General features: G+C 33.8%; 9 protein-coding genes and 4 non-coding genes across 16 annotated transcripts; 11 read left to right on the plus strand and 2 right to left on the minus strand.

Annotated features, from left to right (window-relative positions):
* The first annotated feature begins 34,679 nt into the window (after positions 1–34,679).
* Positions 34,680–35,945, plus strand: LOC138141416 (uncharacterized protein F54H12.2-like). The gene has a single exon (XM_069062120.1). It carries the CDS (start codon positions 34,680–34,682, stop codon positions 35,943–35,945), a length of 1,266 nt encoding a protein of 421 aa, XP_068918221.1.
* Positions 35,946–90,248: 54,303 nt separating this feature from the next.
* Positions 90,249–95,719, plus strand: Oseg1 (intraflagellar transport protein Oseg1). The gene is made up of 15 exons (XM_069047585.1): positions 90,249–90,485; positions 90,545–91,331; positions 91,388–91,585; positions 91,691–91,972; positions 92,025–92,454; positions 92,505–92,632; positions 92,685–92,846; positions 92,926–93,083; positions 93,133–93,407; positions 93,458–93,602; positions 93,681–93,875; positions 93,938–94,212; positions 94,264–94,463; positions 95,286–95,456; positions 95,512–95,719. The coding sequence occupies exons 1-15, from the start codon at positions 90,427–90,429 to the stop codon at positions 95,626–95,628; spliced, it is 3,582 nt and encodes a 1,193-aa protein (XP_068903686.1). The 5' UTR covers positions 90,249–90,426; the 3' UTR covers positions 95,629–95,719.
* A 4,463-nt stretch (positions 95,720–100,182) lies between these two features.
* RpL28 (ribosomal protein L28) lies at positions 100,183–101,229 on the plus strand. Its single transcript, XM_069054350.1, has 5 exons — positions 100,183–100,245; positions 100,496–100,588; positions 100,762–100,890; positions 100,945–101,058; positions 101,111–101,229. The coding sequence occupies exons 2-5, from the start codon at positions 100,502–100,504 to the stop codon at positions 101,192–101,194; spliced, it is 414 nt and encodes a 137-aa protein (XP_068910451.1). The 5' UTR covers positions 100,183–100,245; positions 100,496–100,501; the 3' UTR covers positions 101,195–101,229.
* Positions 101,230–102,194: 965 nt separating this feature from the next.
* Positions 102,195–103,420, plus strand: Samtor (S-adenosylmethionine sensor upstream of TORC1). The gene is made up of 2 exons (XM_069059224.1): positions 102,195–102,748; positions 102,806–103,420. The coding sequence occupies exons 1-2, from the start codon at positions 102,304–102,306 to the stop codon at positions 103,399–103,401; spliced, it is 1,041 nt and encodes a 346-aa protein (XP_068915325.1). The 5' UTR covers positions 102,195–102,303; the 3' UTR covers positions 103,402–103,420.
* A 101-nt stretch (positions 103,421–103,521) lies between these two features.
* Positions 103,522–126,030, plus strand: pins (G-protein-signaling modulator pins). 3 transcript variants are annotated; one of them, XM_069059119.1, is made up of 9 exons: positions 103,522–103,721; positions 103,859–104,091; positions 104,144–104,204; positions 104,331–104,422; positions 104,780–105,019; positions 112,716–112,980; positions 113,143–113,349; positions 117,976–118,541; positions 124,318–126,030. In XM_069059119.1, exons 1-9 carry the CDS (start codon positions 103,677–103,679, stop codon positions 124,400–124,402), a joined length of 1,794 nt encoding a protein of 597 aa, XP_068915220.1. In that variant the 5' UTR covers positions 103,522–103,676; the 3' UTR covers positions 124,403–126,030. The 3 variants fall into 3 exon arrangements, with proteins under 3 accessions (XP_068915220.1, XP_068915065.1, XP_068915144.1); XM_069058964.1 differs by having other exon boundaries at positions 104,144–104,422; XM_069059043.1 differs by having other exon boundaries at positions 103,523–103,721; positions 104,144–104,422; positions 113,143–113,310.
* Positions 126,031–127,081: 1,051 nt separating this feature from the next.
* Positions 127,082–128,563, minus strand: Surf1 (surfeit locus protein 1). Its single transcript, XM_069044278.1, has 5 exons — positions 128,324–128,563; positions 128,149–128,270; positions 127,902–128,099; positions 127,677–127,850; positions 127,082–127,324 (listed from the first exon to the last, which is right to left on the minus strand). Exons 1-5 carry the CDS (start codon positions 128,492–128,494, stop codon positions 127,114–127,116), a joined length of 876 nt encoding a protein of 291 aa, XP_068900379.1. The 5' UTR covers positions 128,495–128,563; the 3' UTR covers positions 127,082–127,113.
* A 105-nt stretch (positions 128,564–128,668) lies between these two features.
* LOC138128068 (breast cancer type 2 susceptibility protein homolog) lies at positions 128,669–134,751 on the plus strand. Its single transcript, XM_069044272.1, has 11 exons — positions 128,669–131,715; positions 131,769–131,912; positions 131,963–132,214; positions 132,267–132,375; positions 132,426–132,596; positions 132,729–132,936; positions 132,986–133,212; positions 133,269–133,546; positions 133,594–133,815; positions 133,867–134,083; positions 134,365–134,751. Exons 1-11 carry the CDS (start codon positions 128,981–128,983, stop codon positions 134,563–134,565), a joined length of 4,764 nt encoding a protein of 1,587 aa, XP_068900373.1. The 5' UTR covers positions 128,669–128,980; the 3' UTR covers positions 134,566–134,751.
* A 324-nt stretch (positions 134,752–135,075) lies between these two features.
* Positions 135,076–135,148, plus strand: TRNAR-ACG (transfer RNA arginine (anticodon ACG)). The gene has a single exon. It is a non-coding gene; the product is annotated as a tRNA-Arg (tRNA).
* Positions 135,149–141,582: 6,434 nt separating this feature from the next.
* On the minus strand, positions 141,583–223,342 carry Ets65A (DNA-binding protein D-ETS-3). 2 transcript variants are annotated; one of them, XM_069047362.1, is made up of 10 exons: positions 223,069–223,342; positions 222,542–222,755; positions 222,341–222,485; positions 199,292–199,384; positions 186,652–186,702; positions 172,530–172,601; positions 159,315–159,362; positions 151,268–151,457; positions 148,473–148,684; positions 141,583–142,592 (listed from the first exon to the last, which is right to left on the minus strand). In XM_069047362.1, exons 1-10 carry the CDS (start codon positions 223,071–223,073, stop codon positions 142,426–142,428), a joined length of 1,197 nt encoding a protein of 398 aa, XP_068903463.1. In that variant the 5' UTR covers positions 223,074–223,342; the 3' UTR covers positions 141,583–142,425. The 2 variants fall into 2 exon arrangements, with proteins under 2 accessions (XP_068903463.1, XP_068903472.1); XM_069047371.1 differs by having other exon boundaries at positions 141,583–142,574; positions 223,069–223,309.
* Positions 179,464–179,537, plus strand: TRNAI-AAU (transfer RNA isoleucine (anticodon AAU)). The gene has a single exon. It is a non-coding gene; the product is annotated as a tRNA-Ile (tRNA).
* On the plus strand, positions 179,776–179,849 carry TRNAI-AAU (transfer RNA isoleucine (anticodon AAU)). The gene has a single exon. It is a non-coding gene; the product is annotated as a tRNA-Ile (tRNA).
* On the plus strand, positions 180,918–180,991 carry TRNAI-AAU (transfer RNA isoleucine (anticodon AAU)). Its single transcript has one exon. It is a non-coding gene; the product is annotated as a tRNA-Ile (tRNA).
* On the plus strand, positions 203,006–205,718 carry LOC138130727 (uncharacterized). The gene is made up of 4 exons (XM_069047353.1): positions 203,006–204,252; positions 204,305–204,512; positions 204,567–204,925; positions 204,986–205,718. Exons 1-4 carry the CDS (start codon positions 204,034–204,036, stop codon positions 205,472–205,474), a joined length of 1,275 nt encoding a protein of 424 aa, XP_068903454.1. The 5' UTR covers positions 203,006–204,033; the 3' UTR covers positions 205,475–205,718.
* Positions 223,343–229,852: the final 6,510 nt, after the last annotated feature.

A 229,852-nucleotide genomic window follows, 5' to 3' on the forward strand; every position in this document is an offset into this window, starting at 1 on the left:
GTTGCTTTAGTTGATTAATATCACGAATTCGTGTTCTATCCGTCCGTCACTGGCGAGACGATTACATATTGTAGCTAATAAAAATGGGGGGCGTATTGAACCATCTGTAAACTCATATTTGAGACAATTTTTTTTAAACAATAAATATCTTCAAAACCAGAAATTTTGGATACCTTCATGTTATGACGCACAACTTTTGAGTTTGGACTATCTTTGCACAGTACAAAAGGGCTTCATTTTTCTATAAAAATTGGACTTTTCACTGGTATTTAATCATTTAAAAAACTTAATAACTCAAGAAGATATGAGCGTACAAAATGTGTATCGTTTTTTTCGGCCCACAGTGTATATTTTTTATAACAATAATTTTAAATCATCCTTTTGTCACGACATCATTATAAAATTTGGTTAGGTTTTCCTTAAAGAACCCTTGGAGGTGTTTCTTGATGGCCTTCAAAAATTGAAATTCTTTAAAAAGTGGTAAGGTGATGGCATAAGGCAAGTGGTTAAATACGAGTATGGTTAAATATGGTCATGCAACATCTGCGCGTTTTTTCAATTCTGATATTTTTCGTTGACTACTTCATTAATGCTCCTTCTATAGCAAAATGTACATCATACAGTGTCTTTTGATTGCGAAAGAAGTTAATTCGATAAACCTGTTCTAAAGATATTTGTTGTCAAATTAGAATGAACAATGGACAAAAGATTCACACAACATTTTAATAGAAAAAATACCGGAAATATTTTGGATTAAAGATTTATGCAATTAAGCATACAGTGAAATTCGCAAAATTTAGTGTGTCAGGTGTAAAGATTAATTAGTAAAGTCTACTAAAGTCTAAAGTTTATTTTTTAACATTGAACGGCCATCTTGCTATTTTTGATTTTGACATCTGTCAATCATGCATATGGGCGATTCGTGTTACACCACAGTGGCACCGGTTAAATCACCGACAAGAGGAAGCGAATTTTTATCCGAGATAAACAAAAATGATTGGTTCAAAAGACAAATTCTCATTGGACCATTGTCTGTGTTGCTATAGTGATGGAAATAATCGTTATTATTGTTCGCTATCGCAAGCAAGCAAGTTTGTACAAGAAGTACCGTGAGATCATATACATTTATAATTAAAGGAGCACATGATTTTAAAATTATATTGACAACACCGCTGACACCTTGATTTGAATTGTCAAAATGACGCTTTAAAATTCCATACAAAATATGAAACGGCGAGTTAACAGTTGTTTCCAGGCCAGGTGTTTGACACAACTCGCAGTTTCATATTCTCTATTGTATTTTGAAACGCCACTTTGACAAACCAAATCAAGATGTCAATGGTGTTGCTAATCTAATCTAATTTTAAAGTCATAGCCAACTTTAATTATAAATTTAAATGATCTCATGGTATAAGATGTTTTTGACACATCTAAAGAAATCACAGTTCCGAGTCTAAAATTGAAATAAACTGCTCGACGATTAAAATGAATTGTTGCATATAAAGACTAGAAATTTTATAAAGAAAAATTGTCTCAATTACTGTCTTAATTTTTTGTTTTGTTTAAACGATGTAAAATAGTGCTGATATGGCATGGCAGCTATCTCGGATTGAAATTTGACAAAATTGATTGATCACGTAGCTATTTTTGAAGGAGTTATCTAGCAAAGAATTTTTTGAAAATACGTTGACAACACTAGCCGATCAATGTCCTTCCTGCGTTACCATAAAAAAACTGGATTACAGTGTTTAAGAAGTATAAAAAATTTAAGACGGAATTGAAGATCGGATGTACAACGAATAAAGAGACTTTGGACAACTCATATAAACGGGGTTTTTAAATGATTAACAATGAATTGGGTATGAGACAATTATTATCAGTAAAATGGATACTCAAATGTCTGAAGGTTGATCAAGAGCAAAAGAGGGTAACAACATCCAGATCGATTTGCAACCAATTTAAAGATAGTTGTACGGCATATATTTAATGGAAGAAGTTCGCGCCCATTTTCTAGGATAAAGATGGGGTAATTTTCACTAATTACATGCAGCACGGAAAATCGGATAACGGAAGATTATTACTGTTTTTTGTTAACAAAACTTCTAACCAAAATTGTGGAAACACATCGTGGAAAATTTTCTAATAATATGTTGTTTTTTCAAGATAACGCACCTGCTTCTTGCTCGACAAAAAATCAATAAAATCGGTTTTAAAATTGCCAGTCATCTACATAGTATATTATTCGCCTGACCTGATCCCTTCGAATTATTACCTATTTTAAAAACTCAAGAATATCTTAGGAGATTATGATGATCGATGCTCTAGACTTCTAGAGATAGCTAATTTGCAGACCAAGAAAACATTTTTTTTTTCTAAGGAATTAGAGGTTCTTTAGAAACGTTGTAGTAAGTGCATAGAGTTGTTGGGTGTTTGCGTTGAATAAATAATATTATTTCCCAAGTATGTTTATGTAGTTTTATAGTTTTATTTTACGTTAGAAACTTATCAATATCCCCTCGTAAATAGTAGATCGTCCACGTTTTCGACGTACACATTCTGGGAATACTCTTTATTAAATTATCAAGGAAATCAGGAAATCCATTCCTATTCTTCAAGGAATGCAACTTCCAACCCATTTAAAGTGCTTGGGTAATTCAAACGACTTAATTATTATTAATGTTAAAATTGATCCCACATGTACTCTGTCGGATTGCAGTTAAGCAAGCCGGATATTCTCTCAGACGAGCATTAATAAAAATTAAAACATTACCGAAATCTTGAGAAAATGGGATCCCACTGGCAAAAATAATTTTAAGTATATCTCTGTCTATACTTATTATTTCCCTCAGGAAGCAGATAAGTTCCGTGCGACCATCAACAAAGACCTCAGCCGCCAAGCTACATCTGAATTGATATTACAGTCATGTTGATTCTCTCTTTCTTCTTCACGCCAAAAGTTGGCCACCAGAATGTGGTAAATTTCTTGTGTTCTTGCGCCCAAACTCTGCTTTCGATTTAACAGTGCTCAAATACTTTCAAATTTCACATTAAATTATTAACAACAAAATCTAATCTTTTCGTTGAATCAGACGAGTGATTTAGTTAATTGTTTATGTAGACCCCTATTTTTTAATGTTTAACAATCTAATAATAATCGCGCCTAATTTTCGATAAAGGAAGCTGTGAGAGTTTCAATGAATCAGCAATACAGGATCAGCGAACACGAAATTCTTTTTTATTATGACAACTCAAAAGTACAATTGTTTGTTATTATATGCCTACTATGTAATACAACACATGGCAACACCAAAGGGTAAAATTGCCAAACTCTAACACCCCCCCTCAAGTTACAGCTGAGGTGTTGTCGGATTGAAGTCCCAATCCAAGAATACATCTGTCATGATTTTCTTTGGGTAAGGCTTTCGTTAGTACATCTGCTATCATTTTCTCGGTCGGTAGGTACAGGATCTTGATGGGATGTTTCTTCACTGCGTCCCGAATAAAATGGTATCTAACATCAATATGTTTCGATCTTGCATGATAGACGGAATTTTCGGTTAATTTTCCAGCACCTTGATTATCGTTAAAAACCACAACATTGGCTAGTGATTGAAATCCCAATTCCTTGAGGTAACCAATTAGAAAAACTGCTTCCTTGGATGCATCACTGAGTGCCATATATTCGGCTTCGGTAGACGATAATGCGACGGTTCTTTGCTTTCTGGATTCCCAGGAGAAAGCAGCGCCGGAGAGTATGAAAGTTGATCCCGTGTAAGATCTTCTGTCAATCTCGCAGTTCGCCCAGTCTGCGTCTACGTAGCAGGTTAAATTATCCTGATTCTTCCTGTAGATGAGTTTCTTGTCGATGGTTCCTTTCAGATATCTAAGAACTCTCTTAGCCGCTGTGCAATGTTTCTTGCGGTAACAATTGCTGAATTGACTTAGGACGCTCACAGCATGTGATACATCTGGACGAGTCCCCACTGCAACATACATAAGCGCTCCTATTAGCTCTCTAAAAGGAAAATTTGTGTCTTCGTTGTCATCTTCAGAATGAAGTTCAGAAAGTTTAGATCCAACTGCAAGCGGTGTCAAAACGGGCTTACAATCTTCCATACGATATCTCTTCAAGATTTCCCGGATATATCCTGCTTGAGACAGGCATATTTCATTTTCATTTTGCTCTATTTGAATGCCTAAACAGTACTTTGCTAAACCAAAATCTTTGATACGAAAAGCTTTGGAAAGAACTTCTTTCATTTGCCTTTCTCTTTCCTGATTTCCGGAGATAATTAATATATCGTCCACATAGATCAAAACAAATGTTCTCGTATTTTTGTCAACGTACACACACGGATCTGCATTTGTTGGAACAAGTCCTGCTCTTTTCATCGTTTTATCTATTTCGTAGTTCCATTGTCGACCCGCCTGTCGCAACCCGTACAGAGCCTTACGAAGTCTGCAGATTTTATTTTCACCTTGAAGATCTCTCAACATAACTCTAGCTTTTTTCACAAGTGTATGATCATCTTCTTCTTCATTGATGATTCGTTGGAGCATTTCTTGGAGCAATGCGGGTTTTTCCATAAAAACTTCCGTGTCTATTTTGCCGTTTAAATATGCGCTTGTTACATCTAGCTGCGATATTTTCAAATTGTATCTAGCTGCTAGGGCCACCAACAATCTCAATGAGCTTAAACGAGCAACTGGCGCAAACGTGTCATGGAAGTCAATCCCGGGTCTCTGAGTAAATCCCTTTGCCACTACTCTCGCCTTACGTCGGTCTAAGGTTCCATCAGCTGCATACTTGTTGCGGAGAACTGTCCTGCAACCCACTACTTTGGCGTGAACTGGCTTGTCGACGACATCCCATGTGTCGTTGATGACTAGACTCTTAATCTCAGATAGGATGGCATCTTTCCATTCGTCCTTATCTGCACCGTGGATAGCTTCTGAAAAAGGAATTTCAGATGCTGCCATGACAAAATCTATCTCTTCGTATCGCGGATCTTCATTCGAAGTTGGTTCAATGTTCGATCTGTCGACTACAACAGGAAGATTTTGATTGTAGATCGTGTGATACTGTTTCTTCGGTCTTCCAACTTTTCCAGTTAAAATCTTGCGAGGTCTTCCCGGACCCCTCTTGGTTTTGATTGCGTCATCCATTTTCTCGATCTCTTCGTCTGGAGTGAATATCTCACCTGTGATTTCGTCTTCTTCGAAATCTTGCATCAATGGAATTTCTTGCATATTGACAGTTGGAGCATTCGTCTCTTCTAGACCGTTTCCCCCCCCACAAATGTCAATATCAACTCTTCCGCTAGGATCCGTATTGCCCAATACATCGGAGAGCTTAAACCTTCCATTTAAAGTTTCACTTGAGATTATATCTTCGTACTCATTGCTTTCGAATTCTTCGAAGAATTTGACATCTCTCGAAATTCGAATTTTTTGCTCTGACGGTATCCACACTCGATACCCTTTTGGATAATCTGAATAACCAACAAATATTCCTTCAACAGTTTTCGAGTCAAACTTCCCTCGATTAGTTGATTTATCCAAAACATAAGCTTTGCAACCAAATATTTGTAGATGACTAACATCTGGAGACTTCCCAGTCCAACGTTTATAGGGAATATCTCCGTCAATACTTTTGGAGATGCATCTGTTTCGAACGTGATTTGCTGTCATTATGGCTTCTCCCCAAAATGATGCAGGAAGACCAGATTCTAATAACATACATCTGGCAGCCTCTACCAGCGTTCTATTCTTCCGTTCTGCCAAACCGTTCTGTTGAGGACTGTAGACCGTAGTCAAACGACCTTGAATACCAAAGTCTCGGAAAAACTTGTCCATTTCCTTGTTGCAATATTCTTTTCCATTATCTGATTGAACTGCTTTGATTTTTCTTTCCAATTGTGTTTCCACAAAGTTCTTGTACTCTCTGAATTTTGATGCTACTTCGGATTTCTTCCGAATCAGATACGTTTGAGTCCAGCGACTGTAATCGTCTGTAAAAGTAACAAAATAACGAGCACCACCCTTAGACTCAATTCTCATAGGCCCGCATACATCTGTATGTACGATGTCCAGCAGATTTGAGGATCGATTAGGCCGTCTTGGAAACGGGGCGGTAGCAAACTTGCCAGAGATGCAAATTTTGCATGGGTTATTGGTACTCACAGCGCCTTTTAATTTCGCACCAGTAACGAGATTTTCCTTCATCATTACTTCCAAATCTTTGAAGTTTAAATGACCAAAACGTCGATGCCAATTGTTAAAAATGTCACATGTCATAGTGACAGATGTAGCACATGCTTTCTGGTGATTTTCTCGAAGATAGAATAGGTCTCCATCTCGATCTGCTATCATCTTGACACGTCCACGACGATCTTGGATGAATGCTCGATTCTTCGTAAAAAGAACTTCACGATTCTTGTCCACGATCTTCGCAATTGACAACAAATTTGTTCTGAAATCAGGAGCATACAGAGTATTTTTCAATTCAATCTTCTTTGCTTGATTTCCGACGGAGGTTAGTATGTTCACGCTTCCTTTCGCAATTGCCTGAGTTGTTGCGTTACTTGCCAATTTCAGCTGGCATTGAGCTTTTTCTGAATTGATGAACAACTCCTTGTCGTTGCAAATGTGTGATGTACATCCGCTGTCCAAACACCATTTATCGTTAGTTTTCCCCGAAAAATAAGCTTCATGAACAAGTCCAGGCTTTTGGTTTTCTTCTCTCTTCTTTTTGAAGCAATCAGCAGCCTTGTGACCACGTTTACCGCAATAATTACACTTGTAGGTAATTTTGGGCTTCGAAGATTTTTCGTCTTGTTTCTTGTAGTTGTCTTTTGATGAGTTCGAATCCCTTGAGAAATGTTTAGAGAACATGACACCGCCGGTTGAACTTCCGTCAAGTTTCTGATTCCGTGCGTCATTCTCCTCGACAATCTTCACCTTTAGATTTTCCACATGAGGTAAGCTATCTCTGGACTCGATAGCGCATCGAAAATTCTCAAAACTACTAGGTAAACTGTATAGCAACATGATGGACAACAGATCACCATTTATCTCGATGTTCATTCCTTGTAATTTATCGACTGTGTCCATAAATTTTGCTACGTGTTCACGAACGTCGTCATCTTCGCGCATCTTGTGTTGTATCAATTGCTTTAATAACGTTGCCTTGCGTGCCGGTCCTTTGGATTCATATATGGATTCTAGTTTCATCCATATCTCCCGCGAAGTCTCACAACTGCGAATCTGCCTAAGTTCCGATGCGTTCATGGCGAGGATTAAGTCTGATTTCGCTTTGCGATCGGCGGCGATCCATTTCTTTTGCTCCTCTTCCGTGACAGCACGAGCTTCACCTTCACCGGTAATTTGGGGTTTAGGCTTTTCGCCGGATACATATGACCAAGTATCATTCTTGATTAGGAGGGCTTCTACCTGGATCTTCCACGTATCATAATTGCTTTTATTTAACATTTCAAATCTTGTTGAATTTGTGAAACTCATTTCCACTAAATTGCGTTAGATTTTGCACGACAGCAGTCTTTAAATTTCAATTAATCGTGAACCTGTTTGTACTGGGCCCATAACCTGTGAGAGTTTCAATGAATCAGCAATACAGGATCAGCGAACACGAAATTCTTTTTTATTATGACAACTCAAAAGTACAATTGTTTGTTATTATATGCCTACTATGTAATACAACACATGGCAACACCAAAGGGTAAAATTGCCAAACTCTAACAGAAGCATGTCTTAAAATTACATTTTTTAACTTGAGGTTATTTTACTATTACTAATTGAACCTTCGCCGTCTAAAATATCTGTATTTTAAATTTCATAAAAATCCGTTGGCAAATAACCGAGATATTAGGCTCGAAAGTCTTAACTGAGACACCCTGTATATATTTTTAAAGTAGAATTCGGAGTTCATCAACAAATTATCTATTATCTATAAAGAACCACATTTCGAATTTGGAGCAGTTTACGTATACCTACTGTCTAAAATTGTTAGAAATGTTTTTGTTACTTAAAAGGGATAATTTGTGGTTCATTAATTGTAGGGGTTAATAAAAAATGGAACGCTGGTATGGAAGATGCCCCACATCTAAAAAGCAATTAATGATCCGAATAATGAACTTGTCAATTGCATCGCGCAGTTTTATCATTTCTGCACAAATGCCTTCTGAGTCATACGCATTTGATTGATTTCAAATGAAATCGTAAAATGGAGTTATTCACAAACTCGACCACTTAACAGCGAGCTTCGTAATTATTACTCTCATTAATTTAATTTTTCACTGCAAGAAGCATTTAAGCAAAAATGAAGGAAGTGCATTTTTATTGCCACATTTCGTGCAAGTTGCAAACAATCAGTAAGTAATTAGTAAGTATGATATATGTGCTTTTACTGTTTCTTGGCGTTATTGTTACGGGCGTGTTTTGTTATTTTGAAATGTGTTAGTTTATGCAGGAAACTCCTAGATTACAGTTATACTCGTACATTCATGAAAATTAATGCATACGCAACTTTATCATAGGGGGACTGTTATTTAACTTTTGTAATTAACTGAAGTTAAAAATTGTATTTCATTTCAGTAGTTTATTTCATTTATTGTTATAAACTTTCAGGGCATTTAAAATGTACGCCTCCGCTCGGCAAATTTGTAATTTAATGTTTTTCGGGGATAATTATAATGTAAATTTGACAATGAAAATGTAGAGAAAAGTAAACAAGTTGCTTTTAACCGTAACTGTGTTTCTAATAAATAAAATGAAATGAAATAATTAACTGTTTTATTCATATAGGAAACAGATGCAAAGTACGGGGTGATCAAGAATGACTGAATCTGTTAGTAACAATGAAATTCTGCAAATTTGAAATTTACCATCAAAGGTTCATTTTTGTAATAACATAAACGCAACCGACGTAACCAAAAAATTTTTTAATCTTGTACCATTTAGGAAACCAAAAACACCAATATTTTTCAATTGTTTCATTGCCCAACAGACTCAGTCATTGTTGATCACGCTGTACCTACTACCAGTATAACTAACTAAAAAAAAGTATTATAATCTCTGCAAGCATATCATTTGTGTGTAAAGTAAAAGGGAAAAAGTCTATGACTATCAAAACATTAAAAGAACAACATATCTAAGCAATTTTTAATCGTTACTTGATTGTCAGTAAATTTGAAACATTAAAGGCTTGTAATAATAAGTAAAAAACAGTTTCTATGAAGGAAGTAACAATATACAGGCTGATTCACGTAGCCCGTTCATTAGAAACTTTCTGATTTCCCCAAATCATATTAATATGAAAATTGGTAGTTGACTATAATCGACTACTCCAAGTTCAAATGAAATATTTTCAAAATGGTGGCACTTCCGAAAATACCGGAAATCGACGCCATTTTAATTTTTTTAAATAGAAAGGCCTCATTTTGACTTCACATTTCGATTCTACGTTAAATTTTGAGTTTAGAGCGTCTTTTTGTCAACACTTATCTGTCATCGTTTTTGACCTATGTCATCTTTTCTGCAAAAAAGCGAGGTTGCAGGGCTTCATTAACAAATTTATAACTCTTGAACCATCTGAAATAAATAATAGATTTTTTCTAGTTAAATTCCTAAAGACCTGGCCGATCTTTTCCGCCATTAGTGAAATTTTTTTAATGTTTCATACGCCTACTGAAATTTTTCAAAATTGCTAATCAAAAAATGTCAAAAACTTCATTTTTTTAAATGGCAACCACCATTTGTGACACTAGATATAAATGTAAAATTTAATTCTAAGCCTACTTTTATTAACATTGTGTATGCCTATTCCCAGCCGTTTTGGCGTAATTTCGATTTTTTGAGTAAAATATTGTTTTTTTTTTTTATCAAACAATTGTTTTATTTGAATTTTTATTCAAAAATCACATGCAATAAACAGTAAATAACAACGAAATAATAAAAAATAAGCAAATTAACAAAAAAATATTTTCAATATTTTTATAATATAATTGTTTTGTTGTTATCTAATATTTATTGCAATGCTATTTTTGAATAAAAATTCAAATAAAACAATTGATTATAAAAAATAATATTTTATTCAAAAAATTGAAATTACGCCTAAACGGCTGCAAATAAGCATACATAATGTTAATAAAAGTGGCCTTAAAATTTAATTTTACATTTACATCTAGTATCAGAAATGGTAGTTGCCATTTAAAAAAATGAAGTTTTCGATATTTTTTGATTATCAATTTTAAAAAATTGCAGTAGGCGTATGAAACATTGAAAAAATGTCGTTGATAGCGCAAAAAAGCGGCCAAATCTTTGGCAAGTCAGTAAAGTAAAAATAAATTATGTATTTATTTCTGATGGTTCAGGAATTATAAATTTTTTAATGAAGCCCTGCAACCTCACTTTTTTGCAAAAAGATGACATAGGTCAAAAACGATGACAGATGAGTATTGACAAAAAGACGTACTAAACTCAAAAGTTAACGTAGAATCGAAATGTGAAGTCAAAATGGGGCCTTTCTATTTAAAAAAACAAAGATGGCACGATTTCCGGTATTTCCGGAAGTGCCGCCATTTTGAAAATATTTCATTTGAACTTGGAGTAGTCTGTTATAGTCAACTACCAATTTTCATATTAATATGATTTTGGGAAATCAAAAAGTTTCTAATGAACGGGCTACGTGAATCAGCCTGTATAAGTACAAGGTGATTCACGAATAGTGAAAATTTTATTCAAATTGAAAAGCAGCGAAAAGAGAGTAATTTGTGTTGCAGGAATAAAGAAGCTAAATCAGACATTATTCGTGAATCACCCTGTATATTAAGTATAGAGAACGGTAAGGACAGTGTACCGATCGAAGACAATTGTTTTGTCTGAGACCGGCACATTGTCCTTAACATCCGTGATACTTATGACGTTTTTTGCGCCCTTGAATCTTTATTACAAAGCATTTATATCTAGAATAGGCAATGCGATATGTGTTACCCTTCACATCATGTTGCTTTAATGTCTATTTTTGTATTGCGTTTCTATATCAATCTGTAAACAATTACCGCCATTGCAGTTTTTTGTGAAAATATTATCAACGGCAGTCGTGTTGAAAATGAAGCAGTAAAATGAATGATTCCGAAAACGAAGTAGATGTTGTAGAAGAAGCTTGGAATGTGAGGTGCGTTCGGCTCCGATTTTTGAGAAATCCAGAGAACGCTAGGACTAGGAGTCACTCGTTTCCTGGAAGTTCAGTTAGTTTGTTAGCTAATAAAGGACCTTTTTCGACTGAAAAGACACGGAAGCTGGAAGTCTTCAAGTACGCTGAAGACTACATTGAAGTGAAGATGGTGTCGAAAACAAGATTCAATTTGCAAGAAAAATTCTTCATGGCGTCACAAATAAAGAATCTTTGAAACTAATGACCTCAATGTGTAATCATTAATCAAGAAGACAAGGAAAATTCTGGCTATGAAAATTTTGATAATGCTAATGTCGCGGCAAGTCCGCTAATGTTATTTCACATTGCAGCGGCAAAGAAGGCCGACTTCAAGAGCTGTATTTGATTCCAGAAAGTGCCAACATCTTGTCTTCAACTTCTGTCTACATAAAAATAATTATAATAATTGGTTAATTTTGAATAAATTTACTTACCGTTCTAGAACACCAAAATTACTTACCGTCGAGTTGCCCATTGGCAACGAGTAAACACAACTTACCGTCTTGGTACAATCGCGCAAAAATAAAATTAATGAGTTCATGTCCGATTTTTTTTTATCATCCGCTTGAAGATAAAATAGTATTATATCATTCAGAGTAGGAGGTCTTTTTGGCTTCGCACAGTTGCCTCAATCTCTGGGCTTAGCACAAAAAGACTCACTTCTACTCTTAATGATATAATCTACTATGTATTAATTTAATACACAGACTAGATGCTCATTCCAACAACATTTAAGCGAGATTCTTGTAAAGAGATTCTTGCTAAGAGTACTTGAAGGTGGTAAAAAAAAAGTGTATACATATTCCCTTGTTTGAAAATTGTACAATTCACATTTAAAACCTAGCTGCTTAGTACGACGTATTTTTGCACATTCAGGCACCTCGAGCACGTACAAATGTTCCAGCTGGCCATTAAATTTGCTTTATTTTAACATCCACGGCGAACATTCGTATTTGTTCGTGTTCTAATCAGCACCCGGTTTAGCTTTATTGACCTTTTTCATTTATTTATTCTGTACCCGTCGGAGGTATCCCCTTTTTGTTAAATGCTATAGATTTCATGGCATTTCACATATAATTTCCTGAAAGCGTATAAAATGTTTTTCTATCGATATGATTTATTTGTGACTCGACGCTATCCTGAGTCGCGGAAATACGCGAATATTTACATATAGATGTTATTGCTTTTGTGCCTCCAGAAAATGACAGAGAGAATAAAAATAGAAACAGTGCGAGTCTTGGGGTGTTATCGAGCGTATTATGGACGATTTATTTTAAATGCCGTGTTATCTATTGCTTGAGGACTTAACCAAGCAATGAACAAACATACAACTTATGAATTTCAAATTATCTCTAACTTACGGACCAAATACGATCCGGAGATGGTTATCTAAATGCAGTGCTCTTGGTGCATTATTAACACCTAATTTCTTCACCTCATGTTTTTTATTGATGCGATAGTAATTTTATAAACCAACCAAACGAATATCTTTTCAGGGTTACGTACACTTAAATTTAATAGGAAGACTTTTCTGTATGCAAATTTACATTTTATCTTAAAGAGTCGTTTTTTCAGCCTTCTGATTGGGGACTGGGGATATAAAGGATAACATAATGCATTAAACCTAATCGGGAACTGTCATCTTGTGAGGGTCACCAGTTTGGAGGAAATAAACATTTAGTTTCTTCACATTTTAACCAAGTTTATGTAAACATTTCGACTCTTCTCTTTAACTTCCTTTAATTTTACTTTCGGAAATTCAACATTGAGCCCAATTACAGTAAATATATTTAGGGTGTTTTCGAACTTACTGTGTGAGTTATCAAATTTCTCAGTCTACCGAATTTCTGTACAACTGCCGCGGAATTAAAGTAAGCGTTACAATATTTCCACCCGAATGAAATTGCACAATATGGCAGAGAGGGAAATAACGAAGCGGCAGTGACGTATGCTGATAGGTACAATGATGAACAGAAAAGAAGGGACTCTCAATTTGTGCCAGCGTAAACAAGGCTTTCGCTCGGCGGTGGTTTAGAAGCGTGTAATGAAACGTTCATTGCCAAAAAGGCTTGTTTATCGAAGCTGTAAAATGAAGCAATAAATCTATGTTATGTTTATTATGTTTGTGTTTACTAATTTTGAATTAACGTCGAATGTTGCTTAGTGCGGGCAAGAAATGAAAATAAGTTTCCAATAATTGTAGATTATGAGAGAAAATTAGGAACACAATAAAATAATTTGGATAATATGCCGAAAATGTCAGTTGTTTATATGCATAGATACACGTCGGTTTAATATAACAGTTGTGATTAAAAGCAGACCTTTACATTCCAATTATAATTTCAGCTATACCTACTAATAGAAGTTAAAAAGTAATGCATGCATGAACGCGACAATCTAATTAATGGTTGTGGTTATGCGTGCGTAAATTTGTCGTGTGATTTGTCCTCTCTCCTTACAAATCGAATATTCAATCCCTGTGATAAATGTTTTCACGTTTTTAATGCCAGACAGAAAATTTGTAAATATTTTATGAAGTTAACATTAAATGAAACACAAATATACAGGGTGTTTCTAAAATAAGTGCATTAATTTTAACTGGTAATAGAACTCATCAAAAGGAACAACTTTTTTCTCTGCCGTTTTGGCGAAAAACGTTGCGTAATGGCTTAAAAAAATAGGAAAGATTTTCCTAAAACCGTTCATATCTCCAAAACCAAGCTACCTAAAAACGTGAAACAACCAGATTCTTACGAAGTGGATTTTTTGCTATACGGGTAGATTTATTTGAATTTCGATTTCTGCGTTAAAACACGTTTTCTGGATGAAAATGGATGTTTTTTTCATATTAGCGCTGATCTCAATTAGCCATTGCAGTATTTAGTGGCGTAGGGCTATTTTAGTGAAATTTTTGGAATTAAACATCGTTTTTCGGCAAAATGGTAGATAGAAAAGTTGTTTCTTTTGACGAGTTCTATTACCAGTTAAAATTAATGTACCTATTTCAGAAACACCCTGTATAATATAAGTACATATATACAGTGTGTCCCCGGATAGGTGAAACGACTCTTGTAAAAGATAAAAAATTCTCGATTTAAATTTTCATTTTATGGGGTTCAGCCCTGCTTGGTTAAAGACTAATTTCTAACATAATTTTAGTTTTGAAAAATCAAGTATGCCTTGGAAATTTGGAAAAAACCTATTTTCCTGTGGAGTAAAGGGCCTTTTATGTGACAAATACGACAAAAAGTTATTAAGAAAAGTTGTTTATAATCAACATCTAGGCGCGTATACCAAATTTCAAAATCATCGGTCAACTATGATTTTTCATTTTTTTAATGTTTATTTCACAAATTAAAGAATTTAAAAAATAGTATATTATGTTATGAGGACCAAAAATGAAGTTTTATGTGCTGCGGCTGGTAGATTGGCTGCCGAACTCAGTGAGGCAGACAAACCAGCCGAAGCACATAAAACTATTTTTGCTCCGAATAACATACAGGTGTTTCTGAAATACGTTTGTTAATTTTAACCAGTGGAAGAAGGCGCCAAATCAATGAACTTTTCTCTATAACATTTTTACGAGAAAGCAATACAAATTGATTTAAAATTTGGAATAAATTAACCATCAAAGTGTATACCCGCCTAAGGGTAAGGGCGAAAATTTTCTGTTGTGATAGAAACAGAGCTTTGTTAAAAAGTTCCATTGTTATAGACAAAAATAAAAATATGTAATCAAAATTTAGATTCTCATGGTTACAAAAAATAGTTAATTACACAAAACGACTCGTTTGGTAAAAATTGTGGGGCAAAAAATCTTGGAATACTTTTACGAATTTTACAAAATGTTATAGAGAAAAGTTTCATTAATTGGCGAGTCCTTTCACTGGTTAAAATTAACACACGTATTTCAGAAACACCCTGTATACTATTTTTTCTTCAAACCTTCATAACAAATTATTTAAGACATGTTAAGAAACCAGGTAGGAATTTCAAATGATTTAGCTAGTTTACTTTACAGCCGCTCATCAGCGGAGATAATAACTTTACGGACGCCCTCAGTAGAGATAATAACTTCACGGACGCTCCTCACCGGAGATAATAACTTCACGGACGCTGGTCTGCTCGTTAGATGCCATGACAATGAAGTGACACTTTAGCTTTATCTATGCAGTAGTGCAATGTCATATTTTACGGACGTTTGAAGAAAACATTTTTTTTTAATTTATATTTTAACAGTTCTCTTATTATTAGTAAAAAAAATTCACACTTAGATTATTACTACAAGTTACTGACTTAAGACTAATAAGTTATAATTAAATAAAAGTAAATTAATACCTTAGATTAAATGGAAAAAAAAGTGAAAAATCATAGTCGGCCGATGATTTTGAAATTTTGTCTAGGGGTCTAGATGTTGATTCTAAACAACATTTCATAATAACTTTTTGTCGTATTTACCACATTAAAGGCACTTTACTCTACAGAAAATAGGTTTTTTGAAAATTTTCAAGGCATACTTGACTTTTCAAAACTAAAATTATGTTAAAAATTAGTCCTTAACTAAGCAGGGCTAAAATTTAAATCGAATTTTTTTAATCTTTTACAAGAGTCGTTTCACCTATCCGGGGACACACTGTATTTTAATAAATTTAACTTGATAACATGAATTGTACAAGAGTAAACTATTTTTACCACAAGTAGCTAGGGTACACGTCCTTAAAACATTTTTCGTGAAGGAGTTTGGTATTTTAATTTGTTTATTATTTAATATACAAGTATACATGTGTCCCAGAACTCGCAGAGAAAAAAGGAGAAATCTCCAAAAAAGGACTTAAGTAAATAATCCCAAAGAAAAAGTGTTCTAACTTGAACGGTATTCAAGAAAAGAACATTTTAATTCGACCAATCAAAGCATTTTAAGCTATCCAGGTGTATTTCTCCTAGGTTGGTCGCACCTCAAAACTGGCCGCCCAATTTAAAAATTTTCAGCGGTTCCCAAACACACTGATTCCTTTGATTTTGTTGTAAAACCATTAACTTTTGTATAAGGCAAATTGAGTTATTTTACTTTATTTCAACAGGTACTACGTCAGGTTAAAATATCTGCATAACTTTCAAACGTTGCTTCGGAAACAGAAATCGGCAAATATTGTCAAACATTTTAATTTTTTCAAAAAGTTTACAAAGATGACTACGAGCGTTCAAAAAATGTGTGGTCTGCTGCTTGCTTTTGTTTCCATTAGTGTATGGGATATGCCTTATCAACTGTCAAATTATAGATGACAAACTCATGAATTCAGCAAAGTAACAGTTATTTGTTTTGTAAAAATAGTTGAAACTAAGCACCTAGAATTGTCCTACTTTTCTTTGTGCAACACACTTTGAAACTTAATTTTCTAATGGTGGAATCTTCTTTTTGTAATGCAAAACAAATTGACGGAGCACGAAAGTACAGAAATGTTTGAAAAACATCAAGAAGTTCCAGAAGACGCGGTTGTCTACAAATTAGTTCAAGTAACTGATAAGTGTGTGGGCAGTAAGTACAAGGAGAAAAACTGAGTGTACATTTTTTGAAAGTAATAACTTTATTTTTATTCAGAATTAACTGTATGCCATTAAGTTTTATTTTAGGGTAATATCAATACAATTCGTCCTCAGGAACAAATTTTACGACCCTTTTTGAATGAATTACACAATGATGAACTAGAGGAGGATTATCTCCAGCAAGATGGTACAACATCTCATTTCACCAATCGACCTCTAGCAATGCTACAAGAATGTTTTGATAATCGTCTGGAGTCGTAATACAGCGATTCATTGTCCTCCACGGTCCTGTGATTTAACACACTGCAACTTTTTTTTGTGGTCATACCTCAAAAACTACATATTTTTAGTTCCAGGTAATAATGTAGATGAACTTAAACATCGCGTGAAACATTAGATTATAGAAACAAACAATAGTCCACAAAAGGAAAAACTTATTGCTCTGTGCTAAACGCAGAACAGCAACATGTTTTGTAATTGGTGGCGGATATATTAAGTGCCTTTTATAATAAATAATTTGTTATTTTATTTCATAATATGTATGTATTTATGTTTTGCAAAAAAGACAAAATTTAATGATAATAATCAATGTGAGGTTATGTACTTGAAGCAAATATCAAAGCATACCAAGTGAAAAAATGAAATGCTTTTGTGAAAGAGCCTGCCTGACCACAAAACATTTTTGTGAGCGCACGATATAATATTCAACCTTCAACTCTGGGAAATTTCAAGTTATTAAAGTCAAGCTCAACATAAGTAACTGCATATTTTATGTTGTTAGAAGATGGAAATTCAGTCATGTTATAAAAAATCATAAATTTTTGAAAACACTGAAGACTTGTTTTGCTGAAGCAAAATTGATATGAAGATTGTTGGTAGGTAACATTGGTAAAATATTGCGAAAAATAGTCAGCACGGCAATCTGCCTAACCGCTTGTCTTATTGTGGGACATGCAAAATCTTAATAACTATTTGTGATAGATACTAGTGTGAAAATTGCATGTTTAAAGCATGCGTATGAAAACGAGCAGGACTCGCTACACTCGTTCTGCAATTCATACGATTGTCTTAAATGCACTTTTCACACGAGTATCATACAATATATTTTCTCTGCGAACCTTCAAATATTAAAAAATACTTGAATATTGACGTTTCCCTGAAGAATTAATCGTACAAAATGTCAAAGTACCTCAGATTCTGAATTCTTAATATAACCATCTAACAAATTACTTACTGCAACTAAGGGAATCAAAGTTTATTTTTATTGTTTGTTTTCAAATAAAACTCTCAATTACTCATATGTTTCCGAGATTTAATATCCCCAGATCTCATAACTTTAATCGATACATTTTTTATTTGGCACAAAAGCTTTGTTACTTAGCAACAACACGAGAAGTAATTGCATGGTAAAATCCCGAGTCCGTAGGAGGGGGATTTTACCTAATGCCATTTAGTTCCAGTTGCTTAAAGTAACAAAGCTTGCGTGTGTTCAAATAAAAATTAATCTAGCGAAAATTAGAAGGTCGCGGGATATTTGACTCGATTATTTCCCGAACCAAATGAACGTAAAACACACGGAAACTAATTAATGCAGTGTGTTGATTGGTGATTTTCAATAGTCTTTCAATTCGTGATTGGTTAAAAATTCAAAATAAAGTAGGATTTCTTTGATAGAGTGATACATGAAATACTATATTTCGCAGTTTATTTTGCTCACGACCAAAAATTAGGAGTTTAAGTCAGATAAAAGAATTGGAAACTTGACGTATCACATCGTTATGTTGCTCTTAAATGCAGAAGAAAACATTCAGAGTAATGAATTGACACTGACAAAAATGAAATTAAAAAGTCTGTTATTTAATGAATCAGTAAATCAAAGTCATGTAGGCATTCTAGAGTAATAATACGGTGAAGTCTATTAAGAATTTTGGAAATGTATATCCTATGTCTTTAATTTTTTGGTATAAATGAGTTACGAACTATAACTAAAAGAAGTGAGTCAAAATAGTCAAACATTAAGTATTAACTGCAAAATTTAGTCTTAATTCAGAAATAACGAGGCCAATGTAGATTTCCCTTACGTTATGTTAAAAGTGGAATCTTCGGCACAGTAAAACTATCTAAAACATTTTATTTCTATTTTTACTAAAGAACTAGGGCCGACAGGCTATTTTTAACGTCAAGTTATTTGGGGAACAAAATTTGATCAAAAAAAGAAAGAAATCAAGGTAATGTCTAGTCAGTTCAACAATTCTGATATCAAATTAACCGTAATCATTATTCACTGGTGTTTTAAAAATTTTAAGCTAAGATGCTGTAAAATAGAAAGACCTTCTGCTACCACAGAAATTCGTTTTGCGGAACTGCCACTAAGAATAATAGTTAGGTATTTAACGAAATGTTTTTGTGAAAGAGCCTGCCTAACCACAAAACATTTTTGTGAACGGTCGATATAATATTCAACCTTTTTATGAGAGATGTTTTCCACACCATGGGAAATTTCAAGTTATTAAAGTTAAGCTCATCAGAGTAACTTCATATTTTGTTAGAGGATGGAAATTCAGAAATTCGTGGGCCTTTAAAACTGGCCCACTTATGCCAAAAAAATCCCAATTTACACACGAATGAGTTGAACACAACGTTTTTTTGTTCGACGAGCCCCTTAAAGGCACCAAATCGCTTAAAATCTTTAAAATTAGCTTGACATTTCGTTTTGACAAGTTGTGACATTTATCAAAATCCGTTCACACAGGAGAAAAATTCTTACAGTGTCGAAGAAAAAAATTATACACAGAGACAACGAAACAAGACTTTACGATTTTTAATATACAGGGTGATTCATATAGTACCATACAAACTTTAACCGGTGGTAGATTGCAACCCCTAGACACTCTTACAAAAATGTCTAGGTTCTTAGGTTAAAATTGTTGAAGATAAAGCATGTTGAAGAGTGTACTACCACCTTTTAAGAACTGCAGATAAATGAAAATAGTTTACGTTGAAACAAACTGTCAGGCATTGTCAAAATGAAAATAAATTTATAATACCAATATTTTCTCTATAGCAACAATTGTTTGCTTCTATTATGACATTCATGACATTGGTTATACATTGGACGTAAATTGTTATAATTGAGCGAAGAATGGTATTTACTATTTACTAATACATATGTACTGAAAAAACCGCTATGGTAATTTTTGATGTATGACTCAAAATGTTATTGTCAAGAGCATTTTGAGGCCGGAATCTGCCACTGGTTAAAATATTTATGAAACTATAATTATGAATCACCTGTATTTTTTATTTCATACAATATTAACTAAACCCACCGGAGAAATTTTGATTAGACAGAATTTGGAATGTGAAACTTTGGCTGTGAAGGAACAAAAAATGGGAATACTTGTGTACAGACAAACGAAAATTTTGACATTGTAATTCGTAACTATAGTGTTACGGTTATAAATTTTTATCTGCTCCGCCCACATAAATTATTGACCAATGATAATCAAAGCCAGATTCAGTCTGTATAATTTTTCATCACATTTGTCAGATAATAAACTTAAAAGATTAGAATTTTGCTGTCAAGTCCACAATTATTGTTTTACAGCCCTTTCACAATGGCGTTAACGTTACGTCGATGTTAAAACGTTAATGTTAACGTTAGATCTAATTACATGTATTTCAGTACTTTTTATAAATTATTTCCGTTGGCTAATGTTAGAATGTAACGTTAAGAATCCAGAACATTTCTAGAACTAACGTTAACGCTAACAATATCATGCAACATTAATTTTCATCATAACGTCATTGTGAACGGTCCACAATGAAATACATGTAATTTTGAATTTCTAGATCTAACGTTAACATTAACGTTTTAACATCGACGTAGCGTGAACGCCATTGTGTATGGGCCTTTAGGTTTTAAAAAATAAAATGTCATTAAGACCATTCGAATGTCAGCATATTTTTTTTCTGTGTACCTAAATCAGATCGTTTTAACAACCTATTTGATTGGTAACTAAGAAAATGTAATGGGTGGGGCAGATAAAATTTTACGTTGTCCTTAGTATAATTTGAATTTCTAAATGCAGAAACAAAGTACTTAAAGTAATCATCGTATAGAAACATCACATACAATGATCAACTTGATCAAATGCTGATGTCACGTCGGTATAGATAATGTCAACTGATTATCAAACGATCAAAAGATTATCTAAATTTCTTGGGACAGGTGAATTTGTATTTCTAAATTGTTATCTTTGGCCTAGATTACACTTTCCTTTTCCAGCCAGTGGCGGCGCAAGGAGGGGCAACTCAAAAAATTTAAATGGCAACAGGAATCAATTGCGATATTTTTTTAAAGGGTTAATCTGGAAATATTTTTTAATTTTTTAATGTTATTTTCGTATCCCACCTCCACCCGGCGGCACGGCAATTTTGCCGGAGTACATACACTATTACGGATAATACTATCAAGTAATAGTGCAGTGCTTATCAACATAATTACTGGCATCTCGCCTCCACATTTTGACTTTTTTGTGTTTTATGTTCCGTGTCAATGTTAAGGAATTTCCTCACGATATGACATGAGTATAATAAGAGATATACCTTTTTGAATTTCAACCACCAATGTGTTCTCTAAGTCCAAAATTTTTAAATTTTTAAAAAGAGGTTGCGGTACTATTCCTGTTGCTGAAATTATAAATGGTAAAATCGAAATTTTTTCTAAACACCAAAGATTTCTCATAGCAACGGAGAGCTCTAAATATTTATTAATTTTTGTATTATATGTCTGTGTTATATTGTGTGAATTTGGAACAGCTATATCTAAAAGATATGCTTGCTTTTGTTGTTTATTTAAAATAATAATGTCTGGTCTGTTATGCTGAATATGAATGTCAGTTAAAACTGTACGATCAAAATATAATTTGTAATTGTCATTTTCCAAACAACTTTCTGGTTTATAAATGTAATGTGGTTGTGTATCCTTTAATAAATTGAATTTAACTGCTAAATTCATGTGTATAATTTTTGCGAATATATCATGACGTTTTTTATATTCGCTTTGAGCCAAAACGGTGCAAGAAGAAATGATGTGTTCAATGGTTTCCCCTTCAGTTCCGCAAATCAATTATTATTATTATTATTATTATTATTATTATTATACACTGCCCGACAGACGAATCCAATTACAGGGCAGGAAACTTTACGGCGTTCAGCAATCACCTGAAAATATCATTGTCTTGCGACTCATTACTCATTTTATTACTCTTTAAATCGATTGATTGAACTGTAGTATAAATAAAAATATCTCACGGTATTCGAACACGTTGAGAACATTTTGAATGACCTACGGTTGTTGTTATGAAAATAGTTACATAATTCTACTTGTAATATTAATCAAAGTAATTTCAATTTTATATTAGTGATGGTTTCCTAAGCACAACACATTATCACATAATGAGAAGCAATAAGCAATATACTCGTATCACAAAACTCACTTTTATTTTTGTTAATATTGCAGTTTGTACCGCAAATTTGATTTTGTAAAATTCATTTTACTTTATTAATTTATGTGTCAGACGAGATCAGCTTCAGCTCATTCTTATGATGTGAACCAACATTTAATTGGAATTGGTTAATATTTAAATATTTAAAAGTTGCTGTCGGGGACAAAACATTTAGTATTAATTGAAAATCTTGAACGTTTGTTTGCGATATTATATTTAGAAGCATGAATTACCAACAGAAACAATTTTCATATTTCAGCTGAAAATTATATGTCTCCTTTCTCACCTATCTCACGCATTTACAAAATTGATAAAAATCAAACGACACGCTAGTTTCGTTCCGGTTGTCGTGTAGTATCTATTTTTAACTCGGAAACAATTTAAATAATATTGATTATTACTTATATATTAAATGTCTGGCTTACGTTACATCGGGAAATTACAATTACTTCTAGATTACAGGTGAACCATCACGCACAACCACGATTATTACCGACTTCCGTACTTGTGAATTTTTTGAAAGTAAATTAAAACATGTCTAAATTTTTAATTCACTCAATTTTAATAAACATCATAAAAAAATGTTTACAATCACCACGTTTAATAAAAGTCGTGTCCCATGACAGCGATAAAGCATTTTCTAAAACATGATTATGTGAGAAGCTTAATGATAATTAAAACGTTCACACCAACACGGAATGACATCATGTAGGACTAGCCGGTTCAAATAAAAATGAACCACTCGAATTCGATGGGTTGGCAAGTCAGTTTTTTCCAATGGATATAATTTTTATAGAATAAATGGATGTTTTTATTGCGACAGACTTATAATTATTTACCTATCAGCAGGATGTAGAAGGGGTTGTTATTGTTACGTTGAAAATGCACAATAGGTACGTTGCGTGACAGAATTTCAGACATCGAATTTTTGTTGCTTGATTATTACCTTTGTACCTACGGCAAAGCATCATCCAAATGCACGGTTGGATAATTAGACGTCATTATAGTTTCCTATAAACCCAATAAAATCATTTTATTTTTCATTCTTCATTTACAATAAAGTTGTTGCTTCTTGCGTACTCCTTTGCGGTAGCTTTCTCTGCCTCCAGGTGGCTTACGTCTTATTTTATTTCAGGGTTGAACTGTTTCGTTCGACCGCCACCTGGATCATTATCATTAAAATAAAAATAAAACAGTAACTCTTGAATCTTTTTTTTTCTAATATTGACGTAATATTCATTATTTAGGATTAAAGTGTAGCAACAAATACAGCATCAAGATAAAAACATATTACAAACATTCTACATTTAATGTGAACCGTTGCCTAAATAATTTTTATTTCTTCGCAGAATTGGTCTAAACTGCTGTAATTCTTGTATTAAACCATAAATTTACTCCCATCTGTTTTCTGTTGGGTCTAAATCAGGAGACCGTGAAGGCCAACACGAAAGATCTATTACTTTTTCCTGGAATCGGTTTTATTCAAATTGCAAGAATATCTCACTGATGCCAAATCTATATGGATTTTAGGTGGAATTTATGTGGAGAAGTAAGTTATGTAATGGATGTAGATCCTAACTCCTGAACAGGGGGTTATGGTGAGACTGCCCTGGAAGATGGTTGTGGAGGGTAGCTTCGATTGGAAATGTGTTGCATTGTTATACTTGCCTTACATGGAGAGAAAGAAATGTGTTGTATTTGAATAAATGTCCTTCTAACAAGAAGGGATTGAAATGATTGAATATGTGCCCTCGTGACTCGTGAGTTGTCTTCAATCATTGCAAAGGAATACAACAAACTCTATTCTTTTAAATAAGTACAAAGTGTCTATAAAAGAACGTATATCGAGTCCTGTGGAATTCGAATGTATTTGATTTTTTCCGTTCTATAGTATATTATGATACCAAATAGAAAAACAGAGGTTATGTAAGTGCATTAATGACAGGTTTATAATAGACTGTTGTAAGATGAAAAGTAATTAGAATAGAGAAAAACTGAAGAAAACTACAAGCAAAACAACTAAGACGTCGAACTCACAACTGACGCTAAGATTTAATAATTTGACATTTGACTGTTGACAACTGATTTGACGGTTCAAGCTAGTTCGACACAATAAAACTATAGAGCTGCACAATTCCACAGGACTCATGATATACGTTCCTTTATAGACACTTTGTAGTTCATGAATACAATACAATGAAAATATGACCCCATCTTGCTGCCAGTGTACAGTACTTCCTCTGTCATTGCGCAAATAAGTGCACAGTTAATCGGTCATAGTCATCTTTTTTTTTTAACTTTTGACATATTGGGCGATTAATAATCTCAACTATTAAAGCCACTCACTCGCTACACTCGTTCGTGCTTTAAACAGTTTCGATTATTAATCGCCTTCATTAACAAACTAGTTTATTAAATAACTATTTTTTCACTACTAGTCATAGAAGGCGTCATTATTGACTCTCGAACTGAACCCAGAAGTAGAATTTCTCTCCTACTAGTTAATAATTTTTCATTATTAATCACTGGTTAATAATGAACAGCCGTCACCTAGCAACGAAAGATTTTCTTTGATTTCATTGGTTAACGTAGACAGACGATTTTCAATTTTCATAGCAATCGTTGAAAAATGAGAACTCGGATCGTCGCATCGGACAAAATAATTTAATTAATAATTATTATTAGAAAATGTTTTAACGTATCTAGTAGTGAAAAAAATAATATATACACCACGGTAGAGAAGACAATTTTAAGCCGCGCTTCTTTATTCCCCTCGAAGCTTTGCTTCTCGGCTTAAAAAAATGTCTTCTCTACCTTGGTGTATAATTACTATTTTCACTGTTTTTACAATGAAAAGTAGTATATTATGATAGAAGTTTACAAGGAAACCTTTAAAACACGCGCGACGAGTTTAAGAGCACGACGTGTAGCCGAGTGCTTTTAACGTCGTAAGTGCTTTAAAGGTCCTTATAAACGTGTATCATACGCTATTTTTTATTATACCTGCACTACAATCTAAAAATTATAACAAAAAAAGTAAATTGAAATACCTTTTCCGAAATAATCTGTGTCATTAATCGTTGATATAGAAATGGTCAATTGTTGTTTCGTTGCTATCATAAATTGTATATCAATGTATTTTTATCATTGTTCAAAATGTAGGTGAATTTGTTGTTACCTAAGCAACCCTTAAAGCTTTAGTGCTTTAAAGGCCTTTTTTCGCACGCATTTTAGTGTCAAAAACAGGGATTATGATTCAGGTATAATAAAAATAATTATTATTAAAGCATGCAAGGAAACTTTTTGACAACTATTTTTGATCTATCAAAAAATGACATACTTTACGACTTGATAACGTTGCATAAATGTTGACGGTTGTAGAAAAAAATATAAGAAACGTCTCTTTTCGTTTTTTTTAATTTTGAAAATAGGGAATAACCTGAAAGTGGTAAATTCGGCAAACATGAAGGTTAATTATTTCAAACCCTTTTTCTCTAATTTTTTTAATGGAACCATGGATTTTCTTCATGAAGTTTAATTAGTAATAGAGTATCAGTACAGCATACTTCCATTACAGTTTTAGCTTGTTTTACCAGAATTGTTCCGCCTTTGTTAAAAAAAAGACTTCATAATATGAAACTGCTGTGGACGGGGTGACCGGAGTGTTTCCATTCGTCCACCTATTCCTTTTATTCTGAATGGCAATAGCGGATCGTCTATTGTTGCAATAGTATCTAAAAATTAGAAAAATCCACTTAAGAGATTCTTCGTATCCTAATCATGTTCATACGAAATGTGTCTGCTACACGCTTTATCCAATTCATCGACCCAAACTGCATTGATATTTTAGTGCACATAGACGTAGGTCTTCCAAAACGGTGTTCGCCTCTGACCTCCATTCTTCCCCTCTGGAAGTTCACAGGTCAATTTTTTATAGTGCCATAGGAAGGATATTGATCCTTCAAAATATTCAACATATCTTCGTAAAGCTTGCCAGACATTTTTTTTCAAAAATAGCTAGGTACTTTTTAATCTACAATCAATTTTATCGACTATAAATAATTATTACACCCGAGCTTTGTTTTTCTCCGATAATTTTCTGTTTTCAATGAAAGCTTGTTGTCTGGAAATTTGACGAGAAAAACTATCACGACGAAATTTTGACAGTTGACAGTTTTCCAAGACAAATTTCAGTAAGGTACTTGAATTATAAAAAATTATTTGGAGATAAATTTCCAGTGTGATTCGACGAGAGAATTTTGTGGCTCTGGATTAAAATTCACAAAGTATTAGTTTTATTTTACGATATTTCATCACCCGTTGAAACAAATGGTGTTGCTATACTTTTTTCCCTAGCACTATGTTTTGCAGTAATATTTTTTGTGTGCAACCGTACACGAAATGATCACTTCGCGTGCGTACAACAGGCCGCGAAATTGAATTTCGCAGCCGTTGCCTTGACGACGGCCGTAAAAGTAAAAATCATTTTAATTTAAAGTTTGATTTTGTGTCAGGAACGGCCACTATTAGTACAGAATTTTCATCCGGTTTGAAATTTCCGCCAATTTCAAATGAGACAGCCGCATGAGGTTGAGAAGTCGATAAGAAAGATCCCCATTATCGATCTATCATCTATATGAAACATATACATGTGAATTAGGTTAATTTTGGTTAATTTTTCACAGATCAAAAAAAGAAATATCTCGTAACATTTCCTGAATATCATCAACAGACATTTTGGTTTATTTGTCTCGTCGCACGGCATCTGATATTTCCACGATTAAAATAATCTAAAAAGGAGCAGATGATACAACCTAGAATAACAGAACTTAACATTTACCTTCCACAATAAATAAATTCCAATAAATAGGTAAGCCAGTACAACATTATCCGACACGGTTTTCACCTTCTTCTTGTTACATCATTCTCAAAGTCACTGTAGCATTTTTCATATTGCCGTTTCAAATGCGACACTGCACAATTTATAATATTTTTTTTAACTCTGGATGAGTACACGGAACTGAAACATCGTAATTTTCTTCGGACATTTTTCCAATTTTTCTCAAAGTAAATTGTTTTATTTATGTCGTTTCCATAGCGACATGGCGACATGTAGGCCGACTTTATTTTTATTGACAGTGAAGGAAATTTTACTTGTTCATTTTATAATTACAAATTTTCGGGTTGCACACAAAATGTTGTGTACACCTTGGCTACGAAATCCTTTGACGACCTCGAGATTGTCTTGTCTCGACCGCAAAGCGGCCTTGACGACAATTTTTCTCTCGGTTCGTCAAAGTACGATTTCGCATCCTTGATATACAAATAACTATTCCCGAAATTGCGCTTCATGAATAAAAAGGTTTCACTTTAGTTTGTTTTTATTATCTCCTTGTTTTGTTTCTTTATTAAATGTATTTAGATTAAAATCGTTCGATAGGCGGGTAAGCAAATCTTTAGATTAATTTTTAAAACCCTTCAGAATTTGTTTAAATTTTTTTTAGAAAAGTTGATAGTAGTAGACGAGTCCTATTACTAGCTAAAATAAATACACTTTTTTCTGTTACACCCTGTATATTAATGGGCCGAGATATACCTACTTATCATAATGGGATAAAATTATAGAAATTAAAATATTTGCCTGTCATGTTTCCTTTTATAATTAAACATGGCTCAAACTTCCACACTTGGTGTAAGTGCGTGTCCAACACTCTCGTTTACACTGCAACTGCATTTGTTTTTGCTCATGAGAAGCGTTCCCTAACTAGACGTCGGTATCCCGGTATATTGTAGGTGAAACCATTGATTTTTTTTTTTCTATTGAACACTTTTTCCTTTTAATTTCTTCACGTTACCTTAGTATTGGAAAATGAAAGAAATTTATAGGATGCATAAAATTATATGAAAGGAAACCTTGGTAACTGATAAATAATGAAAAAAGACTGCAGAGCTCATACAAAATTCAGAAATGGTCTGATTGCGAGTACAGCATAATGCTCTTCATTAATGCATCGCCGACATTAATTTTGAGTATACAATCGGAAGTTTTCCGAGTGGTGATAAACCTTGCCTCACCCCGTACATATTGATTACAAGTTTACTTTGGCCGGGAACCATTCCTTTAATGGTAAAATATGGGCAGATGTTTGTAGGTTTTCTGATTAAGGGCAAACCGCGCACTCCCGCTTTTAGAAATACTAATACACTTACAAACTGTAATCAGGGAACTGGGGCAAATTCAATACCAAACCTAGTGTTCCCGTTGACGAAATGCGATCAAAGTTAATTAACCAGGAGGCAATGAGTTTTACAACGAAGTAGGGAAACTCAATTAAATGATCAATAAACTATAGCGAGCTGTATTTGTCAGAGTCAATTACCTGCGCGAAATTTTGGAAAACGCAATGATTTTTATTGCGAAGAAAGTTAAATAATTAAATTACACCTGTAGTCGAAGGGTGTCTATGCCTCGTTGTGCGCAGAGGAATTAAGCGTAATTGCGTAAAAATGAAGTAAGTACATACTTTTCATTTTAACGCCCTTTATTCTACTTGTTGGGAAACGTTATTTATCGTAATTAAACACTTACACGCAGTTGTTGAGATATTTTAATGTGGTTTTGTGAGTTGAAAGAGTCGTTAATTTTCATGTTGCTGAGAAACTCTCGAGGTATGTTCCAGCCTGTTGAAAACTTTACTTACAAACTTTCTAATGAGTTATTTGCAATTATCATGTGCACCATTCGTTGGATCTCAATGAAACAAAAAATATTCAATTACGAATTGTCAAGTCAATAAGTTAATTGGTGAAACAATTTAAAAATTAACGTCTCCCGGACGAGTATTCCACTTCTCCACTTTAACTTTAGAACGTGGAAATTCTTTAAAAGCTACACTTTAAATTTATGGCACATAAAGATCAAGTTCTGATGTAAGAGCATGTACAAAATAAAACAAAAAGTAGTAGTATATGTGACACATTAGTGATTTCGCCGGCGGCGCTGACCCGACATGACGTCACCCGGTCTAACCTGAGTGGGGGCACTTCTGCGCAGACCTGCCATGACGGCGAGGACACCTTTTTCGCCAGCGGCACTAACCCGGCATGACGTCACCTGATCCAACCTGAGTGGGGACACTTCTGCGCTGACCTGTCATGACGGCGGTGACACCTTTTTCGCCAGCGGCACTATCCCGACATGACGTCACGTGATCAAACCCGGCGGGGGTTTTTCATGGCTAACCCGACCACCCCCTAGTTCTTCTGCGCTGACCTGCCATAACGGCTGGAGACACCTTTTTTCGCCAGCGGCACTAACCTGATATGACGTCACGTGATCAAACCCGGCGGGGGTTTTTCATGCTTAACCCGCTTTCACCCCAACCCCCGATTACTGACTAATTAATTCGCGAAATCAAAATAATCGGCCATGATTAATTGAAATTAAATAACTGAAGTCAGATAATTAATTATTCAATCAAATAAAATTAATTCACGAAATCAAAATTAATTTGCGATTTTGCCAGCGGCACTGACCCTGCATGATGTCATCTGCTCTAACCTGGAGGGATCTTCCCATGCCTGACCCGACCAACCCCATTCCGCTTTCACCCCAAAATTATTCGAAATTAAATTCGCGAAATCAAAATAATCGGCCATCGGAGGTGTCGAAAAAATTCCTTTAAAGACAATCGCCGCGGGCGGCCCTTTCATTGCATTTCAACCTTCATGGGATTCCTACTGCTAATTGTGCTATTAAATAAAGATGAAGGAATTTTTCGTCGATATGCTGGTGCAGAGGGGGCTTAAACAAAAAGAATTACCGCACTACGACCAACTCGTTACAAGTGTGGCGCTACATTTATTGGAGAGTGACGACGGGTGGGACACTGACAAGAAAATAGAAAACGGGATATTTAGCGTGATCCGTGAAACTTACAAAAACGAACCAACATTTTGGGAGATGTGCCTGAAAACGCCCACCATTCTAAAAGTTCACATAAAAAGGCGGTGTAACTATTTCGCCGAATATAACATTTATAATTAACCAAATAATATGTATTGCGGTGTAAATAATGACGATAACAATTTGTACTGTGATGTAAATAAATAATAATAATAAATAACGATGATGTATATATTTCCCTACATTACGGTTTAATGATTAGTCAGTTTAAAATGGATTTGCGATTCAGACATCCCTTCACGGCTATCATTGCGGGGCCCACAGCTTGTGGGAAAACGGTTTTCACCAAAACATTTATTGATAACCTCAGTGCAATGTGTGATACAGTTTTTGCAAAAATAATTTGGTATTATGACGAGATGCAGCCTATTTATGACGGTGAAAATGTGGAGTACATTCACGGTTTGCCCGACATGAACTCGTTCACCGGTGTACACCCCATCTTGATTATTTTGGACGATCTCATGGGCGAGACAGGGAAATCGGTGACTGACATATTCACGAAAGGGTCACATCACCGTAACTTAAGTGTTTTTTATATCAGTCAAAACCTGTTTCATCAGGGGAAGGGACAGAGAGATATATCACTGAACGCCAATTATCTAATATATTTTAAAAACCCTCGAGATAAAATGCAAATTAACCACCTGGCCCGACAGATTTCCCCGGAAAATTCCAAGTTCGTGCAAGAAGCGTATGCTAATGCTACAGGTAGACCACACGGCTACTTATTATTTGATTTGAAACAGGACACGCCCGATGAATATAGACTACGTACAAATATTTTACCGAACGAGAGACCGTCTTACGCTTACATACCGAAAAAGGGGTATAAATACAAATTCAACTGATGATTTTCATCATTAAGCGACAATGTCTCGCTCGCTCCAGAATAACGCCGACACCCTAAAATTTCTGTGCAAAACGAAACACCAATATAGAAAGGCTTTATTGAAATCAGCCGATAAAGATCTTGTTCATTGTATATGTGAGTGTGCCCACAACACTTTGCTTGGTAAAGTCCCGCTAACAAAAACCCAAAAATCGAAATTATCTAAACATAAGTCAACACTTCGCAAATTAGCAAAACGTGGCACGTCGCTAGCCAAAAGAAAGAAAGTTATATTTCAAAAAGGTGGCGCTTTTCTTCCGTTACTTTTGGCACCGGTAATATCAGGAGTATTAAGTAGTTTGTTTAACAAGTAAAAATGGAACATGCCAAGAAGATGCTATTGGTGGAACCGGCCGTGTACGAGAAAACTCATCAGCTAAGGTCGACTCTACCAAACACGATTTCCCAGCTGGATGAGGAAATGAACGATGTGTTATCTAATAAAAATATCGGGGATCACGAAAAATGGGCAAGGTACAGTCAAGTGCTTCAACGTTATCTGCATATGGTTAAAGTCGCTCGTAAGCCGTTTGAAATAACCGTAACCGATACACAGCCGGTGTCCGATAACGACGTCGGTCAAAAACTCGATACGCCGCTGAGCGATGGTGAAATTTTGAGTTGCGTACCTAAAACTTTTCAGTCGAAAGCCGAGGTGTTTTTAAAAAAATTGAAGAATACACCTAGCATTACGTGGGACAATAGAGGTGTCGTTTCCATTGAAAACATCGTTATACCCGACTCAAATGTTACGGACTTAATTAACGACATCTTGCGCCACAGAAAATCGATGCCCGATCCGAAAGGCTGGCAAATATTTGCTGAGGCTTTGAAATCTATCAATATGCCCTTTGAGGTGATAGGGAATTGGAAACGACGAGCGTTTATATCTAATCAGCGGACTGGCGAAAAAGATTTCAGTAGCTCACCAGAAACACCAAATTCGCGAGAAAGTGGTGATAAAAATTCGTCATATAAAATGAAAAAACGCAGGGGAAAAAGTGGTAAAAGCACCGACGCCGGTAATCAAGCAACACCTCAAACTTCATTCGATAGATCGATAAAATGGTCAAAGTTAAATTTCTGAAATCGGATCGTCTGAATGAACTTTATTATGACCCGACAAATACCGCATCTTTCTCCAGTAAACGAAAACTATACGAAAAAGTGAAGAAAAATACGACTCTGACCGATGTGGACGAATGGCTTCAGTCGCAAAACACCTATACGCTACACAAACAAGCCACTCGCAAGTTTAAACGCAACAGGTACCATGTTACAAATATCGATGATCTTTTTCAAGTCGATTTAATTGATTTACGAAGTTTAAAAAAACACAACGACGGAATCAGCTATATACTGGTTGTGATAGACGTGTTCAGTAAATACACATGGGTGAGACCGCTAAAATCTAAATCAGGAGCCGACGTTGCCGGGGCTTTTGAGGACATTTTCTCAGCAGACGGACGTATACCTGTTAACATACAAAGTGACAAAGGCGGCGAATTTCTAGCAGGCAAAGTTCAGAGACTTTTTAAAAAGCACGATATAAAATTTTACGTGGCCCAAAATGACGACGTGAAAGCGGCCGTCGTGGAACGAGTTAATAGAACGCTCAAGTCAAAAATGTTTAAATATTTTACGCATAAAAACACGTACAGGTATATTGACGTGTTGCAGGATTTTGTAAGCGCTTACAATGGATCCGTGCACAGAACAATTAAAATGGCACCAAAAGATGTCGATCGCAACAACATCTTGCAAGTTTATCGCAATACGTACAAAGATGATGATGATAAAAATATCAGATCGCCGAAAAATATGTACAAAATCGGTGATTACGTTAGAATCTCAAAATATAAACACGTATTTGAAAAGGGATATGAAAATAACTGGAGTGATGAAATTTTTAAAATTGTTCAAGTTATTCCGAGGAAACCGGTGGTTTATAAAATAGCTGACTTACTGAGCGAACCAATAGATGGAGTGTTCTACCATCAAGAACTTCAGCGAATCAAATATTCACCGACTGCGAGTTTTCAAATTGAGCGAGTGCTGCGCAAAAGATATAAAAAGGGTCGTAGTGAGGTATTGGTTCAGTGGGTGGGTTACCCTGCAAAATTTAACTCGTGGATACCAGCTGGAGATTTATTGCAAATATGAACGGCGACGAAGAAGAATTTTATTTGACACTACTTAGTAATAGTTCCATGGCATATTTTCCGGAAAATAAAACGAGTACTTTCTGTAACCAATTACCGAAGACTGTGCATTTGGAGGGGTCGTGGGTTGTGGGGGTGTCGGAAATAATGTACCCGTGCTCAATAATATCAATTTCTGATGAAGAGAACACCATGTATTTTAAGTACGCATATGAACTGGCCTCAGCACCCGATTCATTCTTCAGTGATGTGCGCGTGGCATACTGGGTTGATGACAAAATCAAAAGTGGAAAATATAAATCTATTGATGAGTTGATCGCTAACAAGCATAAATTTAAAAACATCGAAGTAATGCATAAAGAAAAAATTGAGGCTGGAAATTACGGTACCATAGAAGATATTGTGACGGCACTAAACTCACACGTGGGCTTTCTTCGGGACAGCGTAAATTTTAATATTCACACCGGGTCACGAAAGATCGCGATCGCATGCACCAGCCCCCACTTAGTTGGCCTTTATTTAACACCCAAGCTCAGCTTAATGCTTGGTTTTGAGCCGAATCAAAATATTTTGAATAAGACCTCACCGTATCCGTCGAATATATTATTGGGAATACCTTCACAAATATTTCTTTACACCGATATAATTGAACCACAATCTATAGGTGACGTGTACGCAAAAGTAATACGGGCGGCCGTAATCGATAGCAAGAGTTACATGTATGGGTCGCACCAGGTCCAGATGTACAACCAGCCTCATTACATACCGGTCATGAAACGCGAGTTTGAAAACATACTTATAGATATAAGAACTGCCGCGGGGGAACTGGTGCCATTCCAATTCGGGACTTCGTGTATTAAACTGCATTTTAAGAGGGCCAAGAAATCATAATGTCACCCTTGTGTCCATATCATCAATATTACGTCTCGCAAGCAGGCAACGGAATCGGCGGTGCAATTTACAAGGGGAGTGTTTATCAGCGCGGTCACGGCCTGGGTAGCTTTCTCAAGGGCCTTTTTCGCACGGTGGCGCCCTTATTCAAGTCTGGGGTGAAAACTCTAGGAAGAGAAGCTCTAAAAACCGGATCATATATACTGAGCGATATAGTGAACGACAGACCTGCGAAGGAAGCGGTTCGTATGCGCGTTGGTGAATCGCTTGAAAATTTAAAACGAAAAGTTGGTGAAAAAGTTAACAACTTGACCGGTTCTGGCAGTATAAAAAGGCGACGCATCCAAAATAAGAATCACAAAGTCGCCGTAAGCCGAAAGAAGAAGAAAAGTCACAAGAAACGAACAGCCGATATTTTTGAGTGAGAAATTGCACAATGTCGTTTTTGCATACCCACTCGTGTGAATGTGCGAAATCGGAAATGGATCTTTTCGCAATCCCGCCGACTCAAACAACCATTGAATCCGGTCATTGGCTACCCTTTAAAAATGTATCATCTTTATCGGATGATGGACCACTGGAATTTATAATTAACGGACGAGGTGACGAATTTATTGATCTCTCGCACACGTTACTGCAAGTCGTCGTTAAAGTTACAAAAGATGACGGGGGTGAATTGACAGAAGCCGACAATGTGGCACCGGTTAACAACTTGTTGCACTCGATGTTTAGTCAAGTCGATGTCTACCTGAACGAAAAACTGATCTCACCACCTAACAACACCCACGGGTACAAGTCTTACATTGAAACGATGTTGAACTACGGTCATGACGCTAAAAGTTCGCATTTGACAACGGCCTTATGGTATCGTGACACTCATTCAAAATTCAACGACTTGAGTGACGCAAATCAGGGCTTCACAAAGCGCAAACAGTTTGCGTCAGGTAGCAAACAGATCGATCTCATCGGACGTTTACACGGCGATATTTTCAATCAGGAGAAATTTTTGTTAAACGGTGTGGACTTGCGAATAAAACTTGTACGATCGAGGGATAATTTTGTGCTGATGTCAGCCTCTGCAGGAAAGTTAAAAATTGTGGACGCGACATTGCTGATAAGACGGGTGAAAATAAATCCCACAGTTTTACTATCAATCTCCAAAGTGCTTGAAAATACGCCGGCAAAGTACCCGATTACGAGAACTGAAATTAAAGTTTTAACTTTACCGGCTGGAATTCAATCAAAATCGCTGGATAACATATTTCTCGGGCAGCAGCCGAAAAGAATTGTTGTAGGGTTCGTGACAAATAAGGCGTTTAATGGGCACTACGGTTCTAATCCGTTCAATTTTGAACATTTTAACATGAACTTTTTCGCGCTGTACGCTGACGGAGTTCAGATTCCATCAAAACCTCTTCAACCCGATTTTGCAGCTGGCAACCCGCTCTTTGTAAATTTGTACCAGACGCTGTTTTCTGGTACGGGTATCCATTTTTCAAACGAGGGCAGCGACATAGGACGAGAACATTATGCTGAGGGATACTGTCTGATGGCGTTCGATCTGACGCCTGATTTATCGGCAAATTGCTCCACCCATTGGAACTTGGTTAAAAATGGTAGTTTACGTGTGGAAGTAGGGTTTACTCGCGCATTGACCGAGACAATTAATTGTATTGTGTATGCTGAGTTTGATAATGTGATAGAAATCGATAAAAATAGAAATGTCATTGTTGATTACGGTAGCTGAATAAATAAAGATGCATGTTTAAATCTAATTACCATTTATTTCTTCGCCCTTAACCAGCGGTAAAAAAGATTATTGCCTAATAAGAGCATGACCCGCCGCAATCCGCCGCCCCCGTGTTCGCCGCCGTTCCGTCCCGCGTTCGCCGCCGCCGCCGTTCCGTCCCGCGTTCGCTGCCGCCGCCCCGTGTCCCGCGTTCGCCGCCGCCGCCTCGTGTCCCGCGTCCGCCGTTTCGACCCGCCGCCCGCGCATCCGGCCCGCGCCATCGCACCCGTTACGCGCCACACCCCCCACCAGCCAACCATCCGAGTAGAGATGTGCATGCTGTGAACCCTTATAATAATAACGACTGAAACACCACTTACAAGTAGTGTTGCGGTGAGCACAAGTGTATCATCACAACAAACAACTATGACCGAGATATTTATTGATTTCCAAGGTTTTTACGCCAGCTCGGGCTTTATTTTCAAAGAGTTGGCCATTATTTTCAACGATAACGTTTCGGAACCAAAACATGTAGTATTCAAAGAGCCGTACGAATTTTCAAATCTACATTCACGAGATAGAGTGACCGCTAAGTGGGTGACCAAGAATTATCACGGGTTAGAGTGGACCGATGGCGACACGCCCTATGACCGTTTAACAGAGATTTTGACTCAATCAATCGGCGCTGCAGGGATAGTAATTGTTAAAGGACTTTCAAAAGAGCGAATTTTGTCACAATTTACCAGCAACAAAACGTTAATTCTGAACCTGGAAGAATACGGATGTGTCAATTTTCGAAAATTGTTGAGCATGCGCAGTGATATGTGTGATTTACACAGTGATAAAAGTCATATCTGTGCTCTTCAGAATGCTAACAACATGAGCCGCTGGTATAATGAACACCATGGAGTTAGAACTGTGCCTGAACAAGGTAGCGAACTTGACGACGGCTACGATACATGCGGGTGTTTTTGCTAACAACAAATTACCGCGACGTGCAAGTAAACGAACGTTTATTATCGTAAACGACGACCCGTCATACAAGAATGGCAGTCATTGGTGTGCACTTTACGTTGACGAAAATGGTTTGGGGTACTTTTTCGACAGCTTCGGTCAGCCGCCACGTAAAACCCATGTACGTTTTTTAAAAGAAAATTGTCGATATTGGAACTACAACGCAAAGCAGCTTCAGGACCAGTCATCGACTCTGTGCGGGAACTATTGCGTATTATTTCTCTTAAACTTTGCGTTAGGTCACTGTGTAGATGACTTTATGAAAATGTTTACATCTGACACTAGTTTGAATGATGTAATATGTGAAGAAATATTTCAAATGTATTTTTCTTAAATATATTTATTAAATAAAAAGGTATAAAAATAAAGGTGGTTCATTCGTATTTATATATTTACAAGAAAAATGAATATTATTAAATATAAATGTGTACAGAGAAAAAAATTATATACAAAATATATACAAAGGAAAAATGTATATACAAAATATATACAAAGAAAAAATTTATATACAAAATAAAAATTAATTAGCAACAATAATGGGTACAGTTACGCCTACAACTGCGTTTTAAACCCGTAGGGGACTGTGTCGTAACGTTCATCGAGGCGGCGACGCTTAGTGTACTGTAGAGTGTATCTTTTTGCACCGTGCTTGGTCAATACGTCGTAACGCTGGTTTCTTACAATTCGATTATCGATTAGATCGATATGACGATGAGGGTCTTCCAGCACGATCGATTTAATAGTTTCAAAATTGACCTTACCAGAGTTTTCATAGTGCAATGTCACGCCTTTGACTTTGCAAAAAATAGTATTGGGAGAGAATATGTATATACAATTTCTTTCTTTCTTTCTTTCTTTATTTATTTATTTATCACCGTACAAAGTGTTATTATCATTATTTACACGGCAATACAGATTATTCGTGTAATTATAATTGTTTTATTCGGCGAAGTAAGCACATCACGTTTTTATTAGATATTTTAGAGATATTCAACCTTGTCCCGCGACTTCTTGTCCTGCGACGCCTCTTTGGGGGGCTGTTGTTGTCGTTGCTATTACCGGTGTTCCTGTCCTTCTACTTCTGCCGCAGTACTCTGGCCCCCGTAGGTTTTTTTCTTGGGGACGTATGTGGGATATGCGTCGTTGTCCCAAGACTCCTCCGTAGGATCAACTTGTTGTTGGGGTCGCTGTTGCTGGATATGCTGTTGTTGTTGTTGTTGTCGCAGGAACCGCTCTTGATACAGTCGCAGCACTTCTGCACATTTTTTATTTAGCCGAATATCCCGATCTCTTTTATACTGCGTCGGGTGACACTTCCACATGTGCTTAGTCAACCTACTTAACAAGCACATGTGGAATTTATTATATGGGCACTGCACAACTTGTTCTTCGTAATCACACATTTCTTTTTGTTGGTGGAACTTTACCAAGCAAAAAACACGTCAACTAGCTGCACATCGGCACTATTCGACGGTGCCCCAAATTTTTGTTTAAATACTCCTCATGCACTCATTAGGGTGTTTGACTAATGGATTTCGAATTTGGAAAGTTTGCTTATGGTGAAACTGATAATGCATCGGTAATTACTAATGTTCGGAATTTTACTTTGCTCTTGTAACAATAAAAATTATCGGTGTAAATCAAACACTAAATTCTAACGAAGTTAGCGATAAAGCAGCATGTTCGGTGCTGCATCAATGATCGTGTTATTATTAACAAATTGGTGAAATAATTAATTATTTTCAGCGCCGTGGTTTAATTAATCAATTTTTTCAACGCAACGATGAACGATTAAGTTATTTTCATTTCGCCAATTAATTTAATTTAATTTCAATTAATCGGTGAATGGACTCCCATGAAGGTGGGCTGCAGGGCCCACTTTCTGGGGAAAATGTTAATGTTTGAAGATAAATAAATAAATAATTTACGCTGGGTAACTAGGTAAGTACATGTTTCTTCGAATAACGTGAACGACTTTAAAAATTCTTCGCCCCAGTTATTTTCATATCTTTTTTCAAATATGTGTTTATATTTTGATGTTCTAGCGTAATCTCCGTTTTTGTACATATTTTTATTTTCATTTTGCTAATTTATTTTTCACAGCGACTGTGAACGATTAGGTTATTTTCTCTTCGTGAATTAATTTAATTTCAATTAATCGATGAATGGGGCACCATGAACGTAGAGTGGAGTGCCGTGACTGTGGAATGCCGTGCTGATTCGATGACGCCGGCGGGGCTCATTATGGCTATTGACTATAATGTCTTTCGGCTTTTGGAAAATTTGCGGACGTCGAATTAACTTTCCCCCACATAACAATAAAATATTTTTATTTCACGATTTAATTTTTATGCTGTTTGACTAATGGCTTTTTGAATTTGGAAAGTTTGCTGATGGTGAAACTGATAATGCATCAGTAATTACAAATGTCCGGAATTTTACTCTGCCCTTGTAACAATAAAAATCATCGGTGTAAATCAAACACTAAATTCTAGCGATAAAGCAGCGTGGTCGGTGTTGCATCAACAATCATATTATTATTATTAATAAATTCGTAAAATAATTAATTATTTTTTAACGCAGCGGTTTAATTAATCAATTTTTCTGCGTAACGATGAACGATTAAGTTATTTTCATTTCGCGAATGAATTTAATTTGATTTCAAGTAATCGGTGAATCGACTCCCCTGAAAGTGGGATGCAGCGCACAATTTCTGAGCACAAAATGTTGCTGTTTGAAGATAAATAAATAATTTACGATGGGTAGCTGAGTACGGGTTTCTTCGAATAACCTGAACGACTTTAAAAATTTCATCGCCCCAGTTATTTTCATATCCTTTTTCAAATATGTGTTTATATTTTGATGTTCTAACGTAATCACCGTTTTTGTACATATTTTTATTTTCGTTTTATTTTCATTTTGCTAATTTATTTTTCAGCGCACCTGTGAACGATTAGGTTATTTTCATTTCGCTAATTAATTTAGTTTAAATTCAATTAATCGATGAACGGGCTGCCATGACTGTGGACTGCAGTGCTGATTCGAACACGCGGGTGAACCTCATTATGGCGATTGTCTATAATGTCTTTCGGCTTTTGGAAAATTTGCAGACGTCGATTTAACTTTCCCCACATACCTAACAATAAAATATTTTTATTTCACGATTTAATTTTTCAAACCCGCCATGAACGGATACATTATTTTCATTTTGGAGAGTTTGCCGATGACGATTTAACTTTGCTCGTGTAACGATAAATTATTTTCATTTCATTTCGGGAGTTATTAATTTTTCACCATCGCGGTGAGCGGTTAATAAAAAGTCGTTAATAGGTATTGAATTTGGGAAAGTTTGCAAGTGGGCTTGTCAGCTTGTTTGGTGTTGTGCATAGGGTGGGTTGGTAAGTTAATAATAAATCGGCGGTGTAAATCAAACGCTAAATTTTATCAAAATCCGCATTAAAAACAGATATATCATCCAAAAGCTTGAATTATTTTTTCAATTATTTCATCAGTTACTCGATGACGCAGCGAAAGCAGAACACGGTGAAATCGACTTGCAAGGACAATTTGGCGGTTGTAGTCGTTGCATTCCGACTTGTGAAAAATTTAGAGCTGTAGAAATCGCATGGTTCGAAAATGACGCCGATTTATTATTAATTAGAACATCAGAGTAAATCTCTGTCGAAATCAAGAGTAAAAACATCAAAACGCGTGCTTAATCAATTAATCAAATTATCACTCTACATCTACATCATCAGCCTAATTATAACCATATTAAACAAAATAAACAAATTAAATTATTTTCTTCTCGCGAATTGATTTTTTTCAACGCTACCGGTGGCGATTAAATTACATATTTTCACCCGCGAATTAATTTTTTCATTTGCCGTTGACAAACGAATAACATAATTTCAATTAACGATTATTATCATCTCACGAAATAATAATTTTCATCTCTCGATCAATTAACCAGGTTGGTATGCTGTGAAATCGGTCAGTGTGGAGCATTTGTTAGGGGTACAGCGATTGTTATCATCTCACGAAATAACAATTTTCATCTCGCGATCAAATCAAATCATTCGGCAATTAATTAATTAATCAGGCTGGTATGCTGTGAAATCGATATGTGGGCGGGTCATTGTGTGGAACATTTGTGGGGTACAGTGATTATTATCATCTCGCGAAATAACATTTTTCACCGGGCCGCCCGCGGCGATTGTCTTTAAAGGAATTTTTTCGACACCCCCGATGGCCGATTATTTTGATTTCGCGAATTTAATTTCGAATAATTTTGGGGTGAAAGCGGAATGGGGTTGGTCGGGTCAGGCATGGGGAGATCCCTCAAAATCGCAAATTAATTGTGATTTCGTGAATTAATTTTATTTGATTGAATAATTAATTATCTGACTTCAGTTATTTAATTTCAATTAATCATGGCCGATTAAGTTATTTAATTTCAATTAATCATGGCCGATTAATTTGATTTCGCGAATTAATTAGTCAGTAATCGGGGGTTGGGGTGAAAGCGGGTTAAGCATGAAAAACCCCCGCCGGGTTTGATCACGTGACGTCATATCAGGTTAGTGCCGCTGGCGAAAAAGGTGTCCCCGCCGTCATGACAGGTCAGCGCAGAAGAACTATGGGGTGGTCGGGTTAGCCATGAAAAGTTCCCGTCAGGTTAGATCAGGTGACGTCATGCCGGGTTAGTGCCGCTGGCGAAAAAGGTGTCCTCGCCGTCATGGCAGGTCTGCGCAGAAGTGTCCCCACTCAGGTTAGACCGGGTGACGTCATGTCGGGTCAGCGCCGCCGGCGAAATCACTAATGTGTCACATATACTACTAAAAGTACCCACGTAAGTCACGAAATTTTATATTTTCTTAAAAAAAAATTGAACAAATAACGAATATTCAAGCACTAGTGTAATATACAGTGTGGAAACTATTTATGGAATAAATTCAATAATTTCAAAAAAAAAAAAAATTAACCTGTTTCAGTGTTTTTGACAAATGTCATTAGTTTTAAAATTACTGCATTTATTCCATAAGTATGGGATGTTCATTTAATTTTCCCGTCAAAGTTGGGGTTGAAAAGTCGATTGTGAACGCCCCACTGCTGTAAAAACACAAACAACGCTTTAACGTTAAAATCAACTCCAATTTAATATATGTTTATAATTAATTTGATTAGCAAAATTAAATAAGAAAAACATGTGTGGGAAGTTGTTTGTTAAAGTAAAACAAAATTTGTTAAATAAATTAAAATATCAAACTTTGGTGTAGCAAAACAAGAATAATTTTGCATCCAATTTACGATTTTAAACATTAAATAAATAAATAGTATACATTCGTGGGTTAATAGAGAGAAATATATTACACTCGTTTAGTTAGTCAATAAATATTGACTTTATTAGGATAAATTTATACAGGTGTCCCTAAAAAAGAAGACCAGCCCATAGCTCCCTTATTTATCGGAAGATTTTAATTATCTATACACCAAATTAAATGGTTGGGAATAGGCTACAAGATGGCCTACTAAATTCACCTATAGCACTAAGGACTTCAAGGTAAAACTGTCAAAAAAAAATTTCAAATGGGAACACATACTTTTTTTTAGAAATTCTGATAGAGATTTTTATTCTGAAAACAACAATGTATCACAAGTATAACTTCACATAAAAAAAACAACACTAACTTTTGAAGCAAATGACGAACACCAAGCGAGAAGCTATCAAAATGCATTGCGCCACAGTGTAATGTGTAATAACCAAATTAAGTTAGCTGGAAAAACAAATGACAAATAATAACATAGGATTTGCGCAAAGATGCCGCCAATTTAACGCAAAATGGAGCGCATAGGCGATAGTAGCGTTTATAACTTTTTTTTTGTATTTTTGTTATGTAAGTGTATACTTGTGATATATTGTTGTTTTCAGAATAAAAATCTCTATCATAATTATGTACTAAAAAAAAAGTATGTGTTTGTATTTGAAAAAAAAAATTTTGATAGTTTACCATTTTTATAACTATGCATATACCGTTGCGCGGAAAGGTAGACATCGTTAATCATCGGCCTGTGTGCAAGATAAAAACACACGGATAGGCCGTTCGTTCGTCTTCGTGTTGAAATTGTTTACAATTTTAAATTTTCACTAAGGGAAAACTGTGTCAAATGTGCCATATTGCATAGTGGTTGTCGGGAAACACATTTTACAAACTGCTCGCTGTAACTCATACCTACCTCCTCATATTCAAGTCCAATCAAACAGTATGTTCTTACAGAATTTTTCATCTTTGAGAAAAATTGCATACCATTTACATACATCAAAATAAACAAAATGAAATTTAAAGGAGATTGTTTGATATAATTTTTATATGTAATGTATATTTTTTAAAAATTGATAAAAGCCTTATAATGATTAGCGGAAATTGTGAAAAAAAGTGAAAAAAGAACAGAAATTACAGCACGCTGGCTGACTGGTGTCAATCGTCAACTGCAATATGATGAACAAAAAGAAAGATTATGGACGGCTATGGATGGCAATGGCTATTAACAATCAAATTTCTGAAAACGTGTGACGTAGCTTTAATTATACCTACTAAGAGCACTGATGAAGAAGAAATTCTGTTGAAATTCCAACAAATAACGTTGTGTGGTAAACCTAGTCACCATTTTCTTCGTCCCCATTTTGAAAATAGGATTAAATTCACCTAAAAGTCAAAATTTACAGTGATAGTTTGTTAAGTTACGTCGTACGTCTTCAGAGATGTTGTTTTCCATAGCCACCTCTTATCTCTTTTTTTGTTGATTATGACAGATCATGTGTTCAAAAGAAAACCTGGGCTGGGCAGGCGTTAAAAAAAGTAAACCATCTGGAACAGTCTGAAAAATTTCCCGCCGTTTGACATGCATGACGTTTGTTTATGTCATTGACCTACATACAATTGTTTCCTGTTTTTCGACCTTCGTTTTTTTGTGGTCTCACAGTGCTTTCCAGAATTTTAGTAGTTTAATTTTCAGTTTTCACACAACCCAACCAAGCTGTGTTTACAATGGTTTTACAATAAATTTTAGGTTAGCTGTCAAGTTTTCAACATGCTCTAATTACAACTGTCAATTTAAAATTGACCGTTTCCAACACCTTCCCAACCCAGGATTTAATTTGAACGGCCGATATAATAGTACCGAGGTTATCTCATAATACTATACTATATACAGTGTTAGTACCGGGTGATCAAGAAGGACTGTTTAAGTTGGCAGTACAATTGATAAAATTTTTTAATTCGGTTATTTATAACACTGCAACCGGATATGTTTTGTTGGTTTATTTGACAAATATCTGATGTAGGTATAGCATTAACAACGACAAGCCATCAACAACCGAAAGTTACTCCTGTTATACGATTTAAAATACAATTCAGTGTTACCAACTTAAACAGTCCTTCTTGACCACCCCGTATAAATGATTGTCCCACCGCAGTTGGCGTTGAAAGCTCACACAAATTTTGGATGCACTACCAGCCTCGCAACGTTAGACAACATTGAAGTTGTGCGAATTCATATTTCTCTAAATATGGAAAGTCGACAACTGCCAACAATTTTTGAAAACAGAATTTAAACTTTCAAACAAATTCCTGCTTTACATTATACAGAATGTCCCAAAAGTATCGCCTCTCCTTGGAGGTACATCATTTAGGGATGTGGTAGAGTGCTGGAAAAATATTTTTTTTAAATCCTAACCCTCCATTTAGGAAATATACGCAATTTTAAAATATAAAAAAGGCAACGCTGTAACCTGAGAATTACCTCTACCTAGAAATACGTAATAGCATTGTATTATTGAAAACCTAGGCAACCATTTTGATGACTGATGAGATTGAGAGGTAACACAACAATCAAACACTTCAACAAAAATTATTTTATTAAAATAAATGTTCAAAATTTTGCCCATTTGCGTCTAAACATGCGTTGGCTCTTTTAACGATGTTGCCGTGAACGCGCTTAAGCATTTCAGGAGTCACCGTAGAAGTAGATATTGAATTTTTTAAACTATTTTTCAGTACTTCATAACACTTCTAGATAACCCACCTTCAAGGAAAGGCAGTACTTTTGGGACAACTGTATTTGAAAAACACATTTACATTTTAAATAATCTAATGAAGTGTTTGTTAGTAAAATGTTATTTTGTTATTTCAGTTAATCTTCTCTAACATGTTGTCCTTTCTAAAGTGATTTTCAGTTTTGTATATTAAAGCAAATGTTAGCTAAAATGGTCTTACTAACTTTTTGATGAAACAATAACAGAGTTTCTTTAAATTTATCGTAAAGTTTGTGAATTTAAAATTCTGCTTTTGCAAGTTTTTTATTCAGTTATGCATTTCAATAAAATTTAATAGTATAGTTTAATGTTAAAACTACATAATGTACAGTGAGCGCCAAAAGACTGGAAAAATGAAATTATTTTTTTGCATATCGTACACCTAGTGAAAGTAGCACTTTTATGCATCATTTTATTCCATCAACTTGGTTGTCAAGCATACCTACTTTTTTTTTAATTTTTCATAAATCCTTTTAGGTCAAATTTCTAAACTTACAACCATATGCAAAAAAATAGCGTGTACTATTCCGGACACGGAATCTTGGCTAACATTTTTTACACATTTCTTTAAAAAATGATAATAACATATCATTAGTGTCATTAATGAATGACAATTTATTAAAAATCACTTGGAAGTTTTTCTTGTGACATCAAAAATGGCATTATCGAGCCAAAAGTTGGATTATATTCAATAAAGACCAGTTCACAGTGTTCATACATTTTTGGCAGTGTCCGCAATTCTACAACACCTTATGAAAGTCTCTTTTTTTCACTCATTTGCTTGATTAAACTGCAAATTCATGAAAAAAAAATTATGACTTTTATAACTAGTTGTACTAATAACTATCTTTCCCCTTGACCTTTTCGAAAAGAAATAAGTTAAAGAATTTTAGTTTTTCTACTCCTCTTCGTTTCCGCGTAGTAGTAAGCATGACCTTTGAACTAATGTTTTCTGGGATATCGATTCTTAAATGTGAAAACAAGGTGGGACTGGTTGGAGTGAAATTTCAAATCCCATCAAATAATTTCTTGAAAATAATACTCACATGATATTTCAATATCCAGTAGCAACTTTTATATCAACAAACAGAAATAATAATTTTAAAAACCCCCAAAATCCACATTTTTAAAACTAAAAAATCTCCTAACAAAAACAATCAAAGTAAACGTTCAAATGTTTTGGCACTCACTACATACAGGTGTCCCAAAAATGGCGTACTAACGGTGCACTACGGTGTAGAAGAGATTACCGTAAACATCAGAAAAATGTAAAAAAAATTCTATTGGACTTATTTGCTGATTTGGCGGTCTTTGAAAGTGGCACTTAACAGGTCAATTATTTTGAAATATATGTATGAAATTGTCATGACAGCTACGTCTAATCGTACATATTATCACAAAGTACAAGATCACTCACTATCAATATCTAATTCTGCATAATAGAGAATTTAGAAGCTTTGGAAATAGAAAAAATTATTTTAAATCCACTACGGTAACATTTCAAGGTAATGAATGATGTACGAATATATCTTTGTTTACATTGTATTACCGTTAATAATAACAAAAATAAATTATTTTTTTGTCGGAAAAATTGTTTCCTTATTTTTTTCATGTAAGTACATTTAAACATCTTCGATTAGGTAGTAAGTAGTTTGTACGCCATTTTTGGGACACCATGTATTTGCTACAGACAAAAATAACTTTTCAGATCCTAAACTTAATCCATTGCACTTTAATTAACTACTTGATTACTGTATTAATAACAATTTCCTAGTTCTATTTACCATTAGCTCGACTTTTTGTTGTTGTCAACTGCTAGACTTTTTCATTCATTTTTAATTAAACGAAAATATTTCGTTATAAAAATACCACGTGAGCAACTATTACTGTTTGAGTTGGCAATAAAACTGGTGACTTTTATGTCATGTTCCAACGAGAAAACCATTTTATCAATAAAGGATTACAAAAACCAAGACGTTTAAATTTGAAATTTATGTCAGCTGTCAATAATATAGGTACAATTCACAGTCTTTCCAATTTCAAGTAAAATGTTTTATTGCCAACTGAAACAATTATTGTTGCTCACGCGGTATTATGGTATTATGCAATAAACATGAATCAGCTGCTGTTGTACCTAATAATACAATGCTGGTTTCTATGCATTCACGTTAAAATTTCTTTCTCATTTTATCGAGCAGGTGGTTGCATCCCATATTTGTGTAGGAATGAAAGTTTGCGTTGGCGGAAATGCATCCGCCCTTATTTCCACATCCGGACCGTTCATACGTTTCCTGAGTTAGCCGTCTATGACCAGGACAATTTTGTATTACATAGGACTGCAATATATTATTTAAATTTCACGCTCTTATGTCACGTTCTTCAAAGTATTTGTACCAGTCTAAGGCATTTTTTATTCAAACTTTTCAGCTCTTTTTTATATTTTTAACAATGTATTGAACACGAACAACAAAACAGTATTAGAGGCGTTTCCTATAATGGTCGGAACAGTGTGCCATTAACAAAATAAATATCAAAGGTATTTGTTTATGACTCGAAGCTAAACAAAGTGGTGTAATAAAGGATGCAATTCTTCGGAATAAAATAAATACAACGGGGTAAACAAAATCGTTATTTCGTTTCTTGTGGCTACGTTTTTAACAAGACGCTGGAAACACTGTTAATTTTTAAGCTTTTGAAGTCGAGTTTTCAAAGAGCGTACTTGTTATCCGTTGCGAACATAATAATGAAAAGCTTAAAGTTTTTCACAGGTTCATTTTTAAATGGAATTTTCTTTGAATAACCATTCGAACAGCGAAACAAAGCTTCTCATACAAAGATTTTATTGATTATTTTTTTTACTAAAACTATTAGGGTTATTAAAAGTGCATAGTTCTAGAAGATTTCAAAGCCCATACAAAATTCATCTCGTTAAAGCTTTTCGTTTATGTTAATTAAAAATTAGCACTTTCAAAATTGGAAATTAAAAAATGAAGAATTACATTTTAAAATTTTCCTGCTTTTCACATTGTTTGCTTTTGCAAGAAGAATAAAAGAAGCGAAGGAGAATGAAATAGAAAAATTATAAACAATTCAATTATTATAAAACCACACAAAAAATGTTTAACGTGCAATGTAATCGAAAATTTTAGTGTTTGAAAACAAGTCTAAACGGAATCATTTTGATATGACTATTTCATTCATAGTTGTTTCAATCAATCATATTACGTCACTCAACAATGAATACAAAATTTCAACTGGAAAAATTAATCTAATCAAAGTCTTATCAGACCCTATGGTCCAATGAAATTGCGAAGGTAGAGGTATGATCCAATGAAATTGCGAAGGTAGAGGTATGGTCCAATGAAATCACGAAGCTATAAGATTTTCAGATGGCAAAATTTTTGTCATAGTAACAGGTTTAATATGACAATCGAGTAAAAAATCAAAAATTTGTCTAAAATGAATGAACAGAAACGTTTTTATTCATGAAATAGTCCTCCGAATACCATTCGTGGTAAAATTTTGCCTGGCAAAATTTTACGATTGATTTACTCGAGTTTGTTGCCAATTTATCTCGTATAGATAGTCCAATTTTTACCCTTTTGAGGTGACGTCACGATTTCCTTCCTCGCTTTCTCTTTATTGAAACGACAGAAACAGAAAAACAAAAAAAAAGGCACGTTTATTTATTGATGGTCACTTTGAGGTTATTTTATGCTCCTGTCAATTTGATAATTTTTAATTTCTTTCACTTATTACATTGATGACAAACATAACCTTTCGAAGCAATTGTCAACAAATTTGAAACATTATAGTTATTTTTGATCAATTCAAATTTGTTTTTCTGATCCTAGCTCAAACATACGTGAAGTTACTAGATAATGACGTCATCGCAAAAGGGTAAAAATTGGACATACAATCTGAAAATTTTTCTGACAAAATTTCACCACTTTTACTTATGATATTATACAGGGTTATTCTAAATGATTGTGGTCGAAGTACGATATGCCCATGTTATTACATTTTTGCTGCTTTCATGTGAACTGTCAGTTTTGTCGCTGTCACTGTCATTTTTTAGGTGAAAAGTGCGGTGATGAGGTTTTTATTTATTTTTGTTAAATTAACGATTAAATCCAGAAATATTGAGTTGTTTTGCACCCAATTTAACTCCCGTGTGTGAACGGGTGTACTCACTTATTCACATCATTTTGATGTTTTTTTATGTGGAGCGGCAACCATAAATTTTACATTCACTTTTCACGCCTATTTCGACTACAATCATTTAGAATAACCCTGTAGAATAGATATGTATATGAAAAAAATCGTGAAGTTGTGTTTGGAAAAGGATTAACCGAAAGGTGAAATACGCTAGGAAGAAAAGAACACCCGAGAAATTTTAAGTTAATAAAAATAAAACCTTCTGGGAATACATATTATTAAATTTATTCATCATCATGGAAGTATAGAAAAAAATAGACCCCTGTTCAAAATTATCGCACCACTCGATACTTTTTTCTATATTCTTATTGTAAATGGAATTATAAGAGAAGAAAAAAAATTTTTTTTTCAATATTCAAATAAGATGCGTAGCTATTTCCCTTCACGCCACGAAATGTCAATATTGAATAATAATTTAAAAAAATAGGCAATAATTGCAGTGGTGAACAGGGGTTTAATTTTATTGTTTGATTAAATATTTTTTACTAAATAGCGACGAAATAAATATACAACTTTGAAATAAAAACTTGATTCAAACAATGTTTTATTTACACGTACTACATGAACAAATTTTTTCCACTACTAGTCTCAGAAGGCTTCATTATTGACTCTCGAACCGACCCCAGAAGTAGAATTTCTCTCCCAAGGTTATTATTAACCTAGGTTAATAATGAACAGCCGTCACCTAGCAACGAAAGATTTTCGTTGATTTCATTGGTTAACGTAGACGATTTTCAAAGCAACCGTTGACAAATGAGAACTCGGATCGTCGCATCGGACAAAATAATCTTATTAATAATTATTATCCGAAAGGATTTTAACGTAGTGGAAAAAATAGTATATAAACCACGGTGAAGAAGTCCCTTATAGCCTTCGCGCCTTAGAACCCTCGGCACGCCTCGGGCTCTAATCTTGGCGCTCTGGCTATAATCATGAACTTCTTCACCTTGGTGTATAATATACTATTATATGAAACTTAATAAAACAAGTGATTTATGTCGTCTACAATTTGTTGTAATGTTCCATTTTGATTTCCTGAAAAGATTCTCTAGTTTCAGACCTGCTTTGAAGAAATTAATAGCGTGCCTAATAAAAACGTCAGCACCTACACATCGACGACCGCTGCATCACTGGGAAACCATTAACTGTAATCCTTATACTATATCAAATGTACTAAATTTATCACCTTCTGCCAAAAAAAGTTCAAGAAATGTGGAACATAACAAATAACTTCATTATTAAGTAGTTGGGTTTGTCGCTAAAAATAACTTTTTTTAAATGTGTTATACGAGTATCTAATCGATATCAAGTCCCGGTAATCTTTAGTTCTGCTTTTTGTCATTCTTTATATAGGTCGTCTCAACAGTCGACGACGTTCATCATTTACTGTTTCTGCACACAGAACTAAGGCACTAGAAAATTTTTATTTCTCAACACGGTCACGTAAAACAGTATTATACAGGGTTGCCATTATGTATGCAACCGGCCCGTCTTGCTACGCTAGAACCCTCAAATTTTAAATGCACTTAGGACTCATTAAAAGCTACTTATCAAATTAAAAACAAAAAACAAAATCCACAAGTGTTCAAAATACAAAGCCAACTTGATTTTTTAAATGGGAACATGGGTTAAATGGGGCATCGTTAAAAAGCTTATTTTTTTTTTAATTAAATGATATAGGGGCGTATTCTGTAATTTTTAAAGGAGCATTAAAATTTTAGCGTCCTTTAAAATTTAAAATTTCAAGCCCTGATTGGTCATTGCTAAGACAACAGAATACGCCCCATTATAAGTTTAGTGATTAGTTCGACAGAATCTTCGAAAAAAATTAAAACTTAATTAAAATAAAATGAAAACAGGTAAATGAAGCAGCATTTAAAATCCGTCAAAAATTAGAGAAAACCAAACCTACAACAGTAGAGCATGAGCATTCAATGAGTCCTAAGTCTATTTAAAATTGCAGGGTGTAGCTTAAACCATTTCAACTGTAACCATACGTTTTGAAAAAATCCATCCTGACCAGAGAATAATTTTGAGCGATGTTTTGAAATTGATCTTTTATTTGATGATCACATGTGCGAAGACGCTCCTGAGTTCACACACCACCATTGAATTTCTAATTTTATTCCATTGATTTGAAGAACTGTTTCGGTAATTTCCGCCTTTTTCGAAATTTCATTTCTTATTTTGGCTTTTGACCAACAATTTTCAGCTTTGTGTCCTATTCTTTGAAATTATTTTTTCTTAAATATTCCTTTGGTAATTTTGGTCCATCTTCTTTCTTATAACATTTTTTAATTATTAATTCTTGCTTGAGTAACTCATCACGAGATTCTATTGCGATCCGGAAATTTTCATATGAATCTGGAATGCTATGCAGTAACAATATTGTTGCGAGATCATCTACAATTTTTAGTTCCATTTCTTCTAATTTATCGATAATATTAAAAAAATTGTGATTTTTCATTGTTTCCCCTTCATTCATTTTGGATATTATTAGTTCTTTTAATAACGTCGCTTTTCTTGCAGGGCCTTTTGATTCGTAAAGCTCCTTTAATTTTTTCCATATTTCATTTGAGATTCCACAATTTTTTATTTGCCTCAGTTCATTGAGATTTATCGCTAAGATTAAATCTGCTCTTGCCTTTTTTGTCGTTTTCTTCCCAAACCGTATTTTCTTCATTATTTGATTTTTGAATAGACCCATTTACATATCCCCACATTTCGTTCTTTATGAGAACTGCCATCCATCTGAAGTTTCCATGTATCATAATTTTCTTTTCCCAGTGATTCAATTCTTATTACATTTCCACTCATCTTCTATTAAATCTTCTTTCGTTTAATATTCTTCTGGGCCCATTACCTTTTGTAGTATTATTATAAGAATTCTTTTAATAAAACTATTGACAGACTTTTCTTATCTTATTTAATTCAATCTGTTGTTTTTACAACAACAGCTCACTACAATAAATATCATACATATAAATTTAATATTGCAACATTTCTTCGTAACTGAATTACATATACCTGAAGCGAAGCTACTTGTCAAGTAGCTTTGTACTTACTCAACTTCAGTAATTTGTAAAAATCATTTGATTATAACCAAAATTTGGTTTAAGTTCCTAAAATCGTATTTTCAATAAATTTAAAAAAATAATAAAATATTAAACAATAGCAGATTATATCATTAAGAGTAGAAGTGAGTCTTCTTGTGCTAAACCTAGAGATTGAAGCCCGATTGAAGTCGAGGTCGCAACTAGGCGAAGCACTAATAATAATTATATATGTACTACCGAGCGATCATTTAAAAAATAAATCGAGTTTGCTTTGGAGCCTATGCTATAGCATGGGTTGCCATAGGTAACACGCCGACTCGATTTATTTTTTAATTGATCGCACCGTATTTTATCTTCAAGCGGATCACAAAAAAAAAAATTGGACATGAACTCATTATTTTCTTTTGCTGCAGTAAAATGATAGTTTTCAAATTTTAAGGCACCAGTAATTACCTACTTGTTCTCTTGTTACAACATTATTAGTACATACCTACTTGAAGGTTCAATAATATGTATTAGTAAACTCTACTAAAGTATACATTTTACTGTTTATCGTTGAACGGCCATCTTGCTATTTTTGATTTTAACATATATCATTCGTGCACCTGGGGGACTCGTGTTACAACACAATGGCACCAGTTAAATATTGGGTAATAATTTCGTTATTTCGCTTTTTTTTTATTCGGATAATTTAATTATTAAATATTTCGTGTAATTATTGATAAATAAATCGTGAGAAATGCTTCAAATGACCTTACACAGAGGGGTATTGGATAAGGTTCTCGATTATAAAAGGTAACGACAACGGTTGCGCCAATATTTCCATCTCATTTAATTTGGAGTCTATGCAAGTTAATCTGTTGGACACGATACAAACATCCCGTAAAATTGTGTATATTTTTGTCTTTGTCACACTCACGGCATTTGTCGATAATGTCATCTCTTTTAATTTGGAGTCGCAAAAATGAACAATGAGTTGTCGCTACCTTATTTATCATTGAGAACCTTAGTATTGGACGGTCAAAGTAGATCAAAAGTCGAAAATTTAAAATTAATTTCATATAGTTGGGCAATGTAACCACAAAAAATACTCTTTTTAAAAAGATTAAATTTGACCCCCATGCAATTTAAAAAAAATCAAGTTAGCCTTGTATCTTCAAAATTAATTATGTTGAAAAATTGAAACAAATGTTAGATGATAGATTTTAAACACTTATAACTGTGTGCAAAATTTCAAGGAGCTCTGCTAAACCGTTCTGAAAATATTTAGCTGTATCCATACCTCCAGCGACCTGTATATTTAAAAATAATAGGTGTGTTTTGGTGATTTTTTTCTTTTTAAATCACTTCTGTATAGAGGTTAGTACACGTAAAAATTAGTTTAAAACACACCACTTTTACAACATACGTTATTTATAACTTCCAGTTGCAGTTCCTTTGTGTTAATGGTATTAAAAAAATAATCAAAACGCTTACTGACTCGAGTCCATCACAGAAAACTTTATAAATACAGAAAAAATTAACACTGAACCTTCGTATAACCAATAACGTAGCAGGTCAGAACATAGCCCTGAGAAACAATAAGGTTCGTCTGGGCGTCCGCCATCGTGCATTTTTTTTTGAAACCGGCAAATGACTACGTACTTTATCTATTACCCCACTACATGGTCCAACTTAATGGAATTAAATTTTAAATTTTCGACTTTTGATCAACTTTCAGCGTCCTCTGTGCGCCTGTAGAAATTTCAACTCAATATATTCTTTATTTTATAAAGAGCTTTGCTTTATTTTTTAATATTTTTTCTTAATTTCTTAAATTCCATCAATTCGTCCTAAAGTTACAATCGTTTCACCTTCTTGTTTAAAATAATACAATAATTACACGCAAAAATTGCATTAATTAATAAATCGTATTTTTTGAAAAATAATCCAACGTAATCTACGTTTTTGCAATCAATTTCTCTTATAACATAAAAATGATAAAAGTGAGCCTAGTATTTTGAGGTTTTTATGGATCTAGTAGCACGTCAGGTAGTCGTAATCAACTGTTAATTGTCCCCATCCCCCAATTTAACAAGTAACCAATTCAACAATTTTTTACGCATCCAAACTCATTAGTTCTGGATTCTGAATCCAATTGGAAAGAACATTTCTACACGTTAGAAAATTTCCAAACTAGTTAGTTTTTACCTTGTTTGTGTGTCAATATAGGAGATGTTGAAAAAATGTGCAGCTGTTTGAAATTTTGTAATGTAGAATCGTCGTCTTTGAGATGCCACTCTTGTAACTTTGTGTCTGAAGCACATTTTAATTTGAATTCTTCCTCCAGCTCAACTCAAATCTAATTTAAAACTATTTTAACTTGTATCCTTGTTATTTATTAAGCGGATGGTCTTCAACAGAATTATGTTGTTTTTTTCTAAATAACAGTTTTGCGAAGTTTTAAATGCCTTGCAATAATTAAAAACGTAACAGTTTCTTAATTCTTTCATTACTTTCCTAGTTCAAAATTTAAATTTATAATCACTTTCAAAGGAACTATAATACAAACTTCGTCCAAGATTTCTTGTTTCGGATCAGTTTTTAACGGTACCACCTCACCGAATGCGTTTTGAATATTTAGTAGAAATTTCTCCAACGAATTAAAAATAAATGTAGTTCCTGTTTTTGAATGACAAAACTAGAATACGTTGGTATAATTGCGTCCTTGACAATGAACAGTTTTGCATCGCTGCCCAAGTAGATTTTTGTTGTATAATGCGGACATGGTGATGTTCACTTACACTAAAACGCATTTTTATACGCAACTCTTTATCAGCCTTACCATCAACCTAAAACAATGCAAATGAGTCCAGCTCTGTTACTCAGTATTTAAAGTTAATATGGGTTATGCTTTCGTCCATTAACTCGTTATCATCGCACCGAGCCAGTATAATTACGAGCCTTTTTGAAATGTGCCTAACCGTTAAAAAGTGCCATAAACGTAAATGTTTGCGATTAATCTTGAAAAATATTCCGACCATTGAAGTTTACAGCGCCAGAATATCGAAACCATTACAATAACAGCTATTAATTTGACAGTTGCAAAACGTAACGCGCAGGTGTATGGCAGGTGCGTGCCTTCATTATAAATTTTAGCTTTTTTTAGTGACCTGTCGGTCCTCGAACTTCCGGAATGTTAAATTTTAATATTTGCTTCAGCTGCACTCTAAAAAACCTAGCACATATTTCAGTCGACTAATTATCCAGTTTTTGCGCCCGACAGAAATCCTTGATGTCGTCTCGCAACAGATCTCGTTCGTTATGTCAGGTGGCAAATATTTTTTTTAAGGAAAAAGAATGACTCGAAGAGAGGAGGAAGGTAAGCAATAACCAGAGGCGGGCCATTTAATATCGCCGACCTGATACAAATGTTTTCATTACACTAACATGAGCCATAACGTTAGACAAAAATGTTGTGGATTTATTGAAAAATATGAAGGTAGCCAGGCACCAATGATAATTAAGAGGTAATGAGCTTGCTCTTCGATGGTTTTCTTGGTGCTTAATAAATTATATCTGTTTTTATTAATGTTCGTTCTCCTTCTGTTAACGAGAATAAATGTCTGACAACATTTTATTGAACATAAATTGAGGCTGATGTGTCAAATATCAATTTTTATGTTGACCAATGTCATGAAAAAAATATTGAGTAAGTAAAATCTAAAAAAAAAAAAAAAAAAAATGGTTCTTAAATGCATCCAAAGTTTCTTGAGCAAAAAAAAATCATTTAGACTGGAACTCCTTTAAAATTAAATTGACAATGAACATTTAATTGTTGTAAATGAAAGAAACATAGGTACTTTTTTTGCAAAAAGATTAACAATAACTCCAATTACAGATCAACAAGAGATTTTTTCCAATTTCATGTTAGGGGTAGACATGATGTGAAATTTAAAAAATCATCCTACAAAATTGTTAATAAAAATGAACTTATAAGCTATCAAGTTCATATGGTTTTAGATTTAAAATCAAATTTCAGATACAGACTGATTCACATAAATTTCCGATCCTAACGAAATTTAAATGCAGCCAGTAATACGATATTTAGTTATAACTTGATACATTTATTTACTATGAATTCTGGACACTACTGGCATTATTGACAATCACTTGACAATTCTTTTTTGTAATAAATCTGAATTATTTTTTGTTCATTAAAATGTGCTCCAATGACGAAAAAGCCGATATAATATTGATATGTGATGAGTCAGTTTCTTAAATAAAAAAAAATACTGTCGATTACTGCCATTTTTTAATTTTTATAAGAGAAATTTTTATGAGGGATGTCCAAACCATAGAAAAGTTTAAAATTATTCATGTTTTTGGACCAAGTTACGAATTAAAAACGAAAACTAGGTTTTAGGCCCGAGGCGAAGCCGAGGGTCTGATTAGTGTGAGTGCTGGAAAATACCTATCGTATGACATTTGTACTAAACTTCGGCTGACCGAATGTTTTATTTTGCAACTTTTGCAAATTTTTTATGAAATAACAAATGTTAAACTTTTTGACGTACAGAGCTGCCAACCCGATATTTATATTTTCCCTATTTGATTATGATTATTTATTAGTCAATAAAAATGTGTTTCTTTAATTTTTATTGACTGATAAATAAATAAAATGTATGTAAATGTGTTTTCTTACACTAAATTAAAGTAACGTATGAACATTTTAATTTTAAAGTATGTAATGTAATGCAAGAGAAAATTAACCGTGGGTGCCACCGTTGTGTAAATATCCCCCAGAAATTTACAATATCTGTTGACAAATAGCAACTACCTTAACCTAAAGTGAAAGGTAAAGGTGTGTTTACCGATATCAATTAGTTTTGAAAAAAAATTAAATAAATAAATAGGAGTATAATAATTAAACAAAAAGACATTTTATCACCAGTTGAAAATTAAATTTGATGACACTGTATTCCTAACTATACTTTTCTTTGGACATTCAAAATTGCACATATTTTCGAAACAGCTAATATGACCAAAATTAATAAATCTTGAATCCTTGTGCAAATAAATAATTTCTACAAAGAAGTATTCCACTTCGGTGCTTTTTTGCTGAAATTATCGTGAATGAAACAAAATTCCACAGACAACCGTCTGTATCTGTATATGTCTGTCTCTGTGTGTGTTCCGGTATGCGGAAAACCTTTTTTTACGTTTTTAGCATAGGATAATCAGAATTTGATCTTACCTCGGACACAGTTTTTCAACTTTATCACCATACTTCCATTTCCTTACGGAACGTGGAAGTAATAAACCAAAATAAAATAGCATGATTATGTAACCATAGCTTTAAACACTTGTTTTATCAGCAACAAAAGTCACCGACCATGCTGAAGTAAATTCACGACCATAGATAAGACTTGTTTCTTGCCATAATTTTAATTACGTATTGTCAGTATTAAACTATCACGCGTTCATTTAAATTTATCCTCAAAGTTGGCGTTGGAGAGTCGATTGAGAACGCACCACTCGTGTAAAAGCGTAAGATTTAAACAGCTGATCCTCGTACATCTACTCAATACTTATACTGCGTACAGAAGATAATCAAATTTTGCCACGGTAGATCCACTATTTCTCTGTAACTGCATGATTTTTTCATGCAGTGATAAACATTTTCTTGAAGGCTCATAAAACTAACTTTCTCGGTTCATGGAACTGACTTCGCTTTTCATATATGTTTTATAATGATTAAAAGATAAACATAGATAAATAGATATGGAACAGGATCAATCAATTAACCCTCTTCATTAATTTTTTGCACCGCAACCGTAGATTTGTCAGCAAGTGCGTTGGTCTTCTGCAAGAGCACATCTCGTTGAAAACTTTACCCCGATGTTTCTCCACAATTTTTCAGGGGCTGAAGCCATAACTAAATGAATTTAGTTATGAAGAATAATATACTCCCGTAACAGTAATCTGTCTTTATCTCAAAGAATTGATTTCTTAACACAAAAGTTCTTTGAGAGGAGGGAACCAGAATGTTTCTATTTTTTTGACTGTTTTAATTTCATTTAAATAACATGCATAGTCAATCTTCCATTCTTGGACTTCTAATGAGTCAAAAAAATTGGTTAAAACAGTTTAACAGCATTTCCTAGTTTCCTTGTGAGATTTTTATTTCCTTGCCGTGAAGTTTTATCTTATTCTAAAAAGTAGGGATCATATCATCTAAGGTCTAGTCACTTTGGTGTCTGGTCTAATGGTAAGATGTTGTTTTTCTTTTTAAGCTATATGTAACATTTCACGAGTACGATCTGTGGTCAAAAGGAATAAAATGGATTTGTCTAGCTAGATAAAATGAAACAAAGCAAGAAAACACCTTGAGCTTCCATTTTTTTTTAATAATATGTACGAGTAGGTGCACTTCGCCCATCAAACATCTAAAAATAAATATTTCGAATTGCTTGTTAAGCTAATTATTTACCCCCTTTTAATATTCACCACCCTAAATATTCCCGACTGTGCACCCTCGGTTGGGGAAGCCACGCCAATAATCATTTTAGATGAGCTAAATAAGCACTGATTTAATTTAAAAAAATGAAAAATTTGTAGGTTTGTATAGCGATAATTTGGAGATGCAGACTCCGTAATTACAGCGAAAACTGAACCTCATTAGTATTCACCGAGTGCAATGAAAGAAAGCTTTTCATTAACAAATTTGCACAGTATGCATAACATTTTTCCCGAATGTACCGAAATTTTAATCAAAATTCAAATGAATTTCTCACCGCCTCGCCACACTCTAGGAAGGGACTATGAAAATTGGTGTGAAACACGATATTCCGACTATTTAATCAAAGTTATTAACATCTTTAAACGTCAATCTAAAACGGCAGTTTTTTAACTGCTTCGTCTAATCTGGTTTTTCACGGTCTGTTTGCATAAAAAACTACATTTCCTTATTGTTTTCAGGAGATTTTGCTGGCGAAATTTCGAAATTAATTACATACAATAATGCATAACATGTATTCCCTACGGTGATGTTGCGGAATATTAAACTGGATCTGCGAAATATTTACAGTTAGAATTAATTTGAATACAAATAAATTTATGTTTGTTTTCTTAAATATTTCATCAATTGTATGTACGCCAGACGACTTGCTAACAGTTGATCTATAATTACGTTTCGCAAACACTTTTCATACAAGACGTTCACCGAATATGCAAATTTGTTTGAACTCGAGCTTGAACTTGGATATTCGCTAGCACAAAAAGAGACATCAAACAGCTTTTTATACTTACACCTGACCATTTAAACATAAAATAATTTCACATTTTTTGCCCGCTTAACTCATAATTAAATCAACTATAACAAAAAAAAATCACCTTTGATGAAAGGATTCGAGATTGACATTTAAGTAAAACATATTCGCGGGTAGGAAGCAAATGTGTTTTGAAAACTCCAAATTCTATAATTTGTTTCAGCTCGTGTAGGTCGATGTTCATCCAAGTATGGTCTTTCCTTCCAAGAGTTCCAAGGCCACAAAGTTTATGATGAATTATAGGAAAAAGTTCAAAAGAATAAGTATATTCGTGCAGATGTTTCAATTTGTTCGTTTTTGTTCTTTTTCAATTAAATTTCTGTGTTGCCTCTGCTGATTTTTTTAAATTTAATCATAAACTAGAAGACCTGACAAGGTTACTCCAGACTTGTACAGTAAGTAAAAACTGGTGTCAAATTTGGTGAATAAAGAAATGTGATTCTCTAAATTTCGTTTTGCAGTTTCTAAATTAAATTATTATTATTAGGCATATGAATATTTGCATGTGTGCACAAATTTAAAAACACATTTTAAAAAACTTCAATAAATGAACGAGCGTATAATAATGGCTCTCATTCAAGAGGATGAAAGTTCCAACACGAGCCGTAGGCGGGTGGTGGGATCGTCCCAGTGAATAATAGCCATTACACGCCAGTTGAAAACTATACTTTCTCCATGACTATAGCGAGAAAAAACAATCTTTGAAAATTGAATTTAATTTGATTTTTAATATTTGACAATTAAGATTGTGTCTCGTTGAGTGGTAGCTACACGATTCGCGACTTATTGTTTAGAAACGCATCCGATTGGCGATCTGCCCGTGATAGAATGAAAATACGAGGGATGTGATTCGCCGACAGCCGTGGATTTCAGTATATGTATTCTATCACGGGGTGTGGAATTGATATCATTTTTTCACTAAATATCCAACAAGAATATGTACATTCATTCTTTAATAGTCGTGGAGAAATGTTATTATTTTGCATTATAAATTTGACATCCAATCAAATATTGGCCGTAGATCCAAATTTTTATTGATTTAATACTATACTGACAATTCTTAAGTTCTACTAATAAATTCATTATAATGTTAATTAATCTTTTTTTTAACTTTATGTTATTTAAGTAGTCGTTCTGAAGCCATATCCTGAGTTTTAGGAGTAGCTCATCTTCTAGAACCGATCAATATAAAACAACGCTTTCTTGGTTTACTTATTTATAAAAAAAAAACTTATGAAAGAAATATTGTATCTGAAGTGATTGGTAATTTTTTAGTATACAGAGTGGTCCCGATATAACCTGCCAGAAGAAATCCAGTAATAGGTGACGATGAGTAGAACTCATACACAAAAAATGTTTCTAAGATAAAAATAATTGAAAATTTGGTAAAAATTTGCTGTACGCTAATGAGTTAATCGGTTTTAAAAAGGTAAATCTGGTTACTTGGCTGCAATTTCTTTAGCAACGGTACCTGTAACACATATGACATTTGTCAAGTTTAATTTTAAATTTGAGAATCCTCCAAAAAGTTTTGAAATTCACAAAACAAGAATACGCCGATTTGCATTTATTCTATGGCGAAACACGTGGTAATTCAAGACCGGCAAGGCGACCATATACGGCGAGCGTTTTCCTGAAGGAGTCCGTTGTACTTTTGTAGAGCTACGAGTACATCTGCATTTATGTGAGGTTGGTTCTGACTGATTCCAATACGATGGCGTCCCCGATCCTCCATTTAACCCCTCTGGATTTTAATTTTTGGGGCCACACGAAAGATTTGGTATACGAAGTTGAAATAAATACAAAAGGCCAACTCCAGAAACGCGTAACAAACGCTGCGACCAGATTCGTAAAAACCCAGAAATTCTGTTTATGAAAATTGGTACACAGTTCTTCTACAATTTTGCACACACTACCTCTACATTTATTTACACATTGAGGAACACCACTTTATTTATTACTCATTCATCTCAGTCTACAAAATCAACTTTTGTACCTAAATAAGCTGGTGAATTAACGCACACAGTGTACAGCGTTTTCAATATATGTTATTAATTTGATTTAGTTTGTCACATTTGAGATTTGTCATAAACGATTCAGGTACCTGTGTTGCTTAGATACTATCATCCTTACAAACACCAACAACTAATTCCTGAGTAGGTACGTAATTTTGTGGTCAGCAGCGTCGAATGGGTGTGGATAGGGGTTAATTTATCCCCATTATTTTGGACCTAATGAAAAGGGTTTTTTTGGACTTGTTAGATCCTTCTAATGACCCAGAATTTTTTTGGCAGGTTATATCGGGACCACCTGTATATGTACTGGTAACATAACTTTCCTATTTTTATAATTCATTGCTAAATGACAGTAAGTTATTTTTATGCTAAAGATATTTATAGGAAGACCTCTAATGATGTGTTTTTATAATTTTTACTGTTAATAACGTAGTCTTGAGTAGAAAATATAAATCCCTTAGTTGCAATAAGCTTTTTTATATCAATATCAGATTGTTCAAGCCCAATGAAACACCCACTCTCTAACGACTTTCTGTTTTAGTTGTATAATTTTCACTACATCACTAACTATGTATTTGATTTTATTGTACTGATATTACCTCATGTTTAACATTTAGAGCAGGACAAGCATTAGCTGCTCCAACTAGTAAATTATAGTGTCCCAAAACTGCCTCCCCAGAGAAAAAAGAGAGTACATATTTGGGTAAATGTTATAATCTGAATTTTAAACAAAAAAATCTCAAGCGATAATCGAGAAAAAATATCCTAAACTTGCCAATCAGAATTGCACCACATCAAGGTATGATGACCACAATTTTGCATTGCCGGCATTTCGAAGTTCTCTATCTAATTATTAAAATTTCCATAACTTTTCGCTGATATCAATAATTATTTTTGCTGTCTAGCAACCTGTCCGATTTTTTGGTAATACCTAAGGATGAGCTTCTGGGATTGGTAAATTTTAAACTTTATAACTCGGTTATATGAGCTTCAGGAAAATTTATTTTAGTCATCTTAGAGTCTCTTTTGCTGTCGGCACATGCCGTGTACTTTATTAGACGATTTGCACGTCGAAATGTTTTATGTAAACATTTCGACCAACTATGAAATTGTTTATTTAACTTTTGACTCGTTTACAGTTAACTAACAGTTAAACAGGGCCAGTTTACAGAAGCGAAATTAAGTTAATCGTAATTAATTGCGAAATTAACTGAAGACGTGATATCAGATTGAACCAATCGAAGTTTCGGATTCATAGGTTAATCGCCCATTAAAATTTAATTCGAATTAAATATTAAATTCTTTTTCTACAGGATGATCCAATTTTTTTTTAAATGCTCTAACAACTTTATTTCTTGTCCAATTTCAATAAGCGATATATCAAATGAAAAGGCGTTTAAGGGACTATGAACTGCCATATAAAATTTATTTTTTAAAGAAGCAGTTTAAGTGGGGTGATATTTAACTTTCTTATTTTAAACTGTGATATATGTTTTTCATTACTTATTTTTAAAGTCACTATTTTTCTAAACATTGCTGTATAAAAATATTATTTGTTTTTTGAAAAGTTATGAAGAAATAAAAATGTTTAATAAATAATAATTGAGACATTTTAATGAAAAAGCGAATAAAATCAAGTTGCTTTCTACAGCATTTGTTACGCAAAGAATTTGACAAGTTGTTAAAATTGTATTTCCTCGTAATCGTGAGTAAAAATGAATACCTTTGAAGAAATGACCGACATGGTACAAGCGTATTTTGAGTGTGAAAAATATGCACAGGCCACTGAATTGTCAAATTCTTTGTGTAACAAATACTCTAGCTGACATTTTTATTTCTTAATTTTTTTTCAAAAAACAAATAATATTTTTGTACAGCAATGTTTAGAAAAATAGTGACTTTAAAAATAAGTAATGAAAAACATATATCACTATTTAAAATAAGAAAGTTAAATATCACCCCACTTAAACTGCTTCTTTAAAAAATAAATATTATATGGCAGTTCATGGTCCCTTAAACGCCTTTTCATTTGATATATCGCTTGTTAAAATCAGACAAGAAATAAAGTTGCTAGAGCATTTTAAAAAAAATTGGGATCACCCTGTATAAACTGGCCCTAACTGTATGAGGAATTATAGATTTTCTAGCCTGGTGTAAAAAAAAACTTTAAAAAATTGAAACTACATACATAATTATACCTATTTGTCAAACTAATTCTTTAGAAAAAAAAATGTTTTCTTGGTCTACGAACCACCTCGTTTGACGTAACTCTTCGTCCTTCTAAGACTTTCTTGAGTTTTGGAAATAGGTAATAATTCGAAGAAGCCAAGTCAAAAAAACATGCTGGATGGTCGATTTTTTATAGCGCAACAGATGCATTATCTTGCAAAAACACAACAAAGAACGTCGATTTTTCTTGTCGTACGTAATGAAAATTATCCTATCTTTATCCCAGAAAACAGAAGCGCAGACTTTTCCGGTAGACTTTCTGCGGGTGAAACTTTAGGCCGAGAACCAGTATGTTTCCACTCTTTTGACATATCTTTGGCCTCTGGGCCACAATGATGAACCCAAATTTCACTTATACTAAATCATCTCATACAGTTCATGATTGATTCGAAAAAAGCGCTCATGTGAGATTCATATGAGTTTAAAGTTTCTGACATTCTTTTAAACCAATTCGTCGATCTTCCAAAATCATATCACGAACAACATCGATGTTTTCTGTTGTTGACGCAGAAATCGTTCTTCCAACTTTCTGCTTGTCTTCAATTTTGTTTTACCCCTCTTAAACGCTGCAACCTAGTTTTTAATTTAAATGTTATTAATTGTTATTCAAATAAGTTGTTTCAATATTTTGATGATAGAAATTTATTTAATATTGTAAATTTTATCTATATCGATTATTATTATCGTAAAAAATAAATAGTAAATAATATTACTGGAGGGTTAAGAAAAATTACACGAACCTAACCTATCGGGAGCAGATTTTCATTAATAATGTTATTATCTTAAAATTTTGGAATATTGGATAAAACGTTGTATGGCATACGTGGGTTATTAAGTACTACCCACTCGAGGTAATAACCTACTCGGGCAAGTCCTCGTAGGTTACAAATACTTCTCGCGGGTAATATCTTAAATAACCCACTTATGCCATAAATAACTATTACATTATTATCTTTTTTCCTGTAGACGTTTTCTCCCCTCCAAGCTCTTTATTTATTCAGTGGTGTAACTATCGTTCTGAGAATAAATTATTATTATTATTATCACGACTAAAATTCAACAACTTTTATTGTCAGTTTATCTTGCCCTTTGTTATATTAGGTACATTAATCTGATGAACTGTGTCATTATGACATCCAAATGAATGTTATAAAGTTTAATTATACAGGCTGATTCACGTAGCCCGTTCATTAGAAACTTTCTAATTTCCCCAAATCATATTAATATGAAAATTGGTAGTTGACTATAATCGATTACTCCAAGTTCAAATGAAATATTTTCAAAATGGTGGCACTTCCGGAAATACCGGAAATCGACGCCATCTTTATTTTTTTAAATGGAAAGGCCTCATTTTGACTTCACATTTCGATTCTACGTTAAATTTTGAGTTTAGAGCGTCTTTTTGTCAACACTTATCTGTCATCGTTTTTGACCTGTCATCTTTTTTGCAAAAAAGCGAGGTTGCAGGGCTTCATTAACAAATGTATAACTCTTGAACCATCTGAAATAAATAATAGATTTATTTTAGCTGAATTCCTAAAGACCTGGCCGATCTTTTCCGCCATTAGTGAAATTTTTTTAATGTTTCATACGCCTACTGAAATTTTTCAAAATTGCTAATCAAAAAATGTCAAAAACTTCATTTTTTTAAATGGCAACCACCATTTGTGACACTAGATACAAATGTAAAATTTAATTCTAAGCCTACTTTAATTAACATTGTGTATGCCTATTCCCAACCGTTTTGGCGTAATTTCGATTTTTTGAGTAAAATATTGTTTTTTTTTAATCAAACAATTGTTTTATTTGAATTTTTATTCAAAAATCACATGCAATAAACAGTAAATAACAACGAAATAATAAAAAATAAGCAAATAAAGGAAGAGCTTATATTAATAACATAATTACATAAACATTTTTGTTTTATAATACAAAAATTTCCGATAATATTGCGGAATCTGGAAAAGTGCCCCGAATGCTTGCAGCGTTTCCACGTTGAATGGCAAGGGAAATCCTCTCGAAAAGGAATTTCTTTGATTTTGAATCGCCTGATTCCGCGATAAGTCGGTTTCCGATGACATTAATGAAATCGATGGCTTCTTTGCACCAAGGGCCTAAGGTTTCAAATGCTAAACCTTTAAACACGTAGTTTGACGAAATGATTGAACTATATTTGCTGTGTTTGCGTTTGCAAGCCATTTCAGCGGCAGAACCTGAGACTTCAGATGATTTCAATACGTAACTGTCTGCAAGTGTATCTACAACAGTAACGTCCCAAACCAAAGGTTGACCTTTAATCCACGGTACTAAAGTCATCCCATCTGGGCGTTTTCCGTCATCCCGAGACAGTCCGTTTGGTTCTAAAGTTGAATTCACATGAATAGAAGTTAAAGACCGGTTGATAATGGAATTAATTTCAGTGTGTCTTGAAAATCTACCACTGCTTTTGAAACAGCTTAGACCGTGGGTGCCAATTTCGTCAACTTTCGCATTGCATTTGCAAATTAACAAAAAAAATATTTTCAATGAATTCATTTACATTAAAATATTTTTTTGTTAATTTGCTTATTTCTTATTGTTTTGTTGTTATCTAATTTTTATTGCAATGCTATTTTTGAATAAAAATTCAAATAAAACAATTGATTATAAAAAATAATATTTTATTCAAAAAATTGAAATTACGCCTAAACGGCTGCAAATAGGCATACATAATGTTAATAAAAGTGGCCTTAAAATTTAATTTTACATTTATATCTAGTATCAGAAATGGTAGTTTCCGTTTAAAAAAATGAAGTTTTCGACATTTTTTGATTATCAATTTTAAAAAATTGCAGTAGGCGTATGAAACATTAAAAAAATGTTGTTGATAGCGCAAAAAAGCGGCCAAATCTTTGGCAAGTCAGTAAAGTAAAAATAAATTATTTATTTCTGATGGTTCAGGAATTATAAATTTTTTAATGAAGCCCTGCAACCTCACTTTTTTGCAAAAAAGATGACATAGGTCAAAAACGATGACAGATAAGTATTAACAAAAAGACGTACTAAACTCAAAAGTTAACGTAGAATCGAAATGTGAAGTCAAAATGGGGCCTTTCTATTTAAAAAAACAAAGATGGCATCGATTTCAGGTATTTCCGGAAGTGCCGTCATTTTGAAAATATTTCATTTGAACTTGGAGTAGTCGGTTATAGTCAACTACCAATTTTCATATTAATAAGATTTTAGGAAATCAAAAAGTTTCTAATGAACGGGCTACGTGAATCAGCCTGTATATTGATAGCTGATAATATACATTTTCCTACGGCTATTAAAAAAATTGTACTATCTTTCACTACTTTGACTGCGTAAAATATCTGTTTATAAGAATTATTATAATTAATTATTATATTAAGTAGATTGGTCAACAGGTGTAAATCATTTACAGACCAACAAAAAAAAGGAAGAAAGATAAATACAGATACATATTAGTATTTAGTTATATTATTGTATTGTTAGTAGTGGTAACAGAAGAAAAGTAAAAAGCGTTTAAAAAATACGGTAGCATCTCATTATTCCACTCTGGCATTATGGAAATGCATACACCGAAATAATCGAATCATAACAATGCACTGAAAACAATTGAACTTGTCTGGCGATCTTGGCTTTAGAAATGTCAAATTTCAGATAATCATGAGATCACCGTTCGTGAAAAAAAGTACTGCTTTATGCACTTGTTAATTAAATTACTGCTGAATTATTTGGTGTCATTTTGTAAGTACATGAGAAGTGCTGTATTCGACTATTGATTATTTTTAAACTTTCGTATGATAAGTATTATTACATATTACCATTTATTATTTTTCTTTACATAAATTCAAAAAATTAGTATTTAAATTATGTTTATTTATTTATTTCATACTGTCCCGTAGATGCTCGATTGCATCATCAATTTGAGTCCGGTAGGTGAGTTATAACAGTATCAGAGCCGGAAAGTGTCACTTAGCAACACCTACCGGACTGTTTTCCTTTTATACATCAAATCTGACATTGAAAAGTGAAAAAGTCAAAAAATATTCGATCTAAAAAAACAATAGCAACGGCCGTTGCCACAGGAAAAAAGGTGATGCTATTTTCACAATATAATGTGATTTTTTAATTTTTGAAATAAAATAATGATGCACAAGAGACTTCCAGTATGAAATAAAATACGTTACGATATACATCCGGTAGTACTTGTAACAGGTACTCGTTTAGACATTCTAGACTCGGCTCCTAACGGCGCCTCGTCCATAATGTCTAACTCGTACTGTTACAAGTAACCTACCGGACTTACAATGTAAATTACTATAAACTAATTTGTCTTTAGCAGAACACTATTTATTATTCGGTGGAGAATTGTATTACACGAACGGTAACATAATATTCTCAATATTCAAATCACTTTTAGTTCATTGATATGTATTAATCACACCTGAGTAACACATGTAACTATCAACAAGGTAAATACATAATAGAATATCTTTAGATTTCTTGTAAATTCTGAAAGTATTACCGTATCCGTAATTTCTTGCGTGAAATATAAACAAAACAAAAGTGCGAATTTATGTTTATTTGATTTTTATTTTATTATTTTAAATTATTGTTCAATAAAGTCAGTTGGACCTGAACATCCACGTGAGCCCAAATATAAGCCTAAAGTAAAAAAAAAATGCAATATTTTTTAATTAGTCAAGCCTCACGTCTAAGTTAAAACGTTTGTAATAAAAATATCTCTTGATACGATCTTTAGTTCTTCACCGAGTTCCGTTATAAAGTAATAACGAAAGCTAATTTACATAAAACGAGCAGGACGAGTCAAATTTGACGCACCGAAACCAACTTGCTCGTGCGTCTACAAAAGAATGGCTAACACCAAAGAGTTTCAATTACCACACGACAAAATACACTTTTTCAAAGCGGAAATTATGTTACGTAAGTAATATACTTAATGCACATATCCAATCACTTATGTATTCACCCCCTTTGGCTATTAAAGTACAAAATGTAGCCACACTGTTTCATTAAATTAATTGGTGCCAGGGCTGCGGCTGATTTTAAAGTCTCTTTATTGCGTCTAATGCGGATTAATCTCATAAATTTATAAATCGTAATTACTTTGTTCGAAGTTTTAAGCGTCCGAAATTAAATTTAAAATTCCCCTGGGAGTTCATCGTTTTTCTGCTGGGTTTACCGATACGTGATTGTGTTGATTGAACTTGACGTTTCTTCGGTTTGCGCCGGAGATCTCCTATCAAGGGATCGATTAATATCATTCAGTAAAAATCATCCGAATTGGTGAAATCCTGGATCCACAATATGCGTATTGATTTGGCTGCTCCAGACGCTGTTTCTCGCCGTTGATATCTGTCATTATGCGTGCTTTAGTAGTCAAACACAGTGGGGTAACTAGGCAACTAATATCAGGAGACAAAGTTATTCTTACTGAATCTCCTTATAACAATTATTTCCATAATCACAACAAACAAAATATAATGACGCAATCATTTTACAAGTGGGTTCCAAATTCGTGCAAAAAATATGTTTTCTTTTAGAACGTTTCAATTTAGATAACACCAAAAAACTTTTAACGAGCCTGTTCTGGGATTCATTTTTGGGGTTTTTCTTTTTGTCAGCAAAATCAATGGGGAAGCTATATTCGGTCAAAAGATAACATAACGTTCAACAATAAACACTCAGGATTCTTGTAAGCATGTCTCCTTCAGAGACTTCCTATTTCCTATTCATCCGACTACCAAAAAAGAAGAAGTAGCATGTTTGGTTGGAATGTATATTTCTTAGTTTGTTAGTTCCTCTCTGTGGCTTTAATATATTTACGGGTTTCAGTATAGTAAGCCTTGGTTTACATTCACAAAAGTTGGATGCTAAGTGAGTCATAACTGTACTAGTACAGTTATGCTGTAGGGTAATATTGCCATAGTGACATGTCAACAACAATCAAAAAATTAAGACAATATCTAACTTTATTCATTATTAATTCAAACAGACGGAACAAAAAACAACAATAATTACTACTTAAATAGACGGAACTCTGCCATAGTAAAAATGAACTGCACTTCGTAGCATCGGGTATTCGGGTAGTACTATGGCGGACAAAAAATTTTGAACGATCAAATTTTGGCATATCAAAAAATGTCAATGTAAGCTGCCCTTTACTGTCATTATGACGTTTATAAATTAAATCGAAAAATTGACGGTTTGAAGTAAACGTCTCTCAAGTTTATAATAATAATTTAGTGATACAATGCCAGCCGTATCTGAATTTACTAAAGCCAAAATAGTAATCTTTCACCAGAGGGGTAGGTATGTCGTATGGGCAAATTTCGACGAATTTAGGGTTATCGAAGGGCACTATCCATGCCATTATGCGGTAGTGGGAACACACTGGGACGGTGGTTCGGCGTCCAGGTTCTGGAAGAAGGCGGGTGTCTTCCGTGGAACAGAACGAGGCACCCCCGAACTATCACCGAAATATGTGCCTGTCCATGAGGAATAGATTGCTCTTGGTTGTACAACAAAATGGAGCAATGATCAAATATTGACTTCTTCAGTTTTAGTTGTAAAGTTTTTTTTAATTTTAAACTTTTAATTTTAAGTTTAATAAATAAATGTTATAATTTGTTAGTACTGTGGATTGATCTGTACTTTGAATTTTTTGATATTTGCGTACCAAAATACAACCTGTTGGGTCGTTCTGTCTTGACGTAAATAGAACTAAATTTGGTTTCATTTATGATGAAGACATGCCTGATTTTATGTTGATGCTAAACCTCTAAGGACTAGATAGCTACGTATCTACATTCTACACCACTCGATAGCCTAGGGGCTGCAGCGACTTTCGCAATTTCGACGGCAAAGACGAAACGATTAAGATTCATCCACGTTCACCATTCGTGAGCCGACATAGACACACCAAAATTTTTGTGTTAATCTATGATTGACTAATCTGTCACTGGTGACATGACAAGAAAGGCAAAAATAAAAAATGAGGTTAGTTGACCATAAAGCCAGTTTTACATTTATATGTCAAAGGAATAACAAATCGTTCAAAATTTTTTGTCCGCCATAGTACCAGTACGTCCATAATGATGAGGAATGAATATTTCTTCGACTCTATAAACAAAAAGATAAATACGTTACGGAACTAACACTATGAGCACTTACCAGTTCATGAAAATACGCCAACATCACTTTCATTTACAGTTGTAACCTTATTTAGATCCTGCCGTTGTTTGAATGTCTCTATGATTTCAGATAAGTACCTGCCTTTTGATTTTTCTTAAATGAAGCAGAGCAAGCTTTAAATAGCTTTAAAGCTTGTTCTGCTTCATTTAAGATGTTTTCCGGTAAAACACTATCATTCAAACTCATTTTGCGAAATGGCTGTTTGTATAAACAACGAAATGTAACTATGACACCTGAACATATCATGCAAACGCGATCAACTCAATCTATTTTAAAACGAGTAACTATTGAACAAATCACGGATGTTATGAATCATAACAACCGTAGATGTCTTAAAAACCGACATCTGCGGTAGTTATGATAGTCATAACATCGCTAGGTATGTTAATAGCTATTATGTCCGGTCGGGCGATTTTTGCCTACTTATGGACTAGTTTTTATGGCGTAATTCAGTATATTATAGCTCTAGGGCTGTAAAAATTTTTATCGCCCGCTAGAAGCTGTCCACTGAGAAGCTGCTGAATATTTTTTTGATTTTTCCAAAAAATAGGCAAGGAGAACATCTTCGGAACACTTGCCTGTGATTTTCTTAGTTTGAGACCAGTCCATAAAGTTTCTGTACTCTTTTTCATACTTGTTCCGCGATTTGTATGGAAGAAGACTTTCGGTAGCTATTTTGACTGCTTGAACTATTTCTTCTGAAATGACCACTTCTTCCTCGTCAACAGAAAATACCTCTGTTATTTCCATTTTTCTAGAGTTTTTCCATTAAATATTTCACTACAAAAACTGAACACGCACTAAATTAACAATGGCTACCGTTGTTTATGCCGTTACTACGGTAATAACAATAACTGGCTTATTCCACCTTCTTGATTTTTGTGTCGTTATTTTAAAATTGAATCTACCTAAATTATTATAAAATTCAAAACTTTGACCGGACATAAAATTTTGTATGTACCACGGGCAAGAAGAACGGCCCAAATTAATTTAACCAAATATCTTTACATCAAAACATTGTAATTAAATTCTAATCACGGATTTTATTTCTCTACCATTTTTTCAAAACGTATACTAAATTTGAACAGCATCGAACAAAATTTAATTTTTAGTGATAGTGTTTTGCCTGCTGCACCTAGGTAATTAATTTTAACAAAAAAGTAATTAGTAAAAAGTAAATTTTTGTGGCGGGGAACAGTATTTATGCATCTATAATGCCTTCATATAAATATAATTTAGTTTTAAAGTCATTTTCCTACTTGACACAAGTGATGGGACACGCTGTATAACTTACCAAGTTTATGTACAGATCGGGCGTCGTATACGCGCACGCGAAAAATCGCGACTTTTAATTAAATAAAATCATCGAAATTTTTCACACTTGCCTGGGTATTGGTAAGGTACATTTCATAATTTTTTGATAATTTTTCACTTACAAACAAAGCCAAAAACAAAAAAGGAAATTTTACCAAAAAATCAAATTCTGAATTTTATACTAACTTACCCAGATTCACTATAATTATTTACGAAATCAGCGGAAAAAAACACCAATTAGATTTTGAATTAAACGCAATTTTGCATTTAAACTTTGAAAATCATTTTTATTTATGATCTGCTACTTATGCTGTTGTAAATTTCGGTGACAATGGAAATTGTCAATTTTATGGCAAAGCTGTAAATAAGAGGCTCAAAACGGTCGGCTAGTAGTGAATGATCCTTTTGTTGTCAAATTATAGCATTTGGGAGATAAATCATGCGAATTATTTAGCTAACCAAGTCAAAATTTGTAATTGTGCTACCAGGGTTTGATGTGTTAGCAGGTACAGATTCATTTAGTGCAAAAACTGTATAGGTAAATTAACAGTTAATATCATAAAACTAACAAAACTGTTACGGCCTTATTTATTAACAAAAATATAACTTATCAATAATTAGTTATATAGGTATAAAAAATGTAGACAATTTTATTTAATTAGAAGTCATGACTTCTCGCGTGCGCGTATACGACGCCCGACCCTGTATATACAGTGTGGTAATAAAGTAGGGAACAAAATTTATAATTGCGTTATTTAATGTTTTCAACGAAAACGCTCGCAGAAGTGGATTTTATTTACAAAAATGCCATCTTGCGACATGCAATTTGTTTAAATAGCGTCATTGGTTTTTACGCAATGACGTCATGACCATTTTTTTTTAAATGACAAGCCCCACTTTTTTCTTCACTTTCTAATAGACCTTCGTACTCCCTAACTAAACGATGAGTGAAAAAAATTGGTACCTTAGATAACAATTACATATTTTGAGAAAATGACAATTTTTATTTCAAAAGTGTAATTTAATTTTTAAGGTAAACATTTTTTTTTCTATGGCTTTAGTTAAATCGAAGGTTTATTTTAATAGACCAAACAATTTACAAGAATTAAGGCAGAGAATTCGCGCTGAAATGGAACCTGACATTATTGAGCGCAATGTACAAAGTATCGGTAAGTCAGTAAGTGGCTCCCTAATGGTTGGTGGGGGCAATTTCAACATTTGCGCTAAATTTTATTGTTAACTTTACATGATCATTGGTTTTTGTTTGAGGTCAATTAAAATTTTTCATTAAAAATTAAATTAAATTTTTGAAGTAAAATTTGTCATTTTCTCTAAAAAATTATTGTTATGTAAGGAAGCAGTTCTTTTATTCATCGATTAGGTAGTGGGAAAATCTATCAGAAAGAGAAGAAAAAAGTGGGGGTTGTCATTTAAAAAAAATGGTGATGATGTCATTGCGCAAAATCCAATGACGTCACTTAAACAAATTACACGTCACAGGATGGCATTTTTCGAAATAAAATTGACCTATTCGAGCGTCTTGCTTGAAAACATTAAATAACGCAATAAATTTTGTTCTTTACTTTATCACCACACTGTATATTACCTACCAGTAGAAGTGAAATCATGCATATTACATATTATTTACTTGCAATATTATTTGAAACTCTAACTAGCACTAGGACTGGACGTTGATTCAGTATACTTGAAAATGTGACATTCAGAATTAGCCGAATTTATTCTACAATAGTAGTTTATTTGACGAGTTTTTTGTGTAAATTGGACCTTTTTTGGCACGCGTGGGCCATTTTAAAACGCGAGTGAGACGAGCGTTTTAAAGGCCCACGAGTGCCAAAAAAGGCCCAATTTACACACGAACGGGTTGAATACAACGTTTTTTTTGTTCGACGAGCCCCTTAAAGGCTCCAAATCGCTTAAAACCTTTAAAATTAGCTTGACGTTTCGTTTTGACAAATTGTGACATTTATAAAAATCCGTTCACATAGGAGAAAATTCTCAAATTCTGACAGTGTCGAACAAAAATATAATTTATTCTACACATTCAAAATTTGATAAGTTTTCATAGCAAGCTGTACCAGACAATCATTTATAGATACCCTCTACAAAACTATACTTCTGCAGAAAGGTATGAAATGTCAAGAATACCTACATGTCAAAGTGTGCGACCCTATTCTTCAATTCAGTCAGTCTGTGTGTAAAATGACACTGAAATGGGTCGTGTGTGAGATGAAATATGAAACTTTCTTTATATATTTCGATATGTTTTAACCTTTTCGCTGGTGACGCTACTGTCCAAACTAGCCCGCATTTCTGTTATCTTGCTCCACTAATAAAACCAATATCATTTAATTGATCAGTCGCTTAAAGGTCTCCCCGTGGGCCCTCCTCCGTCATTAACATGGAGCACACGTGCGGCAGCTGCTTTGCCATCCACGAACACCTTGTCTTCAGGTAACACCGCACCGGCCCCTGATCTCTTTTACAGCCTGGTCGAGTTTCAAATTGCTGAAATAACGTCGTGGAAAGAGAGGGCACTAAATTGATGTGTGTGGGGCATGGGGCATGTGTTTCTTGTGTTAGCCCTCTGGCAGCGGTCACTCCGACCAAATATACCTTTCGCATCTTGACAGGATGAGCATCTGTTTTGTTTCTACGTCAGAGTGGAAATTGATGCGACATTTAATTTACGATTTGCGGTTTCGGTGGTCAGTCGTCATGTCTCCAAATCCTTTTCTTTAATAAATGTACTTGACCTCCCAAGGCCACAGGTTTTCCATAACTCAGTGGTCAACGCTTGGCACGCCGCATGTAATTAAAAGATACAGGATACGGTCAAATTTTAACGAAATTTATGGCGAGTTATCAAACAAAAATAAAACTATGATAAACAAGTTCTTAACGAGCAACTGCAGGGCGTTCAAATTCAAACAGGAATCTAAGCATCTCTCTCTAAAAGACATCAAACATCATATTTAATTAACAATTCAATTAATAAACGGCTAATATCTGATTACGGAAACCTATCCGGCAGCGACATATCCTTCTTGGGAACTGTTTTTCTGTATTTTTTGTTTATATGTACATATATGCATCATGTTATGAAGAGTCTCTAAAAAGGATACTAATTATAACTAATGCAAAGATTTTGTGATGTTATTACACAGAACCATTCTGATAGAATATATAATTAAACATTCAAAAGGAATGGAAAAATTTAAGGACCTATTATTTCTGAAGAAAAGTCAGATTGTTAACGTTCGCAAAAATAATAATTTCTTTAATAAAAGCTGCATTGAAAATAAATTCACAACCTAAGATAAATATGCACAAAATTTTACAAGAGAAAATAAATGGCACAACCGCTAATTTCTTGGATTTATTTGAAAATCAGAATGCGATGGAGGCTTAATAGTTATTTATGGTATAAGTGGGTTATTTAAGATATTACCCACGAGAGGTATTTGTAACCTACGAGGGCTTGCCCGAGTAGGTTATTACCTCGAGTGGGTAGTACTTAATAACCCACGTATGCCATACAACGTTTTATCCAATATTCCAAAATTTTTAGATAATGACATTATTGATGAAATTCTGCTCCCGATGGGTTATGAACGTTAATAACCCACGGTGCTAATGGCAACGTGGGTTATGTATGTTATAACCCACGGTGCAAATGGCAACGTGGGTTAAAACAACAGACTAGTTATAGCCCAGTTTACTCAATTAAAACTAACTAGTAAAACACGATATTACTATTGAATGTTGGATAAAATAAGATTTACGTCTCTGAGATGAGAGGGAAATTGCAATTTAATTGTATAAAAAACTGCGTAATAATGTTTATCGTCTTTTGAAAGTCTAAAATTAACAGAATCTGAAATATTTCATTCTGAATATGAAAACTCTGTAGCTTGATGAGCTCAAGTTCTTAATCTCCTCACATTAAATCTTCTATTTTGAAATAAATGAACTGACGAACGTTCAGAAAAATTTGTGACGAATAGACCGGGATTTCATCCTTCTTTTACAAATTTAATTTAAAGTAAAAACCATCGTGTAGCAGTAAAACAAAACAAAAAAGGAAGGAATTCACACCACTGTTTGTTCGCAAAATAAATGACGTTTAACGTGAATAATATGACAGCTGAAGGAGCAGGCCACTTCACCACAAATATTCCAGAAGAGACTCTCCATGTCAACATTGTTGGAAAAGAAAGATTGGAACAGATAACGAACTGGAAAGAATAAAAAACGTTTCATCGATACAGATATTCCATTTTATTTCAACTCAAAGATAAACAGTTATTGTTCGATTAATAAATTTTAAAGAAAAACAAATAAGAACACCAGACAAAATCTCTTCACAAGAATCTTTCTACTTTGATTAAATTAAGCTTCCATTTAAGTATCTTTCATTAATAGTTTTAATGAGTTTGACATCCTTAAAAATACCACCATATTTTTTATAAAATCGCTCAATATAAATATCATTATTCATAGAATCATAAGTATCATTTTACATATTATACGATACTGTAAACTTGTTTTCATTTCATAAAAAGGTGGTGTAGTTAAATACTGGAGAGAGATGTAAATATCCTAAACAAGTAATAAAATTGTTGCAAAATTAATATGTAATAACATGCACTTTAAACTGTAAAACAAGTTAATGTTTACAATTAGTAGACGAAATTTTTCATAAAACGAAAAATATAAAAGAAGTAACAAAATTAAAAGATTTTAGATGTATAAAAATGAAATAAAAACATTTAAAAACAATAGAAAATAAGTGAGATAAATGTTTGACAGGCAATTTGATTGTTTAAGTAAGAGTCAGAAATTTCAAATACATCAGCTACATTTATTCATGTCTTAACTGTTGTTGAAAAATAAATTTAATAATTAAAAAAAATCTACTTGCTTCTCTGTTAAACTAAACAGTATTCATAACATATCTACCCTATTTAGCCAAATATGCTAATTTTCACTATCTCACGTGTAATTCATATGCTCACAAAACTTTTTAAAAAGCATGTTCAGTCGCGTTTTTCAGAACATAATCTAGGTACCTACAGGTTTATTTTTTATGTACGTATTTACAAATACATACATGGTATGGTACTGCTAACATTTCACATGTCCAGAAAAATATTGTTAAACAGTTTACAACAATAATTACAGTGCAAATCTTGGTAAAATTCTATTTAAACGATTTTACGACATCTGTACCACTTCTTTACTGTACAACCTCTTACATCTGCATGTATATATTTAGCCTTGTCAGCTTGTTAAAGTTTTCAATGGAGAATATGCACCTTGCATGCTTTTAACACCAACATACATATTACCTTTACCGTTTACGTTTGAAACGGGTTATAATCTACGTTTAGGTTACTCTGAAAACAAGTAAAATGTACATGTCAAAACTGGATCCTACGCGTATCTGTATAAAGAAACGTTTGTAATTGAAAATGCAACCCACAATACATTTCTAAAGTTAACGTGGCTATTTTAAATATCATATTGTTGAATGAAATTATGAATCCATGACGGCTTTGCTTCCTATAATTATTATTTGTCACAGCTGATATTTACGAAAAAGTTAAAATACGACAATTAAAAATGTATTCTAACGATGAGAAAACAGACATGATCCTGATTTATAGCGAATGTAATAAAAATACTTCTGCCGTTGCGCGTTTATGCAGACAATAAACATTTTCCCCAAAAGTCATCGATTTTTCACAATTTCATTTAACCAAGCGATTGATGTTTATGTCAAAATTTATGAACCTGCATAGCTAACTATGTTTTGTGTTTTTTAAATCAAAAAACAAATATCCACGTATTAACTTTGCAAATGTATTGTGGGTTGCATTTTCAATTCCGTCGAAGGTAATACCGCATGAGGTGATATACTTTGCTGTTTCCTTGAAAATTATGCGTCTAAACTTCATTAAACAAATTCGCACTTAAAATACCAAAAGACCGCAGGTCGATTGAAAAAACACAGCAACATTAAGTTTAATGTTTATAGTTACATTTCATTTTATTTGGCGTTTGTTAAAAAAATGAGGTACGTCATTGGTTTGTTTATTATATGTAGTATTGAGTAATCAGCAATAGATATGACTTAATTAAATTATTAAAAACATATCAAGGATCCACCGACATCGCAACTCACCTCGAAAATCCACGACAACATTGTTGAATTTTGATGTAGGGGAAAATGAAAAGCTGGGTTGATTCTTTTAATTCTTTGACACAGCGATATGGCATTAAAGGTATATTTATTGTTCGACCAAGATAAGTCAACAAGTGGTGGATCTTTCATATGTGAACAGGCCATAACTGACTGAAATAAGAATTTTAATATTTCTAAGAAAAAAATTAAATTACTGCATCAAATAATTTTTTTTAGTTCTTTAGAATTTACTTTGGTGTTCTTAAAGCTTAAAAAATGTTAAATCTAAGAAAATTATAAATGAATATTCCATAGTGAATGTCAGTACCACCACCAATATAATTATTTGAATCTACAGGTAAGAGAAATCAAATTTATTTATCCAGTTTAATAAATCTGAATGAGTGGATTGACCGAATTAAATCAGCATCGAAGTTTTAGGCAGATAGGTACTCGACGAAGTTGGTTTCTTCGGTTCACTTATATTTTACAATAAATCAAGAATCTGTCAGAAGAAGAAAGGAACGAAAATCTAAATTAGAAGTAACATTTTAAAAGCATCAAGCAAGTGGCACGCGTCAGCCTCCCTCACTTACCGCCTTTCTAGTTTATCGTCAGATCCCTACTCTCTGCTCTCCAGCTGTCGTGGCTCCAGCTGAATACAATGTGGAAACAAAATTAGTAAACCCTCAGGTAAAATTGCTCCCAAATCCACGATATTCTATTAAATCCTCATCAAGAATCATCCAGGCCCATCAAAATGTGTTCAAACTCGATTCCCACTCGATATATTTAACAGCTCGAGGGTTTGCAACGTGACAAGGCCTCCGGCAAGAATTAGAAGTCGTTTTTGATACGAAAAAATAATAATATTTCTTCTCAAATCATGAATTTTTAATGAAAACTCGAATCCGGAGCTGGTTTGTCACGCAGCCAGCTTACACGTGAGGGTCTCTTAATGAATGGTGGCCTTCCATACCACCTCGTTTACTGTATTTTGATTAAATTTATCCTTAAGCTGAATCGATATCGAGTCTCCGACCTGAGTTTCCACTTAACTTGATACATTTGAGAGGATTTATGTTGGTGGTTATTACAAAGCCTCAGCCATCACGAGGGTTGGAACTAATTATGTCAACCGCTTTGCGGAAGAATAGATACTAATGATAATGTGTAATACCACGCAATTATTAACCCCATCAGCGGAACCATGAATATTTCATTTGTCGCGCATTATTCACCCTTTTTACCCCACGTATCACGGAATTCTTCGCCAACCACTTCGTCACTTTCCTTCGGATGCAATTATGAATTTTCCGCATTGCCAAGCACTTCTCGATAACTGCCCTCCGGTGATATTTTTCAATTTCAAACTGGAGAATTTGGATTTCGTTATCTGCACGTCCAATTTTACTTCTCTATCTAATAACGAGGAAATGATGGCCTCCCAGCGGAAGCCCGAGGACCATTATAATCGTATTGGCAAGGATTATATCATGCCTGACATACTCCTTAATGATTGTGTCTGGCTGTTTGGAACCGTACGTCCCCAAGATTAGTTTCAGGCGAATACGTCTGGTTTCGGGAGAGCTTTGTAAATTCGCACTGCGACAGCCACACCACTGAGTATCTACCCCTTTACACCGCAACTACTGGAATGGGTTCATTCCGATTAAAATTACGGTCTTATTTTTAAAATTCCGAGCTAGTGTGACTCTTGGAAATTAAAATAGACCATCTGTTGACCAAATGTTCTTGCATAATGTGCTACGAAGTGGAAAACGATAATGTGAAAGAATGGTGGAACAAATGTTATTCGTCTGCCATAAGGTGAGTGGAAGTTCGAGACACGCGCCCTTACCGAAATACGACCAGACGAAACGAATAGCATTGGGGGTGTTCTCGAGTCATGTTCCTATTATAACAATGGGGCATTTTACAGGTAATTTCCTCCTCGCAATTAGAAGATTTCGTAAAGAAAAATTAAAATGGTAGCAAAAAAATCGTATTGTCAATTTATTGTCTTGTTCAGACAGCTAAATAATTAGGAGGATGGTTTTATGTGTAAAGTACTAGCGACAATAGAGACTGCAGCTAGCAGATGCGAGAACTGGTGAGTTAACAGATGCAGGTATTGTTTGTGCAGCAAAGCGAGAAACTCAGGATTAAATCGCATTGACTGGATGCGAGATCAACAAGTTTGACACATTAGGCAGACTCCTAACTCAGTAATAACTCTAGTGCAGACGTTGTATACCCGTCTACGTAAATATATTATGATTCTTGTGTATCTATGTTAAATATTCAAATCATGTATTTATTACTACTACCTATATAAATTTCAATATGTATTGAAGTCAGTAAGGAAAATATGAGATTAACCATGTGAGATGTTAATTTGTTTAGATAGTCTAGCTCTAGAGGATACGGGATTCAATGTAGGAGGAATGTAAAAAAAATATCTAATTAATGAAAAACATCAGTGCTGTATCAAAAGATATCGTATGATCAAAAAGTTTTTGAATCAGAGTTGCCGTGGGATTAACAAGCTATAGTATAATTCAGAATAAGTGGCATCGCGGTAGGCGTTGATTCTCTAAAGTGAGCTTTATGTTATGTCAAAAAATTTAGTAAACATGTGAAACCGTCATTACTTTATTCTGAGGTTATACGTTACATAATTTTAACATGGTTTTCACCCACAGCAGAGATAACCCCCAGACAAATAATACACTTTTCATAAATGAAACAAGGAAATTCCAAATACTTATAACAAGAAAATAAACACAAAACGATTCCAATGATAATATCAAGGCCAAATTAAAAGCGAAGGTTACCAACAGCATCGAAACTAGGGTATTATTAGCAAGAGTCTTGCTGCCAACGTAAATTTGAATTTCCAAAGCCTACCGCGATGCTACTTATTCTGAATTATAATATATCTATGAAATTATTTATTTCAATTATTTTTGACATTTACTTGACAACTTTCAAGTTAGCAGGTTATAATTCAAAATATTTCAAAGAGAACATAATCATACTACAGTATTGGAGATCGTGGTGAAAATGGTAATTGGGTTTATTTGTCTCGTTTATGTTTAAATGAGTCCCGTGACTTTGAAGTACAATAAAAACTGCGGCCAGTAGAAGTAAATAATTCTATAGATGGTTTTACATTTCATTGCTATCGCGATCTAACAGTTATTTATGTATTAAGGGCGTAATGAAGGCGTTTGTGGCCCGCGGCGTGACATTAGGGCTCGAGACGTCAGTCGAGAGCCATAACACGCTAGGATCACAAACGGTAATTATGCCCGTGGTACATACAAAATTTTATGTCCGGTCGAAGTTTTGAATTCTATAATAATTTAGGTAGATTCAATTTTAAAATAACGACACAAAAATCAGGAAGGTGGAATAAGCCAGTTATTATTATTACTGTAGTAACGGTATAAACAAGGGCGGCAAAAACTTTTATTTTTCACTTTAGTATGTATAATTGCATGATAACTCCTAGGATACGAAATACGTAAACATGTCCATAACAACCGGGGAATAATAACAGGGCGTAATAAGAATAAGCGGGCGTAATGAATTCATAACGCCCTCATCAATTCATAATTGCAAAGATGCCAATTTTTTTTTAAGAACACGTATAATGAAAAATAAAATCTTGTATGCACCACGGCGTCACCAAATGATTACGCCCATCGAACGATATCCATCTCTCGGTGCATAAATAGCTATTACAGCCCTAGGCTATAATATACTGAATTACGCCCTAAAAACTAGTCCATAAGTAGGCAAAAATCGCCCGATCGGATATAAAGACTTTTTGATCATACGATATCTACATAGATTGGGCGCTGGCTGGTTGCAAAATAAAAAATGGTTGGAAAGTTTTTACCGTAAGAAGTTTTGACTACTGCAAAAAGGAGACTCTAAGATTGAATTGAAAACGAATTAAAATCGGAAGAACAAGATTTTCTTGGTTGAGTCTGCTTAGGAACAACTAGTGGAACTGATCACTGATCAGTGTTCAGACTAAAAAGTAAATTCGAAATTACGTACAGGTATAAAAAAAATAAAACGCGTTTTTCAATAAGGCAAGAAGTTACGATTCGTGTTCCCCTCCTGGAAATTGAAAATTTTAAAGGAAGCTTGTGATAAGTGATGGTTTTTATGAGGTGGATACAAAACACGATACATTTACTTGTAAGTGTATCGTGGGTACAAAATAATATATTCTAAAGCAGTCCTACAAAGATCACAATTCAGTATTCACAATGTGCAACGCCGGATAATGTACGAATGGATTTCAGTCTTGTCTGAAAAGTAGAATTGTTTGTGATCCAAACATATTCTTGTGCTATTTATTATAATAAATAAATCAGATATAATAACAGGTTAGGTACATGTTGCCGGGTGTAATAGCTATTTTAAATATTCGTCCTGTTGTCATAAATTAAAATTTTCTCTGCGTGATTACGTTCACTGCCAACAAAACTTCAATAATACATTGAAATGTTTAAAATCAAAGCCTGCATTTTAATAATAATAATTCATTAGTTAATTTTTCTCCAATATACCTTTCATCGTATTTGTATTTCCAAAGCTATCCACAAAATCCTATTGAATAGGAATGACGTTACTGTCAGAGAATATCTAAACTAATGGTGGTAAAACAAAAATTGGTGGGATAAAAATAACATATGGTCAAATTTATCTTCAGAACGGTTTGACCGAATCGAATGTTGTACCGTGTATGGGCATTTTGATTTGCAGATCGCGTCTGAACCGACTATCGAATATGATCTGTATGGCAACGTATTCGGTCACGCAAGACACAAATCTGTGACAAATAAATATAATCGACTGAATAATCCGCAGACCTAACTGATCGTCTATGGTACCCTTAACAGCTCTATTCTCTACTTCTGCAAACTTCAGCTCATTCATAAACTACTAACTTCACACATAGGTACCTTGTCCACATGCAGCTACATCTATTTTATGCAATTTCACGGATGCATTTACTAGACCGCCGTGATTTACTTCATAATTTCCTATGCAGTTCGGACTCCTTTAATCTACATGAATTCATCAATAACATTTCACAATTTAGGGACAAATTGTAGATTAAAGTACGAGGGGGTATCGATAAGTTTCTAGCCTATAATGAAAGCAACTACATATTTTCAAAATACCTAATATTTAGTTCAACACAATCACCCATCAGCTTTATGCACTTAATACAACGTTCACAAAATAAGTCCATCCCCCTAAAAAATATGTATTCGCTTTCTTGGCTTGCAAACGATATGTCCAGAGCATCGATTACCATCTCTTTCAACGAACGTCGATCTTTATATTTTAAAGACTTTCTTGAGCTTTGAAAATACGTAATAAGCAACAAGCTAACTCAGGAGAATATACTGGACGGTCGACAATTTTCAATTTAAAACCGAAGCAGGTGTATTGTCTTGCAGTGCAACAAGCAGGTGCATTGTCTTGTAGAAACAACGCACCTTTAGAAAGTTTTCCGTAACATATTTTCACAATTTTGGTTCGAAGTTTTGTTAACAAAGAACAGTAATAATCTCCCTTCATCTATTTACCTTGCTGCATGTAATATCAGTGAAAATTACTCCCTCTTTATTCTTTAATTTCTGGGTCATAATGATGAACCCAAGTTTTATCTATTGTAGCTATAAGGTCCAACTATCTTCAAATTGGCTGCAAATGGATCTAAATGTTGTCACCCTCATTCGCTGTTGATCAGTATTCAATCATTTGAGTATCCATTTTCTTAATAATTTTCTTTTCTCATACCCTGTTCATTGTTAATGATAAAAGCGCGTTTATATGCGATGTTCAATATCTCGGATATTTATTTTTTAACGATTCATCGATTTTTCAAAATCATAGCATAGACAACATCGACGTTTTATGTTGTTCATGCAGAAATCGGTACGGTCTTTCAGCTCTCTGCACGTCTTTAGTTTTTTTTTTGCCCCTAATAAACGTCGTAACCCAGTTTTTTATGGTAAACTAGCATGTCATCAAAAATTTCTTTATCAGAAGGGCCAATAAGAAAATGTCAGAAAGAAGGAACTGAGCCCATGATTTATTTCCCTCTCTTTCTGTACAATTTAGATGCGCAGTCGTACATTAGCAGTCCAGTATCTATATGTCGATGGTTTTTACTTTGCAGACACGGACGAGTGGTGCGTTTACAATCGACTCTTCAACGCCAACTTTGAGGATAAATTTAAATGAACCCCGATATTTACCAATGTTTATATTTAAATTGCCATGGCATTTACCTACTTTTGTTTATTATAGAAATGACCAATGCTAGAGATATTTTCATATTTGGTGGCGGAAACAAAAGACTGAGAAATGTCACAAATTTGTATTGTCAGTGTCAAATTTCTCAAAGACGTTCGTGATTTCGACAGAAATGCAGCAAATTGGCAATAAGAAAGTTATTCATCGTCGAACCAGAGAAATAATTTGTAATACGTTTGATTATATGAGAATAACTTTTCCTTTTGAAGCACTGACAAAAATTGTTTCCTTAGAATTTGTTTTTTCAATCTATTTAGCGAAAATTTAAATTTACCTAGACATTCCTTTTTACGGCGTTTATGAGAAATTTGACACTGACAATACATTTTTGTGACATTTCTCAGTCTTTTGTTTCCGCCACCAAATATGAAAATACCTCTAACTAATTATTAATACATTCTCGTACATGCTTGTACTGTCGCGAGCAATAAATTTTAGTCGTCAATGTCATTTCAAAATTTGATAAGATTGTCACAAATTTAAAAAAATGATTCTTCAAAAACTAGATTAAAAAGAACAATTTATTTTCGTGGTTAAACTTTACTAAATACACAACAAATAAATCCGTACACAATGGAAATATTGCTTTGCATACTTTATTACAACTGCGCTAATGGAACGTTGTGGTTAATTCAATGAATATAAAACTTTTGGTCTAGGGTTGGAACAGTAACAATGTCGTTCAGCTGTTTATAATCATTAATCTACATATGAGGATTCTATTCTGACGCTAATAGATAGACCTAACCCTAAGTCAAGTATATCTTGTAACAATGTAGGATGTTTAATGATGCATTTTTCGTTTCGATTTTTCAGTTGAATCCCTAGTTTCAGATTAAATTTATGCTAATTTTTTATTTAACGCGGATTTGCATGAAGAATTTAGATCTTATGCAATTAACAAAATCTTTTATTAAAAAAATCTCCCAATAAATTTTAAAATAACTGTCCATATTGCAAATTCTATGGAGGAATCGTAGTGTAATATCATGCGTTCATTTAAATTTATCCTCAAAGTTGGCGTTGGAGAGTCGCCGTTCGTTAGTCTCGCTAAAACTCAAAAGCGGCTTGACCGATTTGAATATTTATTTTTTTCTTTTGTTCGCTTTAATACAGGGGTGGTTTAAAAAGAAAAAAAAAATTGGAAAAGTTGCCTGGAAAATTGGAAAATTCGGGAAAAACTGAAAGTGCTTTTTTCTATGGGAACGGCTGGAACGATTTGGCTAATTTTTTTTTAATGTTCGTAATAATCCGTATGAGGTTTTTATGTAAAGAAAAACTGAAAAAGTTGCCCGGAAAATTGGAAAATTCGGGAAAATTGAAAGTGCTCTTTGTGATGGATATGCATAATTATTTTTTTGTTTTGTTCGTTATAGTCGTGAAAAAGTTTTCAGAAAAAAAAAATCGGGACAATTACAAAGGAAAGTCGAAAAATTCGGGCAAACTGCAAAAATTATAATTTTTGTATGCATTCTCGATCATAACTGACAATAGGAGCTACATATTTGCTTGATGCTTTTTTTTTGTTTTCAATTGAAAAAAAAATCTCGAAGATTTGAAGAAAAATCTGGAAAAACTCAATCCAGTAAATTAAAATAAAATTACATTTGCCTTTACTTTTGTGTTGTTTCGCGATCTGTCCAACAAATGTAGTACATACATAGTTATTTTATTTCTATTCCAATTTATTTGCCTACATGCACAAATGTCATTTGACAGCTGATTGTGAAATTGGGAATCAAACCAATCGGATTGTGATTCAAAATAATTGTGGATAAATCTGGCAACTATGTACGAAAATTTATGTGGCAACTGTGTGAGTAGGATAGAGTTGACATTTCTTTGACAGTTCATAGTCGCGCAATTTTGAAAGTTATCAAATCAATGTGTAATGGAATTTAAAAAATCAAATGCACGCTTATGAAATGTCATACAAATGTCAACTCTATCCCATTCACACAGTTGCCACATACATTTTCGTACATAGTTGCAATACTTATTCACAATCATTTTGAATCACCCAACAAATCTGCTTCAGATTCATTGTGATTTCAAATTTAATGGAAGAAAATAAATCATTTGTTTGGACATGAAATTCTGACTTAATTAAATTGTGACTTAAATTCTGGAACAAAACCGCATGGTTCCAACTCGATCACATTCCAGGCACATCACACATTTCCAGCATTTCAGCAGTGTAGAATACTGCCGATAGAATTCATCTCCCATGTAAAATTCCTCATTTTTACTTTGTTTACACATTTCCAATAGCTTTTCACAAATTCACTAAACGATTACAAACAAATTTGGATATTGAAATTTGGACAAGACAACGTCTGTCGGGTCAGCTAGTATTTTCTATTTTGTAAAAAGTAAGTGAAAGCAAAACTGTTGTTGTGGTACATACATACAATGAACTTTGAAAATTTAAATATTAATACATCTCAAATAAACTGAAAATAAATAAGCCTTGCCCAAGCTCTTTCAGTATTTATTAACTGAGCCTGATTCAGATATCTTCAGTCAAATATGTATATTAAATTGACTTTACTTATAATTATAAACTTATAATGGTTATGATGCCAAAACGCATTAATTTGTGATGAAAAATTTGTTCAGATTAATAATTAATTTTTGTAATATTTATTACCTATCCGTAGATTTTGATTAAACAGATTTATAAATAATTCCAGATCGAACTATTTAGATAAAATTATCGGCATCATCTACTTGTATGCTAACAGTTTTGTTGTAGCTTACATGAATAATGAATGTGTCAATAGTAAGCACTTTTAGAATCAATTAAAATTTTATTGTTGACCATATCAGTGGAGCCTGCTGTAGCCATGCTAATTTAATTAATAATTAATTAGAAGAAAGAAAGAGAATTTTCGTAAACTCATATGAAGTGTTCGGTATTTATAAATTATAATAGCCATTATATAATGGTTTTTTGTCCATTTTAAATTCTGAACTCAAATTTAACGATCTAGACCAGTATGGTAAGTAGCCACATATAAAAAACCATCTATGTACGTATACGTTAAAAAAGGCAATTAAAAGCCGCCAGAATTTAGACGAGACATTTAGAGAAAAACATAAACAGACACGTTTTGGTAAAAAAACAAATGTGCTTTTTCATTTTTTTCGTTTATTTACGGCCAACTTTAGGGGTTGTTTTCTGAGAGCACTAATATTGTGCGAAGTGTTAAATTACAAAAGACTTTGGAAAGGCGACACTTATAAAATACCACCGAGCAAAATTGGTACGGTCGAATTATTCAGGAAAATCTTCCTCGTGCACTCTGCAAATTTTAATTTATCCTGAAAAGTTTCTATAAAATTACATGTGTGTACTTACATATCGTACTCGATATTATTTTCGCGAAATAAAACAGTTGCTCTAGTAAATCGAATTAGTTTCAAAGTTTGCGTTAATTCCAATCATTAGGAGCAAACCCTATTTCGATATAACGTTCCTCTACCCAGTGACTGGGTAGATTAAGCCATGTACGGGTTAATTAGAGGTTTTACTGGAACGAAAAATGTATATCCATATAATTAAATATGTAAATACCAAAATTTTCCTGAGAATAAACTGTTGGAAAACCACTCCAAATTATTTAGATGTGTATTAATAAAAACTAAGCAGGATTTGTAATGACTTGTTAAGAAAGCATTATGCATAATTATTATCTGAAATTGCCATCTCTGTACAAAACTCTTGACCTTCAAACCACGATTATACAAGAATGTTTATTTTATTCAAATTAAAAACCTGGCGTTTTTTTTTATATGGAGTGCTCCAATTATACTTCTCTGGTGTGTGTAGTTGCAATACAACATATACATACGTAACAAAAAGGTGGAAATACTTTTAATTGTTTTGCAGAGGAAATGACAAATTTATTTAAATATTCGGCGAGAGGTGAGCATACCTACATGTCCGCTGTCTCACTGAGCCTAAATATTTAAGCTCTGTTTGTTGCAGGGTTATTTAAACTGAAACATGGCTTGGCTAATAAAATAAACATTTCGAAAATAATTCCGAACCCTCAAAATGTTACTGAACACTGCTCTCGTTTTAAAATAAAAATTATTTTCTGAGTGATACCGACTTGAAAACAAACTATGTACTTTATACAAGCCGAACGTTGGCACCTGAATTTCGTCATCCAGATTTGCATGTCGAATCAAAAGTATCGAATTTTACGATTGTTCTTTAATAAGCTGGTCCTTCAGAAGCTTGTTTCAGCTATTGAATTTCAATTTAAAAGAAGTACTGATTTATGACAGTAGTAGTAGTAGTTGTAAATCCCATTATTCCCTCTTGGGACATAGGGTAGTTACGAATTGCTGCCACTTCTGTCTTTCCTTGGCTATACAGACTGATTTACGTAAGTTTCCGACCCTAAAGAAATTTAAATGCAGCCAGCAATACGTCTCATTTAGAAAAAATTTAAAATGGCAGTAATCGACAATATCGAAACTGACAATTCTTCTTTGGCAATTGCTATTCCTTCTCTTTTTATATTCAATTTTTATTTATTCTAAATGATTATAGTCCAAGTTGGCGTAAAAACTGAATGTAAAATGTCTGGCTGTCGCTCCATATAAAAATTTTCAAAATAATAAAGTGAATACACACAGAGGAGTTAAACAACTCAGTATTGTTAGATTCAATCGTTAATTTAAAAAGTAATAAATAAAATTCTCATCACCGTACTTTTCACCTAAAAATGACGATGACAGTGACGAAAATTGACAGTTCACAGTGAGGCGGCAAAAATTTTATTACATGGGCATGGCTTGCTTCGACTATAATCATTTAGAATAACCCTGTATAAAAGGCACGTATTTACTTCCTATCATCTTCAAAATTAGCGATCTAATCGTCAAATGGATTTGTAAAGGACAATTTCATTTTATCTTTGGCACAACAGGAACGTGAGTTAATTGTGGCCTGAGGGAATACTAATTAAATATCTCAATTATTAGGATTAAGATAGCAAAATGATCGTTTAATTCAATTTTAAAATGTATGGAATATTAGACAAATACAAATTCCAGATGTTCAGAAATCCTAAAGACTGAAAGTTCATTTAATTTGAATTGTTAGGAAGGGAGAATTAAAATATTTTTTACGAGATGGAGGCATTAGAATTGATAATACAAGTAATTATAAAAAATAAAGTTTATTTTCAGTTTCAATAGAAAAATTAGGTGGATTTATTGCCGAACATGAAACCCAGTAGTTAGATAATTACGACACTTTCTTGTATTCTCGGTTGCATAATGCGTAGCTGTTACAGTGTCAACAGGTGTTGCCTAGGAAACAAAGTTTGTATGTATACAATCACAATTCCGACAATCATGTCTAATGTTAGTTGCAATATTTCAATTCCGGCGTAAATTTATAGCAAATGATATTTTTTTTCGTGTATTTGTGTTAATAATATATTTTTGTGAAAATGCGTTCCGTACCAAAATGGGCCGACAAAGTGCAAGACAACGACAAAAAGGGTCAAACGTGAGTAGACACATCTTCTACCAAGTATAAAAGTAACAAAGAACATAATTTCTTTTCAGTATTTATGATTTATGTTTTAATCCAGAAGGTACACAGTTAATAGTAGCAAGTGGCAATCACGTTTTAGTTTATGATACTTGTGATGGTAGTCTAATTCAAACTTTAAAGGGGCACAAAGACAAAGTCCACTGTGTTTCGTATGCCAAAAACGGTTTAAAATTTGCAAGTGGTAGCGCGGACAAGACTGTAATAATATGGTCGAGTAAACTTGAAGGGTTGTTGAAGTATAGTCACGGTGATTCAGTCCAGTGCATCTTGTTCAATCCTTTGTCGCATCAACTTGCCTCATGTGCCCTCACAGATTTTGCGTTTTGGAGCTCTGAGCAAAAAGCTGTTCAAAAACATAAAACCAATATAAAGATTAACGCCTGCTCGTGGACAAACGACGGTCAGTATCTAGCGTTAGGTCTCAATAATGGAGTCATTTCGATACGAAACAAGTTGGGGGAAGAGAAAGGCAGAATTGAGCGTTCTAATAACGCCGCGATTTGGGCTCTCTCCTGGAGTACTTATAAAGACGATCAAACTGACACTCTTTGTGTTACTGACTGGAATAAGACGTTGTCGTTCTACACTTTAGGTGGTAAATTAGTAGGGAAAGAACGAAATATTGGATATGAGGCTTTGAAAGTCAATTATTTCCCTAAAGGCGAATATATTTTGATTAGCGGTTTAAATAAAGCCTGCGTTATGTACACTCGCGACGGCATTAAACTTGATGTGATTGGTGACCAACAAAATGCTTGGGTGTGGTGTTGTGCAGCTCACCCAAATGGTAATTTTGTTGTAAGTGGGAACCCGTTTGAAAGAATTGCTCCTGTCTATTGTGGATTCATTTTTAGGCCATGGGGTGTCAAGATGGAACCATAGCTTATTATCAGTTAATTTTCAACACGGTCCATGGGTTGTACAAGGAGAGATACGCATTTAGAGAAAACATGACAGATGTTATCATACAGCATCTCATCACAGAGCAGAAAGTTAGAATTAAATGCAGAGATTTGATAAAGAAAATTGCTATTTTCAAGCACCGGCTTGCCGTGAGTCTTACTTATTACATTTAATCAATGTTCTAATTCAGTAAAAAAAATATTTGGAATTCATTTTAAAATATTTTGTTGATTTAATTCCTTGCGAACCTGTAGGTGCAACTGCCCGAGAGAGTGGTCATTTATGAATTATACTCCAATGACGCAAACGATATGCACTACAGAGCAAAAGAAAAGATCACTCAAAAACTGGAGTGCAGCCTTTTGGTGGTGTGCACAGAGCATTTGGTCGTGTGTCAGGAGAAAAAATTGCAGAGCATGTTTTTCTCTGGCCAAAACGAGAAAGAATGGAATTTTGACAGTCCCATTCGGTATATCAAAATAATTGGGGGACCTCCTGGCAAAGAAGGGCTCATTCTGGGTCTCAAAAACGGTCAAGTTAGTACCACTTTCATCTTACGATAACTCTTAGTAATTTTTTTTTCTTCAGGTTTGGGAGGTTCATTTAGATAATATCCACCCCCTGCTTAAAGTCACAGTCAGTGATGGAATCAGATGTTTAGATTTAAGTCAGAAAAAACAAAAGCTAGCAGTGGTCGACGAAACTGGTCTGCTTCAAGTTTTCCACGCAAAGACCGGCGAACTGTACTACCAAGAACCTGGCACCAACAGCGTCGCTTTTAATAATTTGTACGAAGACATGATTGCTTTTAGCGGAAACGGGTCTTTGGCAATCAAAGTGTTGGATTTTCCAGCTCATCGGCAAAAAATGATGGGGTTTGTTGTGGGTCTGTCAGGAGCCAAAGTGTTTTGCTTAAATGGTTCGTCGATGGTGACACTTGAGTTGCCTTTGAGCGCACCTATGTATCAATATATCGATAAGAAAATGTACGAGGAAGCGTACAAAGTTGCTTGTTTAGGTTTTAATGAAACACGTGTGCAAATCAAGAGTTTAAAGATTGGTTCGTAGGAGTGACTGATGGCGACTGGGAGGAACTGGGACACGCGGCTTTAGAATCCCTCGAATTTGAAATTGCCAGATTGGCTTTCATCAAATTACAAGATTTTTCGTATTTGGAGCTGATACAAGATTTACAAGTGGGTGTTTGTTGTATGAGAATTGAATTAAATCACTGGTGTGATGTTCCAGGAGCAACAAAAGAAAGGTGATACGAACCGCGATGCTATGATCGGTGATATTTATGCTCACAGAGGGAGACTGAAAGAGGCCGCGAGATTGTATCAGAAATCTGGACAGGAACATAAAGCTCTGACGATGTACACGGATCTGAGAATGTTCGATTTGGCACAGGTATAGACGACAGGGTGAATTGTTTCGGTTTTAAAAGTTTTTAAGCGTCAATAAATGAATCACATTAGAATTGTTCCAGGAATATTTGGGCTCCAGCGACAACACTGACTTGATTCGCCAAAAAGCGGATTGGGCCAAAAATATAAACGAGCACAAAGCGGCTGCGGAAATGTACTTGTCCGTAGGAGACACCCAATCGGCGATCGACATTTATGGAGAGAAAGGATGGGTGGACCAGTAATCACGTCACATTTTCTTTTTTCCTTCATATAGTTTTATATTTCAGATTAACGGAACTCGGAAGACGTTTAGATAAAGCCGAAAGATCGTCTTTATTGGCCATCGCTGAACACCTTAAACGTCTAAATCAGGCATCTTTTGCGGCGGAAATTTATCGGAGACTGGGCGATTCAGCGGCGGTTTTATCTTTACACGTGGAGGCCAAAGAATGGTCGCAAGCGTTTTCTTTGGTGCAAACTCAACCGCAGTATAAATCATTGGTTTATGTACCTTACGCGCACTGGTTGGCCGAAAATGACAAATTTGTTCAAGCTCAAAAAGGTTGATTCGATAAAATGTACATGTTGGTGTAACAATTCCTTTTACTGCAGCTTTTTACAAAGCCGGCAAACCTGAAGAGGCCTTCAAGGTGTTGCAACAACTTATAGAAAATGCCATAAGTGAATCCAGATTTCAAGACGCCGGTTATTATTACTGGATTGTGTCACGGCAGTTTTTAGACTTGGCCAAAGAAAAGTAATTCATATTTCAAACAATTTTTCTTATTTTGTATTAGATTTTATTATCTAGAATTTGTATAAATAATTGTTTTAGTGGCAGCCAGGAAGAGCTTTTAGAGAATTTTGAAAACAACGAACGCTTGGCTGGTATTTATTACGCCTTCCACGCTGTACATCGCTATTTGGAAGAACCTTTTACGTCGTACATGCCAGAAGCCCTTTTCAATATATCCAGATTTCTGATGACTGAAACCAGTCAGACCAGCAGACCTAGAGGAGTTTCTTTGTTGTATCTTTTTCATTGCATTAATCTAATAAACGAGTTTGTCGTTGTTCCTCAACTACCAACAGTGCAATTTTGTATTGTTTATCTAAACAGGCGAGAAAGTTGGGCGCCAATAAATTAGCCAAACAAATTTTGGACAAAATACAGACTCTCAAAATCCCACAAAAATTCCAAGAACAGGTAGAGATCGCAAGCATAGCAGCTAGAGCTCGTCCGTACAGCGATCCAGAGGAGTTGTTACCCATGTGTTATCGTTGTTCCACTTATAACCCTTTGGCTAGCGCTAGCAACAGATGCGTGAATTGTGGTCAAAAATTTGTACATTCGTACGTAAGTTTCGGTAAGTATTTGTTCATTTGGTTCGACACTCGCAAATGTTTCTTATTTGAAGAAATTTTACCGTTGGTGGAGTTTATGTTGCAAGAAGGCATAACAGATGTAGAAGCAGTTAGATTAATCGAAACTCCTCCCAGTGATGTAGTGAAGGGAGAAAATTGGAAACAAGAAATGTCTGAAGGTGGTGAAACTTTGCAACTCGATGTGGTGGAGGAGGAAAAAGATCCTTTCACAGCTAGGCTTGGTGGTTTTGAGGTCTGATCAATTAATCATTTGTATTCGTATTGTTTTTTTTTAAATTCAAATACTGATGTAATTTAATAAGGATTATACAGGGTGTAATCGAAATACACGGAATAATTTTAACCACGGGCTACTGGCTTCATGTAGAACTCGGAAAAAATATTTAAAAAATTCTATGTCAAAAAATAAATTGACATTTAATTTTTGGGGTACAGTTCGAGACACGGAATTTCGGGCATCACTGTCAATATACGTCAAAAAATGTAAAATAGGCTTATTATTATTAACCTCAATGACTGACATGCGACTGACATGAACAGAAAATAAATTTCAAAATTTGACTTTTGAATGTCACGTTGACAATAAAAAGTGATTTACATCGCAATTTTTTGAAGTGACAGAAAAATGATGCCCCGTGTCCCGAACTGTACAATTATTTATATGTAGTTGCTTTTAGTTTTCTACGTTGTCCCACAACCTCGTAGGTAAAATTTCGGCACATTTTTAAAATACACCCTTGTATATCATATTTTATAAAATGTACGCCAATGTACAATGTACATATTTATAAAACATGATATACAAGGGTGTATTTTAAAAATGTGCTGAAATTTTACCTGCGAGGTTGTGGGACAACGTAGAAGACTAATAGCAACTATAAAAAATTGTACTTCAAAAATTAAATGCCAATTTATTTTTTGACATAGAATTTTTTAAATATTTTTTCCGAGTTCTACATGAAGCTCGTGGTTAAAATAATTCCGTGTATTTCGATTACACCCTGTAGAATGCTACATGGTGAAACAACAGTTTTAAAAATATTTGTGTTTCTAGAGTGGCGCTGGAGATGGAAGTTATTTCCCTGTGACTGTCAACCGAAAAACACTTCTAGCAATGGAAAGTACTTCTGTACTTATTTGCAAGTGGAATCCGCCTTTGCGGTATCAGTTTTTCAAAAACTTGTTACCAGAGCTGCAAATAACAATGTGTTATTGTTGTTTCAAGGTACTTAAATTTAAAAAAAAATATAACACGAGTACGGATCAACATCTCATTTCAGGCATTTCATGTGGACGATTTTGAACTGCAACTGCTTCAAAAGGGTTATTGTCCTTTTTGTAGAGCACCACCAGAAAATTCTTTAAGTAGCGATTCTGCAGATGATTTGTTAGTGTAAGACAACTAAATTGTGTTAAATTTTTAATTGTTTCGCCACTTCAATTTCGAACACTTGTTTTTAATTTATAAAATAAATGATGTTGTTTTTTCGTGTTATTTACATTTCATAAATCAAAAAAAATTAATTAGCAACGTGGGTCAAATGCTATATTTTTTCAAAATTGTTTTTATTCTCGATCTATAGCGAAAGAATTTTTTAAATCAATTTATTAAAACAAAAAGGGATTTCAGTCAATTTCCATGACTTTGACGATTTAAGGACGAAGTTTATAACAAGTTTTAGCACAGTCCTTTAAGATTAACCTTGTGCTACGGCCGTCATCTTGGAAAGTGGAGGTTTCGGTTTTTTGTTTATTGCCTATCGTTGCAGGCAACAAATTGTATGTTGAGAGAAGACTTTTACTACAAAATTTTGAAAAAAACAATTCAAAATACGGATCAAAAAAGATTACCTAGGTAGGTACATTGTATTGCTTTGCTTTGCACATGAGAAAAATATTAGCGTTTCTCTCTGTTCCTGTTCGTGAATAATAATAATAAATCGTCTGTGGTGTACGAAACAAAGCCCCTCAAAATAGAGACACACCTGAAATATCTTTTACTCTTTCTATGTCCTATTTCAAAATTCTTATTGTCCTTTAAGAAGTATGTTGAATTTTTAATTTTCTGTCATTCATAAACGATGAGAATTTTTGTTAAGGTACCTAAGTAGGTACACACTTATTTGAACATTTTGCGCACATGAACGGTTTGCGCGTTTAAACCACACATGAGTGCTATTAATTAATGTTTAACACACCATCACGTGTAAAGTGTAAAGTCGTATGTAGTTAAGGATTTACTTCTTGTTCTTGTAAAGTGCAAAAAACAATAAGTGTGAAAACACGTAAAGCAAGTCTTTATATGCTCAAATCAGATTCAACTTCGAACACGCTTTTCTTGGACGTTCCAGATCTTGAGTTTGAGAACTAAATTTCTGAAGATCACGTAGCAGTTGAACACTGGCCGTAAATGTGCGGGAATCGGGAATTTCGCGGTGTGGAAATCGTTCTATCTACCAACGACGCGCTTCAGCCGCAATAATGACCAAAGCGTTTCCATACTTACTTTGTAAAGTTCATAATTTTCACAAAAATCAAAATGGCCAATTACTTTCACTCACAAATCAAACAAAAAAGATCTTTATTTGGTGTGGTTATTTCAACACCGATGATGACGTCGTAAACAACCCATTAGATTTGCTCGAAAAAAATGTAAAATTTTTATTACACAAAAACATTTTAACGTTATCTTTATTATTTATTTATTTATCTTTATTTAGCGTTATTATTCCATTAATTGGGTTGGGGTTGGGTAAATGTTAAGAATACCTATTTATATAGTTGTTTGCAGAAAAATTATAAATAAAATCTTGTTATTTGTTGCAATTTGTAGGTATCGGAGGTTAAAATTTATGAGTAAAATACCGGGTGATCAAGAAGGACTGTTTAAGTTGGCAGTATAATTGAGAAAATTTTGTGATTCGGTTATTTATAACACTGTAACTGAATATGTTTTGTTGGTTTATTTGACAAATATCTGATATAGGTATAGCATTAACGACAAGCCACCAACAACCGGAAGTTACTCCTGGGGTGCGTTCGGAAATGTGCTGTGGGAATAGGTAATGGTAAGGTAATGGTACACCCAAGGATTATGACGTCATTGCCGAGATGTGCCGCGGCAACATCACATTTGTGAACGGTTTGTTGCAATTTTGTGGTACTGGTAGGAGTGGGAGTTGTTCTATTGGGGGTTTCCATTTAAAAAAACTATCGATGATGTCATAACTCGGAAACAAATAACTGCTTGGAATTTTATTTTGTATTAAAATATGTATTTTTAAAAACTAAAATTGACCTGTCCAAAGATGAAAAAAATTTTGTTTCATTTTTAATGAATTTATTCCATACTTTTGCCGTTCACTGTATAAGCCTTTTAAAACAAATATAAACTGAAGAAAATTATATAAATCAAATAAACTTTTTAAAACAAATATTACATTATTTTACTCCGTTCAACCTATATTATTTTATTAAATTAGAAAAATATAGGTAAAGGCAAAAAAATCACCAAATTGGCAATACATAGTCCTTAGCGACTTAGCCACCCAGCTTATTATTGAGGCGCCAAAATGACGGTGAATTGACAGTTTATTATTATTATTGCGCATGTGCGGCAATTCTTCCCACACTCATGGAGCATGGTAACTTGGGAACACCGTCAGGCAATCACCCAAACAATTCTGAACGCATGACAGATGGCCATGTCTGCATTACCGGTAATTTACGAACGGCGCATGGCGACCTAGGTGCACCTGGGTACGATTTCTGAACGCACCCCTGTTATACGATTTAAAATACGATCCAGTGTCACCAACTTAAACAGTCCTTCTTGATCACCGCGTATAATCATAATATGTATAACAAGTGGTATGATTATTATCGATGATATTATGAGTGAAATGTCCTGCTTCAATTTCACGAATTTAATATCATCGATGATTGATTAATCATACTATAGGCTCTGCCATTTCTATTGAAACACCACCTGTTGGATTTTTTCTAAAATTTAGCAATGTGTAACAGGTTCGGTTGGTTGTAAAACGGCTTTTAGTGAGAAATTTGAAATTTTGACATTTTCTAGTTCCTAAAACGTCAAAGCAAATCACTGTCAAAATAAGTATGATAAATTGATAAATCAATGATCTAACTACACATTTAGCAATTATTTATCTCGTCGACGCATCGTTCATTCTTAATAAATATAATAATTTAATATAAATGTCAATAGAAATCTAAAAATTTTACGCCTGCGAATCCTACCACTACAAATGTGAGTGAGTGGTTTTTTGCGTGGTTATCTGTCGTGGTTAGTGTTCCTGCTGGAAGATGGAAGGTAAAACCCAAGGGAAACTCAAAGAATTTTAATCAATGAACAAGGAAATTACAAAATCAAAGGATTGGCGCCAGGTTTGGAATCTTGAAGGATTTCGCCTCTCAGGTGTGATTGGATAATTCTGTAGACGGTAATATCAGATACATATCTGGAAAAAGAAATTGGTATAATGGGGGTATATAGGCAATGTGGGATAAGATTGTAAGGATTAAAAAAAAAATCAGTTGTTTGAGGAACTCATAATTGAATGAATTGGGGAAAAGTTTAAGCAAAAAAATAATTAATTTTGGTTTATTTCAATGTACTTATATGTATTAAGTATTTTAATAAACTACACTTGCTGAAATGCTTTTTTTTATTGAATATTTCTTATACTGAAACCACAGAGGATCGACGAAACTAACACGTAACCTCACTTTTCTGCTGTTAAAGTTAAATGAGTTATAATAATTAATAACAAATAAAACTGCACTTAAAGTTTAGCTGAAGAGATGAAAATCAAAGTTACAATTAATTCCAATTTAGAACAATAATTTAAGGTGTCCCCTCAAGGCGCATGTGCCAAGTAGCGTGTGATAAAAAGTGCGGGATTTAATTTTGATGTTATACCTAAATGTTAGCAAATGTTAGTAAATACGTTCTAAGCTGAAGACGCTGACGCTTTTTAGAATGATAGAAAAACACCTTTTTTAACTTACGGAAAAGATTTCTGAAATTTCAACACAAATTTTTCCGACTGACCACATTGGGTGACTTAAATGCAGTTTATCATATAATTTAATAAGAGTTCTCTTCATGTCAGCACCCATAAGGACTCGTTTTTTTTTTCTATTTTGCTCTATTTTCGCGAAAAAACAATAAATTCTTGATAATTATTGGGTTATAATTGAATGAAAGACGCGTTGAGTCAAATATGACATGACATTCAACAAAAATCAAGATTGGCAATAATAGTCAAAAAATTACTAAACATATTTGCAGCGTTGCCAAACTGTCAATCAACAGGTGGTGTTTCAATAGAAATGGCAAAGCCTATACGTGTTATATTCGATGAGACAATATAATGAATGAAATACAAAATTATTCATTTATTTGTCAAATTGACAAATTTATTTCAATCAAAAATCGTAACGACGAAAGTAAATAAGAAAATATTTTTTTTGTTTTTCATAATCGCTGTGATAGCCATGCAACTAAGGACCTTTTACGCGTTTTCATTGGATCATTCATAATCACGTGATACATGAATTATATTGTCGTGTAAACATGAAATCGGAAGTATTTTTTGTATAAAATGCAACAATACCTAAGTAAAGCATGTAGAATTGTAAATGTAACTGCAGTACCTAACTCTCAAACATAAAAATTTATCAAATGCCCTTGCGGATAACGATCAAAGCCTCCATCCAAGCAAATATAGCAGAAAATACTAGAAGGTAGCTCTGTTAACTTTACTCTTCATCTGGTGGACGGTTAGTAATGATCTAAGATCATCCGTGCTAAGATCTAATCATTCAATCTAATAAACTCGACTTTATACTCTATGAACTATCCCACATTTAAAGTTTCCCGCAAATAACAGAGGGCGCCATCGTATTATCAATTTCATAGACAACAATTTCCACTTCCTCTTGTCAAAGTCCGCCATATTTTCTTTCTGCCAGTTTGTTGATTGCAGGTAGGTGCTTTTACAGATTATTCTTTCAAATAGCTAAATATATGTTTAAATGTGAATACGTATTGACTAATAAACATTTTTAACTTTGTATTTAGAGTTTCACATCAAAATGAAATGATTTTTTTAAGATTAACCTCAGTTTTGAAACTAGTAATAATTACCACGTGGAGTTGATCGTAATTGCAATTGCAAAAGCGTGTGTTAATGTTTTAAACCTTTTACGGTTATTTGTATGTGCATGTTTTTCCAGAGCACCATGTCTGCCCATTTAGTTTGGAGCATTATCCGGAACAACAACGCTTTTCTTTTGAAAAAGCGTAACATCGGCAAACCGTTCAGTACTGTAAGTACGTAATTTTTTCTCTTTATTCTGTAGGTATTAGATAGTTAATGATGATTTTTCCACCAAGATCGCTGAAAGTTGTGACGATTACTTTTTAAAACTGATTAAAATACTTTACATATCTAAATTATGAAGTATTGAAGAATGGTAATTAACATGTGATACGTTTTCAGGAACCAAATAATCTGACAAACTTAAGTTCGTACAGATATAATGGACTAGTCCACAAGAAAACTGTAGGCATTGTAGATGCCCCTGACAAAAAGGGTTTTACTGTTGTTTACAAAAAAGCCAATAAGCAGGTAATTAAAAGTCTGACAGTGTGTTAGTACATTATTAAACTTTTAACTGTCTAGAACAAGCCCAGACAAAATATTGTTAAAAGGACAATGAAGTCAGGACCTAGAAGGTCTTTGGCTAAATTGGAGAAACTCCTCAAGGCTAACAAGTACCGTACAGATTTGTCTAAAGTAAGTTTTAACTGTAATGTTTTACTCTTGTTTAACATGATTTTTTTTCAAGGCTGCCTTGCGTAGAGCTAGTGCCGTCCTCAGGTCGCAGAAGCCTCTACCAGCTAAGAAGCAAAAAGTAAAGAAACAGGAATAATTGTATCTTTAAATAAAATTCTTTATTATAATAAATGTATTTTTTGCGTTTGAAAATACCCTGAGTAGTATACAGGCTGTTTGATGAAAAACGCATCAACCCATAACTTTGTTATTTATTACCTGATTTCAATGAACAAAAAAATCAAAGATGGTTTTTCAAGCGCTACAAAACGGCCATAAAATGTTTTTTTTTTTGGCGTTATCTTCAATAGCTAACGATAGTTAACTTTTTTTTTTAAATGGACACGTAGTTTTTTAGACTTGGTCTGGTAAGGTTTTTTTTTCTGGATCTAATGTATTGAAAGTTATCATTTGGTTCATAGCTAACTGAAAAAAAAAAAAACATTTTTTTGTGGTTCAGCTTATAAAATTTTTAAGACTGCCGTGAAAAACAATCGGAATACAAAGTACGATAAATGTCATCTAAACGTCAGCTTAGAAGTTTTCATCTGCTTTTTTAAACTTTTTTTATTTAAGTATAAAATAACATTGTCAGTCATGCAGGATAGCAGTCATTTGACTATTATTTTATGTTCGAGTGTAATAAAAATCGTAATAACATAAATAATAATAAAAAAAAATTATTTTTTTTTATTATTATTTATGTTTTCCAAGAAAATAATAATAAAACTCTTCAAGATTGCACCTGAAAATTTTCAAACTCACACTTGACATTTGTTGCTATTTGTATTCCAATTGTTTTTCACGGCACACTTGAAAATTTCATAATAAACTGAACCACAATTAAAAATTGTTTTATTTTTTTTCAGTCAGCTATGAACCAAACGATAATTTTTAATACATCGTTAGATTAAAAAAAAAAAACTTTATCAGACTGAGCCTAAAAAACTACATGTGTCTATTAAAAAAAAAAAGTTGACTATCGTAAGCTACTGAAAATAACGCCAAAAAAAAATTATTTAATGGCTGCTTCGTAGCGCATGAAAAACCATATCTTCGGTTTTTTTGTTCATTGAAATCGGATAATAAATAAAAAAGTTATGGGTTGAGGCGTTTTTTTATCAAACAGCCTGTATTTTGATAGTTATTAAGGGGGTTATTCACGAAACCCATTAAAGCTTGATAAGACATTGTAAATTTAAAGCCATGACAGCTGATACTGTTGAATTGTATTTGCCGATTTGCAAATTATCTGGGTTTTGTGAATCTACTCAAAGATTAAACCTAACCTCAAAGTTTGTACAGCAAACAGTTTTTAAAAATGAGGTAACAAACAAATGTGGGATGGCATCATCTGAACATCTATTTTCATCACATTTTGTTAAATCTGTGCATCAACATCTACGAGATCAATCAAAAGTTTTGGGCGTGGAGGAAGCATGGCAAAAACATTGCGAAAACGAAGAAAACTTAAAGAAATATGCTTCAGCAATGCGAGACCTTGCAGATTATCATTGGGAGGAGAATTATAAGAAAAATGCGAAAGCTGTATCCAGGGTGCAATGGATCTACAACTTCTGTCAAAGATACTTTACGGAAGAGGAAATTTCAAAGCACCGACAACGAGAAACAGAAGTCGCTAATAAAATGAGTATGGAAATTGGTCAGTTTAATCTGGATTTAAAACTTGAAAAGTATCGACTTTTAGATGTGGGTAGTTGTTACAACCCTTTCAAAAAGTATAAATGTTTCGATGTTATTCCAGTAGACATTGCTCCTGCCACTAATGATGTTTACAAGTGTGATTTCTTAAACTTAAAATTGACTACTAGTGTTTGTGATGTAAATAGTTTAGAAATAAGGGAATTACAAGAACAGTCATTTGATGTAATTGTTTTCAGTTTGTTGTTAGAATATTTACCTTCACCACAACAAAGACATTTATGTTGTGAAAAAGCTTACTGTTTATTGAAAAGAGAAGGTATTCTAATTATTATCACCCCTGATTCAAAACATGTTGGGGCAAATGCGAAAATAATGAAGTCTTGGCGCTTTATTTTAGCAAAATTAGGGTTTTCTCGCATCAAATATGAAAAATTATCCTATCTGCATTGCATGGTATTTCGAAGAAGTTTGAGACCAGAGGTTGCCCAACGATGGGCCTCGTTACAGAACGCAGATCACTTTTATGATGAAATTGTTATCCCACAAGATTTTAAAAGGAGTGAACAATCCTCGACCGACACGAATTTCAACAACAGTTGCGATGTTAGTTTATTTCAAGAACTTGCATTTGGCGATTAAACGAACCTATGATTCCGAATTATTTATTTGAATTGCCCGCCTAGAATTAAATGCCTCAATGACATTTGAACCAAAGCAAAATTCCCCATGTTTATTAAGAAAAGAAAAGAAAAGTGACAGTTGCAGGAAGAGGAGTGATATGGTTGTGTTAGGTTCGACGTTACGGGCGCTTTTATGGTTGTTTATTTATATAACAATGAGAGAATAAACTAGTGATTCATAACTTAAGTGCTTTTAATTGTGTTAAGTAATTATATTATTTTGTTAACTACAAAATGTCACTGAGCGCCAGTGCGGAGAACTTAACATTTGAAACGCAGGTGTGTTGTTTAAAATTTTCCTTTTAAATTTGAATGGAATGGGAAAGTAAATATTCCTGCGAATGTTAGTCACAATTTGATTTTGATAAAATAAATATTGCATGATCGAAGTGTCGTAATTGCGTGACTGTTTTAAGGATTATGATGGATCCAGCAATATGTGTTTAGAACTCGCCTTGGAAGGTGAACGTCTTTGTAAAGCAGGGGACTGCAGAGCCGGTGTGGCCTTTTTCCAAGCCGCCATACAGGCAGGAACTGATGATTTGCGAACGCTAAGTGCCATTTACAGTCAGTTAGGAAACGCGTATTTTTATCTTGGAGATTATGGGAAGGCCATGCAATATCACAAACACGACCTAACTTTAGCCAGGTATTAGCATTTAATTAAATACATGAACGACAGTTATCGTCGGTTTTGTCAGGACTATGGGTGATAAACTGGGTGAAGCTAAGTCATCAGGAAACCTAGGCAATACTCTTAAGGTAATGGGTAGATTCGACGAGGCTGTAGTTTGCTGTAAACGGCATCTAGAGCTTTCAAGAGAATTAGGCGATAGATTAAGTGAGGGCCGAGCTTTATACAATTTAGGCAATGTGTTTCATGCAAAGGGGAAACACATTGGTCGGGTGGGACATAAGGATCCAGGGGACTTTTCTGATGATGTCAAAGGATGTTTACAACAGGCAGTCACTTATTATGAGTAAGTTATTATTTTAAATATTTCCCTCAGCAATGTGGTCCTTTCCAAGTCTTCCTGTCTGCTTTAGTTAGATAATGTGAAAAATGATAAGTAAAAAATTATTGCTAATTTAGAGAAAATATTTAATAAACAAATTAATATTTTAATTGATCTAATAAAAAAAATCTAAACTATAATTAAAATGATCTATCTGAAACGTACAACAGAGTTATCTGTTTAATTATTTGTATTTATAAATGGTTAAGTATGTAGATATAGATATTATCTTCCTGGATCAGTGCTGAATTTATTATTACTTTTATTAATTGACCGAGTGCTATTTATGGTCGTCAAATTAAAACTGAATATTATTTCAAGGGAAAACTTATCTTTAATGAGAGAATTAGGCGACGTTGCGGCGCAAGGACGAGCCTGCGGTAATTTGGGTAACACGTTTTATTTGTTGGGTGATTTTGCTCAAGCCATTCACTACCATGAAGAAAGATTATCGATAGCGAGACAGTTTGGAGACAAGGCTGCCGAAAGGAGGGCCCACAGCAATCTGGGAAATTCTCATATTTTTATGGGACAATTCGAGGAAGCTGCACATCATTACAAGTAAGAACGTATTTTGGTTGTATTATTTGTCATTGGGAATAATTTCTGTGATTCATAACACAGATTATAAATTTATCTGTGCAATTCAGGACAATGACTTCTGCAAAGGAAACGACCCAGTATGCAAAAGAGACGAACGTGTTGAAAGAGTAATTAGCAATTTCTGAACAAACTCTTTGGTCATCTTATTGTTCTTTCTAATTATGATACATAGTGTGAAATTATTTTAGTTTTTGAATCTTAGAATCAGACGCTTAATTTTTATTTTCAGCGATTGAATGCAGTGTTTTTTAAACACAATACAATTTTTAAAATTTCCTTTGTTGAATTTTTTTAATAAGTTCAATACTCGTCAAAACAAAGTAGATAACATCGTCACGTATACAACTAGGTAATTCTAATTATAAGGGGAAATGTTAATCAAAGATTTTATCATTAAAATTTATTACGCTGAATGTTTCATGAATTCAATGACTCATAGTCAATACACCTAATATCACCAAAAATGTTGGTTTTTGGGTAAAATATGTTTTATGTTAAGTGCTAACACTTATCAAAGAAATTTCTGAGTTCAAAATTACTGGAGATATCTAATTATTGTTGTTGATGAGTGAAAGGATCCAAAGAGCACAAACAAGTAGATAATTCCGAAATACATATTTTGGAGTTATCTAGTTCCTAATTCTAGTATTAAAATAACAATATGGGGCAACACAAGATATTTGTTGTAAGAAGTATGTAGTCATGATTTTAAGTAACAATTTTTTCAAGAATCTGATTTTCAAGTTATCTAATTATCGAGGTTCCACAAATTCTGAGATTTGTTATCTTGGGAAATAAATATTTTTTAAAAAGTGATTTTATTTAAAAAGTTTGTGATTGAGACCGTTACAGTTTTAAGAATAAATTCACAATAAGTACAGTCGCGAGCAATAAGTTTTGGTCGTCAAGGTCATTCTTTGACGCAATCGAAAATGCTCCTTTGTAAAACAGTCGTAAATATTGTCGGGGCATAGAGCCACCCCCCCTCCTTTCAGAACGAGAACCACCCCTGCGTGACAGAGATTTGAGACGACAGTACCAAGCTACCAAGATGGACTCAGGCCACTCAGGGTAGAACAGTCACATACAATTGTATATAAATGTAAATAAACGTTTTACACAAAACGCCCCCATTAGGCCCCAAACATTGGTCCTTCGAGCCGGATCGTATCGACATCGAGGAAGCCACAGGGACAGAGGCAAAGGTAGAGTGCATGCCTTTTTGGTAATTGTTCACTTTAACTACTTCTGGAATTTTCGCGTTTTTTCTGGCTAGACAGCCTCAGGGCGACCTCCTACATCGTGTCCCACCATTCAAACGCCTCATAATCCAAGAACACGCGTACGCCATAATAAACCTACCGCCGTTGGTGAAAAACTCGTATCAGACCCTGAGAAAATTAGTTGACGATTTCAATCAACCTCGCAGCGTTGACGAATCTAGGGGAACCCACGGAACATTGGTCGAGTTTATTAGTACCTATCATAAGCTAGAAAATGGACTTTTTCACAAAGCGCGAATGGGAACCTCAATTGGGTCCGGATCCACCGACTGTTGAGACGTTAAAATCCTTTTTGCAAAAAAATGCGTAACTTTGGAATCGCTCAGCGTCGCGGAGCAACAGAGCGCAAAAACAAGGCGATCTACATTTACCAGGCCTGGACACTGGCTGTGTTGCCACATTCCCTGGTAGGCCATTCCATGACCTACGGTGTTCCAAAAATTATGAAACGAATTCGACATTTAAAATAAATTTTGACAAGTCCTTGGTCAAATTCGTCAAACTGAATTAAAAATGTCATTTAAGTGTTGCGTACCAAATTGCAACTCAAATTATGCGTCTTCTTCTTCAAATTACGTAGGTAGCTAAATACTGTTATTTAAGTTTCCATCAAATGAGGAAACGAAGCCAATTTGGAAGGTGATTTTAAAAAGCGAAGAGTGAAGAATTCGCAAAAGTAGCCATGCTTGTGCTAAAGATTTTAGCGGAACAATGGGGACAAAATGAAGCGACTTGTGCCAAACGCGGTTCCAATAACTTCTAATTACGAAGAAATTACACTTTGGGAAGAAATAATCAAAATTAGTAATGACGACACAATCACTGGAGAAAATCTTTTGGTTTTAACAACGAATATTGAAATGAGACTGGGAAGCAAGTTACAAGAAATGGGATGGGATTTAGGCAATGGGGAGAACAAATTGTTATATTTAAGTTGGAAATGCCCACCTCGCGTTAATTTATAACCAAACAGTTTCAATAGTCCGGAACACAGCAGAGCATCTGAAATATTATCACTTATCAGTAATGAGCACCGTTATTTTTCTGTCCCAAAGGTGGTTTTAAACTATATGTTACAATGCAATTACGCATTTTTGAACTGTCTAAAATTAGATCACTCATATTTGACAAATGTAAATACAATGACAGGTTTAGTGGATTTCGATTTTTTTTACTAAATGTTGGTGAAGCAATGTTGTCAGACTATGGTAGGCCATTCCATAGCACACTGTCTTTAGTCAGTGTCATGGCCTGGTAAATGTAGATCGCCTTGGCAAAAACCAATAACGCGACGCCCAAATCAAATAACAAGACCTCCGCGAATCATTTCAGCAAGGACAGGACGCTGTGCAACGCTAGCACAAACAAACAAATACAGTGCTACATGTGCAAAGAGGCGCACGAACTGTACCAATGTCCTCAATTTTTGAATTTAGTTATCGCGCAGCGGGTCACACAGGTCAAAGAATGGAAGGTGTGCGAAAACTGCTTCCGAAAAGGCCACGAAGCCTCACAATGCAAATCGCGAGCATGTCGGTACTGCAAGGAGAAACATAATTCTCTTTTGCATGTAGAAAATAACGTGCAGACTTCAGTAGTAACTTACTCATCATTCGGAAAAGCCAAACAAAATCTACTCGCAACGGCGGAGATTTTAATTCGCGATGGTCAGGACAACTGGCAGCGATGCCGTGGGCTATTAGACCCAGGCTCCCAGTCTAACTTCATCAGTGAGGAAACGGTCAAAAGGTTAGGGATCGGAACGAAGCCGGTTAACTGGCCGATAACGACGGTAGAAGGGTTGCAGGGTTGTGCACGGCAGTTAGCGCAAATTAATTTCAAATCGCTACATAACCCATTCAATGCTCACATCGATTGTTTGGTGTTAAATAAAATTACGGAAGAATTACCGTTATCTTCCTTTGAGTTCGAGTCACGGCAAATTCCGGGTAACATAAATCTGGCGGACCCAGAATTCAACGTGTCCAGAAAAATAGACGTTCTATTGGGGTTCAGTATTTTTTGGCGTGTTTTAAGTGTCGGCCAAATCAAGGCAACTCGAAACAACCCACATCTGCAAGAAACGATCCTGGGGTGGGTTGTTGGGGGCGATATGGTTGCAGGTCGTAAACCATCTTACGGGACTCTTTGCAACGTGTCATTGAACGCCATCAATAAACAACTTACCAAATTTTGGGACGTGGACGAATATCCAACGAACAAAAGGGTCGTAATTGTAAAAAATGAGGACATCGAGTGCGAAACCCATTTCAAAAACACGTGTTCTCGAAATGCCGAGGGTAGATTCACGGTCGAAATACCATTCAGGCTAAATGGCCCCAATAACAATGTTTGGGGCCTAATAGGGGCTCCAGGAATTGTTCGGAACCAAATGGCGCTCCTGGGTTTGCTCAGCGTAATGGAGGCTTCACTGGTTTGATTGTAGGCGCGCGTGAACTGACACACCGTATCGTTTTGTGTAAAACGTTTATTTATTGTGGAACCAGAAATATAGTGTTTTTATGAGGGATGGAGTACATTAACTTGAGAGGGTCAGTTACGGCAGGGCAATAAACTTCTGGCACTCGTCGCGCGACTGGGCTCTACCTACCTTTGTCTCCGATAGTCCATTTTCAGACGGCTCAAAAACATCTGTCATAGAAGATTTATAACTCTCTTCAAGTTGGTAATAAAAGTGACCCCAAAATTGAAAAAGAAATTATCGACCAGAGTCCATAAAATCACTATATTTCTGGTTCCACTATACATTTAAAGTAACGCTTAAGGTATAAGATTATATGGCCCTTTAAAAGTATTTGACCGGAGATAAACGTCCCTTTTGTCGCAATTGCAGTAGGCGGTCAGCCCAACCATAAATCATGCTTCAAGCAATTCTCTGTTGTGAATTCCAGAGCCGGCCTCAAAACAAATGCGTACCGATGAAATTATATTTATTTATTAAATATTACAATACTATTGCAAATCATCTTTACTGTTTTCAAGATACAAAGTACTAAAGGGAATTTCGTTACAATCGCAAAATTTACAATAAACATCAAAAACATGTTCTATCACAAATTTTTAATCCCTGCCCTGAACCAAGGAAAAGGGATGCAGCTGCACGAGCCGAGACAACCATCTCAACGCCAATATTGGTTTCCATTATTGGGATAATTTTAGTGCTGCCATATAATCTTATACCTTAAGCGTTACTTTATATACAGTTGTTTGGACCGTACGACCGTACTCGAGATGTTGGATAAATGACTTATTGACTTGTGACTGTGACTGTTCTACCCAGAGTCCATCTCGGTACGGTACTGTCGTCTCAAATCTCTCTCAACGCAGGGGTGGTTCTCGTTCTGAAAGGAGGGGCGTGGCTCTACGCCCCGACAAATATCATAACATATCATTATGTTGTATGACATAATTACATAAACATTTTTGTTTTATAATACAAAAATTTCCGATAATAATGCGGAATCTGGAAAAGTTCCCCGAATGCTTGCAGCGTTTCCACGTTGAATGGCAAGGGAAATCCTCTCGAAAAGGAATTTCTTTGATTTTGAATCGCCTGATTCCGCGATAAGTCGGTTTCCGATGACATTAATGAAATCGATGGCTTCTTTGCACCAAGGGCCTAAGGTTTCAAATGCTAAACCTTTAAACACGTAGTTTGACGTTAATTGTCATTTTTTTGTTTTTTCTCAATTTTTTGACACTTTGTTGACATGGGCATAATTAGGCAGGGCAGATATTGACGACCAAAATTTATTGCTCGCGACAGTACATATTTCTAATTTCTATATTTCACCAAAACAGTAGCATAGAATGGTTAATTAGTCTGAGGAGGCTTTCAGAATAAGCCATAGTTGTTGTAATATCTCTTTAGTTCTTTTCCACTGTAGACTAATTCTGAAAGGTTTTCCACAAAGCATAACGTTTCGATTATTACTTATTAGTTATCAAAACACTTTTTAAAAATGTTTAATTGTTTATAATCTTCCTAAATCCAAGTCTTCTGCCCTATCATCTTTTTCTTTTAGTCTGATATATTTATTTTTCCTATGATTTTCAGCTCCAAATAAGGATTTTACTTATTAACGTATGTTTTTTAAATTCCACTCCTGTATGAGCTTGAGCACAGTTTGTAGCAGCAGATTTATTTTATAATTGTTATATTTTATAATATTGTCAAACAAATTAGCAAATTTTAGTAAAATTCCTCAAGAGACATTGTTTAACATTTGTTCCGTCTAAAAATTAAAAAAAAAATGGCTAGACCTGCGTCTAGATCACTCCAGATTAAATATTTAATAACCTTTCGTGCATAACGATATAACTTTTTTTTTAATCAGAAAAAACATTTAAACATTGGAATTTGAAAAATCTGTAGACGAATTTAATGATTTTTTTTTCTTCGAAAGTTGCCAATGATAGTTAAGTAAATGTCCCTCATCTCTTATCATAGAAGTCACACCTTTGCCATGATATTGCGTCGACAGATAACTACAGCGCAATGAAAATGTTATTCTTAATTTCTCAGCGATACCTGAAGTCATTTTATGCACTTTGAATTCCATACTGACTCCACTTTTTGAAATTTTAATATTGCAGTAGCCGTATATGCGTTTAATTATATCTATATTTTTTTTTAACTCCATAATTCAACTATTCATGAAGATGTAATAGTGGTATGTATGGTATGTAAGGCTTTTGGATGATTCTTACTATCGATATAACACAAATACATAATGTATATTCAGGGTTTCCCAAAAAAAAGACGAGTCCATAGCTCCTATAAACCAAATTAAATGGCTGTGAATAGGCTACAAAATGGCATAATAAAATCACGTATAGCCCCAAGGGCTTCAAGGCTAAACTGTCAAAATATTTTGACTTTGAGCATAGACGATTGTAGTTGTTTTTTATATGATAATAATAATTTGTTTATAATAGTATATTATGATACGAGTCTTATAAGAAGCATTTTATCGCACGCACGGTTTTAGAGCACGACGAGCTTGCGAGGAGTGCCCTAAAGGAGTAAGTGCGATAAAATGCCTTATAAACGAGATGTCATACAGTATTTTTTCTACTTTGCCACTTTTTCAATGAAAAAAAATAATTTAAAATTTAAAACCGTTAAAGTTGAAGGATTCTACCCAAGATCACGTCTGCGGTCTGCCGCGACACCACAGTATCCGTCAAAATTAAAAAATTAAATTTCGCTATTTTTAGTATTATTATATATTATATCACGCCTTTTCCTATTACGATACGCAAACAGTATCATAATAACATCAGTACGAACGCAAAGTAGAAAAACATAATTACATAACATTTTTAATTTACAGTGCAAAAATTTCCGATAATAATGCGGAATCTGGAAAAGTTCCCCGAATGCTTGCAGCGTTTCCACGTTGAATGGCAAGGGAAATCCTCTCAAAAAGGAATTTCTTAATTGTTTTTTTGTTTATTTATTTTTGTATTTTTGGTATGGAAGTGTATACTTCTGATATTATTGTTTTCAGAATAAAAATCTATCAAAATTACTAAAAAATATTTTGACAGTTCAGCCTTGAAGCTCTTTGGGCTATACATGATTTTATTAGGCCATTTTGTAGCCTATTCACAACCGTTTAAATTGGTGTATAGATATACAGGTGTCCCAAAAATGGCGTACTAACGGTGCACTACGGTGTAGAAGAGATTACCGTAAACGTCACAAAAATGTTAAAAAAATTCTATTGGACTTACTTGCTGATTTGGCGGTCTTTTAAAGTGGCACTTAACAGGTCAATTATTTTGAAATATATGTATGAAATTGTCATGGCAGCTACCTCTTATCGTACATATTATCACAAAGTACAAGATCACTCACTACCAATATCTAATCTTGCATAATAGAGAATTTAGAAGCTTTGGAAATCGAACAAATTATTTTAAATCCACTACGGTAACATTTCAAGGTAATGATGTACGAATATATCTTTGTTTACATTGTATTACCGTTAATAATAATAATAAAAATAATTGATTTTTTTGTCGGAAACATTTTTTCCATATTTTTTTCATGTACATTTAAACATCCTCGATAAGGTAGTAAGTAGTTTGTACGCCATTTTTGGGACACCCTGTATAGTTAAAATCCTCGGATAAATAAGGGAGCTATGGGCTCGTCTTTTTTTTTTTTCGGGGACACCTGTATAATCCTTCATTTTTTCCTTCGAGGAGTTAGTATGGCATCTAAGCTATTGCTGAAATGGTGGAATTTCATAAATTAAAACATCACGTAAGGCTTTATTGAAGAGCAGACAATTTTAGTACGATTCAATGGAATTAAAGTTAGGGAAATGTTGATTTTTCAGACGGACCTTGGCCCTCGCCCAAGAACTAGGCGACCACGCAGTGGAGGCCCAGGCCTGTTACAGTTTGGGCAACACTTACACCCTTTTACGAGATTACGAAACTGCCATAGAATATCATCTGCGACACCTCTTGATCGCGCAAAACCTCGCCGATCGCATAGGCGAGGGCAGAGCTTGCTGGTCGCTGGGAAATGCCCACGCGTCACTGGGCAATCACGAGAAAGCTCTTCAGTTCGCGAAGAAGCACCTCGAAATCAGCAAAGAGGTACGTCTTGGCAGCAATCTAACGTTATTCACGTCGTAACTTTTTATCGTTGATAATTTCGTATTTGAACGGAATACTAATTGCTCATTTATTTTCACAACGCAGGAATTATTTAAGGAGGCAGTTAATTCCGTAATGCGTTTTTCTGTTGACGTGTTGTAGTTAGGCGATCCGGTGGGAGAGGCGACCGCCAAAATGAACGTGGCTGATCTGAGGAAGATTCTGAATTTGCCTGACAGTCCCGAGTCGCTATGCGAAACTCCCTCTTCGAAGAGTACCTCGCCGAAGGAGCCGCAATTTAACGACGTCACTCACCAGAGGATACACAGGGTGAGACGAGAAAGCATGGAACAGCTTAGCCTCATTAAGGTAGCGGTTTTTTTTTATGTTTTGTTTTTGTTTGACGTTCCAACGGACGTAAGTTTATTTAATCTCGATTGTTTTCAAATATTTGCTTCAATGTAAATATGCAAATTGCTATGTGTGCCTCGCTCATTAAATTACCAAATCTTTTTTTTTTGTGTCAAAAGTGTAAAATAGTCCATTGTGTTAAGTTTGAAATGTGATTAATCGACTAACAAATTTCTGGTTCACTTGTCACTGGTGTTGTCACTAATTGCACATTGTCACACTCCTGAAGAAAGACATCCAATGTTGGGAAAAAAGAGTGTTTTTTTGTTCCGAGTCTGTCAAGAATCACGAGATTATAAAAAGTTGTGTTTAAAAAAAATACTAAAACATTTGTGCACGATATCCTGTTGAAAAATTTTACTTTAAATAAACACCGCTATCCTGTGTTGTTCATTCAAACAATTTGTAAGTTACAATAAAATGTAGCCAAAAAAATTGAATCGAGAAGAGCAGTTAATGTTTCAGCAAACACAAAGCAAGTCTTGCATAGTAATGGCAGTCTGTCGGTGTCTTTGGCTAATTAACAATAAATAGCAGTTTTATTGCACCCTGGGCATACTATAAATTAGAACACCCAAGAACAATTGCTGTTTTTTTATTGGTTAAATAAAAAAAAATTAACGACTTAGGGCCACGTGATCAAATTGAATCAATCGAAGTTTCGGATTAATGGTTAATCGGGCATTAAAATTTAATTCGAATTAAATATTTAATTTTCTTTCTATAAACTCGCCCTTAAAGTTAGTATATTAAATAGAGTTGGCTCCATCCTTGTTCCTAGGAGCCTTTTTCGATTGATAATTGGCTGCACTTTTATTGTCAAAATTGGCACTATTTCTGTTTAAATAAAATTGTTTATTATCAAAATGTTTCTATAGTTGACTCAAGTTCCAAAAGACCACTTTGCCTTTGCAACAGCGTTTTTATGGCATTAGTCCTTTGAAATTACTTTAAAACTGTACTTACATGGAAAATATTCAATGTAAACTATGATTTGCTGGTCCCTTTGTGCCTTTATTTGGTTCAGAAATATTGAAAAAATGCTGTTGCAAACAACAAGTAGTGGTTTTTTGCAACAGCATTTTTTCAATATTTTTGAAACCAAATAAAGGCATAAAGGGACTAGAAAATCATAATTTGGGTTGAATATTTTCCATATATAAACCATTCACGATTATTTCAAATTCGGACTATCTATGAAAATCTGACATTTTAGTTGGCAGTATTGTGATTTTGTCTTAATAAATCTATTTTAGGTTATAATTCAACCGAACACTGCTCCCAAGTTGTTACATTTTTTAAATAATTGAACGCATTAGGAACAATAATCGTAAAATTGTAATTGAAATGAAACATACATATTTGTAGGGCAGTTCTGGGTAAATTCTTATTAACTAAATTAATGACGGAATTGACAACAATGCGAATATTTAAAAACGAAACGTCATATGACAAGACCTGACGCCAATCTAACAAAAAAATATCGCGGCCTCCTGCGTGTTTAAAATAATCGTGAACGGCATATAAGTACAATTTCAAAGTAATTTCAAAGGACTAATGCCATAAAAATGCTGTTGCAAAGGTAAAGTGGTTTTTTGCAATTTGAGTCAACTATAGATTTGTTTGCATTTACTTCACAAAGTCTGTGGGAACCAGGCTGCCAATGCAAATTTAACTCTCAAAAACTCCCCTAGGGACCAGGATCGTGCCTACTTTCTCTTATCTCTATAACGACTGGCTCTCATTCATCTTTTTTTTTTCTTTTATTCTACCACGTGAGCTGTTTGAGTTGACAATAAAAAAATTCACTTGAAATTGGCAATACTGAATTGTACCTATTTCCGTTTGCTTTATTGTCATTATTGGCAGCTGACATAAATTTCAAATTTAAACATCTTGGTTTTTGTAATCTTTTATTGATAATAATTGGAGTCATTTGGAGCAGCACCTTTAAATTAAATGTTTTTTCCTGGCTCTTACTTGTTTGTTTTTCCTCCTTTTTCAATAAACCGTTGCTTCGCATCACACAACCACATTTTCGGCGATCTATCAAATTCACTTCACTTCCGGTTATGTGACAAATTTAACAAACAGGGAGGCAAAAAGTCACCGTAGTTTTATTGCCAACTCAAACAGTAATTGTTGCTCACACTGTCAATTAGTGTGGTGTAGTTTAAATTGCAAAATATCTCTTTGTTGACAAGTGTCACACATAAGTGCCAAAAAAGCACAAATTACACAAGAACGAGTTGAATACAACGTTTTTTTGTTCGACGAGCCCCCCCCCAAAGGCTCCAAATGGCTGAAAATCTTTAAAATTAGCTTGACGTTTCGTTTTGACAAGTTGTAAAATTCATCAAAATCCGTTCACACAGGAGAAAATTCTCAATTTCTGACAGTGTCGAACAAAAAAGTTAGTATAATTTGTTTCAAAATCAAAAATCCACCAACACTGCATTCTACCTCGAAAATACGACCGACAACGTCGCCAACTTTTGTTTTTAGTGTGTTTGGAAGTGTCAGAAAAACGTGGGGTTATGAAATAAAACTGTTGACAGTCGTTTTGGTCGTAGTTCATCGTGTTTTTTAAATTCTTCGAAGCACTTAATGAGCGCTCGCTTTAATTTAGCGGTTAAAAAACTCCTTGTTGATCGAGGCATTTTTATAAATTGATATTTGTGACAAACTGAAGGTCAAATTTTGACGGAAGGTTGGGCCAACACAAAAAAATGAAACTTATTCTAGGGATCTCTTTTTTTCTGCCAACATAATTCAACAGGTGGTGGATTTTTGATTTTGAAACATTATATGTATATTAAATAGAGTTGGCTCAATTCTTGTTCCTAGGGGCGTTTTTCGATTGATAATTGGCTGCACTTTTATTGTCAACATTAACACTATTTGGGCCGTACGATTTTGTCTAATCTTTGTCTAATCAATTATTTAGCTAATGAAAGGCTTAACGAATGGGAAATCATACGGCCCTTTGTGTTTAAATGAAATCGTTAATTATCAAAACTATTATGTTAACTACATATTTAGATTTGCTTGCATTTACTTCACAGTCAGTGGCAACTAGGCTGTCAATGCAAATTTAACTCTCAAAAACTCCCCTAGGATCCAGGATCGAGCCTACTTTCTCTTATATACCACTCTAGAGTAGGTTATACCGTATGACTTTTAATGATTGAGACAAATTTAGTGGGTTGGCAGTCCCGAATGATTGGTACGCCTAGTTATTTGTCAAAGAGTTGTCTGTTGATTCTCTTTCTAGGTTAAGATTTTTGCAAATTAATAAATCGTGATAATGACAATTGATTTATTTTGACTTTTGTACTGTCATATTTGAATTGACAGTCAAGTGTAGCAACATAAAATCGTAAAATGTATTGTCAACGGAACAAAAATAATTTCAATTAAGTCACCCGGTATTATTGAATATCTTTATTCACTGCCAACATAAATTTAAGAAACAAAGATTTTCATCCCCTTCTAGAGAATACAAGTTTTCGATCATGTGATACTTACGAAATATAAATTCAGCTGGTTCGTTATTGGTTAGTTTTAATCGTCTAATTAAAAAGTGATTTAAATTGGAGATTATTTCATTATTATCAGCCAGTTCTGGCCCAACCTAAATGTATAAAAGTTGAAGATAACTAAAATAAAATAAATAATGATTGATTATTTTACTACATACAAAAGCTTCTTGATTAGGTACGAAGGTGTTCTAATTAAATTTCTTAGGTGCACAATTATATTAATTGTTTGCATTTTTACCGCTAAATAAACAAGACTTTACATTTTAACAAACAAGTTTTTGATGGGATATACGTATAAGTAGAGAAGTAACTGATTTCACAATTATTGGGTGTGCTTTTTCAGGATTGAAACACATTTGAACAAGGGACTGCATTTTAAACGTGTGAGAGTGATGTTTTCTGTTCAAGTAAAGACTGCTGCCAACGGAAGTTCGTTCGCCACTGAGAATTTACATTTATTTGATTTGCACGCCTGTTCTAAACATTTGAATGAAGTTTTCGTTTTACATTTTCAGCATGTGACATGTTTGTTATTCAACGCTAATTAAGGAGCAAAGTTCTTCTCTCATCGTACACGCCAAAAACATTTAGGTTTTTACGAATTTTTACAAATAAAAAAATTGTTTCGCGGAGACAGCAAATGGATGAATTAAGTCAGCTCTAAAATTTGAACCGTTGCCAGAATCTTCTCAAAACTCATAAATACTAATAAAACAAACGCAGACAAGTTATACGTTTCAAGAAGACAGAAAATAAACTGATTGCAAGCAGTGGTGTAGTCAGTTTCACCATAATTGTTTACACGTTACGTACGCGAACATGTTGCAGCAAAAATGAATAAATTAAACAACATTTGACGTCAGAGCAAGGTACTAAACAACTAATTTTATCAGTATATGTATATATATATTTTCATTTATGTACTTCGATGCGTTAGAATCGCATGCCCGTGATGAGTATCAGTAAGAAAATTCATTCATTGGCGTCGGCTGTACAGATTGCCGCAGCTAGGTCGATTAAATTTAAAACTTTGCCTCCGCAGTTAACGCCTGACGGAAAGCAGAGACCCGGACTGACCCTGCCCCCGATGAAGGCTCCCTCGCCGGCCAAGAACGAAGACGACGACTCTTTCTTCGACTTGCTATCCAGATTCCAGTCGAAACGCATGGACGATCAGCGTTGTTCGCTGACGGTGGACAACAAGGAGAACACCAACGTGGTGAACTTACCCCGTAACGAGGGTCCCGACGATCTCATCGACATGATAGCCGGTATGCAGAGCAAGCGGATGGACGAGCAGAGGGTGGCGCTGCCGCATCTTCCCGGCTTGCAATCGTCGAGTCTTCAGAGGTTGGCCGAATCGAGAAACAACAGCGTTCCCGACGACAGCTTCTTGGATCAACTGGTCAGGTGTCAGGGGTCTCGGTTAGAGGATCAGAGGTCTCCTCTGCCGGTGCCAGCCGTGGACGTCGAGGCGGATCCACCGCCCGCCAATTCTAGGAAGAGCGGAGCGACGGTGCCAGATGAGGATTTCTTTTCGCTGATCATGAGGTTTCAGTCGGGGAGGATGGATGATCAGAGGGCTGCAGTGCCGCGGGTCGAGCACAGGTAGGTTTTATTATTTTATAAAATTTACATTTTGATACTTTACAATTCTGACACAAGTGTTGCGGACTTATTTAATAGAAAGTGCTACTAACCTTGTTTGTTTAAGGTCACAATTCATAAATAGATTCCAGATTTTGAAACAAAAATCGTGTAAATAGCGTATATAGAACAATGTCTTGGTTAAAATATTCTCTTGTACCTGCTTATACGGGAACTTTTTGAAATACATACACAAAAAGAGAAAAACTGTAATTAGTGACGAAACGTTTTATAAAGTCTTTATTTTAACATTAACTAAAAAAATTGTTGGAAAGTTCCAGTACGCTACTGAATTAAAGGTGATTATGATTATTTATAATGTAGTCCCCTGGTTGCGTTACAACAATAATTAAATAATTATTATTGTATGCTAAAATAAATCAGTGGCGCGAACGAGAGTGGGAAAGATTAATTTATCCCATCATTTCAGATGATTAAAAAAGGTTTGCTGAACTTTTTGGAGCCCCCCCCCCCCTCAACTGCTTAGAATTTTCTTGTACGTGTATTTCAAAAACAACTTTTGGAAATGTTTTAACGAATATTCAATAAATTCAGCAGGTTGAAGTAAATAATATAAATAATAAAATAATAAAAATCTCATTTATTTTCTTTTTATTCACTAGTTACGAGCATCTTACTGACAGTACTTGAAACTAAAAATACCAGTAAAATGATTATATTTTTTTGGCAGTTCTGGTCTAAAATTAACATTATTAATTTAACTACTATATACTTTTATTTAAAGTGAACTAACGGCCAAAAAGGAATAAGTTAACTACATACGTAGATGTGTTTATTAAAAATGCACAGGACCTGTGACGTAGAGTTCTTTGAAATGTTTATAACTATTACAGTGAAATTAGTTTGGGCGCAGAGATTAAAGCGAACTCTGCACTTCCTACTTTGTGTAGATACGTACGTAATTAATTTCCAAAATATGAAACTATATTGAGATTATAAATGTTAATTGCATAATTTATGACGCATTATAATTGGCGTCTACACATTGTAATTCTTTACAAAAACGCCATTAGTTTTTTAGATAAACAAATATATTAAGAGCGCAAAAAACGGACGTTGAGAGCCTTACTCGTATTAATAAAAAATTTGTATTCATTGTCCTATTCCAGTGATTAAAATGATGTGCTAAAGTGTTAAATGAAATTATGCAGTGGTGGTAATAATTACAGTAATTTAAATTTGCATTTGTCCAATTACTTACGGCACTTTTCTTAAGATACAATGGTTTATCGCTAAAAATACAATTTTCTTTACACCACCAGTTTTTCGATATTGAGAAAATCCACGAAGGTGGGACTTGAAACGTTATTTTTAATGGAGATCTATCAGAGTTACGCACCTGATTCTGGCTGCATTTAAATTTCGTCAGTGTCGGAAAGTTATGTGAATCAGTCTGTATATTATTAAAATCGGATTTTTTTTTTAATTCTCCAAAAATTCTGACTTAATTGTACTTATTATGTTATGTTAACATTCATGAACAATTTTAAGATGATATCTTTATGGTATTTTATTTATCTTATTAACAGTATAAGGAATTGAATGAATATTAGGTCCATTATTATTATTATTGCCATGGAAAACAAAATTATTTATGACAGAAACCTAATTTAGAAATGTAGACGAAGACAATGGTGACTGGTTTTATCATACACTACTTTGTTGTAGTTTCAGTAAAATTTCTCTTCATTATGTATGTTACAGTTAATTTCAAAATTATCGAGTACACCTCAAAAATCAATAAGTCGAATTGTTACTGTTTTTTTTTCACATGTAAAGATGCCTTTTTGAAATTTGAGCGTCATATTTTTGTTATATTGGGTGATTCAAAATGATTGTGGCCGAATATGGCAACTATGTACGAAAATTTATGTGGCAACTGTGTGAATGGGGTAGAGTTGACATTTGTATGACATTCCATAAGCCCATAAGCGTGCATTTGATTTTTTCAATTCCATTACACATTGATTTGACAACTTACAAAATTGCGCGACTATGAACTGTCAAGGAAATGTCAACTCTAACCTCCCCACACAGTTGCCACATAAATTTTCGTACATAGTTGCCATACTTGGCCACAATCATTTTGAATCACCCAATAGGTTAGGTAGGTAAGTTTTTACAACATAAAATGTCACTGATATTTTAAATTAGAACACCATAATACCTACATATTGTCTGTTCTATCCTCTGCACGGTGCTCTTCGCGATGTTATTATACTGGGCTACCCTCCGGATCGACCACCCTTCTTCTAATTTGAAAAGAATGAGCACTTTCGCGTTTTCGGTTAGATTAGGCATTTTGTTTGTCAAAATTGACATTGATCATTGACAAAAAATGTAAGGGCATTTCACACTGTAGAAAATTAGGTGCACTCTATAATTTTGAAATTAATTGTACGAATGTTATTGAGTGATTCAAAATGATTGTGGCAACTATGTACGAAAATTTATGTGACAACTGTGTGGGTAGGATAGAGTTGACATTCCTTTGACAGTTCATAATCAAATCAATTTGCAATGGTATTAAATAGCTATTAAGACAACAAGGGTTTTATAGACGATTTAAAAATCGAGATCGTAGTTTAAATCAGAGCGACCGCAGGGAGCGAGGATTTAATAGATCGAGATTTTTAAACTATAAAACACGCGTTGTCTTCAAGATTTTTTCTAACACTAACATCTTATCAGAAATTTTAATAAATTCAGAAATTATTCGAGGCGCGTCACAATACACAAAATGCGGAGGTTGCCGTGGGTACTATGGTAATAATATCAACAAATTTGGAAAAAAAAAATTTTCATCGTTGAAATGTGCCAAAACGTTCCAGAAGAAATAAGAAAAAAGGAGCAATTTGTTACCAATGAAGTCTAAAAGTGCATACGAAAAGGTGTATGTTTCGTTTCAAGGCCGGAACAATAAAAAAAGCATCACGGAGGTAGCGGAAGATGTCATTTTGGCTTTTCTTGATATGGGGTAAGCGTGTAGAACTTCATTAAAAGTTAATTCACACTACGGCAAGAATCATTTGAAGAAAATGTAAAGATTGCCATTTTCGATGGCCGGGCACTTGCATTGGATGAAACAGCAGAAGTTAAAGAAGATGTTAGGAATAAGAGCACGAAGCTAATATGGCAATTCCAATTCAATAATTGTACTTTTCACTTTTGTGATAATTACTGTAAAAATGATGAATAAAATGTTACTTGAATGATGTGTGTGAGCGTATTTTATGACTCTATAAGATACGTTGCTATTGACGACGTGTCTTATAAAGACAAGCGTATTTTATGGGAAACATAAGATGTGAGCTCAAATGCACCATGGAAACAGTATAAGATATTAGTGTTAGAAAAAAAATCAAATGCACGCTTATGAAATGTCATACAAATGCTAACTCTACCCCACCAACACAGTTGCCACATACATTTTCGTACATAGTTGCCATAGTTATCCACAATCATTTTGAATCACCAATAGTATCATTGAAACTACGCCATACGTTTTCAGAAGTTTTGTTTTCTATAGCTCCACATATCTTTTTTTATTGCTTGTATTGTACAGTCGATGGACAAATAAAACTGGGACAAAAATGACAATCACATAAGTCAAAATTTACAAATTTGCATCGTTTAATTACGGCTTTATGACAAATAGGTTAACTTTGGTATGACATATTATATAGACACTGACAGATATATTGACAATTCAATGGTCTGATTTACATAGATTAAATTTTATGTGTCCCAGTTTTATTTGTCCACCAACCGTACATATGTATAATAAATTAATTTTTCCTGTGCTTAATGGAAAAGAGTCACTTTGATCGATAGAAAACAGTAAAGCAAAGTTTCAGATTTCTCGTTAGGAACACTTTTCCAGTTAGCAACGTTATCTCTTTTCGCCACTGATTAAAAATTCCGTAACTTCGATTTTAAGGGAAGTAGATTTGGAACACCTGCACCTGCAACTGACTGTGCCGTTGTAGTTTTTAGTAGCTTACTGGCTGTCGTGGTGGTAAACATTACCCTTACATACTTGGGACCAAAATGATTAGAAACTTAATTTTTAAATTTTCATTTTAAATATTTAGGCTCGCTGGAAAACCACCACCTTGTTTTATTTGTTAAACAATCTAATATTTCTGAATTACAATCCAGCTGGATGTAGGAATTAAATCTTCACGTCACGTTCCCATCACATTCTACTCGCCAACATATGAGCATATGCTTCTCAGAAAACCAATAATCTATTTAAAGCTCGCATCTTCTTTAGATGTCAGGCAATCATTTCTTCGAAGTTTCAAAATACTTTAATCCTACTTTTTCTGGTTGCAACAGGAAATAAACGTGAAACTTTAGAGTTCCTGTTCTAGAGACCCCTTCCTTATTTTTTTTCTAGAAGTTCCTAAAAGACCTGACTTATCACTATTATTCACACAAAAAAGTTTATTGGAGAAATGTTTCTCATTCGTCAATCGAATATCTTCTGAGGCATCATAACTTATTCTGATTAGCTTTTGCTGCCAGTGGCTTGAGTGTGCATCGAATACCCTTACCACAAGCAGTACTGTTCTTTAGTTTCAGTCTCCTGGGTGGTTGCACAGATTTACAAAGTTTTTTTCGATTCTTCTACTGTTAACAGATTTGTTCTCTCGTCTCAAGAGAAGATTGACTAAAACCCACTACTTATCTTACATTTTCTATACATGCTTTCTTCTTCAAGTTTTTTCAGTGAGACTTCCAAAAAATGTTTAAAAGGTTGGTAATTACAGTTCGATGCTCATCGTGCGCTACAATATTAAAAGTCTAAAGTACACACACAAAAATTAATATACAACCATCTATAAACAGAACACTAATGTTTTTTGTTTGATAATCAATGTTTAATAAAATGAACTGCAATAAAGGTATTGTTTAAACCCACCTAGTGGAATTGTTAAGAACTGGAAAAACAAAAACAATGGTTTTTTTTCAGATAAAATCAGTACAAATATTTGATTAGTTAATATGACAATAGTTAGAATAAATAGAAAGGACATTTAATATAATAAAAGTGACGCGATAATTTAATTAGTTTAAATATCGGACTAACATAAACACATTTTTTTCTTCAAACGCCCGTAAAATATGACATTGCACTGCTGCATTGATAATGCTAAAGTGTCACTTCATTGTCATGACATCTAACGAGCTGACCAGCGTCCGTGAAGTTATTATCTCCGCTGAGGGCGTCAGTGAAGTTATCTCCGCTGATGAGCGGCTGTAAAGTAAACTACCTGGTTTCTTAACATGTCTTAAATAATTTGTTATGAAGGTTTGAAGAAAAAATAGTATATGTTATTCGGAGCAAAAATGGTTTTATGTGCTTTGGCTGGTTTGTCTGCCTCACTGCGTTCGGCAGCCATTCTACCAGCCGCAGCACATAAAACTATTATGTTAAGGCAGTTTTTGGTCATTCGTCGCGTTCATTGCTAAACAAAATCTGCATACCTGAACCCGAGTTGACTAAAATAAGTATACCTAGTGCAGTCTAACTGTTTTTGCAAATATCTCTAATGAATTTTCCACATAGTGCGTAATACTATCGACAAATATTGTCTACATTTTACATTTTACACGTACCTACGTCAAAACGTTACCAGTCGTTAAACAAGTAAAATGCATTTGTTGCGATGAAGAATAAGACAATACTTAAAATGTAAATCTATTGCAGGATGGCGAATGGAAACGTGCCGCATGCAACAAATGGTATTAGTAATAACTTCAAAAGCAATTCTTCTGGGAAAAAGAAAAAGTAATTAGATCAATGGAAAAAGGAAACATTTAAAAACCCCATATCTTAATTTTTTATTTCTATTGACTGCCATTCGAGCATGTACCCGTGTAATATATACGAAAAAGAAGCCTAAAGCAAATTTATTATATATTATTTTACATAGTTTAAAATTTTTATATATTTTTATATGCTTAGTAAATAATAATTATTGATGTATCTATTATTTTTTTAATTTTAATATATCATATCTTTTGTTATTATTCGCACAAGAAACAAGCTGTATCAGTAACAGTCAGTCACAGAGAGATTTACTCAGATATTCTGTTTCTTGAACAAATAGTACACTTTAATAAACTTATATTAACCCATTTGTTTCTCTCGAATTCGAAAGTTCTCTTGTATTCTTTAGTTTTATTTAATCGATTTTTAGGACAACGTTGTTATTAAAATACCTAATTATGTATTGTTAAATTATCTTTGAATCAAGTGGTTGTATGCCTAAGATGTTATGTGGTTCTAAGTGTGCAAAAAATTGAATACCAGAAGTGCATTCTTTTAAATTCGATTTTAAAACGTTTTTTACGATAAGCAAATTTTTTAAAGCATTTTGTAACCGGAAATTTTTGTGGAAATGTTTTTATGTCGGCACGAGTCTGGTATTTAATTCTTTATAAAAACGCAGTCGTGGGCCCTTGTAACGTTTATCGTAAATGTTTTGATATGTGTGAAAGAATGTTGCTCTCTATTTTTATAAGAATGGTTCAGTACCTACATATTTTCACGGCAACATATTTTTTTGTGGAATGATTAAGAAAATCGACCAATAAATAATGTCCACACAATAGAAAGTGTTGAAGTGAAGATATAACAAGTTATTATTCACTATTGCAGTTTACAGATTACCATTGTTATTGGAAATTTGTTGCCACATTGCAGTTATTGTTTTAATAATGTATAATCCACCAACACTTTATTATCCTCTTAGTTCTAGAAGGAATCAAGAAAAAAGAAAAAAAAAGCAGTCGCAGAATATTAAAATTTAGGTTAAGTTGTAGATCGGCACACTTGAGTCATGTGACTACGTTAAAGTTTCTCCATGGAAATATAGTGCCACCTTTATTAGAACAGCACAGTATATCAAAGTCGAGGTGCACATAGTTAATAGTTGTTACAAAGTTCCAAGAAGCTTTAAATAGTCTTCAAAACAAAAACATGATCGTCCGAAAATGTTGAATGCTAATTAAGCTCATATTTACTCGAACTGTTAGAACGGACACTAGGTTTTAAATGTTGTTCCAAATGGGTTAATGGAGTGCCAAATCTCGAAGGATACAAAGTAAAACTGTGGCAACAGATTTTTTGCATGTTACATATAGATTGATCCCAACTCGTCAAAAGTTTTAGAGAAGATAATTATCTGTCCAGCTGAATGCTTTACGCCATACACATTGTTATGAAATAATGTGAAAACAAATTAGACAAATGTTTGCCAAAGATGTTTATTCAAATATCCACACGTTTAATAATAGACTGTTGAATTTCTTCCCTCTTTTTATGAAAGATTTATATGACATTCATGTGTTACTAATATGCTGAAATGTATTGTTATTTATATGGTACAAAGTAGGAGAATAAATTTTATTAACTGTACGAATCGTTTTATTCCACACCTCTATTTTTCAGTATCAACTCAATCCACAAATTGACGCTTCAATTCGACGTTATCGTTACCGCCCGCACGATAAGCCATAAATTATAAAAATCACGAAAAGGTAAGGGTTAACATTCCTTTGAAATAAGGTTTCAAATGTGTGCAAATAATTTTGCCTTATCACTTTATTCAGAGCAATAAAATTTTAAAAAGTCGATTTTGAGCAAAAAAAAAGAAAATTCAAAGAACACATAAAATTCGCATCAAAAGAAAATTATTAGTTTTTGAATTATTCCAATTTTAACATTAACAGCAAAATATGACCAAGATTTACAACTACAGTGTCATAAATAAATACCTCCTTGTTGGTAAACAGCCAACAAACATCTGTTGAGAACTTTTCTAGTAATTCTTAAGTCCCTAAAGGGTACCATAAACAACCCATGTCAGCCTCGCCTTTTTTGTGGAAGTGACCGCCCAATTTAATAATAAATGCACTTTAATATCAAATTCCATTTACTTAAAAAATCGGTGATGTTTTCATGATTTCAATGACACCAAATTTTTCCTAAATGTTTGAAAGGACTCTCAGTGAAAATTATGTAAATTAAATAGCGGTTATTGAATTAAAATCAAGTATTTACCTGTTTCATTAAAAAATTTGAATTTTTACAGAATATTCTACAGCGATACACAATCATTCCTGAATTTTTTGAGAATCGATTAGAAGTAGGTGTTTTCGATTGGGCGGTAAAACTTGGATCACCCTGTACAAAATTCTCTTTATGCATAAACAAACTCACTGCTTGCGAGTCAGTAGACGAGGATAATATTTCTCACTCTTATCTATAGGTACTCTTATCCTTTTTTACAAAGCTAAATTCGACCACAAACCTTCGAATAGCTGCTAAAATACGTTATCTCGGTAAAAGAATGTGGAAACCACATTTTCGTGATAGTCTTTAACATTACCAAGATGATAACAAAATGTGGATAGATGATGAATGTACTACTGATTAAAAGAATGTGATTATTGCTGAACAAAATAAATACACTACTTAAAAATACTTTATTTAGAATTTTTACAACTTAACATTTTTTATAAACTGTTTGTACCACAAATAGCTAGTGACGGCACTTAAACTGTACCATGTGATAATGTAGGATAAGTGTTCATTTCGCAATGACACTCTTGTCTGGCCTCCTATTGGTCCTTCCGGTACGTCAAAATCGTTTGTAGCTTCAAGTAACACAGGCGCTGCACCTGTGACCTTAGCCATCTGATGCAAATCTCTGCAATGTTTAAAGTTTGCTTTTTAAGTTGACAAACGAAGAAAGAGTGAAATTATACTTGTGGCATCAATTTTTATGCAAGATTAATTATTTAGAAGATTTTTCAACATTATTCAAGTGGTCGAACGGAAATGAATGAAAATTTTATTGTTCCACCGGCGTTTAATAGAAAGAATATTTTGTATTTTATATTAATAATAATCGGTCATTGCGTTGTCCTAGTAAAAGAAAAAACAAAACAAAACTTAAATATGCAATCGCCTTGAATTACGCAGTTTCGTAAAAAGGCGTGATGTAATTTGTAATATCAATGACTTTCCTTCATAATTAGTAAAAATCATTAGTAACTCACCTGAAAAACCACTGGTTACTTCCTTCTTGATTTTTTGGAATAAAATTTGGCCTATTTTCATGTAAACGTACAATCCCAATAACGTCGACCACATTTTCTACTTGACCTTTTTTTCTGTTGGCTGGATTTTTGCAATTACTGGGAACCCAGCCTCGATTGATTAAAATAGTTTCCCTACAAAACAATAAAATGAATATTTAATTTTAAAAATTATGAATTCAATACTCTCTATCTGCTAATTTGAAGGGAGTGATGACTAAGTATCCTTGATTTTTTCTTGTCGTTGTAGAGATAAGTTCACTTTTAGTGGCAGCATCACCCTGTACAATTAAAGTTCTAGGTCCCAAATATAGCTCCTTCTCATGTAGAAAAAATCCACGGACATGTATGGGTCTATATTCCATGTTTTTTAATTCATTTAAGCTATAAAAGTAAATTTAGTTACAGAACTGATCAGCAATGGCACACAAACTCCTCAGGCAGCGTTACTGGATCAGACTCCGTTAAATCCCTTAGCTTTTTCATTAAATCTTCTTTCCATTTTTTTCTTTGGACTTGCCACGTCCCTAAACCAAATGTTGATGCTGGTACCACCTGTAAGATTGAAAAATTAAATTCGAATCAAGAACCAACGTTCATATTACGACCAAAAGAAACCATCCCAACGGACCTATTTTTCGCGTATTCTGTTGCTGACGCGATGTAAATTTTGAATTTACGTTGCTTGAGTACGACTGTTTACCAACGCCTCGAAGAGAACAAGTAATGAAACACTTGTTAATACTGTTTAAATGTTTTATATTCTTTAATGCCAACATTTTTATAGGTTATGTGAAAATAGGTTATGTTTCATGTTTATATTTGATCAGCTGACTTTTTGACAGTTGGGGAAAGGTTGTCCAACTTAAAATCTAACCAAGCTGCTGTTAACAATAATTAAACATTGTGATCAACAAATATAATTCCAATTTTTCTTATGCAAATGTTATTGTAATTTTAATTTTTACGGATAATTTGTTCATAGATAATTGTATAAATATAAAACTTTTGAATCCATTACGTTACCAACTGAACTTCAAAGTAGAAACTAAAATGACTAAATCGATATGGTTTTTTAAAGTTTGGTGTTTATGGCGGCAAATTTATCTTAGAAATTCATCGTTCTGTCAGAACTGAAAGTGCTTTTTAAATAATGAACGTGGACGTATAAGTGTAAAATGAATATAAAGGAAATGTAGATTCGCACAGTATTAGTTTTTGCTGAAGTGAATTTGTAAGTTATAACCTAAAAATTGTTTTTCTCAATGGAAAACCCAACTGGAACACAAGAAGCTATCATGGAACAAATTGATATTTTGGAAAAACCGCCGTCTCCGGTTCTCGGCAATAGTAAAATGACGCGAAAATTCTTACTGGCCAGAAGGTCACAGAAAAAGAGTCGTGTTAAATTAACAGACCGGTTTTCTGAAGAGACTACAAAGAATCAAATACAAATTTATGACAAACATAATATTTTAACTGCGGAACCTTTAACATCAAGCCAGACTGAAAATGTTTTGGAAAGCATAGAACTATTTGAAAAGATGCAAGAACAGTGTGTTGCTGAAAATGATGAACAGCAACAGGTGGTGGAAACTGCAAAGGATTTTGATTTTAAAAGACCAGTTGTACCAGCTCCTCTTGCCAATAAATTGAATGAGTTTCAGAAAACAACAGAATGTGGAGGTTTTAAAACAGCAGGTGGCAATGTTTCTGTGAGTATTTCAGATGACATGCTGAACAAATCAAAAAATTTGTTTGATGACATTCTGAATCCAATCGTGAACTTAGAAAATGGTCGACCTAGAAAATATGCTTTTCTTAGTAAAAGAAAACTTGAAAATACTGAGGTTAAAACTGATAGTTGTGATAACATAAAACTGGATAAAAAATCCTATAATGAATCAATCAACAAAGAAAACTGGATGAAATTTGAAGGCAACAAAATAAATAGTCAATCTGCAAATTTTACTAAAAATTTAGATTCAAAATCAATAGGTTCCAAGCAATCATGGATACTGGAAAAGTCAAATTGTGATAATAACAGTTGCTTTGGTTTTAAAATGGCTTCAGGTAAAGATATTCAAGTAACAGAATCTGCATTGAACATTGCAAAGAAAAAATTTGGTGAAGAACTTGATACATTCAATCCTTTAGTGTCTGTAAATGAGTTAAGTAACTCTAAGGAAATGTTACATGCTGAAGATATGAACTTTCTAAGTACTCAGGAAACTAATGAATTATTTGGGGACTTTTCCTTTGAAGAAGTGCAGCTTGGTAAACAATCTGAGAGAGGACATAATAGTTCAGGAGGGGAATTTAAAGGTTTTAGTGAAAACACTGTTGAAGAAAGTAGTATAAATGTAGAAACATTTATGACAAAGCTTGCTCATTTTACAAAAGGTATAGGTGATAAGAATTTGGCCATGAATAACAATGGACCTATACAGAAAGATTCTGATTTGGCAAATCTAAAACGTAAACGTACAGAGCGCCGCATACCAAATGTTCCGCGAGACCATCAAGGTTTCACAAGTGCTTTGGGGAAGAAGAATAATGTATCAAACACCACCTTGCATAAGGCGCAAAAATATTTCAAAAACATCGCGTTCACGCCTCGGGAAATAAAGTTAGAGAATAATACTGAATTTGGAGGATTTAAGATGGCTTCAGGAAAAAAAATTCTCTTTGCGGAGTCTGCTATAAATAAAGCTAAACAAAGATTTGGTGAAGAATTAAGCGATTGTAAATTTTTCGATTTAGAAGATTTTAAAAAATCACCTGATAACCAAGACATGCACTTTCGAAATATTCAGGAAACAGACGTACTCTTCTCAAATATCGTTCTACCAGATAATAAAACCACGTCAAGTCCAGAAATTAAGCCATTCAGAGGTTTTCACAAGAATACAATTGAAGACAGCAAGAAGAAAACGGAAGAATTTTTTGCATTTGTTGAAAACTACAGTGGGGATGAGGAAACTTTGTGCCCGTCTTCATGTAGTAAATCACGATCCGAATTTAATAACTTATCTAAATCTGTCACAATGTTTAGTAAAAATGTGTCATTTAGAAATGCAGGTTTTACAAGCGCCGCAGGAAATACAATAGCTCTATCAGAGGCGGCTGTAAAGAAGGCTCAAAATATTTTCAACAGTATTGATGACTTCAAACTTGAAGATAATACATCCCAACATAACGTTTTTCAAATTTCTAAACCAGCCTCAGAAAATACAAAAGCTCTATCAGAGGCGGATGTAAAGAAGGCTCAAAATATTTTCGGCAGTATTGATGACTTCAAACTTGGAGGTAATACATCCCAAGAAAACATTTTTCAAATTTCTAAACAAAATATGAAATCAAGTGGAGGTTTCCAGACAGCTGCAGGAAGCTCTTTCACTTTGTCAGCAGATGCTCTCAAAAAGGCGAAACAATTTTTTCAAGAAGCTGATAGTGAGTCTGGTTTGGATACCTTCTCAAATACTAGTAAAGCGGATGACAGTGTTGAAGAACAGCATGTCCGTCAAAATATTTCAAGTAGTTCTTCCTATTCGAGTAGCGCTAAAAAGCCTGAAAGAAAAAAACGACTAGGAGTATCAGCGTGTAGACCTGTTCATCAGATCTCCACAACTAAATTAGAGAGAGCTGCACAGCTTTTTGAAGATAAAAAATCGTCTGTTGCCTCTCCCATGAGAAATAATCAACGGTCAGTCTATAACTCCACACCGTTAAAAAATGCCCCAACTGTTCACCTAGATTCAGATATAACTCCCATTAAAAATTTATGTAATGAGAGTTTTGACAAAAAACACGTAGAGAATGTTGGTGATAATCGTATATTAATTCGTGAATGTAGAAAAGGAGGTATTAATGCGTGGAAGGAACACTTAGAAAATGAAAGAAAGTCTTTAGAAAGGAAACTAAAAATGATCGTAGACAGAAATGAAGCGTTAAGTTTGCAGAAGTATCTGTTGGAAAATAATTGTCAGGATCAGCGCAAGTACGTAGACACATGTTTTTGATTTATTTTTTGATTAATTTTCATTTAATCAGGAGACGAAACGGTGTTTTGTATGATAAAAAACAAAGTTGTGAAAAAATCACTTTGCAAAATTTTTTAAAACCAGATCTTTCAACAAATAGACTTCCAAAGATAACTCCACAGAATGCGCAATTTGTCCACTTCAACAATCCACAGTAAGCTGTTGTTACAATTTTGTCCCGCATGTCTCAACTGTGCTTTATAGACCACATTCACCCTACATTACAACTTCAGACGGAGCTTCAGTAGTTCCAGGCACAAATGATCTTATAGGCTTATCTGAGATTGAAGTGGCATTTAAAGTGATGCCCGGAGTTGAACCCGAACTGATCCCCACGGGCTGGATTCGAAACCATTTCAAATGGATCGTATGGAAACTGGCCAGTTACGAAGTTTTCTCGACAAATCTGAAAGACTGTCTGACAATAGAAAATGTAATACAACAATTGAAGTACAGGTGCGTATATTATTTTTTGTATTTTCGAATAAAATTTTGTTATCTGATTCAGGTACGATCGAGAAATCGATAGAGCCGAACGCTCGACGCTTAGAAAAATCGTTGAGAAGGACGACGTTCCACAAAAAAGAATGGTTTCATGTGTGTCAAACATATTTGATGTATTGTTGCAGTAATTGACAATTACAGATTAAACGTCAAATTGTTGCAGCTGCAAAATAAGAAATTTGAGTTGGAACTGACGGATGGTTGGTACAGTATCAGGACTGTTGTGGATGAGCCTCTTTGCCGGCAGATTTCCAGAGGGAAAATTCGAGTTGGCACAAAATTGGTAACAAGCGGGGCAGAGCTGTTGAATTGTGAAGGTTGTCACCCTCTGGAGGTAATTGTTTTCAGGGTTAGCGTGTAAATTGTGTTGTAAAGTACCAAAATCCTGTGCTGTTACGTTACAGTGTGGGTGTAGTTATTTGTCAAATATTTTACTAGAAAATAAAATTAATACTTAATTTGTTAGGTTCCCGACGCGGTCCGTTTAAAAATCTGTTGTAACTCAACGAGGCGAGCGGTGTGGTATTCCAAACTAGGGTATCAAAAATGTCCTGAACCTTTTCCAGTGAAGTTGGAGTCTGTATTTGCAAATGGCGGGTTAATTGGCTGCATGAAGCTTTACGTCGCAAGAATTTACCCTGTAAAGTTTCTCGAGAAGAAAAGTACACTGTCAAGTGTGAATATTTATTTCGCTATGAAATGTTTGTTGACTTTGTTTTGTAGTTTGGAGAAATGAAAAGGCTGAAAAACTACAAGCTCAAGAGTATGATATTAAACGTCGACAAGAGATGGAAGAAGTACAAGAAACTATCAGAAAAAATCACGAACAGAACAGGCAGAGTTCAAAATTAGTAAATGTCAACATGAAAGAGAGTGAAATCAGAAAAATTAGTAGCCCAGAAACTTTGTATAATTTGTACCAGAACAGTAAGGATCCTGAAGGACTTCAGGTGCAGTTTATACATTTATTTGATGTGAAAAGACGCCGTTTTGTTTCACTTTAAAGGAAATCTTGTCTGATTCACAACGAAAGTCAGTCGCAGAATATCAACAACATTTATCGTACAGACGGCAGCAAGAAATATCTCGTGAGATACAAGATGGAGTCCGTAGGTTGTTACAATCTACGACGCGAGATGTCTCACCTGTCCTGCAGTTGCACGTAATTGACGTTCTCGATCCAGACGAGAAAGACGGTGTTTTTCAAATTTGGAATCCTTCAGAAGGTCACTTGGAGCTAATAAAAGAATCGGCGATCTTTGATGTGCATAACTGTTTACTAAAGTAAGCAGACTCCATTGATGTTTTTGTGTTATTTGGACTCGTTTCAGGAGAAATGATTGTCTATCCGCCACGAATCGTACAAGATTTAAATTAGATTCACAGGAGTGCTCGCGATTGAGCAAGTACAAGCGACGTCTGCTTCGAATATCCGAAACTTCAAATTTGACTAAGAAATTGTACTTTAACGAGTTTGATACCGTGGGAATTGTAGTTCAAATGTCGGTTAGTAGTTTTAGTCAAAACTTGTGGTTGGCAGATCCTTGCGGAAGGTTGGCAAATTTTTCTTGTACAGGCTTTGGTTGACTGGGTTGTTATTTTAGTTTGTTGTTTGTCAAAATATTTGAGGGACCTACGCATTGTTTGTTGTTGGATAAGGTGAAGTGTGGACAGTTGGTGGCCGCGTCCAATTTAGTTTTTCCACAATCAAAATTGGAATTTGGGGAAGCAATCGCGAATCATTCGACCGTTATCTCGTGTTACCCTCAACAAAAGCATTTGCAAGAAGGGATCGAAGCATTTAATAGACAATTTCCGAAAGTGAGTATGTTTTTAAAATGTCGATAAACGCTGACTGAAATGTAAACTAAACGACAAAGGAGCCGAATCTAAAATTATTCGGATTTACGTTTGTGACTGTTCACATAATGCCATTACAGAATCTTTCAGATGGTTCTAACGTAGTACGACGATACCAACCAGTCTTGACTATTTTTCTTATTCAATTAACTATTTGAAGCCGCTATCTTTGTTGAGTTTATAAATTTTGTCGACGTTTCTCATTACTTTTATGTACTGTAACCATAATTGTTTTACCGCAGGATCTTCAGTTATTTTTGGAAGAATGCAATCAAAAGATATCATATTACATTGACAAAGTTGGGATCATGAAAGATATTTCAAATGCTTCTTCGAAGTCTCTTGTTCAGTCGAGCTCGTTAGCTGCCTCAGATGCTTTCGATGATAATTCAGATGTCGATGATAACGTATTTTCAATGATTGATATCGACAAATATTCTTAGAAGATATCAAACATGTGTTTTGTGTATTTTTTTTTTGTTAAAGAGTTTTATGTTTTGATAGTTTATGTGTTAATTTAATTACTGTAATAATTGTTACTCGTTGCTGTTAAGTCTCAAATAAAAGATGCTTGAATATGTTATTTTATTAAAAAATATTTTGAAAATAAACTTAAACAAATAACTGTTGATGATTTAATCTTTTTTTTTTTATTAGATTATCAGACTCCTAATTTTATTGCTTTATGATGTTCTGATCTTCTTCATAAGATAATAATAGATAAAATTACAATACAAATTGAATTTTTATAGATAATTGCCTGTATAATGGTAAGTCTTTAGTTAATATATGGCAAGAAGTGTAGTGTTGATGTATAAATGTTAGTATTACTTTTGTAAAATTAATACAATAAAAATTTCTTTTTAATAAATCATTAAAGTAATTATTTACTTATTATTAGAAATTACTGTGGTGAGTTCGAGTTATGTCGACTAACCAAAAGAGCTTCATAAGGCCCTGTGGCGCAACGGATAACGCGTCTGACTACGGATCAGAAGATTCCAGGTTCGAATCCTGGCAGGGTCGCATAACTTTTTTAAAATCAATTTCAACGGGAATAAATCTTTTGTTAAAAAAATATACAATTTTTATAATAACAATAATATGTAGTATATTATTCAATCAGCTATGATGGCTATTACTCGTGAGGTGATTTTATGTCACGATCCGCAGGCGAGTGGCGTAATTCATCCGAGCGAGTAATAGCCATTATCCGCGAATAGAATACTATATAGTTCATTTCAGAAATATATGCAGTGACGTCACGTTTGAATCAAGAAGTCGACATGCCGTTCGTCCGTATTTGACATTTGACAGCAAGACATAATGAGTTGTTTATGTTACCGCCATTGTCAAGAAATTATAGTATTTTCTAGTGTTGGGCATAATCGATATATTTTGATAATCGAATAAATCGAAATAATCGCTTTTAATAATCAAAATATCATTCGACTCTCCTATTATGGATGATGCGCATGCACAGTGTTGTGCATTTATTTCGAATTTCTTACGCCGCGTCGAGTCAGACGCACGTCGATAGTTCTATGTTACTCAAATCGTACGGTTGGAAGTGAGATACATAGAGCGACGAGCGACCATCTTAATTGCGCACGTAGCAGAGCCAATGAACTTGTTTGACATGTGTTGAAAGGAGATAGCTGCATACACGTAGTTCGTGTTATAAACTGATACAACTGCATATATTTTAGAAATAGACTATACTTTTTCTACGACTATGAAGAGAAATTGGTAAATAAGTTTTATTATTAGACAAACTGAAACTGACGTTTTAAAATTATTACTTTGTAGACTTGATACCTACCCTTGCATTAAAATTTGCGATTGGACTTCGTAAACTATAGTTGACTCAAGTTGCAAAAAACTTGTCATTTGCAACACCATTTTTTCAATATTTTTAAACCAAATAAAGGCACAAAAAGGCCAGAAAATCATAGTTTGGATTGAATATTTTCCATATAAACATAGTTTTAAAGTAATTTCAAATGACTAATGCCATAAAAATGCTGTTGCAAATGCAAAATGGTTTTTTGCAACTTGAGTCAACTTTAGTTGCTATGATATTTGCAGTGAGTTCTGAAATTATTATTCAACGGGCCATGGGTAATGAATCCTGTTATCCAGTGAAAATGGAAAACACTTCAATAATTACAGTATTATACAATAAGAGTAGAAAATTGTATATTATAAACCAAGGTGGAGAAGTTCATGATTATAGCCAGACCGCCAAGATTAGATCCCGAAGCGTGCCGAGGGATGTAAGGCGCGAAGGCTATAAGGGACTTCTCCACCGTGGTTTATATACAATTTGTTTCACTACTAGATACGTTAAAACCCTTTCTAGTACTATGGCGGATAATAAATTTAGGCCGGCCTGTCATTGGCTTGACATCAAAATGTGAAGCTGGCATTATGTTCAACTAATCCCATTTTCGATTTTTGTCATTCTTGTCATTGTGACAGCGATAATCAAAATTAAAATTGGGAAAAGAAGTGTGCACCAGAGAGAAGTGCCGCTACAAATCAGTTATGCTAGTGCGTCATGATCAGTAAGTTACGAAAAGGGCGAAGGAAACGCCAAACAGATTGAAAACCTTTAGTTTGACAAACTGACACATCAGTCATAATGACAATAAATGGTCGCTTGCATTGACTTTTTTGAAATGTCAGAAATTTGCCGGCCTAAATTTATTGTCCGCCATAGTACCTAGTAATAATTATTAATTAAATTATTTATCCACAACCGATACATTATGTTTTGAGACGTCTTATGGGATTAATAAAACACTAATGTCTTATATTATAAGACACTATAGGCCGTGTCAAACCCAAAAAGCTACCACCTGTTGAATTATGTTGGTGAAAACAAAGTTACACTAAGTGTATAATGGCAATGGCAATTTTGTATTGCATTCGTTGTCTTATTAGCTTAAAACACTCAAGAAAAGCCTAAACAGCTCGAGCTAACGCTCTCATGTGTATCTTTTTCTTTCGTGTTTTATATGCTTAATAAATAATAAAACACTTATACAGGGTTATTCTAAATGATTGTAGTCGAAGTAGGCGTGAAAACTGAATGTAAAATTTATGGTTGCCACTCCACATAAAAAAAAACATCAAAATGATGTGAATAAGTGAGTAGTTCACACACGGGTGTTAAATTGGGTGCAAAACAACTCAATATTTTTGAAATTGATTGCAAAACAACTCAACATTTCTGGATTCAATCGTTAATTTTACAAAAATAAATAAAAATCACATCACCACACTTTTCACCTAAAAAATGACAGTGACAGCGACAAAACTGACATTTCACATGAAAGCGGCAAAAATGTACCTAATAACCTGGGCATGGCCTACTTCGACTACAATCATTTAGAATAACCCTGTACAATAAATAACTAACATGTGTTCAATTGAAAAGTTCATCGAATTGGCTTTGATTTTTGTCGCTATCTTTGTCTAACCAACTTAATTTACGATGTTGTTGTCATTCAATTGAACACTTGTTATTTGTCCGATGCGACAATCCGAGTTCTCATTTTTCAACGGTTGCTATGGAAATTGAAGATCGTCTGTCTACATTAACCAATGAAATCAACGAAAATTTTTCGTTGCTAGGTGACTGCTTAATAATGAAAATTTATTAACCAGGAGAGAAATTATGTACCTAATACCGGGTGATCAAGAAGGACTGTTTAAGTTGGCAGTACAATTAAGATTTTTTTTTAAATTCGGTTATTTATAACACTGCAACTGGATATGTTTTGTTGGTTTATTTTACAAACATCTGATATAGGTATAGCATTAACAACGACAAGCCACCAACAACCGGAAGTTACTCCTGTTATACGATTTAAAATACGATCCAGGGTTACCAACTTAAACAGTCCTTCTTGATCACCCCGTACTTCTGGGTTCAGTTCGATTTATTTATTTTTTGTTTCTGTATAATTTTTATTTATCTCAATAAGATTTTCACGGTGTCAAATATCCCTTCATATTCGGTTTGATTTTCTTATTTTGAAAGTATTTATGTTTTTGACGTTACACAGTTAATGTTCTGCTTTTTTTCCTTGTTTTGTAATGGTTTATTGAAAATTAACGATTGGAAATACGTATTCCAGCACTATAACTGTAGGTCATAGCAGAGTGATCAATCAAATCACAAAACAAACTCCAATATAGCCGGTCAGTCAATATTTTCAGCAAACATTATCCCCTTATTTGATAATGGCACGTCCAAGGTAGATGTCTACGTCGATAGCAAATCACCTCAACAAAGTGGGTGGTCAAGTTATTTGACGATTTTATCGGAACGAAGTGTAGTTTATTTTGCAAATTGTAAAATGTAATTTAAATTTTAATTTACCATAATTTTGTTACATTAAGTATACAATATAGTTAAGGGTACAATTTTCAGTGAATAATTTCTGGAACATATACCTAAACAATTTCAAAGAAACTACATATTGAGTTTTTATTGCACCATGTTCCAAGAAATTAATACGTTCACGTGAGAAATCTTTAATAACATTAAAATTATGTACACCCATTCAGTGAGAAACTAACACTCACGTGTCAGAGAATTTTAATTTTTACATTTAGTAACAGACGGTTAATTATGAAAATATTGCACGAACAATACACGATCTGATAAATTCTCTTTTGGTTAAGTAGCGAGAGAGATCAAGTGATACATCATTTGAAAGGTCTCTTAATTTTCTATCCAACAGATGCTTGATTTTTCAATTTCATCAATACGCTTCAATCATGATCGTTTGAATCTGGTGTCATAGACAACCAGAATACATTGTTTCACTCTTGCATTTAAAGAAATTTTCAGACAAAAATGCCAGTCGGGAACATGTTTGAGATGAACATTATTTCCAACAGGATGGATCTCCCACACGAACACGAGATTACCTGGAGCAAACATATCCGAATAGGCGAATTGGCAGACGTTTTCCAAATGAATAACCAGCTCGTTCGCCCGATTTAACTCATCTTAATTTTTTCTTATTAGGATATTTAAAATCGCACCTTCAGTAAGCATTGTGTTATTCATCAATCTTAGTTCGAAAATTATTTATAAACTTTAAACTAAAGTCCATTCACGTTGGATTTTCCTCTCAAGGTCAAATAATTTAATTTTTTGGCTCTATAATTATGTTTTGTAAATAGTGACATGCAGCTAACCAACATAATGCGATTTAGCAATGCTAAAAACATAATTATAGAGCCAAAAAATTTAATTATTTGACCTTGATAGGAAAATCCAACGTGAATGGACTTTACAAGACTGAAACTATTTATTACCTCCAGAATGAGTTATAGAATTAAAAAAAAATAAAGTCACTATTCTAATAATGACTTCATTTTTATTTTTATTCACTATCTATAGTGAATTAACGATCCTGCAACTGACGTATAACATGACGTCCCCTGTTGCTCGAAATGACAAAGCTGACAGCTTCAACTTTGCAGATTTATTCTTCAGTTTTACATTAAAAAACATTAATTACATTTCAAACTTGACAGCTCCATCTTTGCATATTCATGCTTCAGTTTTATATTGAAAAGGGAAGGAGACGTCAAGACTCTATGATAAAATAACATTTTCAAAAATTCAAGATTAAATCAATTTTTTATGTTAAGTTTATTTGAGTATTCACAGAATCTAAAGCTACATTGAATTCTTTTCATAATATTTTCAATATTCTCAAGATATTTAATAATTTTTTAATCAGTTTTTAATTGTCCAAAGAAAATTTTACAATCTAGGTCCTAGATCTATTAACCTAAAAAAAACTGGAATAAAAAAAATGAGAGAATATAGCTGTTGGCACTACGTTGCAAGAAGTTTTTTTAAAATTTCGTATGTAGTTTATAATATGTAGTTATTTATTTTTTTACGTTTAAAAAATGTGGGTTGGCAGCGAACCAATCCGTACAAATTTAAAGTATGATAAAAATATCATGATTTCTAAATTTCAATGTTTCATGAAAAGAAAATGATTATCAGAGATGATATTTTATATAGATGAGTCATTGTTAAGGATTTTTTTAATTACATATTTTAATATACATATTCTATTTTCCTTTATGTTGTTGACTTGTAGTCGAAACAAAATTGTTTAAACTGAGACAACAAACTAACCAAGAATATATCTTTCGTCCAATCAATCACTCTTATTAAAATAAAATTGCCTCAACAATCGAACAAGTTGACCTCAGTCATCGCTTCTCATTTCCCACAACACAAGTATTTGCTTTTTAAGACCGAGTTCGTGCAAACATTTGCACTCCGGTACCTACCTATCATTATTAGGCCATAAAAGTTCAGGACCCTGGAGTTTCTAAGGTGTCTCGATTGCATTTCCGGCCATTCCTGGCGCATCCACCAACAGGATTGGGTAAACCGACAATCGATCGTTGTTGAAGAACCAATGAGGATTTTACTTCAGGTAACCAAGCAACACTCCATACTTCACAATTAAGCCTATCTAAATCATAAAGCGAAGCATACTTCAAGTAATCTACTTAAGACCGCTGCCACCAAATCGTGCGGCCGGGATTTATCGCTTTCTGCACAAGAGTCTCGACGCAGCCTTCCAATGAAATAATTCCGAATTTAAAGAAGCTTATAGTTTTTGTTTAGAATAAGTGAAGCAATATTGTCTTCATTGTGCTGGGACGTATTCCTTTTCCGCCATGTGTAAATATCGGGGGTTTCCCTTCGTCGCAAGAAGCCTTTACAAGAGTCATGTTGAGGGTGGAACCTTGAAACGTGTTATAAAACACTGTTAACGATGCAAAATTTAGATAAAAGTGTTCGTCACGCCCTGTCTTGTGCCGTTCATAAGTTACGCTGTCAGAGGGGAGTGCACCCGAATGAAAGTCAGGCACGGACGAAGACGTATTAGCGATTAATAAAAAATGTAAAAAGTCGACACTCCGTTCTCGAAATGGCAAACAGAAATGAGTAAACACGTAAAATTTTCACATGTCTTTCGGTTCATTTTGTCTAGTTCTTCCAATCCATTAAATCCGCTTTTGCGTCAGCCGAAGTTCTGCATATAACCCTTATTTCCAGACCCCTCGGCGTCTTCGGTGACTGCTTTGTAACTTTCTGGCCGCACACAAGGCTCAGGAACCGAATCTAGTAGCCTGTGCGAATGAAATCGTGCGGAAAACGTATGCCCTACGACCGACACGCGCCATATAATGACGTAATGATGTAGTGATACATGGACGTCACCCTCACTTAAACTTCGTTCCAAACTTAAATAGCCTTCACTTAAATCATTTTTATCGCAGTGATTTTTGATATGTGAAAGAATTAATGCACCACGTGATCGCGAGACGTCAAATTTGTGAATCAGCGAGGTGACGTTGTAGTGTCAAGTGTGGGTGAGGGTAGCGAAAAACGGGAGTTGGATTTTAGGCTATATTTTGTATAATAAATACATAACATTTATACACTTTTTAAGATTGCGGCAGCCATTCTGTGGCTCCTTAACAAAATGGCTTTTTACACGTTTGACATTTAGGTATATGACTAGTACATCTATGATATTTTTTGAACATACCGTCCATCTAATCTCTATTTTCTTTCTATACTTCAAGCCTTACAACAGATAGGTACTTATCGACTAGTTGTTACAATATACAGAAATATGTACAGTTATGAAAATAATATTATGATTACAATCTAAGGAGTGGTTGGAAAATAATAATTTAAAAATAAATAGTTTCTCGTAAATGGGAGGAACATAAGAGATTCATCATCTATGAAAATTATAGTTGGAGAGTTAGCGATTAATTTTTATAGAAGATGACCGGGGCATATTTAAAACACGTAAAATCTTATCACAGTCGCCGCTGGTGCGGTTTGTGTCTTTCTTTACACATTTCAAATTTTACTAAATATATACATTAAAACATTGCACTGTAATTAGACTACTATCAAGTTATTATACCTTAGGTAACAATAATCTCTTTGGATGCGACTAGAAATTTGTTCGTCCAATAGAAAACAGCTTTCGTTTTATCGGAAATAAAACTTGATGTCGTACCAGTCTTCTACATTTTATCTATGAAATTGGCAAATCATAATGTATTTAGTATGATTATTCTCAGCTAGTTATATTTTTAAATACTGTTTTGTGTCTCATCTGCCGAGTCGAACGGTCGCAATTGCTCACTCACGTATGAAGTTGGTGAAATGATTACATTGGTATTTTGCGGGTCCAGTCTGGCCCAGGCGATGAGGTTGCAGCAGGTCATGCGTAATGCGGATATGAACCAAGAGGTGGAGCTCCCAGGTGAGGACCCGCGTGGTGGCTGATGGAGTGCGTGCTGGCAGCGATGTTCGAGTAGAGGTTCGCGCTGGGGTTGCTCCAGTACGAACCGGGAGACGGAAAAATTGAACCTGCAACGAAAGGATGCACTTTTTTACTTTATAGCCAAGTTATTCGGCCGATTACAAAAAATAAAAATTATCACCAAACCAATAATCATAATTGCCAATTGTATTCTTCAAGTTACCTGATAAGATCAGTTCAGGTCAGGCTTTTTGAGAAACGTTTTCAAAATAACGACAACTTATTATCGTGCGACAGAAAAAATAAATAAATCGAGTAACCCATGACAATAGTACACGGTCATTATAAATGATAGTTGGCGTAAAAATCTAAAAATAAAAGAAATGTACAGTGGCGAGTACGGAATTTCGCACACATTGGACATTTCACTGACATAATTTTATTAAAATGAGGTACTGGCGGCAGTTTCGTGACAGTTTAGGTGAAACATCAGTCATGATCACGTATATCGTGATTGATTATAATGACAATAAAGCTTAGACTAGATAGTTCTTTTTAATGGCATACAAATTGGTGTGCGAAATTCCGTGCTCCCCACTGTACATAAAAACAAAACTTACTCACAATAATAGTGTACTCTCCAAAGATTAGACGTCCAAAGGAAGAATAAAATTGGAATTGAATTCGAAAACTTTTAACAAAGATACCCACAATTAATTCTTTCAATTAATGTTGATGAAAATATTAAAGATAGGTACTCGTAGGAAGAAGATTCTTGTAAATTTCTATTGGAGATTATATCGGGTGTGTCAAAAAGGACGGACACCAAAGAAGGTACACAATTTAGGGTAATCATGGAACATGAAGAATTTTTTTTTTTTTACTTTTGGCCTTTCGTTAACACGTAAGAGCTTCTGGAAGTTACAACTAAACTACCTGCAAAACTTTAATGATCCTGCTATTGATGTAATTGTATGTGTCAACTTTCAAAGGTGCCCTCAACAGATATCCAAAAATTCCTTTCACGAATACGTTTGAAATCCGTTTCTTCGTTTGGTGTGAAAGATTAGTTTTCAAACGCGGCAACATTGCTAACATATCATAGCAACGAAAAAAAAACGCCTTTATAAAATAATAAATTTCAATGAAATTGTGACAGTTTTCAAATTGTTTTCAAAATGAATTTTACCGCAGATGAATATTGTAATATGTATTTAGCTCTGGATGCCGCAGAAAATAACGCGGCATTTAGCTGCACAGACATATACCATGCGTTTTCCTAACGTAAGATATTCCAGTGTGATTGTTATTAGGCGTCTTGCCCAACGACTGAGAAAAAAATGTAACCATGACAACTACATACGGTAGTTTTTAGTTACCTCTTGCGTTGCTGCCATTTTCATTTTCACTTTCTGAGAGTTTTTTCTTTAACTGAAAGCTGCAGAACAGTTTTTGATACAAATTCGAGGTCTATGTTATGCTATGTTACGCTACTGAAAGGTCTGTCCGTTCTTTTTGACACACCTGATATATTCATTTGTTTAAATAAAAATTAGTAAAAGTCGACTATGCACCAAAATTCGCATATTTGTTCTTAAATTTAATTTTGTTGCCTGTTATGTATTATTTCAGGTACAATCGGATAGCAAAAAAAACTGGTACAGTATGTTACTGTAGACACTTCCAAAACTCACATTTTTGATTGAGTTTTGGAAGTGTCTAAAGTAACACCATGTACCAGTTTTTTTTCTGCTAGTCGATAGTAGTACATTTTCCTGTCTAAGCAGTCGAGCATGTTTATGACGACGTTTACCAAGTTGTAACCAAAACGATTGAATTATTTACAGAAAGCGAAACTGTTGATAGAAAAACCAGTAACTGAAAGAATGTATGGAAGCAACTCCATCCACTCGAAGGCTTAGTATCATTTGACAAATGTAGAAATAAATTAAGACATACGTTTTTTGACTAATAAACTAATAAGCCATGCCACGAAATGGAAAAAACCGAAAATTAAATTCTCAGGATGACTAGAAATACGTGAGAAATTAGTTGTCAAAATAAAAAGAATGTATTTAGAGACAAAAGAAATAATAATTTATAAATAAAGTTTAAAAGTAGGTAGAAGAATTCCGCCATTTGTGGTAAAATATTGAAAAATATTGTAATATTTAACATACAGACTGATTCACATAACTTTCCGACCCTAAAGAAAGTTAAATGCATATATAAGATTGAAATATGATGAGTCAGTGTCTTAAATACTGCCATTTTAAAATTTTTATAATTGTGACTGTCCAAACCATACAAAAGTTGAAAATTATTCATGTTTTTGGATCAAGGTATGAATGAAAAACGTATTGCTGGCTATATTTAAATTTCGTTAGAGTCGGAAAGTTATGTGAATCACCCTGTATTTAAAATGTGAAGCAAATAAAATAAAGGTTTAAAAGAGAGAAAAAAGGTAGAGATAAATTGTAAAAAGAGCCTAGCGGAACTGTACAGAGGAAACGTCCTTCAAATGTAAAGAAAGATAATTTATATCAATTTAAAAGCTGACTAGATTGAGGACAAACTGATGAATCAAGTTTTAAATGAAAAAAGAAAGTAGTAAGTAGTAAGTCATTCTCGCCCTGTTTCAATTTTCTCTGCTAGTTTCTACATACAATAAACAAATCTTTTTGTACTCTGATAGATTGTACTTTTTTTGACAGAAGACAGACCCAGAGAGTAGTGTGGCGGGAATTAATCTGCAGGGATACAACGGTTTTCTATACATATAACGTGAAACGATTGAGATAGAGAGTTTAGTATTTTTCACTGCTTTATGTTTTGGAACTAGAATTTAAAAACGTACTCTATCACCGTACGGATTTTACCTATAAATTAGTTTTCCTGCTTTATTTGTAACTATGGACGCATTTCAAATGATGCATTATGCATTGTTGGGTATCCGCATTGTTTGTGCAATGACGGACGTTTTCAGGTTATAACATTTGGCATAAAAACTTTTGACCACACAAACGACAGTTTATTTAAGAAAGTAACAAAAGACACTAAACTTAATACTCGAGCAGCAACTGTGGCACTCTCATCACACTGTCCATATACTGTCCATATAAGACAAGCATATCAAAATATTCTGAAGAAGTAAATATTAAGCGTTTTTAATGACTTTTTCGTGCCGCCGGCCGGAATTTGGTAAATTACAGATCTCGAAATCGTCCAGAAACACATGCATTGCCGGCCTAGTCCGGCTAAAAGTAGGGATTTTGAGTTGTCATCGGTTTCGGTTGGCATTTGTTATCAGAATTCTATCAAACGTCAATGTTTGTTCTGTGGATGGCTCGTTAAAAATGTTTTTTTATTTATAACAACGTACAAACTACAAAGAAGCAATATTTAACTAAAATTAATTAATTAAAATTACGTTTCGAGCCACTTCTTGAATATGGGCTGATGTATTTATTACAACAAATGTTTCAGGAAAATGTCAAAAACAAAACAAATTAATTTAAATTTAATAAATGTCAGGAAACAAGAGCGATGTTGATTTTAAAATTTAAATATTTAAATGTAAGTGTTGCCAACAAAAAAAAAGTCCCTAATACCAATTATTAAAACAAGTGCTTTAACTTCCATTTAACAAAAATCCGCAGAAGTCGGCACGAAAAATTTTGTGTATCACACGTCCAGAAACTGTTTTGCGAGCATTCGTACTTACGTCTTATCGACTCGTATTGTAAACCGTACTCATGCTCGCAAACGTGCAGTTTCTGGCCTTGTGATACAAATAACTATTGTAATTGTCAGAAATAATTTATTATGACATAATATCATCAATTACTTTACAACAATCAAATTAGTTTCGATGGTTACTAATATTATTTTTTAAGGTAATTTTATATTTACACGCGATTGGTCAATCAAAAACATTCTTATTTTAAAATCCAATGAGGATGGATTTTTAAAATATTTTTCCTATTATTCCCAGAAGATGATGATTTTACCGTATTATTTTGGTCCCCCAGTTCTGATAGACCCTGTATATTTTAAAAATGAAAATAAACACGCATAAAATGGCATAGTTTAACAAATCTTCTTTACAATCTTAATAATAATTTGGTTTTGATTTTCTGTTATTTCCTAAAGTGCTCGAGTCAGATCGATTAAGGATGCAATAATTTCATTCTGTACATAATTCACTTAATCTTATCAAATTATCAAAATTTATGTCGTTTTATTTCAACAAAGAGTAGGTATTAATTTTTTTGCACCTTTCCTTTGGTTTTGACACGCAGACATAATCACAAAAATCGTTTTGTATATTTTGTTCTTTAAATGATTTTATATAAGAAATTTCAAATTTTAACAATCTTCGTCGGCTCATACCTATAGGGATCAATTGCGTTGGGAGTATGTACTGTGTTACAACGTCCCGCATAAACCTTTCATGTGATTTAACCTCCATCCAAACAAAGACGGAAGATGGAGGATGTGGTAGCTAAATTAGCAATAAAAGTGACTCCTAAAAGCCTCCACAGTTAATGCAGTTTTGTTTATGGGCATTCATGGGTACAGCAATGATCTACTCCCACATATCACGGAACAGTGAATTTACGATTCCGTTAATGTAATTCATTTGTGTTGTCATCGCGGATAAGCAATTTACTATAATTTATGGGGTGTTTCATTTAATCTGTCTCTGCGCTCTTCCTAATAGAGCTTCTTGCCTTGACACAAAGACGAACGCATTGAAATACAAATTAGAAGCAACCCCTCCACTTGTGGACTTTGCACGTATATTTGCACAGTCTAAATGGTATGCTAAGTTGTTGCGGATGGCAAGTGACAAACGCATCTCACTTTGTATTTACTTAGCTCTCGAGCCGCGGTGTAAATTGCCCGAATTGCACGGAGGCAATTCCGAATTTGAAAATTCAAATTCAATTATTCAGTAGTTGCTTTGAGACAAAATGTGTCGATGAATCCTCCGGTTAACACGCAGTCATGCAGTGGAAGTAACACTTGCATCCCCTTAATGACGTAATGCCTTGATTGTGCATTGTTTCGCCCCTCTAAGAGAGCACATTACCCGTCATTTAACCGACCCTCCCGAATAACGATATTGTTAACAAACTGCCCCGATGCCCACTGCTGCATATGCGATGCACACAAAATCACCGCGTCTAATGGAAGATTTCTGAATTATTAGTTTGCGGTTAATTTTATTAGAGCCTGTAAGGATCATCCGCCAAAGAGCTTTATTCCGTACGTCGATAATAATAAATTTTCGATTATTTCAGATTTCAGCTCATGATTCTCTCACAAAAAAATTTAAATCCATTTTTAATTATGCATTACTCAAAAAATATTTTTCATGGAAGTCTATACAGTAAGTTAACAGTCTTATCTCATCCAAACATTGTCTACAAAGAGATAGGTACATATGTTAATTTTTAACTAGACTTTGTTTTTTCGGTGAAATGTCAAAGAAACGTCAGTTTTAAAGTAACGGTGTTGATGTTAACCTTGAAAACTTTTCGATTTCGTCAAAATTAACGGATGTTTTCTGTCATTGTAAGCAACGATTAACCTAGAATAAGTGGTAAAATGAGTTTTACCATTGAAGATAAAGTATTAATAATTAATTAATAATAGATTTTTGCGAGAGGTTGGCAACCAATAAAACGACTGTGTATAGCAAGATACATATGTGTACGATTAAGCTAAGACAGACGTTTCGATAAAACAAAGGATGAGGTTGCACTTTTGATTTGTTTTCTTGTTGATCGCTCTGTATGTTTTTTTTAAATTGTTTAAGTGTTTTAATCAGTAGTGGATTTTAATAAATCAACTAAATACATATGGCAGACTTTCTTTTTTTAAATAAATGTAACTAGAACAGAGACTAAGTTGTTGTATTAACGAAAATAAATCAACGAGTAAAATAGCACCGGAAAACCAAATTTCTTGAAAAAAAAAAACAACAAAATTTAACGAACCTGCTGAACTTGGCACGACGGCATGTGGACTCATAAAGCTCCCGAGCTTTGCACTGTGATGATAGGAACTCATGAAAAGCTCGCTTTGGTACTTGTAACTGCTGGGGTCGCTCGTTGCCGGTTGCGTGGCCGCCGCCAAGCCTTGGAAGTCGAATTTGTAGGCATACCTCTTACCGTGCACCTTCGTCATGATGTTCTTGTCATAGTAGTATCTGGAAGCAACAAAAAAAATACTTTCACCCCCTGATTAAATAAAAAACGAGGCTTTGTCGCCAGACCTGATTCATAACATTCGGTGAAGGGTCAGGAAAGGAAGGACGGTAACTGGAGTGGGCGAAGATGTAATTGCGAAATCAATAAGAACGGCGTCGGCGGAATCCGGAGGATGTGGCAGTCTCCGGTGTTCTCCGGGTCCGGAACTGGGCAGACTACACCGGACACGCTAATATGCTGGTCCACATGCCCGACAATTTGTACATATCTGGCTTTAATACAGTACCTCTCGATGGAAGGTGCCTCAGCATTTATTACTTAATTTTATAAAGATGTTCAACACAACGCTAAAGCTCATAGCACAAGATATAAGTGCCACTTCACTAAGTTAAGTCAAAATGTACGAGGATTAAACACCAACACTTGTTGTTTTGTTACTTGCTTGTAACAAGATAATATTTAATTTTTTATGAATCTATAAATATTTCAAGAGTTGTGGTAGGTATATAGAGCACATTCACGAATGATAATAATGAGCCCGGCGGAATTATAAATGCAACCCACAATACATTTCCAAATGTAGATATTTGTTTTTGATTTAAAAAACATAAAACATGGTTAGCTGTGCAGTTTCGTAAATTTTGACATAAACGTCATTCGCCTGGTTAAATGAAATTATAAAAAAACGAAAATTTAATCGTCGTATTTTAACTTTTTCGAAAATGTTTATTTAACGAGTCCGTGTCCGTGTGTAAATTAGGTTTTTTTGGCATGAGTGGGCCAGTTTAAAACTCCAGTGAAACGAGCGTTTTAAAGACTCATGAGTCCCAAAAAAAGACCAATTTTTACATAAGAACGACTTGAATACAACGTTTTTTTGTTCGACGAGCCCCTTAAAGGCTCCAAATCGCTTAAAATCTTTAAAATTAGCTTGACATTTCATTTTGACAAGTTGCGATGTTTATCAAAATCCGTTCACACAGGAGAAAATTCTCAAATTCTGACAGTGTCGGACAAAAAAATAAATAAAAGTTAAATGGAAATGTATTGTGGGTTCAATTCCTTCGGGCTCATTATCTGTCACTCGTGAAATACTCTGTAGAGGAGAAATGTTCTTAGAATCAACTTTTTCGCACCTGGTGCGAACATTTTGGCAAGAACTGTGTACATACAGGTGTCCCAGAGTTGCGAAAAAGCTCCATAACTTGTTTATCATTAAACATATCAACTTTTTCTTTTTTCTAGATGCTAGCTATGCTTCTAGAGGTAAAGTCAAAACGAAACATGACATCACGTGGGATTTGTAAATCAGTTGAATTCAGCTTACGTATATAACAGTGGCGGAGTCAAAACATTTTTCTTTTGTTTATGCTGTACAGGGTGTTACTTACTGGTGTTAGGGGAAGATGAAGATAGTTTTCATTATTCTATTAGAGGTTCTACAACAAAAGGCAAACATTCAGAAATCAAACAGCGTCAATCATTTTAAATTATGTGCAACGATTTGGAAGGTACGAATTTTCGAAGGGACCCCTGCAATTCGTAATTCTGGTAAAAAAAGCGCCACTGATCAAAAACAATGGCAGATAAGTAAAAACGATCTGTATAAATTTGAACTGGGTAGATTCCGTTTAAAAAAACAAAACTTTAGTGTTTTTATAATATTGAGACACACTGTATATATACCGCAACGTTTCCCGAATGTGCAGTAGAAGCGTGGCTATCATCTAAAAAAATTAAAAGTTGATATGTTTAATAACAAACAAGTTATGGAGTTTTTTCGCAACTCTGGGACACCCTGCATGTATGCAAAAAAATGAAGGATGAGGCGTGAAATTTCCGTTATCAGATTTCCTTGCTTCGTGAATGATGGACGTTCGACTCCAAAAATAATTTTCCAATGTAGGAACAATTCCGTGAGAGAAATTACAAAAAAATTGGTCTGTAAATGCATTAGCCAATATCGGTCGCTAATTGCTACAAATGAACACAGCAATGGGATTAGTGCACCCCGGTCGAGATTCCTGGCCCGCCAAACTAACGACCTCCGTGTCGCGCATCTCGCCAAGTCGAATAGCGATCGTCCTGCTGAGGATCCCTTCGGACGGTTCAGCAGGACTGCTGTAATATAACAAATGCCATTTGCTCCCGAATTGATCTGAAATAGAAGTTTTTATTCGGTCAAATGTCGAAGATTGCGCTAGTAAATCGGTGCGGGTCGACCTGGTCGCCTTGTCTGGTTGCTCCCGCAATATTTCATTTAGTTTTATGGCTTTGTTCGAAATAGTATTGACATTACAGTCGATAAAATTATAAATTTAATACACCAGTCTCTTGTATTAAAAATTTATCTTATTTTGTCAAATAATGGAACAATGCCTTAAATGGATTAAATATTAATACAATTTACTCGTTTGTATAATTTTAAGAATCGTCTGTTACCATGTGTCTAATATTTTACCAATTTTTGGCATTAGTTTCCTTGATGTGTCATGAGCTAGGTATACGACATAGATAATAAAATTGCGGATATTAATTGGGAACTGGAAATAGGTGACGATAAATTTTAGTAAACAAACTACCTTAACGCCCTAGATAATTTGTCGTAATTCATGTTAGGTTTCGATTTCCTTTCACCCCATCTACGCGCCACTTCATCCGGATCTGTAAGTTTGAATTCTCCGTTCGTGCCTTCCCATGTAATACATGCAGCGTTCGAAGAGTCGCTCAGTAATTCTAAAAGAAATTGCCACAGTTGAATTTGACCAGAACCTGAAACAAATTTTTTATTTTAATATTGTACTCCCGATACACATAAAAATTTAAAAATATATCTGACTGATTAAAATTCATCCCCTTCCAGCAAATAACATTATATTATATGTATTAGGTCCGTCCGGAGAGAAATTGTTAGCAAGGGCTACTATTTTGGGCGTTTCCTGATGCAGAGATTTTTTGAATAAGTACGTTTTATAAAGTAGTTGATTCGCGTTTAGCCTTGTTCATTTTAGTCGAACGGATATAAGTGGGTACTTTTGAGATTGCAGATTGCTATGAGATACCAACGTCCCATAAACATATACATGAGAAATTTGTTAGCCGGTGGGGTTGCTACTTGCGAATCTGACATGAATGTTCGGTGAAACGGCAGCCGCCGCCAGCAGCTCGACTAGATCAAGATAAAACAATTAATCGCAGACAATCTCGAATATTTAGCAATTTAAATGCATACGATTCCAGTTGTACGTATGTTAATGTTGACTCGACATGTGCCCGAGTTTCCTTCCAAGTCCAGGTGTGGTGGTGGTAGGTGGGTAAATCACCGATGCCGGCACAACATGCGTTTATTTCCTTCCGCCGTCACCGAATTTACAAGTTAAATTACATTTGAAATGCTAATGTGAAAACATGACAATGACACGATTGCTAAATTATGCGAACGCTATATTAACGTTATTAATATCAGCGCTGACTTAAGTAAATTTATTTAATTAGTATACATACGACACATCCAATTTGTTCTACCTGCAGGAACTTTTTACTTACGATGTAAGCGTAACGCTTTAGATAAGGATTTGAAGGTATGTACCGTGCGATCGAAAATAAAAAAAGTTAATTAATACACTTGAGTTGGCAGCACGTAAAAATTTAATTCAAATGTCATCAGATGTCATTAATTACAATAGTAACTGTCATTCCCGACTTTCAAGGCATTTATCAACAACTTGCCTTGATTATTTTGTTTTTCCGTACCTGAAAAACAACGTGTTCAAAAACAGGCCTGGCACAATTCCCGAATTAATGCAAGTAATTACTGATAACTGCAATTTAATTGATGTCCCGACTTTGCGAAGGTCATTTGAAAACATGAAGGAATTAATATGATAATATGCAACACAAAATACATAATTAAACTATAAATATTTTAACAGTAACCATAGAAAGAGTAAAATTTCAGACAGACTTACATCAGCGAAAACACATTGTCCCACTTTATTTTGTCCACAACTGTATGTTTGGAAGCTGAAGGCAGACATTTCGAACATTTACTCCAGTTAGTAAATACGACTGGAGCTCCTCATTATTTTTTACAACCGACAGGTCACACATAATGCACGCCTTTATGAAAATCAAGATTTCAACGTTCTCAAAATCATTAATCTAACTTTTAAGACTGACATCTAATAATTGAAATTTTAACGAATTGCCAACTGAAATTTTTGGTCACAGCCAACTCTAATTTTTTTTTTGATCTCACGGTATAATATCCTGCGTTCATTTAAATTTATTCTCAAAGATTGAGAACGCACCACTCGTGTAAAAGCGTGATTTAAACAGCTGATCTGTGATCCTTTATCCGCATAGGATAAATTTAAATGAACGCACGATATGTCTTGACGTATACAAGCAGTATCAGTATTGCTAGTAACTTACATTTACATTTAGCAACTACTACTCATTTTTTCATCATGTATTGTATGTTATGTTTATCTATGCTTAGTTACATTTATTTTAGTTGTTACAAAACATTACATTTTCTCAATAGCTATAAATTTGTTTCAAAATCAAAAATCCACCAACACTGCATTCTACCTCGAAAATACAATCGACAACGTCGCCAACTTTTGTTTTTAGTGTGTTTGGAAGTGTCAGAAAAACGTGGGGTTATGAAATAAAACTGTTGCAGTCGTTTTGGTCGTAGTTCATCGTGTTTTTTAAATTCGTCGAAGCACTTAATGAGCGCTCGCTTTAATTTAGCGGTTAAAAGATTCCTTATTTTTCGAGGCATTTTTATAATTTGATATTTGTGACTAACCGAAGGTCAAATTTTGGCGGCAGGTTGGGCCAACCCAAAAAAAAAGAACTTATTCTAGGGATTTCTTTTTTTCTGCCAACATAATTCAACAGGTGGTGGATTTTTGATTTTGAAACAGATTATATGTTAGTTTTTGTATTATAGCTATTTATGCACCAAGGGCGTTACAACGATGATTACGCCCGGAGAACGATGAATCCAGCTCGAGGGCTTTAGCCCGAGAGATGGATATCGTTCGATGGGCGTAATCATTCGGTGACGCCGTGGTGCATACAAGATTTTATTTTTCACTATACGTGTTCTTAAAAAAAAAATTGGCATCTTTGCAATTTTGAATTAATGAGGGCATTATGAATTCATTACGCCCGCTTATTCTTATTATGCCCTGTATTATTCCCCGGTTGTTATGGACATGTTTACGTATTTCGTATCCTAGGAGTTATCATGCAATTATACTAAAGTGAAAAATAAAATTATTTTTTTAATCAAAAACAATAAAGAAAGTTGATTTAATAAACAAGATTAATCGTATTTGCTGAGTTTTAATAAAATGATTCTTTTATTGTCTATAAAAAACGTACTATTATGGGGAGCACGGAATTTCGGGCAGACTTGAAATTTGACTGATATAAGATGTCAAATAGGGTTTAGGTGCTAAACGTATTAATAACCTCATTTTAATATCTACTATAGTGTGTTTTTTTTTATCAAAGAACCACAACACTGCAATTTACACCCAAAATAGAGCTGGCAATATTGTACACTTTTGACCTAGGGTGAAAATGTCATTATTAAAAATTGAGGTTACGTAGAGATATTAGTAGCGCAGCATGTTAATAAAGTTAATAGCAACTAATTTGAGAGTTCAATAAACGTCTCGCTTTGCGAGGTATTTTTAGTAGAGGTATTTTTATATTTGTTGGCGGAAACAAAAGACTGAGAAATGTCACAAAAATGTATTGTCAGTGTCAAATTTCTCATAAACGCCGTAAAAAGGAATGTCTAGGTAAATTTAAATTTTCGCTAAATAGATTGAAAAAACAAATTCTAAGGAAACCAGTTTTTGTCAGTGCTTCAAAAGGAAAAGTTATTCTCATATAATCAAACGTATTACAAATTATTTCTCTAGTTCGACGATGAATAACTTTCTTATTGCCAATTTGCTGCATTTCTGTCAAAATCACGAACGTCTTTTGTTTCCGCCATCAAATATGAACATATCTCTAACACGTTCAAATAAATGCGAGTTTACGTACTTTCAAGGACATTAAAAATGACAGGCGTTGGCTGGTATAGCCAATAGATAGGTATCATTAAATTCCCTAAATTTAGTAAAATTTTATTATTGCAAACCTAAATCAACAGGTTGTGGTTCTTTGATTAAAAAACAGACTAAAGTTGACTCAAGTTGCAAAAAACCACTTGTCATTTGCAACAGCATTTTTTTCATATTTTTGAACCAAATAAAGGCACAAAGGGACCAGAAAATCATAGTTGGGGTTGAATATTTTCCATATAAGTACAGTTTTAAAGTAATTTCAAATGACTAATGCCATAAAAATGCTGTTGCAAATGCAAAGTGGTTTTTTGCAACTTGAGTCAACTTTATATTCTCACATGTCATTTTGACATATTGCATTCATTAATCCTGAAAAGTTACAAGTGCTTAGATGTGATTTTCTGAAAACTGAATAGTTTTTTATTAAACTTTGGAAATCAATAACAAAAATGCAAAATAATTGTGTATAATTGTGACAGTTTATTTTGAAGTTCAGTCAAAATTAATTTTTTACTACTACATTTTACTACATTCGGTTTTTTTTAAATGACATATAAATTGATGTCCGAAATTCCATGCTCCCAATAGTATACTATTACTATTACCAATAGTATTAAAAGTCATGTGGAATTCTAATATATTTGATTTTTGCCGTTCTGTAGCATATTGTTGTACCAAAGAGAAAAGCACAAGTTATGTAAGTTCATTAATGATAGGTTTTTAATAAAGACTTATAAGATGAAAAGCATTTAGAATATAGAAAAATTGAAGAAAATCACCAGCAAAACAACCAAGACGTCGAACTCACAACTAACGTTAAGATTTAATTATTTTACATTTTTGACTGTTGACATGTGATTTGATGGTTTCAACGGCTCGACATGGTTCGACACAATAAAATTATACAACAGCACAATTCCACAGGACTGTTGATATACGGTCTTTTAGAGACACCTAATCCAGAAACACGTCTACTGTTTCTTCAAATTCTAGAATAACTATTAGATAAATCTTTATCAACACATCTACTTCGACCATTATACAGCCTGTCCCAGAACTCCCATCTCCCCACAGAAAACGGGCATGTGCAAAAGAGATTCCAAGATGACTAAAATAAATTTTCCTGTAGTTCACATAAAATTTTCAATTTCACCAATCCCAGAAGAGCATCTTCAGGTATTACTAAAAAATCGGAGAGCTTGCTAGACAGCAAAAATAATTATTGATATCGCAACAATCAGTGAAAATTTTACTTGGAAATTTACTTCGAAACTCCGGCAATGCAAAATTGCGGTCATCCTATCTCGATGGTGCTCAACTCTGATTGGTCAAGTTTAGGATGTCTTTTCTTGAGATAAGACTTTTTTCTTTAAAATTCAGATTATCACATTTACCCAAATACTCGCTTTTTTCTCGGGGAGGCCGTTCTGAGACACTTTGTATAACTTCACTTTGATCATCATTTTAATGTTGTAAAAATAATGTTCTCGCATTAAGAAAACAAGGAAAACTCGCTGTATACTTCTAAGAAAAACTGTTTTGCAAAATAAGTAAGTCACACCACTATCATTCCATTTGTTGAGAAAAATGATGGACTGATGTTTCCGATTCATTTTTTATTATTTTCCTAACTTATTCAATGGTTTTTTATTAAAGTATTGGGTGATTCAAAATGATTGTGGATAAGTATGGCAACTATGTACGAAAATTTATGGGCAACTGTGTAGGTAGGATGGAGTTGACATTTCTTTTAGGTACTGTCGCGAGCAAAAAAAATTGGTCGTCAAAATCATACTTTGACGCAATGGAAAATGCACAACAGTAAAACGGTCGTAAATATCATAACCTATCAACCTATCATCATGTTGTATGACACTAATTGCCATTTTTTTCTCATTTCTTTGACACTTTGTTGACATGGGCATAATCAGACAGCGATTTTTTTTTTAATTTGTGACAATCTATTCTAACCAAATTTTGAAGTGACATTGACGACCAGAATTTTTTGCTCGCGCAATTCATAGTCGCGCAATTTTTAAAATTGTCAAGTCACCGTGCAATAAATAAAAAAAATCAACTGCACGCTTATGAAATGTCAGCTCTACACCACCCTCACAGTTGCTACATAAATTTTTGTACATATAGTCCTTTTTTTTAACAATTGTCAATGTCAAAATTCCCTCAAATACCAGGCTGTATCACCCTTAAACCTGTGGTTTCGGAACATCTGTATCGTAAAATCTCCCTAGATCAGGTTTGAGATTATCTCAATAATTTTCAAAAGTTAGAAAAGTTTAAGGTGTAAGCAAATTTTATACCAAAAGACAAGAAATAAAGATGATAATGACATTAAAAAATACAACTGAACATATTCAGTATCGCAAGCGCCTTTACATCAAAATGGCTGACATACAATTGACATTTAACTTTGCGAACCTAATAACCCTCAAATAACTAGTGGCTCATACCAACATGACAACACTTTGACAATTGTTTTAAAGAAAAAATGAAATCATTTTGAATCACCCAATACAATGGCGGACAAAAAATTTCGTCCACAACTGTCATTCCACTCACGTATGCTGTAGAGCAGCCTTTAGGAACAAATAACCTCACTTCGCATGTTGACATGTGTCAATCAAATTGTGTCTATGTTCTTATGGGTGACAGTAATAAATTTCAAATTTTAATTTGCAAACGTCAATCATACTGACAATAAAGGTTAAACTATACACGCAATTTTTGTAAAATGACAGGAAAAGGGTGGACGAAATTTTTTGGCCGGAATAGTAGTATAATCGTGTCAAAAATAAATTACTCCCTATGATTTAGGGGAGGTTGCCATAAGTTTGGTTAGACTGGAGGCTATGTGGTTTCTGGTGACAAACAAAAGATGTCAAAAATGGGAGGCAGCAAATGGCTAATTTCTCGTATCATAATATTTTTTTCATGTACATTTAAACATCCTCGATAAGGTAGTACCTAAGTAGTTAGTGCGCCCTTCTTCGGACACCTGTATTTGGAGAATATCTATTGCTGAAAGTACATCGGATTATTTAGATAGTGTTGTAGACTTTACTAATATTATGAAAATTTCAAGTAAGTATTGTATTGTTGCCTTAAAATTTGAAAATTGTAATACATATTAATGTAAGTAACTGCAGAAAAAACAAATGAGTTAATATTCGATTTTTTTTTTGTGATCCGCTTGAAGATAAAATAGTACATATATGTATATCAGAGTAGAAGGTCTTTTTGTGTCTCGCCCAGTTGTCGACCTCAACTGCGTTTCGGTCTTCAATTTCTGGGCTAGCCACAAAAAGACTCACTTCTACTCTTAATGATATACTCGTAATATACTATTTTGCCAATTTTTGATGTATGACTAAATATTTTATTGTTAAGAGCCTTTGAGATCGGAATCTGCCACTGGTGAAAATATGTATGAAACTATATTAATCACTCTGTATATGAAATCAATCAAGCTAACTAGACTGAAAAATGAAGAATGCTCCTATAATGTCTTGTCATTAACCTGAAGGCTAAAATTTGATAAATTGTGCATTAAAGTGCAACGATCAAGTATTGTGCTGCGATTGAAACAAGATGGCGGGAAGATGGAGGGTTTTTCCTCTCCTCACTAAAATCCAACTCCCAAATTTTTATATGCGACTATAATTTTTTATCGGTTTATGATCAATTCCTGTCCGTAACCGTCTCATTTTGGGTTTACTACATAAAATTTTATCGATGTTCTTGACATCATTATTTATTTCGGTCGTTTATTTCTAACCGGTGCTTGATTTTGACTTTGTGGAAAGCTAATTTTCCCACGTGATCGTTACACTTCTATCAGCCTATTATAATCTTTTCGGCTCGTCGTATCGGCAGAAAAAATCTTAATTTTCATTAGCAACTTCCTCCCAAATCGGAACGCGAACTTAATGACGTCCATAATAGCCGTGCTTTCCCCGCGGTCAAAATAAAAAATTACAAAAAAATAATTTACGAGTAGTTACCAGTTCAAACAAAATTAATGCAAGCGGCACCCCGTTCAAAAGTGGGAGTGTTCGTCAGATTTACAGTTAGAAAAAGCCGGCTAAATGTTGCTTAATGCACGTTTAATGATACCCTTCTGAACCCATTTACCTTTTGTTTCACATGGGGTGCGCCACCCCTCGTGTCGCGACTCCTGCCCTAACCTGCAAGGCGACACGCGCGCCTACACGTGGCCGCCTTGATTTGCCGGTGTACAGTAATTACCCTCCGACATTTGTTTGATTTGATTTTGGTTCAACATGCGATTATTACGTTTCGTATTTTATTATAAATCGGTGGAAGTTAATGAGATTTTTTGATCAGTCGTTATTAACCGCGACCATATCTGAAGTCTGGCGGCGGTTGCGAACGCCCGAATTGATTTTCACTTCATTTTAAATTCCTTCACAAATTCGTTCCGTTTCGAAACGAGAATGATTTGTATTCAAAACACACTTATCGTTATTTTTGTGGCATGTTTAAAGGAGGTACTCACCTGAACTCGCTAAACGGCTGCTTGTGGGACCAAACATTTGATATGGATCTGAAAAAAAAAATCAATGGAAATTGCAGATTCAAGTGGTAAAAAGAAAATAAGTTGGTGGGCTGTCTAACGTGCACGACATATTTGAATTTATGTATTTTATATATCACCGCTACAACATACGTGGAGCATTGTTCTGCACAACCGACGATACATATTTCAAAATTCGCTACATACCTGTGCATGGCTTGTAAAGATTTACTTAATATTCTTAACTTTCTTACATATTTTTGCGTGCAAATTACAACTGTTTCCTATTTTTTAAATGTTTATTTTAAGAACAATATTTCAGATTTTAGAAGAATTTCAAAATCACACTAGCATACAGAAGACCTATTTCAAAAATCGTAAAAAAAATTAATGTCAATAAATATCGACAATACTTCGTTTTTTTTTTAACCTCAAACTCTTCAAAGCGAAGAGTTGTACACCCAAAAAAATATTTTGGTATGAACTAAATTCGTTTACTTCTAAATTTTGACGATTGTGGAATCTTTGAGTCCCATTTTTCAGCACTTCGTGACACTTCTAGATGACGCACTTTCATGAAAATGCGATTCTTTTGGTATTACGAGTACATTTATGTATGTACTTAGAAGAGTGTAAAGTTTTGCGAAATTCTGAATTAATTTATGTATAGTTTGTCCAGCGAGAAATTTTGTAGCGTTGGGTTACAACTAGTAGTAGGGAAGTATAGGTAGACTACGTCCACTGATAGAATGCATTTTTTTAAATATCCTTAGATAACAAAATCCCCAAACCATAACATTAAAATATTAAGAAAGTATCATAGATTGTGTTGGTAGTATCTTGAAGCATTCGCGCCACTGATTCTCATTGGTTGTTATGAAACCCACGCGAAAAATAAATTCTATGACATTTCAAATTTGAAATTGTCAGTTCTGTCAAAGTGGTTTAAGCATTTAGATTTGCGATTTTTCATCTTTAGAGCTTTGTTTTGCGATTCTCTGGTTTTAAAAGTTATAGTTTTGATCGTGTTGCTGTTTTGATCTGTTCCGTTGCCATTTTTTGTTGATTTTTTTAAATTTGTGAAGTGAGTGCGTGCCTCAAGAATCTAATTACAAACATCGAAAATGATACAGAGGTCATTTTTGTTCATGCATTAAATAGGAGTACATATTAAATAATCTCTTGCTTGTGTTTAGCCATTTCCGAAAAAAGCTGGATATTTTAATTTCAGTAGCCAGCTTTTTCGGAAATTCGAAAATGTATTGTGGGTTACACTTTTTATTCCGTCGGGCACATTATTACTCGTGAAATACCCTGTATTAATAAAACCTAATATATTACTCCTACTGTACTGAAGTTTTCTTTCGTCTTTCGTCTTCCCTAAGTGCAAACATGCAGAATAATAATAAAACATCACGTGTAAACCTGCTCTTTCCATTTTTTAAATTTCGCGCCGGATCTATTTGTTGTAGCGTAGAGTGAACATTTTTAGTAACATTTATGTCAAGCAATCTATGAGTGGACAGAGTTTACCTACTTATTTTACTTTAAAATGTATTTAAAAGATTTAAAGAAAAAAAGTAGTTCAGTAATTTAAAAACAGGTAAAAATTGAAAATGAGAAAAAAAAGGGAGGAGAAGAAGACAAGATGGATAACAAAGGACAGCCAAAAAGGCAATAATAAAAAAGATCTATAATTAGTGCTTATAAGAAGAAAACAAAGAGAGGACAACAAACAGGGAAGAAAAGACGATGTTGAAAGATTAATATGTATAGTTGCATTTTTTTAATAAACAATTGTCAAAACGTTGTCTTGTTGGTATGAGCCAAACTGTGATTTTCATGATAATACGATTGGTCACATTGAGTGTCAACATTTTTTTATGTAACTGAGCCTGCGCCCTAACGAGCGAGAGTTTATTTCAAATTCGAAAAGGTTTCTCCTGATTTCTCATTAAATTTGTTTTGAAAATGAATTCACGGAAGAAAGGTACGGGAAGTGAAGTGAACATAACCTTAACCATGATTTGGTGTCAAATTGTTATACAGCTGGTCCACATGTCCAAATTTTAGGGTGGTACAGTTTGGTTTTTTACTTCATTTTGACATTGACAATTGTTTATTAAAAAAATTTCACTATAGGTATGTATTAATTAGTTATGTCTATCTTCATTCATATACAGTGTCGCTAAAAAGTATGGAAACAGTCGCCTTGAAACAGCTGATTATGTACTTTAGAAACGGTTTATCAGAATTACTTGAGATTTAGTGCAAAGTGTTGCTTTTAATTTGGTGTGTTAGTTTTTCGGTTTAATTGCGTCAGATTTCTGGTAGCTGAGTTTTCGGTAGCCATGAAGTTTTTGACATTTTTTGATCAGCAATTTTGAAAATTTTCAGTAGGCGTATGAAACATTAAAAAAATTTCACTAATGGCGGAAAAGATCGGCCAGGTCTTGAAGAATTCAACTAAAAAAAATCAATTTTTTGCAAAACAGATGACATAGGTCAAAAACGATGACAGATAAGTATTGACAAAAAGACGTACTAAACTCAAAAGTTAATGTAGAATTCGGTATTTCCGGAAGTGCCGCCATTTTGAAAATATTTCATTTGATCTTGGAGTAGTCGATTATAGTCAACTATCAATTTTCATATTAATATGATTTTGGGAAATCAAAAAGTTTCTAATGAACGGGCTACGTGAATCAGCCTGTATAATTCAGTGCAGAAGGTCTTTTTGTGCTTCGCCCAGTTGCCATCTTCAATCTCTAGGGTTAGCACAAAAAGACTCACTCACTCTTAATGATATACTCGTAAACTATTATTTTAATGTCTGCATTAAAAAATGTGATAGGTTATAGAGAAAAATGTTTGAGATATTTGATATTGATATTTGTATACAGTTTATTTAAAAAGGTGAATGAAAAACATGATGTCAATTAAAAAGCTTTTAGTGGCGGTGGCTGGTGACGGCAGAGGGCCTGGAGGGCCGGTTGCACCAATGTGAGTTAAATTTAACTACTGATTAAAATATACGAAAACATTGTTATAATAACAATAGGTAACTAAAGTATTTTAACCTACAGTTAACTTTAACTGGCGTTGGTGCAACCGGCTCTTACTGTCATTGAATTTTGACATTTGAATGCATTCTTTTGGCTTGTTAAAAACGAAATTTTTTCCAATAGTCGTAGATAAAAGATCGTATTTGACTCGCATATATGGGTTGTTAATTATTACATTCGGATGATTACTAACTACACTTGCCTCGCGGCTCGTTTCGTAATTTTCATCCTCATGTTAATAATAACCCCCATTAAATAATATACTATTATTACATATGTTTTTATATCTCTACAGAAATAGTAACAATAATTTTACGAAATTGTCCAAAATTTTTAACCACTTAAGAAAATTACTTGGATTTCCAGATAATGCCATAAAAATTATAAAAGTTTCTGTGGAAATATTGCATCGCGTGTATATAAACGAGAAAATTGCTTTCAGAGAAATACAAATCAACCGTTTTAAATGAATGCAATATAACTTTAGGTACGACAGAAAATTCGTGTTCAGGAAGAGGATAATGTTTTTTATTTTTGTTTCATTATTATATTACATTGTTTGAAAAATTGCCGCCATAAATTATTTCACGCAAATCGCTAGTCGAATAGGTGGTGTCCTTAAACACTGGAACGATCTAGTAATAATAATTATCCTCGAGAGCGTCAACGGTATTAATTTTCGAATCTGAAAACACTTTCCTTGCATGATGGATAAATTTTTCGCATGAAAGAAAGCTATAATGGTTAAACCTTGAACCGTTGATGCTCCAGATAATTCAAAAGTCCTTTAAGTAATTCATTTTTAATTTTTTATGCACTTACACTTGAAATTTTTGCTAGATACAAGTTATCAAGCGGCCTTTTCAAGCCGTCACACGTTTAAAATTATACCGATTGTGGAGCGATAAAAAGTTTCAGGACAAGAAAAAGAAAATAAGTTTTTTACACCTACATCCACCGAAAGCTTTTAAATCATGCGAACATTTCTAGAAATTATAAACTACTGTTCTCGACCCAGTTGTTCAAGATTCAATTAAAAGCACAACAAATATTCTTCCAGTTTTCCACACTTTGCTGCTATAAAAACAAAAATATTTGTCAGCACCGGGGATCGAGCTTTTCACGACCTCATTCAAAGATCAAAAGCCGCGAAGACAAAGAAACCTAATTAGCAGTGACGACTTGAGCTAATTACTCCATCGCTCCTTTTTTCGACGCGCCAATTTGCAGATTCGTTGTCTTGCTCTGCCGTTAATTTTCTGAATGGGGGAATATTTTATTTTTCAGCATTGTGATAAAATCTGCTCGGATGGAAACGTAGGCGTTAGATTACACACACAGATATTGTTGATGAAGTGGGAATGATCCGCACGAGTGGTGCGGAGGCGCCACAGCATGACAGCTATCGAACCCCCGGAACGAGGGAGCGCCGTTATGGGGTGGGAAAGAGCACAAAAGCCAAGACGTCAAACATATTGCATTACATTGCAGTTATTTAACGTTCAACCGGGGACCGTGTCGCATATCAATGTTGCTTTTTCTAAAAAATATTTTACAGCTACTGCACAGATTTATTTCTATTGGGAGACCAAAGATGTGAACACATTTCGATTTATCTTCTGCCGAACAAAATTCTGTTTTCGATATTTGCGTAAAGTAGGAACTTTGACAGATAAATGAAAGTGTTGATTAAAATAGGCCGTGAGTTCAGTTGAGTGACATTGACAGTTGATCGAGGTAACTTGATCTACTAAGCCGGGGTAACACATGATTCATATAATATAGATTTTTTTCATCAGACATTGCGTTATAATTTCGAGGTAATAATTCTTGGTTACTGGGAAAGTCGTGATTTAAGCCGAAGTTTCTTACGTTTCAACCACCCTTCTTTTATAGTCAGATTTGAATCAGATAACGAGCAAGAAGTCGCCTGCGTCAGACAGTCCAAGGCGGCGTGCACACCACCGCCAACTTTGGTCATGCAAGATCTGACCTCGATATACGTGATCCACACAAATTAAATCAATTTCTTTTCAGTTTTTTCTTGGGGTGGGCGTATTATGATATCCACTTTTGCCATTGTTGACCAGAAATTTTCGATTAAAAATAATCAAGTCACATGAAAAATGGTCTTGAGTTTTTATGTATTTAGTGTATACCGGGACATTTTTTAACTTTGAACACCTTCACGTTCTAGACAATATGCCAACCAATTATGAAAACCTTGAACACCATTTATGATGAAATTGGGATCAAGCTATAACAAACAACTTAAGTTTTTTTTAATTGTCAAGCAGCTATTTTGACGGTTACATTGGTTAGATGCACCTGTGTTTTTTTAAACTGAGCATAGGGACTCAGGGGTTCATTCAGGAAACTCAGACAATTTGCAAATCGTTAACGAAACGGCAAATACAATGCTTCAGCAATATCAGTTGTGGTTCTAATGGTTTTGAATTTGCAATGCCTTATCGAACCTTACCGGGTTTCGTGAATGACCTCCTGAGTATGTACTATTGCGTCAAAAAAAATTTCGTCCACCCGTTTCCTGTCATTTCACAAAAATTGGGTGTAGTTTAACCTTTATTGTCATTATGATTGACGTTTGCAAATTAAAGTTTGAAATTTACTACTGTCACCCATAAGAAGATTGACACAATATGTCAACATGTGAAGTGAGGTTATTATTCCTTCCTAAAGGCTGCTTTGGAGCATACGTGAGTGGAATGACAGTTGTGGACGAAATTTTTTGTCACCCATTGTACTATCGGTGGACATTAAAAGCTGGGACATCCAAAATTTGCTCATTGTGTATCAGACTTTTGAATTTACACTTAAAATAAAAATTGTCATTAAAGAACTGAACCTTAGCTTGATGTTTCTGACAATATGTCATTACTCATTAGTATGTCATAATTTTTATAACCTTATTTATAAAAAGCCAAATTTACACGATGTGTATTTGTGATTTTTGACTTTATACAAATTTGATGTTTGTCCCAGTTTTTTATGTCCACATATACATACATATAGTCTTTGCCAAAACCAAATAACCACCAACATTGCATTATACCCAGAAAATCAACCGGCAACGTTGTGTACTTAAATTTGATTGGCCTAGCATCTTAGTAATATCAAAATTGCCATTATACACTTAGTGTAATTCTGTTTTCACCAACTTAATTCAACAGGTGGTGGTTATTTGGATTTGGCAAGGCCTATAGATAGGTATGGACTACGTGCAAAGTTAAAAAGATGTCCGAAATATCCCGGTATGTTCTGGAATATTCCGAAAATTCATTTTTGAATGAGAACGCAAACTAGAACCACGAATACGAAAATGTAAAATTCAATTTTATATTATTCTTCAAAAATCCATAAAAACAAAAGTCTGAAAGAATCGAGATAACGTAACGTTAAATTTAAAGAATTGTGGTATCGTAGTAGGTTTTGACAATTTGAGTGTTTTGAATTTTGACGGATATTAGAAAAGTGATACCAACATTACCAACTATCAAGGACTATCAAAATGACAAGTATAAGAGAAGTTAGGTTTATCAACCAAACAATATTAACTAAACCAATTTAAACAAATTACAATGTTCTGACTAATTTTCGTTTCAATATTGACAACAGGCAATGAATAACAGAAATGATATTTGATTTGCCAGTGGTTTGGAGGTTATGTTTGGCGTAGTGAAAAATATTTTTTCCGATCAATTTTTGTTTTCCTTGGCCACTTAGGCTATCTTGATTACAGGACGGGTACTTAAAGTTTTCAATTAAAATACTTTTTGTACAAATTAGGATCATACATATAAGGTAAGTATAGTTTTTATTTGAAAAGCTACCGATAATATCGAATAGTGACGGTTAGGGACGGTTTGAATCAATTTAATTTTAGTACAAATTCTCCACCTTTGCAAAAATGACCATTGAAGACAATGGAAACGGTGAAAATTAAATGGTGTTGTGATGATGATGAATATAATACGTATAGCTTGTGGGTAAAAAATCTGCAGATGAAGACGTACCGTGCGATCAACAATTACTTAAATAAGGGACGGCTATGACTTTGACAGTGTCAGATTTTTCGTATCTTTGTTAGGTCAACTAATAAACGTTAAACAACTGTCAGTATTAATCAAATTTGAACGCAAAAATGGTTTTTACTTCAGAACATAGAAGATTTATCATTTAGTCTTATGTTCGTAATGGTGTTTTCAATAACGCAGAATAGACATACAGCGCTATTACCTGTTTGGTCTAGTTTCAGCAAAATTTTCCAAATTTAAATTGAAACAGGTATATGCAACCAAATATACTTCCATATATTCCAGAGAATCTTTCATTGATCTAAATTGTTCAATTTACGGTGATCGCATGGTATACATACAGGGTATTTCACGAGTGATAATGAGCCCGACGGAATTAAAAATGCAACCCACAATACCTTTTCAAAAAAAAGCCAGATATTTTAATTTCAGTAACCAGCTTTTTTCGGGAATGTAGTGTGGGTTGCATTTTGAATTCCGTAGGGCTTATTTATCACTCGTGAAATACCCTGTATAATTACAATAATTGGTTAATTTTTCTGTTAATTACACAGAATTCAATTGTTAAATCTATAAAGAATTTGAAACGAAATAAAAATGCAGTGATAAATCGATTAAATGAAGGACTTTGCTCATTATACTAAGGCAACTTTGCCAACCTTACTTTTTATCTAATGGACCGATAATAACGAATTCGACTTCAATAATAATAATCAATAAAGAATTAGTATATTTTTTAATACGGGGTCATTATAAATTATTGTCTCATCGCAGTAGGCGTTGGTGACGTAGTTGAATGTCCCGCAAGCTTTATAACATGAGTAAAACTAGCATCGCCGATAGGTAGCGCTGCTGGCGGTAATGTAAATTTGTCTACTAGTTTGTCTAACGTTGCAAAGCTAGCGGCACATTCCAAATTTGTGTGGGTTTTCAACGCCAACTGCGATGGGACAATTATTTATAATGACCCTGTATAACGTTTTTATTAATAAAATTTACTTTCTGATAATTTAGTGGTTTAGATCATTATTTTAATCTTTTAACAAAAACAAAATTTTTAATAAATAAACGACTGATATTTTTACTGAAGTTTATTCTTTAAAACAACGAAGTACTTCACGATATCGGTAAATTTACCAATTTTTTAAGCACCATTTTTTTGTAGAAATCTCAGGTTGCTAAATCAACTATATCCAATAAAACATTTTCGAATTTGACGGTCTGTGCATTTTGACCAAATCAAATTAAACGAACGTCTTGAATGAATCTAGATAGCACTTAAGTGGTATATCCTGGATTGTTGAAGAGTAATTCTTTCGAGTACTCTTTATTCTTACCCGTCTTTAATTGAGGTGTTTATCGAGAAAATACTACAGGTCCATAATAAAGTGCCACGTTGAGATTACCGAATCTCTGAAAAACCCAGTACGTGTCACAAGCCCACTACCCTAACGGAAAACCTCTTTTACTTGATAAACACACTGAAATCCTCACATATGACTGAGCCGAATTGGCTTCTTTATTTGCTCGCACATCCTGCAGTGTTTGTATAGGACTACTTGTCGTAATGCACGACTTTACTGTGTCAACATGCCGAATTTAACATTGATTTGCGAAACTGCTCCCTCAACCTACAACACTGACCTTAAAACTTATCCTCCTTCTACACACAGTCTTAAATTCGTTTCTGTTACAACGTACTACGTACGCTTATTAATAATATGATTTGAATTGAAATTTTTGTTTTGGTTGTTTTAGTTTAAAATAAAATACAAATTAAATTTTTGTTTAGAATTAGTCTTTTCTGGTGGCTGCGGCGGAGGGAACAACAGCATGTTTTGTGATGCCACTCCCGGGTGAACGTTGCCCTGAAGCCAGTAGGGAGAGAATTCCCCAGTGTCCAATAAGTTGCCGATCAAAGCCAGATTCAATAATTACCTGATTATGTCCCCGTGCTGATTCAATGATTGTCACATTACCCCAAACATTGCTCCCTTGTGTTTGTTACTGGTCATTATTGCAGAACACAGAACTGCAATCAACTTTTCATTTGATCACCAAGGTACCCCATTATTGCATTTCATCATCGATTTGCGATGCTCCTGTTCTTGCCAATGAATTGATTGATAATGTAATCGGGTAAAATGTGAAACTGGTGTTATCCAAACTAAATAGTGACGGTGGCGGCAATGAATATAAATTTAGAAACACGGTAAAATCGATATACGCTACCATAAAACCAAATTTAATACATTGCGCTTGAGACTAGGCACCGAAGTTCGCACATCTTTTCTTAAATTTATTTTTTTTGTCCGCCATAAAGAATTTCAAGAATTGTTTTTGTTCATAGCTCTCTTTGACTAACTTCCCTGGATTTTCCTTCATTAAAAAATTAGGGAAATATTTATAATCGTTTTCAAAATTGGTCGTACAAAATTCACAAATTATTGCAAAAATTGAAATGTCAAGTGAAGCAATTGTTTCTAATAACCAAAGGTCACTGCCTACTTATGTTATGTATTATAACAAAAAAATTTAATTTAATTTTCGTACAAAAAATATTGTACGAACCACTTGCGTGAAGACATCTTCCGCTCATTCGCGCATTAATTAAAGGCACTCGCTCCTTCGTCGCTCGTGCTTTAAAAAATGCGCTCATGCGGGAACATCGTCTTCCCGCACTTGGTTCGTAAATAACTATTTTGAACACTAACTTCGAAATGACATTTCGCAAACGCAACAGTTAACCGCGAACGTAGATTTCGCGCACTAGTGCTTCAAAATCATTCAAAAAGCATTGGCCTTTTTCTGAAAATAGTTTGCCTTGATAATAATAAAATCTGCTTTACGAAACGTCATTTCTCTAATTTGGATGTTGAAATTTTCGAAAGAATGAAAATAAATCGCTATTAATTCGATTGACATAAAGATTGACACTTGGGCAAGCTCCATCTATTCACTAAATTGGAAACTATTGGAAATAATTTTAAAATGCTAATGTTCGTTTCAAAAAATATTGTACAATCGCGGCCATCCATAAGTGAACGATAGCTTGCGAAAATTTCCGTATTTTTCGTTAGATTAAATCAGGCTCTATTCATTGGCGTTCGTGCAGCAGGCGTTACTATTTTAATAATAAAAAGTTGTAATAATAAAAAGACTGAGAAGTAATTAATACATTATTAAAGTGAAAGTAAACTTTAGTAAAGAAACCTTTCTAACACCTATTCGCATTGGCCTCTCAAGCCTGTTTTCTTGCCAACCCCTCTTTATATTGAAGATGCAAGTCTTACTGCAATGTAATTCTCTCGCCACAGCAGCTAATGACCAATTTTCTTCTAGCTTTGCAATAGCCCTAGCTGTCTGCATCGGAGAGAGATGTGCCATTAAAAAAAAAATAGTTTCAATAAATTTTTTATCGCTAGTGTCAAACTTTGACATTTTAGGACGCCTATGATTTAAAGTAAATATCAAACTATAAAAAAAAAACGTTCACTTTTGGATGGCCGCGACAGTACAAACCTCGATGCGCGAAGACGTATTCGGCACATTCGCGCAAATGGAGCACTCGCTTGTGCCCCAAATAATGGGCTCGTGTGCGAAAAATGTCTTCTCACACTCGGTTCGTAAATAACTATCATGAAGAGAGATCGTCAGACACCAAAATCAGACATCATTGACATCAAAATTTTTCTAATCTTTATACATGTTTTTTCCATTCTCCCCCTTGATTTTAATGAATTTTTTGACATGTGTAGGTGGTACCAAAAAAAAAGTTAGTTCATGAAATAGCTAAGGTCGAGGTTCTGGAATTGTCGAAACTGCAAATGCTGCAATTATTAATGATTCATTCCCACGTGCGTGTTCAGCCAATCAGAGCGCTTGCTTTCATCCAATCAAAAATCTTTATCACCATAAAAACGTCCTACTACTCTGTCATCTGCCAAAAGTGAATTAAAATTGCATGCTACTCCTATCAGATTCTCAAATTGTTTTTAGTAATTGTGTTTTTAATAACTGTGTTATAAATAAATAATTACCTAAAGGCTGTGTGACACGATGTTAAATTTATCATAAAATTATGTAAAAATGACAAAGAGACTATGATCCTGATCGTTCATAGGTCCTGACCGAGGGTCTCTCTCATTTTATACAAAATTTATCATCGTGTCATACAGCCTTAACGTTAAAGTTTGTATTCTGGAATTAATTTTGCCAAAAATAACACAACCTAATTTTTTATATCTGAGATTTACCAGTTTTCACTTAAACATTTTTGCTTTAAAAAATTTTACTCGTTAATATTTGGGCATTTTTATTCAAAGGTTAAACCTTCGTGCTAAAGCTCTCGAGCCTAATCAGAATAAGAATGCCCAAATTAAACTCGTAAAATTGTCAAAACAAAAATTTTACACGATTTACAAATATGTATGTAAGAAAATTTCATACTTATGTCCAACTTTTAGGGCCAGTTTACAGAAGCGAAATTAAGTTAATTAATCGTAATCGAATACGAGATTAACTGAACACGTGATCAGAATGAACCAATCGAAGTTCTCTTTCTATAAAAACTGGCCCTTAGTTTATTACTGTTCATTTAAATGTATCCTCAAAGGTGGCGTTGAAGAGTCGACTGTGAACGCACCACTCGTCAGTCTGCAAAGTAAAAACACACACAACGCAAAAAGTGAGGTTAGATTTAAACAGTTGATCCGTGATCTGTAATCCGTGGTGAGTTCACAATCGACTCTTCAACGCTAACTTTCTGGATAAATTTAAATGAACACCCCATAATATTTAAATATTAAAGATAAAATATACATCTCTTAATACATCAAGATAATGTTTATCTACTACAAGGTTATTATAAATGATTGTTCCATCGCAGTTGGGGTTGGTGACGTAGTTGAATGTCATCTGTCATCTGCCCAAAGTGAATTAAAATTGCATGCTACTCCTATCAGATTCTCAAATTGTTTTTAGTAATTGTGTTTTTAATAACTGTGTTATAAATAAATAATTACCTAAAGGCTGTGTGACACGATGTTAAATTTATCACAAAATTATGTAAAAATGACAAAGAGACTATGATCCTGATCGTTCATTGGTCCGTAAGCCGTAAGCCTCATAACATGAGTGAGACTAGTATTCCCGATAGGTGGCGATAGTGACGGTAGTGGAAATCTGTCAACTAGTTTGCCTAACGTCGCGAGGCTGCCGGCACATCCAAAATTTATAATTTTTTATAATAACCCTGTATGAATAATACCTAATATCAAACTATGATATTTATCTGAATACCTATCATAATAACGTAATTTATGGCACTAATGTGATAAAATGTCATGCAAGCCGAAATTTTAGTACTTTTGTCGTGATTTCGCTGCAACCAAAGTTGCAATAGCCAGCCGCATATGTTGCAATTTCGATGTCTAATAAAATTATTTCTTGATCTGTGTAGGGCATATCGTCTGCAACGGTGACAGAAATAAAAAATGTCTTCAGCCTATTATAATGGTTTGCATAATATGTATTATTTCTTCTCATTTAGTAACTTCATATTAGGATAATCGATGTGTTCAATTTCAATTTTCCTATCTCATATTGTCTAATGCTCTTATATCTTATATCGTAAATAGCTGCTATCAGTCTACATCTTGTTGCAAATAATTTTGAAACTTTTGAGTTTTTATTTATTTTAGCAAATAGCAATGCCTTTGATGCTTTAATTAAGAGAGATGTAGGTACATTCATATACTCGTAATGGCCAGTTAGTTATAATATCTTTTTACCTTGTAGTTTACTAAGTACGAGTATAAAGTGAAAAAGCAGCAGTCTCAATTTTTAGCGAAACATTATTAAATTTAATATTATTGGCTGTTATAAAAAGTTTCAGGAATATTTTCCCGTCGAAGCAGCGACCATTCTTATGACGACGCTTACCAAGTTGTAAAGAAAACTGATGAATTCTTCATGGCCTACTTTAACTAATTTGTCTTATCGGACTTATGCTTTACTTCAACATTTTGAACGAACTTAATAAATAACTAAGTAATATTATTACGAATAACACTTACCAGGTTGCCTAAGGTGGCCATGAGGATCTAAAGACGCTTTCGTCATACCAGTTAACGTATTGGAACCATAACCTGAAACAAAGCAGATATTATCTTTACATGATGTGCGTATTCTGAAACATAACACTGAAATCCTATATACGCTCGACTAGCTTTTGTTTCCACGGCTCACTTCAACCGTGTTTGGAGGCCATTCGCGTGGAAACCGACAAGAGAATCCTTTCCGCAGGGTGGCAGCCACTCTCTTACCCTCAGCTTATTTTAACCTACTAGTTCCTCGAATACAAATATCTCGAGACGAGCTTCCCGCACATCTACACATTGTCCCAAATCCGATTTACGCACACACCTACATTTTTTTTTGTTGCCAATCGAAATGGTAAATCGTCTCGAAATTGGCAAATTCAGGCAAACTTTGTTAGGTCGCAGAGAAAAACGTCAACAAGTACGAGGTGACAATGAAGACATCAAAGGGAAATCAGATGCGCCTGGGGTGGTGGTGCCTTTGATCGTCGCTGAATTTGTGCGGATGAAAACAATTGGATTGCGTGCGAAAACACAGTAAAGTTTGAAAATGGCGGGGTCCAATGTAAATCTCCGAAATATAGTTAGTTTTATTATTTTGAATAGCTGGAAGGATAAAGTGGTGGAGGAAATGCGTCACGTTAAAAAGCCGCCTATATTGATAAGGGGGGAGCCGGCGTAACGCCGAGTTAAAATTATCTTAATGTTATGATTGACACTTTCATTCAACGATTGCAAATGAAAGCGAGGAATCGATGTTTCGTTTAATGGAATTCCAGTGTTATCTCGTCCTTTTATGCATCGAACCGTCCTCTCATATGTGGTGCACGAGACCGTACAGAAAGCACGCCGAACTGGAGGTATGCAGTTGTTATCAATTATTCTTCTGAAGTCTGATTGGGTTCCCGGAACAGGAAAGAGTCCTTCCTTCCCGGACTCCCGGAGCGAATGTCCTTTTCCGATTCCCTGTCCTATCTCCAGCACGCCTCGATGCACTCTCTTATTTTCCTTTTAAATCTACTGCTATTAGCTTTTGTCGTCGGCAGCGTTTCTTTGACGCTCCGGCGTGAATGTCGGTCAACCGACTAACGACTCTTCTTAATTACTTGGCCGGATCGACGCTCAAGATTCCGACAGTTGGCGTTCTGTCTTTGGTGGCGTCCGTCGTCAAACGCGACCTCTAATACGGCCATCATACGCAATATGAGAACGAAATTCGGCCCCGGAGCGTTTAGTTTGCTATCCAAACTTAATAATGGCAGTCAAAGCCCTGATTGCTGCGAGCCAGCAGGAGCATCACGCCCGGGTGCTCGAGATCAGAAGTTTCGTGTGAATTTTGACAGCCCCAGGCCACTGTCACTGACGATTGCCACCTCAAAGTATGCTTAGATGAAAATGTTGTGGTGGCGTCATATCACAAACCTCGTTACTTCCGTTCCGACACCCGAAAGCTGTTTATTTATGCGGAACATATCAAGATCCAAAGGAGTGGCTGCATTAATATGAAAGACGTGAACGGGGGCAAGGCTGCAGAACTGATTTTAAAGGGAGGTGGCTCGTCTTGACATCCCACAAGCGGAAGTAAAGAGTTTGAGTGATCACACAACATTCAAATTTAAATCATATTTTCATTCGGCAGATCTATAATTTGCTCCACTATATCTAACCTATTCACCATTAATTCCTTCGAGTAATTATTTCTAAGCGTAATGACTGAATATACTAATTTGTTTCAATGCACATGTATTTTCTAGACTTATCCGTGAAAACCAGAAGACATTTTGCGTATTGATTCATCATGGTAAATTTAGCAGGTGAAAAGTGGGTCACGTTTATCAGCAACACTGTACATTAGCAAAGTACAAGAATATTTTCCTTGGATCACACTTTCTTGGAACTTTATGGTTATGTTGTTATGTTATGTTTATATCGTAACTACTGCAGTTGTCCTTGGCCGTTGTTGAGCGTGTACCAAATTTCTATATTTATTACATACATTTTTTTGCTTTCAAATCAAAGTTAATAAGCAGAAATTATTATTTATTCTGATGTTATACATATAGAATTTTATCAGGAACTATATTTTACAAAAGTTAACTCCTAGAATTATCGAAAGGGTGTTAATTGTCAAATTAAACGTAAATCAAATCTTCCAATAACACTTAAAAGAAATTAATTTAAAGTTAGTTATGTTGTAGTTTTCAGTGTAAAAATTGCAACACTCTCAATCTCGCTTAACCTCTCTCAATGCGGTTATTTGATATACTCGTAGGTGTTAAAATTATTACATTCTACATACATATTACGACAATGTAAATGTTAATTGATGTGTGTTAATAGTAGATTACATACCGAGGCGGAAAGTGTTTCATTCCTGTCGAGAGCTAAGATAGTTTACCAAGGCGTAGCCGAGGTGAACTAATGCTCGAGACAGGAATGAAACACATTCCCACTGAGGTTTGTACAGTATTTTATTCGAAATCATTACATTTTTAGCAAATAAACAATTAATTTGATGCAGTTTCATTTCTATTATTTTTCGACTTTCAGTAAGTACGCCACTGGAAAAACCTTATAATAGGGCGGAAAGTGGCCTATTACTGACCAAGAGAGAGAAGTAAAGATAAACAGGAATGGTTAACTTTCCGCCCTCTTATAAGGTTAGGAATGTGCATATTAATACGATCCGAATAAAACGTTTTGAAAACAAAAATGCTTGCCAATTTGTGACAAAGTTCTTGTTGTTGTCGCTTAGGTTTAAAAACATTAGGGCCGTATCACGACACTCTTATTAAATTTAATCATGACTCTAATTACCTTGGTGACGAATTCATCTCATTCTGGCAGGTTATAATTGCATAAATCTATATCGTTTTACGTTTACTTTAATCACGGCTCTAATTAAGGGCGACTTTAATAACGGTGTCATGATACGGCCCCTTGTTTTTAAAGTAACTCAATAAAGTGGAATAAATTTGACAACTGGTTCTAAACCTGTTGAACTGAATGGGGAATACATTGAAAAAAAAAATAAAACTATTTGCAACAAAAACTTTCCCCCATGAAAGGAAATATTTCATTATGATCTATTTATAAAGAGCGATCAAATTAATTTGTAATTGAGTTATCCATGAATCCCAAATCGTATGTCGTTTCTTGAATTCCACGCTCCAATAAATACCGCTCGAAAGGCAGGTTACATCTGGACATATCAATCGCAAAATTCATGCATGGATGACTCGATTACAAATTAATTTGATCGCTCGATAAAAAGGGTCTCTAAAAGAACGTATTCGTATATCAATATTGTGTCTAACTATGTCGAGCCGTTAAAGCTGTCAAATCAGATTTCAAGAGTCAAATGTAATAGCTATTAACATACCTAGCAATGGTATGACCATCAGCTATTAACATACCTAGCGATGTTATGACCATCATAACTACCGCAGATGTCGGTTTGAAATCAGAGCTCGTAGAGCGAGGATTTTAAGACACCTAAGGTTGTTATGATTCCTAACTTCTGTAGTTTGTTCAATGGTTTACCGGTTTTAGAATAAGCCAATATTAAAGGGAATTTAAAACAATTAAATAAATCCAAAAACTCGTTTTAAAATAGATTGAGTTTATCGCGTTTGCATGATATGTTCAGGTGTCGTAGTTACATTTGGTTGTTTATACAAACAGACATTTCGCAAAATGAGTTTGATTGATAGTGTTTTACCAGAAAACGTCTTAAATGAAGCAGAACAAGCTTTAAAATAGCTTAATACCGGAAAAATCAAATGGCAGGTACTTCTATCTGAAATCATAGACAAATTCAAACAATGGCAAGATCTAAATAAGGTTACAACTGTAAATGAAAGTGATGTTGACATATTTTCATGAACTGGTAAGTCCCCATAGTGTTAGTTTCGTAGCGTAATTATCTTTTTGTTTATACAGGGTGACTGACGAAAAACCTTTGACGCTGTATCTTACTTATTGTTTATCCGATTTGAATAAATGACACATCAAATGAAGTAGTTCAAAAAACACTTCATTATTATCCTATTCGATATTTTTTTCGACATCTATTTTTTGACAGACGATAACCAACTTTTTTTTTTCAAATTACACTCTATATATTTTTTTATTCGTTGTTATAAAGAATCTTCTTCTGAATATTCTTACATTAAAAGAAAAAACAAAAAAATTATTTTAAATGAAAAAAAATGAAAATCAAAAATGAAGTAATTAAGTTTTAAACAATACAAAATCTATTCTAGTTGCTCAAAATTTCCTCAATGCTGTTGCAGACACTGTCGATACCTTCTAGAAATGCCCACCTTTGCATTCAGTAAAAAATTTCGGGGTTTTTCCTGACATACTCGCACTATCTTTGTTCTTAACTCTTTTTGGGTACCTGGTGGGGTCAAATAAACATTGTCTCGAAAGTTTCGAATGAATATAAAGAAATCCAATGGATTCAAATCTAGGGATCTAGCGGGCCATCGAATAGCTCCATGAGCACCCATTCGTCGTTCACCAAAATGATTTAAATGATTTAAAAATACAAAATTCATGGCGCCGTCCTGATAAAACACGACTCTGTTCAACACTGCTAATGGTATCTCATCCTGAAAATTGCTTATTTCGTTTTATAATAAATAATATGATATTTTGTTTGATTGAGACTGCTATCAATAAAAAAGGGACCCACTAGTCCATTCTATCTCCAAAAATGCCACACCACAGGTTAACACTAAATCGTCTTCCACAGCAACATTATAATATTATTATTATCAGACTGTTTTGACAAATGAATACTCAGAGCTCACTTAGTCATTTCGAGTATTTAGAACAAACTTCTCTCTTGTTTATTTTGGTCACTTGATTTTTAAATTTTGTACATTTACTCTTTAATTTCTTGACTTTTGTTTAATGAATGGGTATAGTTCTTTGCATTTTTATATTCAGAAGACAAATCTCTACAATACTGAATAAAAAAAAATGTACAGTGCTATTTGAAAAAAAGAAGCTGATGTTCATCTGTCAAAAACTGGACGCAATATAATTTTTTTATTTAGTTGGTATTGAAGTGTTTTCAAAATTATTTCATTTGATGTGTCATTTATTCAAATCGGATAAAAAATAAGCAAGATACAGCATCAAAGGTTTTTCGTCAGTCACCCTGTATAGTCATTATTCATTATTATGAACGTACAGTTGCGGAATTAAAATTTCGGGCACTATTGTCAATGTCATGATATAAACTCTAAAACAACCTTTACGTTAATAACCTTATTTTTACTCTTGTCATGTTTTTGTCTTTTTGGCATTCAAAAATTGTCATTTGTGGCATAATAACGGATAGGCAACATATCAAAGCGATGATTTAATTACACTCAGTGCACCTTACTGAAATCTGAAAATTCAAAATTGACTGGGTGACTGACACAGAAAAGTTTAATTTTTGAATGTCAGTCATGATGACAGTAGAAGGTGCTTTACAGAGATTTTGTTGAAGTGACAGAAAAATAGTGACCGAAATTTTAATTCCGCAACTGTACTACTCAATACTCAATGCTACTAAGAACAGTTCATTTTTACTATGGCATAGTTTCGTCTATTTAATTAATTATTATTGTTTTTAATTCCGTCTGTTTGAATTACTAATGAATAAAGTTAGATATTGTCTTCATTTGTTGGTTGTTGTTGACATGTCACTATTGTCACTATGGAAATATTACCCTACAGCATAACCTTACTAATACACAATGCTAATACAGTTATGATATGACTCACCTACCATCCAACTTTTGTGAATGTAAACCAAGGCTTACTATGTACTGAAACCGGTAAAATACTTTTTGTACTCATAGCCTTGAAAGCAACGCTTCCAACATCCAACGCTCGCTCCGAAACGAGTGCTTCCCGGTCGACTCGAATGTAAAAATTGCAAAAAACACTGGCCCTTTGAGGCATTCAAAAAAAATCTGTCCTGATAATAATAAAATTTAGTTCATAAAATACAACTTCCCTGGGTTTTCCTCCATTAAAAAATTACGGAAAGATTTATAATCGTTGAAAATTGTTCCTACAAAATTCACAAATTATTGCAAAAATTGAAATATCAAGTGAAGCAATTGTTTCCAATAACCAAAGATCACTGCCTACTTGGTTTTATGTTCGTTTATGTTTAATGTATTAAAACAAAAAATTTTAATTTAATTTTAGTACAAAAAATATTGTACGAACCACTTGCGTGAAGACATCTTGCGTTCATTCGCGCATTAATTAAAGGCACTCGCTCCTTCATCGCTCGTGCTTTAAAAAATGCGCTCATGCGGGAACATCGTCTACCCGCACTTGGTTCGTAAATAACTATAAAATGTTATTAGTATTGGGTGATCCAAAATTATTGTGGATAAGTATGGCAACTATGACATGGTTGACATTTTGAATCACCCAATACATGTGTTCAACTTTTCTTATATGTATAACTGTACTCATCTAACTGGTTTACAAAATTTTTGTAACTGACGTAATATGTGAATATTATTAAAAGTTGCGCTTTTCTTTGAATAACACTGAGTGAAGTGTCTTATGCTGGAAATGTATTCGATTTTAAAAACTGTTTATTACAATTGCAGATATGATTGAAAGGTGTTGAAATTACACAGCAAAATTGATTTAAAATAATAGCACGTACTTTGTTTACCCGGCACCTCCACCCAAATTTTGTATATTTTACAAATCATAAATAAATATGTTAGCAAATATCAATAATTGTTTTAAAAAACTCCTCTTTTTATATATAATTTTAATTCTAAATAAAAAAATTATACTCGTAATTTGTATAAAATAACAATTAAACTGACTATCAACTGTCTAACTGTTATACATTAATTTTTTTCATGTATGAACATGTGGCCCATTAGCTCAGTTGGTTAGAGCGTCGTGCTAATAACGCGAAGGTCGCGGGTTCGATCCCCTCATGGGCCAATTTCTTTTTGAATTTTTTTTATTTAATTTATATTTAATGTAGGTACATTGTTAAAAATATATTATATTTATTTCCATAATATCAGAAAATAGAGACTAATTCACATTAGATTAATATAACATGTATGTTATGGATTTATGATACATATAATAAATAATACATAATCACTATATTTATCAATATCATTATCAGTTTTAACTCTAACGCTCGTATAAAAGCTGTTTTATAATTGGAAACGGCCCATTAGCTCAGTTGGTTAGAGCGTCGTGCTAATAACGCGAAAGTCGCGGGTTCGATCCCCTCATGGGCCAACTCCTTTTTGGAAAAAATTGCAATAATGAACAGCTTATTCATTGTTTTGTTTTTATTCATAAAATTTGTAGGTATAAAAAATGATATTTTTTAAACCAAATCATGTTGCATTAGTTGTTTCACCGCGTAATGATAAAATAAATTTAGAAACTTGGTTGGACGCGAAACGTATTCACTGGTTGACTTATTCATAGAGTTTAAAAATAGCTTTGCTGTCAACAATATTGTTTTAAATTAATTAGAAAAAATTATTGTTTGTTATAAGTTATAACGTTTTGGACAATTTTGAAAGTTGCACATTCGCAATTTCAAATCTGCATGAACAATTTGGTAGATTTTTTGTTGTCACTGAATTTTCCAGCACTATCTATATTTTATCCAACACCTGCCACTTATACAGTCATGATTATTCTCACTTCAGACCAGTAATATGGTCTATAAGTCACACGTGTGTTCTAATTCACACTCACGTGTGAATTATAACTGTAACTCACTGTTGAGTTACATTTACATTTATTTGTAATTGTTGCAGTTGTTGGATAAATTTTTGTATGCCACTCATGTGTTATGTTCTATAAGTCACTTGAGAAAATTATGTAACGTTTTTCTCACGTGACTTATATTCAACATAACACACTCGTACTATAAATAACTATTAAATACTATATTTTTGCGAGAATAACAATACAGTTACCATTTGAGTAGTACCATGCATAACATGTCCGAAAGTCATAATTTTCATTTTCTTTTGATTATCTTGAAAGTCGTAGATGCTCTAATTGTGCCAATCAATGTGACTTATTCTCATTTTAGCAGACGTAGGAATGACATTAATCAGTTAATTTGTAGGTAAATCAATTTTTGCTTGCTTTAACCAAATTTATCAGAAGATGTGTTGTAAATTTCGGAGTCTTTCATCTTAACAAAAAGACTTTTTTGTGACAACATATCTTGATCATTCCACTGCTAATTTTGTATTTAGTTTAAATGAAAGTATAATCTGGTTTATTAAATGTGTATTTATTTACTTTTTTGTTCGAGCACTCAGTATAAAAACAATTACATATGGCCCATTAGCTCAGTTGGTTAGAGCGTCGTGCTAATAACGCGAAGGTCGCGGGTTCGATCCCCTCATGGGCCACAAGTCTTTTTAATGTTTTTTATATCAAAATGTCATAAAAAGATTTATTTTAAAATACCTCGTATAATACATTAGACAACAATACTTTGTTCAGTAAATTAGATAAATTGAAAGTTGTTTTTGTAGCTTGTTGACTTAAATTGTTGAAAAATCAAGCTAATAAAATAATTTAAAAAACTAATAACAAAGTAATAAAAAATCGATCACTAATAAAATAGCTCTGTCTTATCTGCTTATAGTACGTAATCCCAAGATAATTACACTGCAATTTAATTTTGGGTCTAATAATATTTTTTACTTTATCAGTATCACTAATTTGCTAAAGATTAAATTACTCAAAAGTTTTTAATTCATAGGCAGAGATGCTTCATTATATACTTTCTTTGACATTCATATTACTGACATTCGTATATGTGAAATTTAATTTAATGATTCTTTTGAATGTAAGAATTAGGTTATTCAATGAAGCAGAGATTTTAGACTTTTTTTCTTTATTTTGGATTCGTTTTCATTATCAAGAGTGAAATATTAAAATAAAATAAAGTGCCACTTGGAAACGATTCATTTACACAAGAAACATGCGAAAATATATAATAAAAATTAGTCCATGCAAGTAAATTGATATTAATCTAAACATCTCATGCAACAATTTCAAGTGAAATATAAATTTACATTTTAATTGTTCGAAATATACACGAGGCGATTCAAGATCTCTGCGTATCTATGCGAAAATGTAAAGATACACCTATACAAAAAAATTTATTAATGCTATTTTGGTTATATGGTAAATAGTTATTTATGCAACATGTGTATAAAGAACCAATTTTCTTCACAAGGGGGAAGTTTACATGCACGAATATAGTGAGTATTTTAATCACACGTGCGATAAAATTTCAAAATATAAATCAGGTGGCATTAACTTTCAAATGTTATTGCATAACTTAACCTCAAATTCTGAGACACAAACCAGTTAAAATTAAAATAAACGACACTTCTAAGGGTCGGTTTCACCAGTTAAATTTAACTACAGATTAAAATATACGAAAACATTCATAAGTGTTTATAAGTAACAATAGGTAACTAAAGTAACGAAGCATTTTAACCTACAACTGGCGTTGGTGAAATCGGCCCTAGGCAAATAACATTTCTTATTAATTTTTTCCTTGAATTAACTAAAATGATAGCAAATTTGGTATTACTTAGGTTAGTGCTATCAACTCTCTCAAAAACCCCGACATTTGTTTTATGCAGAATTTTTAAATTTAAATTACATAATAAATGCAAAATAGAAAAATTAGCATATTATATTTGTTTTATAAGACGTATTATGGCTCAAACAACTCTTGGGACGTCTTACCAAACTCGTGTCATAAATATACTGCGCTTTAATGGAAAGAGCCACTTTGATCGATAGAAAATAGTAAAGAAAAGTTACAGGTTTCTCATTAATTACACTTTTTCATTTGGTAACCATCTTTCCAGTTAACAATGTTACCTTTTCTTCACTGATTAAAAATTGCATAACGCTTTCCGTACTTTTTCTTCGATTTTAATAGAAGTAAATTTCAAACAGTTTTATGAAATATATTGAGAAATGCTTGAAGATCAATTTTTTCACGAAAATTTCTGATTTTGTGCCTTTGTAGATTTTAGTTATTTACTGGTTGTCATGGTAAACATTATACTTTGACCGAAATTGTTAAAAACTTAATTTCTAAATTTATTTAAAAGATTCGGGGATATAAACAAATAGCATGTTCAAAACGTAAGAAAAATGATTCTTCCATGCTCTTGTAACATTAAAATCCACCCGCTTCGCTGTGCTCTCTCGTAAATTAAACATTTACTACATTCGCTGGAAAACTACCACTTTTCTTTATTAGTTATTAAATAATCTACTGTTATTTTTTTACATGCATGATATGGATTAAAAACAACTACTTTTTAATGGTGGTGCAAAAACGAAATTATTTTTAGTGACTAGTCACCAAATATGTATTTGATATTTGAAAAATATGAAAATATTTCTAGATTCACTAATGGAAAAACGTGAAAAATTGTAGAACGTTAGATAGTAAAATTTCCCGTGGAGTGGGCACTTAAATTCGTTCGAAAATCTTGTGTTGGTTGTTTCATCGCCGACGGAAGCCACTTCGTGGAGGCTTATATTAACTGAACGGCAGGAAACCACCCGCGCCTCTCGCTTTCCCGGCTCCGGTGGCGAATTTCCTGCCATGAGCTTCACGCTCTCGAGTTCGGCGCAAGAACGGGGACCCACGAAATACCTACAGATCCGAAATCAACAAATTTATGAGATTTTATTTTAGCTGGTGAGGAAATTTGTATTAGTCGATTTGTCGTTTTCGGTTATCTGGTTTATGTCGAGGATTTTCCGTCATTTATTTTTACATTTTTCCGTCGCGGGAATTTTCTATTTCCCGTTCGACGCTCTTCATTATTACCGGTGTATAATGGAATTTCTTTTTGCACGGAATTTTTGGTTTCCCCTAAATACATAATTAAATGACGTGAACTGAACGAGAAATAAATATACACAAATTGCCGACATTTTACCCAAATTTTACCCAATTTTACACACTCCATCCATCTTTCTCATCTCATCTCTTTACGTTGAGTATTTGAATTCTGACTTCTGCACTACCTCAAAATATGAGATTATACATACATTTTGAAAAATATAAAATTATGTGTTTCTACAACAATAGTAGATTATATCATTACGAGGATTGTAGAAGCGAGTCTTTTTGTGCTAAGCCCAGAGATTGAAGACCGAGACGAAGTTGAAGTCAACAACTGGGCAAAGAACAAAAAGACCTGCTACATTTTTCATTTTAAAAATGCATACAATTTATTTAAAAAATAGGAAGTGAAGAAAATTTATACAGACAAAAGCTATTTTTGAGAAAAATGTAACGAAATATATTGTTTTGTTCGACACTGTCAGAATTTGAGAATTTTCTCCTATGCGAACGGATTTTGATAAATGTCATAACTTGTCAAAACGAAACGTCAAGCTAATTTTAAAGGTTTTAAGCGATTTGGAGCCTTTAAGGGGCTTGTCGAACAAAAAAACGTTGTATTCAACTCGTTCGTGTGTAAATTGGGCCTTTTTTGCACTCGTGAGCCAAAAAAGGCCCAATTTACACACAAACTCATCAAATAAACTACTATTTTTTCTTCATTTATTTTTTATTTTTTCAAATTCGAAATCAGTTGACACCGATGTTCTCAAAGAGTCACTAAAGCTTTCTCCAGTAAACTAAGATCTACATAAGTTTATATTCTTTACAATTTGCTTGTTTAAAATAGAAACTCATAAAATAATGTAAACAACTCAAAGAATGAATTTGATTTTAAATGGCAAACTTTTAGTAGTTGATATTTCTCAAATTTCCCAATTTGTTGATTTGTAAGTCTAAGAATCCAAGTTTCCAACATTGACTTGAAAAATCTTCTTTACAATTTTATAAATATCACCAGTTTTATAGGAATTTTGTTCAAATCTAGAATTAAATTTAGTATGATCTAAATTCTAACTGGATGTGATATAATCTGACTTGAGCAGAGCCAACTTATGATGAGTTTTAATTCTAACTGAAAGACATTTTTAATGCACAAATTTTAAAAATTCAGATTAAACCTGATCTGATTAGAACAGACCCAAATTGTGATCTTAGAAAAAATCCTTCAACGTTTTGATATTGCATCACCTTTAAAAATGTAGTAAAACTGAACCTGATTTAATTTAGTTCTTAAGAAGATCCCTGAAATTGAAAATTAGACTATTTTTCTATTAGTAAAAATCTCCGTTCAAGAGATGTCCCTCCAAACGTCAAAAGAAGTTATTAAGAAATGATCAAAACACAGCATGATCAAAAAGGACTGTTTGAGTTGGCAGTACCTACTGATTTTTACTTTTCAATGGTAGAACTGGAGTAACATCCAGTTGTTGATGACTTTACACTGACAGTTGACAGTTCATGGGTGCAAGTTGTTTCTTTGTACCGTTGATTTTTAAACATATATAAACATAACCTAGAATTCTGTCGCTGTTGATTTCACGTTAAATATCTGTCGAAAGACGAATCCGGTTGCAGAATTACAAACAGCCGAATAACAAAATCTCCCTTTCTTAATTGTATTGCCAACTCCAACAGTCCTTTTTGATCACCCGGTATATGCTGAAGGGTTCTTACATTATTTAAAAGTTGTAACATTTTTGTCCATCCACACATATGCGTTGCTTAAAAATAATAACAATCTCATATAGTTAATGCTAAATAACGAGTAGATCTTAAATAATTTACTTGGGTTGTCAGAATTCAAAGAAATTGAAAAACCGTGTACGTTAAAAATCACAAAGTAAGAAATTCGTTCATTACTAAATAAACAACATTGCGTTCATCGAATAGACATTCTTGTTTCTTTTATGTTCGGTACATAAAACAACACGTTCTCGCAAGATATCATAAAGAGTCGTGATTTGGTACTCAAACTTTCGACAGTTCCTTTCACCTTTCTAAGAGCTCAAATAAAATCCTCCAAAATTACACGAAGACCAATGCTGTGGTCCTTATGAAAGCGAGACTGTTTTACTGTTTTCCGAAATTACATTAAATAATAAACATAGGTCGTATATCTGAAAGAAAATTTACTTCTTTAACCTTTGAAAACAAATGTGTTTAAGCAATTTTCCTTTCTTCATGAGGTTAACCAATTTGCAGGAAGCAGTTTACTACTCGTGTAACTCTATTTCGCATAGATTAAAAGAGGGGTATGCCATTACTTTTAATATTAACTATAATATGTATCAAGCGATCAAATTAATTTGTAATCGAGTTATCCATGAATCCGAAATCGTATGTCGTTTCTTGAACAAAAAACACAGCTTAAAACTTAGGTTAAATCTGGGCGTATCAATCGAAAAATGGATGATTCGATTATAAATTAATTTGATCGCTCTTTATAATAATCTTTAAAATTCGTTTAATGCCTGGTTTCACAGATTTTTATGAAGTATACAAAAATTCATCGATAAAAATACGAGCATATTATAATTTTTGTATTCATACATTCTAATCACAATTATCAGTGTTTGCAATTTGATAATTAACCAAGAACGATCATAGAATTAAGAACTTGAATGATATCCTATGAGTAACGATTAAAATAAGTTTTATTGACGCGGACAAATCAAAACATGCAGCCTTTCAGTCATCTTGAAGGACACACCAGAAGTCAAAATGAGAAAACAAAAAGGACATTTTAACTCAAATGTTAAAAGTCAGTTTGCTATTTAAAATTTATACAAACATCACTTTTTTATCTTGTTATTTAATGAATCTTAAATATTATAGAATTAAAAAATGTAATTTTTTGATCACAGTGTATAATGCACAAAAATATTAAATATTGTGCAAAACAATACACAGAAAAAAATATTATCGAGATTTTATAAACAATGTTTTAATGTTTTGTTAACAGTAATTAAAACAACATTACCATACTCGTATGATATGACATGACATGTAATGATTTTCAGAACTACATATTACAAATCAAATTTTATAAAGAAAAAACGTTTCAACACTTAAAACAAATCTAAATTTTAATTGCATAGAAAAATCGAGAATGTTTACCTTGTGATTGTGACGTTGCGTGGGAACTCCATGATCCCTTGTATGATGTATCTGCAAAAAATAAACTAATGTTGATGTTGCTTTTTAAAAACAAGCACAGCAAAACGCTTGCTGAACAAAATTGTAATAAATGATACCAAACAGCTTTAATAAATGTGCAAAATTCAAATAGTATCGACAGTAATTACCAGCAAATAACATAGAGAAGTTACTAAAAGTAGAACTTCTAGTTAGATAATCTGCCGTCGGCTTTATATCCAACATCGCAAGAGTAATGATCAAAGCACAGTTCAAAAATATTAGTCTGTATGTTGCATGTTTCGCATAAAATAATTATTCACAAAACACAACATTTGTCGCCACCGAATCAACAGACGTGTGCTAATGGAATGATCATCGACAACCAATAACTGTCACCACTGGTTAGTTTTTTTCGATTATTGCCACTGTCAAAAGTAATTTAAACGACGTTTACAGTAATCTGTCAAGTTGCCCGAATATGAAGCACATTTATGATCAACTGTGAACTTTTTCACTGTATTTTCACGCCGAGCTTTTGAATAGGTGGAGCTAGGGGTTGAATGGCGGCCAATCAGAAGAACCAGATACGAATGGCTTGTTGCGTCATAAATAAATCCCTCCTTCCCTTGTGAACTGATTTAGAGGGGATGAATCTCTTCCTGACAATACGTTATGTTTTATTGTCTCCAACGTATCTACTATCGTTTTTAGTTGAATTTCCTATTTTTTGTCTCCCCACTTTAAATTTATTATTTTAATTTAATTAAACCTCATTTACCTCCGACAAAGCAGGCCACTGCCCGCGGTCATCATATTGCAACCCCTTAACGTAAAAATTGTGAAATAAACAACAAATTATTTTCAGAAATAAGTATACCAACTATGTATGAGAAAAAAAATCCTTAGAAAGAGTCTTAACAATAATTATAAGAATTTAATTTTAAGTTGTGCTGAAACTTTCAGTTGTTTAAAAAAGTAATTAGTATTGCTCTTATATTTCATGATAATAATATAATAATAATCATAATAAAATTATTGTCATAATTTGAATTTGTCTTTAAGCAATTTTTAAATTTTGTTTTCCTTTTTAGCTTAATATTATTCTAAAACTTAAAATATCGGGTTTTATAGAACTTTTAAATAATTTAATAAACTGCAAAGGAATTAATTAGATTATCTTATCTAATTATCTAATTAATTGCAAAAAATTTAAATCCTTTTAGTGTTTATTAAATTTGGATTTTTTTGAAATCTCCGTTTCACTTTTATTTTCTATTTGGTTGGTGTCAAGCCGATTAAAACCTTTTTGAACTTTTTAGGAAAAAAATTGTTCGTGGTTTAGTTTTCGCCATTTTGCCTGGCCAGATTAAGCCCATAATTAGATAGCGAATCCAAGTTGGAATGCCGACAGCGAAATTATCTTATCTAAACAACGATTCTTTTCCTGAAATTATTGCGAAGTGAAAGCTTTGTTTCCATTTATCAAACACAATACATTATAAAACCAACTGCTTCTCCGCCGAGTGCTTCTGGAAACAATGAGAAACTTCAATAATTCCGACGGCGGGCGAGGTGCGGTGTAAAGGTAATTTGGCGAAAGCTTGTCTTGTCGGGCGATAAGTCACGCTGTTAGTACCGAAAGCTCCACAACGGTGGCGCTGCCTACCGGAAGTGTAGCCATAGCAACCCGGCAGCCACATCGATTGCCGCCGCCGGCTGCCGTTCCGTGCTAACAGAAATTATGTGCCGAGAATCACTGTAAGGCGATACTATCGCACATCCACTATTTCGCTTTTTCCAAATTAATACATTAACTTTTTTGCATAATTCCGTTCCTGTTTCCTCCGAATTATTTGCTGGATACGCACCCTCCCTGCGTCACGCTTATCAACGCCGGTTAATTAAATTTCAAATCCGTCACCTGTTACCTATCACCACAACCGAAACCGTCAACAGTTGTTTTATCTAGATTTCAAAATCGTACTACGTATTCCATCTATTATCCATACAGAGCTGTTAACAAACTACAAAACATGTCACAATTTTAACAATAATAAATAATTTCTAAAATCTCGACATCACTTGATGATGATTAGAATAATCTAGTTCTATTCCAGTACAAAAAAACAGTCGATAGTGATAAAACCTAGGTCATGTCAAATTTGCATATCTTCATACGTTTTAATTTTTGTTTTGTTTGTTTATATTATCAGAACACTTCGTATTCACCATAGTACAAAGGATCTATTTTGCATAAACATTAAACCAAATTTCGAGAATTTTTTAAACAAAATTTAAGTCAGAAGATATAAAGATTGGTGACTTTTCTATTTTTGGATTAAATATAAAAGGGAAATGTGTGGCAGAATATTATGTTTGCAAATAAAACATTTTTTTAAAGAACAACTTGCGGATTTTAAATTGTTTCAATTGAAAATAGGACAATTGTTTTACAATGTTTTCCTTGAACAAGGTATCCACTGTTCAGTTGAAAAGTACATGAAAGTAGCCTTTGAATTTTTCACAACATTGTGAAGTAAGTATGTCTTAGAAGAGCAATGACACAAGTTAGGTTATAGGACCACGTTAAGAAGTGACCTTTTTGACTAAATTATCAAATGAATCAAATTATCAAAAAGGTTTATAATTAGAGCAGAACTTTGGTAACATTGAATACAAAACCTCTTAATTTGTCGAAAGTCGCAAAACACATCTGATATCTATCAAAAAAGACGTCATCCCTTTTTCGCTCTATCTTCTTTCTTTCATCAAAAAGTCATAGCGAACTTGACAAATTTTTCATTTGAACAGCGGTTACTTTATTACATTTATTTAATTAACTTTTGTAATAAAATAATATAGATAATATAAACAGAAAAGTAACTAGAAAGAAGCAAGTCTTTTCCTTTTTCTGAAAGAAATAATTAAACTGTTTACGTGCCATTATTATCTAATGACATATCAATCCAGTATAATTCACCTTCAAATTGAAAAATGACATTTTTGGTTAAACATCTAACTGTAAATTTCTTTATCTTTGGTTTTTCATTTTTAACAAATTGAGATCACTGAATTGGGCTATCATCATGAACATTTTTGCCTAAAAATTGATATGGGAACACGCGACGAGTAATCGGGACGCGTCTAGAACTCTCCCGAATCCTCACCTGTATCGCAAACGAAGGTGATGCCACCGACTTTTGATGTCCAGAAAATCTCGAAAATGTAAATAATAATTGAAACGTCAATTTTTTAAAAGCACTGAAATAAAATTAACAACTAAACAAAACATCTACAAATTAATTTTTTATATGTTGTTTTACATATTTACGATTATCTATACAAGTAAAGTAGTTCGTTTCTTTGTGAGAAATAAACGCTCCCAAAAGAATCTAGTATAAGTAATTCCAGTCAAGTTAAAAAAATTCCTCCGCTAACACACTGACCACTTTTTCTGCCACATAATATTTCAGTAAAAAACGCCGGTGTCAATTACGCGATACTGATACCACCCCATGCCGGACCACCCTCTCCGATAGGTTGTGATACTGGATGGAGCACGCACACGGCCGACGCCTGTCCGATGTTCACTTCCATTGTGCAAGACAATAGGGTTTGTTTGGGATGACGATTGACATACGCTGACAATTTAACTACAATGACAATCGCGACCAGCGTGAAGTGAACTGGTGAAGTACGTCGTTTCGGCTACCTTTGTTGTCCTGTGGGAACGCTCAGCATGCGTTTAGTTGAACGTTTATTTTGATTTCAGAGGTGGGATCACGGCGGCGGTTTAATTGAGTGTTCACCGACACTCATTGTCGCCTAATTTATAAATCTTTTTATCACGTAGGAGGGAAGTCATCAGTAAATAACCAAGAAGAAAGGAAGGGCTCAAACTGTTTGATTTTTGATTAACAAAGTGAACAAATTTAACTAACATCTTTCCTTTCTATATTTTAATAATACATACAAATTGGCGGCCGTATAAATAAATAATCACACAATAAAGATAATTTTGCTCTGTTGATTTACTTAATTTTACCACAATTTACAAAATCTCTATCTGCAGTTGCAGACAAGAAATTGACATCAAAGTTTTTTCACTCAAAATAAAAATATATTACTTATATGCTGTAATAATGTGTAACGTAATTTTATACAAAGTGACTCTAAAAGAATCAAGAGTCCTGTGGAATTCGCATACATATGTACATTTGATTTTTGCCGCTCTGTAGCATATTGTGGTACCAAATAGAAAAACAGAGGTTATGTAAGTCCACTAATGATAAGTTTTTAATAAAGACTGTTGTAAGATGAAAAGCATTTAGAATATATAGAAAAACTGAAAAAAATCACAAGCAAAACAACTAAGACGTCGAACTGACGCTAAGATTTAATCATTTGACATTTAACTATTGACATTTGATTTGACAGCTTCAACGGCTCGATATAGTTCGACACAGTAAAATTATAGAACAGCACAATTCCACAGGACTCTTGATATACGTTCTTTAAGAGACACTTTGTAGTTTGTAAAAAAAAATACATATATTTTTATCTGAAAATTAATTTACTATAGATATTATTATTTAATATAAATATTTAAAACTTAATAGTTTTTCAATATTTGTGTTCCAATTTCGCGTTCAATTTGTCTAGCTAATTTATAGAGTATTGACCGAAACAGTCAAACTAAAATATAGAAAGAGCATGAAATAGTCAGGAAGGTACATTTGTTGTCAATTGTCCACCAATGTGGCACCAATAGCACATTTTTCAGCTAACATCTCTGATTGCTGCGTTTAATTAATTCGGAATTCGCTCCGCGCAAAAACACAAAATGGATTTCCAAGCAGTAATGGTAATATTAATGGCAATCTACCTCGGGACCCAGTTATTTCCTGAACTAGTGAAGTTCCACGGCGTAACGAAGAGTTTTTGAGAGATAGTACATTAGATAATCCGGGCTTCGCTGGAGCTGACGGGCGCAGAGAGTGTTATCCGGGTTTAATTTAAAATTAATATAGCACAGGCGGCGACTGCCGGAAATGAGCTTTAGGAGGTGTGGGTGGGAGACGGAGCAGCTCTTCTCAACTTTACAGGGACAAACTTATTAATCCTTCGTCGCTGCAACCGCCCAAACATTTACAAATTAATTACCCACACCCCCTAGAATCTCAAACGTTTGTATTTTTCACAAGGAGTAACGCTAATTAAAAAAGAATCATGTAATGCAGATTTTTAACGAATTACGTCGACGTAATGTTTCTGGTGGTAAATATAAATAGAAATGTGACGTGGAAATATGTCGGTAAAACGTAAATTTTATGTGACAGAGACGTGTTAAAAATGTTTGAATAGTTTGAAATGTAAACCGCGTAATGATAATAGTTTGGAAAGTTTGATAGAATAGCATAATACGTAACAAATAAAATAAATTCTATGTGAAGTGGTCGGACCCGGTGTAGTCGGAAGCGGGCTGCCGGCGGATACCGCTGTCTCCGGGACACTTCCTCCCCGGGGCGGCCAATTTCACCCGGAGCGAGCGCTTTCCGCACACTCCGGATTCACTCCGGAGTCGACAGTTCTCTCGTCGCTCGTCGACGAAGTGCGACACGACCGTTATTTTCTCTATTCTCCTTCATTCGTTACACAGCTTATTATTTGTATTTTATGTTATAATCATAAATTTGTCTTTTATTGTTCGACGGCGAGTTTTTTATCGGTGACACATATCAACCCAACAGATTCGATATTTATACATTTTCTGTATATCACACCTCGGACAGGTCAATTCTAAATTGTTATGTTTTGCCATACATTTCATATTTTTATTCCACCCAGCAACAGCCGAAGGGGAGGAGGAAACTTAAAATTTTTAAATATAACGGTTTAATGTTATGTTTTTGATGAAATGGTTCTTTATCCTCTATAAATAGTGAAATAATTTTTTTAATTGGTCAATTTCGATAACTTCGACGAAATAAGGGCGAAAATTAGATACGGAATTCGGCAGATTATTCGTAATATTTCGCCATTTGTCAGGAAAGATGGCAGAGCTTGGAGAATTTGGTTTGATGAAATATTTTCTAAAGACAAAAGACCAAGTCTACTATACAGTGAGTTTTTTTTAAAGACTTCTGTTAACTTTTATTTTTTATGAAAATGACAAAGCTATTTTTAGATTAAACTTTAACAATCATATTAGATAATACTATTCGTTTATTAAACTCCCGCACTGTCAGTGTCAAATTTTTGACTTTTTTTTTTGGAGTGTACCTATAGTGACATACAGTTTCAGTTGCCTGTACACAAAGCTAGTTATAAAAACGTTAACAAGAAAAGTTTGGTTATGTTAATGGAGTTAATTCTCTTCTCTCTAAACAATAATTAACAATACCGTGCTCCTCTCTGGTCGTTAACAGTATTCTTTTATGTTTCATATCTTTTTCTTGTTCAGTCATTTCGTGTAAGTAATTCTTTGAATGAAAGAAAACGAATTTATTAAACTTAACTTCAAATTTGAAGTTTCAAATTTTTGCGCCAACGTTAAAGTGAAAATTACTAGCCTCAGAACGACAGTGCGGCAACTTGCAAACACTTTGACAGTGCGGGAGTTTAGTAAATGGATAGTACTGTGTTTTCAATTTGGTTGTAGGTCGTAAAATTTTATGGTACTTTAAGTTAAAGATCTTGCGGGGCTTATAAATCCTAGTTTACCACTAGCAGGTAATATTTTAAGCAGGGTTGTATTGTACATTTTGTATATTTGCATTGTACGGCAAACGGCACGCTCCGCTTCCCAACCTTTTCAAACCCAACCATTGTGCCCGTTAATCGTTCATAATATGTAATATATTATATATATATTATATATATTTATATATATTATTTACTTCATTTTGTGATACCTAAATGGTTGTAATTGACAATTTACAAACAAAATATTATTTGCAAAAAATAGTCTGAACATTACTTTAATAACGATAGAATAATTGTTTATGTTACAAACAAGGTTTTTTACTTCAGTAAAAATTAAATGGCCTGCATAGGTAGCTAAGCCATTACACAATCAATTACATTACATTACATATTATAATTACAAATTTCAGGTGAAATTTTAGTCTACTGAAAATTTAAAATTGAAGCAAACGGAATTCAAAAAACGTCTTTTTGCTAGCTTATTCCTTGCTTCTGGTTATTAAATTGCAATTACTTCAATACATTATCATCTCCCACAACTTTATTACAAAACTGGGTTGAATATTTTCATGAGGACAAAAATTAACAGGGGGTTGAAAAAATAGCATGAAAAACCTTATAGCCAATATTAAAAAAAAACTCACTGAATGTATCACACGTTCAAATGAAATCCTGGGCTGGGAAGGCGTTGGAAACCGTTAATTGTTCTGCTTTTTTAAAGCGTAGATTAATTGGATCATGTTGACAGCTAACCTAAAATTTATAGCCAAAAAATCTTTCTTTTTTTCTTTCTTTGCATTGTTTTACATTAAAAATAGAATAACTTAACGATTCCTATTCTCTCTAAGGGCGCCCTTTGTCGAAAATAAACATGTAAAGAATGCTCTTTTTCGCACAGTGACGTCACTGCGCAAAGGAATTCTGCATCCTATGAGACAACAAAGATGTTGACAGTTTGGTAAATTAACTTCGACGCATAAACCAGTTGCAATAAGAGTAGCGGTCAACTGTTCTCTCATAATGTGCAGATGTCCTACGCATATTTGCCATCTCTTATAATTATAAATGTAAAGGTCCATTACGTCCCGATTAAACATAAAGAAATGTCATTCGTGTCAAACGGCGGGAAATTCAAACTTTACACTATTCTAGACGGTTTAATTTTTCCAACGCCTACTCAGCCCAGGATTTCATTTGAACGTGCGATATAATCAACACCACTCAAAATCAATTAAAAAAATCAATGAGGTTATTATCACAGATAATACTATAAAGTATTGATTGGTTATTGCTTATAAAATTATATATTATACAGGGTGTCTCAGCTAAGAATTTCGAGCCTAATATCTCGGTTATTTTTCAACGATTTTTTGTGAAATTTAAAATGCAGATATTTTAGACGGTGAAGAGTAAAATCCCATTAATGCAATAACCAACCCAAGTCTTAAAAACGTAATTTTTACATGCCTTTTTAAAATGTTGAATCACTTAAGATTTAAGTATATCAAAAAATTGATCGTCAGGAAAAAGTGCTGTAAGGAGAAACTCGTCCTTGAAAGACGTCTGGTTTGCAAGAAAAAAGAATAAAAACTGTGTTAAACGTGGCTGCAGATGCAAAAACGTAGACGCGTATGAAACAAATGCGTACTAGATTTACACAATTTGACTTTTCTAATTAAGCGCGCCCCCTTTTGACAGATTTTAAGGGGTGTACAAAATATTGCTTGGCAACTTTTCATCTACAACTTTTTTTTAAAAAGTAGCTGCTCAAATACCTTCAAAATTTAGATTAAATGTTTAACAACAAAATTTAATTTTTTCGTCAAAATACGTACCTATTTAATTAACTTTAGTCCCAATAATAGTAAGTTTATAGAATAGTTATTTACATTAGAGTATGGTAGGGGTATTTTACAGCGCGGAAACTAGGTTTCAGGAACGAGGCGAGTAATAGGAACGCTGTAAAATACCCCTACCGTACGACATTTTATTAGACTTTTCGATGTTTTATTTTGCACTTTTGCAGATTTTAACTACAACCATACAAAAATTCTTAACACGTAGTACGTAATGGCAAAACGACCATATTCAGTGACTTTTAAAGTGTTCGTGTAAGTTCTTCGAGATTATTTAAAATGATGCACATATTTTTCTAATAAGTACATGTATTTTGCTTCTCGGAACCATTACGAATTTGTAGTTATGTTGCGTTCGTGAGCGACAAATTCCAGCAGAAAATTACTGTTATTACGGCCTATATCTCCTCTGGAGGGAGACACAGGCACGTCATTTCAGTCTGAGGCCGAGAAAAGAGCAATCCCCCTGACGAGCAGCGTTTAAAAGGTTTCTGAATAAAAAGAAGCCGTTTTGAACGCCGACGTTGGTAATGAGCGCGGGAGTGAGGTGTAAATAGCTCCAATCAGCGTCTATTCATTAGTCACTTGCACTAAGTGATGGTTGTAGCGGCTCGAGTGTGAAGCGACTGACAATTGCGGCTGAAGTTTCAGGCTTTCAGAGCTTCCAATTCCAGCTTCTAACCACACACGCCATTGTGCATTCCCAAACAGGAGCACAAGTTTCGATAAAGCGACGTCGACCAAATTAATATCGCGAATTGTCATCGAACCAAAATTTGAAATTAATTTCGGAGCTGCGGAGAGATAAGACCACACCTGAAGGTAAAGTTGTGAAATCTGAGCGGTAAAAGTTGGGGTGCTATGCAAAATACTGTCGATTGTCAATGTAGTCAAGTTCGTACACGGAGAGGGTGGCTGCACAACGGGGTGCAAGTGGCCACGCGACCCGGGTCACTCAATCGAAGCACGACACTGTACCGTATCCATTAATATATCACGCTTATTTCGCCTCACCAACTCTGAATACTTGCCGACGGTGGGTTCATAGTATTTATGCATAAACATGTAACAATTTATTATGACACAATTGATAAAAATGATAAATTTTAATGGTTTGTTGTTCGCTATTTTCTCATGGTGTACAAACAAACCGTGCGAAATGCGTGTCCGTGATATTTCAGGAGATCACTCGCAGAAAAATATGTTCGATAAACTTGAATTCAACAACATAAATCGCAAACGTTTCAACAAATATTTATGCGTGTCCGCATGTTTTAAAACGTCTTTTTATGACAGTTAAATTATCTGGTTTTTAAACTTAAATCAATGTTAAATGAATCATGCTTTAAATAGTCGACATTTTTCACTGGACAGTGTGAAATATTAAATAATTCGCAACACTTGGCGACAATTACAGAAATGTTTATGGTAATACGACTCCTTTAAAAATTGCATTTCTCACGTTTTTAATTTTTATAATATCACAAGATCTCTCTTTTATAAAATACCTTATAGAATGCTTACCCAAATGCCAATTTACAAAACTTTGGAAATGTATTGTGGGTTGCATTTTCAATTCCGTCGGACTCATTATTACTCATGAAATACCCTGTATACCACTTTAAATAACCTATACAAAAAGTTTTACAGTGAAAATGAAATATGTATGTAAAATCGGAGTCAAAGTAATTATTTCGGTAATTTCTAATAATAGATTATGAAAAATTAACAAACAATTAATTTAAAACTTTCTGAAAGAGTTTTTCTTGAAATGTAATTCGTTTCTGCTAACTAGAGTAAGGCTGGCCTGAGATATGACATTTGGTGGGGGAAATCTGCGCGGACAAAATATTCGTGGCGTGGCAAAACCGGTCACAGCAGAGAATAGCGGTGACAGTAACAATCAGCTGACTTTTAATCTGTTGAACGCGGCCTATTTTGCGAAAAATAGACTCGTCCGCCAGTTCTCCGTCTACGCTCACCCCCACCAAATGTCATATCTCAGGCCGGTCTTACTCTACATGTGTAATGAATACAATGTGAACAGATTATGATTTTCAATAAAATTAGAATTCTTTCAGGCTTAAAATTATAAAAAGAGTATTTTTATTTTTGGTTATAAAAGAACAAATATGTTTGATGTGAAATTTATATTCGTTTTCTTATCCTATGTTTGGAGTAAACACCTACATAGAAATATTAGAAATAGATTTGTTTAAGAACAATTTTTTTTGTAGAATTCACTTTTGGCATGTTATACATACTTTGTATAATTGACAATTTGTACAGAAATTAACATACCTATCGTAATTTTCTTACAACATTAATTTGCTAAAGTAAGTTCTGTCTTTGCAGACTTCTTAGAAACTATTCTGAAAACATGAAAATACAAAATTTGGTAATAATCAGGAAGAACGGAGTAAAAACTAAATAGCAACAGCTTTTGGAGTTATGATTTGAAGACTCGAAGAAATTATATCGATGAAAGAAAAATATAATCTAAATGTAAATAAATGTAACAAAATTTTAGTTGCTTTTGTCCGGATTATTTTTACAGTTTGTTATTAGTATTTTAAACGACTTTCTTCAGGTCGATTGAAATAAATAGAAGTTGGATGTATCAAGACTTTTTATAAGACAATTTACGGATCCAGAATTTCGATTCATGTTGCTGTGATATTACATTATTTTGGTAAAATAAGTGTAATTGTAGTACAATTTATTGCGATTATCTTAGGTTATTTCATTTTTCTATTTTAAATCAGGTTGACAGCCCTTAACATATAGTTGCTGTTCAAATTGTCAACTTGTACTGATACTTTTAAATTAATATTCTTTCAGGTTAATCTTAATTAATTTGTTGTTAAAACTTTGGTACGAGGGATTTCTTTTGTCATATATTTAATCTGAGTAAATTCAAAATGAAAGAACAATTACACATATAGGCTGGCCAAAAATCACCAGAGGATTTTTTACAATAATCTGAGACGAAAATCTCAGTGCAATGTTGAGGTTCTAATCATTTTCAGTCACAATAAACCACAACAAGGGTTTTTTTTTGAGAATCTTGACAGCCTCCCTGCTGAAAACAATTGGAATCTTGACATAATAATTGTACTAAGGTTTTTGTATCAGATTTATGTAAAGAATCCGCCATTATGAGTGTCTCCAAAGATTTTGGAACACCTGTATATTATAAAAAAATCCCTTAATTTGACGCTGTTTAGTTTACATGAAATAATTTTGTAAAACTGATTTTTGAAATAATATTTATTTCCACACTAAACCTACGAGTATTATACCTCCGGCTAAATTTTAGCATTATAAAATTTCATAAACGACTTTGGCACTTCTTTCAAATGATTTATTCAATTAAATACACGCGTAGTTTAAGAAATTGTTTTTAAATTGTAATTAATTTCGTTTTTCCTGTGCTAGACCTGCACTCTCTCCTTACGTTCATAAATCGAACGCTCCCTACCGGAATCCCGGCGAACTAAAGCCACACAAATTTGAGCGCTTCCTCGCGGCCAGCTTGAGAACTACCGGTCAAAAGCTTAGGATTCTGATTCACTTCCTACACGATTCCAGCAATGAAAGCCCCCCGGTCTATCTATGCAGCTCGCGAGACCGCCGTGACATCTATGGGATGATAAAGTATCGATTTCCCAAGTTTTATGAGCCCTCATAGTTGACTTATACTTCGAATAAAGAATAAACATAAAGCGGCCTCCGTAAAACTTTTTATGAGTCCCACAGTTGTTGATTTCTGATGTTCTTCTTTTTTTTTGAATAACGAACGAATCGACAAAATAATGCAACAAACAAGGAAAGGCATTACCAAGTTGGAAATCCGGCGCTCCGGAAACGGCGGGGACGTGTGGCTCTACCATTTCAAGCCGGAAATGCTGAATATTATTCATAGTTAACCGAATCTATTGCGATGTAAGATTGCAGACACACCCTTTCTTTAACGACGGCTGTCTAATTAGTTGGTGTGGAGGCATTTTAGTTGATTAAAATGGGAACTATGGATTGAGATAAATACGTTCACTTACCACACTTTGTTCTACTGAGTGTTTCTGAAATACTGTTGTATGTTTTTGGAGAAGACAAGTGACTGTGCGAGGATTTTTCCGTGCGTTCTACTCCTGCAATTACAAATCAAACATCGTCCTCAAAATTTTTCTTACACATTCATTATTTTCAAACATAATGTTGATATTTCTACTTTTCATAATTATAAACATTCTTGTTCTGGTTCACTGCTTTTATGATAATCTACTCTCACGTGGAATTAAAGGAAAGAATCAATATACCGAAAGATGTAATGTACCTACGTACGGTTGACGTTTACCATCGACGCTAACAAACTTTTATACATTATAGTCATTATACAATCATTTTATTCATCTGGACTTTATATACTATTTGCAATGTAACAAAAATTTTGTAAATAATTTTACTTAAATCAAAAACATAATTGGCTAATATAATAAGTGTTGTCAGTTAGTTATGGTACAATAAAACATAATTTACATTGGAGCATATCTGTAATCGCTATCACCCCGTATTTATGGGAGTTGAAATGTAGATATTCAGTCGGCAACCCTCGCTTCGCTTGATTAATAGACTACAATCCACCCATTTAGTAGTTCGTAAGTTTTGTAGTAGGGTTGAATAATCTGATAACGACTTTATATTACTCTTACTAACGACAATACAAGCTCTTGATGTTTGTACAGAGTGATTCCATCACATATTCACCAACGTGCATCTGAAGAACTGATTTCGTGAACAAATTAACTAATGTACGAGTATAATGTATATTTCACCACTGTAAGATTTTTTCACATATTACATATATCAAAATTCTATGTTTAATGTAATAGCTTTAGCAAAAAAACATCGAACAAGACGAATTTTGGACTCTGTAAGGCTTACAAGTCTTACAACACAGAGATACTACTTCAAGAAGTCAAGAACTAAGTTATAACGAATCTACCTCCATGTTAGTGTATGAATTTTATGTATACGATACGTCTACACTCCGATTACGCTAGTGCGGTAATGTCATAGTACATGGGGGAGGCTATTTATATCATATTATACATCGCTGAAAAGACCTATGTATATTTATTCCATCTGTATAAGATTAGAAAGTTTGAAGCCAGTAATTTTATTTGTTGTTTTTCTATAACGTTTCACATATGGTTTAAAAAATTGTGTCGAAAAAACTTTCTACAACAAAATAGTTATTTACGAACTGAGTGCGAGAAGACATTTTTCGCGCATGAACACATTATTTGAGGCACAAGAGACGAAGAAGCGAATGTGCCCAATACGTCTTCGCGTATCGAAATTTGTACAATATTTTTTGAAATGAATATTATGTCTGATTTGTCGTGTATCCTTTGTGAAAATAGTTGGAGCTTGTCCATGCGCTTGCCAAAGTATCAATCGAATTAATAGTGATTTATTTTCACTCTTTCGAAATTTTCAACGTTTGAATTAAGGAAATAAATGGCGTCTTGTAAACCAGAGTTTATTATTATCGAGTTGAATTATTTTTAGAAGACTCAAAAAGGCGAATGCTTTTTGAATGATTTTGAAGCACTAGTGCGCGAAATCTACGTTCGTGGTTGACTGTTGCGGTCTCGAAATGTCATTTTGAAGGTAGTGCTAGTGAGTTCAAAATAGTTATTTATACAACGAGTGTCTAAAGCGCCATTTTTTTGCACAGGTGAGCAAGTTTAAATAACGAGCCGTAGGCGAGGCTATATAGTGCTTCGCTCTGCTTTTGGTGAAGAAGCATCTTTTCAGAGAACTGTTTACAACTGGTACCATGAATTTAGATTTGAAACAGTGAGTGAAGAAAATCTAGCCATGATTTAATATGACGGTCGAATCTTGGGCATAGATATGACTGCCATTAGGACAATCCTACACCATCAGCTAAGGATCAGGAAAATTTGTTTTTGTTGGATTTCTCATTTTTAACAGATTCTCAAAAATTACAACGTGTCGAACGCTGTACAAGTCTAAAACAATGAGTGATATGAATAAAAAAAAGCATTTGCTCTTACTTTTACTTTAAATATAAGCAAACACTTCAGTCTGAAGCATTTACTTCAGATTATACTTTATTTAGCATTATACATAGAGCAAAAGTTTTTGGGGGAAGCAATTGCTACAGGGCGATTTGTAGTATTTGATAAAGTTTATGCTTGTGTTGAAAATTGTTATATATTTTATTTTTTTGTTCGACACTCTCAGAATTTGAGAATTTTCTCCTGTGTGAACGGATTTTGATAAATGTCACAACTAACGTCAAGCTAATTTTAAAGATTTTAACCGATTAGGAGCCTTTAAGGGGCTCGTGGAACAAAAAAACGTTGTATTCAACTCGTAAGTGTGTAAATTGGGCTCTTTATGGCACTCGTTTCACTCGCGTTTTAAACTGACCCACTCATGCCATAAAGAGCCCAATTTACACAAAAATTCGTTAAATAAACTAGTATTATAGAATATTTTAATTAGTTAATGTTTTTATTATAGTACGAAAAATATTTTCTACACTAGTGCCGAAATTACCGTGAGATAATTTAAATTTATAATTAAAGGAGGCTATGACTTTAAAATTATATTGGCAACACCGCTGACCCCTGGATTTGAATTGTCAAAATGACTTTAAAATTCAATACAAAATATGAAACGGCGAGTTAACAGTTGTATCCAAGCCAGGTGTTTGATACAACTGTTAACTCGCAGTTTCATATTCCGTATTGAATTTTGAAGCGCCACTTTGACAAACCAAATCAAGATGTCAGTGGTGTTGACAATCTAATTTTGAAGTCATAGCCAACTTTATTATAAATTTAAATGATCTCACGGTACTTTCCATACACCCTAACCGTTACCTTTTGGTATTCAGATAAATATGGAAAAGGCTACTTTCTGTGATAGTTGTAGAATTAGCAAGTATATTAGATAACAAGATTGGAAAGCGAGTGATATCGTGCGAGTGAGAATCTTGCTGCACGAGGCGCCAATCGAGTGCGGATATCTCACGAGCAAACGACACTTTCCAGCGAGTTTTGTACACTATTTTTCCTACGATACTGAAAAAAGTCATTTATTGCAAAAATATTTATTTTTTAGAATCACTAAAATTAATGGTCATATTATTAATTTGAGAGTTTCAGATAACTCTCCAATGTAATTTATCAGTACATTTTCAGAAAAAGATGGTCTTATTCCTTTCTTGTTTCGCCAATCAATAAATTGCTGGTAGGAAAACTCGTACCTGTCCCTGGATTTAGGTGGTAATAGGTTGAAAGAATTATTTTTTGCGGCTTCAAGTACTTCTGGTGGTGTACATTCTATCGTTTTCTGCAAAGTCGATGACCGTTTGTAGCTCACAATTGCCTGAAATTTTTTGACGTTTCTCTTGCTTCTGAGCGTTCGTTTCAGATAAACAAAATAGCAACATACTTGATAAAAGTAAATTGTTACGTTATAACCGTGCGTTATTATAACGCACGGATTTTTGACAGATGAATGAAATTGTCAACTTTCATGCCTACTCGATTGTCTGAAATTGGTAGTGTCGTAGAAAAAATAGTATACTAAGTATCAAGAGCGGTAAGGACATCGAAGACAAAACTGTTTGAAAGAGGAACGCAGCGACGACTCCAATTATTGTCTGAGATCGATACAATGTCCTTAACGTTCGTGATGCTTATGACGTTTTTTGCGAGATTGAATAGTTATTACTAGGGCCCGGATTTTAGGCAAAATGGACTATTTTTATTTTTTAAGGCACATGTATGAAACTTGTCTATAAATGATTTCTGGCTTAATTAGAGTAATTAGAGCCATATTTGATTCTGCCTATTCGGCCTAAAATGCCCTTTAAATACCTATTTTACCTTTTAACTGCCTGAACATGCCTAAAATGACCAAAAATCAATTTCATTTTTGCGGTTTTTTCCCAATTTTCGAATTCTGGGAAGTTTACGGTATTGAAAATGTAAAAGTGGTACCTCAATAAAATTTACAATGCTTTATGATTTTAAAATTTAAGGAGATGTAATTACTGAAATGTACAAAGTGCAGTACAATACAGGAATTACTTTTTCGCTTTTACGGTTGGGACCATGATGTCAGCGGTAAATACTCCGACAATACCTAAGTACCACAAACCATTAGACTGGACTGGCATAAATTACAGAGTTTATCTGTTTGCCTCTGTTCGAAGGGGTGCAGGTATACGCGGTCTAATGTTTTCTGATACTTAGGTATTGTTAGAAGCTTTAACGTTTATAAAATGGTCCTTGCCATAAAAACGAAAATTAAAATCCCGAAGTGAAACAATAAGAGAAACCTTAAGGGTGTCATTTTCTAAAAATTTAAGAAATATAAAATTAACCATCTCCTCTGAAATTTGGTGGGAGACGTAAATATAAGCATTACAAATTTGTCATTTCTCGTTTACTTTATCTCCGTGCAGTGGTCGTGTTTCTTGTGAACCTGTTTAAAGTGAACATAATGCCGAAACAAAAAATTAGTTTACGCGAAAAAATATTACAGTGGACAAGCAAGAAAGATTTATATGAAATAAAATCAACCCGAGAAATGTTTTGTAAAGCTTGTGGTAAACTGGTAAGTTAAGCATAATTAAAAATATGTCATTTTATATTTTTTACTTATTTGAAAATTTTATTTTTTGTAGTTTATATGCGAAAAAAAATGTCACTTGCAACAGCATGAGCAAACGGCCATCCATAAAGAGAACATTATGACACCGCTTCGGCAAACGTTGCTGACACAGAACTTGGAGGAATCGGCAAATAGTACATTCAATATGGAACTTTGTAACGTCTTTTTAGCTGCCAATATACCATGGCACAAACTACAAAATCCTGCGTTTCAGAATTTTCTGACAAAATATTGTGGTAGAAAAATTCCGGATGAGTCTACTTTACGGAAAAATTATTTACCAAAATGCTACAAAGATGTATGAACATACTATCTTTTAATATTTAATTTAAAATTATTTTCACTTTTAGACTATTGACCGCATTCGGAATGAGCTGGATCCTTTTAACATATGGGTTTCAGTTGACGAAACAACAGATGCACTTGGGCGATATGTGGCGAATTGTCTGGTTGGGAAACTTTCAGAAGATGAACCTGGAAAATCTTATCTTTTGGCGTCTAAACAATTAGAAAGAACAAATCATGAGACAATAGCTAGATTCGTAAATCAATCTTTAGGTAAGGGTTTTTCACTTTTTTAAATTTATTTTGATTTAAAATTTCTATGCGTAGAAATCTTGTGGAGTACCAGAGTTGTTGCTGAAAAGTTTCTTTTGTTTGTAACGGATGGAGCACCATATATGATAAAATCTGGTAGACACCTTAAGGTGTTTTATCCAAAAATTGTGCATGTCACATGCTTAGCGCATGCTTTAAATCTAGTGGCTGAAAAAATTCGCTATCAATATGAAGATGTGGATAATTTAATTTCGAACGTGAAAAAAATTTTCGTTAAGGCACCTTTGAGAGTTGAAATGTACAAAGAAAAACTAAAAGAAATGCCACTGCCTCCACAGCCAATTTTAACACGATGGGGAACATGGCTTCAGGCTGCTATGTTTTACAGCGAACACTTTGATTCCATTAAAGAAGTAAGTATATAAAAGATAAGCAAATTAATTGATTGTTAAACTGTTTTTAACTACTCACAGGTTGTCATGTCCTTTGATGGAAGTTCTGCTGTTGCTATTCAAAAAGCACAGTCTATAATGAAGAAACCCGGAATAAAAAACCAATTAATTTATGTTCGCAGTAATTTTAAAATAATCTGCGAAAGTATTACTCAATTGGAAAAAAATGGGTTACCTTTAACCGATTCAATCAAAATTGTTGAAAACGTATTTACCTCCCTAAAAAAATCTCCAGGCCCTGTAGCAGCAGTAGCATTAAAAAAACTTGAAGATGTTACTGAAAAAAATCCTGGATACAAATTTCTTCTAGAATTGGCAAGAATTTTTAGAGGTGAAGATGTGCCGGAACATGACACCAAAATGGAAGAAATTTATTACAAATTTGCGCCCATTACCTCTTGCGAGGTAGAAAGAAGTTTTTCAAAATATAAGTCCATTTTGGTGGATAACCGACAATGTTTTAAAGTAGAAAATTTAGAGCAATATCTTGTATGCAATGTAAATACGTAACAATGTAAATAACTAACAAACTTGTAGTATTGTATATTAATTAATAAAAAATAATTAGTAAATATCTTGTTGTGTGTACCTACTTAAAACTTTAAAAACACATTTTTTAATTTAATTAACCACAACTTTAAGGACCTAGTATGGCTTATTTTCAGTTTTTAAGGGACTATTTGCAGTAGTTTAAGGGACTATTTTAGGCACCTATTTCCGACTTTTTAATTGCCTAAAATCCGGGCCCTAGTTATTACAAAACATTAATAGAATAGGCAATGCGGTATGTGTTACCCTTCACATCATGTTGCCATAATGTCGATTTTTGTATTGTGTTTCTATAGCAATCTGCAAACAGTTACCGCCATTGCAGTTTTTGTGTGCAAATATTGACGCCAGTCATGTTAATAAAGAAGCAGTAAAATGAGTGATCTTAATGATTTCGAAAACGAAGTAGATGTTGTAGAAATACTAAAAAGCTTAGAATGTGGGGCGCGTTCGGCTCTGATTCTTGAGAAATCCAGAGAACTTTAGGACTAGGAGTTAGGAGTCATTCGTTTCGTCTAAGTTCAGCTACATTGTTGTTAGCTAATAGCTAATAAAGGTGAAGACCTTCTTGGACTGAAAAGACACGGAGGCTGGAAGTCTTCATGTGTAGCTAAAGACTACATTGAAGATTGTGTCGAAAACAAGGTTCGATTTGCAAGAAAAATTCTTCATGGCGACACGAATAAAGAATTTTCGAAACCAACGACCTCAATGTGTACTCAAGAAGACAAGGAAAATTCGGGGTATGAACATTTTGATAATGCTAATATCGCGACAATTTCGCTAATGTTATTTAATTGCAGCGGCAAAGAAAGCCGACTACAAGAGCCTATAAGTTTCCAGAAAATGCTGACATGTTGTCTTCAACTTTTGTCTACATAAATTATTATAATATGTAATTGGTTAATTTTGAAAAAAATTACTTACCGGTCTAGAATGCCAAAATATTTTACTGTCGAGTTTATCGTTAGCAACTAGTAAACACAACATACTGTCTTGGAAACAGACGTTAAGAACTAATTTAATTTGGATGGATATTTTGATTAATTAACAGTTGCAATTTACAGTAGAAATTTTTATTTTTGGTTTGCCTATACAATACAATAACAAAAGAGACAGTAAAATCTTCAAATTTTAGTAAATATCGTTTATTATTAACATAAAAATATAGATTCTAAATTGATCCTAGAAAGTATTTTTTCTTCAAACGTCCGTAAAATATGACATTGCACCGCTGCATTGATAATGCTAAAGTGTCACTTCATTGTCATGGCATCTAACGAGCTGACCAGCGTCCATGAAGTTATTATCTCCGCTGAGGAGCGTCCGTGAAGTTATTATCTCCGCTGAGGGCGTCCGTGAAGTTATTATCTCCGCTGATGAGCGGCTGTAAAGTAAACTAGCTAAATCATTTGAAATTCCTACCTGGTTTCTTAACATGTCTTAAATAATTTTTGCTCCTCATAACATAATATACTATTATTTTTATACTAATTATTATTTAAACTTTTGTTAGTTCCAATTCTTGTGGTGCTTGAGTGTTTTCCATTTATTATTAATTTTAAAATAGTATATTATGTTATGACTTATGAGGAGCAAAAATGGAGTTTTATGTGCTGCGGCTGGTAGTTTGGCTGCCGAACGCAGTGAGGCAGACAAACCAGCCAAAGCACATAAAACCATTTTTGCTCTGAATAACATATACTATTTTTTGTTCAAACCTTCATAACAAATTATTTAAGAAATGTTAAGAAACCAGGTAGGAGATTGAGTAGACTGATAAATTAATATAGCTCGTTTTGCAAAGCGTCACTATGACTATGACTAGTATAAACAACGCTGTGAACAAAATGCGAAATAATTATCCGTCTGTCAACCCGTTTTAATTTGGATAGATTAGATTTTGTACGTTTTGCAGTAATGTACAAGTTTCTTGATTAAACCTTATTTATTCACTTCAGCTTTCAATATCTCACATTCAGACACGAATTTGTTACAGTTTGAGGTAGGAATTTCAAATGATTTAGCTAGTTTACTTCACAGCCGCTCATCAGCGGAGATAATAACTTCACGGACGCTGGTCAGCTCGTTAGATGCCATGACAATGAAGTGACACTTTAGCATTATCAATGCAGCAGTATAATGTCATAATTTACAGACGTTTGAAGAAAAACAATGTTACAAGCTGATTTGCTTATGACATAATGTGATGAGATGACGCATATTAAATATCACACTAACCTCACCAAATCACGTTAATGTTGAAAGATTCAATAAATGAGTGCTAGTAGAGTGTTTTATGAAAATTAATTGTTAATCGATAGGCCAGATCTAAGATTGGCAGGGAAAGATTATGATTATGTAGGTACAAATTTATGTTGACAGGATCCCCCCGAGGCAGGAGCATATGTTTCGAGCCATTTAACGAATTAGGGCATGATCCGCACATCATTATAAAGTATATCTCCCAAGCAAGGGGCGGTCGGCTTTCCCACGGGTGACTTGATGCCGATGCGTGCCAACAACCACTAAGCAAACAAAACGACCCTGTACAATACAATTAACGATTATTGAAAGTGAACAGCGGCAACGCAACGGCCCTTTCAATACGCCGTACAGTTCACGACTAAGTGTTAAGAGCAATTTTTCCAACAATTTGAAAAAGTCAAGCAAATCAATATAGGTTATGTGATCCGAGCGGGCGTTGTTCAAATTGATGCTTCCGGGGGCTAATTGACGTGTGCGAAGTGATTGATGTGCCGCTTCCTACCGCCATGTTGAATCAGAGAGCTTAATTGTACTCTCCGTTATCGCGGCCAACTCTGATTGTTTTCACATCAACCTCTCGAACATAGTACATCAAGCAGTCCCTATGATCTATGGCAGGCTTTTGTTTCACTGCACCACCGAGGCCTTGGATATTATCATCAAACCAAGTTCACAATGGACAAAATGTAAAAAAGAACCTCGTAAAATCGGCAATATCTGATTTACCTTTAAACGTGCATATTAATTTTGCCACAAAATGCAAAACCACAGAGTTAGCAATGACACGTGGACCTACCGCGTCACGTAATTGGAACGGATAGTCATTATTGCTACACCCTAAAAAATAATATTATTTTGATTGTATTTCTGTAGATTTTTCTGACCGAATTTGGAAAGCTACCCTACATTCGGCGAGATTGACGTGAGCAATAAATAATATGTGATATGGCACATCACTTAGACTCCCCAGGGGTGTCTTTTTAGACTCCTTTATCGACACCCCGACCGCCGCTTATCGCACCACCTACCGTCAAAAGAATGACTCGCAGAATTTACCCACCCGGAGTGTCTCCATCCCCCTTTATTTATTTTGGGAAAAGTTAAAATGCCATAATAGAGCACAAACGAAAAGTGCACCAATTAACCGTTTGTCACTTTGAATTATCATTATCACAGTTCCTTGTCGCCGGAAGTAGGAAGCTCGACATCAAGAAAATATCTGACACAATCTGCGAGAATTTTTCTTTTCTCTTTTATCTTGGTGGAATTGAGTAATTTTTCTGTTTTTAATTTTTTGCATTGTGAAATCGCGGTCGGTCTGTTCTTTTTATAGATTCGGTGGGATCTTGTCAGAGATAATTGATTTGAACTTATAAATGATAGTGCGGATATAAATATCAAGTATCGCTCGGTCTGCAGGGGGTTACGATGATGCTTTGCTTTGGGGGGTTGTTATATTGTGTTCGCCACGCCCTGGTGGTTAGCGGGTGCTACTAATTGATATATTGGCCTCGCTTACGCGTGCATTATTCACAAGTCACATTTTGTGCAGCCTGCGTGAGAAATATGTTTTATTATTTACTATCTCATTTTACATTGCAACTACAATTATTATTAAGTGATATTCCAAACATTTAAAATATAATCCCTTTAATTTTTAACATATTTATTTAGAAGTACTAATTAATACACTGATCAACACTAGAAAAGAACGCTGTTCTATATTTGATATTTTTTACGAGGGTGGTTCATTATTTATTGTTCCTGACATACACGTACAACCGTTGACGGACAAATGAACAACTATTCACCAATGAATGATCGTCTATTGACTGAAATATAATATGTGATATGTATTTGGCTAGTGTCTTTTTTGTGTTTTAGACTTAGCCAGCGAAGCTTCTTTTTTTCTAAACAGATAATACTCAATTTCGAGCAGGAACAAAATTCATAAAGTGTTGAATGAAGTATTAGACCAATGTGTACCTACATTTCAAATGATCTTGACTATTTAAATTTGTGCAACAAGCACAATGTCTAAGTGCTGGACACCTCGGAAGATACACAGGAAGACATTGGTTAAATCACAAGATGACAATCAACTATAGATGAGTCTCGGTGAAAATTATAGCAGAAATCGTGGGTTTTCTTACTTACACTAATTGTTAACACTACATGAGGAATACATTCGACAGTTAACAACAACAATTAATTTAATAATAAATATTACTCAAGATCTGCATACAGGGTGATTTACGAGGAATAATGAGCCCGACGGAATAGAAAATGCAACCCACAATACATTGCAACAAAAAGCCGGACATCGAAGCTGTAAATGTCCGGGTTTTTCTCCTGATGAATTGCGGGTTGCATTTTCTATTCCGTCGGGCTCATTATTCCTCGTAAATCACCCTGTATATTTCTTGAAATATTTATAATAGTAGATCAAGTTAAAATGTCAACTTATGAAATCACCATCATACAAATACGAGTATACTGTCAATATTTGAGTATTGCTATTCGTGTATTGCTACTTAATCGTGTGAGTTTTTTTGGAGTTCTTATAGAGCACTTTTGACCAATTATTTGCTGTGTGGGCAAAGTGTAAGAGGAAAGTATTTATGCTAAATAAATAAGTAAGTAAGCGATGCTATCCTCTTAATGCCCACTCTACAATAATTATGTATTTATATTCTAAACTTTAATTATGCACTTTATCACCATTATAAAGGTCTAATTAATTACAAGTACATACAGGATCGCTATTAAGTATGGCTACAATCAATTATTTTGAAAACCTTTTGTAGGATCTCCGTGAAACTTAGTAGACCCTTAGAAAGATTTAAATTCGATTTAAACGTATTTTTTTCAATTTTGTACCATCATTTGTTTTGGAGATTCAAGACTAAATTGTTTTTTAACGTACTTTAATAAAACAATTTAAAAAGCATAAACAGAAAATATTTCTTTTGTTCTACAAAATGAGCTCAAAGTGGTCAAAATTATTGTACACAAGTTTAATGTTGGTTAATGTGCAAGTGACAGATTGCTAATGACAGCATTATCAATGCTAACTTGGTTTTATTTTTTGAGAATTAAATTTTTGAAAATATCTTTTTCAGCTTTTAAAACAAATAAAGATATGCATGTAGCATATCATTGAATTCAGAAAAAGTTCCTTATTCAAAAACGTTAAATTTGACTCATCATCCTATTTAAAAAAATCAAGTTGGTCTTGTATATCAAAAACAAATGACGGTACAAAATTGAAAAAAAAAATGTTTAAACAGAATTTAAATCTTCCTAAGGGTATACCAAGTTTCACGGAGATCCTATAAAAGGATTTTTAAAATAATCAACTGTACACATATTTAATAGCGACCCTGTATGTGATTTGTAACCTACGAATATTCTGCTGCTTTAAAATTGGTACACTAAATTCGTGTCTCATCTTTATGAATCGTGTTGAGGAATTAATTATTATTTTTGGTTTATTTTCATGACTTTCATGATTCGTAATTTAGCTTTCCTGATATTGTTCCAACTCTTTTGTCAAAAAAACCAATTATCAACATTTTGAAGCATCTTCTGTTTTATGAGGATTATCTATCTTAAAATCAATTTCTTGTAGTTTAAGTTATTATAGCATTGTAAAACAAACTTCTAGAAGTAGATTATTTAAGTCCTCTTTTAGTATCATATTTTAATCGTGTACCATAATGATTCTGAAAATTTAAATGATGATTTGTCTATAAAATTTTGTCGGACACATGTTTTCATCTATTAATTTTGGCCAGTAATTAATAAAACAAAATAATAATGAGCAACTTTCTGCTTAGAAATAGTTATCCATGCAACATATGTATAGATTTTATTCACTAGGAAATATACACACACGAGCACAGCAAAAGACCTATATACACAAGTTGTATACATAATTTTTCTATTACTGTCAAAAAGATTGTACTATACATATATCACTATTTTTAGTGCGTAAGATATGTGTTTATTGTAACATTAAAAAATGTATATAGTGAAGTGCCATAGCGTGTTACTATTTCACTTTGGGCTTATATAAATATGTACATACATGCACCGAAATACGTAGATAAATCGTAAGAGTGCAGTAGCAATAATTAAAGTTGTCTCACCATCTTGGAGAAATTTTAGGTTTTTGTTTTGATGTTTATGTTGATCTTATTGTCTTAGAAAAAATACTGTATAGAACTCACGCATAAAGTGTTTTTTTTCACTCATGAGATTGCTTAACTTCCCATTTAAAAAACGTGCTTTTTATGCACTACGCTTCAAACAGTGAATTATAGTACCGAGCGATCATTTAAAAAATAAATCGAGTTTGCTTTGGGGCCTATGCTATTGCATGGGTTGCCATAGGTAACACGCCGACTCGATTTATTTTTTAATTGATCGCACCGTACATATGTACATACATATTAATTTTCTACTGGCATTGCGTAACTTAGGTAGTCAGCTAAAAGTCAAAAGCTCTTACAATGTTGAAGTGTGCAGATTAACAATTATTTTCAGAAAATGAGTATGGTAGTGTGAGTGATTGCTGTATTAAGTGTAAAATAAACATCCCCAAACTCTGATATCTTTTTTTTTCATCAAAGCAACCATGACAGTTGGTCTAGGGGAAATTATTTTTTAATTTAAAATTTAATTTTAAAATAGGCACAAAATAGCAAAAACATATTGTATTACACTCGTTTTATACGCACTTGTTTGTTTTATAGCACTCCTCCTTGCACTCGACGTGCTCTAAAAAACGCGTGTGACAAAATGGTGTCTTATAAAACATATATAACAAATTACTATTTTCTACATTGGGTCTATTTGAAAGCTATTACGACACGCATTTTGCATGCTCTAACAGAAATTTGCGTATCGAAACACACTAGTGCAATTTACTTTTTCAAATAAACGTCAAAACAAAACGAATTTTAATTTACAATATACAATACACAATATACAATTGTTGCAAACATTAAACGTGTCTTCGCGAGTTAGACTAATCCCTGGAAGATTGCTGTCCACAACATTTTGGTGAATATTCCTTTCACCGCCAAATATTGTGCTTTTATTCGTAGCGTCCAATGGCGCCATTTGAATCTTCCAAAAAATTACATTTTGTTGCCAACCACGACAAATTTCCTCAAATTTGAAAAACAGTTAATTTTCGATTAAAAATGGTTTAAATGGTGCAAAGTAGAAAAAATTGTTATCTAGTTTATAAGGCATTTTGTACAATCGGTTGCAAAAAAATCGAGTAGGTACATCAAATTTTCTATTGTTTAATTCACCCTTCTTGTTGTCAATTTTGATGTTACCGAAACAAGCAAAATGTCAAAACTTTTCATTTCTTACATCAGACATTCCTTGTGTCAGACATAACCTATTTGAAAAAGCATGCTATTAAAAGTCAGAAAAGCCTGATTTACATGTGTTAAAAGTAGGAAAAGTGATCTAGATTTTTATGATGTCCTCGATTTTTTTGCAGTCGACTGCAGCACTTACTCCTTTATGGCTCTCCTCGCAAGCTTGTCGTGCCCTAAACCCGTGCATGCTACAAAATGCTTCTTATAAGACTCGTATCATAAGAATAATATACTATTCTTGAAACATCTTGCAAATACAAATATGTACAATGTTCATATGTATAATTTTTTTATATGAAATAACAATTTCGTTCCTCATAATGAAAAACAATCTCAAAATGTCTTACTTGTCAGTTGTGCTAAGCTATCCGGGTATCGGTTAAGTTGTTTTGAAAATGTTATCGTAAAATTATTGGACTTGGATATCGTCAGCTTGGAAGGAATAAATTGGATTGCATGCCGCTGGGGTATTGGCAATAGAACGTAATACAATCGATAAACAGTAGACATTTTTATCCACTACAAGCAAGTATAAAATATTGTATACGAACATATATAAATGAAATCTGTACGTGACATGTGACATGTTAGAAAAATGTTTTTATTATTTTATGAACAAGTTTTTCTCGTAATTTGCGCTAATCAGTAATTTTAGTTATTGCAATTGATGTAGGATTGGTTTGCTAAATTTTTGTTCATTTAATGAAAATTGTACTTACATAAACTAGAAAGACACAATATGAAGATACTCCGACATCTTTTCGGTAAATTATACATTATGTAGGTACGTGATATTTCTCAAGTTGTTTTTGTTCCTACTAATCACATTACTCTAAAGATATATTTTTTTAATAAATATTCAACGATCAACAATTTATTACGATCGGTTGTCTAAAAGTCACCTGCTTCTTAATTTATTTTGCAAATAATAAACTAATTTATCAACTTATTTATACAGTCTCCATTATTTTGGAAGCCACGGTTTCCGCAAAGTCCTAAATATCTTGGAGGACTTCCGTTCCCGCCATCTTGGTCTTCGGCCAAATAAATCATTAATTTCAAAAGTGTGCACACTTTTATATTCCTCCCGAAGAACTTCACAATGTCTCCGTTTCTTTTATGTCCTGCTTTTTTGTTTCCTTTGAATTTATAATTCGGAGGGTCCCTTTATTTTCTTTCATGTATTGTTCTACGTTACTGTTTCTGAAGTAGATAAGTTTTTTTATTTTTTTAATTCGACCAATTTCCATTGTTTCCTTTGGGCGAATTATCATTCATCTTAATAAACGTGAAAGATTGCTACACTGTTTTCTTTTCAACGAAACAAATTCGGGAACATATCACGATGGCTACGGAACTATAAATATTATGTGCAAAAAGGAGAAATTGAACGAGTTGTAAGTGTAAAGAAGGAAGAACGTACGCGTCCAATACGGTTGAGGCAGGGGTTGCTATGGAGACGCAGCTTCACGCTACTGTACCATCTTACGTTCAGGATACAAGGATATGTACCAATTGCGATACTGATTTCAGTCACATAATCAGTCCTGATAATCTTGATTTAAAAGTTTAAAAGAATACATTATAATTTTACTCTTAATTTTTTTTCGCGCAATCGTGTTGTTATAGCTAAAGTTGCCTCAAGTTGCAAAAAACCACTGTGCCTTTGCAATAGCAATTTTATGACATTAGTCATTTGAAATTACTTTAAAACTGTACTCCTATGGAAAATATTCAACCCAAACTATGATTTTCTGGTCCCTTTATGCCTTTATTTGGTTCAAAAATATTGAAAAATGCTGTTGCAAATGACGAGTGTTTTTTTTTGCAACTTAAGTCAACTTTAGGCACTTACAATTATTGTTGATGACACAATCTGAAAGTTGAACTTAACAACCCTAATGCTGTAAGTAAATAACGACACCAATACCTACTCAGCTAAGTCATTAATGCCATTAATATCTTCAAAATATTCCTGTTAAAAAAATAACTTCGAAGCCATTTTTTTTTTCGTAGAAGCGATTGTGCGAAAAACGTTTTGGGATATACGGTTAGTTAGGGCCATAATAGAATCTCTGATTCTGTTATAATATAATGCACTTCCTAACCTTATATTCCAATATAATACAGTATCGGTAAGCAAATATCAATGTTTAAAATTATTTCTAACGCAATATCCTAACAGCATTTGAAAATCAATTCAAAATATGACCACGTATTTCTTGAGCAGCAAAGCACAATGTCAGCTGTGTTTTTCAGTTATGCTAATAATGCTAGTAAAATTAATTTGGCAGATATAAAGGGTTGGTAACTCTGATAACTAAACGAACAATTGGAAGTTTTGAATTTAAAGTGTGGTGAAGTGCAGTAAGTAAATGTTCCTGAACCCGGTATCGAAAGTAACTCCTTTTCGAAACCCGTTTGAGTGTTATACTGACTGTGTTAAAGGTGCAAAATAGAAAATAGTAATTTATTATACAAGTTTTTGAAGACACCATTTTGTCGCACGCATTTTTTAGAGCACGACGACCGCAGCGAGGAGTGCTATAAAGCAAACAAGTGCGACAAAATGGCTTAAAAGCGAGTGTAATACAATATTTCTTCTATTTTGCCCCTATTTTAAATAATGTTAGGAAAATTAATTTGGCAAATGTAAAGGGTTGGTAACACTGGTAACTAGATGAACAATTATTGCAAGTTTTGAATTTAAAATGTCGTGAAGTGCAGCGATCACGTAGCAACTCTGAGTCACTGCCAACATTAAAAATTTAACTAAATGTTCCTGAAATGGCGATCGAAAAGAATTCCTTTTCGAAACCCGTTTGAGTGTTAAAAATGACTGTGTTAAAGGTGCAAAATAGAAAAATATTATTTATAAGTCAATGTTAGCCTGGGGGATTGTAACACGTCCTGCAAACCAAAAGAACCAATGAAGATATCTCAACAAAATAGTATATAAAAGAACAAGTTTTATAAGGGTTGATTAGGCGCACTCGTCCCAGGTGTAGATCTATGGGACGAGTGCGCCAATGCCCTTATAAAACGAGTTTTTTATGTTATTTTTTCGAATTTGCACCCTTGTTTTAATTTTAAAAAATTAAATTTTTTAAAATTAAATTCGCAAATTCTAGGGATTTTTGTATTAATTTTAAGCGATGAATGTTTAATAACAAATTCCCAAGTAAAACATTTAAAAAATATTAATTCTGTAACAACTAGAGATGTAGATATTTTAGAAGTTCAATACAATGGTAGATATAAAAAATTTAAAGCAAAGCCAGTGGCTGTATTTATGGATTTAAATGCTCCTCATTTATTCATTCAGAAAATTCTCTCATCAAAGAATATACTTGTAAACTCGTGATATGACTAATAATGGATGACCTGACTCGTGAAACCAGAGCAGCACCGTTTCACTTGTAAACATCATTGGCGATAATCACACCATTTGTTAAATCATATCAGAAAAAATAGATTTCAACACTTTTTGACAGATTCAGTATAATTTCGTCAGAGTAAATCAGATCTAATTGTTATTTATTGTACAAGATTAATAAAAATAAAATGTACACTGGTATTTTCGTTATTTTTAGGAGTAGAGATGTGAATGTTTGCACAGCCGCAGAACTTCATGAAGTACATCTTTTAGAGTTTGTACACCCAGCCAACTGACTAGGCTAGTTCTCGATATTTTACTTCGAATTGGAGATATCGAAAAAAGTTATAGGAAAAAGTTTTCATGATACAATTTTAACCTGTTTTTTTCGTTTGTTGTTGAGAACAAGATTTCAAAATGCATTGAAGCTTGACACATGAGATCAAAATAAATTTTACACATTTTTTTCTAATAACTAATTATTGTTCCTATTCGCGAAGCCTATTGGCTATGTTTAGAGCTTATTAGTGTGTTGGGGCCCTCACAAAATGCACCTAATGAAGTTATACTGCTATGAAAAAATTCAAATATTTACTCTTGAAATGAACGAAAATGTGATTTTATGTCATTTAATAAGAAAAAAAAAACATCATAAATACAACACGGTTAAATAACTGGTTTTTAAAAATGTTAACAGAACATTTTGTTGCCTATAATATACAGTGTCGAAATTACTTATGGAATAAATTCAGTAATTGCAAAACTAATGACATTTGCCGAAAACGCTGAAACAGGTCAATTTTAGTTTTTAATAATGCTTATTTTAAGTTACTTCACTTGTTCATGACATTTTTGAGCTATGACGTCATCACCAATTTTTTTAAACGACAACCCCCACTTTTTTCTTCTCTTTCTGATAGTCCTTCCTACTACCTAAACGATGAATGAAAAAAATTGGTATGTTACATAACAATTTTTTTGAGAAAATAACAAATTTTACTTCAAAAATTTAATTTAATTTTTAATGTACTTATTTTTTTTTCGATGTGGTTATTTAAAATCGAGGGTTTACTTTAATAGACTAAACAATTTAGAAGATTTACAACAGAGAATTTGCGCTGAAATGGAACAAATCAGCCCTGACATTATTGTACAGTGCCAAAAGTTGGCGGGGGGTAATTTCAACATTTGCGTTACATTTTATTGTTAACCTTAGATGTTTGTTTCTTTCTGTTTAAGGTCAATTAAAATTTTTACATTAAAAAATAAATTAAATTTTTGAAGTAAAATTGATCATTTTCTCAAAAAAATTGTTATCTAAGGTACCAACTTTTTTCATTAATCGTTTAGGTAGTAGTAAGGTCTACCAGAAAAAGAAGAAAAAAGTCAGTGTTGTCATTTAAAAAAAATAGTGATGACGTCATAGCTCAAAAATGGATGACGTCATGAACAAGTGAAGCAACTTAAAATAAGCACCATGAGAAATAAAAAGCGACCTGTTTCAGTTTTGAAATTACTGAATTTATTCCATAAGTGGTTTCCACACTGTATAGTTGTTTACGAACCGAGTGCGAGAAGATATTTTTCGAGCATGACTGCATTATTTGAGGCACGAGCGACGAAAGAGCGAATGTATTGAATACGTCTTCGCGCATCGAAGTTTGATTTGTCGTGTACCCTGTGAATAGATGGTCCATGCCATGCTTGCTAAAGTGTCAATCGAATTAATGGCGATTAATTGTCACTTTTCAACATCTAAATTGGAGCAATGGCGTCTAGTAAACCAGATTTTATTATTATTAAGTCAAATTATTTTAGAATGCTCAAAAAGGCGAATGCTTTTTGGATGATTTTCAACCATTACCTAGTGGGCAAAATCTACGTTAGCGGTTGACTGTTGGAGTCGCGAAATGTCATTTTGAAAGTAGTGAGTTTTTAAGTTTTTATTTTGTATTAATTCAATATAATAATGAAAATCAAAAAAATTCCTTTTCGAGAGGATTTCCCTTGCCAGGTGCCAATCAACGTGGAAACGCTGCAAGCATTCGGGGCACTTTTCCAGTTTCCGCATTATTATCGGAAATTTTTGTATTGTAAAACAAAAATATTATGTACTTCATGCATTACCTAATAGATCAATATATCATATAATAATTAATAAACCAAATAACATACGAGGGGTCGTTTTTATATTCCCGGACTAGGCATGAAATAAAAAGATTAGAACAGCAACAAAAATGTATTTTTGAATATAGGATTTTTGCTTTTGAATACAAGTATTACATCGTTTCAATAACATTTTTAATCCATTATAAAAATATTAATTGGGTTTGTCTGCAAAATGCCTTTCAACAGCCGCTCTAAGTTCGTCATCCACCCTCAGTTTTGTTCCCCTTAAGGTTTTTTTGAGATTTGGAAACGGCAAATAGTCAAGGGACTAGATCTCGACTATAAGGCTGATGGTCAATTTTTACGAAATCACATTCAGCAATGGCAGCTTTTGAAAATCTTGACTTCAGGACTGGTGCATTGTCGCGGAGTAACGGGACACCTTGCGTCAGTTTTCCGCGCCTTTTCACTTTAATAGAATCTCTGAAGCGATGCATTAAGTTTGCATAATACTCTCCTGTTACCGTACTACCCTTATCCAGATAATCAATCATTAAAATTCCTTGCCAATCACAAAAAACAGTTGCCTGGCAGAGATCATCATCCAGTGATTTTTGACCATACTTAAACAACTTTGACCATTCGCAATTAGTCGATTTGGAAGAACAATCATCCCCGTAAACGGCCAATATTTCTTCACGCATAATTTTTGGAGCTTTTCCTTGTTTTGTTTGAAATTTTATAACTGTTCGATATTCAAGTTTGTTCATTTTGATACGCGACAACACAAACTGACAGATATTAGAACTAATACTGCTGCAATTATTCTCGAAATTGTCAAACACACTACTAAGGCATACGTGATTAAAAACCATTGTAATGAAAAATTACATTAAAATTGGAAATGGCCTAGTCCGGGAATATAAAAACGACCCTTCGTAAATGTGTACTAGACTGACTGGAGCAATATTCTTGTATCAAGCTAGATTCTGTATTTTATATCAATAATTACATATCTATCTACCTATCTGTGTATGTATCATGTAACCTATGATATGAATTTACACGATCTAATTCATGATCTGCATGTCCGTTTTATGAAATGGATGATTTTGTGGGTGTAAAAGATACACGCAACAGATTTGATAAGATTCTTACTCACACCCGAAACCTATAATTTTTGAGACAAACGTATCATTTTGATTATCGAAAGTTGGTCAAAACGTGTTATTGATTTGATTACTAACTAGATTTTCCACTGCAATCCAAAAATATAATAGATACAAATATTACTTTTTTGCCCACAGAATGCGGTCCTTAAATCTTTCAAAAAGAATATGTTTGCGGACTATTCAACATCTAACGCATGTTAAATTAGAATCTCTAGAATATTGAAACAGTATTATATTATTTCAGTATTTGGTGTATGTATTTATTATACCGGTTCTGATTATTAATTTAATTGTTTAATTACTCAAAATACTGTCATCAAAGCAATTAAATATACATAATTATCAGTTAAGAAGTTAGCATAAAAATAAGACTCAACTTTTCAGCTAGCTAAACAATAGCTATTTATGTAACCAGTTAGGAAATGCGTTATTTTGTGTAACGAGTGGAATATTTGCGGGACGAGCGCAGCGAGATCCCGCAAAATCACACGAGTTACACAAAATTGCATTTCCTAATGTGTTACATACAAGATTTTTTCTAATTTTGACAAAAAAAAAGTTTCTTCAAACGTTAAACGAAGTAATAAATTTCATTAATAATAAATTATTATCGTGTTAAAATATCAAGTAGGTAAGTAGGCACGGTTATTTTGCTTAAAAACAAAAAATATAACAGTGTCAAATTGATGATACAATAAATTTTTCCTAACCAGTTAGGAAAGATTTTACTTTTCGTAACCAGTTACGAAAAGTGTGACGTTTCCAAACGTCAATTAATTTTGAAAAGTGTCACTTTATATGTCAAAATTAGAAAAATTAATATTAGTTTTGAAATGACGTCAATTTAACAGAAATTGTAGTTCCGTGAAGTTTAGTTTGCCAGTAGTAGAAAACAAAACTGTAATGAAGAGTTTATTTTCTGTGGGAGACAAAAATAACATAAATTGTCAAAATGTAAATATGTATACAGACCTGTAGAGGTTCTTAGTTTAACTTATTAAATTGGCTTTGCAAAATATATACAGGGTTATTCACGAGAGACTTCCGATGAAAATTTCGTTATATGCAACCCAAAATAAAATAAACCCCTAGAACTTGATATTTTGTTTAATTCGAAATAAGTTAGCAATCCAAGTAGCTTGGCGAATACGATCAATTATGACACTTTCTTTTTATTGAGGTTATGAGCAAAAGTTAATGTAAATGTGAAAACTGACATGACAGACAATAAGGGCCAGCAATCATTGATTTAAGAATTACTTTTTATAAATTTAGAAAGCTAGAAACAATTGGAAATTGTAGTTTCGGTTGCATATAATGAAATTTTCATCGGAAGTCTCTCGTGAATAACCCTGTATTTTGAAAGCGCAATGTTTCCGTCAATGTGGGTGACGTAGAATCTATGAACATCCTTGCCCATGCAAAAGATCTTTCATTAATTATTTTAATAGATTCTCCATCTATGATAATCGTAACTATTTTCAATTCCTTCTGGAACTTTTTTATTTCTCCATCCTATAGCATTTCCAAAAATATGGGTCCTGCATACATGTACTGCTGTATTTATTTATTGTAGCCATAGTTGCACACAGTGAAATTAATCCTCCAACTGAACTCGGCCAGAAGTAACAATTGTCTTTAAAAACCCAGCGGGACTGATTAATTTTTTTGGTTTGTGGAAAATCGCGAAAAAATTCAAAAGTCCCACTGTTAAAGAGTTTGTGAATATGATAGCATATCATTTTTACTGCTATATTGCTTAAATTTGGAAGAAAACAAGAATATCACTTATTACTAGATAAATATTTTTTATGGAAAATGGACACTATGACATTGTTTCTGTCTCTTTATTTTGTTTACTTTTATTTGTATATGATACACATTTTTGTAATCGTCTTAAAAAAAATTGACAACAAATTATTTTATTTCTAAATTGTAGGGTACTACCATCCTCATTAAAGAATAATTTTAAGTAATTGCCCAGTATGCACGTAGTCTGTTAGTCCGTGCAACACAAGTTTAGACAGGCAATTCAAACGTAGGACGTTTGAAAAGTGTTAAGAAATATACCGGGTGGATTTCAAAACGAGTAAATGCCTACACAGAAAAATATTCAAGAAAATTATTTTTATTTATTTAAATACATAGTTATTAATATTTATATTGTTGTTCATTCCATAGAAAAAAAAATTATTTGTACTTTAACTTGAAAACGGAATTATTAATATGAACGAATGAATTTTCCTAGTATGTGATACTTTTAACAAAAAAATGTAATAATAGTTTAAGTGGTCCAACAGAAAATCCAAGTTTATTACTTAAGTGATGATTTCTTTTAAAAAAAATATTAAACATGTTTTTCACTAAATAATATTCATCGCATTAATAGTTATTAATTTACTGTTGTCTCCTAAACAACTGTGTAGAAATTTCTTTGGAAAAATAAACCACTCATACTGTAGCCAAAATGCTATAAAAATATTAAATACTGTTAAAAGCTTACCTTGACTTATTCTCTTCGTATCGTTATCGCTGCTTTCCCGTATTCTACTATTATCTTGTAAGTTTTCTTGAGATCTGCCTGTACTAGACACACCACTGTACAAATCGCTGAAGGCGCTCCCCGTCCCTAAGAAGCCACTCCTGTCCTAAAAAAAGAACGATTATATAACACAGTAATGCAAAAAAAAACCTTGCTGAATACCTGCAAAGCTGCCTTGGCTTTTTCAACACTCTGTTTGAGTTGCTCGAATGTGCTGGGATTACAAAATCTATAAGCAGGCCAATCGGCCGCTGTCCCGAATTCTTCAGTCTTTATTCCTAGCGGGCACGTACTTCCTGAGCTTCGTTTTAATTCTAAAGCTCCTTGGTAGGAGCAAGAGCTTTCGTACATTTTGCGACGAAGAGGGCACTTTTTTCTGAAAGCACAAAGAAAACCACGTAATTAAGCCACTTCCTCGCATTTACCACCAATTCACAATTAATAATTTCACACATATATTTTACTGCTCGTGCTCGACAATAATTTCTCATTAATGTTATAATTAGATTTTACGCGTTTAATTCTAAAGAAAGAATGTAATGTGTTATCACCGACACGCAACCAACACCATCCCTTCAATTTAAAAATAATTCAATGTAGTGGAATGAGGAGAGAAAAGTGATTGTTAATTCAAGGAAAAAGTGCATAATTTCCAACAGCCATTCTCATGAGTACAAAACAAATCTTACCTCATTTTGGGCTGGGAGAGATAACAGCTTTACTAACAATTGTATTCTAAAATTGTGGCACACTCGTAAAGTTTTGTGAACGATTAGAGCACACGAACTGGAATCTTGTGACCATTTATTTAAATTTAATAAATAAATGGTAATCACCGACTTCTTGATCTGTTATCAGAGGTTTTATCAGTAAATTTAAGTCGAGCCACGCGAGTTTGTCGCGGCCAACACGATTGTTCGTTTCCGTTTCAATTAGGCAACAGGAAGAGCTCCCTCATCTCATTATGCAGTGTTTTACAAAATTTATTTTTAGACATCTAAAACATTATAACAATGTTAATGTTTATTAACGCATTTCTGATAAAGTGCAACAACATCCTGCCACGACTGTCACACCGAGTTAGGAGATTTCTTGAACTCGCAAATGCTACGCAAATTCTCATTTGCGAAATTTCTACGAACTGTTTTGCCTTCAATTTTCAAAAAAAAAAAAAAATTTATTTTACTAATACTATTTACACTTGTGGTTTGCAACATATTAATTTAAAATTTGGAAAACAATAAAATTTATGATGTTACTTAGTCACACCGGAAATCTCATTAAGCGACACATTTTACTTAAGGGTAGGGTTTACCTGATGAAAATTTCCGAATTCGTGTAGTTTGGGTTGCAATATTTGAAATGAATCAACCGGCTCTTCAGTTCGCCTACTTTTACCTGAAATATCTAGGTACCTGCCAGAACCAGCCGGAGGCGTAGTCCGTAGTTCATAATCCTCAAACGTCATTACTAAGCTTTTAGATATTTTCGTCTCCCAAACCAACCAAAGTGTTCAAATGTGAATTTAGTGGTAAAATCCTACGTACAATCGCGGCCATCCAAAAGTGAACGATAGCTTGCGAAAATTTCCGTATTTTTCGTTAGATTAAATCAGGCTGTATTCATTGGCGTTCGTGCAGCAGGCGTTACTATTTTAATAATAAAAAGTTGTAATAAATAATTTTTAATAAAATTGAGACTGAGAAGTAATTAATACATTATTAAAGTGAAAGTAAACTTTAGTAAAGAAACCTTTTCAACACCTATTCGTATTGGCCTCTCAAGCCTGTTTTCTTGCCAACGCCTCTTTATATTGAAGATGCAAGTCTTACTGCAATGTAATTCTCTGGCCACAGCAGCCAAAGACCAATTTGCTTCTGGCTTTGCAATAGCCCTAGCTGTCTGAATCGGAGTGAGATGTGGCATTTAAAAAAAATAGTTTCAATAATTTTTTTATCGCTAGTGTCAAACTTTGACATTTTAGGACGTCTATGATTTAAAGTAAAAATCAAACTATAAAAAAAATCGTTCACTTTTGGATGGCCGCGATAGTACATATTAGCCGTTCACGATTGTTTTAAACATGCAGCAGGCCAGGATATTTTTTTGTTAGATTGGCGTCAGGTCCTGTCATATGACGTTTCGTTTTTAAATATTCGCAGTGTTGTCAGTTTCGTCATTAATTTAGTTTATAATAATAATTTACCCAGAACCAGAACTGCCCTACAAATATGAATGTTTAATTTCAATTAAAATGTTACGTAAAAGACCTTTTCATGCACAAAAAACACTCTCTTCGCGCACTTAATATAAAAATAACTATTCATTGAGACAGTCAAGAATAAATGTTGTTGTTATCTATTATTTATAGCAATGCAATATAAATTCAAATAAAACAATTGCTACATAAAAAATACTATGTTCAAAAAATAGAAATTACGCCAAAACGGCTGAAAATACGCATACATAATGTTAATAAAAGTGGTCTTGCAATTAAATTTTACAGAAAAACAGAATCTATAAAAATACCACTTTCCTCAGTTCTTAGTAGTGTCAATTGTCCGAAGGCTGTGAGAGCACACCCTTCGCTCTCTTGCATAAATTACAGGTAAAATGTTTTCTTTCTACCTAGCCGAAATATACCTACTTATTTTAGGAATCGCCACTTGGCCTGAAGGTAAAGAATAATTTCTGGTTGCCTGCATTCCAATTTTTTCTTCGGTGTAAATGAACGAAATTCCTTCACATTTTTGTCGTTTTTTTCAGATATGTGATTTTTTTGGAAAAACGGTGATGGCACCAACCGCTTTAAAATTCAATTTCCGAGGGCCCCATACTTTTTTTTAATTAATTTCGAATTAGGTTTTAGTGTTACAGCTTCCTGCATAGTCCTCAAATTGCAATTTATTTTATTGTTATTTATAACGAAATCGAAAAAAGAAAAGTATGGGGCCCTAGAGGAAAGACGTATCTTTCAGATAAAAAAAGGACCTTGCCTTCATCTGTTGTGGTTTTAAAGATATGGATGTTTAAAAACCACCGTTTTTCGACCATTTCAAATCAGGTAAACCCCACCCTTAAGAGAGATTTATAGATTTCAGTTGTTCAAAATAAGTATGTCAAACGATCAAGAAATTGTGATGCATTTCCTTTAATCCCTTATATTTTCTAAAAATAAAGGGCCAGTTTACAGAAGCGAAATTAAGTTAATCGTAATCAAATGCGAGATTAATTGAACACGTGATCAGATTGAACCAAACGAAATTTAATTCCAATTAAATATTTAATTCGCTTTCTGTAAACTGGCCCTTAGACATTAAATTATTGAGATCTGTTGAGATATCGTAAAATAGTTTTTGATAATATTATTCAACGAAGATGTATTTCTAATCTAAAAGACAAAATATCGGGTGTTCATTTAAATATATCCTCCAAGTTGGCGTTGAAGAGTTGATTGTGAACGCACCACTCGTCAGTGTACAAAGTGAAAACACAAACAACGCAAAAAGTGAGGTGAGATTTTTAAACAGGTGATTCGTGATCTGCAATCCTTGGTGTGTTCACAATCAACTCTTCAAAGCCTACTTTGAGGATAAATTTAAATGAACACCCGATACAATCAAAATGTAAAATTAGAACACTGAGTCAAACATTATAAATGGCGACAATTTGGGAAAACACATCACACCGTTTATGGAAGATGAAAATTATAACAAAATGTTTTGGAGGTATTGTTATTATTGTTATTATTGTCATGGGTTGTGATTCAGAGCTCACCGTACTGAAGATTAATTTGATTCAGAATGCTTTTACTCATTTTAGAAAAATATCTATTAAAAAATTCTGTTAAATCCAATTAAATTGTAGACTTATTCTCTTAACCACAATTGTCAACAGAAATTTTAGATGGTGACTTGGTTCTTATCATATGTATTTAAAATCTTAAAATAAAAACAAAATATTTATAACTGGAATAACTTTAAACATATTTAAGAAATATTTAAAAATAAGTAAACATACCAAGAACATTTCATGTTAGAATATTCATACAAAAAATAAATACAAAGAAGAAATCACTTCAAGATTAAATACTCAATAAGAATAGATAAGAAAAATAGGTAAAAAATGCTGTGGTTGTACTTAAAAAAACAAACACTGTCCTTCGCAAATTGGGACAACGTTAATTGCTTTTGCTAGTAATTCATTGATAATAATTTTTATAAAACCCCAATTTCTAATTTGGTAATAATAACATAGTAATGCTATTTTTAAATTTTATCATGAAAGTTCTACTGTTACGATAGTAATTTGGAGGTACATTTTACTATTAGTGTTTATTTATAATTATTTTGAATTTCTTTAAAAATCAATTTTGTGCGTGTCTCAAATAAATGAGAATTTCAATATTTAAATTTATATTGTAGGTATATCTATTTCCTGGCATACAGATAAAAAGTTATTTTTTGTATCCTATAAATTTATGGGTGGAAACATACAAAAAAATTTAATGGTCTATGGAGAATATTCTCTTTGATAGGTATGAATATGAGTGTTGTTGCAGTAAGATAGAGATGACGGAGTTTGTGGTTTATCCATAATGTCCGGCCCCATAGACTATATTTCAACTTTTTATCAGTTCCGGGCGGCGACAAAGCCGTTGTCATCATAAACTACCGTCGGCACCTTTACGTACTGCTATATTATTCTTATCTATACCTTACAAAATCGTCCACCGCTTTTATTACTGCAGTCATTTTAGACAATATCTAAAACATGAAGTCTAAATAATAAAATCCGGAATTTAGATAAAAGTCTAATCTAAATTTAATTTAAAAAATTTGAAAAGTACCCCTTATGTAAGCTGATTTAGCAGACCATATTCCATTTCCCAACTTTCAACAAAAACAACACAGTATTTTTTTTCTTTATCTTATTTAATAACAAAAAATATCTCATTTCAAAAGCTCTGACACAAGATAGATTAATTAAGATGACTTTTAACAAACCAATAGTAATTTATTATACGAGTTTTATAAGACACCATTTTGTCGCACGCGTTTTTTAGAGCACGAGGAGCGCAGCAACGAATGTTATAAACCAAACAAGTGCGACAAAATGACTTATAAATAAAACGAGTATAATACAACATTTTTTCTATTTTGTCCCTTAAATTTAAAAAAGTTCAAAACATAATGCTAGGAAAATTATATTTGGCAAATATAAGAGTTGGTAGCGCTGGTAAATAGACGAACAATTGTTAAGTTTTGAATTTAAAGTGTTGTGAAATGCAGTGATCACATAGCAACAACTCACTATGAGTCATTGTCAACATTAAAAATTTAAGTAAATGTTCCTGAAACGCGTATCGAAAAGAGCTCCTTTTCGAAACCCGTTTGAGTGTTCTACTGACTGTGTTATAAGTGCAAAATAGAAAAAAATATTTTTTATCGTTGAATTTTTTAAATCTTAAAATAAAAGGAAGTACCTAAGTCATTATGTTTTCACGTAAAATCCTGAAAGGAATTAACGTTTCCGTCTGTCTACCAACCTTACAATGCAATTTTCCCTAGTTTCTGTTGCAAAGTGAAAAACACTGCGTGCGGGATATCGTTTTTCCCGCACCCCAAAGACAACCGGAAAATACCGATTTTGAGGTCATGACTTTAAAAAGAAATATCAACAACGTATACGATCAGAATATTTAAAATTGTTTATGATAAGAAGTCAAGCAGTTATCAGCAGTGAATTTCTTGGACAAAATTAATACTAGAAGATTCGTTAAATGTTCTGTAATAAAATAAAAGCAAATAACTGAAGAATTAATTGATAGAGAAATATATATACGTAAATATTCTTATCAGCATATCAAAGAGTACTACAGAAAAATGGAAAGGTACATATGTAGATAAGATGTATTAGTTTTACATAGGAGTGCAATGATCAAACGACTACAGTTTGCTTTTGATCTAAATTGTATTTTAAGAAAGAAAAGGTGTTTTTTCTAGAGAACACCTAAGATAGAGCTTTATTCAAAGAATGTTTGGAGATTCTGTATCCTGACCAGAAGATCACTGGGAAACTATATCAATCGTTGAACTGGTTGAGTTTTCAAAGAAACGTTAGCTGAAAAGTAATCCTTTTAAATAGAAAATGCAGTTGAGACAGAATGGTAAATCAGTCAGTAAAAATGGTTTGAGAAATTGTTTCCATGTCTGTTTTCCTGGCTAAATCTGGTTCAAATCATTATCTATTCAGGTTCCTGAAGCATTATCTTATTAACAAAAATTATCAACATTGAACTGAAAAGACAACTTTAGGAACTGCTTAAGATTAAAATATTCTCCCTTAAGAGGTGCAAGAATTATAAATAAATAAATAAATAAACGACAAAATATGTGATAACCATAAATGTAAAATTTATTTACACCAAATATTGCTTGCAAAACATATTTCCAAATCCAAATGTAAGTATGTATAGGTAAATTTGTTAATTGTACAACTTACTTTACAATTCACCATTAATATTCACTTTTTTATACAACGTTAAGATTTAAAATGCAGAAATGGTAAATAATTAAAAATAATTAATGTGTCTAAAAAGAAAAACGCTAAAATCTAACAATGAAATAACACTGTGGCAAATCAGTTTTTATAATAATCACTAATCAGTCAACTTATAAAAATGCAACAGGTGTTAAGTAAATTCAGAAATCAAAGCTGAAAAAGAGTGTCCAGATTTTTTTTATATTGAGCACAAGAACTAGTTAAAAATCATTCGTATTTTTTTTCCCAATATCATTGGGAGGATAAATTCGTGATATTATCCATGATCTAAAAAAAAACAACAATTCTTAAATATTACCCCAAGAATTTAAGTCTTTTTTGTTCCTGGTTATATTTTATGAGGTTATAAACCCCTGACCAGTAGTTTGACACCGTATCAGCTGATTTTACACAGAGTTTGCGTCTACCTCTGCACTGTATCTGAAAACGTTGTAACCGACTTTTACATCAAAGTAAACCTTCATGTTGCAATATTATTTTTAAATATGTTTCCGTCCTTCCAACTAATAAAGTGCTGTTATCGTCTAAGCAACCACAGTAAAGTATTGACATCTCAACGCAAGGCTCGTTTAACAACCTCAAGCTGTTTATTATAAATACATTCTTTCTCAGTAAAGCTTTTGGAAGGATGCCAAAAGATGGCAGTACATAAATATTTGAACACCAAGGAGCAAAACTATTTACCACCCACGGCGGCATGCAAAACGGCAGCATTTCCACTAAACTTACCTCTCGAATGTAAAAGGATTAACACATAGACAATCAAATACTCAATGAACATGAAACACGCAAATCGAAAAAAAATTGCCATAAACCGCGACTTGTATTGTGCACACGAAGGGAAAGTCTTTTGCCACCGCAAGTGTACGCAAACAACCCCTCAAACACTGACCGATTAATTAACGCGTC

Source organism: Tenebrio molitor, chromosome 1 (assembly GCF_963966145.1).
Source record: "Tenebrio molitor chromosome 1, icTenMoli1.1, whole genome shotgun sequence".
NCBI lineage: Eukaryota > Metazoa > Arthropoda > Insecta > Coleoptera > Tenebrionidae > Tenebrio > Tenebrio molitor.

Excerpts from the sequence above, each read along its gene's own strand:
- LOC138141416 (XM_069062120.1), top strand. The coding sequence starts at position 34,680 with ATGGATCTTTTCGCAATCCCGCCGACTCAAACAACCATTGAATCCGGT.
- Oseg1 (XM_069047585.1), top strand. The coding sequence starts at position 90,427 with ATGCGTTCCGTACCAAAATGGGCCGACAAAGTGCAAGACAACGACAAA. Across the intron at positions 91,332-91,387 it reads ACCCAAATGGTAATTTTGTT|GCCATGGGGTGTCAAGATGG; the intron begins GTAAGTGGGAAC and ends ATTCATTTTTAG. Across the intron at positions 93,603-93,680 it reads TTAGACTTGGCCAAAGAAAA|TGGCAGCCAGGAAGAGCTTT; the intron begins GTAATTCATATT and ends TAATTGTTTTAG.
- RpL28 (XM_069054350.1), top strand. The coding sequence starts at position 100,502 with ATGTCTGCCCATTTAGTTTGGAGCATTATCCGGAACAACAACGCTTTT. Across the intron at positions 100,891-100,944 it reads ACAAAAAAGCCAATAAGCAG|AACAAGCCCAGACAAAATAT; the intron begins GTAATTAAAAGT and ends TTAACTGTCTAG. Across the intron at positions 101,059-101,110 it reads ACCGTACAGATTTGTCTAAA|GCTGCCTTGCGTAGAGCTAG; the intron begins GTAAGTTTTAAC and ends TTTTTTTTCAAG.
- Samtor (XM_069059224.1), top strand. The coding sequence starts at position 102,304 with ATGACAGCTGATACTGTTGAATTGTATTTGCCGATTTGCAAATTATCT. Across the intron at positions 102,749-102,805 it reads AGAAGTCGCTAATAAAATGA|ATGTGGGTAGTTGTTACAAC; the intron begins GTATGGAAATTG and ends ATCGACTTTTAG.
- pins (XM_069058964.1), top strand. The coding sequence starts at position 103,677 with ATGTCACTGAGCGCCAGTGCGGAGAACTTAACATTTGAAACGCAG. Across the intron at positions 105,020-112,715 it reads GAAGCTGCACATCATTACAA|ACGGACCTTGGCCCTCGCCC; the intron begins GTAAGAACGTAT and ends TTGATTTTTCAG. Across the intron at positions 113,350-117,975 it reads AACAGCTTAGCCTCATTAAG|TTAACGCCTGACGGAAAGCA; the intron begins GTAGCGGTTTTT and ends TTGCCTCCGCAG.
- Surf1 (XM_069044278.1), bottom strand. The coding sequence starts at position 128,494 with ATGTTGGCATTAAAGAATATAAAACATTTAAACAGTATTAACAAGTGT. Across the intron at positions 128,100-128,148 it reads CCAGTAACGCTGCCTGAGGA|CTTAAATGAATTAAAAAACA; the intron begins GTTTGTGTGCCA and ends TTACTTTTATAG. Across the intron at positions 127,851-127,901 it reads TTCAAATTAGCAGATAGAGA|GGAAACTATTTTAATCAATC; the intron begins GTATTGAATTCA and ends ATTGTTTTGTAG.
- LOC138128068 (XM_069044272.1), top strand. The coding sequence starts at position 128,981 with ATGGAAAACCCAACTGGAACACAAGAAGCTATCATGGAACAAATTGAT. Across the intron at positions 132,215-132,266 it reads ATACAACAATTGAAGTACAG|GTACGATCGAGAAATCGATA; the intron begins GTGCGTATATTA and ends TATCTGATTCAG. Across the intron at positions 132,937-132,985 it reads GAAGAAAAGTACACTGTCAA|TTTGGAGAAATGAAAAGGCT; the intron begins GTGTGAATATTT and ends TTTGTTTTGTAG.
- LOC138130727 (XM_069047353.1), top strand. The coding sequence starts at position 204,034 with ATGACACCGCTTCGGCAAACGTTGCTGACACAGAACTTGGAGGAATCG. Across the intron at positions 204,253-204,304 it reads TACCAAAATGCTACAAAGAT|ACTATTGACCGCATTCGGAA; the intron begins GTATGAACATAC and ends TTTCACTTTTAG. Across the intron at positions 204,926-204,985 it reads ACTTTGATTCCATTAAAGAA|GTTGTCATGTCCTTTGATGG; the intron begins GTAAGTATATAA and ends AACTACTCACAG.
- Ets65A (XM_069047362.1), bottom strand. Across the intron at positions 186,703-199,291 it reads ACTCAGTAGAACAAAGTGTG|ATACATCATACAAGGGATCA; the intron begins GTAAGTGAACGT and ends TATTTTTTGCAG. Across the intron at positions 148,685-151,267 it reads AAATTATCTAGGGCGTTAAG|ATACTACTATGACAAGAACA; the intron begins GTAGTTTGTTTA and ends TGTTGCTTCCAG.